The sequence below is a fragment of the Dromiciops gliroides genome, chromosome 2, assembly GCF_019393635.1.
Source record: "Dromiciops gliroides isolate mDroGli1 chromosome 2, mDroGli1.pri, whole genome shotgun sequence".
NCBI classification, from domain to species: Eukaryota; Metazoa; Chordata; class Mammalia; order Microbiotheria; family Microbiotheriidae; genus Dromiciops; species Dromiciops gliroides.
Window position 1 is genome coordinate 351,272,097 of NC_057862.1, and position 269,624 is coordinate 351,541,720.

Sequence of the window (269,624 nt, forward strand, 5' to 3'; positions counted from 1 at the left end):
GCTTTATCCACTGCGCCACCTAGCTGCCCCCATCACTTCTTTATCTAAAAGTGGATAGCATTTTTTTTTTAATCATGGGTCCTTTGGAATTGTCTCAGATCAATGTCTTGGTCAGAATAGCCGAGTCTTTTACAACAATCATCCTTACAATATTGCTGTCACTGTGTACAATGTTCTTCTGGTTGTGCTTACTTCATTTTGTATAAAATCATGTAAATCTTTTCAGGTTGTTCTGATAGCATACTGCTCATTATTTTTTTTGGGGGGGGGAGCAGGGCAATGAGGTTTAAGTGACATACCCAGGGTCACACAGTTAGTAAGTATAAAGTGCTTGAGGTCAAATTTGAACTCACTACACCACCTAGCTGCCCCACTGTTCATAATTTCTTAAAGCACAATTGTATTCCATCATAATCATATACCACAACTTGCTAAGCCATTCCCCGATTGATGGGCAACCCTTCAATGTCCAATTCTTTGCCACCACAAAAAGAGCTGGTATAAATATTTTTGTACATATAAGCCCTTTTCAATTTTTTTTTATCTCCTTTAGATACAGACCTAGTAATGGTATTGCTGGGGTCAAAGGGTAGACATAGTTTTCTAGCCATTTGGGCACGGTTCCCAATTGCTCTTCAGAATAGTTATATCAGTTTGCAACTCCACCAACAGTGCATTAGTGTACCAATTTTCTGAAATCCCCTCCAAAATTTGTCATTTTCATTTTCTGTCACAATAGATAATCTGATTCCCTGTCTCTCTTGGGTTTGCTTTTCCTGAAGAATTTTGGTCTATGGGATCCTACCTATCCTTTGTCTGAACCTTATGAAATATACTTTCCCAGATCATATCCAGTCTTCTTGTCATACAAATAAGATGATATCCACTCATCTGCAAGAGTTCCTCAATTCTACTTTGGCAACCAATTTCTCCTTGGTGGAATAGCAGTTCCTCTAATTAGTTCCTCCTCCACCTTTTGAATAATCACTAAGGCAAATCAGAAAACTATTAGCTATTACCTGCTTCATTACTGTATCATGTCTCCATGACATATCTGTGATTTGTTCCCCAACTTCTTAACTGTGTCTTTTCTGTCCATTTGGTGTGTAATATGATCATTAGATTGCTTCTGTTTCTGCATCTACTGATTTTTGCCCAGATGCTCTCCATGCCCATCTCCTTCCCTATATTCCCTATACATATATAAAATTCCTGGATTTTATCACATGAATGTGTCTTCTTAAATATGTTTTGGGATTTGGGGAAATAGTTAAAACTGTCCAGATATTCAGTTCCATAAATATTGCTACTCTCTCCCATCTCATTTTACTTACAAATAAAGCATAATCTTTCAGAACCATTTTTCCACTTCTAGATCCCATCCTACCAAATCTCAATGATACCCATCAGATCAAATTTGCCTTTCTGTGTCCTTGTGTTCACCTTGCCACTGGGTATATAGGAAATATATCACCTCTTCATTAGGAGCTGGGCAGCATCATTCATCATGGTCTCCTAGAATCATGATAATTGATCACCATATTTGACTTTCAAAATTGTTTGTTTTTTCAGTATTGGTGCAATAGTGTAAATTGTTCCCCCATGCAGAGTTGAGAGGGATTCCTTCAGTCTTTCTACTTTATTTTCTGAGAGATCTGTCTGTACGTGGCCACAGCAGAAAGATAAATGTCGTTCATTCTACATGGCACTTACAAAATTTACCTTGCTCTTCATGCTTTTTAGATATCAGATTCACAGTCCCTTATTCTAGCTAGCAGAGTAGCTCTTGTGCCCAAATCTTCACAAGAGTTCTGAGGTTCCCAGAAGGTTCCCCTTAGTGTAGGATGCATATTCTATATTTTATTTTTTAAGGCCATTTCTAGCTCCAACATTCTACATTTTCTATTCTAAGGTTCCTTCCAGCTGTGACATTATATAACTTGATGATGAGGGCAATAATTAAATGGGTTTTAAATAAGAACTGATTTAATATTTTGAATTAGAAAAGGAAGTACTATGAGTTGTCATGCCAAAGACCAATTGCAGGGCTAAACCTTTATTTTTAAAAAATCATTTTATAAACAATAGCTGTCTGGCACCAAATGGGAGTCTTTGCCAACTCTGCCTCTCTTAGGAATTCTTTTTATGACTTCATACTATTACATTGTCAAAAGATCTCAATTCTTATGGGTGTGACTTACTTAGCAAGTTAACACTTGATGTTATTTCTATAAAGTGCTCCCTCCAAGGAGCAAGATCAAGCAGGAGTAAGAAATGATAGCGTGGGAACATTTTGGTTCCTTGAATTTAGTCACCTGGATTGTTCTATCTCTGCTTTGACTGCACAATGCTGAAGTAACCATTTGGAAATGGGGAAGTTTCAGCAAGCTGAAGATTTGCTCTATTTTTCACCAGATTCAGCTCAATGTAGCAAACATTTATGGAACATCTGTAATGTGTGGTATAAACTGTACCAAACATAGGGAATACAGAGCTAGGAAGAAATCCAGTCCCTGGCCTAACGGGCCAAATAGATTCATAGATTAAGAGCTGGAAGGGACTTTGAAGGTCATCAAATCCCACCTCCTCATTTTAGAGATGAGGAAACTGAGGCCCAGAGGTGATGAATGACTTGTCAGGGTCACACAGCTATTGTGTTCTAGTCAGGATTCAAATTCAGGTCTCTCTGAGTTCAAATACAGTGTTTTAATCATTATGCCACTTATCAGTCTATTGGGAAAGGGATGAGTTAAGTACAAGAATAACTTTAATAGAAGTTATGATGTGAGTGTGGGAAGTTTACTTGATTATTATATTGAATAGTTATTTGTATATGTGTTATTGTTTTTCTTTATTTTTTGTTGAGGCGATAGGGGTTAAGTGACTTACCCAGGGTCACACAGATAGTAAGTATCTTAGACCACATTTGAACTCAGATCCTTTTGATTCTAAAGCTGGTGCTTTATCCATTGTACAACCTGGCTGCGAATGAGGGCAAAGGCTGTATATATCCTTCTGCCAAATTGTGAGCTCTATGAAGGGAAGGTTTGTGCCTGTGTGTGTATGTCTAGCAGTTAATGAGCTCTGCTTCAGTCTACTAAAGTGTGAGCTCTTTGACAGCAGAGACCTTGTACCTCCCCTTATTAGACAGTGACTCCATTAGGATAAGAACTGCATCTTATCTAACCTTGTACCCCCCTCACTCCAACAATTATCAAAAGTACTTCTCAGATGCCAGTGCTTAATCTATATTTGCTGAGTTAAAGAGGAGAAGACTGAAGAGGACATGACAGTTGCCTTCAAACATCTGAAGAGCTTTCATGGGTTAGGCTTTTGCTGCTGCTCCAGAGTGCAGATTCTGCAGCAATGGGAGTAGAGGGATTGGAAACTGCAGAGAGATACTTCACTTCTCTCTGCTTCAGCTGCCTCATCTATAAAATGAAGGGGTTGGTACAATGGTCTGTAATATCCTTTCAAGTTCTAAATCTATGTCTATATCTTCTTTTTCCCCTTTGTTTTGTTTTGTTTTGTTTTTTATTTTGTGGGGGAATGGGGGTTAAGTGACTTGCCCAGGGTCACACAGCTAGTAAGTGTCAAGTGTCTGAGACTGGATTTGAACTCAGGTCCTCCTGAATCCAGGGCCAGTGCTTTATCCACTGCACCACCTAACTGCCTCCCAAAATCATTTATTTATTTATTTAGCAGGGCAGTGAGGGTTAAGTGACTTGCCTAGGGTCACATAGCTAGTAACTGTTAAATATCTGAGGTCGGATTTGAACTCAGGTACTCCTGAATCTAGGGCTGGTGCTCTATCCACTGCTCCACCTAGCTGCCCCTATGTCTATATCTTCTTGACAGTTTCAGTTAAACAAAAAGAAAACATTCCTAAAAACTAGGGCAGTTCAACAATGAGGACCGGCTACCTTGTGAGATGGAGAGTTGTTTGTCATTGAAGATACTTGAGCCTAAGTTTTATTATCACCCATCAAGGATGCTCTAGAGAAGATTTCTGTCTGCAAATCAAATTGCACCAGAGGATGACTCTTTTATTTTTATTTTATTTTATTTTATTTTTTTGGTTGGGCAATGAGGGTTAAGTGACTTGCCCAAGGTCACACAGCTAGTAAGTGTCAAGTGTCTGAAGCTGGATTTGAACTCAGGTACTCCTGAGTCCAGGGCCAGTGCTCTATCCACTGCGCCACCTAGCTGCCCCTAGAGGATGACTCTTGAGGCACCGAGGTGGGACAATAGATAGAGTGCTGGGCTTGGAGTCAGGGAGACCTGAGTTCAAATTTGGCTTCAGATACTTAGTAGGTGTGTGGTGACCCTGGGAAAGTCACTTAAGCCTGTTTGCCTCAGTTTCCTCCTGTGTAAAATGAGCTGGAGGAGGAAATGACAAACCACTCTAGTATCTTTGCCAAGAAAACCCCAAATGGGGTCATGATGACTGAAAAATGACTGAAAACATGACTCTTAAGTCCCTCCTAACTCTGAGCTTCTAGGATTCTCCTTCAACAAACTAGACACTTTGTCAATGTTTTCAGAATTAATGATTGATTGTTAAATTCCAGTCACATGTAGGCTTCTCTTTAGACTTTTGCTTCTAAGGAAATTTTCTTTTCAAAAGTCTATTGTAAAAAAAAAAGTCTATTGTACTTGTGAGTTATATAAGTGTATCTTGATAATAAAGCAAGATTGCTTGGTTTCATTAAAGATAGCTTATTCCAGAAACTAATTTGGAACCATGACCAAAGAATTACTAAACTGTGACCCTTTGACCCAGAGATATTACTACTAGGACAATACACCAAAGAGATTTTTTTTTAAAAAAAAAGAGGAAAAGGTTCTACATGTGCAAAGAAATGTTTCTGGCAGCTCTTTTTATGGTGGAAAAGAACTGGGAACAAAAGGGTACTTATCAATTGAGGAATAACTGAACAAATTATTATGTATGAATGTAATGGTACACTCCTGTAAAAAATGATGAAAGATATGGTTCCAGAGAATCCTGGGATGACATAAAAACTGATGCAGAGTATATTGAGCAGCACCAGGAGAACAATTTACACTTTAACATTGACATCATAAAAATGAATAATTTTGAAAGACTTAAGAACTCTGATCAATACACAGGTTAACCATGATTCTGGAAAATAGCTGATGAAGAATTCACTCCTCTCCAATCAGAGAAGTTATGTGCTACATGTGTAGAATGATGTACACAATTTTGGACAGAATTTATATGGGAATTGATTTTGTTTGAATACATATCTTTGTTGCAAAGTTCTGATTTTCTTTTCTTTTTTCATTCCAATGAGGTTTGGGGATGTAGGAGAGGAAAAAAAATTCTTGAAATTGACAAAAAGTGTTTTAAAAAGAAATGTAACAAAAAGGATAGGTTGGTTTTATGTTGTCTTGATCTGAATAGTCTAAACTTTATTCTTTTCAAACTGGCATAGAAAATTCAAGTGTTGTCTGTAGTAGTTGTCATTTTTCAGAGAATATATATATATATGTATATATATATATTTTTTTTCCTTGCAAAGAGTTTCTTTTTGGGAGAATGGCTTACATTCAAACCAATGCCATGTGTGGTGTAATAGAGAAAACCCCAGCTTTGGAGTCAGAAAACCAGAATTCAACTCCTAATTCTGCTACTGTGTGAATTTGGGCTAGTCTTTTTATTTCAGGACTTCAGTTTCCCCTTCTGTGAAATGATTAAAAGGATTCTTGCAGTTTTTCCACATAGGGTTGCTGAGGGAAACAAATGAGATGACAGTGTGTGTAAAATGCAATACAATGGGGCAGCTAGGTGGTGCAGTGGATAGAGTACCAGCCCTGGAGTCAGGAGGACCTGAGTTCAAATCCAGCCTCAGACACTTAACACTTACTAGCTGTGTGACCCTGGGCAAGTCACTTAACCCCAATTGCCTCACTAAAAAACAAAACAAAACAAAAAATGCAATACAATGACCTTTGTGGAATTATGCTTCTATTATCTCCCCCACATCCATTAGTACAGCTGGGCATATAGTATGCACTATCCTCATTGATTGATGGCTGAGTGAGTATAAACCAGCTCACTTAACCCACTACATATGGTTGGCCCAAGACTGCATGCCATCTACTCATGCCATCTTGCCACCTTCCTGCCATGCTCCCATAGCTCCCCTCCATCATCATTCTTCCATACTGCCCTTTTATCTCTTATTTTAGGAACAATAATTTTTTTTCAGGGCAATGAGGGTTAAGTGACTTGCTCAGGGTCACACAGCTAGTACGTGTCAAGTGTCTGAGGCCAGATTTGAACTCAGGTCCTCCTGAATCCAGGGCTGGTGCTTTATCCACCATACCACCTAGTTGCCCCACTAGGAACAATTATTAAATTAATAGTGCCATTGTTTGGGAGAGGAGGATTGAGCCAATTGACTGTTCTGTGGCTTTACTCGCCATCCCTATGAGTTCCCAAGCAGCAACCCCCTTACCTAGCCACCATTCCCCTATGTGTTTTGTCTTCCTCTTAAGCAAAAGTTATTGAGGGCAGGGACAGTCTTTCTTTTTGTATTTGTATCTTCAGTGGTGCCTGGAACTTGGTCAGTCCATAATGAATATTCATTCATTCATTCATTCATTCATTCATTCATTCATTCATTCATTCATTCATTCATTCATTCATTCAATTTACAGCCTTACATGTATCTTCATCATTGGTAGGGAGAGTTTGAGGAAGGTAAGGGTCGTTGGTGAGAGATAGGAAGCTGGATCTGGTCTTTGCTAAGAAGCCAGAGGGGTGAGATAACAACTTTCTTAGAATTCTAAAGGCCTGGGTATAAGGGATTCATAGGATCACAAATCCAGATCTGGAAGGATCCTTAGAAATCACCTAGTCTAAACCCTTAATTTTGCAACTAAGGAAACTGAGGCCCAGAGACATTAAATGACTTGCTCATGATTGTACAAGTATTAAATGTCAGAGGCATGATTTGAAGCTTCCTGACTCCAAGGCTGGAACTCTAACCATTTCACCGCGATTCCCTAGGCCAACACACCTTCTGACTACCTTCTGCTGTCAGAACAAATTTATCATAGATGATTATGATTCATTGAAAAGTTCCCTTCTAGGTGAGTTTAAGTTGTGAAGTGTGAATAACAGGTTAATTGTGCCCATCTCTGAATAGTGATTGCATTTCCTGAGCAGCTTTCCATCCACTCATTAAAGCTGTATTTCTTCCCCACTCCTTCCCCAATATCCTTCTCTATCATGATGTGGAGGTGATTCTGGGTAGGGAACAGTCTCCAACAGCTCTTACCAAGCTAAAAAGGCATCCATGGAACTAGCCTGGCAAGAGAAGAAAGGTTCAGCACTAAAAAGTTGAATTCTTTTGGCCACAATGAACCATAAAATTGGGGGAGGTGTTATGATCTAAACCCATAACACCTAGATCAGGGGACCTTAACCTTTTGTCACAGAAGTCTTTGACAGTCAGATAAAATCTAGAAAGGGCCTAAATTAAAATGCATAAAATTACAAAAGAAACCAATAATATCAAAATATAATTATCAAAATAAGAAAATAAAAACAAATTCCATTGACCCTGCCAGGTTAAGAACCCTTGACTTAGTTGGTCCTCAGTCCAGGACTTCCTTTTTTTTTTCCTTTGGTGAGTTGATGACAAGGCAGCAGAAAAGAAGATGGAGGGTGATGAGAATAATACAGCTCTTGTATTGCATAAAGAAAGTAATTCAACTATTGTTACTCTTAATATTCCATTATTGTTCAACAAAGCTGAGAGACATCTGAGAAATTGGATATCTATTCAAATAATTGGAGGGAGATCTCCACTGTACTGTGTAAACCTTTTAGGAGATTTTCTGGAAAGTCAGGGACTGCAGATGTGGAGGATGTCTGATGTGGAATGTTGGGTATTCTGTTAGACATAGTCACCATGTCGGTTAGTTTTCCTCTTCTGTGTGATTTTTCTCTTTCTTGTCAATCTTTGTTATAAAGATGGCTTGCTAGGGAGTAGTAGGGAAGGGGTATAACTGGAAATGAATGTGATATAAAATTAGAAAGTGCCATATAAATGTATATGTGTGTTTGTACCATGCACACATACACACAAGTACACAACAATGCACATGTATGTTTATGTATGTAAATGTATGGGGAAGAAGTGCACAGAGCAAAAGGGTTGGGAAGTTTGCTCTCTCTTTCAACGCTGACATTCTATTTTATATGTTCTAAAAGCTTTTCCAGCTCTAAAATTCTGTGTTCTGAGAGTCCCTCCCAGTTGTGCTGCTCTCTATGTGTGTCTGAGTCACTGCTATGGAGAGACTCAGGGGGTAGGTAGCCTCAGGGCTCCATGTGCATAGAACAAACATAGATGCTAGTTCTTTGCAGCACCGCCGTTGGGGTTTATTGACATGTGGCGGTGTTTTCTTTACCTGCCAGATTTTTTACATTTCCCAGAAATACCATTGGCTTTGAGCTCAGAGAATTTTTAAATCAATTGGCTGTTTGCTTTCAAATGTGTTTTCAAACACCCGGGGAAGCAGCATGAAACTTTGCATAAAAGCCTTCTCTGCTGGAGTCTGGGTGTGCCCATCGACCTGACTTGGCTCACAGACAACTGAAACGGAGCCCATAGGGACAAGATGTTCCCAAGTTGGGGAGGAACATCTCTGTGGTACGGTGGAATGAGCCTCGGATTTGGAGTCAAGAGGACCTGGATTTGAAGAACAACTCTGATACCTAACTACGTGATCTTGGGAGTTACTTACCCTGCAGAAATTGAACGAGATCTTCTCTCAAGTCTTTCTCAGTTGTATATCTTATCGTTTTACCAACTCTCCCCTAACTCAGTGGTCTATAAAGTGGGGGACTCCAGCTTCCTGGGAGGCTCTTCCGTGACCCCTGACATGGGCTTGTTTCTAACATATCCATACCACCCACTTCCCTGATTGTCCCCCAACTCTCCGCACTCATGCCTTCTTGTAGCTGTACAAGATCCCAATTTGTCCCTTTTTGCCCCAGCATGATACCCTTTTACCCTTAGCATGGTTATAACCTAACCTCCTGCAGTAACCCATATCTGAAACTGTGTAGGTAACAGTGGGGAAATTTCTCCTCCCTCAGTGTACCTACACCTCGATACCCATATAACCTCATAGTTGCACCTGGAGCCCTTTGGATGCCTGTGCATCATTTGGATAGCTCTGTACTCCAGGACAGTTGTTGGTATATAAGTAACTCCCATCCCTTCTTGTTTTTAGTGGGACAGAATGAGTTTCAAAGGATGAGTAGGCACGGGATGAATTACAATCTGCACTGTACATCGCATTACATTCTTTCCAGCACCCTTTCCCCTTCCCTACATTTTCTTCCCCATTACCACTGAGGGCATCACAATCCTTCCAGTTAACAAGGTTCTCAACCCTTGTGTCATCCTGGACTCTTCCCTCTCCATCACCCCATATATCCAGTCACCAAATTTTGTTGTTTTTACCATTCCAATATCTCGTGTCCATCATCTTATTTCCATTCCCATGGCCATGACCTTAGATCAGGTTCTTTTCATCTTTCCCTTGGACTATTAGAGTAGTTGGTCTCCCTGCCTCGAGTTTCTTCCTATGCTAATATGGCCTCCACACAACTGCCAATGTGATTGGCTATGGCACTTCTCAACTTTGAAATCTATAATTCCTCCCAATTATTGCTAGGATCAGATATTTCCTCTGGATCTTATTGTTTCTAAAATTCCCTTTTGTGTCAGTTTTATAATGCATATAATATTAGTATAAGAGTATATATACACATATATATATATATATATGCATCTACATATGTGTGTGAGTGCATACTTGAGGAGGAAATTACAAACCACTCCAAGCATCTTTGCCAAGAAAACACCATGGACAATATAGTCCACAAGGTCATGAAGAATTGGGCATGACTAGACAACTCAACAACAACAACAACAAAACAACAACAATAATTAATATGAATGTGTGTGCATATCAGTTAGATGGTGCAGTGGATAGAGTGCTGACCCTGGAACAGGAGGACCTGAGTTCAAATTTGGCCTTAGACATTTACTAGCCATGTGACCCTGGACAAGTCACTTTACCTTGTTTGCCTCAGTTCCTCATCTGTAAAATGAGTTGGAGAAAAAAAATGCAAACCACTCCAGTATCTTTGCCAAGAAAATCCCAAATAGGGTCATGGAATGACTCGGCAAGAACAACATACATATATACATATGTACATACATAGACACATGTATATATACATATATACATGTGTCTCTATATATGTACGTATACAGTGCAGTCAGGGGTGCATAACTCTAATTGTTATAGAATTTAAAAGAGTTTAAAAAAAATACTTTCCTCACAAGAGCCCTTACAATGCAGGGGGATTACTTATTCAATGCTTCAAGGATATTCAATGCTTTCATGTCTCCCTATAACTCCTAGGATAAAATATACATTTTAAAACTCAGTATTATCTGCTTCTAGTTTACCATTTCAAGATAATCACACATTTATCCACCCCTCATGCACACAGTACTTAAGTCCAAATGCCCTAATTCAGAGGTTCTTAAATTGGGGTCTAAGAAATTAAAAAATACAAATTTTGATAGCTGTATTCCAATAATAAGCATTTCATTCATTATTCATTCATTCATTCATTCATTCATTCATTCATTCATTCATTCATTGGCATTATTCTAAGAAGGGAGCTATAGCATCAGCATCCTGTCAAAAGGCTCCAGGGCACACACAACAAGATTAAGAATCTCTGCCCTGTTGAATGATCCTCTTACATATATTCTGGAAAACCCATCACCCTGGTGATGATCCTTTTTGCCTTCAGTCCTTGAATGGTGGGCACAATCTGTCTCTGGGTCCCTACATGAAAGGTAATATCCTCTCTTTGCAGTATTGCAAAGGATATTTTTATACTTCCTCCCACCCAAGGGTCTTGGGAGGAAATGCTCTGGTTTAGAGAAACAAGAATCAGAGTTCAATACTTCTTACCAGAACTTGCACCTCACCTGCTTGGCATTCTGGAACCCATGGTTACATCCACACTCCAATGAGGTACTTACCAGAGGAGGTTATTTGGTGGATGAGTGAAAGAATTATTATTCTCATTTTGCAGATAAGGAGTCTGAAGTTCACAAGTAAGAAGTGATTTCTCTAAGGGTGCCATCAAGAAGCTGCATTGAACCCAAGTTTAAGATCAACATGGCATATTGGGAAGAATGAAAAGTTTGGAGTTCAAACTCTAGTTTTGCTACTTGTTAGTTGTGTGACCTTGATCAAGTAATTTCCTTAATCTAGATTTCAGTTTCTCATAGGTGAAATGAGGGGGTTGCTCTAGATGATCTTTAAAGGGAATGGACTTAAGTGCCTAGGACATACCAAGAGCCTTACAAAAATGATCTAATTTAATCCTTATAATGACACTTTGAAGTAGATTCTGTTATTTCCGTTTTATAGATGAGGAAACTGAGACACATAGGGGTTAAGTGACTTGCCAAGGGTCACATAGGTAGTAACAGTCTGAGGCCAGATTTATACTCAGCTCTTCCTATTCCCAATTCTAGCACTTTATCCACTGTATCACCAACGTGTCATCTTTGTTAAAGTCCCTTCTAATTCTAGATCCTAGGAAACCCTGTTCTATCTCTTGAGAGCTGGTTAGCTCCCAAACCTACATGCCTTCATACCCTCATTGGTAATGGTCAGAAATTCTTCACATCTTGAAATCTTGCTATCCTTTAAAACCCAATTCAAGTACCGCCTCTTCTCGGAAGCCTTCCTTGATGTTTCCCGTTGGTAACAATTTCTTCCTGAGACCTCTAATAATACTCTGGATCTTGAATGCATTAACTATATAATCTTGTTATTTGCTTATGTATGTTATAGTTTTCTGTGTTTGTCATAAGCCCTTACTAGACTTTAGGCTCCTTAAGAGCAGGAATTGTGTCTCTTCTTTTTTTTTTTTTTTTTTTAGTGAGGCAATTGGGGTTAAGTGACTTGCCCAGGGTCACACAGCTAGGAAGTGTTAAGTGTCTGATCCCGGATTTGAACTCAGGTCCTCCTGAATCCAGGGCCAGTGCTCTATCTACTGTGCCACCTAGCTGCCCAATTGTGTCTCTTCTTAACTCTGTATCTGCCCCAGAGCTGAGCAGGAGGGTCTGTCCATAGAAGGATTTTAAAGTTAATTGATAATAGATAACCTATATCACATTGCTTACTGTCTTAGGGAGTGGTGAAGTGAGGGAGGGAGGAAAGAAGGGAGGGAGGGAAAAAATTTGGAACTAATTTTTTTTTTGCAGGGCAATGAGGGTTAAGCGACTTGCCCAGGGTCACACAGTTAGTAAGTCTCAAGTGAGACCGGATTTGAACTCAGGTCCTTCTGAATCCAGGGACAGTGGTTTATCCACTGTGCCACCTAGCTGCCTCCTGGAATTCAAAATTTTAAATGAATGCTAAAATTTGTCTCTACATGTAATTGGAAAAAATACTATTAAACAATTTAAAATTGGTAATTAATGAGTGAATAAATGAAGGAATGAATGCACAAATGAGGATCCCTTGCGGCCTGAACATTGTGAAATTAAACCATTGCCATTCCTTTAGTTTATATAGGATTCTCTCTCTCTCTCTCTCTCTCTCTCTCTCTCTCTCTCTCTCTCTCTCTCACACACACACACACACACACACATAATTTTTTTTTTTTTTAGTGAGGCAATTGGGGTTAAGTGACTTGCCCAAGGTCACACAGCTAGTAAGTGTTAAGTGTCTGAGGCTGGATTTGAACTCAGGTACTCCTGACTCCAGGGCCAGTGCTCTATCCACTGAGCTACCTAGCCACCCCCACACACATTTAATTCCCTCTTAAAAAAAAAAAAAAGAGAAAAGAGAGAGAAGCAGCTTGGTATGGTCCAAATAATATTGGATTGGCAGGCAGGAAATCTAGGTTCAAATCCCGGTTAACCCCTCTGACATGTTGTGTATGAGAGACTTTATTTAACACTTGCTGAATTTAATTGATAAGATGAGATAATGATGTTGCAAGTCATGTGGAATCCACAGTTTCTTAACCTACCAGTGTATCCACATTCTCACATACTATGAGTAAAAGACAACAGTTGTTGATTTGTATCTTTGAAGGAATTCCATACCAAATTCTCTATAATGATGAAATCACAGGTCTGGGAAAAAAAAAAGATAATGAAAGGAAAAGCAATTTGTAGAGGACTATGGAAATGGGAGTTCTATTATTGTTGCTATTACTACTGCCACTGGTAATGGTGATATACAATTGTGACCCAAAATGCAGTGGATGATGGTGCAGATGGAGGGGCTATTGGACAAGTCCAGCATAAAGGTAATAATGGAAAGAGATGATTTAAGATGATAGATCTTTCACTTTCTTTATACTTTCCCAGCATCAAAGATCTATCCACTGGTTGATAGAAAGGGCAGATGAAAGGCCAGAGTTTCTCCTCTCATCACCTAAGAGATCACCACTGGGGCCATTAGCAAAGGAAGGACAGGGATTATGAAGAGCACTCAGAATTGGAATCAGAAGACTCAGCTTCAAACTATGGACCTACCATTTACTATATATGTGACCTTGGGTAAATCACTTCCCATTTCTGGGGAAATTGGTGTGGGGTTGGACAACATTGATGTCAGAGGTTCCTTTCAACTCTAAATCCCAAAATTTTTATCTTCAAGTGCTGTCTAAGCATTATTCCCTTCAACAATTCTAATAAATAGACTTCTAGCATCTCCTGGAAGACCTCTAATGAGAGATGACTCAGTCCATTGAAAATTCTTTCTCATACTGAGCCCAAATCTGACTCATAGCAGTTGTTCTCCCCTCAAATCCCTCTTCCCCCAAGTTGCTCCTAGTTCTACCTTCTGGGACCAAGAAGAGTATTCTAAGTCTAATCCTTCTTCCTCTTCCTCCTGACAGCCCCTCAGGGGCTTCAAGATGGCTGTTGTGTCCTCCCTAAGTCTTCTTCAAACCAAAGAGCGCCAGTTCCTTTAAATGATCCTCCAATGGCATGGTTTTCAGTTCTTTCCCCAACCTGGATTCCTTCCTCTGGTTTTGTTCCAGGTTGAAAATGGACTTCCTAAAATGTGGTGTCCACAACTGGACACAGTCCTTTGGATGGGGCGCTAACTTGTTCAGAGACCAACAGGGCAACCTCCACCCTTGTTCTGATAAGTATATATTTATTAATGAACCCTAAATGCAGAAATATTTAGTTTTGGGGACTACCACGTCATGCCGTTGATCAACCGAGTTTACAAGTCAATAACGCCCTTCCCTCCCTTCTTTTTTCCCCCCATGCACCAACTGGAAATCTCTGTTCACTGAATGTTGAATTTTTCTAATCAAACATTAAATAAGGCTAAGTGATATATTCTGGCCACCAGAGGGCGATGGGGTGCTGAATAGCTGTCTCAATAAACTGTTCCTCCTTCCTCTCCCCCTTCCACCCCCATTCCCCAAACTGGCTCACTTACTGTGATACCCAGGGGAACTCTAAACAAATCAGTCACAGAATGTCGGAGCTAGAAGGGACCTTAGGGATGGAGTCCAGCACTTCCATTTTACAGATGAAGACGCCCCAAGTTACACGTTTCTTGGCTATTCCAAACAAAGATAATGTGGTAAATAACAGTGTACTTCTTATAAAGAGCACTGAACTGAGTTGAAAGAAATGGATTTTGTCTTGGCTTTGCTACTGTTTAATCATGTGAGCTCACACAAGCCATATTTGCCCTCTCTGAGCCTCAGTTTCCTCATAAGCTAAATGGGGAAAAGAATCCCTTCCCTGTCTCTCTCTCATGGGCCTAATATGGTAAAAGTGCTTTGTAAAATGTCAAGTGTTATAGAAATGCGACCTATTATTACTAGCTCCTAGTATTTATAACAAATTCCTCTTTTTCAGTGTTCTCAGAGTGACCTAGTAGGTGTGTCAAATGAGGATGATATCATGGCAAAAGGACTGGGTTGGGAGGCAGCATATTTGAGTAAGAATCTTCTCTGCCACTGATTCACTATATCATCTTTCAATATCTGGGTTTCAGTCTCTTTATCTGTAAGATAATTATATAATCTCTCAGGTGTTGCTATGTTTTGTGGCCTCTAAGGTGCATTCTAGCTGATTCTTACATTCTGTTTTATTTTCTAAAGTCTCCACTAGCTATAAAGTTCTATGAAATAGATTCATAGCTAACATTTACATAGCACTTTTAAGATTTGTGAAGTGCTTTGCATATGTTATCTCAGTTGATCTTCACAATAAACCTACATGGTAAGTGTTATTATTATATTTCCATTTTACAGAAGAGAAAACTGAGAATAAGAGATGTAACATAATTTGCCCAGGGTCACACAGCTGGTAAGTATTAGAGGCTGAATTCAAACTCAGGTCCTCCTGTCTCCATGCAGCATCCAGTGATCTATCTACCATCGCACCTAGATGATAACTAGATGCTATGGTACATAGTCCCTTCTTATAAATTCAAAAGATTCTTCTCATAGATGTTGCCCTACCTCAGTCCCAATATTCAAAGCTTCATCAGGCTATATAGAAAGATCTATGTCCCCAAGTCATACAAAAGGGGAACATGATTTATGATGATTCTTCCTTAGAGGCAGCTAAGTGATGAAGTAGATAGAGCCCTGGCTCTGGATTTAAGAAAACTTGAATTCAAATCCAGCCTATGTCATTTATTAGATGTGTGACTTTGACCAAATTACTGAACCTCTATCTCTCTCAGTTTCTTCAAGTATAAAATGGGGATAATAGTAACCCCTACCTTCCAGGGTAGTCATCAGGATAAACTGAGATATTTGTAAGGCACTTAGCATAGTGCCTGGCACATAGTAGGTGCTTAATGAGTGCTTATTTTCTTCCTTCCTGACATGTTTTGTCCAGTGTGAATTTTTGCAAATCATGTTATGTATTAATTCCATATGGGAAATGACTTATTTAAAGGAACCATGTGCTGAATGTGAATTCTTTCGCAGTGTGGCTATATCTCCTTTTCTTCTATCCTTTTAAAAGTTTCTGTTTTCAAAATAGTCATTTGCCCTAAACTGGGGTGGGGGGAGGGAATGGAGGGTCACCCCTGCAATTACACCCTGTTTCATAGGAATGCTGGAAAAACCAAATATTCCCATTGCATCCCTTTTGTTAGAGCAGTATGGTGGCTGTAAGGGAGGGAAATGGGTATATAGAGTAAGAAAGGCAGAGAGAGAGTGAGAGAGAGAGAGAGAGAGAGAGAGAGAGAGAGAGAGAGAGAGAGAGAGAGAGAGAGAGAAAGGAAAAGAGAAAAAATAGAGAAAAGTAGGCAGATAGAGAAAGAAAAAAGAAGAAGAAAAGAAAGTGGGGAGAGAGAACAAAAAAGAAGAGGGAGTAAGAGGAGAAAGAGAGTACAGAAAGAATTGAAGAAAAGAGGGAAGAAAAAAGAAAGAAGAGGGAAAATGAAGGAGGGCAGAACAAAGATGATATGGAAAGGAGAGAAGGGAAGGAAGAAAGAAAAAGGAGTAGTAAAAAGAGAAAGAAAGAGAAAAAGAGAAAAAAAGCAGGCGGGGAGGGGTGGGTGTTGTGGAGAGGACAAGAGAAAGAACCATGACCGAGAATCAAATGTCAAAGTACAAAGTTAAACTGTTTCAATGTTTCTTCCATTTATGTTAAAATGATTATTTTTTTCAAACTTGACAACACAGCCCATCTGGGTCCTGCTGTCCCCTGAGTCCCATTATGAGGCCAGTTCAAGCTGACTCCCATGAACTTGTTAATAATAAAGAAAGAAAATCCCTGGAGTGTCGAGGCGTCATGTCCCTGTCCTCGGGTTAGGTGGGCCAGGGAAGCCCACACTAGCCCTCTTCTCCTTCCTAGAGACCTTGGTGTTTGGAGATCTCTGGCTGCAGCAGCTTGCAGTTTCCTGGTTCACCCTCATCTCCTGGCTCTTGACCGGCATCTTCCTTCCAGATTATCTCCTTCCATGGCTCACTGCTCCTTTGCCTTCAGATCCTGAGCTTCTCCGTCATCTTTCCAGTAGCAGAAAGGAAGTCACTGCAGGCACGTACCTGGAGGCAGGCAGCACCACGAGGTAGCAGTCCCCAGGGTCAACGCTTGCCCTCCCAGGAAAACAGGAGAAAATACAGCTCATTCAGCTTTCAACTGTCCCAGGATGGTCTGGGCTCTCTGGGGAAGATAGAAAGAGACAATGAGATTTCAGAGAGCACCAGGCTTATGAATTTGAATGGCAAAAAATAAACCTTTATTTCAATATAATTTGTTTCTTATGTAATCCTATAATATTTTATTTTAATGCATCTTAAAATGTTATTCTGAGAAGGGGCCCAGACGTTTCATCAGACCAAAGGGATCCGTGACACCCAAAAATGGTTAAGAACCCCTAAGAGATCTACAATTGTAGATATTAATGTTGAAAGAGACCTTAGGGACCAACCCCACGAGGAACCTGATGTCATGAGAGAGGAAGGGACTTAATGTGGTACAGTGGCAGGAATGTTGGATTTTTGAATCAGGAAACCTGGACCTTTCACTCCGTCCTTTCTATGTTTCTCTCCTCTCTCCTGAACTCTTACCCTTTCCCTTTATTCTTTTCCCTGTCTCTCTATCCCTTTTTTCCTATCTTCCTCTCCCCTTCTTCTCTTCCTGTCTTTTCTTTATATCTCTTCTATTTTTGTCTTGTTTCTCTATCTGTTTTCCTTCCTCTGTTCTTCTCCCTGTCTGTCTTTGTCACTCTGCCTCTCTATTCCCTTCTCCCTCTCTTCTCCCTCCATCTGTTTATCTGTCTGCCTTTTCTTTCTTCTCTCTCTCCATTCTCTTTTTTGCTCTCTCCCCCCGACTCCCTCTTTTTCTCTCTGTCTCTGTCTCTCCATGTCCTTCATTTTAAAATGAAGACAAAGGTAAAATGGGACAGCTATCACTTTTCACATTTTTAAAATGAGGAGGTTCTTTTCCAGCTATGACATTATATGAAAAAGGGATCGCTATATTAGCAAAGGCCACAAAGTCAAGAGACGGGACTGAAACACGAGTCTAGGCCTCATAATTCCTAGCCTAGGGATTCTCAGGCAGACCACATCTGGTGGAGCAAATTTAATTAGTGCAGGCACAGAAAGAAGAGACGTCTTATATCCAAGCTTCCAACTGGGGGTGTGGGAGGGAACAACAAAACTTTAACTTGACTCTTCAGTGCATTTGAGCAGTTGTCTTATTTTCATCTACCTTCGATTTCAGGCATTATTTTCCTCAATCATTTCACCATTTATTAATACTTCAAAACTTTGATGTAGAGCCTCCCAACACACACACACACACAATTGTAGAACACAACACTACCCTTGTCTGTGGCCAAAAGAATTCATCCCCTAGTTTTAACCCTTTCTACTTTCTTTTATATGTTACCTTCACCTCTCAGAATGTAAACCCCTTGAGGGCAGGAGCAGTCTTTTTTTTTTTTTTCTTGCTTGCATTTATATTCCCAACATTTAGCACAGTGCCTGGCACATAGTAAGTGCTTAATAAATGACATAAATGAATGAATGAATATGTCATGAGATTCTGCACATGTAATTAAGCTGGTTCTTAGATGATAGCATCTGCCACTGGGTCTGCACTTGAAGGCTTTCTAGCTGGGTAAGACCTAGAGTTCTTGTGTTCCCCTAGAAGAATCTCTAAGAATTTAAAGTCAACATTACAGAATTAAAAAAAAAAGAAATTGAAAAGGGCCTTAGAAATCACCAAATCCAGACCCCTTTATTTTACAAATGAGGAATCTGAAGTCCAGAGAGGTTTGCTATTTGCTCAAGGTTACCCAAGTGTCAGAGCCAGGATTCAAACCCAGGACTTATGACTCCAAACTTTCATTGATATGCTCTTCAGATACCTCAAAAATCTAGCCCTATCTTCACTACACTGTTTTGCTTGCAAGCCATGATATAGGATTAGGGTACAACTATGGAAGGAATTCTTCATTTATAAAACAAAATCCACTTATAGAACCTTAGGACTAGAAGGAAGGAATTTCAGTGATTCCTGTTTTTCTGAGCTGGAGGATTGATCATGCTATGTATTTCCTCATCCCTGAGGTGTTGGCCAATCCAATTCTCAGGTAAAAGGCCTTCATTTAAAAATAGTGTGTTAAAGGTTTCCTTTTGTAATATTCCCTGTCACACAGGGAAAAACAAGAAACTGGGATTTAAATATCAGAAGATGTAGACCTTCATTCCTGCTTTGAAGCTTCCTACTTGTGTGACCTTAGGCAAATCCCTTAACCTCTCTGGGCCTTAGTTCCTCATCTGTAAAATAATGGAGTCAGACTAACTGATCTCTAAGGTTCCCTCTAGCTCTAAATTCTGTGATGTCATAAATGCTAACAAGTATGAACAAATAAATAAATGAAACTAAATATCATAAATCTTTACTTATTTTCTTTTCCTTGAAGCACAATAAGGGTTAAGTGACTTGCCCAGGGTCACACAGCTAGTGTCAAGTGTCTGAGGCTTGATTTGAACTCAGGTCCTCCTGAATCCAGGGCTGGTACTTTATTCACTCACTGCACCACCTACCTGACCCCTAATCTCGACTTATTTTCTTTTTTTTTCTTTAGCAACAAACATTTTATTTTCCATTTACATGTAAGGGTAGTTTTCAACATTCATTTTCATAAGATTTAGAATTCCAAATTTTTCTCCCTCCCTCCCTCCCTTTCCTCCCCCCTCCACAAGATCGCAATCAGGTTATATATGTACAATCCACAAGTGTTCTTTTTATCAGTTCTTTCTATAGGGCTGCATAGTAAGCTTCCTCATTAGTTCCTTGGGATTGTCTTGGATCATTGCACTGCTGAAAGTAGTTAAGGCATTCACAATTGCTCATTGAACAATACTGCTGTCACTATGCACAATGTTCTCTCAGCTCTGCTCACTTCACTATACATCGATGTTCACTAGTCTTTCCAGGTTTTTCGGGGATCATCCTGTTTGTCATTTCCTGTAGCACAAGACCATTCCACTACAATCATATAACACAGCTTTTTCCATCATTCTTCAATTGATGGACATTACCTTGATTCTCAATTCTTAGCCTCCACCAAGAGTTGCTATGAATATTTTTGTACAATTTTTCCCCCTTTTCTCTTTTTCATGATTACTATTGTTAACTGTTTCCCTTCCACCCTATTCCCTTCCCCATGATATTTATTCTATTATCCATCTTCTTTCATCCTATCACTCTTCAAAAGGGATTTGCTTCTGTCTGTCCCCTCCTCCACTCTGCCCTTCCTTCTTTTGCCCCTCTCTCTTTATCCCCTTCCCCTCCTATTTTCCTGAAGGGTTAGAGAGATTACTCCACCCAATTGAGTGTGTACATTATTCCCTCCTTGAGCCAATTCTAATGAGACTGAGGTCTTTAAGCCAATTTTGATGAGTGTTAGGCTCATTTACTGCCCAGATTAAATAGATAACTCCTCCCAGTTGGGTGTGTCTGTTAGTCCCTCCTTTTCTGATGAGTGTAAAATTCATTTACTGCCCTGCTCCTACCCCATCTCTTCCCCCTCCTCCAGTGAATTCCCTTCACCCCTCAATTTAACCCTAAAAATGTTATCATCTAGCTAAGTGACACAGTGGACAAATCATCACCCCTGGACCTAGGGGGATCCCAGCCAAAACCCAGCCTCAGACACAAGACAGTCGCCCTCTGTATGACCCCAGGTATGTCCCCCAGCTCCAATTTTTTTTTATTGTTCTCTAGGGTCTTGTATTTGAAAGTCAAATTTGCCATTCAGTTCAGGTCTTTTCATCACAAATATCTGAAAGTCTTCTTTTTCATTAAAGTCCCATTTTTTCTGCTGAAAGTTAATGCTGAGTTTTGCTGGGTAGGTGATTGTTGGTTGTAATCCCATTTCCTTTGCCCTTTGGAATATCATATTCTATGCCCTCCAGTCCTTTAATGTAGAAACTGCTAGATCTTGTGCTATCCTGACTGGGGCTCCACAGTACTTGAATTCTTTCTTTTTGGCAGCTTGCAATATTTTCTCCTTGGCTATAATATTCCTAGGAGTTTTCTTTTTGGGATCTCTTTCTGGAGGTGATTGGTGGATTCTTTCAATTTCTATTTTAGCTTCTTCTTCTAGAATTTCAGGGCAATTTTCCCTGAGAATATCTTGGAAGATGGTGTCTAAGATCTTTCCTTGATCGTGGTTTTCAGGTAGACCAATAATTTTCAAATTCTCTCTCCTGGACCTATTTTCCAGGTCAGCAGTTTTTCCCAGAAGATATCTCACATTGCCTTCTATTTTTTTATTCATTTGGATTTGCTTTATTGTGTCTTGGTTTCTCATAAAGTCACTGGCTTTCATTTGTTTAATCCTAATTCTTAGGCAATTATTTTCATCAGAGAGCTTTTGTACCTCCTTTTCCATTTGACTTTTCAAGCTGTTGACTTTTTTCTCATGTCTTTCCTGCATCACCCTCATTTCTCTTTCCATTTTTTCCTCTACCTCTCTAACTTTATCTTCAAAGTCCTTTTTGAGCACCTCTATGCCCTGAGACCAATTCATATTTTTCTTGGAAGCTTTAGATATAGGGGCCCTGATGTTGACATCTTCCTCTGAGGGTGCCCCTTGGTCTTCCTTGTTACTGAAGAAACTTTCTATGGTCCTAACCTTTCTCTGTCGGCTCATCTTGCCTTTCTTTTACTAGACTTTTAGCTCCTTAAAGTGGGGCACTGTTTCCAGGCTGCAGTAACCCAAGCTTAAGAAGTCCCAGGTGGTATGATTTAAGGAGAATCAGGTTCTTCCCTTGCCCGGCCTGTTTCCTGGTCCTAGATGACCCCAGACCAACTTGCTAATCAACCAGTTTTGTGTGTTGTGGTTGTTAGCTCTGATGAGCCTGTGCCCCTCCCCCACCTGGGCCTCTGCTACTTGAGCCTACCTCTTGGTTCTCAGCAGGGGTGTAAAATCCAAGTTCTGCCTTAGCAGCACCATCATAGACCCCTGTAGTCTCTCCCCTGCCCAGGACTCAGCCCACTCACCAGACTGTGAGCTTAGTTCCAGATGACACTGGTGCTTCAGCTGATTCAGAGGCTCTGGGGGTCTCCTCTGGTGAGGACTTCCTGAGATCGGATCTGTGTCAGGGTGACTGTGGGGTTGGGCCCAACTCCTGTATTAGCATATCATCTCCCTCCTTCTGACCTTCCAAGCCGTTCTTGGTTAGAAGATGATTTCAGCACACTCTTCTGTGAGTTTTGCTGCTCCGGGCATTTTCCTATGGCGTTATTTGTATGTTTTTTGGAGTGATCGTGTCATGAGTTCGGGAGCTCACTGCCTTTCCTCTGCCATCTTGGCTCTGCCCCAGAAGTCTATCTTTACTTATTTTCAATGAGATATTACCACTATGTGATCTTTCAGTTCTCTGGTCACAGGGCCATGGGTGAAATCTCAGTGAAGACCAGAGGGTATGATCAAATACCAGGATGGAAAGAGTTTGTTTGGAAATGGACTCCAAAACCTCTGGGCTCTGAACCAAGCTCTTTTCTTAACAGAGCACATGATCATTGAAAAATCACTTGCACTAGGTTATATGTGCCCTTCTTAGGGCCATGGGCTATGCCTGCTAGAATCACGAAGTTAGGCCTGAAGGGCCTTTTGAGATAATCTAATTCAGCTCCTTCATCTAGCTCCATTATATATATGAGGGAATTGAAGCATATTGGGGAGAACTGACTAGTGAAGATCAAGGAGTAAATTAATGGCACATGTAAAGTCCTGGGTTTGGAGTAAGAGGGTCATGGTTAAATCTAATTCATGGACAAGCCACTTTATCTGCTGGGGGCCTCTGATTTCTCATCCATTAAATGAAAATATTGGATTGAATAAGTTCCCTTCGTTCTCTGACACTGTATATTTTGAAGACCTTTTCATTGCTACAATTCAATGCTCTTAGGTTCTTCTGAATTCTAACATTCTATATTCTAATGTCCTTTTTAACTTGAACATTTTTATGTCCCTTTCAGCTCTAACATTCTATATTTTAATATCCCTTTCACCCTAATACTCAATGCCCTAAAACACCTCAAGGCTCTGATATCCTATGTTCCAAAGTCTCTTCCAGCTAGTAACATTCTATCTTCTATTGCATATGGTGTAAGATTTTTAAAATTGATTTTTCTTAACTTCCATCCTTTCTTCCTTTGTTTGTTTGCTTGTTCTTTATTATAATTAATTATTTTTTGTTATAAGACATGGCCCTCTGGGAAGGGGGAAAATCTAGGTGATATAAAAAAAAAGATATCAGTAAGCATCTTTTAAAAATATTTAATTCTAAGGTCCCTCCCATTTCAAATATTCTATAATTTTATGATACTATTCATCATAACATCTTGAAGTTTGCCACATAAGTCTGAGAATAGAGAGAGGTAGAAGGTAAGGGAAAGGTTTGTAGGCTCTCACCAAATCAATGTCAACTGAGAGATTTCTCCCCAAAACTCAGGACTTCTTCCTCAACCAAGTTTCTTCCCTTTGCCTAGTTTTCCTATGGAAGAGGGAGCATAGATCTGCTTAGAGCTGTGTTCTATCCCCTTCCATACGCAGGGACATTCTGCTTAACTCTCCCTGTCTCCCTTCACAAACACTCCCAAGTGATCTCTAAGTTACTGTGAAATGAAAAGTGTTTCCCCAGCTTCAGCTCACCCTGACAGGCCAAACTGGTTGTCTATGCTGAGCCCCTGGCCTACCCCCACTATGTCTACTGGAAAATATGATCCCAGAGGCAACCTTCTTGATCTGAGAGGCTTGTATGTTTTGGCTATGCTGTATTGCAAGAAGCCTTGGAGTTGGGCCAGAATGTGAAACAGCTGCAAAGCACAAGGAGACAGCAGGACATGCCTTCCTCTCTCTCTCTCTCTCTCTCTCTCTCTCTCTCCACCCTTGGCCTTTTTTCTGCTTATCATATTTGTCATATTAGATCAATGGATTCAAAGTCCAGTCAACTCTGCAGTGACCAAAGGCCTTAGAGTCAAACAACTCTACAGCTACTGTTTGCTAATAATCATATTAACAGTGATAATAAGAAATGTTCTGTGTTGTGCATAGAAGACAGAACTAGGACCAATGGAAGGAAGTTACAAGGAGGCAGAGTTTGGCTCCATATAAGGGAAAACCTCCAAACAGAACTGTTCCCAAGTAGAATGGAGAAAATGCAAGAACAGAATCATAGGATATTAGGATGAAAAAGGACCTCAGAATTCTTCTACCACAATTTCTTCATTTTACAGAATAGGAAACTGAGGCCAAGAGAAGAAAAATGACTTGGCCAAGTTTACACATCTAGGAATTAGAATCATTCTTCCAGGTCCCAAGGGAGAGAGCTGAAAGCAACAGATAAAAGTTTGCAGAGATTTTGAGTCAGTATAAGGGAAAGCTTCCTAAAGATCAGACCAAACCAAAAGTGAAATGGTATGCTACAGGAGGCTGTGAATGTCTTCAATTGGAGGCTGGCTGACCACTTGTCAGGAATGCTGTGAAGGAGATTTCTGTTCAGGTTGAACTAGGTGCATTCTGAAGTCCCTTCCAGATCTGAGGTTCCAGATTTCTATGAATTCGATGCTGTGAGTATTTCATTGGTTGTGGGTATTTCCTCCATTGAGTAGATCAGGGCCCCTCCACATCTCAGTAGGTGAGGAGGACCATACATAACCGTAGAGTTGGAAGAGACCTTGGAATCTACCTGGTCCAATCCAGTTGAGTGATGTGTCCGTGGTGACAAAGGCACTAAGTTAGGATAGTGAAATTCAAACCTAGGTCCTCAGACTCCAGAGCCAGAGTTCCTTCAATTGTATCACACTGTTCTTAATAAGTTGCCAAGAACGTTCTTGCCTGGTGGCCAAACCCCAGGTAATAAGCTTCTCTGCTACCCATTGTATACTTGAAGATTGCCAGCTTGGTAAGAGAATGTCCTACCGAGCTTGACTTCTCTTGGGTAAGCCTTTGAGAGCTTAGAGAATTTCCATGCCAAGAAGAAGCCTTAGAGGGGCAAAGCGGTAGAATAATAATGACTCTTATTTCCATAAAACATGATAGGTTACAAGTTTTTTCTTTTCAGAGCAGTCCTAAATAGTGCAAGGATTATTGCCTCCATTTTGCATAGGAGGAAAATGATGGCCAAAGAAGGGAAATGACTTGCCTAGGGTCATACAGTTAATATATGCCAGAGCCAGGAGTCCATCCTAGGCTAAATCAAGGGATCTTTCCACTATGGCATTTTGCCTTGCTTAAATCCTGTTTCTGACACTCCCTAGGTAATTGAGTAAGCCTTTCAACCTCCCTGGGCCCCAGCTTTCCCTTCTGTAGAATAGGTGGGTAGGACAAGATGGCTTTCCAGATCCTTTCCAGCAGGGGCAGCTAGGTGGCACAGTGGATAAAGTACCGGCCCTGGATTCAGGAAGACCTGAGTTCAAATGTGAACTCAGACACTTGACACTTACTAGCTGTGTGACCCTGTGCAAGTCATTTAACCCTCATTGCCCCACAAAAAACAAACAAACTGCCAAAAAAACAGATCTCTTCCAGCTTTAGATTTAGGATTACCTGATCCTTGGTCAGAGAGGTGTCTGACTTTCTGGAAGACAAAAAAAGAAGTGAACTTGTCTCAATTGGAAAGAATCTAGTGAATTCTGCTTGCCCGATCTAAACTTTGTTCATTTTTGTAATCAGGGAGCAGATAACTTAGTGGAAAGAGTCTTGGACTCTCAGACAGAAGACCTGAATTCAAATTCCCCTGGAACCACCCTCTGTAACTTTGGAAAACGTGTTCAGTATCTATGAGACTCAATTTCCTCATCTGTCAAATGTGGATAAAATCCTTGCTTTACCTCCCTAGTGGGACTGTTGTGAGAAAATTGCTTTGTACCTTGTAAATCCCTTTAGAAATGTGAATGATTGTTATTCCTCTCAGGGGGAAATTGTGAAGAATAAATGAGATAATGATATAAAGCAATTTGTGGCCAGAAAACACTATATAAACAGGAGCTATTATTATCCTGAGGTTTGTTTCCCCGCCTATAGGAAAATAGGCAGCTAGGCAGCTAGGTGATAGAGTGCTGGGCTGGGAGTTAAGAACTGAGTTCAGATCCAGGTTCTGACACTTTCTAGCTATAGCCTTTGTTTTCTCATCTGTAAAATGGGGATAATAATAGGACCTACCCCTCCCCCCTGCAAGGATAAAAAGTGATAGTACTTTGCAAATCTTAAAGAGTTGCATACTTCTTGTTATTGTTATAGGAAACTGTCCCTGAAAGATACTCATCTACTTTATTCAAACTTCCCAAGCAAGAGATGCTATAGGCTTCTGGATAATGTGCCCAAACATCCTGCAGTCACCTCTGTCAAAAAGTCTCCTTCCTTCTGAACCAAAAGGACTCGTGCTGCCATCCCAGGAGGTTCTCTCTCTCTTGTGCAAACAAACATTTGTGGTTCACCACCACCACCACCAGCACCCCACCCCAGATGCTCTCCCATCAAGAGGGTTGACATGGCTACTAAACTACTCTTCTCAGCCTTAGTGGAAAGAACACTGGACCTGAAGACAGAAGACTAGGGGGCAGCTAGGTCACCACGGCTAAGTAATTTCCTTTTTTCGAAAGCCTCGTTTCCTCATCTGAGTAACGAAAATAGTGATATTTTTATTACCTGCCCTACCTCACAAGGCTGGTGTGAGAAAGATAAGATAATGGATTTAGAGGTGGAAAGGACTATGAAGATATCTATCTAAAGATGCAAAAAAAAAAAAATTTAAGAGATTAGCCCTGGGGTATATAACTAGTAAGTATCAAAGGCAGGATTTGAACTTTGTCCTTTCTGGCTCCAAGTTTAGCACTCTGTCTGGGAAAAGATTTTGTAAACATCAAAGGACTATAGATGTATGAAATATCATCATCACCATGACTAATACTATTATTACGATTATCATTATTATTAGGTATATGTTTTCATGTTAACAACAAGAAGTCAACAAACATTTATTAAGTGCCTACTATATTCCAGGCATTGTGCTAAGTTCTGCAGATACAAAGAAAAACCAAAGACAGTCCCTGATCACAAGAAGCTCACAAACTAATGGGGAGAAAACATATAAACAACTTACAAATAAGCTATACAAATAAACTATATGCAAGCTAAATTGGAGATAACCAATAGAGAGAAAGGATTAACATTAAGGGGTCTTGGGAAAGGCTTCTTGCAGAAGGGGGGATTCTGCTGGGACTTGAAGGAAATTAGGGAAGCCAGGAGGTAGACATGAGGAGGAAGAGAATTCCAGGAATGAGAGGCAGTCAGTGAAAATGCCTGGGGTCAGGAAATGGACCATCCTGTGTGTGAGGGACGTGTTATACTGGACTGCAGAGTACATGCAGGGGAGTGAGGTGTAAGACTGGAAAGGTGGGAAGCGGCCAAGTTATAAAGAGCTTTAAAAGCCATACAGAGGATTTCATCTGTGTCTAGAACTCCTAATAGTGTTTCTTGTTCAATGTTGAGCAGAATATGCTCTGAAACTTAGAATATCAGAGAGTTGACTGGGCATAATCAGTGGTTCAGTGATCTGTTCAGGATGACAGGGCTAGCACAAGTCAGAGTCAGGACTTGAACCCAGGCCTTGCCGGTTCCAAAGCCAGCTCTACTCTCCATCCCACCTCCATGCCTCTCAAATTGCAAAGATGCAAAATGTTATAACATGGAATGCAAAATGTTAGAAGTAAAATGTACTGCAGCACTTAGAATATAGAACACTCACATAGGAGGGTACCACACAACACAGAGCAGGGATAGAAGGGGCCCTGGAAATCACCTAAGTTTAACAATGTCGTTTTAAAGATTGGGAGCCCAAGGTCTCAGAGAGGTTATGTGATTTTTCCAAGGTCACACAGCAAATAATTAGCAGAAATGGGATTAGAACCCAGTTTTCCTAACTTCCCAAAGAGAGTTCATTATGCTCTAATCTCACCTATGTCAATTTAATAGAAATGCATGGGGATATTTTGTTTGTTTGTTTGTTTGTTTTGTGTGTGTGTGTGTGTGTGTGTGTGGTTTAATCTGTGCAAACTGAGTTGCTCCTAACAAGAAAACTTATGCAACAAGACACATTTTTTTAATTTAATGAAAAGAAGACGCTAGAATCAGATAAAGATCATATGATCATATTTCCCCTTCAACAATGGTGATGAATGAACATTTTTAGAAATGATGGTGATAGCTAGAAAAATTGCCTTCGTTTCAAAGAGAACCAAGAATAGCATGTTTGGGAATCTTGAGGGTAAATCCACTCTGCACCATTTCTTCTGGTTCTCTTCACCTAAAATTCTTTCCTCCCATATTGAATGGTTGTCAGAGGAAAGAAGGATTAGGTTTCTTCTGCTTGGTCCCTGAGGGTAGAACTAGGAGCAATAAAATATCTGGGGAGCATATAGGGAGTAGTGATCAGGGAGAGGACTTACTGATAGGCAAAGTTTGGCTTAATATAAGGAAGGGCCAATCAATGGAATGGACAGATAGTGAGGCTCCTGCCACTGAGAGTACTTGTAAAGAGGCTGCAAGACCATTTGACAGAGAAAGCATGTACAGGTCCTTCACAACGTTAATAGTTGGTCTAGATGGGGTTCCTTGAAACTCTAAAATTATCTGGTTTCCCTTGTCTACTCTTTGAGACCCAGAACAAATTTAACCACCTTCTCAGACCACAATTTCCCCTTTTCGCTCATCTATAGTCTTTATTGTCTGTACCCTTAATTGAGTGCTTAGGAAATACTTTCTTGTCCCGTTGGTTAATTTTTTTTACATGCAAACATCTTATACCGAGGCACAGAGGCTAGAGAGCCAGTGCTGGGTTCATTAAGATATGGTTTTTTACACACACTCATTGTGTGACCCAGAGAACTTAACATGTCAGCCCCCACCCCCAACAACTCTAAGACTTTATATATGAATTTCTGATCTGTATTGGGGTGGAGGGAAGCTCCATATGATGAATCTCCTCTCTCAATGAAATCACATGTATAGAGCATAGAAACACACATAACCTCACTAAAAGACACTGACTACATCTAAAAACCATGATTTTTAGATTAAACAACATTTTGTGGAGCAGTGCAGTATAACGAAAATGGTAGCGGGCTTGCAGTTACAATACAATACAATCTAACTTCTGATTTACTAGCTGTGTAAGCTTGAAGCAAGTTGCTTTACCCCAATAAGCCTCAGTTTTCTCATCTGTAAAATGGCAATAATATTTGCATTACCTACTTTGCAAAGTAATTGCAGGGAAGGCACTTTGTAACCTTTAAGCCACTATAGAAATTTGAGCTACTACTGGTATTAGTGCCACAGGAATGAGGTTAAAATGTTATGTATAGTCAATTGCCAAATGATGTCATAGAAGCATTTTGCAATATTATGGTGAGGTTTGGTTATAATTCAATAATGATGTTATTGTAACATGTTCCTGGTTTGGGCAGCCTCATGCTGAAAAAACCTCTACTTCTCACCGTTAAAAGAAGAATTTCAATTAAAAATGTCTGCTGGCTGGACAATCGACTGAAGGAAAGATTCCGTGTGAATTAGTGCTTTGTGACTGATAGATAGAAAAGTGTAAACCTTAATTTGTTAATTCATTTTTATTATTCCTGTTACCATTTCCAACTCTAATATCATTCAGTGTCCTACTATTTTATGCTCCGTTTCCTTCTAATTGAGGTAATTTATGCTCTATGTTCTAGCCCCTCAAGTCTACAGAGGCAGAAAGTGACTTCCCTAGAGAAGGGGACTTTCCCAGGGACTTACGTACGAGGAGTTAATGGCAGAGCTAAGATTAGAATGCAAGTCTTCTGACTCCCAGTTTAGGATTCATACAGGCTATGCCTCCAAAAAAAACCCACTTTGGCCTCCCTTGCTAGAATGAGTGGCCCCCAAAGAGGCATCTTGGACTCAGTTTAGTTTGATAGCGGGTACCTGGCATAATGCAGGGCACACAGGGGCACTCAGTAAGTGCTATATGGCAAGAACCCATAAAGGCTGGCAGTGTCTTACTCAGTGTTCCTGGTCACACCTCCCCTTTGCATTCAAATATTCTCCGGGGGACAAAAGCCAGGAAACAGTAAGGGAAGTTGCCAATAGATTTTACAGAGACATGCCCAAAGCTGGCAGAGTGTGCTGTCGACACGATTAGCTCCCAATGAGGACAGAAGGCTGAGAGGGTGGAGAAGGGGATGGGAGGGTCTCAGTGCCTCCTTCCTTACAACCAACCACACTGTTTATTGGGCTCTTCTCTGCCTCAGCCTGTCTGCTCCCTTCTGGCCAATCCACAGGTTAAAGACAGATGCAGCAGCTCTACAATTTAATAAGGATAATGACAGACATTTATTATCACAATGTATTTTACAATGCACAAACCATTTGATTCCCAAAACAGGCCTTACAAGGAGACAAGACAAGGCAGGGCTGTTTCTTCCCATTTCACAGAAACAGAGACATAGGAAATGTGAGATCAAACATGTCTTAAAGACCTTTCCAGTTCTGGATGACAACAATAACAGCTAGCAACAACAATAGCTAACAATAACAATAATAGCTAACATTCACATAATGCCTCCTTTGTGCCGGGCACTGTGTTGAGACCTTTATAAAATATCATCTCCTTTGATTTTTACAACAACCCAGGGAGCTAGGTGCCTTTATTAACAGAGGTTAAGTGACTTGCCTAAGGTCATATGGATACTATGTGTCTCAGCTGGGATTTGAACTCAGGTCTTCTTGCCTCTGGGTTTAGTGGCACATCATATGTTTTGAGGTCCCTTCTAGCTCTCATACTTAACCTCTATGTTCTAAGTGTAGTGGTCTTCCTCTGATGCCTCACTGTGGCATGGAGGTGAGTCTGGTTTGTCCAAGGCTTTGCTGTCAGAGAGAAAGCTGTGGTAGTTGCCATTTGCTAAAAGACTTTAGAAGGGATTTGTAACAGTCTGTGAATCTGGCAACTAAGGATCAGCCAAGCTGAATCCAAGGTGGGGCATCACCCGAAGATTGGCCACTGGGTGATAAGATCATTAGGCCACAGAAACTCATGAAGACTAGCCATCTTCTCCTGTGAATATTTTTACTACACTAATAAATATAGATCCTAAAAGTGTTGCAGTAGGTGATTTCAACTTAAAATGGAAAGACATGGTGTAATGGGAGAAAAAATTGGAGTGAAAAGATCAGTGTCACTTTCGGCAGGTCCGTTAATTTCTTTGGACTTCAATTTTTCTCTTCTAGCCAATTCCCAGACTAGAAGGAAATATAGGCAAGGCTGTGCAGTGAAAAGAAGACTGGACTGAGAGGCAGGAGAAAGCTGCATGGAAATCTCGCCTTCAACACTTAGGAGCTGTGTGACCCCAGCAAATCATCTAATCTTTCTGAGTTTCTGTTAGCTCATCTGAGAGGAAGGCTCAAAGGAAAAACAACGTGTGGAAAGGGTTTTACTACATTATACAAATGCCAGTTTTTACCGTGATTATTTGGAAAACAAGGGGATTTGACCAGATAATCTTTAAGGTCTCTTCCAAGCTCTGAATCCTATAATCTTGTGGCCCAATAAATTCCTTTCTAGTTCTGGCTTTCTGTGTCCCATGTTAGAAGATTATGTTGAGGGCAGCAAAATCCAATTTACTAATAGGTGTTGATGATTTATGAGCTTGGGGGTCATAGGGTCATAGACTGAGAGCTAAGAGAGCTGGAAGGGATATTAGAGCCTAATTCCCTCATTTTACAGATGAGGAAACAAGCCCATGGAGATTAAATGACTGGTTCAGGGTCATGCAGCTAGTAAGTATTTGAGTCAGGATTTGAACTCAGGTCTTTCTGACCCTAAGCCAAAATTATACAAATCAATCAATACAAATACAAAGAATATAGAGCCTAGCTTTGGCCAACCAGAGAGTCTTCCTGAGAGCATCTAGTTTGTATATTTCTTTCTTTCTCTCTTTCTTTCTTTCTTTCTTTCTTTCTTTCTTTCTTTCTTTCTTTCTTTCTTTCTTTCTTTCTTTCTTTTTTTGCGGGGCAATGAGGGTTAGGTGACTTGCCCAGGGTCACACAGCCAGTAAGTGACAAGTGTCTGAGGCCAGATTTGAACTAAGGTCCTCCTGAATCCAAGGTCAGTGCTTTATTCACTGCACCACCTAGCTGCCCTAGTTTGTATACTTCTACCCAGATATCCATTTCTCACTTTTTAGTGGTCCAGAGTCACTGAATCTTAGAATCTCAGATTGGAAAGAATCTCGGGAGCAGCTAGTCCATGATTTACCTAAAGAGGAGCCCAAACAGCTCTTTGTCTGATCCGTACTTGAATACCTCCAGGGGCAAGGGGTTCATTCATTCATGACATAGGCAATGCTGTCACCAGGCTGCTCTGATATTCGGAAGTTCTTCCATTCATTAAGCCAGAAGTTAATTCCCTCTACTTTGCCTCTATTGTTCTTTGTTCTGTCCTCTGAGGTGTCATGGGGGGAAATGGAATCTTTCTTCTTCTTAGTAGATCTTCATACACTTGAAGAAAGTGCTCAATCCTACTGCTAACCTGGGCTTCTCTTCTCCACTTCCTTTACCTTTGCTTTCAAATGGAGTTAATCTGGATGCCTAGATCAATGGATTTCTTATGATTACCAGTGATAAAATTATAGAAGATATGGGACAGATAACAGATAATAAAGTGTCATTGGCCAGTGAAGGATCAGCCACTTGGGAAGTATTCAGAAAGGCAATCATTCCTCACCTCTTTTTTGTGTGGGGTGGTTGTTTTCTATAGTTTTTTTTTTATGTTTTTTTTTTTTTTTTTGCAATGTAACTACTTGTCCTAGTAGGAAGCACTGGACCCAACAAGGGACAAATTGTGAGTCAAAGCAGGAGATAACTTTGAGGAGTTGGGAAGAGAGCCAGTACTGGCAGTTGAGAGTTGAGTTATGGAGAATAGGCCCAAGTGCCCAAGCTGAGCAACCTGTCCAACATAGATGCTACACCCAGAAAAAGAAACAGAAAGACACCATGAGAAAGGAAAGGACATCAGGGCTTGCAGTGAGTTTCCTTGGCTACATATTGGTTGTGTGTGCCCTGTCTACTAGTGTACTTTAGAGCATCCCACTCTTCCCACCCATGCTGTGTACAGCTACAGAAGAGTGCATGCCAACTTTATGAGGAGAAAGTTTTTGTAGCTACGATTTTTATGATGCCATCTAGATAAATGACTTTGTTTTGAGATACATCTATTGGCTGACTATTCTTTTACATGTGCAATTATGCAAAACTATCATATTAGTCATTTTCTAAAAGAAGACTTGTATAAAAGAAAAAATGAAAGAATGAAAATGAAAAATAGCATGCTTCAGTCTGTGTTCAATCAATATCAGTTCTTTCTCTGGAGGTGGATAGTATGCTTCATCATTAGACCTCTGGGATTTTCTTCAATCATTGTATTGCTGAGAGTACTTAAGTCATTCACAGTCTTCCTCAAACAATATCGCTGTCACTGTGCACAATGTTCTCCTATTTCTGCTCACTTCACTGTACATCAGTTCATAGAAGTATTTCCAGGCATTTCTGAAGTCATCCAGCTTTTCATTTCTTATAGTGCAATAATATTCCATTACAATTATATACCACAGCTTGTTTAGCCATTCCTTAATTGATGGGCATTCCTTTGATTTCCAATTCTTAGCCACCACAAAAAGAGTTGCTATAAATATTTTTGTACAAATAGCTATTTTTCCCTTTCAGGGGATGTCTTTGAGATATAAACCTGGCAGTGGTATTGCTAGATCAAAGAGTATGCACGGTTTTATAGCCCTTTAGGTATAGTTCGAAATTGCTTTCCAGAATGGCTGGGTCAATTCCCAACTCTACCAACTGTGGATTAGCGTCCCCATTTTCCCACATCCCCTCCAAAATCCAACATTTTCATTTTTGTTATATTAGTCACTGATAGGTGTGAAGTGGTACCTCAGAGTTGTTTTAATTTGCATTTCTCTGATCAATAGTGACTTAGAGAATTTTTTCATATGACTATAGATAGCAGCTTTGATTTCTTTGTCTGAAAACTGCCTGTTCATATCTTTTGACCATTTATCAATTGGGGAATCACTTGTATTTTTATATATTTGACTCAGTCCTCTATATATTTGAGAAATGAGGCCTTTATCAGAGATATTTGTTGCAAAAATTCTTTCCCACTTTTCTTTTTTCCTTATAATTTTGGTTGCATTGGTTTTGTTTGTGCAAAAGCTTTTAAATTTTATACCAAAATTATCTATTTTACATTTGGCTAACTATTTTTTTTTTAGTGAGGCACTTGGGGTTAAGTGACTTGCCCACGGTCACACAGCTAGTAAGTGTTAAGTGTCTGAGGCCGGATTTGAACTCAGGTACTCCTGAATCCAGGGCCAGTGCTCTATCCGCTGCACCACCTAGCTGCCCCATTTGGCTAACTATTAAAGGTAAGTATATCACTGGGGGCTCATTACTTGTAGTTTTAGGAGTGTGGACAAATAAATTACCTTGATTTTGAAGGTAGTCACCCCCTAAAACTGAACCTATGAGTTTGGTTTGGGGAGGCTTCTGCAGGGGGTAATACACTAAGACATTTTACCTTCTCTCTCTAACTGGTCCCTATATTTTATCAAAGTTCCTCATGTGCTCTTCTGATTTGTTGCTAACTTCAAATCCATTGGTATCTCCTAAAGAAGCCAAAGAGGCATCTCTTATCACCAACAACAAATCACCATAAATATTTACCACACCTCTAAAAGATGTCGGAATTTTATGACCCCAAAGATATATGTTCCTCCCAATGCAACTCTCCTGACAAAATACTTTCTGATGTGGAACCTCTTGGTAATACCAGCTGAGTATTTCTTCCCCAGATTTATTTTCCGAAGATTTCTGAGTACAGATCAACCTCTAGGAGATTAATTCTTGTAGAGCTGGAAAAAAACCAACACAACAAACTTAGAAATTCTCTAGTCTGACCCTTCCATTTTACAGAAGTGAAATGACTTGTCCAAGGTCACAGGGATAGTTAAATTACAAAGTTCAGAATTTAAGTCCATTTCTTTTAACTCCAAATCCAGGGCTGACTATCCCTGAAGTGTTCACTAGCAAATCATCTTTTGGATTGCCACCGGAATTCTCTATGAAACATACTGTCTTATTTCCACAATCCTGGGCCATCTTACCACTTTTTGATACAACTGAAATACCGGTAACCAGATTCAATTCAATTCAATAGACAGTTACTAAATGCCTATTTTGTGCCAGGCACTGTGCTAAGTGCTTTGTTATAGCCTTGGATCAGACTAGTGTCCCTAGTAAGGACAGCTGCTGGATCATCAAAAGACTTCTTAAGACTCAACACCCCACCAGCTCTGTTGGGAATGTTTTTGCTAACCAGTTTTTTTCTGGGTATCTGACTAACAACAACAACAGTAATATTATGTGGCTCATATTTGTATAGTACATTATGGTTTGCAAAGCACTTTCCATTGATTGTCTCATTCCATCCTTACAAAAAGCCTGTAGGATAATTACTGCATCTATTATTATGCCTATTTTGCAGATGAGTAAATAGGTCCAAAGAAGTTAAGTAACTGGCCAAGAATACACAGCTGGTAAGTGGACAAGTCAGGATTCAATACCACATTCTTTATTCAAAATCCATTATTCTTTCCATTCCATCACAGAAGACTAGCCTACTAGGGTGGCAAACAGAGGCCCATTTGGGTAACCATAGACTGCACAGCTTCCCCTTCAAAATCTCAGCAATAAATATCAGAATTATTTTTAACTCTTTCCTCCTATCCCTCCCTCACCTTCCCAATCCAATCAGTTGCCAATCTTGTGACTGTATTGTAGCTCTATTTCTCACAACTACTCCTTCATATCTGCTTTGACTAATACCATAGTAGTTCATCTTGCTGGGATTATTTAATTATTATTAATCATAATAATAGTTTTTATAGTTTACTACTTTAAAGTTTGAAAATATACATATATTTATATATGTGTGTTATCTAGCTTTTATAGTATACTGTTTTAAGATTTGGGGGTGGCAGGGCAATGAGGGTTAAGTGACTTGCCCAGGGTCACACAGCTAGTTAAGTGTCAAGTGTCTGAGGCTGGACTTGAACTCAGGTCCTCCTGAATCCAAGGCCAGTGTTTTATCCACTGTGCCATCTAGCTTCCCTACTGTTTTAAGATTTTTAAATTTTTATATACATATGTGAGTGTGATCTAATTTGATCCTTACAACCACCCTGTGAGGTAGGTTATAATCCTCATTTTACAAATAAGGAAACTAAAGCTGTGAGAGTTTAAATGACTTGCTTGGAGTCATACAGATAGTAAGTGTCTGAGGCTAGATTTGAACTCAGGTGCTTCTGACTCCCAAGTCTAGTGCTCTTGCCCACAAAATGCCGTAATTAATTAAGTAGACACTTACTAAATGGTAGTTAACTGACTGGTTGACTACTTTAAAAACCTCCTAACATCTCTCTGCTCCCAGGCTCTATCCTCCCCAGTCTAGCCTTCACAGAGCTGCCAAAATAAACTTCCTAATGAACAGGTCTGACCATGTTGTTCTCCTGCTACAAAGTTTGCAAGTGGCTTCCTTTTGCCTTTAGGATAAGAAACAACCAAAAAAATTGTTAACCAGGTGGTTAAGCTCTTCCACAATCTGGCTTTAAATTCCCTTTCTAGTCTTCTTTTGCCCTTCTTCTCTTCATACCTATTTAGTCTCATACACACACACACACACACACACACACACACACACAGCTCCTTACTGTCCCTGTTTCTTGTTATTTTCTGCCTGTATGTAGCTGTCTCTATGTTTAATTTAGGCACCACTTCATGAAGCCTTCTTTGATCTCCCTATCTCCAGTTGAAAGTGATATCCTCACATTTTCCTAGAATATTTCATTTAGATCTCTCCCTTACCTCCATCATATTCCACTTTATATCATACAGTCAATCCTCAACTTTCATGGGAGGAACATTCATAGAAAATGGTGCCAAAGTCACAAAACATAATGTTGATGTGTTGAACCTATTGAAAATTGGAGGTTAGGTTCCCAAGACCACCCAAAACTGTCATCTTTTGCTAAAGACTGCTGAAGATACACTTTTCTGCATACAATTCTCTATAACAAAACATTACTTCTGATAATATCCACTTTTCCTAACACAGTAACCATGGAATAAGCCATAAAATGCAGTAAACAACATAAAATTGGTAACACGAGAAACATTTTTTCTTGATAGTAATTCCCTAGAATTCTATGACCCTTTGTGTTAACATCTCAATTAAAAAACAACAGTGATTTCAGAAAAATTCACTTTTTATAACACATGGAACTTACAATGCCATAAATATTGTACAGCAAGTGAAATTCTTAAAGTTAAAATACTTTTTAACTTGAATCCTACCTTCCATGGTACATGTTCACTACATAGTAAGCAAGGAAAACATTCAACAAATGTATGGGGAGCTCCTTACTCAACAGTGATAGGGAGAACAATACTCATGAAGTGCCTAACAGGATACCAGCTACCCCACAAACTTGTGCACATCCTGGCCCTCATTTGTGCTCTGATGCATGCAGAGAATGTGGTTGCTAACAGGAAAGAGAAAATAATGTTACTAATAAAACCACACCAATACTTGAAGTTGCCAAAGTTAAACATGCAAATGCTGAGGTCTGTCTTTACTTATTTCTAGGCATGATGTATCCCTTCTCCCAATTTATTTATTTATTTATTTATTTTATTTTTTGGTGAGGCAATTGGGGTTAAGTGACTTGCCCAGGGCCACACAGCTAGTAAGTGTTAAGTGTCTGAGGCCGAATTTGAACTCGGGTACTCCTGAATCCAGGGCTGGTGCTTATCCACTGCGCCATCTAGCTGCCCCATCTCCCAATTTATTATTATTTTTTTTCTTTTGGGCAATGAGAGTTAAGTGACTTGCCCAGGGTCACACAGCTAGTAAGTGTCAAGTGTCTGAGGCCAGATTCGAACTCAGTTCCTCCTGAATCCAGGGCCAGTGCCTTATCCACTGCACCACCTAGCTGTCCCTCTCCCAATTTATTATTGTAAGACCTCCATAGACTGTAGCCCTATGTACTTAGCTTATACATGTATTGTTATAGCCTTATATATGCCATTTTCCACTTTTGAATCCACCATATGAAGTACAGGGCCTTGTTTAGAGTATCATAACATTTAGAAGTGGAAGGGGTCTTAGGTATCATCTAATCCAGGGCTTCTTAAACTTTTTCCACTTGAGACCCCTTTTTGCTTGGGAAAGTTTTACATAACCCCAGGTATATAGGTATATAAAATAGGTATACACAACCTTTTACTGTTGCCTAATTTTTCACAACCCCCACATTCAGTTATGCAACTCTTTATGGGGTCACGACCCACCATTTAAGAAGCTTCAATCTAATCCATAAATTGGAACAGTTAGGTGAGATGCAGTGGATAGAGTGCCAGCCGTGAAGTCAGGAAGACCCAGGTTCAAATTCAGCCTCAGATACTTATTAGCTATATGACCCTGGGCAAGTCAATTAACCCTGATTGCCCCAGTTTCTTCATCTGTAAAATGAGCTGGAAAAGGAAATACAAACCACTCCAGCATCTTTGCCAATAACTGAAGAAAAAAAACAGAACAAAAACAATCCATTGACTGTGTTTCAAATATGGGGGAGCTGGGGACCAGCAAGCTTACTTACCTTGTCTAACTTTGCACAGTTAATATATAGCTGAGCTTAGGATTCATACTCAGGTCTACTGAAACCAGACACCATGTTATTTAACCCTTTGGTTTCTAGCTTAATTTGAATTGGGTTGAATTGATCTGGCTGGGACCCTAGGGAGGAAGAATCTAAACTAATTCCTACCTTAAGTAATCCCTTCCCCCAAACCAGGGATAATTGGATTCATTCTCAAGTTGAGCATGTGATATAAGGTTACTTACTCCCTCTGAATTAATTGCACTTTGGAATATTCTAATCATTAGAATATTTTTCCTTATGCCCAAGAAGTCTAAACTTTTTTTCCCCATAACGAGCCTTGAAATACGTGAAGACAGCTATCATATCCCCACCAACTCTTCTCTTCTCCAGCCTAAACATCTCCATTTCCTTGATGTAATCCTCTAGCTCCTCTCCACATCCTTCTGGTTTTCCTCCATGGTCTTGTTACTTAAAATCTCTCCATGTAACCAGCAAGTTCTAAGAGAGGCAGCAAAGTGAACTGGCAAAAGGCTGGATTTGGTATCAGAAGGTCTAGGGATAAGTCCAGATACTACCACTTAAGGGTTATGTGAACCATATGTGAACCAAGACAAATCAGTTTCCCTCTCTGAACCTCAATTTTCTTCTCTGTAAAATTTGGAGACTGGACTAGAGAATCTTGTAAGAGTCTTTCCAGTTCTGGAAACCTTTTTATAGGCATCCTTCCTATAGAGTTAAGCCTGTAGCTTCCCTTTTCTAGGCCCCAAATACATAACATCAGGCCCCCAGCCTGCTTGGCAGCCCATCTCTTGGCCAAGGCTTGTTGGGGAATAGCCCTGGGGAGAGTCAATAGGCTATTCAGCAGCTTTGGAAGCTCTCACCAAGATGTCTATAGGAAGTTGGCTTGGGGACTGGCCTCTCTCCAATGCCTCTTGACAATCTCCCCTGCATGGGAGGGTGGATCCCTTGGGCAGATCCAAGTCCTTCCATAGCTGCCTGCCTGGCATTAGACAGGCAGGGTGATGTTATTTGTTTTTCTGTAGCTCACAGAGAACCCAATGAAGGCATCTAATTGGGAGTCTGAAATTGCCAAGCTCCCATTCCCCTTTCAAAAAAAGGAAAAAACCCAAACAACAACAAAAACTTCCTCTTTTTCTCTTCTAGTTATAATTATACAGGTTCCCACTTTTGTAGCACTTTGAGAATCACAGACCTCTTTCTTCACAATAGCATAGTGAGGTAGGGATTCATTGCAAGGAGTATGAGCCCCATTTTACAAACAAGGACTTAGAACTAGAAGACAGAAGTGGAGAGTCAAATTGGTGAGTGAAAAGACTATGGAATTTCAAAGTCACAAATCTGGCTCTTGCCATTTATAATCAGGGTGACTTTGGGCCACTCACCTCCTTTTCCTAGGCATGGGGCCTGGTCTGTAAAATGAAGCATTTAAACTAGACACCTCTAAGCCCCTGACAGGTTCTAGCATTCTGAAATTCAATGAAATGGAAGTTCAGACAAATAGAATAACTTGTATGGACATTTCTTTAAAATTTTATATTTATAAAACACTTTCTGAAACCATCCTATTTGATTCTCAAAATAACCTTGTGAGGGAGACAAGGCAAGTATTATTGCTATATTCTTGTTTCCTGATGATAAAACTGAGGTGAATAAAGAGAAAGTGATTTTCATTAGAATGGGAGCACTGTTTAGTGGTAATTGATATACTAGGTTGAATTTCACCTCCATACTCACTAGCCATGTGAATAAAGAGAAGCCTCTCTGAACCTCAGTTTCCTTATCTGTCTGTAACCTGTGGCTCAAATTCCAATTGCATTAGACTTTCCTTATTGGTGGAGATTGATGTGACTCAATGTTTCACCCTGGGTGAGAGTTTGGGAGAAGAAGGATCCTGGTCTTCTGGCTTCCAGCTTTAAGAAAGAAATCAAGAGATTCCAGGTTCCCTTCAGGGAGAGGTCCTGGCCTATTTGTACAAAAATATTTCTAGCAGCTCTTTTTGTGGTGGCTAAGAATTGGAAATCAAAAGGAATGCCCATCAATTATGGAATGACTAAACATGATTGTAATGGAATGTTATTGTACTATAAGAAATGACAAGCAGGATGATTTCAGAAAGGCCTGAAAGACTTGTATGAACTGATGTATAGTGAAGTGAGCAGAACCAGTGCACAGTGACAGCAATATTGTTTGATGAAGGATTATGTTTTTGTTTTGGTTTTTTGGTTTTTTTGTGGGGCAATGGGGGTTAAGTGACTTGCCCAGGGTCACACAGCTAGCAAGTGTCAAATTTCTGAGGCCGGATTTGAACTCAGGTACTCCTGAATCCAGGGCTGGTGCTTTTTCCACTGTGCCACCTAGCCGCCCCCTGATGAAGGATTATGAATGACAACTATTCTCAGCAATACAATGATCAAAGACAATCCCAAAGGTCTAATGATGAAGCATACTATCCACCTCCAAAGAAAGAATTGATACTGATTGAACACAGACTAAAGCATGCTATTTTTCACTTCCTTTAATTTTTTTCTTTTGAGTTTTCTTATACAAAAGAACTAATAGAGTAATGTTTTACATAATTGCACATGTATAACCTCTATCCAATTGCTTACTGCCTCAGGGAGGGGGGGAGGAAGTGAAGGAGGGGTAGAATTTGGAACTCAAAACTTTAATTAAAAATGTTTATTATTTAAAAAAAGGAGAAGTCCTGGAAGGAGAGGATGATCCTGTGAAGAAGGTGGCTAGTAGAAACACTGGCACCTTGATCATGTCCTTGTTCTCAGAACGTTTCCTCATATATAAAATGGGGATGGCAATAAAAGCATCTACCTCCCAGGGGTATTGTGAAGATAAGTGAGATAGAACTGTAAAGTATTTAGTACCTGTACCTAACACACAGTAAGTACTATATCAACATTCTCATTTTCATAGGATGGTAGACCTGGGAGAGATATTAAAGACAATCCAGTCCAACGCCCTCCTTTTACAAATGAGGGATTTAAAGTTGAGAAAGGGTAAGGAGTTGGTCATATAGTGGGTGAGTCAGTAACAGACCCAGGACCTGAGCCCAAGTGTCTTTACAGATGAGTGAACTGAAGCTCAGAGGAGAAGTGACCTCTACAAGGTCATAGGATGAATAGTCAGGGATTGTTATTGTAGTCATTTGTCTGGGGAGAGTGAGGGTTATAATCAGAGAGGTAGTCCCTAGTATCCACATCATCATATATCTTTGGTTGAAATTATGTTAGCACAGACACACTTGCACACAGCTGGACTTGAGGACCTGACCTGTCCCTAACAACCCCGATCTGGTGGCAGGTCATGAAGCTTAGCACTTGTCAATAAGGCCCCAAGCAAATGTCCCTCTTCCAGCTCCTTTTTTAATGCACGTTGTTTAGCAAACTCACTCTGAGGCACAGAAATCTGAGAACGTTACCTTCTCTCCCTGAATTCTGATAGAAGTTGAATGAGGGGACTGGCTTACCACACATGGATGGGCATTTGTGAGCTCATGTTTCTAAAGGTATTTCTGATTACCTAGCATCCTTTGTCTCAAGTGATGATCACAACTGCCCTGTGCCACGGGATATGTAAGAATTAGCTCCTGTGAATAAATTGGGGATCAGAAAGCTTCAATGACTTGCCAATAGACATATAACTAGTAAGTGGCTGAGCCAAGCCTATTGACTCTTAACTCAGTGTAGTCTTGCACTTTGTATTTCCATTTTTACCTTTAATGTTTTAGCCCCAAGACCTCTAATTCCAAGTTTCTTAACCTAGGGTCTGTAAACTTGTTTTAGATAGATAGATAGATAGACTGATGGATAGATGGATGGATGGATGGATGGATGGATGGATGGATGGATGGATGGACGGATGGACAAGTAGATAGATAGATAGATGGATAGAGTGATGGATGGATGGACAGATGGATAGACAACTAGATAGATAGATAGATAGATAGATAGATAGATAGATAGATAGATAGATAGATAGATAGATAGATAGATAGATTTCAATGTTATTTGTTTTCTGCATAATCCTAAGTATTTTATTTTATGCATATAAAAATGTTATTCTGAGAAGGGGCCTATAGGTTTCACCTGATTGCCAAAGTAGTCTATGACACAGAAATGGTTAGGAACCTCTTCTAATCACTATACTATGAGAGAACTAGTAGATAGAGAGCTGGCCTTGGAGCCATGAAGACCTGAATTCAAATCCTGCCTCTGACACATATTGGCTCTGAGACTTTGGGCACTCTGTAGGTAACTCTCTAAGCCTCTAAATTGCAGAAGGGCTAGGCTACTTTGGGATGGGGAGTCTCCTCATTTGGGACTTCCCTCTATCAGTGAAATTCATAGGTCCTTGATATGTCCATCCTTCTTATCTAAAATAGGCCACCCATGTTCTACCCCTTGTTCCAATTCAATCTGTTGAAGTCTCTCTTTTCTTTTAAAGCCCCACTTACTTGCAACCTTCTCCTCATAGCCTCCTAGCTGAAAGGGCTCTCTCTGTGCTCATGTTTCTCATAATATCTGTGCTTACCAGATTCCACAATTGGTCTCCTAGAATTGGGACCAGAAGTCCATCCTGCACTCACTGACAAATTCACCTTCACATAAGACCATTCTGTGTGAATCGAAAGGTACCTTACAGGGCATCAATGACCACCATCCATGCCCATGTTCTACACAACACACCTTATGGGCACCATGACATGGTGAAAAAGAGGCCAGATTTGGAGTTGAAGAGTTTAACTCTCAGCTTTGGTTTGAATCCTCTTTCCCACTTGCTCCCTGTATGACCCTAGGAAAATCACTCAACCTCTCTGAGCCTGTATTTCCTCCTGTGTAAAGTAAGAGGTTGGACTATATAGCATCTACTTTCCCTTCCAGTTCTAAATCTATGATTCTGGGATTGTATGTGGTCATACAGACACCACTTGAAAATATTCATTGACAAGGAACTTACCACTCCCTGAGGAAGTGTATTCGACTTTGGAATAGTTCTCATGGCTAGAGAGTTTTCCCAAACATCAAGCCAAGATCTGCCTCTCTCAAACTTCTCCCTCTTGCTCTTAGTTCTTACTTCTGAGGTCAAGCAGAACAAATTTAATCCTTATGCCCCATGATAACCCTTATAATGCTTTAAGTCATCAATTATGGTTCTCACTAAACTTATTTTCTTTAGGCTAAACAAGTCAAATGGAATAATATTTGTAAAGTGTTTAGCATGGTGCCTGGCATAAAGTAGGTGTTTAATAAATGTTTATTGAATTCAATGGTAGGTGCTTGATGACTGCTTCTTCCACTCCATTCCAAACATCCTATATTTTTTCAACAGATATTCACATGACATAATGTTAAGCCCCCTCAATATACTGGTTGCCCTCCTCTGGACTCATTCATTAATGTCCTTCCTAAAATGTGGCACTTAGAACTGTATTCAGTACCTCAGATGTAATCTGAGCAGAGCAAGCATCAGCAATGCAATCATTTCCCCCAAAATGGATATTATATTTTTGGTTAACACATCCCAGTATTGATTCACATTGAGCTTATAGTCTAGTCTACTAAGATCCCTATATATTTTTCACATATTCTGTTGTCTCAAGATACTTCCCCTATACTGTACCCATGGAGATATATTTTAACCTTTGTGAGGCTTTACATTGCAATGAGGGTTAAGTGACTTGTCCAGGGTCACAGAGCTAGTAAGTGTCAAGCATCTGAAGCTAGATTTGAACTCAGGTCCTCCTGAATCAGGGCAGGTGCTTTGCTTTATCTATTGTGCCACCTAACTGCCGCCCCCTCCCCATTTAAATTTTAATCTGTGTGATTCAGCCCATCTTATTGTTCTATCTGGGGTAATCAGGAGATGCAGTGGATTAGAGTGCCAGGCCTGGAGTCTGGAAGACTTCCTGAGTTCAAATATAGTCTAATATACTTATTAGATGTGTGACCCGGACAAATCACTTAACTCTGTTTGCCTCAGTTTCCTCATCTATAAAAAGAGCCAGAGAAGGAAATGACAAATCACTTAAACATCTTTGCCAAGCAAACCCCAAATGGAGGCAACATGAGTCAGACATGACTGAAAACCACTGAACAACAACTACTCTATCAAAGTCTTTTTGATCCTGACTCTGTCACCCATTGTGTTGGCTATGTTAATATCATTTACCATTTTTACAAGCATGCTATTTTTGTTTTCAAATCATTGATTAAAATATTACCCAATAGCATTTAGTTGAGAATAGATGCCTGAGGAACTCTCCTAGAAACCTCCCTCAAAGCTAATCAGTCTTACTCTTTGGGGACAACTGATCATCCAGTCATGACTTGTTTTCAGGAATATCAGAATTTAAGTCCCACCCCAGCCACTTACTAGCTGTATGACCTTGGGCAAGTCATTTAACCTGTCTCAGCCTCAGTTTCCCCCTTCTGTAAATGAGCATAATAATAGTACAACTCCATAGGGATTCACAGAATTTTTTAAGGATCAAATAACTGTCTATCTTTCCATCTATCTATCTATCTATCTATCTATCTATCTATCTATCTATCTATCATCTATCTATATATCTATATCTATCTAAACACACACTCAGGGGTCTGGCACAATCACAAGACACATCTGATGGAATCTTCTCTCACAGAAGGGGTAGGGAACCTGTTTCTGGTAGACATGATGATATAGAAGAACCTGGAAAAGATGCTGGATTATGTGTGGACATTCTGTGACTGATTCTGGTTGTCTAGCCATGTAGTGATTAGGAAGGTCTTGGATTAGCTCTAGAGCTGTTTACAAAGGATCATTAATCAGAGACACTACCATTTTCTCTTCAGCCTCCCCCTGGAGGTTTAACTCTCACTGATGCCATTTGGTGAGAGACAATACTATAAGGGGAAATGATCTGAGCTTTCTCCCCTCTGAGGCAGCTAGGTGGCACAGTGGATAAAGTACTGACTCTGGAGTCAGGAGGACCTGAATTCAAATCTCACATCAGACATTTAGTAGCTGTGTGACCCTGGGCAAGTCACTTTTTTTTGATGAGGCAATTGGGGTTAAGTGACTTGCCCAGGGTCACACAGCTAGTAAGTGTCAAGTGTCTGAGGCTGGATTTGAACTCAGGTCCTCCTGAATCCAGGGCCAGTGCTCTATCCACTGCGCCACCTAGCTGCCCCTCCTGGGCAAGTCACTTAACCCCAACTGTCTTAAATATCTGGGGCCATCTTCAGTTATCTTGATGTATATCTTGTCACTGGACCCAGATGGCTCTGGAGGAGAGAGTGAGGCTGATGCCTTTGCACAGCCCTTCCTCACTTAAATCCAATTCAGTGCAAGTCATGGCATCATCCCAATGTCATGGTCCTCTAAAGGAACGAAGGACCACCACCAACAATTTTTTTACTTCTGTTCTAGGCGATATCCCTAATCTGAAGGTTTCTACTTTGTGAATTTTGAGAGGTCAGGGGAGTGAGTCTCCATGAATTTAGACATGAGAGTCCATGCAGAGACTTTCAGCCAGATCAGCATTGATGCACTAAGGAGCAAGGAGTGACCTTCAAGAATCTGTTCAGCAATAACCAAAACACTCATCTAGGAGCATGCTGCATTTAAATGTGAACTTGGTGGGACAGATGTTTTGCAGACATTGTGCTAAGAGTAAACCCACTTTCCTGGGAGACTGAGGTGGGTTAGGGGACAGTGTGAGCCAGGATTCTTGGTGTTAAAGTCTATACTTTTGTTCTAGCTATTATCTTTGAAGGAAATGTACCTTTCTAAAAACTAATTGTTGTCAAGTGGTTAAGTGGAATCGGGGTGCCGCTCATTGACATCTAACATTGGAAGGAACACAAATGGCAGGGAACAATACTGATGTCAGTGGAGACAAGGTACCCCCCAAACCCTTGGTGATACCCCAGGTACTCTAACGAACAGCTGCACCCTGAATGGCTTGGGGACAAATGGGCCATAGCATACTTATTACATATACAAAGCACACTGAAAACCTTAAAATGCTATATAAATGTTAGTAACATTAACAACTACTACTACCACCACCACCACCACCACTACCAGCCACCATCTTACCATCTTGCAACCAAAAGAAGATTTGTGAAGTATTATTGTCAAGATTATTCAGACAGGGGGCAGCTAGGTGGCACAGTGGATAGAGCACCAGCCCTGGAGTCAGGAGGAACTGAGTTCAAATCTGGCCTCAGACACTTAACACTTACTAGCTGTGTGACCCTGGGCAAGTCACTTAACCCCAAATGCCTCACCAAAAAAAAAAAAAAAAAGATTATTCAGACAGATTACAAATTGAAAAAAAGATATATCCATGGCTAATAAGATAGGTGAGCAAGGAACTCCCTGTATAACATTTGTCAAATTTCCTGGTAGTCTGCATCTGTAAAATTCCCCAACATTCTAAATGTCAACCAATGCTAAGCTATGAGAAACTCTGCCCCATGGCCTAAGGTCCCTGATAGCCCTGACATTTTATGCTATACAATCTCTTCCATCTCTAACACTATCTGCCCTGTGTTTTATAATTCTTTCTAATGCTGATATTCTGTTCTAGGGTTGAATCCAGCTCTAAATTTCTTTTTTTTTTAATAGAATTTTATTTTCCAAAATATATGTAAAAACAAATTTTAACATCAATTTTTAAAAAAAAATTGTTCCAACTTCTCTTCCACCTCCATTCCCACCCCCCACCCACTAGAACTCAAGCATTTCAAAATAAGTTATACATGAGTAGTCATGGAAAACATTCCCACATTAGCTAGGTTGTGAGAGAAAACAGTCAAAAAACTCCCAAAACTTGAGACTGAGGAATTGTCAAAGAGAAAAAAAATTTTTTTTTAAAATGTGTTTCCAGGGGCAGCTAGGTGGTGCAGTGGACAGAGCAACGGTCCTGGAACCAGGAGCACCTGAGCCCAAATCCAGCCCCAGACACCCAACACCCACCAGCCGCATGACCCCGGGCAAGCCACCCAACCCCAATTGCCTCACCAAAAAAGAAAAAAAAAGAAAAGAAAAAAAATGTGTTTCCATCTATTTTCAGATACTATCACTTCTTTCTCTATAGATGGGTTGCCATTTTCATAAGTCCTTCAGGGTTATATTGGACCATTCCAGCTCTAAATTTCAACAAAAATGGAAACTAGTCCTGACAGTTTCCAAGGGAAACAGGTGACCCACTTGCAAAGGGCTAGAAGAACCATGATTTGGAATCTAGGGGTGGGGCAGCTGGAACACCCACATAATAAACACGATTTGGGTAGTGGAGCCTGTTTCTCCAAGTTTTGGCCCAAGGCTCTGATTGCAGCAAGTTGTCCCTTTGGCTTTCTGGCAAAAACATTTCAGAACCCACTTCTCAGAACCAATCATACACTGACAGGTCCACCCCCTTCCTGTATTGGTGAGGGGCACAGTTCAGCTTAAACAAGTCCTCATAAGATTTTCAAGAGGGAACATTTTGGGGAACACCTACCCTTGCTGAGTTATTTTCGTTCTGAATAGTGACTACTCAGAGGATCCAAAGACACCTTGATCTGACAAAGTGAAAACCAGGACTATAAAGCCAGAAAATCCAATCAGGTATCACAGACTTACAGCATTTCAGAAGTGAAAGTGACCTCACAGAAGACACATTTGGTCTAACCCTTAACTCTAAACAGTTCTTGACAAGTGGCCACCAAGGAGGGGGAGCCATTTACTTCCCAACATAGGCTGTTCCATTTTAGGATAGCTCTAATTTCCCTAACATCAAGGCAAAAGCCCCTTCTCTGCAATTTTTGCCCATTGCACAAACAGTAGTGAATGTGTAACCCTTCTTCCTCAAGCCAGCCCTTCCACTGTTTCTTTTCTTAAGGCTAAACATACCTCACTCCTTCAATTGTTCCTCATATGTCATGGTTTCAAGTCTTAGAGGTGTTTAGACTTGTGTAGGTAGATATAGAATCACAGAATATCAGATTGGGATGCCAGGAGATCTTGTTTTAAGGAACATATAATAACAGCCAGCATTTATAGAGCACTTTGTAAGGTTTGAAAAGCACTTCATAAACATGATCTCATTTATCCTTAAAACAACCCTGGGAGGTAGGTGCTATTTTTATCCTTATTCACCAGCAAGGAAACTGAGGCTAAGTGACTTGCCCCGGGTCACATGGCTAACAAGTATCTGAGGCAGAATTTGAAGTCAAGTCTTTATGACTCCAAGGCCAGCACTCTAACCTAGCTGACTCTTCAATATCTATGGTAATCTCTACAATATCCCTAAGTGCTCATTTAGCCTTCATTTGAAGACTTACATTGAGGGGGAAGTCACAAAGCAACCCATTCCACTTTGGTATAACTCTGTGTACCAGTCATTTTGGGGTCTGAGCAGGCAGGCAGCTGTGATAGATAGCATTGACCTGGGAGTCAGGAGACACAAAGCTGAGGCTCTGAGGCAGAGGGGTAACAAAGGATCTGGGAAGGTTTCACTGAGGAGCAAGCATCTGGGCTGTGCTTCTCTGGCTTCATGGATGAGTAGGATTTTGACTGGCAGAAAAGCAGAAGTGGGATTGGGGAGAAGGGCATCCTAGGTGCAATGGCACAGGGGAAGATACTAGAGGGGTGATGAATTTGAGGAAAAGAGAGAGAATGGTCCAATTTACCTGGAATATAGCATGTGTGAAGGGAAGTTGCATGAGATAAGGCATGGTGGTGCCAGATCATGGAGAGTTTGAATGCCCAGCTCTGGATTGGAGACTTTATCCAGGAAGCAAAATCAAACCACGGAGAGGCTTTGGGTCAGCTCCATGCTCTAGGTAGCCCAGGCATGATTAATTGGAGGAAGAGTGACTGGAGGCAAGGAGACCTATTAGGAGAGCCAGAGGACAGAAGGGGTGAAGGCTGGGCTGGTTGCTGTGAGATCAGAAAAGTGATGAAGGCTGTGAGCTATACTGCAGATGCACAGGTACAGGGTTTAGCAACTGATTGGCTCTGGAGGATGAAAAAGGAGTCCAAGATGACTCTGAGGTATTGAGATCAGTGGTGGCACTGACTGAAATCAAGTTAGGAAATAGTTAAAGTTAGAATTGGGGAAGTTATGAAGAGTTAGGCAAAATCACTTCCTCCCTCTGGGTCTGGTTTCCTTCCCAGTTAAATAATGGAATCATACAAGAGGATATATGAGAGGGTGTAAAAGCTGTCTGAGATTATGGGTTCTAGGTCTTCATTACCAGTGACCTTCCGTATTCCTCATCCCTTGAAGCTCTGATATTAGCAGTGATGGTATATTTTTGTATAGATATCCACAGAGATTGTGTATCTCTGTATATATATATATATATACACACACATACATACACATATATACATATATATAAACATATACATGTATGTGTATATACATGCATGTATGTGCATGTAGATATAAATATACAAAGACACAATAAGTATATGCATGTGTATATACATATACTGACATCTATATGTCTGTCTGTCTGACTGTCTATACAATAGAGTTCTGGATTTGGTATTAGGTTGAGTCAAAAATTCCATGTTAGATATGTAATAGCTATGTGACTCTGGTCAGGTCACTCAACTTCTTGAAGCTTCAGTTTCTTCATCTGTAAAATGTGGATGATAATAGCAATTGTCTCATAGGATTATTTTGAGGATCCAATGCAGGAAAGTGCCCTGCAACCTCAAACTGCTACATCAATGTGATTATGATGGTGATGACAACAATGCTGAGTATCCTTGGTTTAGAGAGACAGGGGAATGCATTTTAGAAATATTTTCTCTTCCAGTGGTCAAAACATTTAAAATATTTCCCAAGAGCTTTATTGCTTAAATCAATAGACAGGAATTTACTACCTACTAAGAATGTGTGTTAAGAGCTGTGGATACAAAGAGAGGCAAAAATCGGTCTCTGCCCTCAAGGAGCTCACAGTCTCATGGGAGACACAACACACAAACAGCTCTGTACAGACAAGCTATATGCAGGGTAACCTGGAGATGCTTCACAGAGGAAGGCACTAGCATTAAGGAGGATCAGGAAAGGCTTCCTGTAGAAGGTAGGATTCCAGCTGGTGAGCCTAAGGTATCAGAAAATTGACCAACAATAATCCTAACAGCTCATGGTTTGCTAGCTCTTTATGGAAACAGACCACTTTATAGTCATTGCTTCATTTGCTCCTCACAACAACTGGAGGAGGGGTGTTGTAAGCCTGGCTCCTATTACTCTGGCACTTAGAAGTTTACAAAGTGCTTTCCTGCAAGTTGCTAAAGCAAGTATTCTTATCCCTGCTTAACTGATGGGAAAACATGTGGAGAGGGCAAATAATTTGCATAGAGTTATAGAGATCCGAAGTGTCATTGCAGAGACTCAAACCCAAATCTCTTGGCTCCAGTCCCAGTGTTCTTTCCACGCACGGCTCCATCCTGTTCAGCCCTTGATGGCCTCTGAGATCTCTTCCAAATGATATTCTGTGATCCCAACAATGCTGACTAAATGAGGCCTCAGTGTACTCAGAGTAACCAAACATAGATATGATGTTTGGCTCCAGTGCTTGGCAACAGGGCACTCACTTCACCCACTCCAGGGAGCTGGGGTGAAGAGTTGAATCATATCTCTCTTCCCAGATGCCCAGTTCTGTCACAGGATCGTGGATGTCAGGATTTATAGCTGGAAGGAACATTATAGACACCATTTAGTTCTACCCTTTATGGGATAGAGACAGAAACTGAGGTTCAGAGAAGGAAGAGATTTATCCAAAATCATACTTGGTGGCACAGTATGGACTAGGACCAAACCTTCCGACTCCTAAATCCAAGGCTTCTACATCTCCTTGTTGCCTTGCATAATAACCTACCTATGAAGATAAAGGGAGCTCAGAGACAGGGGGATGGACTAGATGGCAAGAAGATAGACTCAATGTTTTTGTGACTCAGTGAATTTCCAACATAAGGAAAACTCTCTGCCTTCCAAGAACCTGAAGCAAATGATCTAATTATATATTTATATAATATTTTTTCCATATTTAAGCTCTGTGATTATCATTAAACAGCATGAGGTTGAATCATTCTATTTAATCCCCAGCCAGCCACACCTGCCTGATTCATTGTGAGAGGCCACATTCCTCTATCTGGGGCATCACACTGGCTCCAGTTGTGATATGTTATGATATCATAATTTCTGGAATGTGGCATTCCTGAACAGATTCAGGCATGAGGAGCAGAAAGAAGAGAAAACAGAAAATTTGGTTGCAAATAGAGGCCCACAGATGAAAGAGAGGTAAGAAGTATAATAGCCATTTGACGTAATCATGTTTCCGAAAGTTGGAAGAGGTATAGAAGCTGTGACTTCTATCATGATGGGAAATCAGCAGTCTTGGGGACTGGTCCTAAGCATAGAACAGTTAAGAGATAGGGAGGAATGTACCAATGGATACCTACCTGTTTTTCTTTTTGAATCTTGCTTTTGGGCACCACTAAAAAAATATAATAATCTCTAAATCAGACTTTCTCTCTGTCTCTGTTTTTCCATCTCTCTGTCTCTGTCTGTCTCTTTCTCTCTCTGTGTGTGTGTGTGTGTGTGTGTGTGTGTGTGTGTGTGTTATTGAGATGAGAGGAAATGTTTGCTAATCTTGTTCCCTTAACCAAGGATCCAGGAAGTCTGGTGCCTCATACCACAAATTCAAAACCATGAGAAGAATCAATCAACAATCAAGGAACGTTTATCGAGTCCCTTCTGTGCTATTCTGTACAGCATTGGAAAACCTGTTTTCACATCCTGACTCTTTCACTAACTCTCCATGTGAACTCTGGGAAGTCACTTCCTGTATAAGAGAATGTCCTGATAAGAAACTCAGTTTCCTCCTCAGTAACACAGGGAGAATGCTTGCTTTCACTCCTTGCCTCACAAGAGTGCTGTCAACATCAGAGAAGGCAAGGAACAAAAATCATCCTTTAACCACAAAAGCTATTATTAGGCAGCAGGGTGGTCAGTGGATAGAACACTGGGCCTGGAGTCAGGAAGAACTCATTTTGGCTGTATGACCCTGGGCAAGTCATTAACCCTCTTTGCCTCAGTTTCCTTATCATTAAAATGAGTGAGAAGTAAATGGAAAACTAATCCAGTAACTTTGCCAAGAAAAGTCATGAAGCCAAAGTCATGAAGAGTCAGACATGACTAAAATGACTGAACAACAAAAATATTATTATCACCTTATTTTGCTTAATTTTCTTTTCTTTCTTTCTTTATTTCTTTTTCTTTCGTTCTTTCATTCTTTCGTTCTTTCTTTCTTTCTTTCTTTCTTTCTTTCTTTCTTTTTTTTTTGGTGAGGCAATTGGGGTTAAGTGACTTGCCCAGGGTCACACAGCTATTAAGTGTTGTGTCTGAGGCTGGATTTGAACTCAGGTCCTCCTGAATTCCAGGGCCAGTGCTCTTAATTTTCTTTTTATGGAAAAGTTCTATAGCAGTTGGATGGAAGAAGGTGTTATTTGTTAGGAAGTGATTGAAGATGCCAAAATCAAATCTATCAATAAAGGGAAATTTAAAAAACCACATAAATGTGTACTTTAGTATTGGTTCCTACTCCTCAAAGAACCAAGTCAAATCAACAAACATTCATTTATTCCAGATGACATGCAAACTTCCACAGAGGTCACAGGGCTGGCCTTGCTTATGAGTTTTAGGTGTGTGCATTTGGGTGAGTTGCCGATTAAACATGGGGACAATTCTGATCAATAGTCCTGGAAATTCTCAGCAAGGCTGTTCAAATCTTTGTGGGGATTACAGTAAAAACAAAACAAAAAGAAAAAAAACAACACTTAATCAAGTATCATAGCAAATGAAATGACAAGATCCCCTTCTGCTTCCCCTCCCCCCTGCTCAGCAATGCATTGATTGAGTACACCATCCCCCAGGTTAAAACACCACCACTGGGAATGACATACACTCAAAGACCATCCGTGACCAGGGAATGAAGAACACACACACACACACACACACACACACACACACACACACACACACACACACACACACACAGAGAACACCTGGCACCCCATCTGGCCCAAATGTGGCCGACACAACAGGTGATTACATTTTGATGAGACAGCAGATTTTGGCCACAAAGCAGAAGAGTGTCTAGGTCAAGGCCATAGCAATAAATCTATAGCACTAGGGAATGGGACTTCTGAAAAGTGATTTTCTGAACAGTGAGCCCTCTATCTAGATATAATCTTAATCATAGAATGTCTGAGCTAGAAAGAACATTATAACATGAAACAGTAGCACTTATGCTGTTGGTGCTGGAAAAGATCGTAGGGATCATTCCCCAAACCATTCTCCCCATTTACAGATGAGGCCAAGAGAGTTTATATGACTTGCCAAAGGTAATATATAGAGACAGTGATGGGGCTGCTACTTGGTCTTTTGACTCACAGGTCCCACCGTTTCTACAGTTATTTTTCCCACTAGAAATATCTAACAGTAAGTGCTGGTAAAAGGATGGATGGAGACAAAAATTAATAATTGGAGTAACTATCTCAGGAGGATCAATTGAGATAACTATATATAGTACTTTGCAAACTAAGCCAGCTAACAGAATTCGTGTCCATTTTTTGTTAATAGAGAAGGAGAATGGGGCAGCTAGGTAGTGCAGTGGATAGAGCACCGGCCCTGGAATCAGGAGGGCCTGAGTTCAAATCTGACCTCAGACATTTAAAAATTACTAACTGTGTGACCCTAGGCAAGTCACTTAACCCCAACTGCCTCGCCAAAAAATTAAAAAAAAAATAGAGAAGGAGAAAAGAGTGGAGGAAGAAGGGAGAGGAAAGAGAACTTGAAGGCTTCATGAGCACAAATAACCAAGGGTGGTGGGACAGGATGGTTCCAGCCTTTAGCAATGAAAGGGAAAAATCAAGTCAATGAATGCCTGTCAGAGAGGGGCAACTGGAGGGGGCAGGGAAGGGGCTAAAGAGAAACTTTGCCTGTTTTACAACTGAGCCTTCCATGGGCAGCTCACTTCAGTGTCCATGCACACACCCATTCTGACCCTATTGAGTAATTATTGCATAAATGTAGCTCAAAGAAACTTGCTGGGCTTAGCTATGCACCAGATATACCTGAGGGATGTTCCCTGACCCCTACAATACAGAACTTGTCTTAGCCACCACCCTACTATGTGGCTCTGGGAAAGCCACTTCTCCTTTGGGCTTCATGGAATCTAAGAATACCAGAGATGGAAGAGGCCTCAGAGGTCATCCGGTCCCACTGTATTTGAGCAAGAAGCCCTGACAAACATCCATTGGAAGATGTTCTAATGACAAAGATCTTAAGCCCCCCCCCCCATTTAAGGGGGTTGCCCACTGATCTCTAAGGCACAATCTCTCAGGCTGACTACTCTAAGGTGCCTGCCAACTGCCCTCTTGTACTCAGGTAGATGCTATTGCAGGGTTCCAGAATAAGGATTCAGCTGCTGGGAGGAGGAGAGTGAAGACGAATTGGACAAATCCTCAAGTGAGGGAAACGGATCTTGAAGCCTCCATGATGCTCTGTTTTAAGGAATTCCATTTCCAAACAGTGACACAGCCTCCAAATAGTCCCTCCCCTTCTACCCAAACATCACTAATTAGGGCAGGGGAAGAAAATTTAGAGAGGAAGGGAAAAATAAAAAAGGGGAACTGAAGGCATAGGCCCAATTTCTCTGCCCACAGAAAGGACACTCTGGCAGGGCTTGGTAAAGACTCAGCCTGACAGAGACCGTCTTTGTCTTCCTCAGCACAGGGGATAGAGGAGAGGAAGAGAGTTTCCAGAAAGCCCCAGGATGTTAGCCTGGGAAGGAAGCTCAACAGAATGGAATCCAGGCAAGTTCATGGGGCAAGGCTCAGAATGAGAGACTCAGAACTGGGAGATCCTTCACAGTTCAGTTGTCTCAAACCCTACCTGTCCTCCAGGGCCTCCATCTATAGCATCTCCAACAAGTGATTCAGACTGCCTATTACCTGGAGTCCAGTGACAGAGTTCACACTTTCTCCTCATTAGACAGATGATTCCACTGGAGGACAGCTTTTTTGGCAGGGAATTACTAGAATCCTATCGTTTCAGAGTTTAAAGGGACCTCAGATGTCCCTAGCCCAACGCTGAGCAGGACCACCTTCTATGACATCCTTATCAAGTGGTCATTTGGTTTCCAGTCAAACACCTCCAGTAAGTAGATGAGTTCCCACTCATTGCCCTGTGAGGCAGCCCATTGCATTTTGGGACTGTGATAATTGTCTTTTGCTCATTCACTGTTCATTCCTGGTCACCCTTCTTTGAACTTCCTACAGTTGGTCAATCCCCTTGGCACAGCACACCAGACATGGTCTGAACAAAGGGACATCAGGAGGATGACCTCCTTCATGAGGGGCACGGTACTTCTCCCGATGTACCCTAAGATACCATTAGTTTTGGGGACTGCTGTGTCACAGTACTGACTGCTATTAAGCTCCTAATTCATGAAGAGACTCCATTTCCACGGACGGTCACTTTCACATGAAATGTTGTCTAGTGATGCCTTACATGGACCTGAAATCTGCCCCACTTTTCCCTCTTCGTGCTAGAAGAAGCATTGACTCTGGTGTCAGAATTCTGGCTCAGTTAAAATTCTGCCCCACATGCAAGGTAATTACAGTCGGGTATGTCACTTAATGTCCCTGGGCCTCAGTTTATTGTAAAAAACCAAGGTTGGACTGGATAGCCTCTTGGGTATCTCTTAGATTTACAGCAATGATTCCTCATCCTCCTGCGGGCCTGAGTTTTCCTCCCTGGAGCTAAGAAGCCTGGGGTCTCCTTGACTTTTTCTACCCCAGCCCACTGGCTCCCTTAAGTTGGAAAGATGGCAGGGAGATAAGCCTGAACATCTGTTATGGTGACAAAAACAGATCCTTCCAAGGGCAAACCAAAGGATCATTAGCTGGCAGCCTGGAAAGCCAGGCTCTCCTCCCTGATGGGGGCCTGAGGATGGGGGTGGCACATGAACTGCAGTATTATTTATCTATGACTGGCCTCTGGGCAGGAATCCCTGAGGCCTTCCCCTAAACCTCATTTCATACCAGCTCTTTGTGGATAAACTCTCTGCTTTGCATTTTCTCAGAAAAAGTTCCTGTGAATTAGACAGCCTTGCAGTGTTATTCTGACAGCGGACTCCCAAAGAAATGCTCGCCAAAAGCATTTGCTTCTGTCTCAGCTGCCAACACAGGCGCCTGCTCCTCTGGGGGCTTAGCTTGCCTTTAGGAAAGCATATGATCTTAGAGTCCCCTGACACAGAACCATGGATCATCGGGATCGGAAGGTTTGCTGTAGATCACAGAATGTCAGAAGTTGGGGGAAGAGGAAAGATCATGAACACAGAACATTGAATGTCCAAACCAGAAGGAATTTAGAACATAGAACACTGAACACTCTATGAGGTTTTCCATTACTCTACCACCTTGCTCCCCACTCCTGGTGGTCCTCTAGTTTCCACATTCCCTAAGGCAAACCAGTGACTAATGAAATACACTACTGAAGTCCTCGCCACTCTCTTCCCCCTTTCCTCCTCTTTTGTCTTTTCTTCTTCCCCCTACAGATCAGTGCTCTCCCCTACAGTCCAGTCCTCTTCTCTCCTCCTCTCTCCTTCCACTTCTCCACCTCTCCACCTCTCCACCCATGTACAATGACAGTCTTGCTCAGCCTGTGGGGAGTACAGAGCCTGTTCTGGAAGGGAAGACTGGGAAAGCAGGCAGCCTGGCAAGTTAAAACAGCTGGCAGCAACTCTGGTTGGAGGTAGGGGGTGAGGGGAAGAGGACTCTTGGCAGTGCCCTAATGACATGTGTAGGCTATTCAGAGAGGTTTCTACCCCCCTGAGAGGAAGCCAAGGAGGCAGCTGGTTCATCATTTTCTATAGGGGTCTTCTCAGAACCTGTAAAAAGGATTGCCTTGGGAATTATAAGTGGCCAACAACAGGATCTTCATGAATCCCAAAGCAAAACCAAAGCAAACCACACATAGGGCCTTCGGTTTGAATGGAAACTTCTGTTTTTGTCCTTTCTTTGTATCCCTAGTGGGTGACACATAGTAGGTGCTTAATAAATGCATGCTGACTGACTCTGTCCTGAAAATTCCCACAGACTAGGACAGTTATATATCACAGCCTCTGAAACTTAATCCAATTCCTAAACACATACACTACAGGCTTATCTCCTTTCTCCTATCATTCACCGTAGTCAGACATCTGCCATACTCTCTGGTGAGAGACTGACTGGATGGGCCTTTAAAACATAAAAAATACTGTCAAACATCAGGGTTGGGACACTAAGCACCATAGCTGGAAGGGACCCTAGAACGAAAAATGCCACAGCTGAGAAGAACCTCCAAACATCAAATGTTGTACTGGGAGGAACCTTAGAACAAAGAAAATCACAGCTAGATGAGACCTTAGAACACAGAATGTTGGGCTGGAAGTACCTTCGGACATAGCATGGCAGAGTTGGGAGTGGCCTTAAAAAGCAGAATATTAGAAGTGAGTGGTGTTGGAAGTATGAAAGTCTGGGAATCAAAAAGACACAGATCATCTACTCTAATTCTTACCAGGGCCATGAATCCCTCCACAATCCTCTCTCCTTTACTGTCCCCTTCTATCCTCTCCTCTCTTTTCCTTTCATCTGTCTTCCTCCCACTCAGTCTTTGACAAGTGGTCACTTAGCCTCTGCTTAAGCAGCGCCAATGATGGGGAACAGGCTTCATGGAGGGGCAGCTCTGAGCTAAACTCTATCTCCCAACTAAGTTCAATACATTGCTTCTAATTCTTCCCTGTGGGACCCAGCAGAACAAGTCTCTCCTCCCTATGACAGCCTTTCAAATATTTGAAGACAGAGATCCCATTCCCTTTCAGGCTTTTTCTTCATCCTAAATGCCTCCAATTCCTTCCATTGATTCCCTTGCAGCGTGCCTTCCATCTCCCTCCCCATTCTGTTCACATTCCTCTGGATTGATTTCTGCCGGCCAGTCTTCTTCCTAAAATGTGACATCCAGAACAATATGGATGTTCTCCTCAAAGCTCAACTCTGGGCACTTAAGACCCTTCACAGTCTGGCTCCTTTCCAGACTCATTTCACTGGACATCCTTTCAGCTCTAAATCCGATGATCCAATAATCCCTCATGTACTCTACATTTGAGCCAAACAGAACCACTCCTGTTCTTGTCCCCTTCTCCATGCCTTTGCTCACCCCATTTCCCATGCTTAGAACGGACTCTTCTGCTCTAAATCTCCACCTGTTGGAGCTTTTCCTGTCCTTAAAGACCCTGTTCAGTTGTTACTTCCTCTATGAAAGATGAGAAACTGTCTGGAATGGACCCTAGAACACAGACTCTTAGCTCTGGAAGGGATCTTAGAAGGAAGAATATTAAAAAAAATGAAAGGACCTTGCCACTTAAGCTATTTGTTCCCCCAGGCCCGCCCTGGTGAAAGTGACCTCTCCTTTGTAAAATTTCTCATAGCACTTTCACTGGAATCTTCTTCCTCCCCTGACCCAAGGTCCTTGAGAACAGGGTTTGAGTCATAGTGATCTTTTTACATCTTTCTCCACCTCCCCTTAGTTTAACCTACCACAGGATCTTACACCCAGCGGGCATTATATTGAATTGAACTGAGTTCTTTTCATGATGGATGCATTCCTGAAAGATAACTATAAATGTAATTTTTGAAAACCAAATACTACTCTAAATTTATAGAACATACTTAAATAATCCTATAGCGATTGATGTTATAAAGAAAGAGTTCTGGGCTTGGAGTTGGAGTGAATTCCTGTGTGCCCTTTGATGAGCCACTTAAGGTATAGGAGCCTCAGTTTCCTCTTATGTAAAATGGACATAATAATCCCTGTCATGCCTTCTTCACAGAGCACTTGAAAGGATCAACTAGGATAATGTTTATGAAATACTTTATAACCATAAAGCACCAAAGAAGTGTTAGGTATTAATATAATTTGATAATTACCAACATTAGAATAATTCTTTATTATCCCTGAACATATTTTTCTTGTTTGCAAATTCTATCCCTTTGATAACTCAAATGATGTGAAACAGGCTGCAGCTCCTCCATCTCTTCATGGACGTTGCTCTTTTGTTTTTGTTTTTGTTTTGTTTTTGTTTTTGCAGGGCAATGAGGGTTAAGTGACATGCTCAGGGTCACACAGCTAGTGTCAAGTGTCTGAGGCCAGATTTGAACTCAGGTCCTCCTGAATCCAAGGCCAGTGCTTTATCCACTGCTCCACCTAGCTGCCCCCAATATTGCTCTTTACTGTAGAAAACATATTGGAGTCAGGAAGGCCTGAGTTTAAATCCTACCTCAGACACCTTACCTTCTGGTAAAGAGAATCTCCACACTCCACCAGGCTGGCTATCAGATGACAAATTGACCTTGAGTTTGCCATTTTTCCCAAATGCTAGGACCTGACAGAGCTTATGTGTTCCATTTTATGACAAGGCACTTGAATCAGAGGATCTTAATACTGAGTTTCCTTAAAGGGAGTTTTATAGCCTGTTCCCAATCTTTGCAGCATGGAGTTTGGTTCGCCCTGCCATCTCTTCAGGGATTCTGGGAATTTCACTGCCCTATCTCTGCTATCTATAGATGTCAACTGAAGATGCCTTCTCTTCACCAAAGTGGTAGGAAGTTAAAGAAGAGGCCAGATCATGGAATAATAATAATGGCTGACATTTACCGTGTTTTAAGGTTTATGAAGTGCTTTGAATACAGCATCTCATTTGGTACTCACAAACTACAACATATCTATCATCTCCACTTTACAAGCAGCTACGTGTTAGAGTGGAGAGAATGCTAGGCTTGGATGAGGTGAAGAGGAAATAGACCAGAATTGGAGGAACTACCTAGGGGGCTTTAGAGACAAGAAGAGATAGGGCCTGAATTAGAGGGTTTGCAGTGGGAGTAGAAAGGAGGGATGAGACATGGAAGATACTTCTGAGGTGAATATGACAGTAGCTGACATCTAACTGGATGTGGGAACTGAAGGAGACAGAAGGGTCAAAGATGACCTCACAGTTAAAAGGCTGAGTGCCTGGGGGTTGGGGAGTTTGGTTCTATGAACAGAGATAGAGCATTTTAAAAACCAAAAATGAAAGTCCATAGGCTTTGCACACATTATTAGCTTCTCCTGTGGCTGCAGTAGCTAAATAAAGAGAAGTGAGGACAAAGAAAGAAAACAAGTATTTATTAAGCAGCTACTATAACCAAACACTTTACATATTTCTCATTTGGTCCTCACAATAGCCCTGGAAGGTATTTTTATTACTATTATTATTAACTATTATTCCTGTTTGACAGTTTAAGAAACTGAGGCAAAGGATAAGTGGCTTGTCCAGAGTCACAGAGCTTTTAAGTATCTGAGGTCAGATGTGAATTCACTCAATTCTTCCTAATTCCAAGCCCAGCTTTCTCTCTTTCCACTGTACCACTTAGCTGCCTCTCAATCAGCTAGGAGCAGTTTCAGTAAAGGAGACAGTTTACCAATTCTGTTTTAGACATGTTAAGTTTGTGGGGCTGTTGGGATCCATTTTAAGCAGGCAGATGGAAATAAAGGGCTGGAATTCAGTGGCTAGATGTGTAGATATAGGAATCATCTGCAGAGAGGTGATATCCAAAGCCTTCCTAAGAAAGAAGCCATGGAATGAGGGAAAAAAAAGGATTAAGTGTGGATCTGTAAGGAATACCTGAATTTAAGAGGTAGTAGAAGGAACCAAAGAAGGGGATAGAGAAAAATTCAGAGAAGTAGAAAAGAAGCCAGGAGAAGACCTCCTAAAATGGGATTCTTTTTTTTTTCTTTTTGAAATTTAAATAAAGACTCGATTCTCTCTCCCTTCCAGCCCTCCCCCACTCCCCTTAACAGGCCCTGTGATTTCACTGGAATGGGGAGCTCCTAGTAGGGAATGCCTTTTAACAATGATGATGAGCCCCTGATCTGAAACTTAGAGTCTCAGAGAGTTGCCTTGGGGCACGGAAGAGAGGAAAAACTTGCCAGGGTCATTTAGCCAGTCAGTGTGTCAGAATCAAGACTTTAACTCTGACACAGAGGGGAGCTCTCTATCTACTAGGCCACAGGTGGCCTCAGAAATTAATTATCTTCTCCATCTGCCTGCAAATTCACCTCTCGATAGTTCATTCTTGAGGATCCTGCTTGGACAGGAAAGAGAGGAGGAGACAGGGAGAACCAAAGTGACCAGGTCCCCTCCCAGGGCATGACCATTTTCAGCTTTCTATAAACACTGCCCAGGATTTACAACCCACTCAGAGCCAGTGGGATTTATAGGATCACAGAATTTCGGCGTTAGAAGGAACCCCAGAGATTCATACACCTGATTTTATAGAGGAAGAAAATAAAGGTTAATGGAAGTGATTTGCCCAAAGATACACCACCAGTGATTTTTAGTAGAGTGAGTAATATGATTGAAGTGGCACCTTAGCAAGATTACTGGGGCAACAAACACCATGAAGATGAATTGGAGAAGGGACAGGCTGGGGACAGGGAGACCGGTGACGAATCTTTTGATAAGGAACTGCAGTGGGGAGGAACTCTTTTTAGGGGCAAATGGTCTGAAATTATAGAAAGATCAGAGTTTTAGTACCAGTTTTGGCACTCTCATTCAGTCCAACTCAATAAATATTTATGGAGAACCTGCTTTTGTGCCAGGCCCTGGGCTGGACACCAGGGAGACAACACTGAAATCTGACTCCCTCCTCTAAAAGAACAAATATTCTAATAGGGATAATTGGACATGAACACAAATATTTTTGATGTGCGTTAGAATGAGAAAAAAAATGCAAAGCATGTATAGAACACAGATATTGGAATCAGGAAGGCCTGAGTTTAAATCCTACCTCAGACACTATCTGGGTGTCTGAGGGCAAGTCACAACCCCTGTCAGTCTCAGTCCTCTTCTATAAATTTATTGTTCAGTCGTTTCAGTTGTGACTGGCTCTTGTTTTCTTGGCAAAGATACTAGTGGTTTGCTATTTCCCTCTCCAGCTTATTTTACAGGTGAGGAAACTGTGGCAAAGAGGGCTAAGTGACTTGCCTAGACTCACATAGCTAGTAAGTGTCTAAGGCTAGATTTGAACTCAGAAAGATGAGTCTTCCAAACTCCAGACCCAGTGCTCTATCCACTAATCTACCTAGCTGCCCTCATCCTTAAGAGGAGGATAATAATAGAACTTTCTGTTTACTGTTGTTGTGAGGAACCAATGAAGTAAAATATACTTGCAAATTTTAACTATGTATATGCTATTATTATTATTATTATTATTCATGAAAGGTTAGAATCAGATTGTAGAGGGCCTTGAATGCTCAGATTAGGATTTTCTTCTTAGAGAGGCAGTATGGTATCATGGGAAGAGCCCTAGCTCTCTCATCAGACAACCTGGTCTCAAATCTGTCCTCTACTGCATACCACCTATGTGACCTTGGGCAAGTCTCTGGATCTTAGTTCTTCGCCTGTATAATAACGAGGTTGAACAAGATAACATATGAGACCCCTTCTATGAAATAATAAAGAATTTAGGGTCAGAAGAGCTAGTTTTGAATGGTCACTTTGCTACTTAATACTTGTTTGAGCTTGGGCCAGTTCCTACCCTTTGCTGGCCTCAGTTTCCTTATTTAGAAAATGAGGTCTTGGACTACATTAACTCTTGGTTCCATTACAGCTCTAAATTCTATCAACCCCAAGAGAACACGAGATCCTTGAGGGGGTGAGCTATTTATTTTTGTTCTTTGGATCCCTCGCATCTAGGACTGTGCCTTGGTACACAGCAGGCACTAAATAAATGTTTGTTGGTTGATTGATCCTAATTCAGAAGACAATAAAGAGCCAATGATTTTTTTTCCCCCATGAAGGGGAGTGAGTAATGTGATTGAAGTAGTACCTTAGTAAGACAACGGGTACAACAACCCCAGTTGGACTGCAGAAAAAACAGGCTGGGGACAGGGAGAGCAATTAGGAATCCTTTGAAATATAACTGGGAGGAGGAAATTTTTAGGGGAAAATCTTCTGAAATCATAGACAGAAAGCAATAAGCAGGAGACCAGAGTTTTTAGTTCCAGCTCTGACACTAATTATGTGACCTTATGTAAGGCACCTTCCTTCTACACCTGATTTTCCCCATCTATAAAATGAGAGGGCCAGAGGAGATTAATCCATAAGGTCCCTTCCAGCTCTAAGAGTTATGTCCTAAGGCCCTTCCTAAGGCTTAATGTGCAATGACCTAAGAGGTCTTTTAGTGCCGACATTTTCTGTTCTAACCCATCCCTACTAATTCTAGCTCCTTCCCTTTAAGGACCCTTCACCTTGGGCTCTGTCCATGGACACTCAGAGTGTGGGATGGGGACCTCTGAGGCTCCCAGAAGCAGGATGGTTTCCCGGGCATGTGACCTAGTTCCCTGGCCTGCCTCTCCTAATGGTCCAGAAATAGACACCAACTTTATGGCTTTGCAAGGACTCTGTGACACCACTAGCTGAGATGAGGTCTTCAGTAATGGGAAGGGACAGAAAAAGAACAATCTGGTCTCCTAGGCAAAAATGTAAGCTTCTCTAGCATGCTTTGTATCCCCCAGAGCAACAACAGTCCTAGGCTTGGCACATCATGGGTGTTCCACATGAATTCAAACACTGAGTCAGAGAAGAACTTTGGGCCTGGATTCAAATCTGTACTCTGTTACTGATAGCCTGTATATGGGATCTTGGGCCAGTCACTTCTCTCTGGGCCTCTGATTTCTTCATCTGGAGAATGTGGTGGGGAAACACACCTTTCTTAAAGAATCTCTGATCTCTAGAGAAGGCCACACACTGGCCCCTATTCTGAATCCTTTTGTCCTTGTTGCTGTTCAGTTATTTCAGTCAGGTCCAACTCTTCATGACCCCATTTGGGGTTTTAATGGCAAAGATACTGGAGTGGTTTGCCATTTCCTTCTCCAGTTCATTTTTTTTTTTTTTGTGGGGCAATGGGGATTAAGTGACTCGCCCAGGGTCACACAGCTAGTAAGTGTCAAGTGTCTGAGGCCGGATTTGAACTCAGGTACTCCTGAATCCAGGGCCGGTGCTTTATCCACTGTACCACCTAGCCACCCCTCTCCAGCTCATTTTACAGAAGAGGAAACTGAGGCAAGGAGGGTTAAATGACTTGTCCAGGGTGACATAGCTAGTCCAGAATTGAACTCATGAAGATGAGCCTCACTAATTTCAAGCCCAGCGCTTCCTCTCCTGTGCCATCCAGCACTGCCATGAAATGGCTAAGTGATTCTAAACCTTCCTCATAGAGTCAGAAATCATGGGCTCATTTGATGATAGATTTAGAAGTGGAAGGAACTTCAGAAATCTTCTACTGCACTGGTTGCAGAAGAAGGCCCTGGAGCCTAAGGTTGGGTAAGTGATTTGCCCGAAGTCATACAGGAAAGAAGTGGCAGATTCATGACTTGAACTAGGGTCCTCTGACTCCCAAAACAGCATACTTTTCGACGTACCCCACTTTTCACTTTTTACAAGGTAGGGAAACTGAGGCCCAGCGAGAGGAATGTGATGAATCCAAGGCCTCCCCACCAGTCAGTGGCATAGCTGGGATTCAGACTTAGGCCTTTTGGCTCTCATTCTCTTCCCCCTGAATTTCAAAGCATTGCCTGAGCTCTTTCCAACCTTCCCTTCCCCCGACTTCCATATCCCCCAACTCCCACTTTTCCCTTGTCTCTCCCCATTCTACCACCTCTCCTTTACTGTCCTCTGAGAGAAACTCTCCAAACCCTTTATCCAATGCCCCTGGGCCCCAACCCCCACGACTTCCCCCTTTCCCTCCAGTCACTTTCCAGTCTGACGGGCTCCCTCCTTGGGTTTTGTCAAACCGCTCTTAAAACTCCACCTCCCCCATAAACACAGTGATTTCCCCTTTAGTCCACCCTGTGTAAATACAAGAGGCCCATGACTCATTATTCCCTCTCCACCAGGGCTATGTACTTACCCCATTGTTGTTAAATAACAGTGGATATATTAAGTTTCTATGGGGTGCTGCTATAACGACATAAATAACAACCCTCCCCCCATTTCTGTAGTGCAAAGTGCTTTCTTCACAAGAAACTTGTGAGATTGATAATACAAACAAACATAATTATCCCCATTTCACAGCTGAGGAAACTGAGGTTAAAGGAATCGAAGTGATTTGCTCAGGATCCCAGAGATCCTGGACCTAGGGACTCAAACCTAGTTTCTCTGACTACAAACCTGATATTTTCCCCACTACATTGCATAGTTTCCTCCTATTCCTCTCTACCTTTTTTTGGTTTTGTTTTGTGGGGCAATGGTGGTTAAATGACTTGCCCAGGGTCACACAGCTAATAAGTGTCAAGTGTCTGAGGCCGGATTTGAACTCAGGTCCTCCTGAATCCAGAACTGGTACTTTATCCACTGTGCCACCTAGCAGCCCCCAAATTTATTTTTTTTCTTTTTTGTGGGGCAATGAAGGTTAAGTGACTTGCCCAGGGTCACACAGCTAGTAAGTGTCAAGTATCTGAGTTAGATTTGAACTCAGGTCCTCTTGAATCCAGGGCCGGTGCTTTATCCACTGTGCCACCTAGCTGGCCCCCCTCCCTTACTTTTTTTTTTAATCAAGTATTTATTAAGCACCAGGCACTGAGCTATGTTATCTCATCCTCACAAAAACCCCTCGAGAGTAAGTGCTACTGTTATCGTTGCCATTTTACAGATAAGGAAACTGAGGCAGACAGAGAAGGAGTTATTTGTCCAGAGATCACAGAGCTGGGAAGCATCTGAGATGAGATTTGACCTCTGGCCTTCCTGACTCCAAGGGCTTAGATTTAAGTCGTGTTTCACTGAACTGTTAACAAAAACCATCAGGAGATTGAAGACCTCACAGGACGAGGAGAGTCAAGCTGGAGTTTACGACCAGCAGGTCCCTTCCCCCTCTGTCACCCTGCTGAATACACAGCCTTCTGGATCAGGAGAAGGATGGTAAAAGCAAAGAGCTTTGAATACAAGCCACCAACTGTCACATCTTGCCTATCTCTCATGACCAAGATAGAGATAAAGAGAAAACAGATCATAAATGGATTTGTGAGGCTGTTCTCTCCACACGGCCTCTAGATGCGATAATGTGCCCTTCCTGCTCAAGCAATACTTAGAATTTTTCTTAAATTAAACAAGCGACTGAAGACCTTCTTCATCAGCTCCCTTTGACTGATAGCCAGCTACCACGAGTTCAAGGTTAACCTCAAACCCAAAGAACTGCTAGTCCGCCTCTTTTTATTAATTGATATAGACATGTATAAAGTAGCATATCGGATTCACTTATATAATCAGTGACTTAAAATGTCAAAGCCGGAAGGAGCCTTAAAACATAGACTATCAGAGCTGAAAGGGACCAAGAACATAAAACACTGAAGGCCAGACCAGAAAAGAGCCCTTGTAACATAAAATGTTAGACCTGGAAGGTACTCTGGAACAGAGGACCAAAGAAGGCTAGAATGGAGTCAGTGGATCAATCAATAAACATTTATTAAGTGCCTACTATGTGCCAGGCACTGTCCTAAGCACTGACAGAATTGAGGACTTAGAACTTGGACTGTTGGGACTGATGTGACTTTGGAATACATTATATGTGTAGCCAATAACTAAAGTCCTATCTTAGATAAGGAAAGTGAGGCTCCTAGAGGGAAGTGGCTTACCCAAGGTCACCCCTCAGGTTAAAGACAGAACCCAAACTTGAACCTAGGTCTCCTGGCTCCAAATTCAGTGTTCCTTCCCTCACACTGTGCCGACTCCCTGGGTTTGTTTGGCTTCTTGGTTGTTTTATTTTTCATGACTAGGCATGAGGAGGAAGGAGAAGTTGAAATGGGAATTGAACTGGTTGGAAGAAGAAAAAATGAAGACTTTCTGAGGTTACCAGAATGTTTCCATTTTAGAAAAGCCTTGGCAAAAAAATAGAACAAATTGGTCCCAGTTCCCCTTAGCAGATGGCTGAGGAGGAGACAATGACACTCCCCCAGCCAAGAGCCGCAGGCCACTTGGCATCACCTACTTCAATATGTTCTTTGAAAGTCTATACAAGCAGAGGCCAGAAAACGGGCCTATGTAGAAGTTCCCAAAGGTGGGGGCTGCCTGGATTTGGAGCACCAGCCTGGAGATCAAAGACATAGGTTCAAATCTCACCTCTCCGACATGTGAGCTTTGTGAGAAAGGACAAGTCACTAAAATCTCTCTGGGCCTCAGCTTCTTTATCCATAAAACAGGAATAATAATAGTTACATTATTTATCTCTGGGTTGTTACAAGGATCAAATAAAATAATATATGTTAAGCATTGTCCAATCCTAAAAACATTTTAGAAGTAGAATCAATCACCGTTATTAATGATAACTTCAATAACAATAAAGACTTGCTTTGGGTAGCAGGTTTTAAAAACTGGAAAGAAAACTAGCAATGAATAGCTAATAATTAGTTGTGATTGATCAGAACCTTAGATTTAGAGTTAGAGGATCTTGTTTCCAATCCCAGGTCTTCTAATAACTGCCTGTGTGATGTAAGGCAAATTACTTCCCTTCTCTAAGACTCAGTTTCTTCTATCTATTTTGTAAAATTAAAGGTTTAATCTCATCAGTCTGAAAAAGAGTAAGGGTCATTTATAAAATGGATACAATAAGTCTCTTTCATCCCCTCCCTCATTCCTTTATCCCTTATAACTTTACCAGAATGTAAGAGCTGGATGGTACAATGGATAGAGTACTGGGGTTGGAATCCAGTCTAAAGTACTTACTAAGAGTGTGACCCTGGACAAGTCACTCAACTCTGCCTCAGTTTATTCATCTGAAAAATGAGTTGGAGAAGGAAACTGGCAAACCACTCCAGTATCTTTGTCAAGAAAACCCCCAATGGGATTATGAAGAACATTATGAAGAACATGACATGACTGAGATAACTAAACAACAACAAAGCTAGAAGGGATGTTAGAGTCCTTTAGAAAATAAGATATTAGTGTTGCAAGGGACATTAGCTGTCATCTCATCCATTCCCTTCATTTTGTAGTTGGGGAAACTGAAGCTCAAATAGTCTGTGGGATCTGACTTGAGTCACATAGCTAGTCAGTGGCAGAGCTAAGGTTCAAATCCATTTCAAGGCTCTTTTTACTGTACTACATGTCTCTTTAAAGGTGAAGGAAAAAAAACCCCAAATCCTAAAATGAACCTATTAACTTTTTCGTTCAATTAGTTTTTATGTTTTAAACAATTTTTTACCTGTAAAAACAATTTTTTAACATTTGTGGGGTTTTTAAAATAATTTTTGAGTTCCAAATTCCCTACCTCCCCTCCTCCATGATTGCGAAGGGAAGCACTTTGATATAGATTGTACATGTGCAGTCATGCAAAATACATTTCCATATTAGCCATGCTGCAAAAGAAAACACAGATCAAAAAAAGAAAAGAAAAAGAAAGTTTAGAAAGTATGGTTTGATCTCGATTGAATCATCTGTTCTTTCTCTGGAGGTGGATAGCATTTTTCATCGTAAGTCCTTTGGAATTGTCTTATATCATTTTATTGCTGAAATAGCTAAGTCATTCACAATTGATCATTGTATAATATTGCTAGTACTATGTACAATGATCTCCTGGCTCTGCTCACTTCATTTTGTGGTAGTTCATATAAGTCTTCCCAGGTTTTTCTGAAAGCATGGTACTTATCATTTCTTACAACAATAGTATTCCATTACATTCATATACCAAAACTTGTTCAGCTACTCCTCAGTTGATGGGCATCCCTTCAATTTCCATTTCTTTGCTACCACAAAAAGACCTGCTATGAATATTTTTGTACATATAGGATCTTTTTCTTTTCTTTGATCTCTTTAGAATACAGACCTAGTAGTGGCATTGCTGAGTTAAAGGGTATACACAGTTTTATAGCCCTTAAGGCACAGTTTCAAATTGCTCTCCAAAATGGTTGGATCAGTTCACAACTCTATCAAGACTGCATCATTGTACCAATTTTTCCATATCCCCTCCAACATTTGTCATTTTTTCTGTCATATTAGCCAATCTGACAGGTGTGAGGTGGTACCTCAGAGTTGTTTTAATTTGCATTTCTCTAATCAGTAGAGCATGTTTCATATGATTATAGATAGCTCTGATTTCTTCTTCTGAAAACTACCTATTCATATCCTTTGACTATGTATCAATTGGGGAATGACATATCCTTATAAATCAAACTAATTTTTCTGTATATTCATTCAGCTAGTTCTTATACTCTCTTGGAGTACAAGTGAGAAACAAGAAAACCCTAGAATGATGCAGTCTTTGTTGCCACGGGGATCCATTGCTCTATATAAAATTACATGCTGGATTTAATTTTTTTAAATCCCTCAAGTAAAAACCCTTGCATTTCTTTTTTTAAATTTAATTTTATTTTTCCTTGTATATTTTATGACACTTGCCCAGCCCCTTTTCCATTCACACAGGTTCTTCATGATGTTCATATGTTTTCTCATGCACTAGATATAGTTGGCAATATGCTTCAAGTTCTTGTGCCCACAATGTTTGGCTCAACCTGAAATTGTGATTCTTCTGAGACCATGATACTCTATGATTCTGAGTCACATGGCATCCCCAGAATTCTAGCATTTAAAAAGATGAGTTTTGACCACAGGGAATAGCTTGGGTCATCTGAAAGCACTGAACAATCTTCCAATTGTAAGCGAGACAGATCTTCTACTCAATTTCTGGTCCCACCTCACTGTTTATCTGTATAATCCAAGATTGATGTACTATCTATCTCAATAGAATACCATATTGGTCTGAAAACAGGTCATTCACAAATAGAGGTCATTCTCCTAAAATAAGAGCTCTTTGAAAGAAATATAATTTGCATAGATGCATGTTTTATATATATATATATATATATGCATACATATGTATGTTATATGTTGTAAAGTAACACATTGTAAAAATGCACTCAGATTTTATATAAACTAAATACCAAGGAAAAGGTGTGCCCTATTTTCAGACCAACTAATTAGGTCTGTGTGTGAGCACTTCTGATAGGTCAACCTCAGATCATTTCAGTTTCCCTAGCCTTCCTGCCATCTCAGCTAGTCATTTTCCTGCATGATTACATGCACTTTTGAGCTTCAGCCCCCACCCCTCCCAGAGACTGGTTCTGACTCTACTGACGCCCATCTTCCCTGCCAGTATTCTGAAAGCATGCATACTTTTTTTTTTCAAAGAACAGGTTTCTGCTTTTAATTAAAACAGGGGATGGGGTAGTAGCAGGCACTCTGTTTACAGGAAAGATTATTCTTGCCTTTTGAAGATCATTCCCTCAAGTTAGATTCTTTTCCTCTGACTTTTGAGCAATTTCCCAAGAGCTTCCTGGCCAAAGTCTGCTTTTCATCCTCATCAATCTTAAAGGAGAAATGGCGCTGTCAAAGCAAGGGGGATATTAGTGCCAGATAAGGCTCATTTGGCCAGCAAGGATTGGACAAGTTTGGAAGGTAGGAGGGTCCTTGCACAAATTATCATTTTCTTTGCTGTTGCTATTATTCTGCAGACTTCCAGAGCATCTGTTCTAGTGGCAAAGAGATTGCTGGGTGAATCCACCTGTCCTTGTGTTCCCCCTTCTCATGCTCTATGGGCTTAATCATAGGATCTATAGTTGAACGTCGATCAGAAAGCATTTATTAAGCACCTACTATGTGTCAGGCACTGTGCAAGGAACTGTGGATCCAAAAGTGCTAACTGTCCTTAAGGAACTTATATCTTACTAGGGAGGATGTATAACACCTATCAGGGAATGGAGATGAGGGAAGGAAGTTTTGGTTTAGGCAGTCACTGGACTTGTGAATGGAACCCTTCAACAGAATACTGAAGTATCCTTTTCAAGAGCAATGTTAATATTGAATTGATTATTATGTGCAGAGTAAATAGTGAAAGGCAGTGGAAAGGATGTTATACATGAAGTGGCAGGAGAGAGCAAAATGCCTACCCTTGGTAAGCTCTGGTGTACTGGGGGATAGTTGGATGGAATACAGCATTGTTTGGGAATCTGGGATCTGCTAGAAATAGAAGGCTGATGTGAAAATGGCCTCACTCACCTTCCAATCTAGGCAGCTCCACTTGGGGTCAAGTCCCAAAGCCAAGTGTAGTAATTCCTGCCAAGTAGTGGGGTGGGGGGTGGGGGTGGGAATGGGACAACAACTTGGAAGAACCACAGAGGTTGTCTAGTTCACATACTTCATTTTCTAGGTGAAGAAACTGAGGCCCACAGAGGAGACCTCATCTACCCAAGTCATATGAATAGAGAAAAGAAGGGAACAAGCAGTTATTAAGTCACTACTATGTGCCAGGTACTAGGCTAAGCACTTTACAAATATCTTGTTTGATCCTTACAACAACCAGGGGAAACAGGTGCTATTATTATCCTCCTTGTGCAGTAGGGGAAATGGAGGCAGACAGTGGTAAAATGACTTATCCAGAGCTGGTAGGTGCCTGAGACTGGATTTAAATTCAGGTCTTCTTGACTCCAGGTCCAACAGTCTATCCACTATGCCACCCAGCTGTCTAGCAGAGATAACACTCAAACCCAGGTTGCCTGACTCCAAATTAAATTTTCTTTCCATAATACCATACTGCTTCCTGGCCAAAAACCCTGGTCTAGACTTAGTAACCTTAATTCCTGCAGGATCTTATGATTTAGTGCTCAACAGAAGCTTAGAGATTTATTTCACAGATGAGAATAATGAGAGCCAGAGAGGGAAAGAAACTTGTCCAAGATCTGTTTATTTGTTGTAACCCCTAGTGAAATGTAAACTTCTTGAGGGCAGGCACTATTTTATTTTATTTTTCATCTATGTATATGTGTAATACCAGTACTTCGTTAGTGTTAAGCACTTGAAAAAACTGCTTCCTAAATTATTTACTTTATTTAATTATTAAAGTAGCAGAAGCAGGATTCAATCTTTAGCTCTTGGATGTCAAATCAGTTGTTTTTTTCTACTCTAGGACTATCCCCAAGCATGTTGCTCTCACTCTATGCCAAGCACTACGTTAACTGCTGAAGATACAAAGACACAACAGAGATAGTCCCTGCTATTTAGGAACCTACAGTCTATTGAGTGATTCATTTCCCTTTTCTTTTCTTTTCTTTTCTTTTCTTTTCTTTTCTTTTCTTTTCTTTCTCTTCTCTTCTTCCTTCCTTCCTTCCTTCCTTCCTTCCTTCCTTCCTTCCTTCCTTCCTTCCTTCCTTCCTTCCTTCCTTCCTTCCTTCCTTCCTTCCTTCCTTCCTTCCTTCCTTCCTTCCTTCCTTTTTTGGTTTGTTTCTTTCCCCATTACTCTTCAAATTTTGACTCTCAGAGTTATGAGTGAAGATCCTGGCTAGTGCGTGTGTGTGTGTGTGTGTGTGTGTGTGTGTGTGTGTGTGTGTGTGTGTGTGTGTGAATCCCAGATATCTCACCCACCTCTCCCCCAGTCCTCTGTAGTAGTGAGACCTGGGTAGGATAGTGACTGATAGGCCTAGAGTTCATCTTGTATGCCTCCAATAGCAAAATTGGCTTAGGAAGGTATCTGCAATGAACACTGATGTATTCAAAAGTAGCTTCTCTTCAAAAGCAGCCAAGTGAGACCTTTCAAAGTAATCACTTGAAAAAATGGCCAGGGATCTGCCAAGTACTTTAGAATTTGAGGGTGGAGAGGGAGTACTATAAAAAGCACAAATAACAAAGTTATGATTGGGGTCCCAAAAGATTCAGACAGGCTAGAATGATGGGTCAGATTAAACAAGATGAGATTTAATAGGAATATATGCAGTCTTCTACTTGTTCAATTAATGTTTTTGAACCCAAGTACAGGATAGGCAAGATATGTCTTGTGTAATTCTTGGGAAAAGAACTGGGATGCTACTCTCTATATCTAGAGAACCAATTTGGTACAGCAGAAAGAAGACTGGATTTGAGGTGAGAAGACCTAGGTCTGAGCCCTTGATCAACTCCTACCTAACTGAGTAATCTCGGCCAAATCTTCCTTTACCACTTTGAGCCTTAGCTTCTTCCTTTATAGAATGAGAACCTTCAACTGGATGATCTCCATGCTCTCTCTCATTACAAAGCCTATAACCCAGGCTAGGAAAGAAGCCAGTAGGGCCTCTAGTCTGACCCCTTTCCAATGCAGGAATTTTCAGTATGGATTCACAGACAACTTTATAAAGGGTAAGGTGACTCTTATCTAAGTTTCCTTCCTCTTCTGTACTTCGAGATAGATGTGTATTCCCCTCTACATTCCTCCAGATATGTGATACCAGGGATGATCCTAGGAACTGTGTGGTAATTACACAGAGCTTAGGGTTTAGAGATGAAAGAAGTGACTTGGAATCCTGACACTTGCTCCCTGTGTGACCTTGGAAGCAAAATACTCCACCTCCCTTGACTTCAGCTTCTTCATCTTTAAAATGAAGGGGATTTGGTGAGAGGGCCTCTGGAGTTTCTTCTAGCTCTACAACCATGATCCTATCATTTTATTTAATATCTGGGTGGTCTTGACCAAGTCACTTTCCTTCTTCAGTTTGCAGCTCTTTAAAATGAAGTAATGATTTCTATTCTGATTCCTTCCCCCTCGTAAAGCAATGGTAACAATCAAAAGAGAATGGATGAGAAAGAACTTGGTGATCATAAGGGGCTATATAATGGTAGCTATTTTAATTATTATTATGTGTCCTGTAACTATTTCTTTTCTTCTCTAGAGTAAATATACTTCATTTAAAGGACATTAACTTGTTGAGGATAGGATCTGTATCATTTTTGTTTCGTATACTCAGCATAGTGTATGAATTTCTAATAAACATTCATTTTATTGGTGTCCAGTCATCTTCTTGTCCTAGTTTCCCTTCTCTGGACATGCTCTAATTTGTCAATGTTCTTCATAAAATATGACACCTGGAATTGACCATAAAACTCTAGATGTGGTTGGATAAGGACAGAGGACAGCAGAGCTGCGGCTTTCCTTAATTATAATAATAGTTTGCATTTATTATTAGCACGCTACATACTTGATCTCATATGCTTGGGACACTATGATTCTATTCTTTTAATTCAACTTGAGATCACATCTACTTTTTTGGCTGCTGGATCACATTCTTGACATACTTGAATTGGAGTCTACTAAGGCCTCCTAGTCTTTTTCACACAAACTACATCAGCTTTGTTTAATTTATCCTGTACTTGGACTCAGAAACATTAGCTGAACAAGTGGAAGACTTTAAATTTCTTTCTATTAAATCTCACCTTATTTAATTGAGCCCATCATTCTAGTCCAGATCTTTTGGGACCCCAATCACAACTGTGTTATTTATGCTATCTGTATGTTGTTGTTTTGCTGGGTAATGAAGGTTATGTGACTTGCCCAAGGTCACACTGCTAGAATGAGTCAAGTGTCTGAGGTCGGATTTGAACTTTGGTCCTCCTGAATCCAGGGCTGGTGCTTTATCCACTGTGCCACCTAGCTGCCCTCTATACATTGTTGTGTGATAGAAATAAGTATATGGAGTCTCATTATACTTACAAAATCTTTGGAATCTATAACAAAGAGATGGGTCAGTGAACAAGTATAAACTACTGGGGAAAAGATAACATGTTTTCTATAAGATAAAATAATTACTAAATTATCTTAGAATTTCTGGCAGAACGAATATGCGGAGGAGCGGGCGGTAAATGGGAAATGATTAATATAATTTAGCTAAACTTTCCAAAAAGTCTTTAACAAGACTCCTCACTACAGGTAATTAACAAAAAAATGAGTCACCAAAGGGAGTGAGGCCAGTATTTTTGTCATGGATGGGGAAGTGACTTAAAAACAGCAGACAAAGGGTAGAGATAAACAGTTAGCTCTCTGATAAAAAGAAGCATAAACATCAAGGTTCTCCAGGGAGCAGGGCTAGGACTAGGCTGATTTCAAATCTTGAGAAAAGCTCTCCAGGAGAGAGAGAGACCACAGACTTTAGCTTTGTCAAGGATGCTAAATTCTTCAGGGCAATAAAAGAGCAATAAAAGGATCACCCACCAGCTCCTTCCTGCTTCCATGACTACCGCCCAAGTCTCTGGTCTTACTCCTTCCAATCTCCTCCCTGTACCATGTCCAAGTCCTTTTCTAAAGCAACGTTCAGGTTAGAGCATCCTCCTGCAGCATTGTGGCATCATGGAAAAGGCCATCAGATCCTTGGGAAAGTATCTTTCCAACCCTAAATACTTAAGGCCCATGCTCCAATGCCTAGGACCTCACAGAGTAGTTTGGTCCTTTCTAATGTACTTATGATTTATCAGTTATCTACTATATGACTCACTGCCCTACAAAACTACAAGTCCCATGAGGACAAGCATTATTTTTTTGTATTTCTTTTGTATTTTTTTTGTAGGGCAATGAGGGTTAAGTGACTTACCCAGGGTCAAGTGTCTGAGGCCAGATTTGAACTCATATCCTCCTAAATTCAGGGCCAGTGCTTTATCCACTTCACCACTTAGCTGCCCTTCAAGCATTATTTTTTCATCTAAATTTTGTATTTTTGCCAGCCGCGGTATGCAGTACCATGTGCTTAGCAGGCATTAAATAAATATTTGTTGAATGAATGAGTGCATGTCTATTGAGAAGCAAGGGGCATGGTGGAAAGAATATTGTTTTTAGACTCAGAGATCTGGCTTTCAGTCTTCAGGGTTGCTACTTACTACTTATGTGGCTTCTGAATGAAGGAAAAAACATTTATTGACAACTCAGAGTGTGCCATGCACTGTGTATGCTCTGGGGTTCTTGAAAAGGGAATACAGTCCATGGCTTCAAGAAACTTACTCTCTAATGTGGGGGTATGGGGGGAGGAGAGAGGACAACACAGGTAGAGGAGTGGTGACTAGGGAGGAGTATTTTGTTTTGGAAAATTATAAGGGTGGTGAGTAGAACCATAAGGAGTAGACTAATATAGCTTTTTTCCTGGAATAGTGACAGAGTTCATTTGATTGTGTTTCACAAATGGAAGAGGGGGGAAGGGGATGAAAGGTACAAGAGCAACAGCAAGGCAGCTGTGAAGAAGATGGCCTGAGAGTGAAGTGATGCATGACTCCAATGGGGCTTAGAAGTAAGAACAACCAAGAGAACAATCAATCAGGACAATGGGGCCCCAGAGGCAAGTTGTTTAACCTTTCTGGCCTTAATTTTCTCCTCTGTGAAGTGAGGGGGTTGAATTAAATGATTTCCAGTGTCTCTTCAAGTCTAAATCCTATAATTTATGAATAAAGTTCCAATTCCTTAGCTTGGCATTCAAGGCTTTCCACAACAAGGAAAACTAATCCCATACTACTTCCTTTCTTGTGTTCTGTACTCCACCAAAATTGAGAGATGGCCATTACTAGTGTATTTCCTGAACTTTCCCACCAAGGTGTCCTTGTATGTCTGGAAGTTTTCTTACACACACTTTTCCCTCATCTACTGAAATCCCATGGATCCTTAAAGGCCCAATTAAAATACCACCTCTTGGTAAAGGAAACTTTCCCTGATCTAAATAATACATATTAACTACTTTTCCCTCCTCAAATTTCACATAGCATTTTCTTCAACCTGTTTTGTATGTGTTGAAAAACCAGCAAGATTCTGTGTTGGCCAATATATAATGCAAAAGTCTGGAAATGTTTTACTAATTAGACTGTATAATACAGGACATTCTGCTGGCTTGTGTTAGCTCTCTTTTTAGATGGGATGGCTCCTAGCCTTGCCTTTGCAGTAAAAGAACACAAATATTTCCTTATAAAGGAGAGACGTTCTAGCACTGCACCTCAACATATGATAGCAGTGAGATGCAGATGTTCCCAAAGAGCTGGAGCCCAGCAGTGGAGACATCTAGCAGAGAGGACTTGACAGAAGCCAGAAATGTGACATTCAGAAGAGTGGGGAGTTGATTCCCAACTAAGAAGAGGAAAGAAAAGTATTATATCATTAAAGGACATCAGCAGCTCAAAAGCATTAGAAGAGTGAATTGCCCTGGTCATTTGTGCCCCTTATGTGTGTCTGGCTTCCATTGTGTTCTGCAACATGACAAATGCAGAAATATGTTAAATGTGATTGTACATAAATAACCTATATCAGATTGCTTTCTGTCTTGGGGAGGGGGGAGGGAAGGGAGGGAGGGAGAAAAATTTGGAACAAAAAATCTTATGAAAACAAATGTTGAAAATTATCTTCACATGTAACTGGAAAATAATAAAATACTTTTATGATAAAAAGGGGGGGAAAGGGGGAAAAAAGATAAATGTGTGTGACTGTATTCTGGCCATACAGTTTCCTGACCTGTTTTGACCATGTTAGTTCCTGACCTATGTACTCTGGCCAGATAAGTTTCTAGAGTGTGCTCCTCACAAATATTTCCTGGGAAGGAGGGATTTTTTGTTTGTTTGTTTGTTTTGTTTCTGTCATTTTATTTGCCAGACTATTTGATTAAATGTCTTTTGTTTTGAACTAACTTGTCTTCTGGCTGGCTGGTAAATGTAACCAAATCTGTGGGGACCTGTGAACTATGATGTTGAGTGGGTTGTTGTTTGTCCTTCGTTCTCCAAGAGAATCATGGCATTGGGGTAATGTCATGACTTGCAGTGAGTTGGATTTAAGTAAGGGAGGGCTATGCAAGGTCACCAACCTCGCTCCCTCCTCCAGAGCCATCTGGGTAAAGTGGCAAGATATATATGCAATTGGGGTTAAGTGACTTGCTCAGGGTGACACAACTAGCAAGTGTCTGAGGCGAGATTTGAACTCAGGTCCTCTTGACTCCAGGGTCAGTGCTCTATCCATTTCGCCACCTAGCTGCCCCTGTTGAATGGGTGATCTTGAACCAATGCCCTTGTACATGACAGGGTACCCCAAATATTACATATGTATCATGTATTATTTTATATCATCATTACTTTTGCATGAATAATATCCCCTTTCTCTGCTGGAAGTTTATGGATGCCATGGTGTATACTGGAGCAACTAACCGATGCAGTGTATAGAGAGTTGGGCCTAGAGTCAGGAAGATCTGAATTAAAATCTGGTCTCACACACTTAGTAGCTGTGTCACCCTGTGCAAGTCATTTTTCCCCGTTTGCTTCAGTTTCTTCATCTGTCAAATGGGGATAATAATAGCAACTACTTTGCAGAGTTGTTGTGAGGATCAAATAAAATAATAATTGTAAAGCACAGTGCCTGGCACATAGTAAGAGCTATATAAATATTAGCTATTATAATTAGTGGGAAGGGAACTGGACTTGAATTCAGATAAGAGAATAAGTCTTGGCTTCGCTATTTACTAGCTCTGTGACCTTGGCAAAGTAACTGCACCTAATAGAGATAAACATATTTTCCCATTGTACTTCACAGGGTGGTGCTGCTTCTGTTATTGGTATGAGGGGCCAGGAAATGTGTCCTAGGCAAGTTTATATCTCCCCCAGCATTGAACATAGGGCTCTTTACACTCTGGGTATTTAACATAAGTTGGATTGTATAAAAGTGATGATTTGTGGTTGAGGGATTTCCAATAGTTGATGATAAGGTTGAAAAAATCAGTGTAAATGCATTTAGGGGAAAGTAATGTCCAGGCTCTTTACCATAAGCCAGCCAATATTCTCTGTAAGGCGTGCCAACTCAGGGTGCTGCAGCAATAATAACTGTTCAGAGAGTGCTTTAAGGTTTACAACACACTTAGCCAAAGAGAAAAAAAAAACATTCTGGGGGCCTTTAGATTGTGAGCTCCTCGGGGGCAGGGACTGTCTTTTGCCTCTATTTGCATTCCCAGTGTGTAGCATATAGCAGGTACTTAACAAATGCTAGTTGACTGACTGTCTCATGGCCAAAGAGAGACACTTCTCTCCTCCTAGTTTCCCTAGGGAATTCAGAGTCTCTGTTAGCTTTAAGTCTCTCTGTTTCTAACCTTTCACTAATGCTCTTGTCTAGGAATTCATCATGGAATGGTGACCCTAGGGTCTCAAAAACTGAGCAGAGGGGCAGCTAGATGGCGCAGTGGATAGAGCACCGGCCCTGGATTCAGGAGTACCTGAGTTCAAATCCGGCCTCAGACACTTAACACTTACTAGCTGTGTGACCCTGGGCAAGTCACTTAACCCCAATTGCCCCGCAAAAAAAAAAAAAAAAAAAAAAAAAACTGAGCAGAGAGAAAGAATAAAGTTTAACAGCTTGGATCAAGAGGAAAAGTCTTTGACTGTGGGCCTGGGGACAGACTGTGTGTGTCTATCATTCAAAGACCAGATAGTTAAGCAGGAAGAAGCTCTGTCATCAGTGGAACCCCAACCAGGAATTTAAATTTTGTTGTTGCTCAGCTATAGTAACTCATGAAGTCTGTCTGGGCTAAGATCAGCATCAATCAATCAACCAACCAATCAATAAGCATTTATTAAGTGGTAGCTATGTGCCAAGTCTTCAGCTCACAAAGACAAAAAGGACAGTGGAGAAAGCGCCCACACCAATGAACTCATGGACCCCTGAAGAACAGACATGGGACTTTTGCCACCATCTCCCCAGAAAACTGGGGATCTTCCAGAGAAGGAAAGAGAAAGGACCAAAAAGATGAGTCTGCTTCACACTTAAAAGATTAAGTCCATAGTACAATGAGATCATAGAATTATAGAATGTCAGAGGTAGAAGGGAGCTCAAAGGGCATTTAGCCCAATCTATACCTGACCATGAATTCCTTCAACAATGTCACCAACAAGCAGTTATCCAGCCTCTATCTGAATAGCTCCAGGATGGGAAAGTCATCTCTTCCAGAGGCAGGTCATTCCATTTTGGATTGCTCTAATTAATAGGAAATGTGTCTTTATATGGACACTAAACTTAGGTTCTACAGAACTTCCATCCATTTCCCTTAGTTCTGCCTTGTGGGGCCAAGAAGAACAAGTCTTATCTGCATAATTGACCTTCGGATCCTTGAAGACAACTATTATGTTCCTCCTGAGTCGTTCATCCGGCACAGTCTTGAGAGCCTTCACCAACTTTATCACCCTTTTCTGGATGCTTTCCAGCTTAATAGTGTTGATCTGAAAATGTGGCACCCAGAACTGAATGAAATAGTCCAGGTGTAATATGACCAAGGTAAACAACAATGAGATAGTCACCTCCCTCATTCTTGATGCCATGATTCTATTAACATGGTCTATAAAATTACAAGGGGCATAAAAAGAGTAAACTTGGCTTTGTTCATCAAATTCCAGACACCAGAAGAAGGGACTTTACTGGAAGCTTGAAAGAGATGGTGTTGGGGGAAAATGAAAGGAAGTCTTACTGAAGTTATGGAATATGTTGCTCCCATAAAGTGGGTCAAAGAGGGGAGAGGTTTTAAAAGAGTTTAAATAAACCTGGGAATGGCATTTCTGAAGACATTACTCATCAGCTCAAAAAAAATCTTCCATCGCTCCCCATTACCCAAATGATAAAATCCAAACTCCTGATGATGGAATTTAAGGCCCTGTACAATTAGGCTGTTTCCCACCATTTCATACCACTGCCCTTCCCATATTTGACAGTCTTGCCAAACAAGACGACTAGCAGTCCTCTGAATTTCTCTCCTCTGTTCCTAAACTGATACCATATATTTGCTCACACAGTGTCTTCTGCCTGGAATGTCTTTTTCTTCCCCTTAAAACCTCCACTTATTAAAATTTTACCCATGCTTAAAACCTAGATTAAATGTCTCCCCTCTCCGTGAAGCATCCCCTAATTAACACCTTTCCACATATCTAGAACTTTTCTCTCTTTTTTCAGATCTCACAACACTTTATACCTCTCTTTTTGGAAAGAGCACTGGATTTAACTTGAGGAGTTGTTTAATCATTTTTCAATCATTGTGACCCCATTTAGGATTTTCTTGGCAAAGATACTAGAGTGGTTCACCATTTCCTTCTCCAGTTCATTTTACAGATGAAGAAACTGAGGCAAACAGGGTTAAGTGACTTGCACAGAGTTACATAACTAGTAAGTGTCTGAGGCCAGATTTGAACTCAAAAAGATGTCTTCCTGACTCCACTGGGCCGTCTATAGAAGATAAAATTCCAGCTCTGGTACCTACTGTGTGAAGACAGATAACTTACTCTACCTTTCTGAGTCCCTATTTTCTTATCTGTGAAATGGAGATAATAATACCTCCCAGGGAAGGTATGAGGAAAGAGATTTGGAACCCTTGAAGCAGTAAAGGAACGGGAATTGTCATTATCAATTTGTATCATAGTAATTTGTTAGCCAAGCTTCAGCTACCCAATGAGATTGTAAACTCCCTTAGAGTAAGATACAAAACTAGTTCTCAAATCTTGTAGCTTCCACCTTTTACAATATGGGTCTCCTTCTCTTCAGCCCCATAGATGCCAGCATAGTTCAGACCCTTATTATTTCTCACCTGAATTATTGCAACAGCTTTTTAATTGGTCTCCCAGCCCCATGTCTCTCCTGTCTCTCCACATTACAATCCATCCTCCACTTAGCTGCCAAAGTGACTCCTTTCTTTCTTTCTTTCTTTCTTTCTTTCTTTCTTTCTTTCTTTCTTTCTTTCTTTCTTTCTTTCTTTCTTTCTTTCTTTCTTTCTTTCTTCCTTCCTTCCTTCCTTCCTTCCTTCCTTCCTTCCTTCCTTCCCTCCTTTCTTTCTTTTTTGCAGGGCAATGAGGGTTAGGTGACTTGCTTAGGGTCACACAGCTAGTAAGTGTCAAGTGTCTGAGCTTGGATTTGAACTCAGGTCCTCCTGAATCCAGGGCTGGTGCTTTATCCACTGTGCCACCTAGCTGCCTCTACCAAAGTGATCTTACTAACTTCTGGGTCTAATTATGTCATTCCCCTTTTCAGCAAACTCTAGTGGCTCTTTAATGCCCACTAATCAAGTTTAAAATTGTCCCTTTGGCATATATAAAGAAAGCTCTTCAAAACTCATTCCCTTCCTCTTTCACAATTTTTTTTATACTTGACTCCTCTCTATCTGCTTTATGGTCCAATTACAATCACCTATCTGCTATTTCTCACAATGTTATACCTCTGTGTATTTATGCTAGCTATTTCCCATGTCTAGAATTCTCTGCCCCCTCCCTTCTGCCTTTTTATTTCCATGACTTCCTTAAAATTCAGTTCAATTCCCTAGTCTCTCCCCTCTCCCCAGCTACTTGTGCCTTCCCCTCTCAGATTACCATCCATCTAGTCTGTATTTATCTTGTATCTACCTAGTTATTCACATGTTATTTTCCTACTTGAATTCCTACTTGAATTGAGCAGAGAATGTTTTTGCATTTTTTTCTGTATCCCCAGGGCTGGTACAAAGTAAGTTCTAAACAAATGTTTATTGACTGACTGACTTTGTTATCTCCCCCAGCACTGTTCACAGTGAGTCTTCAAGAATTCTTCAAGGTTGTAGAAAAGTCCCTAGTTTGGTGTCCTTCTGCATCTTCCTACCTAAGGCAGTCCCAGAATCATTCCCGTGGCCACGTGCAGGGCTTAGCTGAATCTGCAGGTCATACCAAAGACTTCTATAAACATCTGCAGGAATCATGTGCTGTGCTGGAGTGCTGACAAGGCATTATCTACTGCAAAGTAAGCAGTTTCTTGATATTTGAGTCATTCTCATTAAACCTCTCCTGGTGGCATCTGCTGACAGTCTACAAGGTGAAGGCTTCCTGCGTTGAGTCGCACTGCCATCAAACGCTTTAAACCTACCTCCTAAACTTGTAATATGGCTCTTTAAACCCTACTTCCTAGATGTGTAATGTGACAATTCAGATTGTACTCTCCAGAATCACACACAACTTCCTTATTATATAATAAGAAGATTATCACTCTCCTTTTCTTGTTTTACAGAATCACAGGACTCAGGGACAGAAGGGCCCTCATGGGCCTACTAGTTCAACCCATATCTGAACAAGGGGTCATCCCTGAGAAATGGTCGTCCAATCTCCACTTGAGGAACTGTAAGGAAGAAGAACATGCTTCCTCTTGAGGTCAGCTGTCCAACTTTGGTGCACAATTAATAGTTAAGAAGAATTTCTTCCCCATTAAGCTTCAATAAACTTTTCTATTCCTTCTACCCATTCCTTTAACCCTTTGGGGCCAAGAAGAATTCCATTCCAGTCCATTTCATTCCACAAACAAATGTGCTTTAGATATGAAGCCAAAAATGAAAAATAATCCCTGTTCTCAAGGAGCTGAGTCAATGGTGGGGTAAGAAGGGGAGATGACGTGTACACACATGAGTAAATACAAAGTGCACACAAATGACATGCAAATTAATTTGGGGAAAGCACTAATAATTTGGAGGATTAGGAAAGGCCTCACATAGGTGACAGCACAAATCAAGACTTGAATGAAGCTTTGGATTCCAAGAGACAAAGTTGAACAAAGAGCATTCCAGGCCTAGGGTACAAAATGTCTCCTAAGAGAAGTAACAAGGAGGCCAACTTGGCTACAACACGGAGTGTGTGAGGGGCAGCAACAGGAAATAGTATGAAATAGTCTGAAAATCTGGGTAGGAGCCATGTTGTGAAGGTTTCCAGTGCCAAAGAGAGGAGTTTGTATTTTATCCTAGAGGGACTAGCGAGTCTTTGGAGCCTCCTTAATTAGGGAGGGTTATGGAGAAGTCTAATCCCTCTCAAACAAGACAGCTATTCAAATACTCAGATGCTGTGCTGCATCTGACCTCAAGAGAAGTAGCATGCTCTCACAAAGTGAGTGCTGCGCTGAGGATTCCAATATCTGGATTCAACTCACAGCCCTGATGTTTGTAGCTGTTTGACCCTGGGTCTATGACTCTCAGTTTTCTTATCCATGGGAAGGGCATCATAAGACCTGTCTTGGCTACTTCACAACCTTGTGGAGAAGGAGGTCCTTCATCAACCTTCAAGTGGGAGTGAAAATTTAAGTTACTATTCCTGACAGTTCTCTCCATCCTTGGGATTTTGGTTGTCCTCTTACCTCTCTGGCTTCTCTGTTTTGCTTTTTCCCTTCTCTCTGCTTTTAGGATAGGGAGAGGGGCTAGACCTGTGATTTTATTGGTTTCAGAAACTCACAGGTGAGGGACTCTCTTTACTAATGTAGTTGGGCATATTCTCTGCCTCTTAGAATTTTAGAGAGCTGCCTAGAACACTGGGAGCTTAATAGCTAATAGCTACCATTTATATAGAACTTACTACGTGTCAGGCACTATGCACAGGTTACAATTTTTAATTCATTTGGTGCTCACAACAAGCCTGGGAGGAGTGTGCTATTATTACCCCCATTTTACAGTACGAGAAACTGAGTCAAATAGTGGTTAAGAGACTTGCCCAGGGTCACAGGGTTGGTACAGATCAGTAGCAAGATCTGAATACAAGTCTTCCTGGCTTCAAGGTCAACTCTTTATCCATGATTCCACAATTACTCCCATCTTTTAACTATGGAAATTCCCCTGGCTCCTTCCTGTTTTCTGTCAGCATTCTTCCACTGAAAAAAATGGATCCCATCTCATGACTTCAGCTACTCCTCTTAATAACAAAAATAATGAAGCACCAGTCCTGGATTCAGGAGGACCTGAATTCAAATCCAGGCTCAGACACTTGACATTTACTAGTTGTGTGACCCTGGGCAAGTCACTTAACCCTCATTGCCCTATCACCGCCACTCCCCCCCAAATAACAACAATAATGATGATAGCTAGCATTTTATAGCACTTTAAAGTCTGTGAAGAACTTTACAAATATCATCTCATTTGAGCATCACAACAACCCAGGTAGGTAGATGCTATTATTATCCCCATTTTATAGATTGGTAAATTGAAGGCAAAAGGTGTACAGTGACTTGCTCAAGATTACATAGCTAGTAAGTATCTCAGGTTATATCTGGATTCAGGTCTTCCCAACTCCAGATCCAGCAGTCCATCTGCTCTATCCCTTAGCTTTATGTAATTCTCAATATCTCTCTTCAGCCTTCACTGCTTACTGAAGTCCCAGCATCTGTATACTTGGTCATCCCAAGTGGGGCTATTGCTTTCCTTATATCTCCAGTGCCTGGCACATACTAATTGCTTAATATATGTTTGCTTGCTGTTTGACCAATGGATCCCATCAACACCTCAAACTGACCATTTTTTCAGGTAATGGTTCAAGCATGAGCTGGATAACCACCTAACAGAAATATCTTGGAGGAGGGTCATGTGTCCAGCAAGGGCCTTTCTGGTTAAGAGATTTTGTATCTGCAACTATATCCTCAAACTGAAGCCAAGTGCAATAGAATGGGCCTAGAACGGGCCTCGGTATCAGAGGAGCTGGGTCAAATCCTTGCTTTGCTTTGCCTCAGCTGTGTGACCGTGGGGCCCAATAGCTCAATATCTGGGGAACTCAGTTTCCTCATCTGTAAAATAAGGAAGAGTTTGAATTAACTAGAGGACATCAGGAGGGGCCTATTCCCTCTTCCAACCAATCTATGACTGTAGATTCTCTAGTCACTGCTCCTGGCAAATCAGATTCCCCTACCCTCTGAGGCAGAAGAATCTAGAATCCCAGAAGAACAGAATTGAAAAGAACCTTCTAGGATTGTGCCTTCAGGGCTGAGAATCAGTTTTTTAAACTGTAAAACAGCAATAATGATTCCTGCTTCTCCAACCTGGGGAAGCCTTTGGCAAGATCAGATGACAGAATGGTCTCATGGGGTGAATGCAAAGAATTGGGTTCTCACTACTTCTCTGCCATTGACCCTGCATAGCTTCAGGTGAGTCATGTTGAGATTTTGAAGGTCCCATCTAACTCTATATAAGTGAACAAAATCTAAAATTTCCTCTCTGGGCCACAGTCTCCTCAAAGGGGGTTAGACGCTCTCATCTCTACAGTCTCTTCCTGCTCCAAAAATTCTTTGAGTGCACATAATAACAAAAGCACCCCACATTTCTAGAACAATTTATGACTACAAAGTACTTTCTTCCCAACATTCTTGTGAAATAGGAAAAGGATGTTTATACCCATTTTTACAGCAGGGAAAACTAAGGCTCAGAGAAGTCAGGGGCAGAGTCAAGACCCAAATTCAGGGGTCAAAGATCAACACTGTAAACATATAAAGGTAAAATAATAGAATTTCAAATTAAAGGACCTGGATTTAAATGCTGGCTCTTTTACTTAATAGCTTCATGATGATGATGATTGAATTGTTCCTTTTTCTGGGCATTAATAGGAAGGCTGGATTAGATGATCCCTGAGGTCCTTATAATTGTGTGATTCAGTGACTCTACATTCCTGTCAAACTTGCAGAGCTAGGCCTTGACCACCACTTTGGAGCAGAAAAGTCAAGGAAGACTCATACATAGTCAAACGACAGGTTTTTTTTTTTTTTTGGGGGGGGGAGGAATGAGGGTTAAGTGACTTGCCCAGGGTCACACAGCTAGTAAGTGTCAAGTGTCTGAGGCTTGAACTCAGTGTCTTGAACTCAGGTCCTCCTGAATCCAGGGCCAGTGTTTTATCCACTGTGTCACCTAGCTGCCCCGCAAATGACAGCTTTAACTAGTGATTAGGGAATGAGAAGGTTCCTATCAGGACATTGCTAAAGTAGACTTCTTTCTTTCCTCCTACCTCTTCCCCATCATTTCCCATTGCCCCTGGTGCACACTGTGACATTTCCCATTCAACAACCACAGGGCCTAGAAGGTTCGGTTTAACCAGAAGAGTCCTGTGTGGACTTTGGAGAAGTCTCAACCCTTGGTTAGCAGTAGCAGCCCTCCCACACCCAGTGTGTCAGGTTATTCAGGGCCTGCACCCCCCCACCCACCCCGCCCCGCAACCTGTACTTCCCAGAATTGGGTATAGAATCCTAGAATAACAGAATTGAAAGGAATGTTCTAACAATGAACACATAACATCAGAACTGGAGAGGGCCAGGGGACTGGGGAGCTGGGAGGCATCTTAGAACATAGATCATAGAACACAGAATGTTAAAGATGGAAGGAAACTTAAACCAGGGGCTCTTAACCTTTTTTTTTTCTTTTTCTTTTTGTGTCACGGACCCCTTTGACAGTTTGGAGAAATCCATGCATCCCTTCTCAGAATAATGTTGTTTCATAAAGAACAAAATAAAATTCATGGGATTATGAGTAAACCAGACGATACTAAAATATAGTGATCAAATATGTAGGCAAACAAATTCACTGATCCCAAGTTAAGAACCCCTGATTTTGACTGTAGAATGTCAGAGCTGGGAAAGGCCTTAGACTCACAGACTCTTAATCTGAGGAGTCCCCAGGGGCCATCTTGTGCAACCCTTATCTGAATGAGAATCCTCTATGGGACATTCCTCAAATGGGCATCATCTAAATTTTGCTTAAAGACCCAAAGAATGCACTGGAGCAAGTAGCAACAGGCTCAGGAGAATTGATTATTAAATTGTCATTGTGAGCATTTATATCTTAGAAATCACAAATACTACAGTTCAGGGCTTGATTTATTATTTTGTTTATTGTCTAGACTTAAGAAAGTGAAAGAAAAAATGTTTAATGCAGATGAAATGATTAAACTTAAAAGTATGTTTCCCATGCATCATTTTTTTTTAAAGTGAGGCAATTGGGGTTAAGTGACTTGCCCAGGGTCACACAGCTAGTAAGTGTTAAGTGTCTGAGGCTGGACTTGAACTCAGGTACTCCTGACTCCAGGGCTGGTGCTCTATCCACTGCGCCACCTAGCTGCCCCATTTTTTTTTTTTTTTGAGAGTTGACTGTTAAACATTTACTAGCACAACCCTGCCAGGAACCCACTATCTTCCCAGGCAGTTTATTCTACTTTTAAGTAGCATTACTCAGGGATTTTTCTTTACCTCAAATCTCAATTTGCCTCTTTGAAAATTCCACTCATTGCTCACAATTCTCCCCTTAGAGGCGAATCAGAGCAAAATGTAATCCCATCCCCTGATAGTTCATCAAATATTTGAAGAGAGCTAAAAGGTCTCTATGATAATACGTCAGTCAGTCAGTCAGTCAGTCAACAAGTGTTTATTAAGTGCTTACTGATGTCCCAGGTACTGTGCTAAGCACCCCAAAGTCTTCTTTCTGCACTCTACCTATACCCAATTCTTTCAAGTAATCTTCATATGAGATTAATTTGACGTCGACCCTGGTTGTTTTCTTTCTTTACTAAGCTTCAATTTATTAACCTCTTTCCTAAAATATGATTCCTAGAACCAGTTAGAATACTGAAAATGTGGTCTGAGAAGGTCATACATAATGCAATGTGACTACCACCTCCTTTGAGCACTTTGCAAACATTACGACATATAATACAAGCTATCCATTCAGATTAATATTGCTGCCACATCACAATGCTGACTCCTAGTGAGCTTGGGCTCCACTAAATTCCCAGGATCTTTTTCAGGCAAAATGTTGACTAGTCATGTCTTCCCTAAATTTTACTTGTAAAGTTGATTTCTCAAACAGAACATAGAATGAGAGAACTAGAAGGGCTCTTAGAACACAGAACACACAATATCAGAGTGAGAAAGGGCCTCTTTAACCTCTAGTATCTCATCTCCAGCTTCCTATTGGAAATTTCAAAATGAATGTTCTATAGTCATCTTAAACTCAATATGTCAAAATTGAACCCATTATCTTTACCTTCAATCTTTCTCTTCTTCCTTATTATTGTCAAAGGCAATGCCATTCTCCTAGTCACCCCGACTTGCAGCCTTGGTCGTCTTGTCACCCCATATATCCAATCTGTTGCCAAGTTTTGTCGATTTCCCCTCTACAGATATCTTTCATAATGCCACCTTTTCTCTTCTGATACTGCAACTTCCCTGGAGCTTCATCAGCTCACACCTGATTTTGCATGTTTGATATTTCCATAGCCTTTGGTTAGTTGGTTTCCATGCCTCAAGTCCTCCCACTCCAGGAAATTTTCCAGTAACCTGTCAAATTGATCTTTCTAAAATAAAGGTTCTACCATGTCACCACCCCCCACCCCATTCAGTAAACTCCAGTGGCTTCCTAGTACCGCCAAAATCAAACATAAAATCCTCTTTTGGGCGTTCAAAGCCCTTCAAAACTCTTTCCTATCTTTCCACTCTTCTTCATGTAATTCACTTCCATTAATTTGTGGTCCAGTGATCTTGGCCTCTTTGCTGTTCTTCACAAAAGACACTCCATGTCCAAACTCTGGAGATCTTTATCCCCCATGCTTGGAATTCCCCCCCTCATCACCTCTACCTCCTGGCTTCCTTGGCTTTCTTCAGGTCCCAGCTGAAATCCACCTTCTATAAAGAAGACTCTCCAAATCCCTCTTAATATTAGCATTTTCCCTCTGGTGATTAACTCAAATTTATCCTATATATATCTTGTTTGCACATAATTTTTATTCCTGGATCTCCTTGAGGGCAGGGACTGTCTTTTGCCTTTTTGTATCTCTGGCAGAGTGTACATAGTAGGCTCTTAGCACTTAGCACAGTGCACATAATAGGCTTTTTTTGGGGGGGGCAGGGCAATGAAGGTTAAGTGACTTGCCCAGGATCACACAGCTAGTAAGTGTCAAGTGTCAGAGGTCGGATTTGAACTCAGGTCCTCCTGAATCCAGGGTAGGTGCTTTATCCACTGCACCATATAACTGCCCCACATAATAGGTTCTTAATAAAAGCTTGCTAACTGAAGGATTTAAAGATCATTTAATCTAATTCTGAAACAGGCCAGGAAACAGGGAGTGATTTTACCAAGATTGTATAATAAGTCACTGGTGGACCGGTGCCTGAACCCAAGCCCTTTGACTTCTAAACCAGTGCACTTTGCCCCACCTCATACTTCCTCTATCCCATGAAGGTGCTTGTGGTGGCCATACTTCAGACAGAGCAAGGAATGTGGTATCTTTCTCAGCATAGCGCAGTAGAGTAGAAGGACTCTCTGAGGCTGGAAATAACTCCAGAAAAGCAAACAGAGAATACAAAAATGTCCTCTTGCCTGTTCTTCTTCCCTTCTCCCCTACCCAAGCACACATACTTTATTGCTAACTGTATCTGCTGGTAAAAGTGGTTTGACGGCTTTGGGAAGATGTCCTTCTTTTCAGGGACAACTGCACGTGTGCCCCTTATTGGCCTTGCTTTGTGGTCTCCCCATCAGGCAAACCCTTTTGGTTGACTCAGCTGGTCCTTCAGAGTCATCCGGGGCTCCTGTCCCAGCCCCACTCTGGTCTGCCCTCTTCAGAGCTGGCATCCTTCTTCTCTCTGTCCTGTCCCCCAGGTCTCCTGGACCCGACTTGCTGATGGTTTAGCTGTGATGTGCATGAATCTGTTGCCATTAAAGGTAACACAGAGACATTTTAACACACACACAGCCTTTAGGTGCCACTCTTAACCCCCATATCCCTCGGGATCAATGGCACATTCACAAAGCTGAAGAGTTCTCTGGTCACAGAAGGTCAGAGCTAAGAGGGACTTCAGAGCAAAGCACAGAAAATGCCAGGGCTGGGAGAGAACTTCGAAAATAGGACCCAGAATGTATAACATAGAACAAAGCCTGGTGAGGCAGAAAGACAGTTTACAGACGGTGTTGTCATGCTCTTATTTTTCAAAGGAGGAAACTGAGGTTCATGAAATGACTTGCCTGTGGTTACATAGTGAGTTCCTGAGGCCTGTCTTTCCTCTCATTAGGGGGTGGAGGCTTCTCCTCCCAGAATCTTCATTAAAGAGGAAGCCCAGCTCAGTCATCTCTTCCTTTCCCACCCTGTTGCACAGACTTCTCCATTATGTCCCAGTCTCAATGTCCTCTTCCCCTTTTTTACTTTTCTGTTTCCTTTCCTATGACTGTCTTTGTATACTGACTATAAGCTCCTTAAGGGGAGGAACTAACTTTTGACTTTCTTTGTAGCCCTAGAGTTTAGCACAGACCCTGACATATAATAGGCACTTAATGATGTTTATTGACTGGCTAACTGGCTGACACATTATTATATTGGGGTTTGGCGAATGCCTAGATTGCCTGAGGCAGTATCATCCGTGGAGAAGACACTGGAGCCACACTTCTGGGATACTGAAGGACTAAAGCACATTGCATGTACATTCTTCATTAGCCTACCACAGAGTTAGGAGTGGCCTTTTCCGTTTGCTGTGTTGCTGGAAAGATCAGCATCTTTAAGATGATCTAATTCAGCATTTTTTCTGAATTTCTGTTTACTCATACCATAAAGTAATGGGGAAGGGCCTGAGGACCATCTCTCTTTCACTTTAGGTTATGTGGTCCCAAGAAATAGGCCTGGGCTTTTGACCTTTTCCTTTGTTCTTTTCCACTCTAGGTGTAAAGAGTAGAATCCCTGACCCAGGCGCATGAGCCATAAGAGATCTGGGAGACCAGAAATCCCAGGCAGGTATAGTGTAGGCCTTCTAGCAACATCTTGAGGTGCAATGGTTTAGGGATGCTAGCCCAGCCAGGCTTTGAACTTGAATGTGATAAGACTAACGCTATGTAAAGACTGAGCTAAATTGTGAAATTAATCCTTCCCCTTTCCCTAGAGAAAAGGTAGTGTGGGGGAGGGGAGGAAAGGGGCAGGGAGTGGCTGAGTGTCTAGGTGAATATTTCTAACTCTGAGATGTTGGAGAAAAATGTTATGTTTGGGGGGCAGCTAGGTGGCGCAGTGGATAAAGCACCGGCCCTGGATTCAGGAGGACCTGAGTTCAAATCCGGCCTCAGACACTTGACACTTATTAGCTGTGTGACCCTGGGCAAGTCACTTAACCCTCATTGTCCTGCAAAAAAAAATGTTATGTTTCTGCTTGCTATATATTTGAAGTTAATATTCCTTTGTATAAGCTAATCCAACATTAACTAGTTAATAAAACTGGAGTGCTGGTCACTGGGTCTCTAAAAAGTGAACATGATTGGTGGAGTTTTACACTAATAGCAAGGAAGAGAATCTTTCTAACCACCTCAGTGTAGATATCACATCCCAGACATCTCAACATGTAAAACAGTTATACTTGAACTTCACTCTTGAAGGTCCTTTCCATCACCAACATTCTATGATCCTAAGAGAGGTTACTGTCAAAGGCAATAGATTCCTGGGTATTCTAGGATAGATCTACTGGGAAGTTTGGGGCATGGGATAGGGTAGAGGCAGGATTGATGAGTCATGCAGGTAACCTATGGACTATTTGGATACTCTTGTGAAGGAAGTGCCTCGATTTGTGATGACAACCTTATTGAGAATCTTCTCTTTCTTAGCATGTTTTCTTTCGGAAAATACCTATGATTTCTGGAGTTTTCTGCTGCCTTCTGATTATTAGCTGTGTGACAACCTCTTTGCCTCAGTTTCCTCGACATTAAAATGGGGATCAATAATAGCACCTTGCAGGTTTGTTGTGAGTATTAAATAAGATACTATTTGTAAAGTGCTTAGCATAATGCCTTGTACAGGTACCATGGTACCAGGCCCTCAATAAATTCTTATTCCCTTTCCATTCCCTTCCTTCCTTCTAGGCTAATTTTCCTCAGTTAAAGTCACCTATTTATTTTTTTTAGATCCCTAAAAACAACTCATTGTAGTGAAAACAGAATTGGCCTTGGGGCAAGAAGCCTTGCTTTACTATTAACTTTTGTGACCTTGCCAAAAATTCCTTTCTCTAAAATTATAGATTTAGAGTTGGAAGGGACCTTGGAAGCCATAAAGTTCAATTCCCTCATTTAACCCCACCTGGGACCAGGCACATGGTTGAATTACTTGCTCATAATGACACAGCTACTAAATGTCTAAGGCTGGATTCAAACTCAGATCTTTCTTGAATCCAAGTCCAATATTTTCTCCACTGTTCCACTTCTCTAGAGAACTTAATATTCCCATTTGTAAAATGAGGAGGTAACACTAACTCATGCTTAAGGTTCTCCAAGCTTTTACATTTTATGTTCTGAGTTCTAAGCTCTACGGCCTTTTACAACTCTCGAATTCAATGCTCCAAGTTCTAACATATTATGTTCTAAGGACCTTTCTCATTGCAACATTCTATAACTTCCCAAGCTAGTGAATTAATATTCACATAGAACTGTTGCTATCTCTTTGACCTTACAATGTGAAAGCAGCAACAAAGGAAAATGAATGAGGAAATTCTGCATCAAAACAGTGTACAAATAAGCCAGGAAGCTAGTGCACAAATAAGGGAAAAACTGAAAAGGGAGAGAAAAGATACTCTTTCCTCACCAACCCCCCCCTCCTCCCCCCACCCAACTCAGGAATTCTAACTAGAGTTTGAAAAAATAAATTCCTTCCAATTAACTGTATGCTTACTGTAAAAAGATCTGTTCCATTGTACAAGATGCTGTATGTACTAGTTGCCACACCAAAAAGCCGATGTGTCCCAAGTGTTTGAAGATGGGGGAGGAAAGAGTGGAGGTAGGGGAGAAGGGCGATTGGAAGAAGTGAGGGGGGAGAGAAGAGCAGGTTCTATATCACGGAGCATTAAAAGAGAACATTGAACATCAGAGCAGCTTGGAATGATTAGCTTAAGACTACAACAAAGCTTATTATAGCTGAAAGAGACCTTAGAAGAGAGAGACAAGTTTAGGCTTGATCAAAACAAACACTTGAAGCTGTCCCAAAGCAGGATGGGCTATCTGGTAGGCTCTCTCTCATTAGAAGGCTTCAAACAAATACTGGATCAACCACTTCTTGGTTTGATGTAAAGGGGATTTTTTTTTTCAAGTGAAGCTGAGACCAGATAAATATTGATGTCCCTTCCCACTGTGAAAGTCCATGATTCTGTGAATGTCACAATCAGGAGAGACAGAAGATGGAATGAAGAAGTGCAGATGGACCTCTCTGAGCTTCATTTGGAAATAGAGCCAATGGCCTTGGTTGTTAAATGATAAACACAGTCACAAAAGCCCATCTGGCCCCAAGTTCAGAAAGTATTGCATGCTTAGAGGCGCTAACATGAAGGCAGGTTTGTTGTCTGGAGCCCTGGGGAACCCAGAGGAAAAGCTTGGGAGGACATGTGGGAAATGGAACAGGCCAAAAGAAATGAAAAACTAATTAACTGGTAATAAGGGGAAAGGATGCAGAGGCATAATCCTGAGCATAAATATTTCCTCTTTCACACACATGCACGCACACACGCACGCATGCACACATATACCACATATATATCTCACATATAGAGGAACAAGATGGCTTGGTGGGAAGAACCTACAATCCAGGAAACTTCAGTCACTGTCCCAGATCAGATGTTAATTCACTGTGCAACTTTAGACAAGTCACTTCCCTTCCCTAGCTTTCAGTTTACCCCTGTGTGAAATGAGGAGTCTTCTAGCTTTGACAACCTATGATTCTATGGCCTCTTTTTTTTTTAAATGCTGGATTTTTTTTAAACAGGGCAATGAGGGGTAAGTGACTTGCCCAGGGTCACACAGCTAGTGTCAAGTGTCTGAGGCCAGATTTGAACTCAGGTACTCCTGAATCCAAGGACAGTACTTTATCCACTGAGCCACCTAGCTGCCCCGGCCTTTTTAAAAAAATACTTGTAAAATAGCTTGTAGGAGAGCAGAGGAGGACTTTGGCAAATAATTGATGCCTTATTCTTTTGCTTCCCAACTGGAACCCTTTTTAAAATTTCATGTTCTCTTTCCCCCACATTGACCTGGCCCTAGAACTGTTTCCAGCTTATAACAGTTTGCTGGAAAAGCCACTGGGATGGAAATCTTAGAATCAGAGAAGGAAAGGTCCTGAGAGGTCATCTAGTTAAACCCCCTCATTTCACAAAAGGAAAACTATGGCCTAAAAAGGGGAAATGGCTTGTCTATGGTCACCCAGACTGTATCCAACCAATTCAAGTGCTAAAGCTTTCTGCCCAGGCAATGTTGGAACTTGGTGAATTAGGAAGTCATTTGTTACCTCTGAGACTTCGTATCTGGGATGATGACTGCCCTTCATCCTACCTTTTAGGGATATTGTGGGCATAATAGCACCACTTCCATTTCCATAGAAATCTGAGGTTTACAAAACACTTTCATCATAATATCCCATTTTATAGAAGGGAAATAGACTTATAGAAAGAAAGTGACTTATTCAAATTCATACAAATAGCAATTATCAGAGGGCTTGAGCTCAGATCTTCTGATTCAAAATTTATTCTTTTAACCCAATATCACAGTGTCTGAATTGATCACTGTGATTATGTAAGGGGATTACAGGCTTAGAAATCATGGGAGGGGGATCTTTAATAGTGAAGCTCTTGTTATCTGGAAGCTCTTGGTGGGTTGGTACCAACTTGGTGCACCCACTAGAGGCAGCCTTCATCAGGTATTAAGGCCATACTTTCTACTGGAATTCCTAGGAAACCTTCCCTTTTAGCTAACTGTCGAGATTCCTGTGGGTATCAGTGAAACATGCCCTATACTCAGAGTCAGGAGACCTTGGATTCAAATCAAGAGTCACCCTGGGCAATAGCAATAATCATACTACTTTTCTCTAAAAGAACCAGATATCAAACTATGTTATAAAGAAATAATTATCAAAACTACTTGATACTATTTGATTGGTAGAACAGATTACACAGAATATGGAACATGGAATACAGAAGTAAATAATTGTTCTATGAACCCAAAGACCACAACTACCACACTAATCAACAAAAACTTCTGAGAAAACTGGAAAGCAGAGAGACCGAAATTAAGTATAACGCAACATATTATATCATATATGAAGAAAAGCTTATTCCAAGGAAGGAAGGAACAAAGAAACAAAGGAAAGAGGAAGGGAGGGATAGAGAGGAAAGGAAGGAAGGACACAAAAGAGAAAGAAAGAAAACCAAAGATGAAGAGGACAATTTGAGGGGTATATAGAATTTTAAAGATTTTGCACAAAGCCAGTGCAGTTAAAATTTGAAAGGAAACACTTAATTGGGGGAAAGCTTTACAGTAAATTTTTCTGATAAAGGTCTCATAACCTAGATATAAGAAACTGGATCAAATTTATAAGAACAAGAGCCATTCGTAAGTAGATGAATAATGAAAGAATTTGAACAGTATTCAAAGGAAGAAATCCGTGTGATAAGCAACCCTACATAAAACCCCATTTCCAACATGAGTAATTAAAGAAATATAAACAAAAGTAATTCTGAGGTTCTACCTCATACCCATCAGATTTGCAATAGTGATAAAAATGAAAAATGACAATTGTTAAAGAGGTTGCAGAAAATAAGCATACTAATACGTTGTTAGTGGACCTTTGAATTTGTCCAAGCTTTATGGAGAGCAAGTTTGTTACTATACTACACTCTCCCCTCCCCAAACCATGAAACTGTACATGTCTTTTGAACTATCAATACCACTGTCAGGCCTATAATCCCAAAGAAAGAAAAAAAAAGGAAAAAGATTTCCACATCTAAGAATATTTATAGTAGGCTTTCTTTTTCCTTCCTTCCTTCCTTCCTTCCTTCCTTCCTTCCTTCCTTCCTTCCTTCCTTCCTTCCTTCCTTCCTTCCTTCCTTCCTTCCTTCCTTCCTTCCTTCCTTCCTTCCTTCCTTCCTTCTTTCTTCCTTCCTTTCTTTCTTTCTTTCTTTCTTCCTTTCTTTCTTTCTTTCTTTCTTCCTTTCTTTCTTTCTTTCTTTCTTTCTTTCTTTCTTTCTTTCTTTCTTTCTTTCTTTCTTTCTTTCTTTCTTTCTTTCTTTCTTTCTTTCTTTCTTTCTTTCTTTCTTTCTTTCTTTCTTTCTTTCTTCCTGGTAGTAGCAAAGGTCTGGAAGCTAAGGGGACGCCTATCAATTGGGAAGTAATCTGAATTATATTCAAATTTTGGTATATGGATGTAATAGAATATTACAATGTCATTAAGAAATGATGGCAGGGATAGTTTCAAAGAAAGCTGACAAGACCTGAATGAACTGATGCACAGAGCAGTGAGCTGGAACAGGAAGAAAATGTATATATTAGTAACATTTTAAAGAAAACTTTGAAAGATTTAAGAGCTCTGATTAACACAATGGCTAGACAATTCTGGAGGACTGGTGATAAAGCATGCTACCTTCCTCTTGAAAAAGAAGTGATGGACTCAAATTGCAGGGGAAGACAAACATTTTCAGATACATCCAACATAGGAACTTGTTTTGTTTGATGATGCATATGTTACAAGTACTTTGTTTTTCTTTTCCAACAAGAGTGATGGTAACAGTTGGGGGAATAGGTAGAGGAGGAGGAGGAGGAGGAGGAAGAAGAAGAAAAGGAGGCACAGGAAGAGGAGGGAAAAAAAGAAAATCATTGAGGCATCTTGTGAAAATATGCAGAGACGTAAAGGGAGGACATAAAGAAACAGACAAGCCAGACAGATTTGAAAGCTATAGTCTTAAGTTATTATATATTTGAAAAATGCAAGCTGTACATGATAGAGATATGCAGTTTCATGCACAATTCTCTTTTTCTATTCTATTATTTATATGGAAATGCCCATTTTATCTGGTGTTTCTTAAGTTCCGAATAAAAATACATTTTAAAAATTACCAGTTTGCATTTTATAGCACTCTGAAGTTTACAAAGCTCTTTAATTACAAAAAATGTTGTGAGACAGGAAGTGCATGTATTATCACCCTCATATTGCTGGTGTTAGACCTGAAAGGAATTTTAGGATATAGAATGCCTCAGCTGGAAGGCGACAGAACATAGAGTGTTAGTACTAGTGTCTGAGCTAGAAGAGATTTTAAAACATACATATGCACATCAGAGAGGTAGAGAAATTTGCCCAAGGTCATTCCTTATTAGTGTTTCCTTATTAGTGTTAAGACAAATCAAATATTTGTGAGGAGGCTTTTCCTTGGAAGGAAAAGCACCTTAGTCCCCTCTGGCTCAGTTTGCCTCAGTGTGCTGGGGAAAACCCTTACTCTGATCCACCCCATCTCCTCTCTCCCTCCTGCTACCCACCCTCATGCTCTATTTTAGAACCCAGCTTATTTTCAGAGCAGGGATTGAGTTACTGACTGTAGCCAGCAACCCTTTGCACAGCCACCACCACCACTACCACCACCACCACCACCCTCAGTCCGCTGTTTTCCTGTATGTTTGGGCTACAGGGGGTAGGTGTCCAGCCACCATGTGTCCTTCCTTCCTCCTCATTTTTCTCTTCTGTTTCCATCCCCAGAAATTTGCAAACCCTATTCCTTGTCCCTTCTAGCCACCCCACTGTTTTCTGGCCCCACGCCCACAAACCAGAGACAGGGTCTCAGGATGTCTTTAACCCTGATTTCCTTTGTATTTTTTTTCCTGTTTAGGAAGCCAAGGTCTCCTTAGTCCCAGTTTGTAACTCTAATCCTCCCCTGCCAACCCCCATCCCAATATACACGCACAGAGCCCTAACCTGCTCCCAGACCTGGCTGCTACCCAGTCCCATCCAAAGGAAACAGCAGTGTTTGGCAATATGTAATGGAAAGAGCTCTGTTCTGAAAGACATCCCTTCCAGTCCCTCACTGTGTGATCTTGAGGGAGGTTCTTCCTCTCTTCGGGCCTCAATTTTCCCATTTGCAAAATGAGGATTTTGGCTTAGATAATTTCTGAGTTCCCTTCTGGATCTGACAGTCTATATTCTGTTTTAAGGTCCCTTCTACCTCTGACAATTTATGTTCCTAAATCCCTTCCTATCCAATCCAATGCAATCCAGTATATGGGAGGCACAGTGCAAAGTGATGGGGATTCAAAGTAAAAAGGAAAACAAAGTCCCTGCCCTCAAGGAGTTTGCATTCTACTGGGAGGAAACTACACATACACATATATGCACCTATGGATAATTTAAGAAGAGGAAGAACATCTAGGAGGATCAGGAAAGATTTCCATTTGGAGAGGGCACAGGACTAAGCCTCTGAAGGAAGCTAGGGAATCTTAAAAGGGGAGGGGAGAGGAGGAGAGGGGAGGGGAGGGGAGGATGCCTTCTCAACATGGGCCACATGCACAGAGTTGGAATGTGGAGTTCAGGGAACCCTAGTAGGTCAGTTTATATCCATTTAGGGCAATAATGTACAATAAACTTGAAAAGTAAACTGGAACAGGGGAATGACATGGCCAGACGTGTTTTAAGGAGATTATTTTGGCAGCTGGGCAGACAATGGGCTGGAGAGAAAAGAGAGTCTAAGCTGGAAATCTAATTAGGAGGTTGTTATAATAGTCTCAGCAACAGTGATGAAGGTCTGTACTACATGAGTGAAGAGAAGGGGGTGGATGTTAGACTTTTTTGTTTGTTTTTTGGTGAGGCAATTGGCATTAAGTGACTTGCTCAGGGTCACACAGCTAGTAAGTGTCAAGTGTCTGAGGCCGGATTTGAACTCAGGTCCTCCTGAATCCAGGGCTGGTGCTTTATCCACTGCACCACCTAGCTGCCCCCTGCATGTTAGACTTTTAGAGTTAAAAGGGATGAATCTTGGTAACCAGTTGGATTTGGTGCAGGGTGAAGGAGAAGGAAGAGTCAAGAATACTGAACATTGAATGAAATGTTAAAATAATGTTGAAGAAGTTGCCAACAGAATAATTGTGGTCGTCTCAACAGAAATAGGAAAGCTGGGAGAATGGTTTGGTTTAAGGGAGAAATTCTGTTTATTTAACATATTGATTGAATTTGAGACAACTATGGTATAGCTAGTTGCAGATGGCCAACAGATAGTCAATGATGCATAATTGGAGCTTATGTGAGAACCCCAGGTGGATATGTAGATCCGGGAGTCACCTGTTGAGCCCTAGGGAACAGATGTACCACCAAGAGAGGAAGTATCTATGTCACACATTTTAAGGTCCCTTCTACTTCTGACATTCTGTGCTTCCTTTAAATTCTGACATACTATAAAATCTGTCCTATAATAGAGAGGGGAAGAGGGAAGAGAGGGCAGAATAGAAAAAGCTCTGATCAGAGGATAGAAAATTAATGAAAATAACAAAAGAAGGCTAACCTCAGGAAAGTTCTAAACATATCTTATCTATAGACTTCCCATAGTTAATGAATTTGTGAAAATCATACAAAAGTTGGGCCACAATTCATATCCACACTATCTACCAAGAAGGGATTTTCTAAGCAAATTAATAATTAAGATTTGGGGGGCAGGGGAGGTTTCAAATTCTTCTTGAATGCTCTCATAAGGACTCACGATTATTTTATATTATAATTACAAAAATATTCCTATCTATTACCTGTGTGATCTTGGATAAATCACTTAACCTCTCTGAGACTCAGGTTTTGTTTTGTTTTTTAAGCTATGAAATGAGGACATTGGATTAGATGATCTTTAAAGTGGATTATAGTTCTGAATCTGTGAGCCTATAAAATTAAGTTAGTAGACCCGCTAAAAGTTAATAGCATTAATTCTAGTCTCACTTTGTTCAGTTTTGGATAAATCACTCCCCTAATACTAACCAAAGCTTCATCCTCTGTAAAATGAAGGGTTGGATAAGGTGCTCTCTTGGACCCCCTTTCAGCTCTGAGAATGATGTACTCCCCTCTAATCTCATATGTTCTGAGGCCACTTCATTCCCAGTATTCTATATCCCATGTTGCAAAGTCCCTTTGCCCTCTGAGATTCCGTGTTCTGTCTTCTCAGGTACTCTTTACAGTGCAAACATTCTTCATTCTACTTTCTGAAGTCACTTCTAATAATGACATTCCATTGGTCTAATGACCCTTTGAGCTTTAACATTCTGTGTCCTATTTCTAAGTTCCCTTTAAGTATTAGTATTCTACATTCTAACATTCCAAAATTTAATTGAATTTTCCTATTCATTAAAGCAAGCACATGGAACAAATTTTTTTAGAGCAACATGTTTTGTGATCCATATTTGTTACAGTATCTATTTGTATCTAAAACTCCTTTTCTTTAAAAATATTCTATATTTTATTTGGGGGATTTTATTTTTGGTTTTGTTTCATTTTTTTACTGTTATTTTGAAACTGTTGGACCTTGCAGTCTAACCCCCTTGTTTTATGGAGGAAGAAACTGAGTACTGCTGAGAGAATAAACTTTGCTTAAGCTTGCACAGCTAGCTAAAGGTAGAGATCAAACTAGAACCAAGGTTTCCTTTCTCCCAGCATCATTCATATTTTCTTCCCAATTATTTCGAATTACTGAGATTTTTCAGTTCAGTGCTCAGTTGCTAATGGCAACTGTCTCCCTTATTTTACTTACAAGAACACTGTATCTCACAATCACCCTATATTTTTCCTCAGGCAGAGTGGGAAAGGCAGCACCTGAACCAATCACTGCAAACCACTTGGCTGACAGTGCTGGAGAGAATAAGGGTGTTATATATTTTCAACAACTACAATTTCAACAAAAGTCCATTCAGCACCTACTAAGTACAGGTCCTATACTGGGTAATAGGACTTGGGGCGGGGAGGGGAGTGTTTGGGATATGAAGACTAAGCAAAACATCAACCATACCCTCAGAAACCTTCTAGTATATTATGGGAATAAAACTCAAATATAAATAATTATCATATACAATAATACATACTAAGGGCAGTAGAGATGTGCCAAAGTACTTTGTGAGGTCAAAGGAAGAAGTATCTTTTAAATGAGAAGTAGAAGTAGGGAGTTAAGGAAAGCTTCATGGAGTAAATTACATATACATATATATACTTATACACACATACATGCATGCATGCATGCAAATATATATACATACATATATATATGTATATATATATATATATATATATTTGCACTAGGCCTCAAAGGATGTATACAAAATTCACTGGGCAGAGGTTGATGTAATGGTACATGCCTGTAGGGAGGCTACTAGAGAGGAGTAGACTGCCACTAGAGATGATGAGGCTGTTAAATTCCTTGAGCTCCTGAGTTCTAGGCTGAAGTAGGCTAAACGCCTACACTTAGTCCAACTTGGTGGTCCCAGAGGCACCAGGCTGCCTTAAGGAGGCATAAACTGAGTAGATCAAAATTTTCAAGCTAATCAGTGATGGGATGAAGTCCATGAACGGCATGGGTGAGAGAGGGAGATGTACAGTGAAAAAATCTAAATGCCAGCAGGGGAAAGGGGAGAAGGATGGAGAACACTTGGGTGAGAATCAATAGAAGGAGAAAGAGAAGAGATATTTGAATCAGGTCATACCACAGATCATTTTAATAGAAAGAAGAAAGAGATGAAGAATTTGGGAATGAATCACAAGCTTAGAACAGAGGCATACTTGAAATAGTGATGGGGATGTTAATTATTTAGGTATCTGCTAGAGTTCTCTGCCCCAACTTGGGCAGCTGATGATATCTCAGTCTTCCTTCAGGATAGTTTTGTCCTATAAAAACTTGAGGGACCAGAGAGGAAGAACCTCTCTAGTTGAGATCTGATTCAAACCAAAAAGGAAAAACTGGCTATCAAGATGGAAATGATTAAAGACTTGGAGGGAAATAAATACTCCTCTGTGTGTGTGTGTGTGTGTGTGTGTGTGTGTGTATGAGAGCAAGAATGAGATTAAAAAGGAGAGGGGAAGGAAGAATCTGGCAGGTACCCCCAATTCAGGAACAGCAGATTGTAAAGAGTTCTATAGGGATAGTCAGCCCCAGACATATGAGTATCTAAAGAATGAAACTGAAGATACAGAGAGAAATGAATATAGTAAGAAAAGGGGGCAGGGGAAGCAGTGTAAAGATACTCATGTGAACTCATAGGGATCTGGACCCTCTTATCGCTTTTTACTATTTTGCTTGGAGATCTCATCAGCTTCCAAGATTTCAATTACCATCTCTATACAGATGATTCTCAAAACTATATATCCAGGCCCAATCTCTCTCTTGAGCTACCATCATGCATCACCAACTGTCTTTTGGAGATATCAAATTAGATATCTTATAGGCATCTCAAATTCAAACAGACCAAAACAAAACTCGTTATCCTTTTCCCTCCATACCCTTCCCTCTTCAGAATTTCTCTTATATGCCATAGGCAACACCATCTTCCCAGACACCTAGGTTTGTGATTTTAGTGTCTTAGGGGCATTCAAGTGGCAGAATGGATGGATCAGTGGGCCTAGAGTCAGGAAGCCCTGAATTCAAATCCCAACTCAAATACTTCCTAACTGTGTGACCCTGGTCAAGTTTCTTCAACTCTTAAATGGGGATAACTAGAGCACCTATTTTCCAGGGTTGTTGTGAGGATCAAATGAGATATTTATAAAGCATCTATCATTGTGCCTGATGCATAGTAGGCACTACATAAAAGCCAATTTTCTTCCTTCTTCAACTCCTTACTCTTTTTCACCCCACATCCAATCTGTAGCCAAATCTTGTCATTTCTATTTTCACAACATCTTTCCTATATGTTCCCCTCTCTTTGCTTATACAACCATAACCCTAGTTCAGGCCCTCATCACATTTCTTCATTATTGCTTTCTTACTGGTATCCCTGACTCAAGCCTCTTCCTACTCTAAATCATCCTCAGATGCCAAAATGATTTTTCTAAATCAAAAGTCTGGGAGGCAAAATGGCAGAGTAAAGCCAGGGATTTGCCTGAGCTCTCCCAAATTCCTTTCCAAATAACATGAAAATAATGCCTCAAAACAAATTCTGGAGCAGCAGAGCCAACAAAAGGATGGAGTGAAACAATTTTCTAGCCCAAGACAACTTAGAAGGTTGGCAAGAAAGGTCTATGTCGCTTGGGAGAGAGTGGAGTGCAGTCCAACAGAACAGACTCTGCCCTGGCAAGCCAGGCCTTGGGGATGACTGAATTGGTGGCAACAGCTTCCGGAGCTCTCACTCACAGACAGTAAGGGGTTAGGACATCTGGTCAGAAGGAGATTACACAGAACCCTTTTCTTATACTGGGAGCAATACTCTGTTGCATTGCTCATATGCAGTTCTGGGCCATGGTCCCCAGAGGAAGAGGAGCATTAGCAGAAGCAGGGACCCTGGTCACAGTTCCAGGGTAGAAAAGAAGACTTCTAGTCACTGACAGACAAGAACACAGGCTAGAAGAGCAGTGACCACATATCTCCTTAGATCATACCACCTTTGAAAAAATGAAAACTTACAGACTCCTAGAACTGGCTCAGAAAATAGCAGCAAGAAAAACTTGAAGCTTGGGACAGTGTCCCCTTGACCCTAGGAGCACAGACAAACTTGAATACAAAGTTAAAATTCAAGAAATGGCTGATAAATGAGCAAACAATAAAAAAGAATGTCACCAGAGAAAGTTACTATGGTAACAGTGAAGATCAAAACACAACCTCAGAAGAAAAGAAATCAAAGCACCTACATGCAAAGTCTCAAAATGATGTGAATTGGTCCCAGGCCTTGGAAGAGCTCAAAAAAGATTTAAAAAATCCAATAAGAGAGGAAAAGAAAAAATTAGGGGAGAGGAATGAGAGCAATGCAAGAAAATCGTGAAAAAAGACTCAACAGTTTAGTGAAGGAGGCAAAAAAAAATACCAAAGAAAGTAATCTTTTAAAAAATAATAGGCCGGGGGCAGCTAGGTGGCGCAGTGGATAGAGCACCAGCCCTGGAGTCAGGAGTACCTGAGTTCAAATCTGGCCTCAGACACTTAACACTTACTAGCTGTGTGACCCTGGGCAAGTCACTCAACCCAACTGCCTCACTAAAAAAAAAAAAAAAAAAAAAAAAAAAAATTATAGGCCAAATAGTAAAAAGAGACACACAAATCCACTGAAGAGAACTCTTTAAAAAGTAGAATTGGCCAAAGGCAAAAGGAGGTAAAAAAAGCTAACTGAAGAAAATAATTCCTTAAAAATTAGAATTGGGGGAGGGGGCAGCTAGGTGGCGCAGTGGATAGAGCACTGGCCCTGGAGTCAGGAGTACCTGGGTTCAAATCCAGCCTTAGACACTTAACACTTACTAGCTGTGTGACCCTGGGCAAGTCACTTAACCCCAATTGCCTCACTAAAAAAAAAATAAGCAAGGGGAAGCTAATGATTCTATAAAACATGAAGAAATAACAAAACAAAATCGAAAGAAGAAAAAATAGAAAAAATATAAAGTATCTTACTGGAAAAACAACTGACCTGGAAAAGAGATCCATGAGAAATAATTTAAGAATTACTAGATAACATGAAAACCATAAAAAAAAAGAGCCTAGACTTCATATTTCAAAAAAATTACTGAGCAAGAATGCCCTTATATCCCAGAGGACAAAAGAGAAATTGAAAGAATTCACCAATCACCTCCTGAAAGAGATCACAAAATGAAAACTCCCAGGAATATTACAGCCAAATTCCAAAGCTTCCAGGTCAAGGAGAAAATACTGCAAGCAACTAGAAAGAAACAATTCAAACATCATAGAGTCATAGTCAGGATTACACAGAATTTAGCAGCTTCTACAATAAAAGATCAGAGGGCTTGAAATATGATATTCTTGAGGACAAAGAAGCTAGGATTACAACTAAGTATCACCTCCCAACAGAAATAAGTATAATTCTTCAGGGTAGAAAATAGACATTTAATGAAATTGAGGACTTTCAAGCATTCCTGATGAAAACAGAGATGAATAGAAAATTTGTTTCAAGAGAGGCATAAAAAGGTAAACAGGGGAATGAAATAATAAAGAATTCAATAAGGTTAAATTGTTCACATTCTTACATGGGAACATGATACTTATACTTCCTAAGAACTTTATCATTATTAGGGAAAATATAAGTAGTGTATATAGACAGAGTGCATAAGTGTGAGTTAAATGTAATGAGATGATATCTCCAAAGATAAAGTAGAGAGTGAGAAAAAGGGATACACTGGAGGAAGAGGGAAGAGAGAGATAGAATGGAATAACTTATCTCACATAAAAGAGGCATGCAAGAGCTTTTGCAGTAGAGAGAGAAATGGGGATGAGATGGAGGGCAACACTTGAATCTTATTCTTGTCAGAATTGGCTCAAAGAGGGAATAGCATACACACTCAGTTGGGTATAGAAATCTATCTTACCCTACATGAAGTAGGAGGGGAGGGGCATGAGAGAAGGAAGGGGTTGATGGAAGGGAGGGTGGATTGAGGGAGGTGGTATTCAGAAGCAAAACACTTTTGAGGAGGAACAGGGTGAAAGGAGAGAGAGAAAAAAAGATAAGTGGGGAGGAGGAAAGCAGAATAGAGGGAAATACACAGTTAGGAATTATAACTGTGAATGTAAACGGGATGAACTCATCCATAAAATGGTAGCATATATAGTGGATTAAAACCCAGAATTCTACAATATGTTTTTTTTTTTACAAGAAACACACATGAAGCAGACACAGAAAGAGAAAAAAAAAAGAAGTTAGAGCAGAATCTATTATGCTTCAGTTAAAGTAAAAGAAGTAGGGGTAGACACCATGATCTCAGACAAAACAATAGCAAAAATAGATCTAATTTAAAAAGATAAGCAGGGAAACTAATTTTTGCTAAAAGATACCATAGACAATGAAATACTATTAATACTCAACATAAACAAATGATATAGCATTGGATGCATCCTGTGCATCCAATTTCTTAAAGGAAAAGTTAAATGAGTTACAGGAAGAAATAGACATTAAAATTATACTAGTGAGGGCAGCTAGGTGGCACAGTGGATAAAGCACCAGCCCTGGATTCAGGAGGACCTGAGTTCAAATCCAGCCTCATACACTTGACACTTACTAGATGTGTGACCCCGGGCATGTTACTTAACCCTCATTGCCCCACAAAAAAACAAAACAAACAAAAAACTATACTAGTGGGAGACACAAATTTTCCCTCTCAAAATTAGATATATCTAACCAAAGAATAAACAAGAAAAAAGTTAAGGAGATGAATAGATTTTTTTAAAGTTAGATATGATGGACATCTGAAGAAACTTAATGGGAATAAAAAGGAATATAACTTTTTCTCAGTGGTATGTGGCAACTACACAAAAATTGACCATGTATTAGGGCATAAAAATCTCACAACGAAATGCAGAGAAGTTGCATGCATCCTTTTCCCAATAATAATGCAATAAAATTATATTCAATAAAGTACCATTGAAACACAGATTAAAAATAAATTAAAATAAAATGATATAATATGAAAGAATGAGTGGGCCAAAGAACAAATCATAGAAATAATCAATAATTTAATTAAAGAGAATGACAATAACGAGACAATATACTAGTACTTAGAGGAAATTTTCTCTCTCTCAGTGCTTACATCAGTAAAATAGAGAAAGAGCAGATCAATGAATTGAGGATGTAACTGAAAAAAAACTCGATAAAGAACAAATTAAAAATCCCCAAGTAAACACCAAATTTGAAATTTTAAAAATCAAAGGAGAGGGGGCAGCTAGGTGGCACAGTGGATAAAGCACCTGCCTTGGATTCAGGAGTTCCTGAGTTCAAATCCGGCCTCAGACACTTGACACTTACTAGCTGTATGACCCTGGGCAAGTCACTTAACCCCCATTGCCCCGCAAAAAAAAAAAATCAAAGGATAGATTAATAAAATTGAAGGTAAGAAAACCATTAAAGTAATAAACAAAACTAGGAGATGGTTTTATGAAAAATAAAAAATAAAATAGATAAACCATTGGTTAATTTGATTTTAAAAAGAAAGAAGAATGCCAAATTACTAATATCACAAATGAAAAAGGTGAATTCAACACCAATGAAGATAATATTAAAGAAATTATTAGAACTTATTTTGCCCAATTAAATGCTAATAATTCTAATGACCTAAGCAAAATGGATGAGTATTTACAAAATTATAAATTGCCCAGATTAACAGAACAGGAATTAATGCACTCTTGGTGGAGTTGTGAACTGATCCAACCATTCTGGAAAGCAATTTGGAATTATATCCAAAAGCCTATAAAACTTTGCATACACTTTGACCAAGAAATATCGCTGTGAAGTCTGTTTCCCAAAGAGATTTTTTAAAAGAATATTTTAGCAGCTCTTTCTGTGGTAGAAAAGAAATTGAAGGGATGCCCATCAATTAGGGAATAGCTGACCAAGCTGTAGTACATTATTGTGAAGGAATACTATTGTATTATAAGAAATGACAAGCAGGATGCTCTCAGAAAAACCTGAGAAAGCTTCTATGAACTGATTCAAAGTGAAGTGAGCAGAACCAAGAGAACATTGTACACAGTAACAGCAAGATTGTATGACAGTCAACTGTGAATAACAGCTATTTTAAGCAATACAATGATCTAAGACAATTCCAAAGGACTTATGATTTTTAAAAATTGCTATACACCTCCAGAGAAAGAACTAATGGTGTCTGAGTGCAGATCAAAACATAATTTAAAAAATTTTTCTTTATGTTTCTTGTGAGGTTTTTGGGCCTATGTTCTTTCACAATATGACAAATGTGAAGATATTTCTGGCATGATTACACATATATAACCTATATCAAATTACTTGGTTTTGAGGGAGAAGAGAAGGAAGAGAAGGAGAGAATATGGAAATAAAATTTTTTAAATATTAAAAATTCTTACGTATTATTTTTCCAATGATTTGAGACTCTTTCCTGCCTAGTTATGCTCCTGTGAGAAAGACAATGTCATATGGGAAGACGTACTGGGCCCTCCCCAACCAAGGCTAATATAGCACCCTCATCCCCATCCTTTGCCTCTTTGCATTTCTTCTGTCGCTCTTTTAAATAAAGAAAATTGTAGATGATTATGACTTCATGAGTTTTGAAAAGGAAAAAGAATGATTCACTCTGGGAACAAAGCTCATCCTGAGATTTCCTGGAAGCAAGACAATGAGGAGTCCCAAGCAACCTGCCTGGCCTCGTCCAACAGTAGCACCTGCCACATTTGGAATTGAACTTGGTAAGGTAAATGCTATGCACAAACAACTTTGAGTCTACACTCCCCAAAGACTAAACTGGTAAAGGAGAGAGTAAACTCCCAACTTTTGCAGGGTTGGAGGAAAGATAGAAAATATATGCACCTCTGACTTTGTCAAATCTTTGAAGTAAATATCCCTTTGTAAAAACTTTTTTTTTTTTAAGTATTGGTCTTACCTTGTCAACCTCCTGCTTGATGAACTCTGGTGGCTGCCTGTGACCTCCAGGATCACATACAAACTCTTCTGTTAGGCGTTTAAAGCTCTTCATACTCTGGCTCCCTCCATGTACTCTGAAGTTCCAGCCATACTAGCCTACTTGAAATTCCTTTAATATGATCATCCATCCCCTAATTCCATACTTTTGCACTTGCTGGCTTCTATGCTGGAAATATTTTGGCCCCTCACCTCCACCTCCTGGCTTCTTTCAAGACTTGAGTCAAGTCTTACCCCTTCTATAAGAAGTCTTTCCCAGTCCCTCCAGCTGCAAATGCCTTCCCAATTCAGATGACCTTCCACCTACTCTGTATACATCTCCTCTACCTAGTTATTTAAATATTGGCTCCTCCACCAGAAGTACACTCCTTGAGGGCAGCAACTGTTTTTGTCTCTTTTGTTGTCCTGGCACTTACCACAGGACTTGATACATACTTGATACATTTATTGATACTCAATAAATGCTATTTGTTGACTGAGCAACTTACATTAAAAAAAAAAAGATACAGAAGATTGAAGAGAGGACAGGTATGGAAAGTAAACTCAAAAGCATGACACCCTCTGGTAAGAAAGCATAAAGAGAAATAAAGTTCTGAATAGCATGAGACTACTGAGGATAACTAGAAATGAGTCATTATGTGTGATACAGCAGTGGAAAAAGCCAATTAAATCTTAGGGGGCATGAAGAGAACCACAGTGGGGGAATATAAAAAATACACAGCAGAGAATAAAAGAAAATTTGGAAGGAAGCATATAAATCAGAGTAGCTTTGAAAATGATGCTTAAATAAATACCTTAAAAAAAAGGCATGTAGTACTTACGTGGTTTTTCCAAAAAAAGTAAATGGTGAAATGTAAATTCATGGTTTTATAGTGAATCCTCTTTTTATGTTCAGCTGTGTACATGGAAATGTTCTTTTTTTGTCTTTATGTATTTAAATTAAAAATGAATAAAAATAAGGACTTGTTAAAATAATGCTAAAAAAAGATTGCTATAAACAATAAAATAAGTAATAAAGATCCCCAAATAAACAAAAGCTACTTCTTTAGTTCCAGTTTAAACTCAACACTCTCAAATATACAAATAAAGACTGCACAAAAAATAAACTTCACAAACTAATAACAACAAAAAGGAGAACCACAGTGTCCAAGCCTAGAGAGGTGATGATCTTGCTGTCCTCTGTCCTGGTTAGATCACAACTGAAGTTCTGCATTCAATTTGGGAGCTGCATTTCAGGAAGACCACTGATACACAGAAGAACATTCACAGGGCATTCAGGATGGAGAAAGAGCTTGAAAGTATGCTAGAGGAGAATTAGTAGATGAAGGAAATGTAGGTGTTTGACCTGGACAAGAAGAGGTTCGGGAAGATTTGATAACTTTTTTTCCAAGCATTTGCAGGGTTGCCGCATGGGAGAGTGTTAAGGCTTGTGCTTTGGAGGTCAGACATCAGGCAAGATTAGTGGAAGTTTAAAAGAACCAAATGTAGGGTCAACATAAAGGAGGAACATCCCGACAAATAAAAGAGACTTCCTGGGGAAGGAGTGGGCTTCTCTTCTTCAATGTCTTCCAGCAAAGTCTAGATAGCCACTTTTTGTAGAGGGGATTCTTAGGTACTACTTATGGCATCTCTGAGGATGTGTGAGAAGCTAATTTCATGCCCAGATTTATGCATAAGAAATATGAGTCTGTATCTTTATATACAATTAGAAAAAATAAAATGCTATTAAGGAAAAAAAAAGAAATATGTTTGACAGCATATCAAGGGTAGTTTGGAGTGTAAAAAGAGTGGAACTGAGATCTGCTAGAAAGCTAATATAATTATTACACTAGGATGGTAAATGGAAGTCCAGTAGTATTAGTCCAGTAGGTAAGCAAATGAAGGAAAAAAGTGCTAGTGACAGTGGGAATAGAGAAAGAGGGAACAAAAATCAAGAGATGTTGAAGAGGGAGAATTGACATAACTTGATAAACAATTGTATATGAGCGATGAAAGAAAGAGAAGAGTCCAAAGATGACCCCAATGTTTTGAACATTTAACACTCATATCTCACAAACCAATTTGAGCTGGCTCCAGCACAATTGCCTTTAACCAATGATGTACAGGCACAATTATGGAGAGGTCTACAGAGTTAACTGAACAATCACAGATTGCTAAGTGGGAAGGACTGAATCATAAACTGAAGAGCAGACTGAATTGGTCCCAGATTAAGGAACAGAATAGGATAACCAATCACAGACCACAAACCAGACTAGGCTGGCCAATTATGGACTGATCATATTGTTCTGATCGCCTTTAATCCATCTAATCACTGGTCTTCTGCCAACAGGTCACTGGTCCCAAAAAAATTTCACCATCTCTTCATTAGTTGAATCATCCTGATCTCAGGGTAGCTTAGCAAGGAATATAGAATAACAGTATTCTGATTGACTGAATGTTCTGATCATTGAATTTTATTGAATTGTAAAAGTAGTGGGCAGCTAGTTGGTGCAGTGGATAGAGTGCCAGACCTGGAGTCAGGAAAACTCATCCTCCTGAGTTCAGATCACACCTTAGACCCTAGCTGTGTGACTCTGGGCAAGCCACCTAATCCTGTCTGCCTCAGTTTCCTCATTTGTAAAATGAGCTGGAAAAGAAAATGGCAAGCCACTTTAGTATCTTTGCCAAGAAAATGCCAAATGGATTCATGAAGAGTCAGACATAACTGAAAAATTACATGACTCAACAATAACAACAACAACAAACAACAACAACGATGATGATGACAAAAGTAGTTCCCGATTAAGTCACTGCATGCAACAGATAGGCTTGCTTCTACAGTTCTCACACTCTTGGCATAGCTGTAATAGTTGATCACTCAATTAGGTATTTTTAGAAATGCAGGCCTTTCCAACCACAGCCCTTCAATCTAATAACCAGATTTTCAACTGTGTCAACATACTTTGAGAGAACCTGAGAGAAGAGGGGTGCAAAATTAAAGTCTGCACTTCTACCTGAGGGGAAAAAACCTTTCATGCCAAACTGCTGACAGAAATTAATAATAATAATAGCTAACAATTATATAATACTTTAAGCTTCACAAAGCACTTCAGCTATATTATCTCATTTAATCTGCACAACAACCCTGTGAGGTAGATGCTATTATTATCTCCTTTTTAAAGATGAGAAAACTAGAGGTTGGAGAAGTTAAGTGTCTTGTCCAGGGTCCAGCAATCCTATCCAGTAGGCCACACTGCCTCTATTTAAAAAAAATGTTCAGTAGAAACCAAATAGAAAATTTGAAAGATTTAGAATTATAAAATTGTAGGATCATAAGTACAATAGATACAGAGCTGGGAGTGACCTTAGAAGACATCTAACACAACTTGTTTCTTTTTGTAGATGAGGCAAATGAGGAGCTAAATAGTTAAAATATCTATTTAAGGCCACACAAGTAATTAATGCCAAAGTCAGAATAAAAACCTGGGTTCTCTGATTGTAAATCTAGCATTCTTTCTAAGGATATAAAACATGGGATGTCAGAATTGAGAGGGACTTTAGAATATAGAATGTATATGTTGAAAAGAATATCAGGGAGAAAAAAAGCTAATCAAAATCGCTCATTTTCTAGATGGAAAAACAATCTCAAAGTAAAGTGACTTGACCAAGATGACACACGACTAGTACTAAGTCCCTTAGACACTTTTTCAGCTACATGTAACTTAGTAATCTGTTCCCCTTTTTTTCTAAGGAAGGAGGGGTCTCTGACATAGTCTCATGGCCCAGCTGCATTTCTGATTGCTTGAAAAGATGTAATAGGGTTGGTCCAAGAGAAACTTCTCTAAGCTGTTACTCTATTTCACAATTTTGTCAATGATTAGGATAGGAAGGCATAGATTGCATCCTTGTCATATTTTCAAGTGAAACGAAGCTGGGAAGAGTATTTGACATATTGAATGATAGACTTGGGATCCAAAAATACCTCAACAGACTAGAACAGTAGGCCAAATATAGTAGGAAGAAATTTTAAAGAATCTATGTAAAATCCTACATGCAGTTCCCCCCCCCCCAAAAAAAATCTATTTCAAACATACAACAGAATCAAGGAAAAGATAGACAAAAGTGTGTGCACAAAAGACCCGGGGGGTCATAGTGGACTAAAAGCACAATATAAATTAGCAAAGAAATGTGGCCGTCAAAATAAAAACTAAGGCAATCATAGGCTTCATTAATATAAGCATGATGCCCAGAATAAAAAAGATTATAATCCCATTGTCTTATGGCTTGATTAAACCATTTAATACTGGGGCATTTTAGGGGAGACAGTCTTATCTAAAAGAAGGTAATCAGGATGTGGAGAGGTTTGAAGATATTTCCATATGAAAATTACTTGACCCAGCTGGGGATGTTAAGCCTGGAGAAAAAGGGCCAAGGGAAGTTTGCAGTGATTAACTACCTTCAAATTCTTTAGGGTCCATTGTGGAAGGAGAAGATTAGACAGAATTAGGTGCAAGTGGGTCTAGGTTTCAAGAAGGCATTTTTTCCTTAATGTAAGGAAGAATTTCTAATCAGAGCTGTCCAACGATGGAATAAGTTGCCTCAGGAAGTCTTTACTGAAGGTCTTAAAAGAGGCTAGATCACCTGTAGGGTCCACTATAGAAGGGATTTTTGTATCATGAAGGAAGCTGGATGAGATGACTTCCGTTCCAACTCAGTGTTCCAGTCATTCTCATTGGGACACTACTGGGAGACAGCATAGCATGGTGAAAAGCATCCCAGCTCTGGAGTTACAGAATCACAGAATTTTAATTTGAAAGGACCTCAGGAGCCATCTAGTCCAATGCTGACATGAAAGGAATTCCCAAATATACCTCACAAGGGGATGGCTCCCCATCCCCTTCTTGAAGACCTCCAGTGATGGGATGGCAAAGCTACTATCTCTCAAGGCAACATATTTCACTTCTGAACAGTTCTAATTATTGGGATTCTTTCCTCTGATATCCATTCTAAAAAAGACCCTTTGCAACTTGCATCCATTGCTCCTGGGTCTACCTTTTGTGATTAAAAGAACAAGTTTAATCTCTTCTCCCTATGACAGTCCCTCAAGACAACTATCAACTCCTCCCTAATTCTTCTCTTCTCTGGGATAAACATGCCCAGTTCCTTCATCTCATCCTCATGTGCCATGGACTCAAGGCCCTCCATCACCCTGGCTGCTCTACACCAAACACTCTTTAGCTTATCAATGTCCTTCTCAAATTGTGGCTCCCAGAATGAAACTGATAACCCAGATGAGGTGTGAGTACAATGGTACTGTTATTTCTTTGCTCCTAGAAGCTATACTTTGCTGATTCAGCACAAAATCACACCCACTCACTTAGCTGTTCCATCACACTGTTGACACAAATTGAGTTTGTAGCCCGCTAAAGTTTCAGATCTTTTCCTAACAACTGTTGTCCAACCAGGTCTCCCCCATTTTGTACTTCTGAAATTGATTCCTTGTATCCAGGTATAAGTATGGGCAGCTAGGTGGCACAGTGGATAGAGTATGTGACCTGAAGTCAGGAAGACTCATCTTAAGTTCAAATTGGTCTTAGACCCTTACTAGCTATGTGACCCTGAGCAAGTCACTTAACTCTGTTTGTCTCAATTCCTTATCTGCAAAATGAGCTGGAAAACGAAAAGGCAAACCACTCCAGTATCTTTGCCAAGAAAAAACTCAACTGGGGTCACAAAGAGTCAGACACAACTGAAACTACCAAGCAACAACAACAACAAATGCCAAGTATAAGACTACATTTATCCCTACTGAATATCATCTTATTAGATTTGGCCCAGTGCTCAAGCCTGTCAAGCTCCTTTTAGATCTGGACTCTATCATTTAATGTGTTAGCTATCCCTCCCAGCTTTGTGTCATCAAAAAATTTGAGATACATACTATATCTGTCTTTATTCAAGTCAATAATGAAAATGTTAAACAGCAGCACCAGGCCAAACAGAGATCCCTGGACATTGAACCATTAAGAATTATTCTTCAAGTCTGGCTATCCAAACAATTCTATGTCCATCTCCTTTCGTTATCATTTACTCCACATCTCTCTATATTGTCCATAAGAAAGAGATGAGATATTTTATCCATAGCTTTGCTGAAATATAAGTAAACAATATACCTTTTCTACTAGTTTAGTAATCCTGTCCAAAAAGGAGAACATGAGGTTAGTTTGGCACGACCTGTTCTTGAAGAAGCCAAGCTGGTTCTTTGTAATCATCACTTCACTTTTTAGATGTCTTCCAATCATTTTTTTTTTTTTGGTGAGGCAACTGGGGTTAAGTGACTTGCTCAGGGTCACACAGTTAGTAAGTGTCAAGTGTCTGAGGTCAGATTTGAACTCAGGTCTTCCTGAATCCAAGGCCAGTGCTCTATTCACTGTGCCACCTAGCTGCCCCTCCTCCAATCATTTTTAATGATCCATTTTGGATTTTTCTGGGCATCAAGGAAGATCTTTGACCTTTAGCTTAAAGATTTTGTTCTCTTCCCTTAAAAAAAAAATAGGATAACATTTGTCCTTTTCCGAACTTATGGCACATCTCTCATTTTCCACAATCTTTCAAATATGCTACCCAGCAATCACATCTGCCAGTTCTTTTGGGACCAAAGGACAAAATTCATCAGGGATGACAGGTAACTAATTAATCTAGAGTCATCCTGGGTCTTTCTTACTCTCTTCATCATTACTTATCTTGGGTATCAAATCCCTCTTAGCCATTTTTGCTCTGTGATTTCTAATGAAAGGCCATTCTCCCAGTAGAGAAAACCAAAAAAGAACCCAACCAACTTTTCATTCTCTCCATTGTTAGTCAGTCATTATTCCATCCACTATAGGAAAAGCTGATCCTTTTTATTTAATCCTGCTTTTTTCCAACATGGTTAAGTTTTGTTGTTGCTATTGTGTCGTCCTCAGCTTCCTTTGCCAGCCTCAGTTCATTTGGAGCTTCAGCTCTCTTTCAACTAGTTTTATAGGTCCATGCCTCTTAGATTTATCCTCTATTCCCTGGTCTTGCTTCCATCTTCTGTGAATTTCTTTTTAAATTCTAAGTTGGTTGGTGAGTTTCCTGTACGTCCATATCTGTCTCTTCAGAGAAGTCCTATGCCCCCACATTTTTTTTGCAGGGCAATGAGGGTTAAGTGACTTGCCCAGGGTCACACAGCTAGCAAGTGTCAAATGTCTGAGGCCGGATTTGAACTCAGGTCCTCCTGAATCCAAGGCAGGTGCTTTATCCACTGTGCCACCTAGCTGCCCCCACTTCTTTTTGAAATTGTTTTTCTTTGTGTCTTCAAAATTTTATTCTTGAGCATTTCTAATACTTTCTGGGCTAACTATTTTTATAGTATTTTAGCTCATGGGACCCAACATATCTTTTCTCTGAACCCTCTGAAATCTGCTTTCCCCAAATATAGAATACATATAAATTTGTATCCATATTTCCTCTCCTTAATCACAAATTATAGATGAAAATGCTAAGCTCCCCACCAGGGTTCCCACAATTTCTACCCCAACAACCAATTTCTCCCTCTTAGGGAAAATAAGGTTTCTTCCTCCATCTCTTGAAGGATAAATTATCATAAAGGCAAGTCAGAACAATATTAACTGATCTGCTTTTGACAGAAGAGAGATATAGCAAGTGGGCCAGTGTGGCTAGATTTTAGAGCACATGGAAGGTAGTAAAGTTTAAGAATATTGGAAATGGAAAGAAATTTAGATACCAAAAGACTTTCTATTTGTTCCTGGAGGTAGTGAGAAGTCAACAGAGTTTATTGCATAGGGGAAGGGTCGGGGTAGGGGAAGCAACATGATCAGACCTACGCTTTAGGGAAATCCCTTTGCCAACTGTGTGGAGAATGATTGGAGAGGGAAGAGATGAGGCAGGAAGACCAATTAAAAGGTTATTAAAAATTCAGGCAAGACATGATGAAAAGGGGAGGAAAGATATAAGATGGTAGCCATCAGGAAAGGTAGAATCAAGTGAAGCTTTAAAAAAAAAATATGGAAGGGGTCACTTGGCCTCCTTGGACTTTTGTTATCTATAAACTAATGTGCAGTGGGATAATAAATGGCATTTCTAGTTCTCAACCTATGAGCCTATGATTTTTACCGCAGTTGTTGAAATGGAAAAATGGATTTGAGGTTCTAATGCCATCAGAAAGTGAAGGTGTGAATGGAACTGTTATCAGCCTCGATAAGAATGAGGCATAAATCTGTCATAACCTATATGTAAAATAGTTTAAAATGGTTATAGGAACATATTGTCTCCAATACTGTATAATTAGTGTTATATTATTTTTTCATGTTATTTTTGTCAGTAAAGGGTGTGATGGAAGAAGGGGGAGTGGAGGAGAGAGAAGGAAGCACAATGAGGCATGACACCAAAAGATATTAGAGGATCAAATGGGCACAATCAGGATGTGGGACCATTTAGAAAAATGGGAATGAACACAGGAGCACAGGAATCTATCTGGAGGAATAAAAACAATCTAATACATACAACTGCCAAGAAGTCAAGTGACATTGGGTATTTTCTCCAGTGTCTATGGCAAACAGTCTGTCTGGGGGAGACAGAATCAGAGGATGCTGTTGCTGTGTTTCCCTGGAGGTTAGCCATATTATTCTGTCAGTTGCAAAGGGTTGTGTTAGAGAAAAAAGGGAGGGAAAAATCTTGTTGGAACAAAAAAAACCAGAACACTAAGAGTGGGAAGGGACTTCAGAATAAAGAACATGGAAGGTCATACCGGGAATTCTCTGAAGAACACAGAACATAGAATGTTGGAGCTGGAATAGTGGAGGTTCAGGTGCCCAGCTGTGACTTTAGAAGAGTTATTGGGGGCAGCTAGGTGGCACAGTGGATAAAGCACCAGCCCTGGATTCAGGAGGACCTGAGTTCAAATCCGGCCTCAGACACTTGTCACTTACTAGCTGTGTGACCCTGGGCAAGTCACTTAAACCTCATTGCCCCGACCCCCCAAAAAAAAGAGTTATGGGGAAGCATGCCTCCTCTGGCAATTACACCATGATCCCTTTCTTTGTAAAAAGGCTTGGGCAAATGAATACACAGCTCCTGAGATATGACATAAGCCTGATGGGGGAGGGGAGGGGTTGAGAGTAGAATGTGAAAACCCAACCTCTGGATATATCAATGTGAGTGTACCTGATGGTATAAAAGCCTGGGGGAGGGGCAGCTAGGTGGCACAGTGGATAGAGCACCGGCCCTGGAGTCAGGAGGACCTGAGTTCAAATCCAGCCTCAGACACTTAACACTTACTAGCTGTGTGACCTTAGGAAAGTCACTTAACCCCAATTGCCTCACTAAAAAAAAAAGCCTGGGGGTGCTCTATCTGTGTGTGTGTGTGTGTGTGTGTGTTTGTAAGGGAGAGTAGGTGAATGTTAGCAAAGCTGCCTCTACAGGAATGCATGTTACATTTTGTCCATATACAAACATTCTCAGTGCTTCTTAAATTGAACTGTAGGGGGCTGTCTTCAGTCCTGCTTTCCTTTCCAGACTTTAATCATTTTTATGGGCAGGTGTTCCTGCCTAGGGAGATGACTAAGTTCTATTATTTCCTGTTTCTTTGTTTCTGAGACAACTTTCTATTTGCCAGGTAGGCATCTCCTTTGCTTCGGTGGCGATACAGTGTTTCCTTGTGTTTCTCTGAGTGGATAGAGCACCGGCCCTGGAGTCAGGAGGACCTGAGTTCAAATCCAGCCTCAGACACTTAACACTTACTAGCTGTGTGACCTTAGGAAAGTCACTTAACCCCAATTGCCTCACTAAAAAAAAAAAAAAGCCTGGGGGTGCTCTATCTGTGTGTGTGTGTGTGTGTGTGTGTGTGTGTGTGTGTGTGTGTGTGTGTGTGTGTTTGTAAGGGAGAGTAGGTGAATGTTAGCAAAGCTGCCTCTACAGGAATGCATGTTACCTATAGGAAATGTCTTTACACAGACTAACAGATTTGTTCCTCATATGAGCTCAGTGAAAAGGGACTTCAAAAGGCAAATAAATCAAGGTTTCTTATTAAATCACTTGCTTTGAAGTTAGAGGACCAGAATTTCAATCCTAGCTCGGCCATTTAACTATTTTTTTTTTGGTGGGGCAGTGAGGGTTAAGTGACTTGCCCAGGGTCACACAGCTAGAAAATGTCTGAGCTCAGATTTGAACTCAGGTCCTTCTGAATCCAGGGCTGGTGCTTTATCCACTGCACCACCTACCTGCCCCTCAGCCATTTAACTATTAACTAAGTTACATCCCCTTCTTCTCTAGGCTTCAGCTTCATCCTCAGTAAACTGTAGGGTAACAGTGGTGGAGAATATATAATTTCTAAGTTTCTTCCATGCTCTTGACACTATAGTTTCTATTTAACAGATGAGGAAACTGAGTCTTTGTGAGATGAAGTGATCTGGCCACAGTCACATAGCTAGCAAGTGCTTGAATCAGGCCTTGGACTTGTCTGGGGATGTTCCCACCACACAGTGAAAGCCTCAGGCTGAACAACCCTTCACCTGGGCAAAATGACTCTTGTGAAAGGGCCTCCAAACATTTGGGAAATGAACAAGCCCAAGATTCCTATTTATAGATGGGGGAAATGAGGCACGAGGAGATGACGTGACTAGTGCCAAGGATTTCAGACTCCAGGCCATTACTCCACACTAATGTGAAAACCAGACTCAACTCAAGAGTGTTGCTGAGGGAGGGGGAGGGCTGAGAGGACCAAAGTCTCTAGTGTATGCCAAAGGGAAGGGGGGGGGGGAGGAGCTGAGGCAAAAACTGTGACAAATGCTGCCATGCCTCATCTCTGACACTCCCATAATCCAGAGAGATCTCAAACTGGCTTGAGAGCTGCTGTTACCAAATGGGAATAGATCAAACAAAAGAAATAAGCAAAATGTGAGTCACCCAAACAATGCCACTGTCATCCATGTGGAAAACATGCAAAACCACGTGAAAAAAAAGGGCCCCTTTTGCTAAAAAGTACAGGCGCTTAGTGGTTAGAACATGAATTATTAAAGCTAGAAGAAACCTTAGAAGAGAGAGTATTTGAGATGGAAGGCACCCTGAACACAGAGAATATCATCAGAGTTTGAAGGGACCTTAGAACATAGGATATTAAAGCTGAAAAGAACCTTAGAATAATAGCTAACATTATGTAGCACTTTTATAATTTTTCTCTCATTCGATCTTCAAAACAACCCTGGGAGATAGCTGCTGTTACTATCCTCATTTAACAGGTGAGGAAACTGAGGCAAATAGGTTAAGTGACTTGCCCAGCATTCCACAGCTAGCAAGTATCTAAGGCCAAATTTAAACTCAGAACTTCCTCACTCCAGGCCCAACACTCTATCTACTATGCCACCTAGCTGACCCTTAGAACAAAGCTAGAAAGGATCTTGGAATATTGAATGTTAAAGTTAAGAGAGGCTTTAGAGCATAAAATGTCAGAATATGGACTCATAGATCCAAAAGGGATCTTAGAACATAGAGAACATGAGAAAAGGAAAGGGCCTCAGAATACTGTCAGAGCTTCAAGGGGCCTTAGAGAGGTTATATATTCCAAATGCTTTGTTTTACAGATGGAAAACCCGAGGTGTTCCAACAGGGAAAACCATACCTGTGATCAGGTATAAGATTATACTACCACACTTAGGAAATGGACTACAGATCCCTTTTATTCAAACTTAATCATTCAATATTTGGCTTTATTCAACACTTATTGTTGACCATTCATTCATTTAACTGACATTTATTAAAGTTTGCTAACCATGCAAAGCTCCCTGTTTGGCACTGTGTAGAAGACTAAGATAAATAAGAAATAGATCTTGTCCTTCAGTAGTGCTCGGCCTAGTATGGCAGGTGTGATATGAACATACTCAGTTATTATACAAAATAACAAATTTTAAGCACACAAGAGAGGTATCAGTGGTGCTTCATTAAGAGGAGAGATACTGCTAGGTGGGAAGAGCAGGAAAAACTTCTTGGAAGAGATAACATTTAAACTGATCCTTGTGGGGTAGCTAGGGAGCCCAGTGGATAAAGCACCGGCCCTGGATTCAGGAAGATCTGAGTTCAAATCTGGCCTCAGACACTTGACACTTACTAGCTGTGTGACCCTGTGCAAGTCACTTAATCTTCACTGCCCTGGCAAAACAAAACAAAACAAAAACAATAAACTTATCCTTGAGGGACTGGTGGGATTTTGATGGGCAGAGTCAGGGAGAGCGCATCTAATATGTAAGGGAATGCATGAGCAAGGGCATTGAGGCAAAGAAACTTGGGCTGTGTCCAGAGAATTATAACTAGTCTACTCTATTTTGAATGCAGAGTATGTGAGAGAAAATAGGGAAAGATAAAGCTATAGTTTAAAAATGTGTTGGAACCAGAGTAGTGACCAGGACTAGGAGAAGGTATTAAACACTAGGAGAAAGTCTTCAACTCTACTTTAACCTCTAAGTAATGAGGAGCCCTGGAAGGTGATCTGTAGAATGGAGGAGTTGGACAAGATGCTATCAGAGTCCCCTTCTAGCTCTGACAGTCTATGTTCTGTATGCTAAAGTATCACAGAATCTGGGTTGAAAGGGACCTCAGAGGCCATTCAGGCCCACCTGTGTCTGAAGAAGAATCCACTCTATAACATAGCTGACAAGGGGTCATCCAGCTATTTCTTGAAGATCTCCAGTGACTCTCGAGACAACCCATTCTACTATTGAATAGGCTCTCACACCTCACTCTGCATGGTCTAGCTGTTTCTCCTGGTTCAGCCCTTTGGGATGGGCACAGCAAAGGTAAGCTGTTGTTAAGGCTAAAATTCTAGCTAAACTGTCTAAAATATCTAATGAGTGGTCGCCAATAAATTATAAGCTTTAGCAAGAGTTAGACTTTTAAGCATTTATTAAGGAGAATAAGAATTTGGTAAAGAGAGAGAAAAAGGCCTAGATTCCTATCTATTAAAGTGAGAGCACATTTCTAGCTCCCTTCTCCGCCAGAGTCCAGAGGAAAGAGAGTGAGACCGAGCGCCCGTCTCTTCCTTCCTCCTCCCACTAGTCCGCGTCACTTCCTGACTCCTGGTCTTGCCCTCAAAGACCTTCCCTTCATGGGCAGAACTCTTCTACAGTAAGTATCCAGCAGGTGGCGTCATTCCAATCATTACACTGTCATCTAGGTGACAGCCCTTGACATATTGGAAGACTTCTATGATGCCTTCCTAGCTCCACCACAAGTCTTCTCTTTTATAGGCTAAGCATCCCTGGTTCCTTCAACTAATGCAAATAGGACATAAATTCTTAGGTTCTTTCATTTTTAACCAGAAGGGCAATAATAATGCTTAATGCTAGAGAATTCTAGATTGTGAGTTTTCCAAGGGGCTGCCTTCCAGCAATCCAGAACCAATTCTGACAATCGATGTTCTAAGGTCCCTTACATCTCTGATATAATATAGTCAATCTTCTCTGGTCTCTTCTAGCTTTGACATTCAGAAAGGCCTATGACTCAACGATTTTGAATGCAAGGAAGGGATATGATCAGTGCTGTGCTTTGGAAGATTAATTAAGAAGACACATTGTTGAATGACTACATGAATGAATGAGTAAAGGGATGAATATGTTTATGAGGCATGTGAATATAAGGAATGTCTACTTATATCCATTCCACACTTTCCTACTCTGCTTATTCAAAGCTGCATTGTATTTCCATCATCACCACTTACATGGGTTCATTGGATACTTTCCCCTGATGTCCAAATAGCTGGAGGCACCAGTACATTCACTGTCTGTTTTTGCTCTAAAGCAATCCATTTCTAAGGACTCTGGATCAGGGCATCTTGTCTATGGTTACAAGAGCAGCAGAGCCCCACATTGTGTGTGTGTGTGTGTGTGTGTGTGTGTGTGGTTGTCCCATTAAGGACTGTGGCTCTGAATGAGGTTGTGAAACAGGTGTAATCTATTAAGGGCACTCAGAACAGGTAGAAATGTAGGATGAGATCACAAGGGATTATAGGATTTAGAAACCAAATAGTCATTCCCTCCCCCCAATTTTACAGATAAGGGCTAGTGATTTGCCCAGAGTCATATAGGTTCTAGAAGAGACAAGATCGGAGCCCAATTTTTCTTCTATAAATATACTTTAAAGGATCTATGGATGCTTTTCCCATTATTCTATATTTCCAGAGAGGTGTCTGAGATAAAGCTAAATTAAAATCCCAAATTTCAGAAATGTGGAAGGGGAAGAAATTATTGGGAATGGAGGAAAAGGATAAGCTTTGCAATCAGAATAGACAGATATAGTCACACCTTTCCAGGACCTTAAAGGACCCTTGACCCTTGACCCTTCATTCTCTTCTGTTTTTCCCTATGATCTGGCTTCTCTTGTTCCTCATCCTTTAGACCTGGGATTCTTAACCTTTTTACCCATGGACTCCTTTGGGAGTCTGGTGAAGTTTATGGAACCTTTCTCAGAATAATCTTTCTAAATGCATAAAATAAAACAGGATTACAAAGAAAATCAATTGTGTTGAAATAAAGATAAAATTTCCCCCCCATCCAAAGTCATGGGCCCTCTGAAATTTATCCCTTGCTCCAGAATTCCCACTTAAGACATTTTTGTCTCTGGGTGACTTTCTCATACAGAACATGAATGGCAACAATTTAAACATGCATTTAAGCATATAAGGGGAGAAGCAGGGAAAAAAATCCAGTGAGAGGAAAATGGAAGAATGATTATTATCTTCTATAAAACCCTACTTCTACAATCTTTCCCTCTCAGATTGCTCCTTCCTCTCTACTTTCAATAATAGGATAAATAATGTCACAGTTGGAAGTATCTTTGAAAATAGACAAGGGAATATTAGAACTGGAATGAAATTCAGAATATGGAACATTGAATTTTATATAATTTTTTTTTTGGTGAGGCAATTGGGGTTAAGTGACTTGCCCAGGGTCACACAACTAGTAAGTGTTAAGTGTCTGAGACCACCTGACTCCAGGGCTGGTGCTCTATTCACTGTGCTACCTAGCTGCCCTGGAACATTGAATTTCAGAACTGGAAGAGACTTTAAAATATAGAACATAGAATGTTATAATTGAGAGAAACAATAGAATCTCAATGCTAAAAAGGGATTTAAAATTATAAAAGACAGAAGGTTATTTCCCAAAGTACCTTTGCTCCTAGCACATAGAATATTTGAGCTGAAGGGAACAGTAGAACATAGATTATAGACTGTCAGAGAAAGCCATTAAAGCATAGACTATGGGACTGGAAATATTAGAGGTTATCTAGTGTAAATCTCTTATTTTAAAGAGGGCTAGGGGCCAGACAAGGGAAGTAACTTCACTAAGGTCACACAGTTAGTATAGTCCACTATGAAGGCCAATTTCTAACCTGCATTTCTAATCACATTTTTAAGGTCTTAGAATTAAAGAATACCGCCACTTTGCCCATGGTAATCTAGAAAAATGTGGTACCAGGAAATGTCTTCTTCGGGAAATGGTTTCGGAAGTCAAATTCCTCTTACCCTAAGAGACTGGTTTCATGTAGTGTGGTGGAGTGGAAAAAAACTTTGAATTTGGAGTCAAAGGGATTGTTTTGAACACCACTTGCTATCTACCATCTTGGGGAAAGTCACTTGTCTGGGACACAGTTTCCTCCTCTGCAAAATGAAGAGGTTAGTCCAGATTTCCAAGGTCCTTTCCAGCTTTAAATCTAGTGATTAAATTCAAAATAGCAAATCAGAGGTGGAAGGTGGTGACTCACAGCAGGAAGGAGAGTGATGTTAAGCTACTAAGCAACCCCTTGAAGTCAACTCTAAAGCATCTAAGACCAGGGAGACCAAAGCTATTGTACACACGCAAAGGTTAGTAATGGCTCATTGATTTCAGCTGAGTCAGTCACCACTTTGAAGTCAGGAAGCTTTTGAAAACCGGAAACTAAGTGGTGACACCGTTAGATTGTTCTTCTGTCCAAGTTCTCGTTCACTTGAGCTGAAGGGAAACCATGGAACATTGGAGCTGAAAGGAACCTTAGAACATGGAAACATAGATGAAAGATGTAGAAAGGACATTAGAACATACATAGAAAATTAGAGGTAGGTGAAACCTTAAAACTGCTCTAGTCCAACCCCTCATTTTATAGATAGGGAAGACAAATTCCAAAGAGGGGAAGTGATTTCCCCAGGTCGCACAGCAAGTCAATGGCAGAGCTATGACTAGAGCTCTTGTGCGTGTGCGTGCGTGCGTGCGTGCGTGCATGTGTGTGTATGTGTGTGTGTGTGTGTGTGTGTGTGTGTGGTTGGGTGGCTGGGTGGGGCATGAAGGATGTGGTAGAAACATCATTTCTGGGTTTTTGTATTCTTGCCAAGCTTAAATTTAAAAAATTTAAAGAACCACATTTTTAAGATATATCAAATAAAGAAAATTGCTTTAAAATGACAGATTCCCACCCAACTGACCCTTCTCCACTTTCCATTTATTCTCTTTTTTAGAATTTACTTGACTTTCAGAAGTCAGATTCTTTTTACTGTAAGAGATGCAGTATGGTAAAGTGGAAAAAACAACAAAAATGAAACAAAAACAAAATTATTGAATTTGGAATCAAAAGGTTTGTGTTTGAACACCACTTGTTAGTTACCATCTTGGGGAAAGTCACTTGTCTGGGACATATTTTATTCCTCTGCAAAATGAAGATGTTAGTTAGTCTAGATCTCCAGGTTCCTTTCCAGCTTTAAATCTAATGACTAAGTTCAAGAGATCTAATCAGAGGTGGAAAGTGGTGACACAGTAGGAAAGAGAGTGATGTTCAACTACTAAGCAACTCCTAGAAGTAAATTCCCAATGTATCTAGGAACATCTTCTAAATAAAAGAAAAGAATTAAAACTTTATGGCCTCAAGCAGGGACCATCCTTCCAGAGTTCACTCTTCTGAGAGAGTTTGCCATAGCTCTCATATGCTCATCCTAGTTTCAGAATCACTAAACCACAGACTCTCAGAGATAAAAGAGACCTCAGAAGGTATATCCTCCAACTTGTGTATGAATAGAAATCCCTTCTTTAATACCCCCAAAGAGTGGTTATCCAGCCTCTACTTTAAAGATATGCAGGTGTGGGAAGCTCAATATTTCTCAAGACATTTCATTCTACTTTGGGTCAAAAGTGTCTTGTTGTTGGGGGCAGCTAGGTGGCGCAGTGGATAAAGAACCAGCCCTGGATTCAGGAGGACCTGAGTTCAAATCTGACCTCAGACACTTGACACTTACTAGATGTGTGACCCTGGGCAAGTCACTTAACCCTCATTGCTCCACAAAAAAACTAAAAAATAAAAAAAAGTGTCTTGTTGTAAATGTAGTCATGCACTTCCCCTCTCCTCCATGAAGACTTCTCTTTTCTAGCCCTCATTCCTTCCATTTATCCTCATATAGTTTTCTTTCTTTCTCTGGGACAATATAACATCTAGTGAAAAGAGCATTGGGTCTGGAGTTAGAGGAACTGTGTTCAAATCCTAGTTCTGCTCTTGAGAAAAATCACAAATCTATGAAACTTTCAATGGTTCCTGATTAATTTTCTCTTTAAGGATCCATGACATAGATACTGGCAAGTATAACATTCACAGTCCTACAGTTCCCTTATACATCCCAGAATGTCTAATTATAGGAGAAATCATTGGTTCCTCAAACTATATTTTAATAAAAATGACGATGCCTGAGTCTGCTCTGATATTAGAACATGTTACATGGATCCTATATCTGACGATTGGTCTCCTACAGAGACCTAGGTCCCAATTATCTGTCCTGGATACTTAAGATTTAGAATTGCACTTGCCCATTGTTAATGATGACATATCCCCATGCACACAGCCTACCACTTCAGACAGGAACTAACCACATATTTATATGTATACCCATAAAAAATAACAGAACTGCAGATCAGAGATGGAAAGGACTTGAAAACATAGGATGCAGGCAGCACATGCATCCTACACATTTCAGTAGGATTGCCCCCACTACAAAAAAAAATTTCTGTGTCACAGGTGCCCACTTAGGGAGCAGCTGCCAGTTCCACCCTCCCCCACTTTGTTTTCAATGCCTTCCACATGTAGCCTCAGGCTGATTTTGCATGGCCTAACAGGGCTGCAAGAGAGGAAGACAGAGACTAGGAAGACAAACAGGGAGGGGGGAAGAGATCCTCAGAATCCCCAGAACTCAGTGTTGAGTGGGCTAAATGTACCTACCCTGACCTTGCCCCTTGACAGGACTTCATTCAGCATATTACTGTCAATTATGTGAACAAACAATTTCAGAGCTCAAAAGAACCTTGGTGATCATTCAGTCCAATAACATTTCATGGATGGGAATACTGAGGGTCACAGAAAGGAAATCACAGAGTCATAGACCTTTGAGGCTAGAAGAGACTTTAAGTTTAGCCCTGTCATTTAATAGATGGGGAAATTAAGGCCTAGAAGGGGAAATCATACACTAAACTCTATAGCTAGAAGAGATCTTAGAGATTACCTTATCTAAGTGCTTTAGCCAAGGTCACACAAGGAGTCAGTGACAGAGCCAGGACTGCCCCATGTTCCATACGCCCATCTGTTTATATATACACCCTCCCTGAGCAGATGGGCACACACCCAGAGTGGGGGTTGGTCAAAGCAAAAACCCACTCTCTAGATGCCACAATTTCATCAGAGCTTAGCTTTGGGACCTTCTTGTTGCAGAATGACGAATGTATAATGGGCCCAGCCCCTCCCCAAACCAAATTTGCTTTGGGTCAGGAATAAATGGTATCCCCAGTGTTCCAGAGGAAGTGCTCCCCTCTTCTCTCAGTCCCCAGCCTCCAGTGACAAGGCGGAGTTGCTTCCAGACCATGATCATTGGCTGTTTCCAGGCTGGGCAACAGGAGGAAGGTCAGGTCGGATTGCATAAAGATTGCCTTGTATGTGTTCAGCTCCTGGTGTTGCAGTCCTAAGTGGAGCCTGCGTACAGTTCCAATCTGGGATTAATCCTTTAATAGAGTCAGTCATCCAGATAAGTAAACACAAGCCAAGATGGTAAACGAGGGGAAGTGTGTATGTCCTGATGGGGAATGCATCTGCAATTATATCAGTACAGCTCATAAAACAGGCAGCACACGAAGTCCAGCACAGGCTGGAGAAGAATAGCAGGGCTAAATACTGCCAGGGAATCACTGGGAGTCAGGAGACCTGACTCTGCCAATGACTCCCTATGTGACTTTGGGCAAGTCCCGATTCCATTTTGGTTCTCAGCTTCCTCTTCTTTAAAATAAAGTTCACGTTACACTAAGTTGGGCTAGAATATCTCCAACATTCATCCATTCTTTAGACACAGCTAGGTGGCATAGTGACTAGAGCTTTGGACCTGGAGTCAGAAGGGTCTGAATTCAAATCCAACCTTAGATACTATTGTTACCCTGGGCAAGTCATTTAACCTTCTTTTCTTCATCTATAAAATGATGATAATAGTAGTGGCTATTTCCTAGGATGGGTGGGAGGATAAAATGATATAATTTTTGTAAAGTGCTTTGCAAATGTTAAAATGTTATATATAGAGGGGAACTTTGTACACAGTAACAGCTACATTGTACAATGATGAAATGTGAATGACAGCTATTCTCAGCAATATGATGATCTGGGACAAACCTGAAGGACTCATAATAAAAAATGCTATCCACCTCCAGAGAAAGAAGCGGTGGAGTCTCAATGCATATTGAAGCAGACTTTTAAAACTTTCTTCATTATCCTTGGTTTTTTGGTCAGCATTTTCTTTTGCAACATGGCTAATGGGGAAATGTTTTACATGACTACACATGTATAATCTATATCAAATTGTTTCCCTTCTCAAGGAGAAGAAAGGAGGGAGAGAGGAAGGAGGGAGGGAGGGAGAGAAGAAGGGAGAGAGAGAATTTGAAACTGAAAATGAAAAAAGAAGAGATGTTAAAATTTTTGTTTAAATATAATTGAGAAATAAAACAAAATGAAAAACATATTGATTAACAAGTGTTATATAAATGCCAGCTCTTATGATAACGATGATTATTATGATGCTACATTTTTTTGGACTTGAAGATCCCAAACATTCCCTGTTCTTAAGTCCCTTCCAGCTCTAATGTTCTGTGTTCTTTATCTTCAGATCTCTCCCAGGGCTGATATTATGATTCTCTAATGATTTGTGTTCAGCCCCCAGCTTAAGTAGAAAAGTCGTTTGAGCATAACTACCATTCCACCCATCAGAAGGAGGACTTCATTTCATTTAATTTAGTAAATACAGAACAAGCAGCCAGGGAGCAATTAGGGGAAACACATTAGGGCTAAGAAAACTCATTGGTTAGAGTAACTCTAATGCCTGGATTTTCAAATGTATTTACAGAGTATCATTGCTCAGGGAGAGATCTTTGACAATTTAACAGCATGAAAGCTGATTGCAGGCTACTTTCTGGAGAGTCCCTTACAAAAGCCTAAGACAGCCCTGAAAGGGCAAACCACAAGCATGACATACCAGAGGAAGCACGGCACGCCTGACATCTACTGTGTGTCCTGACACAAATTCTTTTCCTTTTCTGAGCCATAGTTTCCACACTTGCAAAATGGGGATAAAAACAATAGCTGACATTGCCATATGTGTATGTGTGTATGTATGTATATGCATGGATGGGTATGTTGGTATACATATATGTGTGTTTATATACATACATGCATGTATATAGAGATACATATAGGTACGTGTGTATATGCATGTGTGGATATATGTGTACATATATACATGTAAACACACACACACACACACACACACATATATATATATATAGACACACATTTGAGCTTCACAAGAACCTGTGAAGTTTGGTAACCATTTACATAGCACTTCAAGATTTGTAGAACATTTAACACATATTTGATCTCATTTGATCCTCGCAACAATAGCAATAGCTAACATTTTATAGAACTTTAAAGTTGGTAGCGTGTTTTACATGTGTTATCTCAATTGATCCTTACAACTCAGGCAGATGCTATTATATACCTTTTTTACAGGTGGGGAAACTGAGGTGAGAAAGATAAAATGATTTGCCCAGGGTTACATAGCTAGTAAGTGTCTGAGTTTCAACTCAGATATTCCTGACTCCAAGACTAGCACTCTATCCACTAATAATGGTGAACATTTATATAGCACTTTAAGGCTTGCAAAGCACCTTACATGTTATTTCATTTGGTATCCACAACAACCCTGTAAGGTAAATGCTTTTATAATTCCCACTTTGCAAGTGAGAAAACTGAGGATGAGAGAGGTTAAAACAACGGGCTAATAAGTGTCTGAGTCAGGATTTGAACCAAGTCTTCCTGACTCTAAGTCCAGTGTTCTATACCTTATGACAAGCTGCCCCTTCAATGTTACCAGTATTATTAACTTGGGCAGTGTAAGTGGCCTACTCATAATCCCATAAAGAGTGTGAGTTAGAGGGTCAGTCAGTCAGTCAATATGCATTTATTAAGTACCTACTATGCATAAGGTAGGCACTGTGCTAAGTGCTAGGGATACAAAAAGAGCAAACAGTCCTTGCCATCAAGAAGCTTACAATCAAAAGGGGGCGGAGGGGGCAGCTAAGTGTTGCAGTGGATAGAGCACTGGCCTTGGATTCAGGAGGACCTGAGTTCAAATCCAGCCTCAGACACTTGACACTTACTAGCTGTGTGCCCTGGGCAAGTCACTTAACCCTCATTGCCCTGAAAAAAAAAAGGGGTGGTGGTGGAAGTGGTGCAACAAGCAAATAAATGTGTGCAAACAAGCCACATATGGGACAAATAGTAATAGTTAAGGGAGGGAAGGTATAGAATTAAAAGGGGTTGGGAAAGACTTCCTTAGAAGATGGGATTTTAGTTGAGACTTGAAGGAAGCCAAGGATGCCAGGAGACAGATGAAGAAGGGAAAGAGAATTCTAAACATGAGGAACAGCCAGAGAAAATTTCCAGACCCAGGAGATGGCGTGTCTTGCTTAAGGAACAGCCAGGAGACCAGAATTACTGAACTGATAAGTACTGGTGGGGGAATAAGGTATAAATTAGGTGTAAGAAGCCTGAAGGGGGATGGGAGGTGGTGCTAGGTTACATAAGACTTTGAACACTAAACCCAGGATTTAGTATTTGATTCTGGAGGTGATAGGGAGCCATTGAAGGTTTTTCTAGTATAAGACGGAAGACATGGTGAGACCTGTGCTTTAGGAAAATCACTTTGAAGGCTAAATGGAAGATGGATTAGAATGGAAAGAAACTTAAGGCAGGCCCACCCACCGGTAGGCTATTGCAACAGTTCAACTATAAATTGAGGAGGCACTGTACTAGTATGAAAGGAGACAAAGGAACATATTCCAGAGATGTTGCAAAGGTGAAATTGACAGGCCTTGGCAAGAGACTGAAATGGGGGGTGGGAAGCAGGAAGGATGAGAGAGAGACAGGAGTTATGGATGCCACATAGGTTGTGAACCTGGGAGACTGAGAGAATAGTGGTGCCTTTGCAACAATAGAGAAAGTTGGGATGGGGAGGGGGGAAACTTTAGGGGGAACTTTAATGAGTCTAGTTTTGGACATATTGAGTTTAGGATGTCTACTGGATGTCCAATTTGAGATATCAGAAAGGTGGTTGTAAATGGAAGATTAGAGGTCAACAGGGAGATTAAGGCTGGATTACTAGATTTGATAATCATCAGCACAGAGATGACAATTAAACTGAAAGCTGATGAGATCATCAAGTGAAGTAATATAAAGGGAGAAGAGGGAACAGGCTAGAACTCTGTGGGTATGACCTGGGTGAGGATCCAGCAAAGGAGATGGAGAAGTAGTCAGATAGGAGGAGAACCAGAGGAGAGTGGTGTACCAAAAACCTAAGAAAAGAGAACATCAAGAAGAGGTTGGTTATAGGGGAGGGGGGAAGGAGGGGAGGGAGGGAGAAAAATCTGAAATTGTAAAGCTTGTATAAACAAAAGTTGAGAACTATCTTTACATGTAACAGAAAAAATAAAATACCTTATATGTAAAAAAAAAATAACAACTGAAAAACAAAACAAAAAAACCCCACCATAAACAAACAAACAAAAAAACCCATCAGTTCCAAGGGAGTTATGGATGATAGAATAACAGATAACTAGTTCTGTCTGGATTTTTATTCCATGTTGGAAGTTAAAAGAAACCTATTTGGGGCTAAATTAAGTTGTACCTCAAAGTAAAACATACGTGAGATAAGTTCAAAAATTTTTGTCTTCAATTTCATTTCATTTCATAATCTTAAGAAGAAATGCAACTTTTGTTATTTCTTGGCACAGAAAATGAAGAATAAATGATTGATAAAAGAAATAAATGATAAAAGAAAAAAAAAAGAAGAGGTTGGTTAACAGTGCCAGGGACCACAGAGAAGCAGAGGATAGTGAGGATTTCACGAAAGCCAATGGATTTGGCAATTAAGAGATCATTAAAAGTAGTTTCAGAGGAATGATGAGATCGGAAGCTGGATTTTAAGGAGAAGAGAGTGAGAGGAGAGAAAGTGGGGCCACCTATTGTAGAGAGGCTTCTGAAGGAATTTAGTCATAAAAGGCAGAAGAGATATGGGGGATACTTATTAGATGCAGAAGGATCAAGTGAGGGCTTTTTGAAGATGGGGGTGACATGGACATGCTTATAGGCAGTAGAGAAGGAGCCAGTAGACAGAAAGAAATTGAAGGTAAGTGAGAGAGTGGGGATGACAGAGGAGGCAATCTGTTGAAGATGGGATGGAATTAGATCACTTGAATAGGGGAGAAGGGTGAGCCTTGGTAAAGAGTAAGGCAATTTCATCATGTCAGACAGGAGTGAAGGAAGAGATGATGGCAGAAGACATCTGAGTGATAAGACAGGGAAGAAGGGGGAAGAGGCACCTCATATTAAAAGACTTTTAGTATTTTCTGTAAATTATGAGGCAAAGTTTTTAGCTGAGGGAGTTAGGGACGTTAGTCATGGGAGGTTTGAGGAAGGATGAAAAGAGATCACAGAAAATCCAGCTAGAGGTAGCTTTATCCACTATAGTCAATCTTTCTAGCAACACTTGAACTGCTACCCCTCTTAGGATGTTTGGGAGGAAAGTGTTTTATAGACTTTAAAGTACTATAGAAATGGAAATTGTTATTATTACTGAATAGAGTGACGGAAACAAGATCACAGGAAATGCAATGATTGGGGGGCAGAATAAAGTCTTAATAGTCTTTGCAGAGAAGACTCATTATTTTCTCTTTGGGAGGTCATAAGTCACTTGGAAAAGGCATGGGAAGGACAGCTGATGAACAGGACCAATAGTTTGGAAAACTGTTTAACCTTTTTGCTCTATTTCTGGGTTTCTATCTCTCCCCTACCCTACAGTCCAGAGCTGTTAAGAGACTGATTTCCTGGGTAGTTCCCCAGTTGGGAATACAGTGAAAAGCCTTCAATACAGATCACTGGGGGGAAGGCTAGTGTGAATTGTAGAAAAGTCTGACTTCAAGAATAACTTTTTTAAAAAAAGAAATACAATTTTATTTTCGTGTACTTTCAAGGACACAGTGTCACTAAATCTCAGAATTGGAATGGACCTTAGAGGTCATTTCTTAAAACCTCTCACCCCATTCGGGAATCTCTTCTTTAACATCCCTGACAGAATTAGCTTCTTCTTGAATACCTCCAAGGATAACATTTCACTACTTCCCAAAGTAGTCTGTTCCATAGATTCACAGATTCAACAGGACTCATGAAATCTCAGAGTTAGAAGGACAAAGAATGTCTAATCTAGTCTAGAACTGAACTGGTATCCCACCTGACATCCCCAACAAGTGACCTTCTAGGCTCCACTTAAAGGCCTCCAGTCTTGGAGAGTTCACTACCCGACAAGGTAGCACTTCTCTGGAAGTTTTTATGCCAAAATCTGCTCCATGACACCATTTATCCATTGGTCCTAGTTTTACCCTTTGGGACCAAGCAGAACTGAGTCCAATCCCTTTACCACGTGAGAGTCTTTCAAATACTCGAAGACAAAAAATCATGTCCCCAGAGTTTTCTTTCTTTATGACTAAACATCCCCTTGTAATTTTTTTTTTTTTTTGCGCAGCAATGGGGGTTAAGTGACTTGCCCAGGGTCACACAGCTAATACGTATCAAGTGTCTGAGGTCAGATTTGAACTCAGGTACTTTTGAATTCAGGGCCAGTGCTTTATCCACTGCACCACCTAGCCGCCCCCCCCCTTGTAATCTTCATGTGGTATGGTCCAGTCCCTTAACCATACTGATCATCTTCCTCTGGTTATGCTCAAGCTTGTCCAAGTTACTCCTAAAATGTGGAACCAAAAACTCAATAGAATCCTCTAGATATGGTTTAGGCAGGGTAAAGGACAATTAAATGACGGCCTCCCTCATCTAGACACTAATTCCTATTAATACGATTTAAATGAAGTTAGGGTTGTGTTTGTTTTTTGCTACCATGTGAATTTAGAGGGAATTGCTTCACTGGGGTTGTTTTCCACACCAATGAAATCACAGGTCTAGGCCCCATCTCTATATTTATCCATGGGAACCTTCAGGCCACTACAATTTGTGATCTAAGCAATGTGCTCTATCCCTGTACTTGTGCAGTTTTTGCACCCAGGTGAAGGTGTGTTACATTTATCCCTGGTAAATGTCATCACAGGGCAGTTAGGGGGCACAGTGGATAGAGTGCCAGGCCTAGAATCAGGAAGACTCATCTTCCTGCTTTCAAATCTGGCCTCAGACACATACTAGCTCTGTGTAAACTTGGAAAAGTCACTTAAACCTGTTTGCCTCAGTTTCCTCCTTTGTAAAATGAGCTGGAGAAGGAAATGGCAAATCACTCCAATATCTCTGCCAAGAAAACCCCAAATGGGGTCACAAAGTGTCAGGCATTACTGAAAACTGACTGAACAAATGTCATCTCATTAGATGTGGGTAATTAATAATATAACGAGATTTTAAAAATCTGTTTTCTCAACTCTGTTACTGAATGAATGATTGACTGATTACTCCACTAACTCACAGAATATCAGTTTTGGAAGGAACCTAAAGATCATTCAGGAAAGTCTCTTCATTTTACAAAGTAGTATCCTGATGCCCAGAGAGGGAAATGAAGGGACCTCAATGCAGGCCTTCTGACTCCTGACAAATATTTTCTCCAGCACACCAGCCAGGCCACCTCTTCTTTTTTTTTAGTGAGGCAATTGGGGTCAAGTGACTTGCCCAGGGTCACACAGCTAGTAAGTGTTAAGTGTCTGAGGCCGGATTTGAACTCAGGTACTCCTGACTCCAGGGCCGGTGCTCTATCCACTGCGCCACCTAGCTGCCCCTAGGCCACCTCTTCTTTTTTTTTGTTGTTTTTTTGCAGGGCAATGGGGGTTAAGTGACTTGCTCAGGGTCACACAGCTAGTAAGTGTCAAGTGTCTGAGGCCAGATTTGAACCCAGGTACTCCTGAATCCAAGGCCAGTGCTTTATCCACTGCGCCACCTAGCTGCCCCTTAGGCCACCTCTTCTTAATCATACATTGGCATTTTAAAAGTTCTTGAATGTGCTTGAGAAGTTTGTTCTTGTAAGTATTTTAAATATTCCCCATGCAATCTTATTTGTACTCTCTCTGAAGAAAGTATTGTTGAGAATAGCCCCTATGCAAACTCACACAGGAGGATTGGCACTTGGTAAATATTGGTTGGATTTATGAATAAAAGTAGAGTACTCTAAAATGAACACTGGGTGTAAGATCAGAGGTCCTGGGTTAGAGTCCATGCTCAACAACTCAGAACCAGTCTACACAGGCTGGCAAGTCACTTTAATTCTCTAGGCCCCTGGCTCCTCCTACTCTGTGAACTGAGGGGGTGGGAGGTGCATAGATAATTTCAAAGGTCCCTTCCGGCTCTAACATTTTGTATCCATGAAGAGAAAGCCTGAGTTTCTTCATTTGTCAAATGGCGTTAATTATACCAGTGTTCCCTAGCTTACACGGCTACTATGAAGATTAAATAAAGTAATGGAGAAGAAAAAAAATAGTTGCTTGGCTATTACTATTATTATTGCCTGAATGACTTTCCCCCATTATATCAAACCTTCCCTGCTGCCAGAAAATCAGTTCTATTATAGTAATAAAGTGAGCAAAACACTTAAACTCCTTCACAAGCCAGCTGTGGCCTGCCGGGTTTCTAACAAGTTCCAGGCCTCAGGACAACTCCAGCTACAGATTTGCCTTGCAATCAGGCCACCACGGGCACCATCCCAAACTCACCAAGAACCAGTTTGCCTGGGTGCAATCTGGGCAGTGCCAAATATGTTGCTGCAGTTTTATCCAGCCATGCTCAGTTTTGAAAGTTTCACATCCTCTTTTCACTCTGACCCAACCCTCAAATTGAAACCCAGAGCCAAAACAAGGGCCCAGAGAAAGGGGCCAGGCATTCTGATGAGCAGCTTGCTGTTCTGTTATAACCAGTAACCTCTGATAACACAGTAATAAGAGAAGCAAGCCTTTTGTCATTGGCTGAGACCACAGTTCCTTCTCCCCAGTTTGAAATCAAATGGGACTTGAGTTCTGCACATACACCTGGAATCTAGCCTCAACTCCCAGGCTGGAAGAAAATAGTACTACTCAGAAATTTAGAACAGAAAGGGGTCTTACACTATAGAAGGTTAGAACACAGAACTTAAAAGATCAGAGCTGGAAGGCCCCTTAGACCATAAGAATGTTAGACTGTATGATGTACAGAGCAGGAAGTGACTTTGGAATGTGGGATGTTGGACCAGCCACAGGTCTTAGAGATCATGTTAAGTCCAACAGCTTCATTCTACAAAGAATAAAAATTAGGCTGAGAAAAGAAAAATTACAATCAGTCACAGTCAGGGGCAGAGCTGGGACTAGAATCTGGGCCTCTGGACGCTCATATCCAAAGCTTTTCCCACTATACCTGACAGACAGTCACTGTCTTTTATTGTCATTGTGTGGGCTTGTGTTTGTTTTCCTGAGTAGATTATAAACTCCTTGAGGGAGTGACCAAGTGTTCCATTTTCCTTCTATCTCCACAGTACTTAAGTTTATCACAGTCAAATACTGAATTTCTACTTGGTCTGACTCCTTCTGCGGGCTCCAGCAGAGCCTGCTCCTCATCCGGGCATTCTATAGCCTGTTTCCCTCCCATCCTCCCTTTCCTTGGATTCCTTCCCTCAGTAACCGTCCCCTCCCTCCACCCCCACAAGACACACCTGTCAGCTGGCATCTCAATATTAGTTTCTCATTTGACAGTTCCTGGGCCCTTCTAGCCTAGGCAAAGGAAGTTTTGTTCTGGTGAATATACCACAAATGTTATGTAACTCCTTGACAACAAACAAATATGCATGACAGAGGGACCCAAATAGAATCATTTAAAAAAAAAATCAGATCTGCCACTGTTCATTTCTAAAGAAAATGGTGTTTGAAGTCAGAGGACAAGAGTAGCCGGCTGTTCCTACCTGTGTGACCTTGGATAAGTTGGGCCTCAGATCCTCATCTGTCAAAGGGTTTGGAGGAAGTAAGGATCACATTAAATGGCTTCTGAGGTCCCTTTTCACTCTACATTTTCATATCCTAGGAAAGGCAGTTACTGGTTAAGGTCCCAGAGGCTGAAAAAGTTTCATATAGTTACATTAATTCCAAAACATGAACGACCACACTGAGATGTATGTGGAATTAGGTCATAAGTGTGCCGAATTAGGAAATCTTCAAGCATCCTAAATGGAGAAAATATCCTAGTAGATGTTTCCTGAGTGAAAGAAATCATTCTAGAGAGTTCAGATCCAATCTCCTGCTTGCTAGCTGTGTGACCTCAGGGAAAACATTTCATTTCTCCAGGCCTTGGTATCCTATTTTGTGAATTATGAGCATATTAGGCTACATTAACTGCCCTCCCCCATCTATGAACTCCAATTGTTCATTATTACCTTTGGAGTCCAATCTAAACTCCTCAGTTTGGTGTTTAAAACCCTTCACAGCCTGCCTCCAATCTATTTTCCCTTCCCATGATGCATTACTCCCTTTCACATCCCCTAGGGTCCAGTCAAACTGGTCTTGCTGTTTCTCATACACAATACTCCACCTCCCACCTCTGTGCTTTTGTATTCCCCATGCCTGGAATGCACTATGTCCTCACCTCTGCCTCTTAGAATCCCTAGTGCCCTTCAGTTCAAGTGCCAACTTCTATGTGAGGCCTTTCCTGATCCACCCCCCACACCCCAGCTGGTAGTGCCTTCTGTTGTATATCTGTATACAAAAGCATGTACATATATATGTGTGTATGTGCGAGTATCTATCTATATATATATCACAAACATGAGCATATAGATGCATGTATATACATAGACATGCAATTTGGTTGCATAGGGTCATAAAATAGTATATATGTATCTACATGCATACATATATATGTATATTAAAATGTATTTATATGTATATAGATCTCCCCTAACACCATGTAAACTCCTTGGGGGCAAGGGTCATCCCCCTACCAGTACCCAGCATAACAGCTGGAATGTGGTAGGGCTTAATAAATGATCTCTAAGGTCCCTCACTACTCTAAATTCTGTGATTCTAGACACTCTTTTATGTCCCTACCAGATCTAAAATTCTTTAATTCTCTGTTAGGAGGCTAGGGGGAGCTAGGGAAGTTATGAAGGGCCTTTTACAAAGGGGAAAGGCCATGAGGGGGACAAATAAAAAAAGATAACAGATAGCAAAGTGCTAACATATAAAAGTGCTGTACCAGAAGGCCGACAGTATCCCGCACGGACTATTATTACACAATGTACTAAAAACATGAAGCCATCCAACATTTGACTGAGATCACAATGCACACGCCCAACCCCCATCACCCTGGTAACCAGCAGGAAACACAGTAAGCCCCATGTGGTGTCAGGGAACAAATACAATCCTGAAAGTCAGAAGACTTGGGTTCTAGTCTTGGTCCTGCCACTCATTAGCTCTGTGCCCTTTGGATCATAGGCTTAGAGCTGGAAGGAAGATTGTTTCAATTGTGGCAGACTCTTCATGACCCCATTTGGGGTTTTCTTGGCAAAGATAATGGAGTGGTTTGCCATTTCCTTCTACAGCTCATCTCACAGATGAGGAAACTGAAGCAAATAGGGTTAAGTGACTTGTCCAGGGTCACACAGCTATTAAGTGTCTGAGGTCAGATTTGAATTTAGCACGATGAGTCTTCCTGACTCTCTAAGGTGATCAAATGACAGAGGCAGGATGGAGCAAGTCATCTGCCTTCTCTGGGCCTCAGCCACATCATCTGTAAAATAAGGGTGTAGACTGGCCCTGGATTCAGGAGTGCCTGAGTTCAAATCCAGCCTCAGACACTTGACACTTACTAGCTGTGTGACCCTGGGCAAGTCACTTAACCCCCATTGCCCCGCAAAAAAAAAAATTAAAATTAAAATAAATAAAAAAATAAGGGTGTAGAGCTAATGTCCCTTCTATCTTTCTATTGTGTTCTGAAGTCTTTTCCAATTCTAGCACTCTGTTATTCTCTATTCAAAAGTTGTTCCTCATTCTGATATCTTAGGCTATAAATTCTGTTCTAGCCCCCCCCCCCAAGATACACACACACACACACACACACACACAAGTATTCTTACAGTACTATATGATGGTATGAATGTGACTGGGTTTTCAAAGGCAGAACACAGATTCTAACAATCTTATCAAGTTAGAACAACTGAATGTGATAGGCTTTGTCCCTCTCTTCTGAGGACTAGTCTGGCTAAATGCAAGGAGGCACAAGATCAGGTGATGACATTTTTTGGCCATAGCAACTCATGAAAGCCAACTCCAAGAGCACAGTAGATTTGCAATCTGCCTGGATGAAAAGTACCCATGCCCCCTGAATTGAACACATTTTATGTGCAATGGCCTCCTTCCAAAATCTTATGTTCTAAGGTCCTTTTGCAGTTCTAATATTTCAGTGCTCCGTGTTTTACGGTCCCTTCCAGCTCTGATCTTGTGTTCTAACATTCTGCGATCCCATTGGTAAGGTTAAGGCGTGGGAGAGCTGTGCTGACAGATGGGGAGAAGAGAACCACTGTTTGGAAGCCGGAAGCAGCTATTCAGCTAAGGAATGAATTAAAGATTACTGAACTCTGCTCAGACTAAGCCCTCTCCAGTCATAGGGGAGAAGCCAAGCTAGCGCCCAGATACCTGATGTAAAAATAGAAAAAAGATGGAGAGGAGAGGGGGTAAAAGAATGTGTTTACTTTTCTGATTGTCACATAAGTGGCTTTTAAGGGCATTAAAGTCATTCCATAAAACAGTAGTGACAGTTCACCAACCCTCTCACCACTCATAATAAACCTGTCTGAACCAGTGCCATCCTTTGCAGCTCCGGTGACACCTGGGTGCCTTCTATTGTAGCAGCACCGAAATGAGGATGGGGCAATGGATAAAGCACCTGAGGTGGGGGGATTCAGGGAAGATCACCAGACTTGGATTCTGGTGTTGCCTCTGACCTCAGGGGCATGGATTTTTTTTTTCGTTTTGTTTTGTTGTGTTGTGCTTTCTTTGTTTGCTTTTTTTGGTATCCTCTGCACTTAGGACAGTGGCTAACACGTTGCAAGTGTTTAACAAATGCTTGTTGACTGACTGCATGATATTTGGGCAAGCCACGTTCCTTCTCTGGGCATCAGATTCCCTATCAGTAAGAAAATACAAATTCAAGTCCTAATTCTGCTTGCTACTTACTACCAGTGTGACCTTGAGCAGCAAGATGCTGGGGACTCTAGATTCCAAAAACTTGGGTTTAAATCCCATTCAGGTCTACCACTTTGCTTACTGTGTGACCCTGGACAGGTCACAACCTCTCTGAGTCTTGGTAAATTCATCTGTAAAATGAGAAGGCTGGACCAGGTCCCTTCCTGCTTTAAATTCTATGACCCTATGCGACCTTAAAAAAATTCTATGATCTCTGATCACTCGAGTCAGGTCCAGCCCTAAGCTTCAAATCTCTAATGCTGAAGTAGGGTTAGAAGGGAATTTCGAGATCATCTAAATAAAGCTTGTCCTCATCCCCTCCCCTTTCGCTACTCTTCCCTCTTTTCCCCAAGGAAACCAAAGAAGAGATTTAGTGATTTGGAACCTGCTTCAAGTGACAAAATCAGATAGTTGAGGAGTAGGTGAAGGGGAGGTGAATCTAATTCCAGTTGAACTCATTCTGCTCACCTGGCCAACCAACTAACTCCTGGTCTTTTGCATTCTGGTGGGAATGAGAAAGACTGTCATGGGCGGGGGCAATATTTTCATAACAAGCAGCTGAATACTCCTTCTTTCCTAACCATTCAGTCTTGGTAGGTTCTGATTCCCAAGGAAAGGCAGAGTGAAGATAAAAATTTGGGAGGCTGCCACACACAGCAGGCAGGGAGAAGGCTGTCCATCACCTCACATCCATGAGTCAGTCTTTCTGATGTAAACAGCACACAGTAAATCTAACAGGAGACAGTTTGTGGTGCAGCAGGAAAAGGGCTGCATTTAGAGTACTGAGCGTTCAGTCTGATTCTCAGCTCCAAGGCTTTACTATCTGTGAGACCCTTGAAGAAGTTACTTTCCCTCTCTGGGCCTCAGTTTTTCATTAGCCAAATGGTGATTTGCTGCCATCCACATGAAAACACGGTAGGGGATCAGGTGAGGTAACATGTCTCTAAAGAGTGCTGTATTTTCAAAGCGCTGTGTAAATGGGAGCTATAAGTTTATTTATTATTGAATTGACCTGATTTTTTTTTTACTTGATTATAGTCTACTAAATCTAGAGCTGTAAGGGACATCAGAAACCAGCAAGTCCATCCTCTTCTTTTTACAGATGGGGAAACAGAGTTCTAAGGTGGTTAAGTGACTTCACTAAGATCTGGTGGGTAATAAGTGTCGGTGGGCACTTGAACTCAGCTGAACTTTTCCTCCCTCTTTTCATTATACCACCATCTTCCCATGAATAATTTTGGAATAAATAATTAATGGGAAATTGACAATTTCCCATTAATAATAAACAATAATTTTATTATTTAAAAATTATTAAATATATTTACACATCAATAATACATAAATAGGTATGCCAATGAACAACATACTTAATAAGAAGAGAAGAGCTATGGAAATCAGAGGTGCATGATTTAGGGTGGAAGGATTACTTGAGATGTATTTATTTTAACACTCAATGACAACAGACTTAAGCTATGTGTAAATGTAACCCCAAGAAGTGTAGTGTGAGAAAAGGGAGACTAGAGCTAGAGCAGAAGCCCTGGGTTCAAGTTCCCATGGACACTTTGTAGCTGTATGACCATAGGTAAATCCCTTACTTAACCTCCTGAGCCTTGAGTTTCTCACAATACAAGAGAGATGGTATTTCCCCTGCATACCTCACAAGGCTGTGGGGAATAGCACTAGGTAAAACTGGCAAACACCACAGAAATATGAGGGCTTACTATTACTATTAATTTACTATTAAGTCACTGAACAGCTGTTACAAACAGTTACCTGTGGTTTCCAACAAGAATGTTCCGCTGGGGGTTTTGGACAAACAGGTGCAATGATGTCACAGCAAAACAATTTATTTACTGTAAACTTTAGACTTTGCTCATTCAACAGCAGAAGCTGCCCCCTCTGTGTCCCTGCCTCCAACAGCCCATGTGAGCAAATAAGAGGAGGAGACGAATCCACATTGACAGCCAGGTCCAGCTGGAGCATCCAAGAGGCCCAGGGGGAAGGCCTGCTCCTCCAGATAGAAGTCCCAAGTAGAAGTATGCTAACCCTAATACTTGACAAATGAGGTAGATCTATGAAAAAAACCATCCAAACCAGAACCAGGTCCTCAAGGCCTGAGACCCTTGAAGTAGAATATACACTTCCAAACTCCATTCTGGGCAGAACCCAACTGTTACAGAAATGAGGAATCCCTAGAACCAGTGGGTAAGTTGTTTTGTTTCCTGATAACTTAAAATCAATAAATAGTCTGACTGTCCTCCCTCCTGCCCATCTCTCCACAGGCTGACTAGACATTTCTAGCTCATGAGTTAAAGAGTAGGCTTAGTGTTTGGGGGTTTGCCATGGGTTGTTGTTGTTGGGGGATTTTTTGTGGTGGTTGTTCTTTTAAAAATTGTTTTTTTATTCTTTTTCCCAACCTTGCTTGATTTGCTGAGGGTTTTTACCAACCAGAGGGACAGTCACAAGGGGGTATCATCCAGAGTCTGATCCTGGCCCTCTAAGTCGGCGCTAGCATTAGGCACAGTACCTGCACAGTTCAAAAAGCCCTCAGTGCCTGGGAGGTCTTCGTACAGCAGCTCGATGTCCTTCTCCTGCTCAGTGGGATAGCTCCCATGCTCCCCATTGTGCTCACTCCTCCCATTGCTGTTGCTGGAATAGCCATTGCCATAGAGCTTCAGGGCTGACCTCCTGAAACAAAGGAGTTCCTGAAAGGCATACCTGAAGTCTGGGCTCCGGCAGTAGATCAGCGGGTTGAAGGCTGAGTTGGCATAGCCTACCCAGTTCAGGAAAATGTACACATATTTGGGGACAATGTTGTCCTGTATCACGTGGACGATGTTAACAATGAAAAAAGGCAGCCAACAGAGAGTAAAGGTCCCCATGATGATACCCAAGGTCTTAAGAGCTTTATGCTCCTTCAAACAGAACTTGGAAGACCTTCGGTGACTTGTCCTTCCATTCTGCTCCATCTGGCTGCTGTTCTGAACGTGAAAGCGGCCCTCAGATTTATCTATCTTCTGAAGTTGCTTCTTGGCCACCTGAAAGACCCGGGAGTACACAAACACCATGATCACCAGAGGCACGTAGAAGGACACGATAGAGGAAGCAATGGCATAAGCCTGGTTAGTGAAGAAGTCACAGCAGGTCTCCTTCTCATAACACAAAAGAGCTTCCTTGTGGCTAGCACGATACCAGTGCATCTGAATGGGCAGGAAGGAGGTGAGGGCCGATACCACCCAGACCACTAGGATGACCACTCTGGCCTTGCCCTTGGTGAGCAGGCTCTGGTACCGAAACGGGGCTGTGATGGCGAAGTAGCGGTCCACAGCAATAACACAGAGGGTCTCGATGCTGGCTGTGACACACAGAACATCAATGGAGGTCCAGAACTCACACCAAAAGTTCCCAAAGGTCCACATGTCCATGAGGATATGACTGGCACCAAAGGGTACCACAGCCAGTCCCATAACCAGGTCAGCACAAGCCAGTGATGTGATGAAGTAGTTAGTGACAGTCTGCAAACGCTGGAACCTGGCGATAGCTGTGATAACCAGCACATTGCCAAAGACAGTGGCCAGGACTATGGTAGACATGACAATGCCCAAGCCCACCATCCAGGCTTCACCCCTCTGAGTGGAGTTGCTTAGAATGTTGTGGCTCAAGTTGGCCGACATGGCCCCCCGAGCTGTCCCCTCCGGGGGGCGGGGCCGTCCCTGGAGGTCCACAAGCCTTGACTGAGGGTGCCCCGCTGCCAATCTCTTTTTGGCAGGGGCTCAGCTCCCGGAGAGTCCCAAGCAGCTGCTGGCCCTACACAGGCCCGTCATTCAGCCTCCGTAAGGTGCACAGGGCTGCCAGCAACCGAGGGAAGGAGGAAAGCAGGGCGCGCCCTGGTCTCAGCTCAGGAACAGAGAACAGCGAACAGCGGCAGCTACTCCAAGCGAGTGAGAGATCAGACAGCAAGTGCTGGGAGCCCGCTATGTGCCCCGGACTTCAGAACTTCGGTTGTCCCCCGTCCCGCCTCCATCCGATGACGTTAGGTTACTTTTAGCCAATGGTGTGAGGGAGACCCCGCCCCGCCCCCCCCTTCTGCTGTTGGGAGCCCCGGCCCGCCCCCGGAGCCGCACCTTATTCTGGGCGCGCAGAATCTGGAAGCTCTGGGCGCTGGGGTTCGCGGGAGCCCCAGGGGGTGTAGCTCTGCCTGTCCTGGCACTGCAGACTGGCTATCCCCCTGGGAGTCAGCAGAACCCAGGAGAGACGCACACGCGCTGAGACATAGGAGACACGGAGAGACGGTCACATATAGAGGCACAGGCGCACATCGACACAAGCATACTGAAAGACATTAGTGCACACCGACACAGACATCCAGAGAGAGACCAACAGAGACATGGGTACACGGGCACACACGAAGACACAAGAACAACGAGTAACCCTAATTATGTAACCCTAATACCTAGATACACAGTCACAGACACACAGACACATGTGTACGAGAACAAAGAGAGTTGTAAACATTGGGACATGGGCACAGTTGCACATAAACAGAGACAAACAGGCTGCGAGTGACCCACACACAGACACAGAAACAAACATACTCACACAAAGGCACACGCACACTTCTTTTGGATTAAAGGAAAGACTGAGGACTGACAAGGTAATCAGTCAGTAGATCAACAAACATTTATTAAGCACTGTGCTAGGTGATGAGGATACAAAGAAAGACAAAAGCAATCCCTGCCCTCAAGGAGGTCACATTCTATTCAGGGCAACAATAAACAAGATACATACAAGGTAGATGAAAGGTAGGTAGTTTCAAAAGAGACTGGGAAAGGCTTCTGGAAGAAGGTGGGCGTTTTAGTGGTGTTCATTCTAATCTCCAAATCCATTGGTTGGGCATTTAATGTTGCTTTTCTATTTTCATCCTTAGGGTCACACTTTTAGAGCTGGAAGAGACCACAGAGGTCACACCTAGATCTTCCTTTCATTTTACAGATGAAGAATCCAAGACCCATTATGAAGAAGAGTCTCATTACAAAGCCTCAGGCAGTAAAAAACAGACAATCTGAACCCACAGCCTCATTCCAAATCGAAGGTTCTCTCCATTACACCCTACTGAATCCCATAGAGTTGGGTTTATTTTCTTTTTCTTTTAGTGCTTGGTGGGGAGAGGAGGGTTGAAGGTGGGACAGGGGGCCCACCCAGGGAAGCATCTTGTTTATTTTTAACACAAAGGAGATAGTTTTTCTAGCCCATCTTCATTTTCAAGTGAGAATACTTCAGGTATCAAGGTTAAGTATCAGATTTATTGGGCTCTCACACCATGATTTCCACACACACTTGTATAAGTATGATAGTCTATTAAGCACATCTGCACATAGTCACATGGAACAAATGCCAAAGCTTACAGAGATCAGAGTGCCCATCTGCATTTGTAGAGAGAATTCCCCCCTCTAGGAGTTCCCTATTTCAATGAAATCACAAGATCACAGGATCACAACTTCAGTGCTAGAAGGAATCTTAAAGTTTATCTATGAAGTTCAGCCCCCCTCACTCTACAGATGTGGAATTGAGAGCCAGAAAAGCTAAGGCACTTGCCTAAAGTTACACAGGTAGTAAATAGCAGAGACAGGATTTGAAAAGAATAAAGGTACTCAGTAACAATAGCTGGTGTCTAGTGCTTTACAAATTACCTCACAACCACTGTCTAATCCTCATAACAATCCTATAAGGTAAGTATTATCCTCTCCTCCCTTCCATCTTTCTTCTAAATGGGGAAATTTAGGCTGAGAAAAGTTAAGTGATTTGCCTGAAATCACAAAACAAGTTATTAGCAGTCAGGATTTGAACTCAGGTCTCCTGAGTTCAGATCCGGGGCTCTTTCCACTATCTAACATTGGTAGCTATGTAACAAAAGTTTTCACTTATACTATACGAATCACCTTGTATCCATTATCTTCTTTGATCCGTACAGCACAGGAATGACATTAGAAGCTGCAGTTAAAATAACCCTGAGAGCAAGGGAATGCAAGTGTTATGACCATTTTTCCAGATGAGGAAATCGGAAACAAGCAGAAAGAAGGTCTGGACAACATTTAAAGCTATAGTACACCTAGAACTTAAATTCATGCCTCCCAACACAGAGTCTGGCCTCACACACAACCCTGCCTTTCTCTGATTGGTGTGTGTAACATGAAGTTCCTTGCAGAGTCACAGTAGATACTTTCCAAAGACTTTGAGGGTTATTAGAGTCAAAGCAGTGTAGCAGATAGAGATTTTACCTAGAAAGACCAGGGTTCAAGTCCTGCCACTGATATGCATTGGTTGTATGACCCTGGGCAAGTCATTTAACGTCTTAGTGTTCTATGCAACTAAGACTAGAAATCACTAACAGGGTGCCCACCTGCATTTGCAGAGGAAATCTCATTTGAGTGCTCTCTATGCCAATGAAATCGCAGGTCTAATGCCTATCTTTTTTTTTTTTCCTGTTGATCTTATTATCTAGCTGAAATTCATGTGTATTGAAACAAACTTACTTAGGGTATTTAGCAAAATCCATTTAGTAGATTATCCATGAGGGTGTTTTATCTACTGCAAATTGATTAGCCCGCCTTCACCAATACACACTACTGTTCACATGAATATTCTACAGCCAGCACCTAATCTAAATCCTTTATTTGACAAGTGAGGAAACTGAGACACAGAGTCTAAATGGCCTATCCAAGATTACATGGGTAGAAGTAAGTAGCAGAGCTGAAATTCAAACCCAGGTCATCTGACTACAAATCCAGGGCCCTTTCCACTGTACCACACTGCCTCCCAGAGGGAGGGGAGGAGAAGAGAAGGAAGGCAGAATTGTAAGTAAATCAGAGGCTTAGAGCAGGAAGGGATCTTAAAGGTCTTCTCCAACCCCCTCATTTTACAGATGAGGAAACTGAGACCTAAAGAGTTTAAGTGATTTGTCCAAGTTTGCGTAGGTAAGTCCCCCAGCTGCTAGTTCCCTCCTTCTATTCAATGTGTGTGTGTGTGTGTGTGTGTGTGTGTGTGTGTGTGTGTGTGTGTGTGTGTATAGATGCAGATATCTATAGGTGTGTAGGAGGTTATCTCCACCTTTAGATTGTATACTCCTTGAAGACTGGGGCCCTGGTAGTTAGCACAGCCTTGGAGTTAATAAGCCTTAAATAAATGCTATTTGAGTACATGCCAAAGTCAGAATTTGAACTCATGGCCCATGACTCCAAATTTGGAAGTCTATCCACTGGACCACACTGCAGTCTGTCTTGTAGAAGCAAAGTTGAGAAACACAAGGCTGTTGGCAAACAGCAATGTCTGTTTGCACAGTTGTTATAAATCAAGAAATTGTATGAATCAATGCAATCGCTAGTGGAGAACTTAGTGTGTGTACACATTGTAGTTCAAAGAAGACTGGACATATAGTCCTTAATATTATTATGACCCAGAAGACCTGGGTTTGAGGCTTAAACTTGGCTACCTTCTGGCCCTATGATCTTGAACAAGTCACTTCTACTCTCCGGGACTCAGTTTCCTCATCTGTAAAATGAGGGAAATGTACTTGATTGTACTAAGGGCTCTTCTAGCTCAAAATCCCACGATATATAAAATTTGGCCAAGTTTGCACAATATGTATACCACATTCCCATGTTACCACATTGAGCTGTAACATGGTAGATTTGGAGAATTAATAATGCTTGTCTTGCAACACCATTTCTTTAAAAAAAAAAAAAGTTAAGTTTCTCATTGGGCTTACTCCAGGAGCTAACTAATAAGACTTGCTAACTCCATCTTTGCAAATCCAACCAGGTGTTCAGAAAATCTAATCAAAAGAGCTTTAAAATAAAAAGAATGAGGGAGGGAAACAACTGCTTATGTAGACAGAGGCAACTAAGTGGCACAGTAGTTAGAGGCCTAGAATAAGAAAGACCTGAGTTCGAATCCAGCCTCAGATTTAGTTGTGTGACCCTCAGCAAGTACGTTAACCTCTGCCTGACTTGGTTGTCTCATCTGTAAAATAGGGATAATAACAGTACCTACCACCTAGGGTTGTTGTGAGGATCAAATGAGATAATATTTGCAAACCTTAAAAAGTTATATAAATGCTATTATTTTTTATTATCCTATTCCCTTAAATTAAATACTATAGAGAGTAGTCACAAAGAAGAAAGAAGAGTAGAAGCTGAGGTACCCAGAAATTCAGGATATACAGGAAAAGATTCAGCAATAAAGCCCATGGCTTCAAATGTCTGGACACAAATGCCTTAATTTGAAGTAATAAACAAGAAAAACCACAGGTCCTAATGCAATAGGGTAAAATAGACATCAGAGACATGACTGTGCCTTGGCTGAAATCCCTGATTGGACTATGGTTCTGGATGGATATACCTTATTTGAAAAGAATAAAGTAGCTAAAGTGAGTGGTAAAGAGGAGAGGGAAATGTTGGGAAGAGTAGAAATGTACATGAAGAAAGTATAATTATGTGAGGCAATGCAGGAACCAGTGGGGAAAACATGGTGGAGTATATCTGGGTAAAAGTCAATAAGGTACGGAATGCTCAAGTTCAGGATAGGTTGGCAAAGGAAGCTAAGGATAACAAAAAAGGTTGTAGTTGATATTACTTTTAGCTATAATAGGATAAAATGGAGGATGGAGTAAGTGATAGGACACTTCATTTCTTGTGCTTGGGACAGTGATAGCTGAGAAATGAGAGAAGGAACAACCACTTGATTCTGTTTTTGTTTCTTTGCAAAGAAGAATGACCTTTACATTTGAAATAACATGGCCGGGGGGGGGGGGGAACTCCAAAGGACTAATTCAGGGAACTAATACTCAAGTAAAGGAAAGTGATAATAAGAAAGTACCTGGCTGCCTTTGATGAATGCAAGTCATCTTGCCCAGAAGAACTGCATTCTAAGGTACTGAAATAATTGGCAGATGGGATTGCTAAGCCACTGCTGATTATATCTGAGAAACCATGAAAAAAATATGAGAAATACAAATGATCCAATTTTCAAAAAGGTTGGAAAAGAAAAGAATAGAGTCTGCAAACTATAGGCCAGTGAACTTGACTGATTCCTGGGAGAATACTAGAGCAGATCATTAAGAATATGATTGGTGGATATCTAGAAAGGAAAGGGGTGATTACAAAGAGCAGAATGGCATCATCAAGAACAGATCATGTCATATTAGATGGTCAGTCAGTCAACAAGCATTTTATTAAGCACTTACTTTATGGCAAGCACCTTGCTACTCACTGAGGATAAAAAAGGCAAAAGCAGGGGCAGCTAGGTGGTGCAGTGGATAGAGCACTGACCCTGCATTCAGGAGAACCTGAGTTCAAATCCAGACTCAAACACTTGACACTAGCTGTGTGACCCTGGACAAGTCACTTAACCCTCATTGCCCTGCCCACCCCCCCAAAAAAAGGCAAAAGCTGTCTCTGTTCTCAAGGAGGTCACATTCTAATGAAGGCAGCAATGTGCAAACGACTATGTGTGAACAAGATATATACAGGGAGGGGAAAGGTAATCCTAGACAGGGACTGGGAAAGACTTCTAGCACAAGGTGGGGTCATAGGACTTGACAGATGTCTTCAAATATTTGAAGGGCTGACATATGGGGAAAGGATTAGACTTGATCTGTTTGACCTCCCAGGGCAGAACTAGGACTCACAGGTGGAAGTTCCAAAGAGATCAATTTAAGTTTGATGTCAAGGGAGGAAAAGAACCTGCTAACAGTCCAAATATGTAATCTGCTACTTTGAAAGGTGATGGCTTCCCCTCCCTTGGAAGTCTTCAAGCAAAGATTGGACAAGAATTTTTCAAGTGTGTTATAGTGGGGATTCATTTCATGTTCGATTTGGGCTACAGTAACTGCTAAGGTTCGTTCCAACTCTGAAATTCTGTGATTCTCTTCTTGGTTAATTCATGCTGAACATCCCGCCACATAATCATTTAGCTCTCCTGCTCAGAAATGAGCTTCCTCATTACAAATATGATAAAGTCCAACCTTCTCAACCTAATATTCAAGGACTTTTACAAAATGACCTCAGCCTACCTTTCCATAATTTATCTCCCATGAATCCCACTCACATACTGGCTCCAGATAAACTGATCTATTCCCCTTTCTCAAATAGTCACACATTTTCCCATCTCTATGCTTTTATTCAGGGTAGCCAGGTGGTACAGTAGATAGAATAGAGTGCTGGGCTTGGAATCAGGAACACTCATCTTCAAGGGTTTCAAATCTTGTCTCACACACTTACTAGCTGTATGACCCTGGGCACATCACTTAATCCTTTACTCATATCATTCTCTCTATCAGGAATACATGTGACACCACCTAAGCCTCTACTTATTGACATCTCCTGAATCTTCTCAGACCCAGCTCAGGCGCCATCTCTAGGAAGGTTTCCTTGATATTACCAATAGAAAAAATAATGTCTACCCATATGACCTCATGGTGTTTCATTATAGTGATCTCTATGAATATTCTGTCTCATCCTTGAAGATAGAAATTATATCCAGTGGAAAAAGCATTGCCTCTGGATTCCTGGGTTCAAATTCTGCCTCTGACACGGATCACCTGTTTGATCTTAGGCAAGTCATCTAATGTCCCTGGGCCTCAGTTCCCTCAACTGTAAAATGTTGTACTTAGACAAGTTAGCTTCTGAGGGCCTTCCAAACTCTGCATCTATGATTTCTATGTCTCTCATAAGGGAGCACGGGACCTAGGAGGAAGAGCTGGAAAGAAGCTTAGAAATTCTCTAGAATAACCTCTTTTTACATACTTTGAATTTGTGTGTGTGTGTGTGTGTGTGTGTGTGTACACGTATATTGTTTCCCCAATGGGATCTAAGTTTCTTAAGGGCTAGGACTATTCATTTTTGTCTTTATATCCCAACCTTAATTCATAGTTTTTGGCACCTAGTAACCCATTTAACAAATTCTTATCGGTTGATTAATTACAAAAGAGACTACTGAGGCTCATAGAGGGGATGTGATTTGTCCAAAGTTATACAAGTAGTTAGTAGCAAAGTCAGGATTGGAACTCAGATCTTTCCACTTCAAATCTAGTATTGTTTCCACTGTGTTATATTCTCTCATTTAGTAGGAGATTAATAAATGTTTGTCCAACGAATGAATGAATGAATAAACAAGTACATTGTTTAACTTGTGGAAAAACAACTTCCTTCCTGTCTTTGAAGATCTATAATAAATAGGCCCATTGTTTAACCTCCACACTGAAGAAAACCAATTTTAAGAGAACCTTTTAAGCTAAAAATAAATTCGCTAGGCAGAATGCACGCAACTTGCTTAAGACATTGAACATTAAGATTAAACATTTGAGGAATCATAATAGGAGCATTAACTTCAGAAAAAAAATGGCTCAACTGAGAATTATTTATGGCTCTCGTCTGACTGCTGGCTTTGCCAAATAGACATACTCTCACTAGGCCTACGGGAAAATCTCATTGGCCTCTACTGTTTGTTATGTTCCATTCTCTTAATAGTCACAGATATTTAGAGAAAGAAAGGTCCTTAATCAACCTACAAATAGTTATTAAGGCCTACTCTGATGATACCGAGGCAAAAACAAAAGAGACTCTGCCCTCAAAAGGCTTATATTTCATCAGAGGAGTAAACACGTACACAAAGAAGTATAAACAAAGCATAGGAAGAAAAATATGTGAGAAATGTGAGAGGGCAGGGCTCTAACAACTGCCAGGTGAGGGGGAAGGACCTCATGAAGAAAGTGGTATTTGGACTGAGATACAAGGCAAACTGGTGATAAGATACTGTCTTACAACAGAAGGCTACAGGGCCAGTACTGGAAGGCATCTCTAATACAAGGTTTTAAAGTAAAATAACATATAGAACCCTTCCTCATTCTAAATCATTATTAACTGTGCCAATAACCCCTATGTAAAATTTTCCTTTCTAATAACATCTAAAAGGTTTGTATTTTCAATTCCTGGTAAAATGATTGGATAGAGGGAATTACTCTGTCAGGCTTTAAAGAAGACAGAATTGTACTGAGGATTATAGGACCAATGGGCTTGCTTTGTTCACCAATGAAACATTGCAGGCTGAATCATCAAACAACACTAGGTGTAAAATCCCCTAGGAGACCAAAGGACGCTTCACAGCAACCAGGATGGCTTTTGGAGAAGTAGCTTAAACCCACTGGATTTAATTTCCTGCTTGGATCTGGGATTTTATGAGGAGGATGCTAATAAGTTCCCCACACTTGAAGAAGACTGAATGAGAGGAAATGAACTAAACTGGAAGCAGGAGAGATTGGGCTGGCCAGAAGGAGGACCTTCTTAACTGTGAAAGGATGGTACCATCCAGTGTGGGGCCACTAAGGATGGTCACTGCCTCTTCTTTGCTTAAGGGAGTGAGTAGTATGCTGAGAAAGAGACATTTTGAACCATAGAATGTTGAGATAGAAGAGACTTCAGAGAACATTTAGCCCAAATCCCTCATTCCCCAAATAAGAAAACTGAGCCACAGGGTGGTTAAGTGATTTGCCCAAGGTGATATTAATAGCTCACACATCAGTAGCTCTTTGCAATTACTTTAAATTCATAAGCTCATTTGTATCTTCCTAACAATCTCATGAGGGAGGAGGTATTGTTGGCTCCTTTTTACGGAGGAGCAAACTGAGGGTCAGAGAGGTAAACTGATTTACACCCAGTGACAATGCTAGGAAGTGGCCAAGCCAGGACTCAAAGCCAGGGTCATTTACTTTAAGCATAGTAACCTTTCCACTACCCCAAACAAAGGGAGGAGGAGGGGGTGCGGTCAATGCAAAGATGATATCACCATTCATTCATTCAAAATTATTGAGCAATTGCTCTAAGCAGATCACTAAGCTAGGCATAGTGGGGTAATGAATGCAGGTATACTTAGTCCTCAGTTCCTGAGCTGGAAGTGTTATCATCTAGTTTATAGGCATAGTTCAAACTTTAAAAGACCCCTCATTTTGTGGGTGTAAGCACTCCTTCTACCAGCCTCCCCTCTCCTTTCATACTCTTTTCTTCCCTTAATTAAATTTTAGTCTTTTTAAAATTATCAACCATATATTTATCTTTTTTTATTTCTTCCTCCATGGGAAAAAGAAAAAAGAAAACTAACACTCCCATAACAAATAACTGTAATCAAGCAAAACAAATTCTCATATTGGCTATGCCCCAAAATATGCATTTCATTCTGCACCTCTCTGTCAGGAAATGCAGAATTCTTAATCAACCACCCTCTGTAATCATGGTCAATCCTTGGACTTATCAGAGTTCCCAAGTCTTCCAAAATTGTTCATTTTCATATTTTTTAAAGAATTCATTCATTCATTCATTTGTTTGTTTATTTTTTCATAATATTGATATTATTATATGAATTCTTCTACTGGCTCTGTTCATTTTACTCTGCATTAGTCTTCACAGCTTTCTTTAAAACATTCTCTTTCACCATTTCTGACAGGAAAATAGTATTCCATTCATTCTCATGCCATAATTTACTCAGTCATTTCTCAATTGATAGGCACCTCCTTAGTTTCCAGTTTTTTGCTATCATAAAAAAGTGCTATTTAGCATTAGTTCCCGTTAAATTGCAATGGCCGAAGAAACACCAGAAAACCTTACCCTATTGGTGAACCCTCTCATGATAATTATTTCTGCACTTAGCCATCTGCTTCTCAGATAACAGATATGCTGTCCACCACCAGGTTTATCTTCAAAGCTTTTTTCCCCCCTGCCATATGACTTATTAGGGAGATGTCAGAAGATAACAGTGGTAGAGAAGTTATCATCAGAATGATATTATAACGTAGAAGAATTGGGAGACATATGAAAAGTTAAATTACAAATACAAGGCAATTTACAAGTAAGTTCTAAAGTTAGAAGTGCTGAGTATCAGAGGAGTCAAGAAAATAAAGAGATGTTTTTGGAGTAATCAGGGAGGACCCACCAGAGGAGGTGAGGATTGAGTTCAAATAGCATCTAGATAGGATGAAAGAGGGCAGCTAGGTGGCGCAGCGGATAGAGCACTGGCCCTGGAGTCAGGAGTACCTGAGTTCAAATCCGGCCTCAGACACTTAACACTTACTAGCTGTGTGACCCTGGGCAAGTCACTTAACCCCAATTGCCTCACTAAAAAAAAAAAAAAGATAGGATGAAAGAGAGGTCAGAACATTCTAGGCAGAGTGGGCAAAGGTTCAGAGGTAAGAATGAGCAGGGCATGTTTGGGAAGGAGGGTTTAAACTGACCTGGCTGTGAATTTATTAGAGAAGTAGGAGATAAAAGCTGCTGCCCAGGTATAGGAGGCTTTGAATGGCAAAGCATCTTTAGAGTTTGGATTTTTATGCTGTAGGTAATGGAAGGTTTTTTTTGGGGGGGTGGGGTTTGGCCCGGCGACTGGGGTTAAGTGACTTGCCCAGGGTCACATAGCTAGTTAATGGAAGGTTTTTAACTGGGAGACTGAGGTAGCCAGTAAAATACATTAGAAAGGATTTGGGTATATGTGCAAGATAAGAAGTCTAGTCTGAGGGAAATATGATGAATCAAAGGGTCTAAGAGTCAGGGAAACTCTAAGGAAGGGATCTGAGGACATCTAATCTAACCTGTAGTTGAGCAGAAATCCCATCAATAATATCCTTGACAAGTGGTCATTCAGGCTATTTCAAAGCCTCCTCAGATAGGGAATTCACTGCCTGCTGAAATATCCTGTTCCATTATTGGACAGAACTGGTTAGAAAGTTCTTCCTTATATGTATTGAGCCCCATACACTCTTTCTGTTACTACCACCCACTGGTCCTAGTTCTTCCTTCTGGGGCCAAGTAGGCCAAATGCACTTCCTTGAGAAGGTGGTGCTGGAACAAAAGAGACAGGATTAGCCTCTCACAGAGCAATAGCTCTGTCTAGGCTATTCAAAGGAAGGAGAACATCAAGTAAAATTAGAGGAGAGTCCTCTAGTCCAGCCAAGAAGTGATGAGGGCTAGAATTAGGTCAGGAGCTCAGGTCTCAGTAAAGGACATACCTCTGAGTAGGGGGAATACTATAGGACCCAAGACAAATAAGATTGGCATAACGGAAGAAAACTTCACTGAGAGGCAGGAGATCTGTGTTCCAGTCTCAGCTCTGCTGCTGACTCATTCTGTCTCCTTGGCCAAGTCAGTAGGAAAAAAATCAGTAGTTAAAAACATGGGCTACCTCCAGGATGTCAAGGATTGTTTTGAGGCTCACATGGATTCATGTAGGTAAAGGGCTCTATGCATGTGAAGTGTGGTTTATAACTACAGAAGTAAAAGTGGAGGGTGAACTTCAGAAAAGAGAATCTGAAAAGGGCCTAGGAAATGAAAAAGAAAGTGATCAGGGGGAAAAGATTTGGAAGCTGTTATTAAAGAACAGACAAGCTCACTAAGCAATTTCTAGGGCCTCTGTGTCTGTTCATCCATTGTTTGGTGGTAGAATCCAACAAGGTATGTCCTTGTTCTGAGGCAGACTTCTGATAAAGCTCGCAACAGGGCTAGAAATACATCCTAGTACCCTGATCATTGGAGCTTGAAGGGACGTGGCAGGCCTATATGGTCCAATGCCCTCATTTTATAAACATTTTGAGATTCCTGATAGCTTTGTTGTTCTTGGTTCTCAATGTCATTTTATTTTCTGTGAATAGAGACCCAGGTCCTAGTACAATGCCTGGCACATAGAAGATATTTAGAAATGCTGATTGATTAAAAAATTCTATGTTCTAAGTTTCCTTCCAAGTGTGAAATTTTCTATGTTATATGGCTTAAGGCCCTTCTAGTTCTGTGATTCTTACTATTGTTGTTCAGTTATGACAGACTCTTCCAGATCTCATGGACCCAACTGTCCATGGGGTTTTCTTGACAAGGATGCTGGAGTGGCCTGCCATTTCCTTCTCCAGTGGATTAAGGCAAACAGGCATGTCCTTGTTCTGAGGCTGTCTGATAAAGCTCGAAACAGGTTGTGACCAGGGTCACACAGCTAGTAAGCATCTGAGGCTGAATTTGAACTCAAGTCTTCTTGACTCCAGATCAAGTGCTCTAACCCACTGAGCCATCTAGCTGCCTCTGTGATTCTTAGATACTACACTATGAGTACAAATAGCAATCTTTTACTGTTCTGGCCAGAAACTCTGAGGGTCTTTCCTTCCCAGACTGATTCCTTTGTGATGGTAAATTGGGCCATCTTTTGTCTCAATTCTAACCTAGGCCTTAGTCATTGAATGGGCAAGACCTCAGACAAACTGAGACCTGAGAAAGGCCTTAATTTTAAAAGGCCAGACTCACTGCATCCTGGGACATCTCCAGTTGTCTTAACTCTTGTCTTGCCAATGGACTCCAACGACTCTGGAGGAGCGAGTGAAGCTGATAACTTCGCATAGCTTTGTCTCACATAAATCCAATTCACTCACATGTTAAGACATCACCTTTGTGATGTCTGTCATTGGTCCTCTTTAAGAACGAAGGACTAACATACTAGAATCGAACATTTTATGTTTTTTGACCCCTTTCAGTTATCAAATTCTACATATTCTCTCTCTCTCTCTCTCTCTCTCTCTCTCTCTCTCCCTCCCCTCCCCATCCCTTCCTCCCTCCCTCTTATTAGAAACATAGCAAACAACGTGAATAAGTGTTGTACAGCTTAAGTGTTTGCAGCAACTCAAATAATCCAGGCAGGCAGCAGAGTATGGCTGAAGGCTTCTTTATTTCATCTTCATTAAGATGGGTATTCTTCTGAATGTACCAGAGAGTGCAACAAAGTGATGTCCAGAACAGCTATTTATACCTACCAAGGGCTCCCTCCCAACCAATCACATTACAGTACCTACTATTGTAACGATTGGAATAACGCCACCTGCTGGATACTTACTGTAGAAGAGTTCTGCCCATGAAGCGAAGGTCTTTGAGGGCAAGACCAGGAGTCTTTTCTGTGAACAGAGAGGCATACCTGGTGGTAGAATTTCCGGGGAAGAAATGGCTTACCTTCCGGAGACACCCAGATGCCATTGATCTGTTTCGCCTTAAATTTCTTTTTCCACTTTTCTACTTCAGAATCGTCATAGGTTAGGTTGGAAGGAATATCCTCAGAAGGTGAAAGGTTAAATACATGTTCAGGAGCTTCTAATGCAGCAAGCTTGGCTGCAGAATCGGCTCGTGCATTTCCCTTTGAAACAGGATCACTATTCCCTGTGTGGGCAGGGCAATGTACAACGGCTAGGGAAGAAGGCAGTTTTAGGGCATCTAAGAGGTCCTTGATAAGGTCCCCATTGGCAATAGCCTTGCCCGAGGATGTTAGAAAGCCTCGTTGACGCCAAATCATACCAATAAAGTGGCATATGCCAAAGCCATATTTCGAGTCAGTAAAAATGGTGGCACCCTTATCTTTAGCTATATTACAGGCCTGTGTAAGAGCCACAAGTTCAGCAGCCTGTGCACTAAAATGGGAAGGCAGAGAAGCTGCCCAGAGGGTGTCATAATCAGAAACTACAGCAGCTCCAGTAAAACGGGTTCCCTCTCTCATAAATGAGGAACCATCTGTATAGAGGACAAGATCAGGATTTTCTAAAGGTGTATCAAAAAGATCATCACGGGGTTTTTCAGCCATATCAACTAAAGAAGCACAGTCATGCAACGGTTCCCCCGAGAATGGTAAGTTAGGGAGTAGTGTTGCTGGATTAAGAACTGTGCAGCGTTTTAAAGTGATATTCTCATTACCTAACAGGGTTATTTCATACTTAGCCAGCCTTTGATCTGAAAAGGCTTGTGTCCTGTGACGTAGTAAGAGAGCCTCCACTTCGTGAGGGCATTGCACAGTTAGAGGGTTACCTAGGACCAAATCAGAGGCTTTTTCTACCAAAAGCGCTGTGGCCGCCACTGCTCTAAGGCAAGGTGGCGCTCCAGCCGCTACAGGGTCCAGCTGAATTGAATAGTAGGCTATAGGACGTTGGTTAGGCCCCAGTGACTGAGTCAGGACTCCAGAAGCCACCCCCCTTTGTTCATGCACAAAGAGAGTGAAAGGCTTACTATAATCTGGCAGTCCTAGGGCAGGTGCTGATAACAAGGCCCGTTTTAATTCTTTTATGGCTGAGAGATGCTGGGGATCCAACTGTAAACTGTCTGGAACAGAACTTTTTGTAAGAGCTATGAGGGGTTTAGTAATTTCACCAAAAGAGGGTATCCATTGTCTACAGTACCCAGCTGCTCCCAGAATGGCTCTCAACTGCCTCTTAGTAGTGGGGGCAGAGAGTTGTTGAATGGCCTGGACTCTCTTAGAAGAGACAGAGCGAGTTCCAGCAGCCAAAATAAATCCTAAATATTCTACCTGGGGCAAACACCATTGTACCTTTGTCTTGGAAACCTTGTGTCCTCTCTTGTGCAGCTCCAGCAGTAAGTGACGGCTATCTTCCTGACAAATTTCAGCATTAGGAGAGGCCAAAAGTAAGTCATCAACATATTGTACTAGTATGGAGCCCTTAAAGGTAATAGAGGCCAGATCCTGCTGTAAAATTTGGGAAAATAATGTGGGACTGTCTACAAATCCCTGTGGGAGTCTAGTCCAGGTCCACTGTCTATTTTTCCAGGTAAAAGCAAATAAATATTGGAAGTCCTCATGTACTGGTATGGAGAAAAAGGCAGAGCAAAGGTCTACCACTGTGAAACATGTAGATTCATAGGGAATTGAGGAAATTATCATAGCCGGATTTGCGACTATAGAATGTCTAGGAATAACATAATTATTAATCGCTCTAAGATCTTGCACAAAGCGATAAACAGGTTTACCATCTGGCCCAGGCTTGGGTTTTTTAACTGGCAAAATGGGAGTATTGCATGGAGAGTGATGACATGGAATAATAATACCCTGGCTTTTCAAAGCCTCAATTATAGGGGTGATCCCTTCTATTGCTTCCCTAGACAATGGATACTGTGGAATGGAGGGGGGTGGTCCCCCCTTAACTTTAAAGGTAACAGGCATGGCAGACTTAAGGAGCCCCACCTCATTAGGGGATGAGGCCCATAAAGACTCAGGAATGTCAGAGGGGATTTTGGATACCTCCCCTGCTGTTCCTTGAGCTTCTGTAAGTAAAATTGGTAATAAATGAACAGTATCCTCTGGCAATTGTAAGGAGACAGCCCCATCTGGAGCACAAGATATGGTTGCTCTAAGCTTGCAAAGGAGATCACGACCTAATAAATTTACAGGGGCATCAGGCATGAGTAAAAATGAATGTTCCACTGTTAAGGGCCCCATAGATACCATGCGAGGATTCAATTTTGCCACTCTCTGGCTCTTTCCTGAGACTCCCACTACATTCAAAAATCCTACAGGTCTACACCCAGCATCTGGTTTGCTTACTAATACTGATTTAGAGGCTCCTGTGTCTAGCAGACAATCATAATAAGTCTCCCCCACTTTTAAGGTGACATGTGGTTCATTACTCTGGGGAGGTGAATGGACTGGCACAAGTGCATTCAAAAAATCTGGATCTGGGAATATATGGCTTTCATTATCTATGTTCCATTCCTCCCCAAGACACCATCATTCCTGTGTCCTCTTCTGAGGGGGGTCTTGGTTACCATTATTCTGGTACTGCCTTTCTGTATTCCTCCAAAAAGATCTATTTCTATTTTGATTTCGCCTGTAATTAGAATTAGAATTTCTTCTCCAAGTCCTACATTCTCTCAATTCATGCCCCTCCTTACGACAGTAACAACACACCTTAGTGTCCTTGTTCCGGTGTCCACATGGCTGACTAGGAATCGCTGGTGCCAGAATGCTCTGTTTAGGGTGATCTGGATCTTCCTCACGTGAGTCAAAGACATAATTTGCAAGTTCCTTAATTCTATCTACTGAGAGATTTCTCCAGTCTGGACATTGTTTCAGAAAGTATCTGCGTATTTCTGGCAGTGAATTATAAACAAATGTGTTGAGAATGATACAGGAATCTCTTAAATCTACTGGATCCAATCTGGTGTACTGTCTAGCGGCCTCACAAAGTCTATCATAAAATCTGTTTGGTCTTTCATTAGCCTCCTGAGGTAGGCTTAAAAATTTCTGCCAGTTTTCCGGTTTTCTAGAGCAAGATTCCATTCCCTTCAGAAGTGTTTCTCTAGCATCTTTTAATCTTTGGAAATCCCTATCATCATTATAATTCCACTCTGGATCCTTTAGAGGCCATTCCACATCGGCCTTACCTTTCGCAACAAGGGCATTTCCTGCTGAGATAATATCTGTAATCTCAGTTGGGGACAGTAAAGTTTCCAAAAGGCAAGTAACATCAGCCCAACTGGGTTGATATGCATTAAATATAGTCCTTAACTGTGAAATTACAGTGTTTGGATTTTTCTCAAAACTAGGGATGATTGATTTCCATGCGCTCAAGTCACTTGGTCTAAAGGGGCTATATTTTCTGACTTGAATTGGCACTCCCTTCTTACTATGTTCTATAGCTTCCTGCAGAGGGAGTAGTTTCTGCTGATCTGATTCTGAACTTGGATCATCTCTAGTAGAAACAGCCATTTTGAGGTCTCTCTCCATATGTGAGAGTTTCCCCCACATCATAACAATGATAATAACAAAAACAATGATAATAACAAAAACAAAAAAAAAAGAGGGGAACATTTGTAAAAGTTTTCTATTTTCAAAAAAAAAAAAGTTCTTTGAGATTCTGTTGTGCTTTAACTTATATTTAAATATGTTCAGATTTTTCACAAAAGTAATTGTATACTAAGTAAAAAAGGGTATTATTTGAAATTGTTGCATAATTATATATTGTGTTCTGAGTCAAGATGTATTCACATTTTTTGCAATCATTTATTATCCTCAATTTTTAAATCCATATGAGACTTGGATTATGGGAACTTATCATTTAAGACACTAATTACCTTTATTCTGAGTTATCAGATGCCAGTTGGCCAAGGTGCCATCCAATCACAAGAGGAATACATGCAAGAGCAGACACTGAACTGTCACATGAGGGGAGACATGCATGAAGTCAAGGTATGGCCGAGGGAACGGCTTTTGACAAATGTTGAGGTTGGATTCTCTTGGTTTAATATTTTATTTTATTTTTCCCCACAATATTGTACAGATGGCTGGAAGTATTCATCCCACCCATCTCACTTCTACACCTGGCTTCCATGCTCCCTCCTATATGCCTGATGCCATGGACATCTCAGTCCCATGCATCTGATTAAGTCTGACTCAGTTTCTTCCAATATGTTCGGTGGCATGGACATATATTCCATCCACCTATTTTAAGCCTGGCATACTGTATGGGCAGTACATATTGCTCAAGTGTGGGAATGCTCATATCCCATCATTTCTCTGTTCTTTTATGGTAACCCCCATAATTATCTCAGGTGTCATGATAAATACAGTGTTGAATTTGGCCTTGACACCTGTTACCAATTATATTAGATTTTTAATTTCTCATAATGGCATGAGGATAATTAGGCAGATGATGCAAAAAGTGATGAAACAAAGATAAAAATTATTTTTAAAAATTAATATCGCAGCAATTGTCTTCTCAAATACCCTCCATAAGGGGGGACTATAGTAATATTATAATTTTAAAGAATGTTTCAATTTTTGTTTTATTATATGTTTCATGTGTAACAACTAAGATTCTGTATTCCCTTAGACATGTTTTTGAGAACTTTCATTGTTTGATTTGATTATTGACAAAGCTATTTTAAAGTTGTGTTAAGCTCAATTTTGTAGGAAGTTTTCCTGGCTGATTACCAGCATCCACACATCAACCCCTGAAAAGACTTCCATTCCACGACTACACCTAGAGGACATCTGAGAAAAGACTTTCAGAGACTTTAAATGAACAGTTTTGATTTGTTGTTTTTGTTGTGTTTTTTTTCTCTTTCTGTTATAATATACACCATCTGTAACATGTATTCTCTGCAGAGGCCCTCCCTTTGCAAGACCAATGTCAAAGCGTCGGTTCATGAGGACAAAAAAAAAAAAATCACCCCTCTGGACAAAACTTTCCTCTCTTCCTTTTCTATATTGTTGTTCACATATTATTAGTTAGCAATAGTTATTATATTCTTTTTACTGTTCCGTCAAGGAAACATTTTCTTGAGGAACAACAGGGGGGACTGTAACGATTGGAATAACGCCACCTGCTGGATACTTACTGTAGAAGAGTTCTGCCCATGAAGCGAAGGTCTTTGAGGGCAAGACCAGGAGTCTTTTCTTTGGCGGGGAGGAAGTGACGCAGACTAGTGGGAGGAGGAAGGAAGAGACTGGCGCTGAGTCTCGGGCTCTTTCCTTTGGACTCTGGTGGAGAGCGGAGCTAGAAATGTGCTCTCCCTTTAATAGCTAGGAATTTAGGCCTTTTTCTCTCTCTTTACCAAATTCTTATTCTCCTTAATAAATGCTTAAAAGTCTAACTCTTGCTAAAGTTTATAATTTATTGGCGACCACTCATTAGATATTTTAGACAGTTTAGCTAGAATTTTAGCCCTTAACACTATCCCCTATTTACAGATAGAATAACAATAACAACCAATCAGACTATACCAAGTGGAACAATCACAGTGCTCTAATAAAGACCAGTCAGGTTGTACCAATTGACCAATCAGATTGTATGAAATACTTATACCAGGTCTTAACCTATTCTGGGCAAGGATATCTACTCCTTCTTACAACAATGCTGTGTTAACATACATAATTTCTCAAGAAACGAAACTTAAGTCAGGGTTTGAACTCCAGAGTCATGTGGGGATCATCTGGGGCATCTCAAGGTGAGCTCCCAGCTTAGCTTGGTTCCCATAAAGCACAGGCCCTGTTTCAAGCCCTGCTCAGGCTCAAGTCCGAGGGGTCCTGGCTTCTTGGGGCTTTGTATGCTGGGCAGCTCCCCACCAGGAAGTCCAAGCAACAAGGTCTCAGCGTTTAAAACTAAGCCTACTCTCTGTCCCCAGGACTCTGAGAAAAGTCCAGATATGGTCTTCTTTCTCTCTCTGTCTCTCTCTCTCTTTACTCACACACACACACACACACACACACACACACACACACACACACACACACACACACACACACACACACGCTTCTATTTTGACTAAGGACCTTCCCAGCTCCCAAATTCTATGTTCTTTATTCTAAATTCTCTATTCCCATTTGAAAACTCTGCAATTCTATGAAACTAATAAAAGTGGAGAACTGAAAAATGGGGACTTTAAAAACACATATTAAAAAAACCCCGTATTTGAAAAGTTCAGTAAGGAGAAATAAGACCTGCTGAAAATTGGGCTAAAGGGAAGAAATGCAGAAGCATCTGATCTCAGAGTGAGCCAGCCAAAAAGAATTTTGGAGTCAATTCGCAAAGGACATGGGGAGGAAAGGACTTTTTGGCTAAGGCCAACTGGAGCACTTTGCAGAGGCTTCTTTTGAGGAAATAGACAAGACTGGGGGTTCATGATCTAGAAGATTGGACAACTGCGCTCATAATGCTAAATTAGACCAAAAATTCAGTAAATAAATAGACATAAGGAGTAGAGTGGTAAGGATGAGACCAGTGAGAAATGAGAGGCAAATGTGAGGTAGTCAGATGGTGCAGTGGTTAGAACACAGAAAGACTTGAGTTCAAATTCACTTTAGACACTTACTATGTGACCCTGGGCAAATCACTTAAGCTCTCTGGATCTGTTTGCTCATTTGTAAAGTGGGATAATATTAGCACCTACCTCTCAAGATTGTGGTGAATGTAAAATGAGATAATAGTTATAAGGGGCTTTTTAAACCTTAAAGCTTTATATAAATACTAGCTATTATGAAAAAAGGAAAAAACACACAAACCACAAAATAAGTATATTTGTATTGGTTAAGAAAACTGTGTTGGAATTTTGTGTTTGTGGGAAAGTTTTTTCCTGGGGAAAATCTTGTAAATATGGAGAATACTATATGAAAATATTTTAAATAATAATGATAATATATCCGAGGAAACTCCATTCCTGGAGCTCTTCATGAAAATAATAAATGTCAGTACTAACATGTTACTTCTCCTTTATGGTCCTCAGTTTCCTCTTCTGTAAAATGTGGTTGGACTAAGTGACCTCAAAGTCTAGTTCTGATAGTCCATGTTTTTTTAAGGTCCCTTCCAGCTCTGATATTCTATGTTATAAGTTCCCTTCTAGCTCTACCATTGTCTGTCTAAGGTACCTGCCAAACATGACATTCTGTGATTCTGTACAATAGAGACTGGAACCCCAGGTGTGGCCTCCCTGAGCCAGGGGAAACGAATGTCATACTCACTAGACACACCCTTTCCTGGATCCTGATGCATCCTTTTGTAATTTCTGCATGACTCTCAGCTGCCAAAAGTCTGTTTCCATTTCCCTCCCACTCTTTATCTTCCTCATAGAGTAAAAGAGACAGATGTAGCAGCAGGAGGGCAGTGAGGAGACCCCAAATTATCAGGAAGATTAACAGTGAGGTGCAGGTCTCTCCAAAACCCAGCATATTTTACGAACATCATAGCGAGAACCCTGGGGCCAATGGGTTGGTCTCCACTTCAAAATGAACCATCTGTGAGGAGTCATCCTCTACTAAGGGCAGCTTGCCATGGTTACCAAGGCCCGCTGAAGATTAGTGGAATTAGACTCCCCTCCCCCTCTTTTTTTCTTCCAAATATGAGGTGGGGCTACTGTGGGATTAACTCCCAAGAATGATTCATTGAGCGAAACATGTTCTTATATGTCCCAGATAATCCTAAAGTTTAGAGACACAGTAGAATCAGTTTTGTACTTCATATGACTTGTGTTCACCTCAAAACATCAGGCAGGCTTAATTGTTTGTTACTATTAGTTTTTAAAAGGAGGAGAGACAAAGCAAGGCATTGTGCTGGAAAGATCCCTGGACTTGGAATTAGGAGCCTTGAGCTTCTGTCCCGGAGAAGAATGTGTACAAGTGACAACTTATATGACCTTAGGACAGTTACTTTGCTTCTCTGAGTCTTTGTTCCCTCCCATGAAACAGGAGAATAACTCCTATCCTCATTCCCTACAGGGCTGTTTAGCGAGTACCACGTGGGATAACAGAAATGAAGCATCTTATAAGGGAACAGTGCTGCATGGTTGTCAACCGTTGGTAAGAGACATGGATGACTGAAGCTGGATTTCCTGACCAGTTGCGGTGGTTGTTAGGGTGTTCACAGGAAAGTTAAATGTGCTCATACCAGAGACCTGAGAGGAAGGCCTTTTTGGGAAGATTCAGAAAACCCAGATTCTGTGACTCAGTTTCTTTTGTCCCTGAGGGTATTTTTGGAAGAACCAGAAGCAAATGAAAAGGATTTTTCTTTGGAATCACCACCACATAGAACATCAGAGTAGGAAAGATCCTTAGAACACATAGTATGTCAGCTTTTAAAAGGACCTTAAAAGATAGGACATAGAATATCAGACATAGAAGGAATACGGCATCTGCCCTGAAGGGTAATTCTAAATATCAGAAGGTATCATCTTTCCCACACAAAAACCCCACCCCTCTTCCAAACTTCCCTATTTCTCTCAAGGGTATCACAATCCTTCCAGGAACTCAGATTCATATCCTTGACGCTACCCTCAACTCCTAATTCTCCCTTATTTCACATCCAATCAATTGCTGAGTCATCTCGATTCTACCTCAAGACTTTTCACACTCAGACAGCCCTTATGCTAGTTCTAGGCCTTGACACCTCTTACCTAGATTATTCTAATAGCATACTAATTGCTAGTCCTGCCTTAAGGATCTCCTCTCTCCCATCCATCCTCCAAATGGTTGACACAGTGATTTTCCTAAAGCACACTTTGCACAATTACCACCAGTGTCTATGAATTCTTATAGTAAGTACTACCTTCTCTGGTTTTCATCTGAAGTCCCTTACAACTTGACTCCAGCGACCCTTTCTAGCCTCATTATACACTACTCTCATTCATTCATTGTATAATCCAGCAAAACTGGACTTCTTGTTGTTTCTTCTTTTTGTTTGTTTTTTTGTTTTGTTTTTTTGTAGGGCAATGGGGGTTAAGTGACTTGCCCAGGGTCACACAGCTAGTAAGTGTCAAGTGTCTGAGGCCAGATTTGAACTCAGGTACTCTTGAATCCAGGGCCGGTGCTTTATCTACTATGCCACCTAGCTGCCCCCTCTTGTTGTTTCTTAAAAACAATACTCCATCTCCTACCTATGAGACTGCACAGGCTGTCTTTCATGCCTGGAATGCACACTCTCTTTACTTTCTCCTCTTAGGATCTGTATATGAGCCATTTTTTTTGATCTTCTACCATGTTAGTTGTTGTTGTTGTTCAGTTGTTTAGTTGTGTGCAACTGTTCGTGACCCCATGGACTATAGCATACCAATATTGGCCACGGGATTTTCTTGGCAAAGAAACTAGAGTGGTTTGTCACTTCCTTCTCCAGTAGATTGAGGCAAACAGAGGTTAAGTGACTTGTCCACAGTCACATAGCTAGTAAGTATCTGAGGCTGGATTTGAACTCAGTCTTCTTGACTCTAGGTCTGGTGCTATTCACTAAGCCACCTAGATGCCTCTTCACTGTTAGTACATCCCCTCAAAAATTATCTTGTATTGAATAATAATAATAATAATAATAAGCAGCATTTATATAGCACTCATTGTGTGCCACACATTGTGCTAAGTACTTTACAAATATTATCTCATTTGATCTTCATAACAACCCTAGGATATAGATGCTATCATTATCCCCATATTAAAATTGAGGAAACTGAAGAAACAGAGGTTAAGTGACTTGCTCAAGGTCACACAGCTATTAAGTGTCTGAATCCAGATTTGGATTTATGTCTTCCTGACTCCATAACCAACATTATTTCACTGCCTAACTGAAGGGATTTATAATGTACATTGTCATAAATATATTTATAGACACATAGGTTCATAAACTTAGAGGCAGAATGGACCTTAAAAAGTCCCTAGGCCAACCCCTTTATTTTACAAATGAGCAAATTAAGGCTCAGAGAGGTTATCTGGATCATCTATGGTTACAAAGTGTCAAAGGCAGGATTTGAACCAAAGACTTCTGGCTCCGAATCCAGATCCCTTTCCACTGGCCCTCTCTTCCTATAGATTATAAGCTCCTTGAGAGCAGGGACTGTTTTGTGTGTTTTTTTTTCATATCCTTAACACTAGGAGCTTAGAAAATGCTTAATTGAATGATACCCCATTCTTAAAAGAGAGATACAATTCTTTTATAACCATCCATCCTATAAAACAGAATATGAGAAAGGCCTGTGAGAGAGGAAGGAAGAAAGGGATCTAGGTAATCAGAGGAGGGCGAGATCTCTTCTAGCTGCGCTGATCAGGGGAAACTTCATGGAGAAGCTGGAACTTGTGCTGAGCCTTGAAAGAAAGTAGAGATGGGGAAAGGAAAGAGACAATATTGTTGCAGAATGAAAGGGATTAAGGAGTCCAGTTTGACTGGAGTTCTGGATAAATGAGTATTGATTGACAAAGCCAGCAAGTTAGGACAGAACCCTAGGTGCCAGTCAGTACCTTTGGTCCAGGGCCTGTGCCTCATTTAGCTGACCTCTGCCCCTATACCTCAACCCCGCTTTTACTGCCTTCCCAAATTACCCCTTAACATTTTTTTTACTGGTATCTATATTTCCTTATCTATGTCTATGTCTATATCATCTATACCTATACCTATATTATCTATATCTGTATCTGTATCTATATTTATATCTACATATTGTTTCTCCCAATAAACTCCCAGTAAACTCCTTAAATACAGTAACTGTTGGCAAATTGGTTACTCTGTCTTTGTATCCTCATTGCCTACCATATGGCCTGGTATATAATAGAGACTTAAAAAATGTTTATTGTTGTTTTTGTTCAGTAGTTTTTCAGTTGTGTCCAACTCTCCATAACCTCATTTGGGATTTTCTTGGAAGAGATACTGGAGTGATATGCCATTTCTTCTCCAGCTCATTTTACAGATAAGGAAATTGAGGCAAACAGGGTTATGTGACTTGCTCAGGGTCGCACAGTTAGTAAGTGTCTGAGGCCAGATTTGGACTCAGGAAAAGGAGCCTTCTGACTTCAGGCCAGGGACTCTATCCACTGTACCACCCAGCTGCTCTAAATGCTTATTACTTGATAACATAGAAGGAAACTGAGGCTGAGAGGTCAAATGATTTAGTGGAGAAAAGCAAGCTGTATTCAGGTCAATAGCATACATTCAATGATCTGATATTCATCATAACCCTGGGAGGGATCTTCATTTTACAGAGAAAAAACCCCAAAATGCAAAGGATCATGGAGCTAGAACAAGAAGGGACCTCAGAGGCTGTCTGGTCAAGCTTATTTATTAGTTGAGAAACTGAATATCAGACAGGAAAAGTTCCTTTCCGACAGTCACAGAGGTAGTAGACATTAGCGGTGGGATTTGAACCTAGCTCCTCTGATCCCACAACTAGTATTTTTTCCATTGTTCCACACTGCCAGGCAGTCCCACACCATCAGATGAGAAAGTTTAGGAGCCAGTTTCTTGAAAAAGCCATTTTAGGAAGCATATATCTGTGCAGAGAAAGAAGAATGGAATGGAGAAATTCCATTTGAGTCAAGAATGATATTTATAAATAAGCTACAATGTTCTGATTATTTGCCAGTGTGAAGCATCTAAATAAATCACAAATAGTGGTTATTTTCCCCTCCCTGGTATTATTATAGCTACAATGTTGTCTGTCATCTTCAGACCTGAAATGCCAACGTGTTGACATTAAAAAAAAGACACCACAAATTCTAAAATCCACACCCTCTTCTTTGGAAAATGACTACCCCATGTTTACATAGAAATCCAGTGTCAGAAGTAAGTCTGATACCAAAGTCAGCTGACTCTCGGGCCAGGTTTCTTTTCAGTGCCCAGCATTAAATACCTTAATGAATGTCAAACAAATCAACCGACTTTCAAAAGCAAACAAGTGAGATCAAATTACCATATGAGGTTGTTTCATAATTCAACAACAGTTCGATATGGCCTGTTGGACACCCAACTTGATTTCCTTGTAAATGTGGTTTCTTTATAATTAGTGTCTGGCTAGTGACACCCATTTTTAGTTCCTGATTTTGGGTTTTCTTGTTTTGACTCTGAGGAAAAGACCACAGAAGGTCAGAGCTGGAGGAGCCTTAGAAGATAAAACTTAGACCCTGTCCTCCTAGAACATACATTCTAACAGGGGAGATAATATCTACACAAACATGTCGGGTACAAGGAAACACTAAGGGTCATAATTCACATTTCTATAGAATTCAAAGGTTTGTAAAGTACTTTCCTTATAAAAATCTAATTGAGGGGGGCAGCTAGGTGGCACAGTGGATAAAGCCCTGGATTCAGGAGGACCTGAGTTCAAATCCGGCCTCAGACACTTGACACTTACTAGCTGTGTGACCCTGGGCAAGTCACTTAACCCACATTGCCCCACAAAAAACCCCCAAAAACGAAAATCTAATTGAGGTGGGTAGGACAAGCAGTATTCTCTCCATTTCACAGATTGCAAAAGAAAAGCTCAGAGATTGTTGTTGTTCATCCTTTGTTTTCTAAGAGGAGCAATGACATCAGGAGGACAATATCTTGACTTGCAAGTGAATTGGATTTAAGTGAGGCTGAGCTGTGCAAAGTCATCAGCCTCACTCTCTCCTCCAGAGTCATCAGCACAAGCTCAGAGATGAATGGCCAGTTAGATGACAGTACAAGTGCTTCCTAACCTTTTTTGTGTCATAGATCCCTTTGGCAGTCTGATGAATTCTAGTACTACTGTGATTTGTCAGCTATATTCATAAGAAGGAAATGCTACATTTCACTTACAAATCAGTGAAAACAAAGATACATTGGTGGGAGATGGGGAAGGGGGGGGGGCGAAGAGAGTTATCATTGAAGTTCATGGACTTCCTGAAATCTCTCCATGGTTTACAGACCTAAGGTTGAGAGCACTCTGAGAAGAAGGCAGGAACCAGAATTTAGACCTAGATCTCCTCTCAAGTTCAGCTCTCTTCATGGCATACCATACTGCCTCTATGGGAGTGTGGGTGGTTGAATGCACATGCTCACACCTCCTTATGTTTTTGAGTCTGCTTTGGCAGAGCTGAGTTTGGGGAGGAGAGTTAATAATGACTTTGGTCTAAATACAGGACAAGATGATAGAGGCCATCAATTTTCCCAGTCCAGCTGATTCCCTATGACCTTGAGCAGCTCAGGTGATTTACTTGGACAACAGAAGTTAGAAAGTGGAAGGGGAAGAAAAAACAGGATCTCTTCAGGATAGAGCTACAGGTCCAGGAGCTCCCAGCTCCTAGATTTGCAACCCTTCCTGGAGGGTTAGAAGCAAGATCTTAGGTATCTCTTTGTCCCCCAGGGCAGGCTTTAGTGGAGGGACCTACAGAGTCAGAAATGGTTGTTTTTGTTTTTGTTTTTTCAGGGCAATAGGGGTTAAGTGACTTGTCTAGGGTCACACAGCTAGTAAGTGTCTGAGACTGGGTTTGAACTCAGGTCCTCCTGAATCCAAGTCTGTGCCACCTAGCTGCCCCAAATTGACTCTTTTTTTTTTTAACGGGGCAATGGGGTTAAGTGACTTGCCCAGGGTCACACAGCTAGTAAGTGCTAAGTGTCTGAGGCCGGATTTGAGCTCAGGAACTCCTGAATCCAGGGCCACTGCTTTATCCACTGCACCACCTAGCCGCCCTAGAAATGGTTGTTGACAGAATGAATTTGGTCAGTAGAAAAGGAAAGAGACAGAATCACCAATGTTAGAGCTGAAAGAACCCTTAAGAAATCATCTGACCTGACATCTTCTCTGCCCCTCCATTTTCCCTGGTACTAGATCACCTGTTCATTGCTAAAGTCCCCACTATACTAGAATGGGTGGTTTTGACTTCATCCATTACCAAGGAGAGATTGAGCCTGGAGGGGATGACTACACGGGTCCCTTCCAGCTCTGATGTTCTCTGCTCAGTTCTCTCTTATCTATCCATTTGCTTATCTGTAAAATAAGGATAATGATGCTTGTGCTACCTACTTCACAGGGTTGTTATGAGAAAGACATAAAGTGGTTTGACCATGATATTCTCTGTTATTAATATGATTATTACTGGCATAATAATAAGAAAATAATAACCAATGGATAGTTTAGTCCGCTAGCATCTAAACAGTATTGAGAGATCTAGAGGGAGGCCCTCAGGATGTTGGGTGGACCTTCAGCCTAGGATTTATTGGAGGATGTGTACCAGAGTCACGTTGGATGAGTGGATAGGGATAAATTGTGATCTATAGATTTGGAGGCAGCATTCACATAGTTAAGGTCATAGGATCATCTAGGTAGTGAAGTGTTCTTATCCACTTGAAGTTCTTTCAGCCCACAAGTTCTATATTCCAACATTCTCTCAATTTATCAATCAATGAGCATTTATTGAGGGCCTACTATGTAGGCACTAAGGATGCAAACACAAAAATGGAATAAGTAATCAGATATAGGTTATACATGTGCAAGCATGTAAAACACTTCCACATTATTATTTTGTACAAGAAGACTTGAATAAAAGGAAAAAAGAAAGTGAAAAAATAGCATGCTTGAATCTGTTTTTGGATAATATCAGTTCTTTCTCTGGAGAGTGTGCTTCATCATTATTCCTTTGGGATTGTCTTGAATCATTGTAATGCTGAGAACAGTTAAGTCATTTACAATTCTTCATTGTACAATATGGCTGTTACTGTATACAACATTCTCCTGTTTCTGATCAGTTCATGTAAGTCTTTCAAAATTTTTCTAAAGTCATCCTGCTTGTCATTTCTTATAGCACAATAATATTCCATCAAAATCATATACCACAGCTTGTTTAGCCATTTCCCAATTGATAAGCATTTCTTCAATTTCCAATTCTTAGACAATACAAAATGAACTGCTGGAAATATTTTTGTACAAATAGGTTCTTTTCCTTTTTTATGTCTGGGAAATAGACCTAGTAGGAGTTGGTATCACTGGATCAAAGGTTATGCAGTTTTATAGCCCTTTGGGCATAGTTCCAAATTGCTCTCCAGAATGGTTGGATCTGTTCATAACTTCATCAGCAGTGCACCCCAGTTTTCCCACATCCCCTCCAATATTTATCATTTTCCTTTTTTGTCATATTAGTCAATCTAATAAGAGTTGTTTTCATTTGCATTTGTCTAATCTATAGTGATTTAGAGCAATTTTTTCAGATGACCGTAGATAGCTTCGATTTCTTTGTCTGCAAACTGCCTGTTCACATCCTTTGAAAAGGCTTTGATTTTCTAAGGTTCCTCCCAGACCTAATGTTTTGTGTTCTATATTTTATGATTTTCAGTTCTTCATTCAAATTGTATTCTGTAACCAATGGGGGTGCTGGTAAATGTTTGACAACCAGCTCTCAGAAATGAGAGGAGAAGTGTTTTGTACAGACTTTTAGGCTTAACCTGAATTATTAACCCTATCACTTTCTTAACTGTAGGCAATCAACAGAATAATAAAGCAAGTCCTGATTTCTACTGTTTGCTGATTGTTCAGATGTAAATCAGCTCACACTGATAATTTAACCATCAACTTGAGAAACAATATGAGCTGGCTCCAGCATCTCTCTACCTATAACTGTAGGTATCCCGCAAGGCTCTGTCCTGGGCTCCCATTTCTTTATCTATAGTCTCTTATTTGATGACCTCATCAGTTCCAAGGAGTTTAATCATCTCTATTTAGATTATTCCCAGACAAATATACATAGTCTTTCTCCTAAGCTGTTGTCCCACATGAATAACTGCCTTTTGGACATTTTCAACTATGTGAACTTCTGGCATCACAAATTCCACATATCCAAGCAGATCTCATTATCTTTCCTGTCAACCCCACTCCTTTTCAGAACTTTTCTATTTTCTGAGAGCACCAATCAAACTTCTAGTCACTCAGGTTCACAACCTCAGAGTCATCCTCAGCTCCTGACCCGACCTCACCCCATGTATCTAATCACCTGCCACATCTCATCATTTCTATCTATACAACATCCCACACATCAGTACCTTTCTATCTACTCAGACAGGCACCTCCTCAATTCAGGCCTTTATCACCTTTTACCTCAATGATTGGGTAGCTAAGTGGCTAGAATATCTGTCCTGGAGTCAGGAAAACTCATCCTGAATTTAAATTTGGTCTCAGACACTTACTAGCTATGTGACCCTGGGTAGGTCACTTAATCCTGTTTACCTCAGTTTCTTTTTTGGTAAAATGAGCTGGAGAAGGAAATGACAAACCACTCCATTATCTTTGTCAAGAAAACCCCAAATGGCATTACAAAGAGTCAGACACAAATGAAAAACGACTGAACAACAACCACCTCAATGGTCTTCCTGACTTAAGTCTCTCTCTACTCCATCGATACTTACAGCTACCAAAGTTATTTTCCTAGAGTGAAGATCCAGCCATGTCAGACCTCTACTCAAATAAACTGCCACGCCTCTATATTACCTCTAGGATACAACACAAACTACTCAATCTGTTATTTTAAACTCTTCAAAACCTGGATGCATCTTACCGTAATTCTGACCTCATTGCCTATGATTCTCCCACACCAAGGCTAGAGTTCAGTGAAATAGGCCTCTTTGCTGTTCCTTGCACATAAGACTGCTTTTCCTGACTCCCTGCTTATTCACTGGCTGTCACCATGTCTGGGATGTCCTGCTCCCCTCCCTCCTTCCCTCTTTCTGCCTCCAGGAATCTCTGATTCCCTTTCATACTTATCTCAAGTACCACTTTCTGCAAGAGAGCTTTTCTAATCCCCTCAGCTTCTAATGTCTTCCCTGCGGAAGTTATCATCTACCTGTTGTGTGTCTTCTGAGAGAGAGGAACTAGAGAAGTGATATAATGAGTATAACAAGCACACATATCAGGAAACTTCCTTTACCAATGTGGATCAGCACCTTATTAGCATTTTTTTGGCAGGGCAATAAGGATTAAGTGACTTGCCCAGGGTCACACAGCTAGTAAGTGTCAAGTGTCCGAGGCTGGATTTGAACTCAGGTCCTCCTGAATCCAAGGCCAGTTCTTTATCCACTGAGCCACCTAGCTGCCTGTATTAGCAATTTATAATCGCAGAGAAATATCTGGAGCATGGAGAGGTTATCACCCAGCCAGGATGCGTCAGAGTCAGGAAATAAATCCAGAGCTTACTATTCCCAAGGCTCTTTCTTCACTATGCAATGCTGCCTTGGCATATGCCAATCAATGTGCATGTTGTCTCCCCCATTAGAATGTAAGGTTCTTGTGAGGAGGGACTGTTTCTTTTCTGTGTTTGCATCCCTAGAGCCTAGCACAGAGTGTGGTACTCGCTAGACATCTGCTAAGTGCTTAGGATTAATTGATTCTCTGAATATTCTAAGGTCTCTTTCACATCTGATACTCTACAATACATTTCCTCCAGTTTCTGACATTCTGGCTTTGTTTTGTTTTTATTTTATTTAAAGTTCCCTTCCAACTCTAATATGTTTTCTGAGATAACCCTGGTTTCATTGAGGTAATTGCTATAGATTCCTGAGAGGCAGAATCCTAAAGATGTGTAAAGACCTCATCCCAGCCCTGGCCCAATCACAAAATGTGACATTTCCCGTCTCCTGTCTCCAGGCTCCACAGTTGTTTACACATTCCAGAGAAGACAGAGGAAGGAAATGAACATGGTTCCTAGGCCAGGGTTCCCTTCCTGCTCAAACTGGTTCCAGGGAGCGCCACCAGCCCCAAGGCTCTGACACTGACCCTTCAGGGATGCAGGGAGAAGGGAGGGCAGCGAGGGATGAGGGAGGGGAAGTGGGGGAAGCTTCCAGCTGCGGAAAGGCTTTGAATGGATTCTGCTTGATTCATTTAAGTGAAAGCTGGGGCTTCCTCATGCATTCCTAGAGTGTTCCCTGTGCCTCCCTGGTGGCTTTGATCTGCTCTATCTAGGTGCTCAGGGAATGTACTAGCATCTGTGTCCATGTGCTGTTGGTGCAGAGGAAGATGACTTACTGTGCATCATTGAGGTTGGCATAGGGACCCAGAGCATGGCTCCCCCTCACAGGGAATTTGCCTTACAAGTGCCTACCCCTGACAGCCTTGACAGTCTGCCATGTGTACAACATATGGGTCTAGTATTTCTGCACTGACCTGTTCACATCCCTACTCTGATCAAAACCCTTCAGTGGGGGCAGTTAGGTGGTGCAGTGGATAGAGCACCCGCCCTGGATTCAGGAAGACCTGAGTTCAAATCTGGCCTCAGACATTTAACACTTACTAGCTGTGTGACCCTGGACAAGTCACTTAACCCCAATTGCCTCACTAAAAAAACCAAACCAAAACAAACAAACAAAAAAAACCCTTCAGTGGCACTCAAAGTTCTGCTTCTCGAAAATTTCCCCCAAATAAAGTTCTGTTTCTCGGCCTCACATCAGGTCCCTCCATAACATGAAGCTAACCTGACTTTCTAGCATTGTATCTCTCTGCTACAGCCAAAGCAGACTACTCTCTGGTAGCCTCCCCCTCCCCACACTCTCTTGTCTCCTTTCTTTTTCAATGTTCTTAGATGAACTACCCCCCCCAACACACACACACACACACACACACACACACACACATACACATACCATACACAGACATCAATGAAAACATCATTAATTCAGATTATACCCATTCAGTGTAAGTAATTGGACTAGATTTTTAGAGCTGGGAAAGACCTTAGAGAAAAGGGTTTTTTCTCATTTATTCTTTCCTTCAATTAATGTTAATTAACACTTTATGACAATAGCTGGGGGAGGAATAGGGAGGGAGGGAGGGAGGGAGGGAGAGAGAGAGAGAGAGAGAGAGAGAGAGAGAGAGAGAGAGAGAAGCAAAATAGTCCCTTAACTCAAGAGCTCACTGTATAGCCAAGGAGATTAGATGTACAAGAAAACTCTAATATGGTAATGAATAGTGGAAAGACCATTGGATTTGAAGTCAAGAGACCTGAGTTAAAGTCACTTCACCGACACAAACAAGTCACTTCACCTCTGAGTCTCAGGGTCCTCTCTAACATGTGGACAATACAATTTGTACCACCTCTATCAAAGGGTGTAAACCTTTAAGGATCATAGAACTGTGAATATAAGACAAAATGTGAGGTATAAATAAGATGTGAAAAATGCTAGGGGTATAAGGAAGGAAAGATCATTTGTGAATGGAGAGTGGAAGAAGATGAAGGGGTAAAGAAAGGCTTTCCAGAAAAGTTGGTAATAGCCAGCTTTACCTTGAAATCTGGACATGATTTCAACAGGGAAAGATGAAGGTGAGGTATATACTGTGGAGATGGGGAAAAGTGTGAGCAAAGACAGGGAAGCATGGTTTGGTCACTAGTACAATTTGGCTGGAGTAGAGTATAAAATAAGATGAAAAAGGGAGTCAGGTGCCAGATTAGGAAATGACCCAAATGCCAATCTGGGGTGTTTGGGCTTTATTTGCTTACCAATAGGGAGCTACTAAAAAAAATAGAGTAGGTGAGTGACATGCTTAGATCTATCCATTAAGATTAGTCTGGCAGGAAATAATTTGCCATTGCATATCTACAAGGAAAGTAATGAAGCATTAGAGCAATATTTATTTGGGAGAAACTTTTGAAGTGTTCTTTAGAAGGCTATTTTCAAGCTTGCAAAGAGCAACATTTACATATAGATATAATATGCAAATGAAAAATACTTTTAAAAATCTACAAATATTCATTCCTATAAGTCCTTTGATGAGAAGATCTGGGTTAGTTAGATGATACAGTGGAAAGAGTACTGGCCCTGGAGTAAGAAGAACTTGAGTTCAAATCTGGCCTCATATACTTACTGGCTGTGTGACCCTGGGCAAGTCCAATTGCTGCTAGAAGAAGAAGAAGAAGAAGAAGAAGAAGAAGAAGAAGAAGAAGAAGAAGAAGAAGAAGAAGAAGAAGAAGAAGAAGAAGAAGAAGAAGAAGAAGAAGAAGAAGAAGAAGAAGAAGAAGAAGAAGAAGAAGAAGAAGGAGAAGAAGAAGGAGAAGAAGAAGAAGAAGGAGAAGAAGAAGGAGGAGGAGGAGGAGGAGGAGGAGGAGGAGGAGGAGGAGGAGGAGGAGGAGAAACTGCTTACCACTTTCTTAAAAAGAATAGAATCTGGGGGCAGCTAGGTGGTGCAGTGGATAAAGCACCAGCCCTGGAGTCAGGAGGACCTGAGTTCAAATCCAGCCTCAGATGTTTGACACTTACTAGCTTTGTGACCCTGGGCAAGTCACTTAACCCTCATTGCCCGGCAAAAAAAAGAAAGAAAGAATAGAATCTTAGAATATGAACTATGTGAGGTGGTGGGGCCCTAGGAACATAGAATGTTAGGGTTGCAAAAAAAAATTCAGGGCATAAAATGTTAGAGCAAAAAGTACTTCAAAGATCACCCAACTCCTTCACTGACTAGAGGCAGAGACTGAATCCCAGAGAACATGTGACTTGTCAGTATTATTCACGTAGTAAGTGGCAGAGTCATGCTCTTTCTGCCACACCAATGTTGCCTCGCTATCAGGTAGTAGCCACACTTGACCAGACTTCAAGACAGTTTCAGATTCAAGGAAATAATAGTATATTTTGAATGTGGTACTTCAAAGTCATCTCCTATGTCAGCACACATGCCCTGATTATTATCTTGAAAAACGATATCTAAGAAAAATTTTTTGAAAAGAAAAATGATATCTGAAAAGAGGCACTACCCATATGGGTTTAAGGATATGGATGGAAAGTGATGGGGAAGGAAGAAGTTTCTGTCTGAGCTTATAGGAAATGTTGCTTATAGAATGAGATTTGGAAGGGGCCTTAAAGAGTGGCTAATCCAGTCCCTTCATTTTTCAAATTAAGAAACTGGTACCAAAAAGAGGGAAGTGACTTGCTGCCCAGGGTTACACAACTAGAAATAGCAGAGCCAGGTTTCGGATTCAGGTCCTCTGCCTCCAAACTCCTTGATTTCCCAACTACACCCAGGCTACTGCTGGGGACACTCCCCACCTCCACCCCAATAGCCCTGGCAAGGTGGCTTCTGATGGCCCAGATTAAGCAACAAACCAAGGTCCTTGGGGAAACACAACAACAATAATGACAACAAAACCCCAAAGGTTCATATTTAGCTGTGTTTTTTTTTTTTAAATACAAAAAAAAAGACATTTCCAAACAGTAGGGATTTTTTGGAACAGTGTCGAGAGGATATCCAGAGCTTCAGAACTGAAATGAGTCCTGTGTGCCTCCCTTCCTTGTGGTGTCAACACAACCTTGGACTCAGTTGGACACTTCCTGGTTTCCTCCGAAGCTGAATTCTCATAGGATCTAAAAGGGGTCATGGGACAGCAACGATTATTGTTTTCAACAGGCACATAGCTGAATGAAACCCACAGGAACCTACCGAGGCCCTTGGGAGCTTATTATGAAATGGCTGCTGAAGGCTTGTGCTGGAGGAGGCAGGACCTATTATCTTGATAAACACATCTCATTGTAGTTTCAGCAAAAGAGGGTTTCAGAACTCATGGATGAAAAAGGATCTATCATAGGAGGTCAAAGTTGGCAAGACCCCTTAGAACAGAGAATGTCAGAAATGAAAAGACCCTTAGAATGTTAGGATCAGAGATCTAGGGCTGAAGAGAACCTCTGAGGATATATCTTGGAACATGAACTGCAAGGGTGGAAAGAGACTTCAGACTATAGGACCTAAAATGCTGGAGTTGGCAGGGAGGTTAGAACTGTAGATTGTCAGAGCAGGAAGAGATCACAGAGGGCATCTAGTACAACTTCCTCATTCAAGTGAAGAAAAAGTTGATGCCCAGAGAAAGGGGGTTGCCAAAAGTCACAAAAAAAGTTGGTATCAGATTAGAGAGGAACACAATCTTCTCAAGCTTGCCTCCCCTCCCATCTCTTCTCCTCCCCTCCCACTTCTCCTGTTCTCTCCTCCTTTCTCTCCCCTCTCCTCCCCTCTTGTCTTTTCCTTTTTCCTTGCTTCTCTCTTCTTCTCTCCTCCCTCTGTTCTCCTCCAGGTTAAACATCCCCATTTCCTCAATTAATCCCAGTGGCCAGACTTACTCCATATGGTGCATTCATGTTCCACCAGAAAGCCTTTCCCAGTCAGACCAGTCCCCAAACTCTTCTTCCTCTGAGCTTTTGTGGTACCTAATGTCTGTACAGTTCATTGGATATTACAATCCATCTGGCTTCATGACCCTATTCTCTTGTGACCTTATGCCATTCTTTAAATGTGTTATTGTCATTTACCTTTTCATATATTTGCATTTGTCTCCCTAGTCCAAGTCTGAGCTCCCCAGTCTCACTTTCCTTTTTAGCCCCAGGCTTGAGTACAGGAAATGGCCTAGAGTAGGTGCTCTGCATAATTCAATTTAGTTATGAAAATATTACTTGTATTTTATGGCTTTTTCCATGCAATGGCTATTCCCCTCACCTTCAGCCTCCTGTCTTTGTACCTCTGCCTCTCTGTCCCTTTCCTCACCCCACTTAGGGCCCCTAACCTGAATCTTGAAAGGAGATAAGAAAATCCTAAAATCTGAAAATAAGGATTCTGAAAGGCAAGAGATAAGAAGCAAGTGCATTCCAGGCTTGGAAAAAAGCTTGTGCAAATATACAGGGGTGGGAAAGAGAATGTGGAGTTCAAGTAACCACCAAGAGCCCAGTTTTGTTGGAACAAAGAGTTCATGCAGGGAAGTAATATAAAGTGAGACTGGAGAGGTAGGTAGGAGCTAGAGTCTGGAAATCCTTGAGCACTAGGCTGAAGAGTGTATTTATTTTTTTCTTTAGAGGCAATAGGGAGTCACTAAAGGATTTTGAACAGGGGAGTGACAGTACTCAGATATGTGCCTTAGGAAGATTATACTGGCAGCTGTGTGGAGGATGAATCAGATTTGGGGAGAATTTATAAATTGAGGATTTAACTACAAAGTTATGACAGTAATCCAGAGGAGAGATGATGAGGAACTGAACAAAGGTATTCAGAAGTAGAAGGAGACTTGCTAGTACTTGGCAACTAATTGGATTTGGGGGATGAGGGAAAGAGTCAAGGATGATTATAAGTTTACAAACTTGAGTAATAGAGTAATATGCTAGTGACATCAATAGAAATAGGGAAGTTTTGAGAAGGTGTGGGTTTGATGGAGTCAAAATGATGAATTCCCTTTTTTTTTTTTTTGGCGGGGCAATGGGGGTTAAGTGACTTGCCCAGGGTCACACAGCTAGTAAGTGTCAAGTGTCTGAGGCCAGATTTGAACTCAGGTACTCCTGAATCCAGGGCCGGTGCTTTATCCACTGTGCCACCTAGCTGCCCAATTCCCTTTTAGACATGCTGAGTTTGAGGAGCTAGCAAGACAGGTGGAGATGTCCAGCAGGCAGTTAATGATGGAGAGATGGGAATGTGGGGGATAGAGTAGGACTAGACATACACATTTGGGAGCAATCCACCTTGAAGTGATCAGGTCCAATGGGACCTGATGAGACCACAAAAAGAGAAAGTGTAGACTGAGAAAAGGAGAAGGCCAAGGACAAATGCTTGGAGGGAACTCACACTTAGGAGGCAGGAACTGTGTGATAATCTGTCAAAAAAGACCAAGTGGTGATACAGAAAGATAAAGAACCAGGAGAGAGCAGCATTGTGGAAGCCATGGCAGAAGGTTGTATCCATGAGTGGTCAGTGGTGCTGAAAGCTGCAGAGCTCAAGCAGCATGGGTCTTGAGAAAAAGTAATCAGATTTAAGAATTAAGAGATCATGGGGGCAGAACCAAGATGGTAGAGGAAAGGCACTGACTTGCCTGAACTCTCCCCAAGAACCCTCCAAATACCTTCAAATAACGCCATAAGACAATTCCAACTGATGACAACTTAGAAAGTCGGCAGGAAAGGTCTGCTGTAATGGGGTGAGAGTGGAGCTCAGTCCCTCGAATGCCACACCAGTGAAGACCCAACCTCACCCAGCAAACCAGGCCTCTTGAGTCTTTGAATCAGTGGCAGCAGGAACTGTTTCTGGAATTCAGCCCACACATGGTAAGGGGTTGATCAGTTGGCCAGAAGGAAATTATAGGAGTCTCTTTGCCAGCATTGGGACAGGTCTCTGTTGTTTTGGCCATACTTGGATCCAGGTCACAGTCTTGGGTGGTAGTCCCTGGTCGGGGAGGAGCACAAACATATGAGCTTGCAGTCACAGTGGAACAGGACTGTTTGTAGCTCCAGAGCAGAAAAGCAGGCCTCTGGCTGCTTGCAGACTGGAACACAGGAGAGTAGTAAACGCATGTCTTCTTAAATCCTAACAACTTGGAAGAACTAAGGACTTACAAATTCCTAGAAGTATCTCATAGAACAGCTGTACAAACTCCTTGAAGCTTGGGACACCCTGGAAGCAGTGTTCCACTTTAACAAAGAGTTAAAAGTCAAGAAATAGGCTGGGAAAATGAGCAAACAGAAAAAATGCTGTCCCTAGAAAGTTTCTATAGTGACAAGGAAGATCAAAATACACCCTCAGAAGAAGATAACAAAGTCAAATCTCCTACACCCAAAGCTTCTGAGAAAAATATGAATTTGTCTCAGGTCATAGAAGGGCTCAAAAAGGACTTTGTAAATAAAGTAAGAGAGGTAGAGGAAAAAATGTAAAGAGAAATGAGAATGATGCAAGAAAATAATTTTTAAAAGTCAACAGTTTGGTAAAGGAGACGCAAAAAATACTGAAGAATATAACGCCTTAAAAAACAGATTGTTTAAAATGGTAAAAAGAGGTACAAAAAGCCAATGAGGAAAAGAATACCTTGAAAAGTCAAACTGGCCAAATGGAAAAGGAGGTACAAAAGCTCTCTGAAAAAAATAACTCCTTAAAAAAATAAGATTGAACAAATAGAAGCTAATGACTTTATGAGAAATTAAGACACAATAAAGCAAAACCAAAAGAATGAAAAAAAATTGAAGGGAATGTGAAATATCTCCTTGGAAAAAGAACTGACTTGGAAAACAGATAGAGGAGAGATAATTTGAAAATTATTGAACTACCCAAAGCCATGATCAAAAAAAGAGCCTAGACATCATCTTCCAAGAAATTGTCAAGGAAAATTACCCTGATATTATAGAACCAGAAGGTAAAATACAAATTGAAAGAATCCACTGATCACCTCCTAAAAGAGATCCTAAAATGAAAACTCCCAGGAATATTATAGCCAAATTCCAGAGTTCCCAGGTCGAGGAGAAAATATTGCAAGTAGCCAGAAAGAAACAATAAAAGTATTGTGGAGCCACACAGTCAGGATAACACAAGATCTAGCAGCCTCCACTTTAAAGAATCTTAGGGCTTGGAACTGGGCAAAGGAACTGGGATTACAGCCAAGAATCACCTACCCAGCAAAACTGATTATAATCCTTCAGGGTAAAAAATGGGAATTCAATGAAAGAGAGGACTTTCAGGCATTCTTGATGAAAAGACCTGAGCTGAATAGAAAATTTGACTTTCAAATACAAGACCCTAGAGAAGCCTAAAAAGGTAAACAGAAAAAAATAAATTATAAAGGTTATTAAAGGGTTAAACTGTTTACATTCCTACATGGGAAGATGATACTTATAACTCATAATAACTTTCTCATTATTAGGGCAGCTAGATGGAGTATAATTGGACAGAGGGCACAGGTGTGGGTTGAATATGAAGGGATGATATCTTAAAAAAATTAAATTAAGGGGTAAGAGGAATGTATTGGGAGAAAGGAAAAGGGAGAGGTGGAATGGGATAAGGTATCTCACATAAAAGAAACAAGAAACAGCTTATACAGTGGACGGGAAGATGGGAGAGGTGTTGGGGAGTGAGTGAATATTACTCTCATCAGAACTGGCTCAATGAGGGAATAACATATATACTCAATTGGCCATAGTAATGTATCTTAACCAGCAGGAAAGTAGGAGGGGAAGGGGATTAAGGGGGAGGCCAGTTGGTGATTGAAGGAAGGGCAGATTGGGGAGGGGCAGTCAGAAGCAAAACACTTTTGAGGAGGGACAGGGTGAAAGAAGATAGAAAATAGAGTAAATGTCATGGGGAAGGAATGAGATGGAGAGAAATACAGTTAGCAATAGTAAATGTGAAAAAATTTGAAGCAAGTTTGTCTGACAGGCCTCATTTCTCAAACATAGAGAACTGAGTGAAATTTGTTAAAATAAGAGCCATTCCCCAATTGATAGATGATCAAAAGATATGAAGTTTTCAGATGAAATAATTCAATCTATATGGCTATAGGCATATGAAAAAATGCTCTAACTCACTATTGATTGGAGAGATGCAGGTCAAAACAATTCTGGGGTACTATCTCATACCTATTGGATTAGGTAACAGGACAGCAGAGGATAATGAAAAATGTACAGGATATGGGGAAATGAGACATTAATACTCTCTTGGTGAAATTGTAAACTGATTCAACCATTCTGTAGAACAATTTGGAACTATGGCCAAAGGGCTATAAAACCATGTATGCTCTTTGACTTCTAGGTTGGTATCCAAAAATAAATTTTTAAAAAGTTAAATTTGAAATTGAGGAGATGCCTATCAATTGGAAAATGGCTAAACAAATTGTGGGATGAGATTATGGTGGAGCACTATTGTGCTATAAGAAATGATGAGCAGGATGCTATCAGAAAAACTTGGAAAGACTTACCATGAGCTGATGCAAAGTGAAATGTACTGTATACAAAGTAACAGCAATATTGTAAGATGATCGGCTGTGAATGACAGCTGTTTCCAACAATACAATGATCCAAGACAACTCTGAAGGACTTATGAAAAATGCAATCCATTTCCAGAGAAAGACCTGATGGTATCTGAAAACAGATTAAAGCATACTTTTTAATTTCCTCTTTCTTAAGGTTTCTTTGGTCTGTTTTCTTTCACAACCTGAATAATGTGGAAATGTTTTGCATGACCACACATGTATAAATTATATTGAATTGCTTGCATTCTTAAGGGGGGAGAGGAAGAGAATATCAACATAAAAATTGTTTTTATATGTAATTTAGGAAAAGAAAATTCTAAATAAAAATAAATCATACATTTAAAAAAAGGAATTAAGATCACTGGAATCATTTAACCCTGATTGTCTCCAAAACAACAACAACAACAAACTGAGGCAGATAGGTGGCACAGTAGGTAGAACAGTGGTCCTAGAGTCAGGAAGATCTGTCTTAAGATAGCACCTCAGACACTTACTGGCTGTGTGATCCTGAGAAAGTCACTTAACTGAGAGAGAGAGAGGGAAAGAGAGAGAGAGAGAGAGAGAGAGAGAGAGAGAGAGAGAGAGAGAGAGAGAGAGAGAGAGAGAGAGAGAGAGAGAGAGAGAGAGAGAGATCTGGCTTCTGACAGTAGCTCTGGGACCCTGGGCTTCAGAGACCTCATTGATAAAATGAAGATAATAATACCTATAGTAGAAGGCATTATATAGTATATCTTACAAAGATGTTGTAAGATTTGAGATTTTAAAATTATAAATGTTTTGTAAACCTTTAAGGGCTATATAAATGCTGACTATCATTGGATAGAGCAGTTTCAGCATGGGGAATGGAAGTCATAATGAAGGAACTCAGACGGCAATAGAATAACAATAAGGGTGGAAGGGATGCCAGGAATTCTGATAGGAAATAACTAAGGAGAGATTTAGGAGAATGATGTCAGTCTGAAAGGAAGTCTAGAGGGATGTGATTTTTGGCTCTGCCATTAGAGATGTTAATTAATGTTTTTAATTAGTGAATTGGATGAAGCCAGATACATTCAGTCCCTTCCAGCCAGAAAAATGCTATGATTCTAGAATTAGAAAAGACAAGCATATGTGTTTAAGTGGCCTTTGCAAGTTCCTATGCTTGCTCTCTGGGCTTCAGATTGCTCATCTTTAAAATAAGAGAGTTGAACTAATTGTTAGAGACTATTATATTTGTCTCTAAATCTCTGAAAGGCTACAAAGGGGAAGAGGGATTAGCTGTGTTCTCTTTTGCCCTTGCTGTCAGAACTTGTAGCAAGGGGCAAGGGTGGCAGAGGGAGTTTCTGGGAGGCAGATTTTGCCTCATCGTAAAGAGAACCTTTATCACATATATCTAGAGATGAATTGGGCTGCTATGAGGCGGCAAATTTCCTGCCATTGTAACTTTTAAAGAAGAAACTATATGTTAAGCAGCATCTCTTTCATGGATTTTTTCAAAGGGATTTTGGAATTTTATGGGAGGTTAGACTAGAAGACTTCTAAGGCTCCACCCAGCTCTGACAACCTGTGTTGTATGCTGGCTGAGTCATATTTCAGGGAATTCTGGATTTTTACCTCTTGGAATTGGGACATAAATAAGGTAGCATTTTTGGTGGTGAAACCTTTGTCCTGAAGAAACCCTGAGAATTGTTCTTGAGTCTCTGGCTGAGTAAATAAATAGGAACTATGACCTTAGAGCATTTTGAAGAGCCCCAGGAATGAGGGGTATGCTTTCTAACCCACAAACTGACAAGTCAGGGTCCCTGGGGTTGGGGGAAGGGCAAAAGTGAAGGGAAAACAAGGTCTAAAGGCGAAAAGGAGACTGGAGCAGTTGACCCTATGAGAGTGTTTTGAATTTTGTTTTTAAATAGGGAAATGGGCAATTACTAGAAAGTTGAGGTGGGGGTAGGACAGTTAGGTGGCACAGTGATTAGAGTGCTGGGCGTGAGGTCAAGAAGACCAATCTTCATGAGTTCAAATTCAGATTCTAACTAGCTGTGTGATCCGGGGCAAGTCACTTAACCCTGTTTGTCTCAGTTTCCTTTTCTGGGGAAAGAAATGGCAAACCACTCTAGTATCTTTGCCAAGAAAACTCCAGATGAAGTCACAAAGAGTCAGAAATGACTGAAATGACTCAACAACAACAAAAGTATGTGAGTGAAATGATCAGTGGAGGAAAGATAGAGAGAAATCACAGAATCTCAGCATTAAGAACTGGGAGGGATCTTAGTCCTGGAGTTGAGAATTGTTGTTTGTCCTTCATTCTCAAAGAGGATCATGACACCAGGGTAATGTAATGGCTTTCAGTGAATTGTATTTATTTTTTATTTTTGTGTGGGGGGGCAATGAAGGTTAAGTAACTTGCCCAGGGTCACACAGCTAGTAAGTGTCAAGTGTCTGAGGCCAGATTTGAACTCAGGTCCTCCTGAATTCAGGGCCAATACTTTATCCACTGCACCAGCTAGCTGCCCAGTGAATTGGATTTAAGTGAGGGAGGACTATGCAAAGTCACCAGCCTCACTCTCTCTTTCAGAGCCAACTAAACCCAATGGCAAGATATATACCGGGATGACTGGAGATGGCTCCAGATGTTTTTAAGGCAATTGGTGTTAAGTGACTTGTCCAGGGTCACACAGCTAATAAGTGTCTGGGGTGAGATTTGAACTCAGGTCCTCTTGACTCCAGGGCCACTGCTCTATCCATTGTACCATCTAGCTGCCCCAGAGTTGGGGAGTAGAGTGTAGGAGAGGGTAATGACTTGAACAAAGCCACATAAGGTAAAAGTAACAGAGTCAGGATTCATACCAGGTCTGGATATGATAGTCCTGTTGTCTTCTGCCTTGATTCAACTACATTTGGAAAATGGTGTATAGTTGTAGGTACCTCATTTGAAGAGGGACTCTAATGATTTGGAGAGCATCCAAATGAGGGTAAATAAGATTTTGAGAAAAATCAAAATGAAGTTATAGAAGGGCTAACTGTACAAAACTTAGGGTGAACATGAAAGCCTTCTCTGAGCATTTGAAGTTATTTAGAAGAAACAAGAAATAAGAAGCTGGAAGCCTGGCTGCTGAAATCCAGGCAGATCACTTTTCCCCTCTGAGTTTCAGCAACTTCATCTACAAAAATGGCGCTACCTCTTGCACAGCATAGTTCTGAAAATAAAGCAAAGTATGACACAAGACCCTGTAGACCTTAAAGCACTAAAGAAAGAAGAGCTCACCACCTCCTATCTTTATAACCCCTCTGGAGTCAGCTTCACCTTTTATTTTTATTTTCATTCATTCATTCACTCACTCACTCACTCATTCATCTGTTTATCTATCTATCTATTTTGTGGGGCAATGAGGGTTAAGTGACTTACCCAGGGTCACACAGATAGTAAGTGCCAAGGATCTAAGGCCAGATTTGAACTTAGGTCTTCCTGAATCCAGGGCTGGTGCTTTATTCAATATGCCACCTAGCTGCCCCCAGCTTCATCTTTTATAAAATGGGAACACTACTACTTGTACTATTTACATCACAGGATTGTGTTACAGAAAAGTCAGCTAATAGTGTAACTATTATAAGTATTCTTGATGGGGCATATATATATATATATATATCCATCCTCATGGAGTGAGGAGGGGAGGGAGGGAAGGAGAAGTAGAATTTGGGACTCAAAACTTTAAATAAAAATGTTTATTACTTTTTAAAGCCCTAAAAAAATAAAATGCCCATATCCTTTGTGATGAAATAATGGGAGTTAGCAGATACTCAAAGATCCACCTGGAGATTAATCTAAACTGATTGAATCAAGTGAGAGTGATTGACTGCTGATGAGCCTACTTCAAAGTTAACTAGATTGTAATCACACCTGGCTAGCCCTTAATGGATTTGGAGGATGCCAACCAATCACCTTGAAGCAGTGTGTAAGGACCACCTCTGTTCCAGATCTATAAAAAGCTTCCACAAACAGCATGCTAGTGAGTTCCTGATTAAAGCAGGCTCATGGAGGAGGACTTCAGGAAGAACCCAACCAGGCTGGAACTCTAGGCTAGGTAGGACTTCTTTTTCTTAACTCCTTGTGAATACCTCTATGCTTTAATAAATATTTAATGCCTAAAGACTGGTGCTGAAGCTTCTGATTTAAGGCGACCACAATTTAGATTTTAAACATCACACCTTTAACCCAGAGACTCAGCTTCTGGGCATATACTCCCAAAGAGATCATTGACAAAAATATTTATGTGCACCAAAATATTCACAGGAGCACTTCTGTAGCAACAAAGAACTGGTGTGTGTGTGTGTGGGGGGGGGGGGGGTGATACCCATTAATTAGAGGGAATAGCTAAGCAAATTGCGGCACGGGAATGTAATAGGATATTACTCTATTGTAAGAAAAAGATTAATAAAGAAAAGCATTGGAATGACTTACATGAACTGATGCAGAGTGATGTTAACAGAGACAGAAAGCAATATTAATAATGATTATATCAATGTAAATGGAAAGAACAACCACAAAATAAGAGAAAATAGATGTTGTAAAATTATAAGGAACAAGTTCAGTCTCAAAGAAGATCTAAAAGATATACCTTCCTCCCACTCCTTCATGGGGCAGGGGCAGGAGGGGCATCCATTGGTGTGTAACATTGTATATATGTAATACACACACATATCTGTATTTGTATATGTACATATATACATATATATGTAAAGAGAGATTGTTTTGCTGAATTTTTATTCTTCCTCTTTTATCTAAAAATCTTTGTTATAAGACATGGCTCTCTGGGAAAGAGATAGGGAAGGAGAGAAATAAAGAAGAAAATCTAGCAACATTAAAAATATGTATGAATTTGAAATGTACTTAAAATGAGAAAAGAAAAGGATGCTATCCCAGGATTCCAGGGACAGGCCAGAATTATTCTAGGTCAGCAGCATAAAAATTTAACTAAAGAGCTAAAGATTTCCTTCCCTATCTGGTAGTATAGTTGATTTTGAAATGTATATGAATTAAACCCTAGTTTTCCTTTTGATCAGAGCAGTTTGCAGTAGAGCTTGTCCCGGTAGATTGATGTTTAGGCAGATCCATAGGAGGTATGGAGGTTGGAGGCCGAAGTCAGGGAGGGGGGGATGTGGATGGTAAATTCTTAGCTCAGAAAATTTGCTGAGGCAGCAATAATCAAAAGACAGCAATGCTGCCCACTTGCTGTGTGGCTTTGATGTGAAAAGTGAGCCAGAGATCTTGTGAGACTTGTCTAATCTAATATATACTCTCAAAAATCCTCCTCATGGAAATATGGGTTATTAAGTTAGATGAAGGTAGCAGGGGAAGGCAGTGTGCTGAAATGGATAGAGTACTCAGAATCGAAGTCAGAAAGACCTGGATTCAAACTCTCTCTCGAATCCTCGCTACCAATGTGAACAAAAGCAAGTCATTCCATCTTCCCAAGTCTTGGTTTTCTATAAAAAGAGGGAGATGGACTATATCAGAGGTGTTAAACTCATGGCCCAGTGCCACAAAATTCCTCAGCATGGCCCAATCAGATTAAAATGGAAATGGAAAATATTTAACAAAAAAATTAAAATACAATAGAACATAGATAATGTTAATATGTGGTTGTCTAAGTCAATATATGGCCCACAGGGATCCTTATGTATGGTTTTAGTGGCCTCTGTCTCTGAGTCTGACACTACTGGAGTAGATGACCTCTAAGATCTGTTCCAGCTCTGACTCTATAATCCTCTGGGTCAGAAGAAAGAAGACTGCATAGGGAAATCACAAGAACTGTGTCCTCCTGGCTCTGCCACTAATCTATGATGATAGATTTTGAACTTAAAGGGACCTTAGAGAACATTTATAAAAATGTGCTTTCCCCAGCAGGAAGGTGGCACAGTAGATGACGCACCGGCCCTGGATTCAGGAAGACTTGAGTTCAAATCTGGCCTTACACACTTGACACTTACTAGCTGTGTGACCTTGGGCAAATCACTTAATCCTCATTGCCCCACAAAAAAGTGCTTCCTTCTTCATTTTATAGAAGAGGAAATTAAAGGGCATAAGGGCATGCAGCTAGTAAGTAGAAGAGTCAGGGTTCAAAGTCAGGTCCCCAGTCTCCAAAGCCAGTGCTCTTTCCACCGTCCCACATCATCCTCTTTGTCAAAGGACTTTGAACAAGTCTTTTCCCTTCTTCTTGCCTTAGTTTTGCCATCCTTTAAATGGGCATAATAATACTTATGGGTCTATGTCCTCTGTCAATTTCATAAGACCAATTTAGCTATGGTACTCCATAAACTACATGATAGGTTATAAAGGTAAGAATACATGATCCCTTCAGGAAAGTACTCCTTCCACATCTCCTCATGGTGAGAAGACTGACACAGATTTCTTGATAGCTATGTCAATGAAATTCTAGTTCTGGCATGTTCCTATAAAGGAGGGAAGGCTTCAGGTTCACACCCAGTGATGGAGTCATTTCCACTACATCATTGTGCCTCCCTGAGTAGGGATAAACTCTGTAACAGAAGGATGCCAGTTGATGAGTTGGGTGGGATCACAGCCAATCATGAGACCCCATAAGGCATGAAGGAATTACGAGTTGTATAAATGAAATTTGTCCATAGAATAATAAAATCTTGAATCTTTTGTAGTATCATATGAAAGCTATTGGAAATAATAAAGTGCTACAATCTATGGATTTTATCATTATGACTTATTAAAATTTAATAAATTCAAGAGATTTTTTTGTGATGAACTCTCACTGGGTGAACACCAATATGTGTATGAGGCAAAAGAAGAAACTGTTTTCCAAAGGCAAATATGATGGATTCCACAAACAACAGATTAGCCTATTTGGTGTTAATTCCCAACCAAATCATTTTAGTAAACATAACTTGTGATCACTTAGAAAAGAAAATGGTGATCACTGAGAGGCAGTATGTGTTCAGTAGGTACAAGTCATACCAGACTAACCTTATTGTATTTAAATGTTACTAGAGTAGAAGATGAGGAAAATGCTCTAGACATAGGATAACTGATGCTAAGAAAAGGCCTCTTGAAAGATGTGAAACTTGTGGTGCACCTTGAAGCTCAGGAGACAGATGTAAATCCGGAGTGCATTCTAGGCATGGAGGATAATTTGTGCAGATTTATGGAGGTGGGAGATGGAATATCACATGTAGGAAAAAGCATGAAGGTCACTTCGGCTGGAACAGAGAGTGTGTAAGGGACAATAACATTTGATTAGTCTGGAAAAGTAGATTGGAACTCGAACCGACATTTAGATGTCAAGTTGAAAAGTTTGCACTTTATCATATAAACCAGAATAAATTGGCTAAAGGCAATTGGGAGTCACTGGAGCTTCTCAAGCAGTAGAGTGACATGATCAGATCTATGATTTGTGAATATTAATTTTGCATACTTTCTTTGTGTGGAGTATTAATTAGGAAGGGAAGAAACTAGAAGCAGGGAAGAAAATGAGGAGACTATTGCAATAATCCAGGTGACAGGAACATGCCAGAACTAGAATTTCATTGCCATAGCTATCAAGAAAGCCTCTACTATGGTAATAACCATGTGAGAAAGGTACAGATTCAAGAAATGTTATAGAAGTAGCATCAATAGTTCTTGGCAACTGATTGGAGGTGAGACTTGTGGATAATGCCAAGGTTGTGAACCCAGGCAAATGGAAAGACAGTTGTGCCCTCAAAAATATGAAGGAGGGAAGGTTTGAGAGAAAAGTAATGAGTTCTGTTTTGGACATATTGAATTCAAAATGTTCATGGGACATCCGGATAAGAATGTCAAATAGCTAGCTCATGATAGAGGATTGGAGCTCTGGAGGGGGAATAGAGCTAAATTTTAACTCTGGGAGTCAATGCTTAGAAATGACAGCCGAACCCCATCAAAGTTGATAAGCTCACTAAGAGAAAGAGTATTGAGAGAGAAGAAAAAGATGACAAAGTCTCAAGGAACACCTACATGTAAAGGAATAGGACATGAATGATAATACAACAAAGGAGATTGAGAAAGAATGGCCAGACTGGAAGGAAGGAAGAGAACCAGGAGAGAGCTAGGTCACAAAAGCCTAGTGAAGAGTGAATATCCTGGAGAAGAAAGTGCCAAATTCTGCAGAGAAATCAAGAAAATGAGAAATGAGCAAAGGCCACCAGATGTGAAAATTAAGGAATCATCAATAAGCTTGGAGAAAGCAGGTTCATCTGACTGATGCAATCAAAAGCTGGATTGTAAAGGGATAAGAAAGAAGTATGTGAAATGAGAGCATGTGGAGGCAATGAATGCAGACAACTTTTTTTCCCCTATAAATTCAGCCAGGAAAGGGAGGAGAGAGACAGGATGATAGTTTGAAGGTAAGGTAGGGTCAAATGAAGGTTGAAAGACTGAGTGCAAAGAGTAAGCTGGCCACCTCCTGACAAAGTGATAATGAATGGACTCAGTCTGCAGATTGAAACATATATTTTTAGGCATGGCTAATGCAGGAATTTTTTTTTTTTGCTTGACTATGCATATCTTTACAAGGGTTTTGTTTTTCAGCATTTGAAGGTAAGTGGAAGGGAAAATAAATTTCTGTTCATTGAAAAGAGTAAAAGTTAATTAAGAAAATGTTTAGAGTCAGTGGGTTAGTCAACAAATATTTATTAAGCATTTATGTACCAAGTGCTGTGCATATAAATATGAAAAATAAAGCTACTCCTTGTTCACAAGGAGCTTATAATCTAATGGGAAATGAGAACATACAACAAAAAAGAAGCTGAAAAGGTATTTGATGTGGGGTCATAGTGAAAAAGTGAAAGAAGTCCCAGAGGAGTGCAGCCCGGTGAGAAATGAGGAGTCATCTGAGCTGAGTTCCCTCCTTAAATGAACATTTTAGAGTTCATAGTCCACCCTCCAAACAGAGGGACAGAGGGTAGTAATGAGGTGGATACCAAGAAATCTCAGAACAGTGTAGCCAGGTAAGAAATGAGGAAGAGATGGAAGAGAAATGAGGCAGGGAGACAAATTATGGGCTATTTTAATAATCCTGGCAAGGCATGGTGAGGTCTAAACTAAGGTTGTGGCTAGATGAGTGAAAAGGAGACATATGAAGGTAGAAATGAAACTTTTTGGCAACAGATTGGATAAGATGGGAGTGAAGAGTAAAAGGTAACATTGAAGTCGCAAGCTTGAGTGACTGGATGGTGGTATCCTTGTCACTAATTAGAAAGTTGGGAAGAGGGAAAGGTTTGAGAAGAAAAGTGAGTTTTCTTTGGCATATGTTGAGTTTGGGATGCCCATAGGATTTCATAGGTTGCTATGTCCAAAAAGCAGTTGGTGATGAGGGACTAGAGTTTGAGAGAAATGAGGGCTGGGTATATATTAAACCCGAGGAAAATGATGAGATCACCAAGTGAGATAATAGAGAGTGGATCAGTGGATCAATCTTAACCTGGGGGAGAGTTCTGGAATATGCTAGGGCTCTGTCTTTGGCCCGATGCTGTTCAGTATATTTTAAAAATTAGTTACTCACAAGAAGATATAAATGGCACATTCATCAAGATGAATACAGTCAGAACTCAGAAAAGACATTGACAAATTAGAATAATATGTCCAATCTAACAAAATGAAATTCAAGAAAAACAAACTAACCTGTGAGTCTATTGATGGAGGGATTACCTTCTTTCAGTGTAGACTGTCCCCTTCTCTGCAACTTGTTTTAGAGTATTGCCTTAGAGCAGGGCTTCTTAAACATTTTCCACTCTCAACACCTTTTTGCCCCCCAAATTTTATACAACCTCAGGTATATGGATATATAAAATAGGTATATAAAATAAATAAAACATGCCAAATTTTTCACAACCTCCACATTCATTACATGACCCTATATGGAGTCAAGACCCACAGTTTAAGAAGTTTTCCTTAAAGCACTGAGAAAGTAAGTGATTTACCCAGGTTCACACAGTCAGTCAGTATTAGAGGCAGAATTTAAGCCAAGGTGACCCTAGTTCCAAGGCCAACTTTCTATCCATAACAAGATGGCTGCCCCTCATAAATTTGATTTTTAATAGGTATAAACCTAAAGTCCCATATTTGGGTTAAAAAAATCAACTGGACTTTTTAGGAAGAAGTAGCTAGAAAGCAGATCGTGAGACAAAAATACTGCAGGTCTTAGACTGCAAGTTCAATATGAGTCAACAGGATGAAGTGGCAACCCCAAAAGCTAGTGTTGTCTTAGGCTGCACTTCTGCAAGTCCAGGCATGTTAGGAAGGGCACTGATAAACTGGAAGGGTCCAAAGATGGGGGAAGAAGATGTTGAGGGAATTGCAATATTGGACCTTCTGAGATTAAGTAGAAAGAACTAGATATATTTATCCTGGAGAAGAGATGACAGAATGGAGAAATGGCATTCCTAAGTGCCAGTGGCTCCGTGGTTGTAGTAGGTAGAAGTTCAGGCAGTAGACCACCTGGGAATTGAGAGAAGGGAAAGCAGAAAGACTATCAAGTGCCAAGACTTCAGATGAATATTTGTTTATTCTATTGCTCAGCTTTCAGTGGCTCCAACTGGGCTTCGAAGCTTATTTCTCACTATGTATGTTCCCTAGGGTGGGGTGGCATGAAAGGTCACATCCTTGTTCTTGAGGTTCTCCCTGGGCCATGACCTTTCCAAAAATCTGGGAAGACTATGAACGTACAAGGAAAACAGAGCAAGGACAAAAAGGCGGGGGAGTGGGGTGGTAGAGGGAGGACTGTAAACTAAAGAAAATACCAGACCAAGTAGTAGAAATAATAATTCACATTTCTGTGGCACTGTAAGTACTTTAACTTACTGTAGTCTCATAAAAGTCCTAGGTAATAGGTAATACAATAATTAGCACCCCCATTTTGTAGATGGAGAAACTGAGGCTTTAAGAACTGAACTGATTTGCCTAATATCACATAGAGAGCTACCAGAACTCATGTCGAGGTATATAGTCCTGAAGTTTTCCCCTCTCTATAAAATGAAGAGAACAGACAACATGGATGATTTGTAAGACCCTTCCCTTTATAGTTTGATAATCTCTGTTCTAAAGATTTCTTGAATGTCTATTCTATGTTCTACCTTCTAACATCCTTACCATTTTTGGTGTTCTTTATGCTCAAAGGCCATTCAAGCTTTAATATTTTATGTTCTCAGGCCTCTTCTAGTCCCAGCATCCTGTTTTCTAAGATCCCTTATAGCACTAATATTTTTGTTTTTCTATAGGATTACAAGTACAATGATCTTTCATGATCTTTCTTTCTTTTCTTTTCTTTCTTTCTTTTTTTTTTTTGCGGGGCAATGAGGGTTAAATGACTTGCCCAGGGTCACACGGCTAGTAAGTGTCAGGTGTCTGAGGCCGGATTTGGACTCGGGTCCTCCTGAACCCAGGGTTGGTGCTCTATCCACCTAGCTGCCCTTTCATGATCTTTCATTGATCTTTTCAGAGGCTAAGCTAAAGAAGTTGATTTCCTTTCCTTCAGGCTAAAGCATCTCTGATCTTGATTTGACTATTTCTTCTAACATTGGAGATCACAAGCATCCATGTAGGGATGTGCTGGTAAAAACAACTGACTCTTCAGGAAAAAAAAAGTAAGCATAATACACTTTTTTTGGAGGGGGTTAGGCAATTGGGGTTAAATGACTTGCCCAGGGTCATAGAGCCAGGCAGTATCAAGTATCTGAGGCTGGGTTTGAACTCAGGTCCTCCTGTCTCCAAAGCCAGTACTGTACCACCTAGCTGCCCCCACAATACATTTTTAAGATTAATCTGAATTATTAACATTTTCCCTCACTTTCTTTCTTTTCTTTTCTTTTCTTTTTTTTTTTTTAGTGAGGCAATTGGGGTTAAGTGACTTGCCCAAGGTCACATAGCTAGTAAGTGTTAAGTGTCTGAGGCCGGATTTGAACTCAGGTACTCCTGATTCCAGGGCCAGTGCTCTATCCACTGTGCCACCTAGCTGCCCCCTTCCCTCACTTTCTTAAGTCTAGAATGCCAACAAAACAATAAGTCAAGCCTTCATTTGTAGCATTTGCCAGTTTCTGAGGTGTAAATGCTCACACTGAAAATTTAATAATTAGCCCTCTGGAGCTGGCTCAAGCAGGCCCCAGCTCTCCCACATCTATGCCTCCTCATCCTGTGTAATGCTATAGTTTTGTCATATTTGGTCCTTTCAATGTGTAGGGGTCCCTCCTTGTGTTCCCTATACCTTGTGATACCAGTGGAACACATAACCTGTCAGTTATCCCTAAATCTTGTCATGTAACCAGTCCATCTTCTTTTTTGATCACATATTTCTTTGATAACATCCCTTACTCAGATTCCCTTAAATGACTTGTCATTTGTAATGTACTGAAGCCTGATCACAGGTACCCACCATGCATTTCTCCATTGTCTTCTGGGGAATCTCTACCTCCACTTCTTTGGAGAGCCCGGCATTCCATGATTTGCAACTACAAAAGATCATCAGAAGAATATGTAGTTAAAAAGAAAAGACAGGGTTGAACTCGAGGGAGAATGCAAGGTCAGAATTTCTTTTAAGAGTTTCACAAACTGCAAAGATTTTTTTTTCTCAAACACTTTTTTCCCACTCTCATGGAAGTCAGTATTACTAGTACAACTCCCCAGATTTTCCAGAAACCCTAGTTTCTATTTCAAGCCTCATAAAAAAAAATGTCACCTTAAAGGAAGAAATAGTCTACCGCTCTTCAGGGACCTACCCCCTTACTAAGAGGAGTGAGCCTAGTCAAATGCTTGGGGAAATCGGAGATTTAGAGCAGGAAGAAATATTCAAGATCAGATTAGAACCCTGCCCCCTCATTCTACAGATGAAGAAACTGAGGCCAAGATATGTGAAGTCACTTGCCCAAGGTTGTGCAGTTTGTAAGTAACAGGGCCTGGATTTCAAGCCCTGTTCTGTGGGCCAAATCCAGTATGCTTTGCAATATACCACACTTCCTGTCACAGCAACTTTAATCACTTTCTAAGAAAAAAGACTTCTCCATCGCCGGGGATTTCTCTGCAGAATGTCTGTGGAGATTTAGGCACAAGAGGGCAGTGGTTTAGTGCAGAGACAGCTCACATTCTAGGGGCTGCTCTGGCACAAACTTACAGTATAAACTAGGATGAGTTGCTTTCTGTCTCTGGGCCTCAGTTTCCTTATCTGTTAAGTGAGCTACTGGACTAGCTACTCCCTGAAGTCAGAGTAGGAAAGGCCTTTAGAGTATAAATGAGATCATGTCATGTTAGGGCCAGCAGAGTCAAGACTCCAATCCAAGTCTGCAGACCTCAGTTTCTTCTTCTGTAAAATGAGAGGGTTGGACTAGATCAGGGCCACTTAATCTTTGACAGTCTGGTGAAGCCTATGAAACCATTCTCAGAAGCAGTCTTTTAAAAAAATAATTGAGGGGCAGCTAGGTGTCATAGTGGATAGAGCACCAACCCAAGAGTCAGGAGGACTTGAGTTCAAATCTGGCCTCAGACACTTGACACTTAATAACTGTGTGACCCTGGGCAAGTTACTTAACCCCAATTGCCTCACCAAAAAAAAATTAATAATAATTGAAGGAAATGCTAATTTTCTTAGAGGCTAGGTGTGCTGGTGTACATCTGTATTCCCAGCTCTTAGGGGAGGGGAAAGCTGTTGAATCTCTTGAGCTCTGGGGTTCTGAGCTGCACTAGGGGGTCCCAGAGGCCCCCTACTCGAGGGCCTAACTCCGGAGCCTTGCCTGATCTCTTAAGGCCAGCCCAGTAAAGTTGTATTTGGACCTCTGAATAGAGACAACAGAAATTAAAACCACACCCATCTGAAAACATTTCTCCTAAGAGGGTCTGTCCTCTGGACTCTGACCTCAGCAGGCAATGCTCATTTTAATATGGACCACCCTTAAGTTCAGTAAACCAATAGATTTGAGTGATGCTATCCAATTAGCTTTGAGCAGTGTGTAAGGGCCGCCTCTCCTCCAGACCACAGGGAGCTTAGGCTCTCTTGGCTGGGATGCTGGAGGAGGCATCCGTGACCCTCTCGCTCTCTCTCTCTTTATCCTGAGCAAGGTAGGGCTTCTGAACTTTCAGAGCCATGTGCTCTCTCTTTACTAACATTTAATATGCTTTAATAAATGCTTAATGCCAAAGATTGGTGCTATAGCCTCTAATTTATAAGTAGCAATATATTAGAAACCCCAGCTAAGTTACCTAAAACCTGGAACAGAGATAGACACCCCCATATAATTTCAAACGACACAAGGGCTAAAGCTGATTGGGTGCCCACACTGAGTCCGACACTAATAGGATGAGGCATGAGGAGCAGACCAGCAGGCTATCTGTTGTTGTTCAGTTGTTTCAGTCGTGTCTGACTGATTAAGGGATTTCTTGGCAGAGATATTGGAGTGTTTTGCATTTCCTTCCCCAGCTCATTTTACAGATGAGGAAACTGAGGCAAACAGGGTTAAGTGACTTACCCAGGATCACACTGCTATGGAGTGTCTGAGGCCAGATTTGAACTCAGGAAGATGTCTTCCTAACTCCAGGTTCAGCACTCTATCTACTAACACTACCTAGCTGTCCTAAGGCTGACTAGTGAGGGGCAAACTGGTCCAGATTGGAAATGGAGCAGATCAAAGCTTTGGTGCTAATTGGCAGTGGGATGGTCTCATGAGGGACCACTGTACTTTCAGCCTGGGCAAGATAGGAAGACCCAGGCTCAAAAAGAAAAAAAAATCACTTAGAGGTTAATCAAAATAAAGATGTATTTTTCCCGTCCAAGTTCATGGGCCCCCTGAAATCTATGCTCTGCTCCTTGGGGACCCATGCACTCCAAGTTAGAACCCCTGGACTAGATGATCTCTGAAGCTTCTTCCAGCTAAGGACACACAGAATGTCAGACCCAGAAGGGACCTTAGAACATGAAAAACAGAATGCCAGAGCTGGGATGGCCCTAGAGAGCATCTTCCAACCTTTTCACTTTACAGAGGAACAAATTAGAATGAAGTCATTTTCAAGTACTGAGAATAGAGCTTCATGATCCTGGAGTCGCCTTAGCTATGTTGAGACTACTTACCAGGGTTACTGTGAACAGCCCGTTCATTGGCATAAGGAGTGGAGCAAGGGTTATTTACAACCCTTCTGAGCTCACGAAATTTCTCCAGGATCCTCTCTGACTCCTGGAGAAGCCTTGGCTCTGAGGGAAGGCTTTTCACCCCGTTATTCTCTACCACTCCCACTTTGGCCAATGAGTGACACAGCCACCCCAGTGGCCCTTTTGACCTCAAATATCCCTGACACTTATTAGTTAAAAGACTAAAGTCATGACCCTCTGGATCTCACTTCCCTGTTCTTATAAAAGGAGGGAGTTGGCCTAGAGCAGATGATATCTAAGGTTCCCATCAGGTCTCTGATATTTTGTGGTCTGGTTTCCCTTTTGGTTGTAACCTTCTAGGTTCTAAGGTCCCAGTTATGCATGTTGTGAGCTGTACTGATCTATTGCCATTGCCTTATGGATCCCACTTGCCAGCCCGAGCTCCACCTCACAGACACGGCAGTTTTCAAAATCAGTCATAGATGCAGAGCTAAAAGGAGACTTAGAGCTCATAGAGCCAAATCCTCCTATTTTACAGAGGAGGAAACTGAGGTCCAGACAGGTTATGTGGCTTGTCTTGTTGTCTGAAACAGGACTTTAACACAGAACTTCCTGACTTCAAGACTGCAGTTCTTCCTATTACACCACATTGCCTCTAAGATAAGTAAACTGGGGCCCAGAAAGGTCACTTGATGTTTCTGAGGTCACATATCTTCTTTGTGATAGAATCAGAGCTGGAGTCCAGGTCTTCAAACACTCACAGGAAGTTTTGGAATAAACACTGTGGGAAACACACAAAGGACAATACTAGACATGAGGAGCAGAGGACCTCATATTATGACCAGCTGAGCCCAGATCTGTGACTTTTTTTTTTTTTTTTGCACGGGGCAATGAGGGTTAAGTGACTTGCCCAGGATCACACAGCTAGTAAGTGTCAAGTGTCTGAGACCAGATTTGAACTCAGGTATTCCTGATTCCAGGGCTGGTGCTTTATCCACTATGCCACCTAGCTGCCCCCCAGATCTGTGACTTTTGTGAAATACTCCTATTGAGGGGAAGAGAGAAAACAGAAACACTAATATACTTTTGTTGGAGCTGTGAAACAGCCCACCCATTCTGGAAAGGAATTTGGAATTATGCCCCTAAAGCTCTTAAACTGTGCCTACCCTTTGACCCAGAAATATTGCTACTAGGGTTATACCCCAAAGAAATCAAAAGAAAAGGAGAAGGACTCATACATATAAAATTATTTATGACAACTCTTTCTGTGGTGGCAAAGAATTGGGAATTGAGGGGACTAGGGAATGGATGACCAAATTATGGCACAAGAATAGGATGGGCTACTATTGTGCTACAAGAAATGATGAAGGGGATGGCTTCAGAAAAACCTAGAAAGTCCTGTATGAACAAAGTGAGTAGAACCAGAACAATCTACACAATAACAGAAATGGTATAAAGATAATCAACTGTGAAAGACCTAACAAGTCTAATCAAGACAATGACCAACCACACTTCCAAAGGACTCATGATGAAACATGGTTGATGTCTGCCCTTCATTCCCAAAAAAAGACCCTAACATCAGGGAGGTGATGTCATGACTTTCAGTGCATTGGATTTGAGGCAGGGCTTTTCAGAGTTACCAGTCTCACTCTCTCCTTCAGAGCTATCTGGGTCCAGTGGCAAGATATACACCAGGAGGGGGCAGCTAGGTGGCACAGTGGATAAAGCACCAGCCCTGGATTCAGGAGGGCCTGAGTTCAAATTCAGCCTCAGACGCTTGACACTTACTAGCTGTGTGACCCTGGGCAAGTCATTTAACCCTCATTGCCCTGCAAAAGAAAGAAAGAATGGAAGGAAGGAAGGAAGGAAGGGAGAGAGAAAGGGAGAGAGAAAAAAACATATACATCAGGAGATGGTCCCTAATGTTTGATGCAATCAGGGTTAAGTGACTCACTTAGGGTCACAGACTAGTAAGTACCCAGTGTCTGAGGCCAGGTTTGAACTAATATCCTCCTAACTCCAGGGCCAATGATCTATCCACTATGCTACCTAACTGCCCTATGAAACATGTTAACCACTCTCTGATAGAGAATTAATGGAGTACAAATTGAAACATATTTTTCCTCTCTTTTTTTTCTTGCTTTTCTTTTTAACATGGCTGATGCAGAAATTTTTTTTGCATGACTAAATTTTTTTTAAAGGAATTATATTTTTCTAGATAAGCAGAAATTACTTTTGGGTGTGGAATATCATCTACACTGTCAAAAATGGTAGTTGTATTCGTTGGCTTTACTTAAGTGTTTTTGTTGTTACATGGAAGGGTTCAATGGAGGTAGGTTTTAGGGAGAAATTCTTGCAATATAAAAGCAAAAGGCAACAATAAAGCTTTCTTTTTATTAATGAGAAAAAAAAAAGAAGTGCTACCAGCTGTGGAACAGGAGCAGATAAAGGTCCCTGATCTGTCTGAAGGTTCATTGTGGTAAAGTAACCAAGAAGACTGCATACTGGACTTCCAAACACCCATCTATAGAATCCCTTTTCCAGGCCTCAGTTTCCTTTTCTGTAAAATAATATCTGCCCTACCTCATCTGTATTATTATTATAAGGGAAATATAAAATTGTTTAGAACCACAAAGTTCAGTATAGAAGGGATTCAGCAAAATTCATTAAGCCCAGGAAGACTGGTTCTGTCACTAACTATGTCACTTCCCCTTTGGGGACTTCAGTTTCCCCATCTGTAAAATTACAGAGATTAGACTGGATGACTTATAAAATACCTTCCAGCTTGAAGATCCTATTAATTTTTTGCTATTATTGTCATTGAAAATGATGATCCCAGAAAGTTGATTTAGGCGTCCTTGGCCACCAGAGGGCATATAGGTTGCACACCGGGAGGGCTGTCTCCTGGCTCATTTCTTTTCTTCTTTTTCTTTCCCCACTAAACTTCAAATTCATTATTTATTTATTTAGAACATTCTTTTCCAATTTTGAGTTCCAAATTCTCTCCCCACTCCCAATTCCTCTACCACCCACTGAGAAAGCAAGCAATATAATATCAGTTATACATGTGAAATCATGGAGGGCATTTCCATATTAGCCATATTTCCAAAAAAGAAAAGCAAGAAATATAAAGAGAAGAAACTATGCTTCAATTTGTACTTAGAGTTCTTCAGTTTTCTCTGGAAGTGGGTAGCATTTTTTTTTCATAACAAGTCCTTTGGAGTTGTTTTAGATCATTGTATTGATCAGAACAGTCCTGGCTCATTTCTGAAGATGATTTCTGTTAATGTCTTTTTTTTCCTCTCCTTTCCTCTCCTTTCCTCTCCTTTCCTCTCTTCTCCTCTCTTCTCCTCTCTTCTCCTCTCCTTCCCTTGTCTCTTCTCTCCTCTTCTCTCCCCCCTTGTCTCTTCTCTCCTCTTCTCCCCTCATCTCCCCTCTCCTCCCCTCATCTTCCCTCTCCTCTTCTTCTCTCATCTCCTTTTCCTTTCTCTTTCCCTCCTTTCCCTTTTCTTACTTTCTCTTCTTTAAACTTTTAAACTAACGAAATTATAACAATGTTTTGTTGAGTCATGTTTGCAAAGACACTAAAATGGATTACCCTAGGGAAGGTGATTCAGAGACAGCATGTCATAGTGACAGACATGCCAGTTTTTGAGTCAGGAGAACCCACCATTTCCAGTTAACTTGATGTTGCACCCTGGGCTTTTCCCTTCCTTTTTCTGGGCTTCATTTTCTTTCTCTCTCAAATTAGAGGACTGAAATAGAAAGCCTCTGAGGTCCCTTCTAGGTTTGTCTTTCTTTGACCCTATAACCTATATGATTCCTGCCATCATGGAAATAGTAAAAAAAACAAAAAAAACCCTTAAATTTGGCCTGAGAGACTCAAACCTTTCTTCTCTGGGACTGTTTCCTTCTCTGTAAAATATCTACATTTCCTCAATCATACGATGTTGAAGAGATTGGGTTATATAGCTGAAGAAATCAAAATTTGGAGTTTTAGCTCTTGCATAATTTACTGAATGTATGACAATGGATAAGTAACTTAAATGAAGCCACAGTTCCTCATCTGTAAAATGGAAATTATATTTAAGCTACCTGTCTTCCAAATTGTTGTAAAGAAGGATCTTTGTGAACCTTCAAGTGCTATAGAAAGGGAATCTATTCTAAGTTACAGTTTATTCTTTTTCTGTGAAAGTTCTTTTTATTGCCCAGTTACTTTGACACTTTTTAGTGCAAAAATATCTTAATACAATACAATAACATATCTCCCCAAAGCAAAACAGATTATTCCCCAATAATAACTCAAATTTGTATAACATTTATGTTTCTAAAGAAATTTTCTCACACACACACAAAGAAATCCTGAGAGATAGGTAGCACAGGTATTATTACATTACATTTTACAGATGAGATAAATGGAGTTCTGAGAAGTTACCTGACTCATTATGGTCTTACAAGCAGCAGATAGCCTATATGGATTTTGAACTTATGTCTCTTTATGCCTAAACTACTATGTTCTTTAAAGCCAGTCGTAGTTTATTCTCTCTCTCTCTCTTTTTTTTTTGGTGAGGCAATTGGGGGTTAAGTGACTTGCCTAGGGTCACACAGCTAGTAATTGTTAAGTGTCTGAGTTTGGATTTGAACTCAAATCCTCCTGACTCCAGGGCCAGTGCTCTATCCGCTGTGCCACCTAGCTGCCCCCCCATAGTTTATTCTTTTTTTTTTTTTTTAATTTTTTTTTTTGTGGGGCAATGAGGGTTAAGTGACTTGCCCAAGGTCACACAGCTAGTAAGTGTCAAGTGTCTGAGACTGGATTTGAACTCAGGTCCTCCTGAATCCAAGGCCAGTGCTTTATCCACTGCGCCACCTAGCTGCCCCCCCCCATAGTTTATTCTTAACACAAGTCTCTTCTGGGTTCCATCTCTCCTCAGCTGGCCCTGGTGTATCTTAGCTCGGGTCAGTTAGGTAGACCTATCTACCACTTGTACTACCAATAAATAAGGTCTACTATGGGCAAGATCTTCTTACTTTGCCTTGTACAGTAGTTAGTTAGCCCTGTCCTCTAATCCCCCACTAATTCTTCCCTTTGCACACAATTAGTTATAAAAGTAAGGGATTAATAAGTTAGAAAAAGAATCTTTGCTATAGCTATCTTTCTCCCTGGGCCTGAAGATGTTGCCTTCAGCAGCAATAACATCTGGGATGATGGTGGACTGTGAACTCTCCTCCCAAAGAAGTGAAATATGGAAGTGGTTTTGACTGGTTGAAAAGTCTCCCTTGAATATAAAGTCAGCTCTCATGCTGGCATTCTGTAGTTCCCAGAAGTTATTTGATTGTTCTTGTCAGGACTGTTGTTGGAAGATTTGGACCAATTGACCTCTGAGGCCCCCTTTAATTAGAAAATCTGTAATTATGAGTCTATGATCTTAAGTTTCTATTACTCAAAAAGCCAGGGTTTCCATAATTCTATGGTTCTGCGATCCTATGATTCTATCACAGTATGATTCTGCAGTTTTATGTGCTTCTGATTCCAAGTTCCTACAGCGAGTTGCTCTTGGGCCCTTGAAATGTATCTCAGAATGTTAGAAAATCAAGAGTGCCACAGCTGGAAGGAACCTTAGAGAACAGCTAGTCCCATCTCTTCTTTTTATACTTAGGGGAAGTGGAGAGAGCAGAAGTGACTGACCCAAGGTTACACAGTGCATTCGTGGCAGACTCGGGGCTAGAACTCAGGCCTTCTGACTCATGGCCTGCTCTTATGTTCTTTGATACTCTTGGCTTCAGCCCAGGACTCTGTTATTTCAGACTAAATCTCACTCAACACAGTGTAGATTCAAACTGAGCAGATCAAAGTGAACCCTAGTGGGAATAGGATGGGCCAGCATAAGATAGCTTCGAAGCAGAGGGGCTACTTCCCCATCTGTCCCACCTACCCTGACACACATTTCCTCCTGAAAAAAAATGGAAATTCACCTCCTGGTGTAAACAACCACAGACTCCCTGATCTTTCACCTTCAGTAGGGTCACATTGCCAACCATTACCGATAGTGATGGTGTCCGTTTTTGTGGGTGTCGGTTGCCAAGGCCCACCTACCTCTCTAACAAAGAGAAGGTATCTCCTCCCAAAGGAAATGTGTTTCCAGTGAACAAGGAAAACAAATACAGGAAAAGAACCCAATGAACAGTAGAGAGCATTCATTCATTTACTGGAGGAATCAATGGTTAGTAACATTAATTGAGCACTGCATATTGCTTTCAGAAACAACAGTTTTGAGTAATATGAACTTACAGGATTTAGCACGAGTCCAGCTTCCTCATTTTATATAGGAGAAACTGAGGCACAAAGAAGTGAAGCCAAGTGCCCACAGTCCCACAGTTAGTAAGTGTCAGAAGCAGCATTTGAAATGAGGGCTTCTGGATCTTTATCCAGTACCCTTTCCATGACCTTGCAGGCTATCCCCATTCAGGCCAAGTGGCAAAAGCAGCAAGCCAAACTCATGATAGTCTAAGTTCTCCAGGGCTTGCTTTTTGTGTTTCATATATGCACACAAATACATGTGTTGTATCATATGTGCACATGTCTCCATGGATGTTTGTGTGTATGTATTGTAATGATTGGAATGAAGCCATCTACTGGAGACTTACTATAGGAAACCTCCACCATGAGTAGAATGCCTCAGAGGGCAAGGCCACGTGGCTTTTCCTTGGCGTCAGGAAGTAATGTTTGCTCATGGGTACTGTCCGTCAAGGCTACCAGCCAATCTACTTGAGGAGCCTCCCATTTTCTGGGAGGGGACAGGAAGGAGGGCCTGCGTGGAGAGGTCTTTTTTTTTTTTTTTTTGGTTCCTGACTTTATGGTGGTGGTGGTGGCGGCGGCGGTGGCAGCAGAGGAAGTCACAGGAAAATTGAGGAAAGTTAGGATTACCATGCTGTTGGAATTCTGTTCTCAATCTTTCTCTTTCTACCTTTCAATAAACCCTTATAAGCCTAAACTCGTTTTTATCAGTGATTTTAGTCAGTTTCCCCCAAAACTGGGGGAACAGATTAGAACCCACATTTAGAATCTTAAATTACACAGTATGTGTGCCAGTGATCCTGCATTCATGGACCATAGGTATGTATATCTATTAGCCGCTAAGTGGCTCAGCGGATAGAGACAAAGGACCTGAGTTTGAATCTTGAATCAAACACTTACTAAACACACCTATCTGTGTGGCCCTAGGCAAGTCATTTAACTTTTATCTTTAGTTTTTTCATCTGTAAAATGGGAATCATAATTATAGCTACTTCACAGTGTTGTTGTAAGAATCAAATGAGATAAAATGCAAAGTGCTTTACAAATCTAAATTCTCTACATCAGTGTTATTATCCCGATATCAAAGCCTGCATGTGCATATGTTGCCTGTGTTATAGTTCACATATATGTTTGCCTCTGCATGTGTTTATGGTACAGTCCATAAATACATGTGTGGGTCTATGTGTGGTTCATGGGATATAGGTCATGGTCAAGTTATCGCATGCCTATGTATGATAGACATGTACCCATGTACTTGAAAACAATTATCATGCTTCTTTGAAAAACTCCTTACAAGACTCATATTGGTTTGATCAGCCACAGCCAGACACACTGTACATTGACCCTGGCATCATGATGTCATTTTGGTTCTTTTACAGCATGAAGGACAAACAACAACAGTGCTGTGCTGGACCCAGCTCAAACCAGTTCACAAGAGCCAATTATTAAATACTCAGTGTGAGCATTTACAGAATCAGCAAAACCTACACATCAGGGCTTGATGGATTATTTTCTTAATTGCCTAGACTTAAGAAAGTGAAGGAGAAAATGTCAATAATGCAGATTAAAACTAAAAAGCGGATCAGATATATATACATATATATATACATATATATATTCTCAGTGTTGAAGTATGTATATCTATGCCTACATATGCTTGTTACAGCTATATGTATGTGTTTGCATGTGTCTATGTTACAGGAAGACAATGCATGTATTATTCTGTATGTGTTTACATTAATATGCATATCAATGTATGTCTGAGTATTCTGTCATGATGATTTATATGAACTATATACTTATGTGTGTATATACACATGTGTATGAATAATATATTATATATATGTTAAAGTCTATATTTTCATGCGTATATGCCTAGAGTTTAGTCCATGTGCACACATATGTGTACTTATCCATGTGGGAAGTATGTGGGCTTACATTATCATCTCTATGCAGAAAATGGGCCACTTTGCAAATAGGACTGGTTACCATCAATGGATCAACAGAACCAGTCAAAAACAGTGAAGCCTATGGCCATTTAAACCCTTGGAGGTTTTTTGTCTCTGATTTCATATTAAGAGAGAAAGGCAATGTGGTGTAGTGGATAATGAACTGGTTTCAGAGTCAGGAAGACCTGGGTTCAAGTCCTGTTTCAGACACTAGGACTCAGGATAATCCTGTAATGTCTCCTTCTACCATCACCACCACCCACCTACCCACAATGCTCTAAGACTATAAATTGCAGCGAAGGTATTGATCTTTCTTTGCAGATGAAACATTTTCACTGGGAATTCTCTAGACCCACAAAAATACATTTCTGTTCAATAGTAAATAATAAAATAAAATTAAAATAGGCACAAACTACCGGCTAAGAATAAGTTTGATTCTATTTTATTAGTGGAAATGAGACAGGAAGCCAGAGAAGAGGGGCTCAAGTCCCAGCTCAACTATGAACTACCAGTGATTATAGGCAAGTAAGTCACTTAACCTTTCTGGACCCTAGTTTCCTCCCGGGTAAAATGAGGGGGTTGTAATAAATGATCTCAAAGATCTCTTCTCTCTCTAAGTCCTTTGATCTTTTCTCATGATTCAAACCAATGGCTCAGAGTAGGGTCTCTCTTGAGGACTTGCTAATAGATTCCTCATTAATTTATTCATTAACTCATTAATTTGTTCTTAAGATTACAGAATCTCAGAGTAGCAATAGAGAGTAACAAGCCCTCCCTTCAGAGGAATTACCACTTCATCATCCCAAAGAAGCAGTCATCCAAACTCCACTTGAAATCTTTAAGTGGCAGGATACTCACTCCCCTTCAAGGGAGCACATTCTGCTTTGAGCTATAATTGTTAGGAAATTTCCTTTATATCAAGCCTAAATTTACTTCTTTGTAAATTCCTTCCATTGCTCCTAGTGCTGACCTCTGGGATCAAGCAGAAGAAGCTTAATCTTCCTTCCACATAATATCCCTTCAAATATTTGAAAACAGCTATCCTTTCTCCATTAAAATTTCTCTTTTCCAAGATAAACATTCTCAAATGATTTTTTCCATAGAGAATGGTCTCCAGTCCTCTCACCATCTTGATTAACCTCTTCTGGGCACATTCTAGTGTGTCCCTAAAATGTGGTATTTAGGACTGAAGAAAAAAAACTATAGACTGACCAAAACAGTACAGTGGGACTATGGGCACTTCCCTCCTCATTTTGGACACTTCCACTTCCTCCTCATTTTGGACACTTCCACTTCCTCCTCATTTTGGACACTTCCTAGATTAAAAAGTATTTGATGACAATGACGATGATGGCCATGGTGATGATGGTTTTTGCCACCATGTCATGTTTCAAAAGGTCTAGTCTTATCATCACACCCAAGTCCAGTAAATATCATCTCTGACAGCTCCTTCCTCCATGAGAAGGATTCAAGATTGGTCTCAAAAATTGTCTTATAAAATAGATAAAAGAAAAATAATTGATCCTGATTGAGACTTTTTCTATAGATGTTTAACCCCATAAAGGATTTGTCTCAAGGAAGTCAAAAAAGCACAGAAATGAGATGAATTGTTCAACACTTGGTTGCTTTACTAAGTGGAAAAGCAGAACAGACAAGAGTAATAGCAATTTAATCTTACTTATAAAATATTATGGAGAAGAGATTTCTGATCAAGATGGTCACAGGGACAAGAGGCAGACTGCCCAGCTCCGATATACCCACTCCAGTGAAACCCTGAAATTCATAGCAGACCACATAATGATCAAGAAGTCCAAAGAAAAATTACTTATTGGAAGTGACTTCTTCTGCCTCAGGTCTGGAAAAAAAAGTCAGCCAAAAACTCCAGACAGTAAGAAAGAAGGTTTCTCTAGTGGAGTCATTCTGAGGTAGCAAGAGTGGAAGACTCTCTTGAGAAAGGTCCGGAGTGTTCATAAAGTACCAGGGTGGCAACTTTGGAAGCCTGGGGTGAGGGGTGGGGTGAGAGGAAGTGCAGTGAAGCAATGGGAGACAGTAACCCACCTACCGATGTGTTGGTGCCACTAGAGTTGTATCAAAGAGCTCAGTCCAGGACAGTCCAGGTGGGAGTGGGTGCAGAAGGGAGGGGTGAGGAAAGGAAGAGAGGAGGACTTGAGATGACTAAGATGTCCTGAGATGCCAGAGCTAGTCCTAACAGTAGTGATGACCACCAAAAAAGAGGACCATTGTAACCTTTTAGAGATACATAAAAAGATGATGGAAAGAAGCACAGAAAGGCAGGATGGTTTTGAAAGTATCTTAAAGAATTTATTATATGCTTTGGGGGGGTGGGGCAATGAGGGTTAAGTGACTTGCCCAGGGTCACACAGCCAGTAATTGTCAAGTGTCTGAGCCTGGATTTGAATTCAGGTCCTCCTGAATCCAGGGCCGGTGCTTTATCCACTGTGCCACCTAGCTGCCCCCTATTATATGCTTTTTTTAAAAGAAGTGTTATGAAATGGGGATTCATGATTTCATACAGGAATCCTCATTTTCTGTTTGGCTTTACATATGAAAATACTCTTTTTTGTTGTTTAAGTTGAGAATATTTTAAAAAAACCAATTTTTTACGGAGGAGGATGGTGAAAGATTATGAGCAATATTGCCTCACACAACAGTAAATCGTACGGAAGGGAAAATAAGTCAGCTGAAAACTTGGCATGAGACCTATATTATCTCAAGAGTATTTATAAATTAAATTGGAAGGAAGGAAACAAAAAAACCCCAAAGTTTGCCAGCATTTCAATAGTGATCTATTCTCATAATCACTGAGAGTCAAAATACCATATTTGGACTAACACATCTTAGTACTCAATATGCTAACATTTAAAAAGATGAAGTCAGGAAGAATATTCAGAATAGATCATACATACACAGAAGAAACCTATGTTGGAGGGGATGAAATTTTGAAACCTTGTTGTTGTTGTTGTTGTTGTTGTTGTTGTTGTTGTTGTTGTTGTTGAGCTGCTTCAGTCATTCCTGACTCTTTGTGACCCTATTTGGAATTTTCTTGGCAAAGATACTGGAGCTGTTTCAGCCATTTCCTTCTCCAGCTCATTTTACATATGAGGATACTGAGGCAAATGGTTTAAATGATTTTCCCACGGTCACATAGCTAGTAAGTATCTGAGGCCAGATTTGAACTCAGGGAGAGGAGTCTTCCTGACTCCAGGCCTTGTGTTCTATCCCCTTCACCACCTAGCTCATGAAGTGATCAATAGTCAGATTATCTCAAAGAGTTGTGATATATCAAGTGACTGGGGGAAAAATCAGGATGGTATTTTTAAAGGCAGTTTAAAAGACATTTGTAACTACTTACTTTTTTCCTCTTTTCTGTAAAATCTTCATTCAAATATTATACACATGTATCAAGGATAGATTTTACAAAAATATGGGAAAGGAACAAGCAGGCTTTCAAACATGATTTTCTCTAATGGTTTACATCACTATAGTCTTACAACTGACTGAAAATTGCCAAGCATACAAGATTCCACTGTTTTTATTATTAGCTTATTTTTTTAAAGCATTTGATTCAATCATACAAAATATATTCTTAACAGCTTTCCTCCAACGTAGTTTCTGCCATGTATATGTGAAGATTATACAAGATTCTCTGATAGATGCAATTATAAAGATTAATTTTCCCCCCAGTAATCCTCTGATTACAATACTAAGCTAGACATAGAAGAAGGAGATGCACGCTCCCTATAAATGTCTGTCAGTGACATTGAGGACATATTGCAAAAGTCCAAAGGAATTAGGGATTTTCCGCAGATGATGAGGTCCTCTGGATGTTTCTATATGGAGATAATATTGACTGCATCAAGCCTCTGGAATCTGAATCACATCTTCCATGAGATCCCAAAATTACACACACACACACACACACACACACACACACACACACTAAGTCTGGCAATCTACCCAGGAAAACCAAAATGGATAAAGAAATCTTACAGTTTAGATTATGACATGCAGTTTGGATGGCCAACCCATTGAGTTGATACATTAATACAGATATGTTGGACAAACACAGCATATAGACAATGATGGATGACTAGATTTGATTAAGAGGAAAAGGCATGAGAAACTTTGGAATGTTTTCAATAGTTTTACACTGCTCCCTGTCATAGAAGACTATTTCTGTTTGTTTTTGTAGGTTATCAGGGTTAAGTGACTTGCCCAGGGCCATGTGGCCAATAAGTGTCTGAGGCTGGATTTGAACTCAGGTCCTCCTGACTTCAGGGCTGATGTTCACTGTACCACTTAGCTGCCCCGGAAGACTATTATTAAAAAAATATTCTGAGGATCTTTATCCTAACTCCAAGATAGAATTGCTATCTTCAAGTATTTGAAAGACTGTCATAGGAAAAAGCTTCAAGAGCTTAAAAATGCTCTCTTAGGATCCCCTAAGAGATCTTGACGTTTCTTTCTCTAATGCTATTGGCTCAGAAGTCAATCAGTGAAATCTCCTTCATGATTATCAGTTGAGGATCAAGTACTCAGCTAGCCTTAAGTAGCTTTAGTATTGACTAAGATGGTACAGTAAGAATAGTTGGTACAAAACATCTCCCCCCAAATCTGTGACACATTCTCCCACACATACCTATAGAGTCCAGGGGAAAGTGGGCTCAAGCTAGAGAGCACATGTGACCAAAGGGTAATTTATAGCTCATGGATATGGGGAGCCTTTTTTTCTCATTCATGGGGCTCAACAGCCAAGGCTTTTCCTCTCTCTGCTGCCCAACATGATTCCTCCTCAGGGGTATACTAGAAAGCTATGATTGCTCCAACCTCTTGAATGACTCTGGTTCTCTGACTTGATAATTTATAGAAAACCCCTAAAGCATGGCAAAGCTTCCTTGGCCTATCCAAACATGATCTTTGTGCAAAAAGACTTTTCATACTAAGTCTAAAGTATATGATTGATTTCAGCTAAGTGGCAGAGTAGACCTGAATTCAAATCCTCAGACACTTAATAGTTGTGTGATCCTAGGTAAGTCACTTAACTCTGTTTACCTCAGTTCATCATCTGTAAAATGAGCTAGAGAAGGAAATGGCAGAGCACTCCAGTATCTTTACCAAGAAAACCTCAAATGGGGTCATGAAGAGTTGGAGATGCCTAAAAAAACAATCGAACAACAGCAAAATGATGACAGAAGAGGCAGCTAGGTGGTTCATTAGATAGAGCACTGGCCTCGGATTCAGGAAGACCTGAGTTCAAATCTGACCTCAGATACTTACTAGCTGTATGACCCTGGGCAAGTCACTTGACCTCTGCCTTAACCTACTGGAGAAGGAAATGGAAAACCACTCCAGTATCTTTTCCAAGGAAAGCCCAGTATGTGATCCTGAAGAGTCAGACACAACTGAAAAACTGAACAACAAATGACCACACAAAGAGTGCTCCAAATCACTAATGATAAGAGAAATGCAAATCAAAACAACCCTGAAGACTCACCTTATACTTTGCAAATTGTTAAAGATGACAAAAGTGGCAATAATCAATGGTGGAGGGGTTATAAATTAATTGTGCATTAATGCACTAATGCATTGTTGGTGGTGCTGTGAATCAGTATAATAATTTCAGAAAACAATTCAGAAGTATATAAATGAAATGAATAAAAAGTCTATAAACTTTGACCTAGAAATTGTGTTGCTGGGCATATACCCTAAGGAGGCCACTGATAAGAGGAAAGTCTCCCTAAACACTGAAATATTTATAGCAGCATTTTTTATAATAGCAAACAATTGGAAACAAATTAGATGACCATTGATTGGGAAATGGTTAAACAAATTGTGGTTCACTACATGAATATAATGGAATATGTTATGCTGCAAGAAATGATGACAGTGATGAATACAGGGAATCATGGAAAGATCTGTATGAATTGATACAAAATGAAGTAAGCAGGGCCAAGAAAACAATATATACAAGTACTACATTGATGTAAATGGAAAGAAATGCAAACATATACATACATACATACATACATTGAAAGTTAATGGGAGAAAGAAGAGATCATAAGAGGTGTAAAAGGTACAGAGGTCCATATGTATTGCATATTGCACATATTTTTAGACTTTTTCAATGTACTGATGTGTTTTGCTGGGTTTTCCCCTCTTTTCTTTTTCTTTTAAAAAATACAAGGTTGGGGCGGCAAGGTGGCACAGTGGATAATGCACCTGCCCTGGATTCAGGAGTACCTGAGTTCAAATCCGGCCTCAGACACTTGACACTTACTAGCTGTGTGACCCTGGGCAAGTCACTTAACCCCCATTGCCCCGCCAAAAAAAACCCCCAAACAAACAAATAAAAAATACAAGGTGTAGGGGCAGCTAGGTGGTGCAGAGGATAAAGCGTCGGCTCTGGATTCAGGAGGACTTGAGTTCATATACAGCCTCAGACACTTGACACTTACTAGCAGTGTGACCCTGGGAAAGTCACTTAACCTCTTTTGTCCCACCAAAAAAAAAATACGAGGTGTTTTATGGAATGGTTCTTTGTAATAGGGAGGGGGAAACTGGGAAGCTACAGTGATTTAAAAAACCTAAAAGACATGAATAAAAGCTTATTTTTAAAACCCTATGACTTGTGCATGGAAAATGGTATAAAAGAGACAATCCAAGAAATGTGATGACAAAAGGACATCATGTAGCAAGATGGAAAGAAAAGAGATGGACAGCTTAAGTGCTTTACCAGAGGTAACCTCGAGTTCTCAAAGGCTCTACCAACACAGCACAAATGAGGCATTGAGGAAAGAAGATTTAGTGGGGATAGAATTGCTATCTTCAAGTATCTGAAGGGCTGTCATAGGAAAAAGCATCAAGAGCTTAAAAATTCTCTCCTCAATCCCAGAAGGGAAAACTAGGAGCAATTCGTGATTTGGAGTGAATAAGAGAAATCAGTGTATGAGAATCCCAGACCCTCAGAATGTGTCTAGTGCCTGTCTACAAATTTCTTGATAGTGGTTATCTAGTATCCACTTGAAGACATCTTATAACCGGGATCTCACTATCTCCTATGACAGCTCTGATCATTAGAAAGCTTGTCCTTATCCTGAACTTAATTACATCTTCCTACACCTTACACATATTGTTCCTAGTTACTCTTGAAGTCGAACAAATCTACTTTCTTCCCCATGATAGCTCTTCAAATGCTTGAAGACACTCTTCTATCCTCCTTGTTTACTCTTCTCTCCAATTCTTTTAGTTTGTACATTATAACTTGTTTTTTAGGCCTTCTCTCTGTGATGCTATGAGATTAGATGAACCCAAATGCCAAGCCATGCCTTGTAATAAGGAGATGGAGGCTGTGGCTAAAGTAAAAGAACATTAAAAGTGAACAGTTGAGTAAGGTAAGGTACATTGGGGTCCAGATCCTGTTAGTTCATCAACATGAATGTTGAAGTTGTCAAAGACTGCATCAGGGGTGTCAAGAGGTGAAATGATTGAGTAACTTGGTAATGAGTTCTCATGGTCAGTATACAATAGCAGCAAGGAATAGCACAGAGTGGTAGAGAATATGACATGGGTGTTAAATCATACAAAACAGATGGAACAGATGGTCAGTGGTTCTCACATAGCACAAAGGAACTAGGTATGCTTCAGGGGGTTTCTTACTTATCTAGCTCATTGTCCCTACCAAAATAATCCATGAATTTCACTATCTGACACAACCTAATGTGTTGTCATCAACGGCCTTTGCAAGCATATAGTTCACAAAGCTTGAAGAATGAAAAGGTTTATTTATGGGCCAATCACTAAATCAAGGCTCATGCCAAGAGTTCACAGAAAGCAATACCTACCTATAAGCAGTCCTTTCTTGTAGACCTGTAGAGTTTTGTTATTTATAGTCATTCCTGGATAAGGTTTCCAATCAGGTGTTGCCTTTAGTTGATCCCTCCATAATGGTCTCCTGTTGAGGCCTTCTGTGGTTCCAGCAGACAGCTCTTCATAAATGCTAGGTTCCCTTCATGGCTCCTGTATTTCCTTCACAAAGTTTCTCTGCCTGGCATTTTCTAGCAGATGATGCCAGGCATCCTTTACTTTTTTCCAATTTACAATTTTTTTCTCTCCATCCTACCTTGAAACAAACAAAAAGAAAAAATGACCCTTTTAAAAAAACAAATATGCATAGTTAAGTAGAAATTAATTCCTCTGTTGGCCATGTCCAAAAATATACGTTTCATTCTACTTCCTGAGTCCATCACTTCTCTGTTAGAAGGTAGGTGACACGCTTTATCATTGGTACTCTCTAATCTTGTTTGATCATTGTATTGATCAGAGTTTTAAAATCTTTTCAAAGTTGTTTGTCTTTATAATGTTACTCTTATCATAGAAATTGTTCTGGCTTTCCTCACTTCACTCTGTACCAGTTCATAGAGGAAAAGAAGGTAGGAAGGAAGGAAAGAAGAGAGAGAGGGAGGGGGGAGGGAGAGAGGGAGGGAAATAAGCATTTATTAAGTGTATGGCATTGTAATATTTACAAATATTATTTCATTTGGCCCTTACAGCAATTTTGGGAGGTGGGTGCTATTATTATTCCAATTTTACGGTTGAGCAAGATATATTGAGATCAAGTGATTTGCTCAGACTAGTAAGTATCCAAGGTATAATTTGAACTGAGGGCTTCCTAACCCCTAGGCCAATAGCTCTCTCCTCTAAGCCATCTAACTTCCCAGATTTCTCTGAAAACTTTTCCTTTCATCATTGTAAAGCACAACTGTAACCACTACATTCATACTGTAACAATCTTTTCTGACCCTCTCAGATGTCAACCCCACCATTGCTCCTGCAGGTCTCCACAGCTCCCAGCAGGTGGCACACATGCCCCTTCTGCAGCTTTCAGCTAGGCTAGCCAGGGTCCAATAGTGAAAATCTTCATGAGAAGTCTTCCCCCAGAGTCTGGGGATGAGGAGTGAGGAGTGAGGAGCAGCTACAGTGGGAATATTTCAGAACACCCTTGTCTAACTGCAGACCCCTGGCCTCCTTGCCTCCAGCACATGCAACACCAAAGAAGGGACCCTGATCTGAGTTTCTCCCCTGTCCTCCCTCCCTCATGGTTGGTCCCAATGATCAGGAACTCAGCTCTCCTCTTGTCTTTTTTCGGCCTCTTAAGATCATGAAGGAAGTGCTTTGTAAAGTGCTAGGTAAATGCGGTTTATTAATTATGTGGGGAGAGAACTTGGAGTTTAGAGCTCTGGTCTTGGAGTCAGGAAAACCTGGGTTCAAATCCTATCTCACTCATCCTGGGCAGATTGTTTAACCTCTTTGTGCCTCAGCTTCCTCATTTGCAAAATGATGGGTTGGGTTTAATGGCCCCTGGGTTTCTTCTAACTCTAAATCTATGATCTTATGCAAGTAAATTCCTTCAAAAGAATATAAACTCCTTGAGGGCAGGAATGGTTTCCTTTGTTTTTTCCTTTGAATCCCTAGAGCCCAGCACAGTGCAAGGTGCACAGTACTTGATCATAGCTCATGCTCCATGATCATGCTAAAGCACTGGACTTGGAGTCAAAAACAGCTGGATGACAATTCTGCCTCCAATGCTTATTAGCTATTTGATCCCAAGTAAGTCACAACCTGTCTTAAGTGTTTTCTCATCTGTAAAATGGGGCTATTAACACCTCTAGCGGGGGCGGCTAGGTGGCACAGTGGATAAAGCACAGGCCCAGGAATCAGGAGGGCCTGAGTTCAAATCCAGCCTCAGACACTTGACACTTACTAGCTGTGTGACCCTGGGCAAGTCACTTAACCCTCATTGCCCTGCAAAAAAAAAAAAATTAAAAATTTATAATAGGAATTTGGGGGGTGTTTTGTGAAAGCTGCAGACAACCCTCTAAGACCAGCAGACAATATAGATCCTATGACCAAATACTTAATCTAAATTTTACAATAAGGTACTGTAAACACCCCATAAAAGAAAAAGAAAAAAAATCAGACTTTTTCTCTGGTATGAAAGGAGGGCCAAAAAATTTTACACAGATTTTCCAGATCACTGGTGTACTGTGCCCCCAACCCCCACAATGTGGAATGGACAACTGTACATGTTGTCATCATTCTTCTCTTTTATATTTAATATGGTTTAGCTAAAAATGGTCCAAGATCAACCTTCCATTCCATGGGTGCTCTTTTCTGGCTCATGTTTTGCAGATTCTTATCCAAGCTTTTTGTAACTGGAGAAAAGTGTTAGAATGTCTGCTCATCTTCTGTAGGCTTGCTGAAAGCATCTTTGGGTCAACTCCCATAGCTGATAGGAGACTGGGGATGATATACTCTTCATTCTAATTCTATATGGCTTTTATTTCTTCTTTTAGTTCTCTATATTTTGAGTTTTTCACTCCACTAGTTTGGAGGTTATGAGTACTGAATAATGTAACATATACTAAAAATAATCTTTTTTGAGTTTTTGAGGGCTAAGTATGGGTACCCATCTCCAATATCAAGTTTGGTCAAGGTGAATTTCGGTCTGATGTCCTGTCCTCCCCCTGGTACCTGGGAAGTGTAATTCCCACATGCCTCAGCACTTCCCAGGAGTTTGGAGGTTTGGCATACCTCCTGGTTTCCTTCTTTCATCTATTCCATTTCAGTTGTCCTTTTAGTTAGTACCCACATATCCCAGTGGACATGTTTATTCTGATTACTTGAGCTTGCTTCCTATGACATTCCCCACTAAATAGTGGATCTTGGAGCTGTGGTCTGGAAGTGTTCTAGAGAAAGAGTTAGCCTCTCTGTCTTCCTTTCTCCTAGAGCTAGTGGAAGTAGGTATGGTCATCTTAATTGCAAATTGAATATGTCAACCATTTGGCTAGAATGGTGATAGAACAAGAAACTAGGTAAAACATAATTGGTGCATTCATATATCCCACAAACATTTATAGAATCTATGCTTTTATGCTATGTACAGAACACTAGGTTAGGCATTGGGGAAGATAGTTTACATAAGATCCTGTCACTGCTCTTGTATGTCTTTGAATCTAAGACAAAAATAAGTTATGAAGATGACTATAATACATGACATTACATGGCAAATTTATCAGAAAGTTACAAAACCAAGTATTATTTATGTTGTTAAATGGAAAATGAATTAGAAAGGTACAAAGCAGGCAGCTAGGTGACACAGTAGATAAGGCACCAGCCCTGGATTCAGGAGGACCTGAGTTCAAATCCAGTCTCGAACACTTGACAATTACTAGCTGTGTGACCCTGGGCAAGTCACTTAACCCTCATTGCCCTGCAAAAAACAAATAAACAAACAAGAAAGGTTCAAAGCAAAGGATTATCTGTTGTTCCAAGAAGGAAGGTCATTACTGACCAGGGAGATCAGAGAGATCCAGGCAAGCTTCCTGGAGGAGGTGGCTTTTGATCTGAACTTTAAAAACCAGGTAGGAATTTCATAGACAAAAAGGAAAGGGGAACACATTCCAAACACGGAGAGCAGTGCAAGCAGAAGTCAGGGAATAGACCAATGAGGCAGGTATTTAAGGGATGTGTAAAGATGAATGAAGATTGAATTATTACGTGCGAGGGTTCTTTTGCTTGTTACATGGGATGGGGCTGCAAGGGAGGGCTGGAGTTGAACTGGATGACTTCCAAGGTCTCTTGCAGCTGGGAAGACTCTGAGTGAGCCTAGATCTACATGGGCAAGAATCACCAGAGCCAAGGTCATGGCCTTCTGCAGCTACTCGTTCTCAAAATATAAACTCTGAGAGAGCTAATGGAACAGAGTCCTCACTGCCTCTTGGCTTCTTGGTTCAACACTTACCCCTTGGCTGCCCCTTGCGTGGCTTTTAATGACAGCCAGAGCAAGTCTTTGGGGGAATAACGCCAAGTCTCTCTATTACTGAGCTGATGCGAACTTCCCTTTATATTCTTTGTCTTTCTTGGCTTCTAAATGTGGGCCTTGCTCCTCAAAGGCAGTATAGTGCATACTGGGGAAAAACCAGAACTGGGTTCTTCTCCCCACTCTGACCTAAATTATAACCCTTAAATACTCAGGCCTTCAGTTTTTTCATCTCTAAAATGGGCTCATAGAATTAGAGACTTAGAAATAGAATCATTATCTTTCCCCTACTTACCTGACAAGGTTTATTGTTAGGAAAAACGCTGTGAACTATAAAGTTCTATAGAAATGGAAACTATAACTATTACTATTCTTCTCAAGAGGTGTCAGTCATTGGATATTTCAGGTCTGGGGTGCCCCCTGGAGGCAGATAGCCAGAGCTCCTGTCTGCACTTCAGCCCCGCTGTTCCACCCAGGGCTGGCCAATGACTGTCATCTGATTGGGTGACCACAGGGTCCTGTTATCTGATTTCCCTTCCGAGTTTGCAATCTCCATCAATAATTTAATTGATTACTTTTCACTTAATTTATTCTTTACCTTTCCTCCCTGTTTCCATCCATGGCTCCTCTATCTTCTAAGTCCCTCAACCTCAAAACCCAAGAGTCATCTTTGACTCACAGATAGCCCTTGTCCCCCACTCTACTCAGCTCCTAAGTCTAGCTGATTCTGGATCTCCTTGACACACTTTCTCTCCTCTTTGACATTTATATAATCATAGGATCGTAGATCTTGAGCTAGAAGGAACCTCAAAGGACATCTAATCCAACTCCATCATTTTGCAGATGAAAAAATCTTAGGCACAGTCAGGTCAAATGGTTTGCAAAGGGATGGAGATAGAAGAATGAAGAGTATTTGGGGGGAACAGATAGAATCCTGAGAGTAGAGGATGTGGAGAGGGGAAATAATTAATAGGGCTAGAAAGGTAGGAAGGCTACTATACTATAGAGAGCCTTCAATGTCAGACCCTTCAAATTTTATTCAATGGGCAGTAGGGAGTCATTGAGGACTTTTGAGCTGAGTAGTGACATGGCAGTTTTATTTCATACTGTGACTTTCCATGTAATCGATATCCCGGTCAAACTGGGCTAACTCCCATATCCTAGATGCTTCCCATAGTCTCCTGCCTTTTTACTAATGATCATACAATGATGAGGTCAGAGTCCAAAGCAATGGTAAACTGAACAGATCATGGGATCTGAAGCTGGAAGAGAGTTCGGAAACAATCTAGTCTAACCCCTTAAATTTACAGAGAAGGAAACCAAGGTTCAGAAAGGCAAATGCCCTATGGAACAATAGAAAGAGCACTAGGTTTGGAAGCAGAGGACCTGGGCTTTATTCCTGGCTCTGTCACTTATGGACTGTATGCTTCAGGGCAGGGCAGTTCCACTTTCTATGCCCAAGTTTACTCCCCTGCAAAATGAGGGAATTGAAAGAAATGGAGGCTGCTTTGGGTCCCAAGTCTATGATTCTCTGATCTCTGAGGTTATTTCCAACCCTGGAAGTCATTGAGGACATGATGACACTCCATCAGTATTTGGCAAGCAAGCCAGGGTTGAAGGTTTGCTTCAACTAGCACAGAAAACATGTCGCAGAAGCTTTTTCACATCAAGGCATTGTGCAGGAGCCTGCTCTGCAGAATTGGTCCAAGCACTGATTCTGACAAATGCTGGGGATGATGAATGCTAAAACAGAGGGGGGAGGAAACCTAGTAATTTCCTCTTAAGTGAGAGGAATTTGACACTTAGTATAGGAATGTGCTTTTTAACTTTAAGAGAAGATGGCTTTCCTGCTGAGCCTGTTCTAGTATCTTTTGTATATTTCTGATTTCCTTATTGGAGAAACCAATTGCTTTTAGTTCTCCAGGGCCTTGACCTATTTCCTCCCTGTGATAGTTCTGTGTGATGCCCCAAACATTTCAACAAGGGTGAAGATAGAAAGATGGAAAGGTGGAGAGAGAGAGAAAAGAGAAGAGAGAGAAGAGAGGAGAGAGAAGAAGGAAAGTGGAGAGGAGAGAGAGGGAGAGAGAAGAAGAAAGGAAAGAAGAGAGGGGGAGAAAGAGAAAGAAAGAGAGAAGAAAGTAGAGATAAGAGAGAAAAGAAGAGATGTGAGAAGAGAGAAAGGAAGGGGGAGAGGGGAGGAGGGGGAGAGTTGAGAAGAGAGAACTGACTTTGAAGTCAGGTAGGGCTAGGTTCATTAAACCTCTCTATATCCCCCCCAGTAACTCTCTAAGATTCCACTGGACTGATCACCACTGATATAGAAAATTTCTGCATTGGGAATACCAGTAAAATACCAATGAAACCATAGGTTCAACCCAAAGAAAAATGGGGCATCACAGGAAAAGGACTTGCTTCAGAGGCAAGACACCAGAGTTCTGAGTCCTCATTGTGCTACCTCTGTGCTGAGTGACTCGAGCATGTTGCAGGGTTTCAGTTTCTTTATCTGTGAGATGAACTTGAACCAGATGATCTCCAAGGGCTCTTCTAGCAGTAACATTCTATGATTCTAATAGAACCGTGTGGAAATCGTACACTTGGAGTTCTGGGTTTGTGAATAGGAAAACCTCAGCTCCAATACTGCCTCAGACACTAGTCATCTGACCCTGGCTGTGTCACTTAGCCTTGGTTCCTTATTTATAAATGAGGGGACTGGGCTGGATGGTCCCTGAGGGTCCTTCTAATTCTGTGATCCTATAAACAAGAAAAATTAATTATCATTAATCATTGGCCTATAATAGAATTACAGAATCTCAGATTACTGCAGCTGGATGGAACCCTAAATGACATTGAACCTAGTCTGCATCTGTGCCTGCCTCTATAACACTCTTTACAAGTAGTCATCCAGCCTCAGATTGAAAATCTCCAGTGATGGGGAACTCACTACCTCCCAAGTCAGCCCATTCCACTTTGGAAGCTCTAATCAATAAGTTCTTCCTTAGGACCAGAGGATCTACAACTGAGAGATCAACGTATCTAGTCCTACCCCTTTATTTTACAGATGAGAAAATTGAGGCTTAAAAAGGTTCAAAGATTTGTCCAAGGTCACATAGTTAATAAGTATCAGAGCAAGGATTTGAACTCAAATGTTTGTCTCTGAATCTAGTGCTCTTCTTACCTTACCACAGAGCTAAAATCTCTATCTCCACCCCTTCTTCCCATTACTCCTGCCTCTGTCCTCTGAGTCAAAGGAGAAGTATATAATACTAATAATATTTATAGAGTGATTTCAGGTTTTGAAAGCACTCTTCCTATCATAGCCTTGTGTGGCATGTAGTGAAAATATTAATACTTTAAAATTATTATTTCTTAAAACATTTTGCAACCGAGGAAGCTGAGGTCCTAAGAGTTTAATAACCTCATAACTTTTTTTTTTTTTTGCGGGGCAGTGGGGGTTAAGTGACTTGCCCAGGGTCACACAGCTAGTATGTGTCAAGTGTCTGAGGCCGGATTTGAACTCAGGAACTCCTGAATCCAGGGCCAGTGCTTTATCCACTGTGCCACCTAGCTGCCCCAACCTCATAACTTTTTCTTTTCTTTTCTTTTCTTTTTTTTTTTAGTGAGGCAATTGGGGTTAAGTGACTTGCCCAGAGTCACACAGCTAGTAAGTGTTAAGTGTCTGAGGCCAGACCTGAACTCAGGTACTCCTGACTCCAGGGCCGGTGCTCTATCCACTGCGCCACCTAGCTGCCCCCAACCTCATAACTTTTAAGCCTGTTTTCAGCCCTCATCCTTCTTGACTTCTCAACCAGTTTTTGACACTGTCAGCCACTCCTTCCTGGACACTCTTTCTTCCCTTGGTTTCCTTGACAGAACCCTCTTGGTCATCCTCCTAGGTACTTGACTGCTCCTCCTGAGTATCTTCTGCTGAGTCAACCTCTCCTCACACCCTCTAAATATAGGCATTGCCCTAGGCTCTGTCCTGAGTCCTCTAGTCTTCTCTCTCCATGTGCTACCTTCTTTGTGATCTCATTCCTGGTGATCTCATCTGCTCCCATGGGTTTAATTATCTTCTCTATGAAGACCATGCTTATGTCTAAGTTTCCAGTCTTAATCACATCTCTGAATCCGAGCACCTTATTATCAATTGCCGGCTTGATATCTCTACCTGGAAGTTCCATTGGCATTTCAAACCTGGCATGTCCAAAACAGAAGTCATTTTATACACACACACACACACACACACACACACACACACATATATACATATATATACATATATATGTGTGTGTGCATATGTATATATGTATGTATGTATACATACACACACACACATATATATATATATACATGTATACATATATATTATATTTTAAAATCATTCTTCCAGGAAATATGCCACCATCTTTTCAGTCACCCAGAGTCAAAACCTTAGAATCATCCATAACTCTTTCCTCTCCCTTATTCCCATATTTAATCAGTTGCTAAGTCTTATCAACTCTGTCTCCAGAGCAAGTCTCTCAAATTCACCCCATTCCCTCTATGCATTCTTCCTTCGCCCTAATTCAGGTCCTCTTCCCATCTCTCCTGTATTATTAGGATAACCACTTAAGTAAACTCCTTGCGACCAGTTTCTTTCCCTTTTCCAATCCATCTTCTGCAAAGCTGCCAAACTGATGTTCCTAAAATATAGATCTGAGCTGGATGTGGTGGCCCATTTCTATAATTCTTGCTACTGGCAGAGGCTGAGGCTGGCGAATCCCTTGAGTTCAGTAGTTCTGAGCTGAAATAGAGCTAAAGCCAAAAGAGTGTCTATTCTAATTAATTCCTGCACCGATGTGGTGAGCCCCTGGGAGCAGGAGGCCAACAAGCTACCTGACAAGGGAAAAATTAGCCCTGGTCATTAACAGAATAGGTCAAAGATTCTGTGCAGATGAGCAGTAAGATCCAGCCCCTAAGTAGGCACTGCATTTTCAGTTTGAGGTGGATAAGGAGACAGGGTAGCTAGGTAGCTAGGGTGTTCTGGAGTCAGGAGGACATGAATTCAGATCTGGTCTCAGATACTTACCAGCTGTGTGACCCTGGGCAAATCACTTAACCCTGTTTTCCTCAGTTTCCTCATCTGTAAAATGAGCAGGAGAAGGAATTTGCAAACTACTCCACTGTCTTTGCCAAGACAACCCCAAATGGGGTCACAAAGAGCCAGACAGGACTGAAAATGACTAAACAAGAAACAGATAAGGAGATCCAGTCTCAAAACAACAACACAGATCCGGCAATGTCATCACTTAGTAAACAACTTTTAAGAAGTCCCTATTACCCCGGGATAAGATATAAATTCCTCAGTCTTGTATTTAAAACACTCTACCACCTGACCTCCATTTATTTTTTCCATCTCATTTCTATATTACTCCTCTTCAGGCCCTGTCTGCTCAAACTGGCCAGTTAATCCTGCCTCAAAGACTGTCTCCATGCCTTTCTTTGCACAAGTAGTTTCAGAGATCTGGAGTGAACTCTCTTTGTGAGTGAGTCTCTTTATTTCCTTCAAAGCACAACTGAGCTGCCATTGCCTACCCAAAGTCTCTCCTTATCTCCCTACCTTCACCTTCATGCAATTACTTCATATTTATTAAGTCTTTTCTTCTCTAAGGTAACATCCCCAATTCTTTCAACTGATATTTCTATGGCATCATCTCCAGTCAGCTCATCATCCTGGCTGGACAGAGTCCAGTTTACCCAAGTTGTCCCTGAAATATGTCACCCACAAATGAAAGCAATCCTGTGACAGGACAAAGGGCAGTGGGACTCTCACTGGGCATCCTCAAGCTCTATGGCATCTTCAGTAACTTCCTGTTTATTTGGATTCTGTCCATGCTACAGTTACTTCTCCTTGCCCTCTATGCCCTGACCTGATAGTTACCCTCCAGGTCTTCTTAGCTGCCTCAGGAGGGGGGCTTAGTTAATTAATATGTGTAAGATATTTTCAGGTCTTGAGAGGATTAAGGATAATTAAGAGAATCAAGCCAAAGGAGAGCCTGTTGATCTCCTTTCCTGCTGTCCAGTTAAATTGGCCCTGAGGCAGATTAAACTCAACTGGATATCTCTTCATAATTTATAGGATTGAGAGTTGGAAGGGACCTTAGAACATGGAACATGGAATATCAGAACTAGAAGAAGCCTTAGAGAGTAGAACATTGAATGTCAGACCTGGAATGGGCCTTAGAACACACAAGGTCTGAAGTGGAATAGACTGTAGAAATCATCTAGTTCAGGGGATTTTAATCTGAAGTCCATGAATTTGTTTGTGTATGGGGGGGGGGCAATGAGGGTTAAGTGACTTGCCCAGGGTCACACAGCTAGTAATTGTCAAGTGTCTGAGGCTGCATGAATTTGTTTTTTAAGAAATATGTCTATAACTATAATTTTGATATCATTGGCTCCCTTCATAATCCTATGTATTTTTTTTTTTGCAGGGCAATGAGGGTTAAGCGACTTGCCCAAGGTCACACAGCTAGTAATTGTCAAGTGTCTGAGGCCAGATTTGAACTCAGGTCCTCCTGAATCCAAGGCCAGTGCTTTATCCACTTTGACACCTAGCTGCCCCCCAATCCTATGTATTTTTAAACATTATTCTGAGCAGTCTATAGGCTTCACCAGACTGCCAAAAGAGTTTATGGGCAAAAAGGGTTAAGAAACCCTAAGTAAGTACAACTTTCTCTTTTACAGATGAGGAAACTGAGGCTCAGTGAGATAAAAGAACTTGTCCAAGATTAAACAGTAAATCACAGCAGCAGACCCAGGATTCCAATCTGTGACCTCTAAATTAAAAAGTTTAGGACACCGCCATGTTGTTAGCACATTAATGCTTGTGTCAGTATTGACTAGAAGCCTTCCTTCTCTTCTACCCACAGGTAGTATTTAGTAGGGTGAGGATTTGAACCCTAATGTAGTATTAATTTCACTTTCCAGAAGCCATATTAAGGAGCATCCCAGGATTTACATAAAAAATTCCAAGGCTATTGTTTCTGCCCAATTGATTCTCCTTCCAGACCACTTTCATTAATGATGAATAATTAATGTGCAACATCGTTACAGAGAAGACGGTTTTTTCCCTTCTTAAAACACTGTCCTGTCCAGAATCTCCAGGTGACTAGTGGGAACATAGAACTCTACAAGTAACTTGTCCCTATAATGCTTTATAGCTTGCAAAGCATTTTTCCTTACAACTATTCTGGGAAGTAAAAAGGGCAAATACTATCCTCATTTTATAGATGAAGAAAACTGAAGCTCATGAAAGTGGGAGAACTTGGCCATAATCACAGAGATAGTGTCAAAATTTACAGTCTCTGAGTCTGGTCTATTGGTCATTTCACTGCCTTGCTAGTGTACTCAAGCTTTTGCTTCCATTCTGATTGTGTATTCATCCTTGACCTATGTGTCTGATTTATTAACTTGAATTTATCTGTATATGAAATATATAAGGTGTATGGGGTGTTCAAAGAGGACTAGCACCACTGACTTGCTCAGACCTTTTCAGAGCTGCTCATCCACTTCTGGTGTCCATCTTTCACCCAGGTCTCATCTGTGGCTCCAAGAAGCTATGGCACACACAGGGCTACACTCCAGTAAAACCTGCTTGACAGACAGGCTAAACCAGGATAACTGACAAGCCTTAAACCCATTGGTGAATTAGGGGGGTATCTGCCCTAAGCATGTGCACCTACTAATCTCAAATATATATCTCCATCTCTGAACTCCCTCCAGAGATCTAGGCCCATTTTTCCAACTGTGTTTAGGGTATCTACATTCCTTGCAGACTCTAAATCTATATTATGTTCTCTTCCTGACCACCCCTATGCTTAGCAGGTGCCATCTAGAGCTCATTGTCTTTCTCTCTAAATCTGTTATGTGCATACGCAGAGATATGTGTATGTGTATGTACAGATGTTTATATATGTATGTATACATAAATACATACATACATACATACACACACTAGATAGGGGGAATTCACTTGGTGGAAATTCTCTTTTCCAATGAGGATCAGAAAATCCTCCTTTTAATTGGAAAACTACCTGGGGGCACTTAGAGAGGGTCAGTGATTTGTCTATGATCACACAGTCAGGGGCAGGGATTGAACCCAGGTCTTCCTACTCTAAGTCCAGTCCACTATCACTTATGCTGTACTGTCTCTCATTATGCATAGGACAGGAAGATCACAATTTATAGGGACCTCATTTTCCTCTCTCATAAGGGAGTTAGACTGGGTGGCCTAAGAGAGATCCCTTTTAGTTTTTGACCCTGTGATCCTTCCCCTCTGTCAGTCCCTCTCTGTTTCTGTCCAGCTACACATGTACTCACACACACACAAACACACACACACACTCACGCGCACACTCTCTCACTGCAAACACACATACTCTTACATACACTCACACACATGCTCTCAAATACACTCTAGCACATGCACCCACACAGAGATACTCAAATACAGATAGACATGTATATATACTCACACACATGTTCTGGCATACACACTCATCCACAACTCTCAAACACACACATACATTCTCACATGCACACATACTCACACAGTCTCTCTCTCTCTCTCTCTCACACACACACACAGTTCTGACCTCTCTTCTGATTTACCAGATTCACATCCCTGCCTCCCTTTAGAGCAATCTGTACATGAATATCCCATTAATATCTCAAACTCACGTGCCAGTCTTTTTTGTTTTTTTCTTAAACCTGCTCTTCTTTCTGACTCTCCTCTTCTCCTCTTTCTGTGACACCACAGATCCTCTCATGTTTGAAACCTTGGGTTTAACTTTGAATTCTCCCTCTCACCTCTAATAATTGATCTGTTACCTAGTGCTTTATTATCTTTCTTTTTCTTTTTCCTTTTTTTTTGTGGGGCAATGAGGGTTAAGTGACTTGCCCAGGGTGACACAGCTAGTAAGTGTCAAGTGTCTGAGGCTGGACTTGAACTCAGGTCTTCCTGACTATGACCCAAAGAAAGAAATGTTTAATTGTAAATAAAATCTTCTTTTAAAAGTGTTGTTCCTTAGTAAGTGGCTCCAGACAATATTCGTAAAGCCATCTGGAAGGAGGAGGATATAAGACACTCTTATAACCACCCCCACAAGCCCTGTTTACAAATTGCCTTTGTAAAGGAGGTTTATGTATCACTGGCTTTTGTGCAACATCACCCAGTGAATGTGTAAGAAAAAGCAAGAGCACCACCCTCTAAGTATCATCACTTCAGTTCATGAGCAGATCACAGAAACCCAGAGCTGGAAAGGCCTCAGAACCCGGTCTAATCCCTTCCTGAGCAGTAATCTCCTAAAATAATAATGATGATAATATTAATAATAACAGTTGGTCCTTCAGCATCTTCTTGAAAACCTATGACGATACAGGAGTTAGAGAACCTAGGTTGAAAGCCCTGCTCTGCTACTTATGAAGTATGTGACCTTGGGCAAATCTTGTCCTATCCCTCATCTAATAAAATGAGAGGACTAGATTAGCCAAACTCTAAGGCCCTTTTCATCTCTAAATCTATGATTCCCAAGGTAGTCCATTCCAATTAGGGACAGTTTTCATTGACTGAATTCTCCCCCCTTATTTTGAGCTGAAATTTGCCTCTCTACAACGTGCACTCATTGCTTCTAGTTTTACTTTCTGAAGCCAAGCAGGGCAAGTATAATCTCACTTCCCCATAACTGTCCTTTTAGATACTTTGAAGACTAATCACATCCCACTGTGCCTTCTCTTGTCTGGGCAACATCCCCAGTTTCTAGTACAGTTTCTAGTACACCTAAAGACCTCATGGCAATGAGGTCTGTTTCCAAACACCCAGAAAACTATGGGAAATCACAGAATCTAGAGTTTAAAGATAATTTAGAGATCATTGAATTTAATCCCCTCATTTTATAGAAAAGGGAACTGAGACCCAGAAAAGTTAAGTGACTTGAGCTGGGTCACTCAGTTAATAGGTGGCAGAACAATTATTTCAAAGAAGTTCTACGACTCCATATCCATGTTCTTCCCATCAGTCCAGACTTCCCATTTTCAGATAAAGAAACTGAAGCACAGAGAGATTAAGAACATTGAATAAGGTCATACAATTTACAATAAGCAAAAGACCTAGGAATCTTTGGACTCTAAATTCAATGATATTTCTGCTGTACAACAAATGTGTACCCCTTGCTACTTAATTGCATGACATCTTATAGTGCAATCACCCTATTCATGAATAAGATGAGTTCCCATAATCACCTTCTATCACAGATAGGAATTGTTGATCCTTTGGTCGAGAAGAAGACTATGACATCTAGAAGGGAATGTCATGACTTACAAATGAACTGGATTTAAGAGAGGCAGAGTTTTGCCTATAGAGGTATGTCAAGGGAAAAGACTCCCTTCTCTTGGTGTACTTTAGTTAGCCATTCTCCCTCTCTCCTTCTTTGACCTCAAAGGCCACTCCCATTTCACCTGGCCTAGTGACAAGGCAAGGACACAGACCACAAATGGAATCCAGGAGAAGTCATAAAGCCCTGAACACCACTGCCACTCACCCTGTGCTAAGGAAACAAGGTCCTTAGGACAGTGGTCTTAGAGAAGACTTTGTCCCCAAGTGATCAGTTAATGGAGGGATTTCCATACGCATGGCCTTGTTATCAAATCTCAGAATCCTAGAGCTAGAAGGGTCCTGTCTATAATCTTGTCGATACTGGAATAGGAATCCCTTTCTGGGAGAGCTAGTAGAAAATGGAAATCTAGTTTCTACTTCATAACTTCCAGAGAGTCTTTGAATTTTTTCTATCTTTTTTTTCTTTTGGAGGGGCAATGAGGGTTAAGTGACTTGCCCAGGGTCATACAGCTAGTAACTGTCAAGTGTCTGAGGCTGGATTTGAACTCAGGTACTCCTGAATCCAAGGCCAGTGTTTTATCCACTGCACCACCTAGCTGACCCGAGTTTTCTCTCTTATTGAACTGAAATCTCTCTCTCTTTTTTCTGGGGTCAAGCAGAACAAGGCTAATTCTCCTCCCATGTGGTAGCCCTTCATATACATAGCCAGTTGTCATATCCCACCCAAGATTTCCTTCTATTCTCCAGGAAATCATTCCTGATTCTTTCAGTTGTTCCTCACATGTATACCCAGGATCCTGCTCATACCCTCTGATCACATCCCATTTTGTCAATGATTTTGCTAAAATGTCCCACTCAGAAGTGAACATGATCTTCCAGGTTTGGTATGACCAGAGTAGAGTACAATAGGACTACCATTTAGCACATTTTCTCTCTCTCTCTCCCTCTCTCTCTCCCTCTCTCTCTCTCTCTCTCTCTCTCTCTCACACACACACACACACACACACACACACACACACACACATACACACACACACACAATTGGTGGCTTGTCCAGGGTCACACAGAGCTAGTAAGTGTCTGAAGCCGGACTTGAACTCCTGACTCCAGTGCTAGTGCCCTATCCATTGTACCACCTACCTGCCCTGTGCCTTTCTCTTAATGAGGCTGAAGACAGGATTAGCTTTTTTGGATATTATATCACACTTCTGACATATTATGCTTGTTATTAATCAGTAGCTTCAGTCATGTTTGACTCTTTGTGAGTCCATTTGGGTATCAGATGAGGAAACTGAGGCAAAAAGGGTTAAATGATTTCTTCAGAGTCATATAGCTAGTAAGTGTCTGAGACCATAATTGAACTTATGAAGAAGAGTCTTCTTGACTCTAGACCTAGTATACTATCCCCCTGTACCACCTAACTGCCCAGACATTACATTTACTTTTTTTTAAAGACAAGATAAAAGAATCATAGATTTTGATATGGAAGGGGTCTTGGAGGTCATCTAATTAAAACCCCTAATTCTACAAATGAGGAAACTGAGATGCATAGAGATGAAGTGACTTGCCGATGGTTAAACTGTGACAAAATCAGAATAATTTTTTTCAATTTAAAATAGATATTAATAATACCTTTGTTTTTATATCACCTACATTCTCCCCTGTATTTCTTCTCCTGTTCCTTCACATTGAGCCACTGCTTACAACAAAGATGTTTTTTTTTAATATTTAGCAAAAAAAATTAACACATGGAAAAAGTCTGATGTTATAGAATGTCCTACACATATGGACCTTCACCTCTACAAGGAAGGAGTAGACTGTGTCTTCTCCTATGTCTTCCTTGGGGCCAAGCTTAGTCATCATAAATTGCTCATATTGAAACTTGGTGGGTCTTGTGTGGGCTGATGATGAGTGAGATGAGCAGAACCAGAAGAACATGGTACACAGTATCATCAACATTGAGTGTTGATTTACTGTGATGGACTATATTCTTCTCACCAATGCAATGGTACAGAAGAGTTCCAGGGAACTCATGATAGAAGAGGATCTCCAAATCCAGGAAAAAAAAAAAGAACTGTGTAGTAGATGCTGAATGAACCATACTATTTCTTTTGTTTTTGGTGCTGATGTTTTTCTATTTTGAGGTTTTTTGTCATTGCTCTGATTGTTCTCTTATAACATGACTAATGCAGAAATATGTTTAATGTTATTATATATATATATATATATATATATATATATATATATATATATATATATATATATATATATATATATATAAAACCTATATCAGATTACCTGCTATGGGGGGGGAGGGGAGGGAGAAAAATCTGAAATTGGAAAGCTTGTATAAGCAAAAGTTGAGAACTATCTTTACATGTAACGGGAAAAAAATAAAATACTTTATTAATTAAAAACAAAAAACAAAAAAAATTCCTCATATTGTTTACATATTTTCCAGTTGTTTTTCTTTCCATTTGCATTGTTGTAGTCATTGTGGGTGTTCTTCTGGTCCTGCTCACTTCACTTTTCATCAGTTCATATAAACAACTCAACAACAACTATTTGCATAATTCCAAATTGCTTTACAAAATGATCGAACTGATTTACAGCTCTACCAACAATGCATTAGTGTATTTACATTTCCACAACTTCTCCAACACTGATTATTCCCATCTTTTGCCATCTTTGCCAATTTGATGGGTATGAGGCAAAACTTCAGGGTGGTTTTGACATGCATTTTTCTTATTGTTTGTATTTTGGAAAATTCTTTCATGTAGTTGTTAATTATTTGCATTTCTCCTCAGGTCTATTTACTCATATCCTTTGACCATAAATTTCTGGAGAATACAAATCCAGGATTCTAACTCAGGTCATCTGGCCTCAAATCCAGCATACTACTCAGTATACGTGTTGCATCCCACAGTAGAATATAAAGTTTCTAAGCTTAGGAAATATTTTGTTTTTATAATTCTAGCATCTATTAAAGTATCTTACAAACATTAGAAGTTTAGGAATGTTTGAATTGAATTGAATATAATCTGCAAGTTTGACAGTCATCTGTCCCATCACCTGAATGATTGATAATAATATTAAACAAAACAGAGCCAAAGACACATTCCTGACACTCTCCTCTAAAGACCCCTTTCCAAGTTGACATTGATCATTAATAAATATTCTTTGGATATGTTTATTGTCCCCTTCTTCTAGATTATAAACACTTCAAGGGGAAGAATCTTGCCTCATTCATTTTTGTGTCTCCCAGAGAGCTAAGAAAGAGGCTATATATGTGGCATTCACTCAATAAATATCTACTGAGTGAATGAGGGAAGTGTGGGCCTCCAGACTATAAGATTTAGAATTAGAAGGGACCTTAGACATCATGGACTCACACTGATCTAAAATCTAGGAAGGACATCAAAGGTCATCTAGTCCAAACCTTTCAGTTTTACAGGTGAAGAAATTGATGCTTAGGGAGATTAGGTGATGTGCCAGTGATCTGTAGGAGAAGGGGGTTTGAATTCAGGTCTTTCGATTGAAGAGCTAGTGGACTTTATGCTGTATCATGCTACTACTCATCTGGTCCCACTCAGTGTATAGAGGAGGCAACATAGGAGAAATGGGTTCTTTAAGTTCACCCAAAGGAATTGACAATAAAGTCAAGAATAGAACCCAGGTCTCCCAGTTCTCATAGTAGGGCATTTTCTATTCTGCATTTCTCTCCTCTTAACACTTGTTTGACTTTTGCTTTCTACTCTCCACTTCATCCTAAAAAACATTAAGGGCTCTTGCCATTGATCATGGACAAATACATAAGGTATTATGATGATTTCAAAGAAAGCTCTTCAGATAACAAAGAAATATCTTTTTATGGATTTCTCCATTTATTTTCCTACTTGAGACAGAGGGCAGCAGATGCAACCTGACTGTTTTCAGCTGTGACATTCATTGACTTTGTAAAATGATATTTTTAGTGTATTCATTTCTCCTCTAATTGCTATGGCATTTATTTCCGTTCCCATGGGAACCTGGAGAGGGACTTCCCTTCCCTCTTCTTGGGGATCAGCACATGAAAATGGGGAACAAGGCAGTCTGTAGCCATGCATTGAGAATTCTCTTTCAGATTCTGTTTCTATTTGCTAGAGCCAGCAGAATCACAGGATATTACAGCTAGAAAGGACTGTAGACAAAAGGATCATAGATTTTAAAGTTGGAAAGGACTTTGGGGATCAGAACATAGGAAATCCAAGCTGGGAGCAGCCTTCAAACATAAAATGTTAGAACATAGAACATAGAATGTCAGAGCTGAAAGGGGCCTCGGGACATAGAATATTGGAACAAAAAAAAAACCAACTCACAGAATGTCAGAACTGGAGAGAAACCATAGGACACAGAATGTTACAGTCAGCAGGGGTCTTGGAAAACAGAACATGGGATGTCAGAACTTGAAGAGACCCTAGGACATAGAATCCAAATCCAAATTCTAGTGCAGCCAGGAAAAGACCCATGAGAATTATGGGGAGAGAAAATGAATAGAAGGTAACAACAAAGGAGCAAAATTGGGGCATTACAAAGTCTAACAGGGTAATTTTCTGGGATTTAGTTTGTTCAACTTGAAAGAAGGAACATGGATACAATGTGCCAAGTATTATTCAGTATACTAGACTGAGATAAAGGCTAGCCGATAATGTACTTAGGTGGATTCAGAATGGGTAGAATAACTGGATGCAAAGAATAATCAACAATAGGTTAGCATCAGTGTCAAGAGGACCACCAGAATCTGCCCTGGGCTGTGTGCTGTTTAATGTTTTCATCAATTATGCTGACAAAAGGCATTGGTGGCATACTTGATAAATTTGAGTATAACACAAAGCTGAAAGGGATAGTTAACATTTTAGATGTCAGAATCTAAAAAAGAAAAAGAAAAAAATCCCAACAGGCTAGCATATTGACTTGTCTGCTACTCCCCAGAAACCACTTCATTCTAGATCATTCCAGCCTTGTAATTCACATCTTGGAAGTAGCCCCCACCCTTAGTCCTTACCTCTGATTGGATAGATCATCTCAGAACCTCCTTTTAAAGAGGGTGCCAGCCTGTCTCCATTTCTCAGCAGGCTACACTCCAGATTTCTCCACCGTATCCCCACAACTGGGGTACCTTCATCCTCTCCACTGTACCTCCCTCTCCTTGTTCCCTTTCCCTCCTTTAGATTCCTTTTATCTATGTCCTCTCCCATTAGAATGTAAGCTCCTTGAGGGTAGGGACTGTCTTTTTCCTTTTCTCTGTGTTCTCAGAGCTTAATACTGTGCCTGGTACATAGTATTTGTTTAATAAATGTTTGTTGACTTGTTCATATTGGGCTGAATGTCATAGTGAAAAATGTGTAACGATTGGAATAATGCCACCTGCTGGATACTTACTGTAGAAGAGTTCTGCCCATGAAGGGAAGGTCTTTGAGGGCAAGACCAGGAGTCTTTTCTTCAGGAGTCAGGAAGTGACGCGAACTAGTGGGAGGAGGAAGGAAGAGACTGGCGCTCAGTCTCGTCTCTTTCCTCTGGACTCTGGCGGAGAAGGGAGCTAGAAATGTGCTCTCCCTTTAATAGATAGGAATCTAGGCCTTTTTCTCTCTCTTTACCAAATTCTTATTCTCCTTAATAAATGCTTAAAAGTCTAACTCTTGCTAAAGCTTATAATTTATTGGCGACCACTCATTAGATATTTTAGACAGTTTAGCTAGAATTTTAACCCTTAACAGATGGCTGACCACGAAGAGGAAAGCTAAACCTCAGTCTTCTGATCTGCTGGTTGGGTAAGAAATTTCCCCTCCCTCTCCCTTTAACTGCTAAGTACTGGCGCACTGGCTGTGTTTTCCTTTAAATTTTTTCGAATGGACCTTTTAAACTCCCTAATTACCCAATTTTTGATTTTAGTCTGTTTAACCAGACAAATGGGAGATAAGATCATGTTAATGCTTTGTTTTTGTGGATTTTCTATTTTTCTTTTTATTTTTGTTAAAAGAGCCAGCAACTTACTCACACAAGGAAATATCTCTCCCTCTCCCAACCATGCTTTTTCAGAGAAACCTGAAGAGATTCCTGCAGCTTTTCCCAGTTCTAACACTAATTGTTGCTCTAATTTTGCATGCCTGGAGGCAATGACCCACCCTCTAGAAGCTTTTAATCCCCTAGCACCTGGAGGCAAAGTGGGGGAAGAGGAATCCAGGCCTGAGTTCAAAATCAAGTCTGATTCAAATTTCGCTGGTCCCTCCCCTCCTCTCCAGACCCCACCCTCTACTCCTCCCATGGCCAAGCCCATTGCTTCCCCGGCCTGGGAAGTCCAAAGATCTAATGCGCATGCTCAACTTTCTCTAACTACATTTGCCCCTTCAGGCTCAACCCTTCCCCAGCCTGGCTGTGCTTCTGAAACAACCTTAGAAAACCCTTTAAATTCCAGATATGCTCGTTTTGTTCTTAATTTTGCTAACCTGCTTTTGTCTTTAATTAGTAATCTTATAAAGCATTTGTATGGTGAAAAGGCTGACAGACAATATAGAGGGGTTAAAGAAGAAAAACTTAAGCCGAATAAGAATGACAATCATCAACATAGTTCAAGACTCCGATTCTTTTGCCATGGAAGGGTATATATTTTACAGAAATGTAGAAGTAAGCAGCAAGGTATTGATATGAGTATTGGGGATTTTAGATATTGGAATCAAGAGTGTTCTGAATTCACTCAGATTATTAATGTCAGTTCAGAGGTTACATAGGATTTCTATGCTATTACATATACATTTTGAAATTAATGGTATGGGTTTATTTTCATAGAGATTTTCATGCTTTTGAGATTGTGTCATACTTAGTTTTTAAAACAAGGAGAATATTTGTAAAAGCTTTTTATAGTCATGTGATCAAGTTTATATTTTATAATACTCTTATTAATATTAAATTCATGCTCATTTAGATTTCCTTAGTTTGAATTTCACTGTTTTTTTATTGTTCCATGTGTATTTTCTTCTATTCATTTATCTAATTAAAAAAAAAATTGAGAGATGGTTTTGATTTCATAATACAATGTTAATTCTAGGAGTATTGTGCTCCCATATTCTGAGGAGTTTGTTTTTGTTATTTTTTCTCAACTGATTATTTGATCAAACTCTTTAAAGCATTTCCCTGGCAAATTGGTTGCCATGGCAAGTGTAAATTGATTCTAGAAGTATTATTTTTGATAAGCATATTCCAAAAAAAAAAAAGAGGGGAACATTTGTAAAAGTTTTCTTTTTTCAAAAAAAAAGTTTTCTTTGAGATTCTGTTGTGCTTTAACTTGTATTTAAGTATGTTCTGATTTTTCACAAAAGTAATTGTATACTAAGTAAAAAAAAAGGGGTATTATTTGAAATTGTTGCATAATTATATATTGTGTTCTGAGTCAAGATGTATTCACATTTTTTGCAATCATTTATTATCCTCAATTTTTAAATCCATATGAGACTTGGATTATGGGAACTTATCATTTAAGACATTAATTGCCTTTATTCTGAGTTATCAGATGCCAGTTGGCCAAGATGCCATCCAATCACAAGAGGAATACATGCAAGAGCAGACACTGAACTGTCACATGAGGGGAGACATGCATGAAGTCAAGGTATGGCTGAGGGAACGGCTTTTGACAAATGTTGAGGTTGGATTCTCTTGGTTTAATATTTTATTCTCTTTTTCCCCACAATATTGTACAGATGGCTGGAAGTATTCATCCCACCCATCTCACTTCTACACCTGGCTTCTATGCTCCCTCCTATATGCCTGATGCCATGGACATCTCAATCCCATGCATCTGATTAAGTCTGACTCAGTTTCTTCCAATATGTTCGGTGGCATGGACATATATTCCATCCACCTATTTTAAGCCTGGCATACTGTATGGGCAGTACATATTGCTCAAGTGTGGGAATGCTCATATCCCATCATTTCTCTGTTCTTTTATGGTAACCCCCATAATTATCTCAGGTGTCATGATAAATACAGTGTTGAATTTGGCCTTGACACCTGTTACCAATTATATTAGATTTTTAAATTTCTCATAATGGCATGAGGATAATTAGGCAGATGATGCAAAAAGTGATGAAACAAAGATAAAAAATTATTTTTAATAATTAATATCGCAGCAATTGTCTTCTCAATTACCCTCCATAAGGGGGGGACTATAGTAATATTATAATTTTAAAGAATGGTTCAATTTTTGTTTTATTATATGTTTCATGTGTAACAACTAAGATTCTGAATTCCCTTAGACATGTTTTTGAGAACTTTCATTGTTTGATTTGATTATTGACAAAGCTATTTTAAAGTTCTGTTAAGCTCAATTTTGTAGGAAATTTTCCTGGCTGATTACCAGCATCCACACATCAACCCCTGAAAAGACTTCCATTCCACGACTACACCTAGAGGACATCTGAGAAAAGACTTTCAGAGACTTTAAATGAACAGTTTTGATTTGTTCTTTTTGTTGGTTTTTTTTCTCTTTCTGTTATAATATGCACCATCTGTAACATGTATTCTCTGCAGAGGCCCTCCCTTTGCAAGACTAATGTCAAAGCGTCGGTTCATGAGGACAAAAAAAATCGCCCCTCTGGACAAAACTTTCCTCTCTTCCTTTTCTATATTGTTGTTCACATATTATTAGTTAGCAATAGTTATTATATTCTTTTTACTGTTCCGTCAAGGAAACATTTTGTTTCTTGAGGAACAACAGGGGGGACTGTAACGATTGGAATAATGCCACCTGCTGGATACTTACTGTAGAAGAGTTCTGCCCATGAAGGGAAGGTCTTTGAGGGCAAGACCAGGAGTCTTTTCTTCAGGAGTCAGGAAGTGACGCGAACTAGTGGGAGGAGGAAGGAAGAGACTGGCGCTCAGTCTCGTCTCTTTCCTCTGGACTCTGGCGGAGAAGGGAGCTAGAAATGTGCTCTCCCTTTAATAGATAGGAATCTAGGCCTTTTTCTCTCTCTTTACCAAATTCTTATTCTCCTTAATAAATGCTTAAAAGTCTAACTCTTGCTAAAGCTTATAATTTATTGGCGACCACTCATTAGATATTTTAGACAGTTTAGCTAGAATTTTAACCCTTAACAAATGTAAAGTCTCACATAGATCCAAAAAAATCAACTTCCTAAGTTTAAGATCAAGAAGGCATGATTAGATGGAAGTTCACCTGCAAAAGATCTGGGGAGGGTTAGCAGACTTTGAGCTCCATAGCCATTCATTTAACAAGTATTTTTAGAGTACTTACTATGTGTCAGGAACTGAAGAGGAAAAAAAGAGACAAAAATGAAACAGTCCCTACCTTCAAGGACTGGGAGCCACTGAATCTCAGTGTTGAATGGGACTTCGAAGGTCATGTGGTCCAAACCTAATCTTAACAAGAATCTTCACTACAAATACCCAACAAGTCTTTACCAACCTTTCCTTGAAGACCTACAGTAAGAGAGGGCCCCACTATCTCCAGAGGCTGCCCATTCGATTTTAGATAACTAGAATTCCTAGGGGACTTTTTCCTTAAGTCAAATCTGGTTTTGTCTAATGCGATCTTAGCTACATTAACATACTTAACTTCTAAGAACTAGGAATATGAGACAAAGTACAGACCTGACCATGTCACCCCCAACTCAATATACTCCAGTAACTCCCTATTAACTTCAGGATCAAATATAAAGTCCTCTGTTTGGCATTTAAAGACCTTCACAACCAGATCCCTTCCTACTTTTCCAGTCTTCTTACACATTACTCTTCTCCATGCACCTCAAGATTCAGTTACATAGGCCTCCTCACATGTGACATTCCCTCTCCTGACTGTTCCTCATGTCTGGAACATTCTCCCCCATTACCTCTAACTCTTGAATTCCCTAGCTTCCTTCAAGACTTGAAAAAGAATTGGAAATTAAGGGGATGTCAGTTGATTGGGGAATGGCTGAACAAGTTGTGGTATATGAATGTAATGGAATACTATTGTGCTATAAGAAATGATAAGCAGGAAGATTTCAGAAAAAACCTGGAAAGATTTATATGAACTGATGCTGCATGAAGTGAGTGGAAGCAAAACATTGGACACAGTAACAGCAACATTATGTGATGATCAACTGTGATAGATTTAGCTCTTCTCAGAAATACAACGATCTAAGATAATGCCAAAAGACTCATGATGGAAAATGCCCTCCACATCCACAGAAAGAACTATGGAGTCTGAATGTAGATTGAAGGATACTATTTCACTTTTCTTGCTTTTTGTGTGTTTGTTTCTTCTTTCTTATATTTTTCCCTTTTGTTCTCATTCTTCTTTCACAACATGACTAAGGTGGAAATATGTTTAACATGATTGTACTGTATGACATATATCAGATTGTTTGCTGTCTTGGGGAGGGGCAGGTAAGAGGGAGAGAAAAAAATTCAGAACTCTCACTCTAACAAAAATGAATGTTGAAAGTTATCTTTACATGTAATTGGAAAAAATAAAATACTTTTAAGAAAAAGAAAGGACTATTGGTGGGTTTTTTTAATATGCACTTAGTGCATTGCCTGGCACGTAGTAAATAATTAATAAATGCTTATTGAATGACTGACTTGGGTTTGTCCTAATCAGATCATACCTGAATATTATATTCAGTTTGGGGTGTCATATTTTAAGAAAGATATTGGCAACCTGAAGAGTATATCATATGACAATAGATCTGAAGCTTCAAGGAACTTGAGAAGCCATCTAGCCCAAATCCCTCTTTTTCCAGAGAAGGGAGCTGAGGCCAAGGGAGTTTCAGTGACTTACCCAAGGCTATATAAGTAGCAAGTCTCAGAGTCAGTATCTGAATCCAGGTCATCAGAGATGGTGATAGCAGAGTACATGGAGTTTATAATTCTGTGTGTTTGCCAATTTGCCGAAGTTCCATCTGCATTGATCTATGGAGAAGACATCAATTCACATATGGATTGATGGGAACCCTTTACCTTTTCTGACCATCTTAACCATGACAGGATGAAAAGAGTGGCACTGCCAGCATCTCTAAGAGACATGAAACTACTACCCTTCTTTCTGAACTGAAAGTAGAGAAACTAGCTTTCAGACCTAGAGTGCAGAAGGCTCAGAACAATAGAGCCTTCAAGGGAATGTTTATAGTTTCCAAGTCATACTCACTATCCCAGGAGGGACACTTCAAGGAAGTTAATGAGCTCAAAGTGTGATTTGACAGGGTTTCATAAGATCATAGAATCACAAATCTTGAAGAGGGAGGGACCTCATCTTGTTCAATTACCTCATTTTACACATGAATTGACTGAGAATGAGGGAGGTTAAGAGAATTTTCTAAGAGGCACTAAGTATTAGAAGCAGAACAGAATATGGAATAACTGGTTTAAAACTGGAAAAGTACCACAAGGCTGTATGTTGACACCTTATTTATTTAACTTATATGCAAAGTACATCATGCAAAGTGTCAGGCTGGATAAATCAAAAGCTGAAATTAAGGTTGAGGAGAGAAATATCAACAATCTCAGATACATAGACAATATGACTTTGAAGGCAGAAAGTGAAGAGGAATTAAGAACCCTCTTGATGAGGGTGAAAGAGGAGGGTGGAAAAGCTTGCTTGAAGCTTGACATAAAAAAGCCACTAAGATCTTGGCAACTGGTTTTATCATTTCCTGGCAAATAGAGGGAGAAGAAATGGAAGCGGTGTCAGGTTTTATATTCTTGGGCTCAAAGATCACTGCAGACAGAGACTGCAGCCATGAAATTAAAAGACGCTTACTCTTTGAAAGGAAAGCTATGGCAAATCTGGACAGCATACCAAAAAGCAGAGACATCATTTTGCCAACAAAAAGTCCATATAATCAAAGCGATGGTTTTTCCTGTGGTAATGTGTGGCTGTGAGCATGGGACTATAGGGAAAGCTGAGTGCCACAGAATTGATGCCTTTGAATTGTGGTACTGAAGAAGACTTTAAAAATAATAATAAACATTTTTATTTAAAGTTTTGAGTTGCAAATTCTATCCCTCCCTCCCCTTCCCCTTCCCCAAGACAGTAAGCAAAATATGGGTTATACATGTGCATGTAAAACATTACCATATTAGCAATTTTGTATAAGAAAACTTGAATAAAAGAAAGTGAAAAATAGCATGCTTCAATCTGTTGTTCAGTCATTATCAGTTCTTTCTTTGGAGGTAGATAGTATACTTCATCATTAGTCCTTTGGGATTGTCTTGGATCACTGTATTGCTGAGAATAGTTAAGTCATTCACAGTTCTTCATCAAACAATATTGCTGTCACTGTGCACATCTTTCTCTTGCTTCTGCTCACTTCACTATACATCAGTTCATACAAATCTTTCCAGGCCTTTCTGAAATCATCCTGTTTGTCATTTCTTATAATACAATCTTATATCACAGCTTGTTTAGCCATTCCCCATTTGATGGATATTCCTTTGATTTCCAGTTCTTAGCCACCACAAAAAGAACTGCTATAAATATTTTTGTACAAACAGGTCTTTTTTCTCCTTTTTGGGATGTCTTTGGAATATAAGCCTAGCAGTGTGAAGAAGACTTTTAAGAGTGCTTAGGATAGGGGGCAGCTACGTGGCGCAGTGGATAAAGCACTGGCCCTGGATTCAGGAGGACCTGAGTTCAAATCTACCCTCACACACTTGACACTTACTAGCTGTGTGACCCTGGGCAAGTCACTTAACCCTCATTGCCTTGCAAAAAACAAATAAATAAACACAAAAACAAAAAGAAGAGAGTTTAAAAAAAAAAAAAAAGAGTGCTTAGGATAGGAACGAAATCAAAATAGTTAACACAAAGAAATTAATACTCACCAGAAGGCAAACTACAGAAACTAAAGTTTAAGTGCTGTGGCCACATAATGAGAAGATGGGACTCACTAGAAAAGACCCTAATGGTGGGAAAATTTGAAGACCAAAGGAAAAGGGGACAGCAAAGGATGAGATGAATAGATGGTGTTATGGAAACAACAAACATAAACCTGGAGAGACTCTGAGAGATAGTAGAGTAGAGAAGGGTCTGGTGTGCTATAGGCCATGGGATCATGAGGAATTGGACACAACTGAACAACAACAACAAATCAGGGGCAGAATTAGAACTCAGCTCCTCTGACTCCAGAATCATATTGTTACAAATATACCAATGGATTTAATAAGAAATCACATAGTACATATATAACCTATATCAGATTGCTTTCTGTCTTAGGGAGTGGGGAGAGAATGGAGGAAGGGAGAAAAATTTGGAACCAAAAATCTTATGAAAACAAATGTTGAAAACTATCTTTACATGTAATTGGAAAATAATAAAATACTTTTCTGATGTAAAAAAATAATAAATAACATAACTATAGGACTTTAAGGTTTACAAAGAGCTTCCCCCACAACTTTGTGAGGTAGGTGGTAACAAGGAATATTAGCCCATTTTCTTTTTTTTTTATTTATTTTTTATTTTTTTATGAGATATTTTATTTTTTCCATTACATGTAAAGATAGTTCTCAACTTTTGTTTATACATGCTTTACAATTTCAGATTTTTCTCCCTCCCTCCCCTCCCTCCCCCCCTCCCCTAGACAGCAGGTAATCTGATATATAATCTGATATATCTCTATAATATACATATAGATATATATATACACACACATATATATACACATAATAACATTAATCCTATTTCTGCATTAATCCTGTTACAAGAGAAAGAATCAGAGCAGTGATGCAAAACCTCAAAAGAGAAAAAAAAAACAACAGCACCCAAAACAAAAGAAATAATATGGTTCAATCAGCATCTATACTCCACAGTTCTTTCTTTCTTTTTTTTTTCTTGGATTTGGAGATCCTCTTCTATCATGAGTTCCCTGGAACTCTTCTGTACCATTGCATTGGTGAGAAGAATATAGTCCATCACAGTAGGTCAACACTCAATGTTGATGATACTGTGTACAATGTTCTTCTGGTTCTGCTCATCTCACTCATCATCAGTTCATGTAAGACCCTCCAGGTTTCTCTGAACTCTTCCTGCTCATCATTTCTTACAGCACAATAGTATTCCATTGTATTCATATACCACAACTTGTCCAGCCATTCCCCAATTGATGGGCACCCCCTCAACTTCCAATTCCTTGCTACCACGTAAAGAGCAGCTATAAATATTTTTGTACATGTGGGTCCCTTTCCCCCTTCCATGATTTCTTTGGGCAAAAGACCTAAAAGTGGGATTGCTGGGTCAAAGAGTATGCACAGCTTTATCGCCCTTTGGGCATAATTCCAAATATATTAGCCCATTTTCAAAGAAGAAAATCGAGGTTTAGGAAATTTAAACAGCATACACAGTGATACCTTGTGACAGAGCTATGACTTGAAGCCAGGTGCCCTAACGGCAAGTTCTTCATTGTCTCTACCCCACTAGCTCCCACTGCTTTCAGGGTGTCAGCTGAAACTCCTCCAACCCCCACAACTAACCTGGGTGGGCTCACAGACCTCATACTCAAACCAACACCATTTTGCTCCTACTTCTTGAAGTTTCTGGTATGTCAGAAATATTTGAATTGATCTCTTGACCCCTGAAAGTGATTCAGCCTGAACTCTCTAGGTTAATGTCAAGTACAACAATGGCCACACCACCAGATCTATAGTCCTCTCTATACTTAATTTAATTCAACAAATATTTATTATGTACCTAATAATTTCAAGTCCCTGTCCTCCAGGACTTTACAACCTAATAGGAGCTGGGTGAGGAAAAGACAAGGATACAAGTAATTATGAGATGCGAGAGGAAAATAAAGATGAGAAATTAGAGGAAAAAGAGATCAGTTTTCCCAGGGAGTAGGGAGAGGTATGAAGAGGGAGAGGGAAAGGGAAAGCTTCATGGAGAAAGCTGAAAAGTTGGGCCTTGAAAGACAGGAGGAAATCCAAAGGTAATCAGGGAAGAAAAATCCATTTCAGGCAAAGGGTCAATAGTGAAAAATGCACAACTTTGTTAACACAAGTTATTATGATTAACAGAATGGTTCTTGATGCCTCAGGGAGTGGTCAGGGGAGAGGAAGGAAGGGAGGATAAAAATTGAAGCCCAAAACTATAAATAAAAATGTTTATTACATTAAAAAAGATTAGGAGAATGGGCAAATGCAGAATGGGAACACTGAGTAAATAATTGTAAGCTAGGTGGGAATATATAGTATGTGGAGGGGTGGCATATGAAATGAGCTTGCCAAGGTAGGTTGGAACCAGACTATGGACAGCCTCAAAAAACAGTTAATACTTTCATAAAAACACATAGTCTCAGAATTGGAAATTATCTTGTCCAACCTGTATCTAAACAAGTACTCAAGAACATAATGGAAAGTTGTTTAACCTCTGCTTAAAGACCTCTGGTGTTAGGGGGCTCATTCCCTCCTGTGCCAGTCCATCCCACTTTGGGATCACTCTAGTGCTTAGGATGTTTTTCATAACATAGAGTCAAAATCTGCCTCTGCTACTTCTAGTCACTTCTTCTCTTTTGGGATCTCATTGCTTTTTGGTAGACAATACTGAACCAGTGGGTGAGGGGTTTTGAATCAGAAAAGGATGTGGTCAGGGCATTGCATTAGGAAGATGAGTTGGGCATCAGGTGCAGGATGAAGTGGAGCAGAAGAGATTGGAGGTAGGAAGACAAGTTAGGAGGGATTAGAATAGTCTAGGTGAGAAGAGATGAGGATCCAAATTGGAGGGGGGGGGGTTGCAGCGGAAGATAAAAGAGGGGGTCTGGATTCAAGAAATATTATTCAAGACCAGTTGAATTTCACTTACCCTTCCTGCTCATAAGAGAATTCATCTACTCCTATGGCTACAAATATTGCCTTAAAGCTGATGATCACCACCTTACCCCATCAGGAAGCAATAGAAAATAAGCTCCTTGAGGGGAGTGATAGCTTTCTTTTTGTCTTCATCCTCTCCCTAAACCTGCAATATCTAGTCACATATTAATGTATAGGTAGCCCAGACCCTGGCTTTCTGCCTGTCACAGAGTAGACTGTAAATAAATGCTTATTGATTTACCAATTAAGTGATGATGTCCCCTTCTTCTGGAATCCAATAGCACTTTTTTTGTACCTCTCTTAAGGCTCCAATTATAGCCTACCTTACATCACATGTTTGTGGATGTGTCTTATCACCTGTGCAAAAGTTCATTGAGACCAGGCTTTCTCAGAGTCCAGTACTGGACCTTGCCTAGAGCAGGGACTTAAAAATATTTATTGAATGAATGAAGTTATAAAGAAGGCATGATGCTGGAGCCACAAATACATTTTAAGGGGCAGGAATGGAACTAGTCAGGAGGAAGACAAGGGCTGCCTTTGGGGATTAGCTCCTGTGCTTGATCAGATTAATTTTTGTGGCAAATCCAAAGCACTTCGTTGCCCCTAAAAGCATTCCAATAATAAGAGAACCAAATGACTTCTTGATGGGGCCCTGGGAGCACAGAATCCCCTTAGTAAATTGAATTGGCAATTACTAGGGATTTCTAGTCATAAATTATATTGAGGCTTCTGACAGAGACCCTATGTCTGGTGAACAGGAAATCTTGGTTGAAAAATAAACAAGCTTTTCAGCACTAGTTAACTCAAGATGAGCTGAGAGCAACACCCAGCACAGAACACACCCAACAGCCACATGCCCAGCAGAGATTAAACACTATATGGAACCAAGCCCAGCAGGAACATTGAGATGACATCACCAGAAGACATAGGCAGTCTGCAGCCCTGTAACATCAAAGGCATACTGACCCATTGTCAAATGTACCAGTTGTCCCTCTACATGTGTCTCTGAACATGCATCTTCCCTATGTGTGTGCCCCGCCATGCTCATTCTCCTGTCCACTCTTGCCACTGATGGTGCGTGCATTTCTGATATAGTTGGCCAGAGGTTTGTTAAAGAAATGTTTCATTTCTACTTTTCTTATTCTGCCATTTTACTAAATGTTTCTGCTTTTAATTAAATGAATTCTCTGGCCCACATACACGCTTTGTTTCTGAGCAGATGCAGATATCTAGATGCCAATATCTAGCCATTGGATATCTTGAACCTAGGAAAGGCTTATCTGGTGCATAAATATAAGATCTAAAAGATCTGTCCAGGTGCCATAAATGAATTAATGAAAGAAAGCAAGAATCTGTATCTCTGATCATCCTCCTGAGCTTACAGGATCTCCCACTACTAGCTCAAAGTCACCATAGCTATAATTAAGCTCATTGTTTTCCCTCCAAACTCTCTCCCCTAATGACTTAGGGTCATGGAATCATAGAATTCACAGCTAGAAGGAACTAGAATAATAAAATTCACAGCTAAAAGGGACCTTTAAAGACATGTAGTCCAAACCCTTTATTATACAGATAGTTATGGGGTCTGCCCAAAGTCAAATGATTTACAAAGCAGTTTCTATTTGTAATCTCACTTGATCTTCACAATGAACTTAAGAGTTAGACACTACAGGTATTATTATCTCCAACTGATAGATGAAGAAATGGAGTCTCTTAGAGGTTGTGACTTGCCCATGGTCACACAAGCAATGTGTCCTAGAAGTGTGATTCAACCCCAGATATTCTCATTCTGAATTTTTCACACTTTCCACAACACCACATTGCCCATTTTTCTCTTCTTTTTTCTTTCACCTTCTGTCTCCTCTTCCTTAATGTTTCCTCCCACCTCTTTTCCTTTTATTCTCTCCTCTGTCTCACTTCTCTCCTTATCATTATTCTCTGTTCCTCTGGTGTCCCTCCTTTCTAACCTTTTATATTGGCTGATCTGAAATTTGATTGCCTTGAGCCACACTGATGTCACATCAGTTATTCAGTAATATAAAAATTTTTTTAAATCGTCCAGCCTGAATTATCCAATTTGATCCCAAAACATAGTTTCCACCAGTTTATTGTAAATAACTCTGCTTAATAATTATTTTTAGGTCCATACAATTTCTTCCATCAATGGGGAACAAGCTGTCAGATAAAATGTATCAGAAATATTTGGAATAAAATGTATTTTAAGTTAAATTTAAAAAAAAACCTGACACTTATAAAATCACACAATTCTTCCATCCCTGCTATCATCCTGTATTTCCTGCCCTTTGTAGACAAACTCCTTGAAAATACCATCTACAATAAGTGACTCCACTCTATTTCCTATCACTCCCTTCTTAACCCCTTACAGTCTGGCTTCTGACCCTATCATTCCACCAAAACCACTCTCTGAAGTCACTAATGATCTCTTACTTGTCTTTTCTCAATCCTCATTCTCCTTGACCTCTCTGCAACACTGTTGATCACTCTCTCCTCCATGATACTCTCTTCTCTAGGTTTTGCAGGACATCACTCTCTCCTAGTTATCATCTGACCACTCCTCAGTCTCTGTTGCTGGATCTTCTTCCAGATCATGCCCTCTAATCAGTTATTCCTAAAGGTTCTATCCTGGGCCCTTTTCTCTTCTCCCTCTATACTACTGATCTCATCAGCTCCCATAGATTTAATTACCACCTCTATTCTAATGATTCTCAAATCTACCTGTCCTACCCCAAACTCTCTTCTGACCTTCAATCTTGCATCTCCAACTATCTTTTACATACTTCAAACTGGATGTCCAGTTGACATCTTAAACACACCATGTCTACAACAGAACTCATTATCTTTTCCTCTGCCTCCCTCCTCATAGCCACCATATACACACATACCTCCCTTATTACTATAGAGGGCAACACCATCTTCCCAGTCCTTCAGGCTTGCAACCTGGAAGTTATCCTGGCTTCCTCCCTATCATTCATCCCCAATACACAATCTGTTACCAATTCCTATAGATTTTACCTTTGAAGTATCTTTCCAATATGCCCCCTTCTCTCCTCTAATACTTTCTCCACTCTTCATCAGCTCACACCTGGATGATTGTGACAGCTTGCTGATGATCTGCCCGTCTCGTCTCTCCCTTCTCCAATACATCCTCCATTCAGACACCAAAGTGATTTTCCTAAAATGAAGGTTTGATTATACCACACACACACACACACACACACACACACACACACACACACACATGCACACATACACGTGTGCCTGCACAAATAAACTCCAGTGGCTCCCTACTGCCTCAAGAATCAAATACAAAATCTATTGTTTGGCATTCAAAGCTCTCAATAACCCAGCTCCCTCCTACATTTCCAGTCTTCTTACACCTTAGTTCTCACCAGATGCTCTTCAATCCAGGGCCTCCTGGCAGTTCCATGAACAAGACACTCCATTTCTCATCTTCTGGGCATTTTCTCTGGCTGTTCCCCATGCCTGGAATGTTATCTCTCCTCAGTTCAGCCTAATGACTTCTCTGGTTTCCATTAAATTCCAACTAAAATATCATCTTTTACTGGAAGCCTTCCCCAACTTTTCTTAATTCTCATGCCTTCCCTCTGTTAACTATTTCCTATTTATCCTATATATAGTTCACTTTATATATATTTGCTTTCATGTTATCTCCCCCATTAGATTGTAAGTTCCTTGAGGGCAGAAACTGTCTTTCCTTTTTTTGTTTCACTAGCACTTAGCACAGTGCCTGGTACATTGTAGATAATAAATGTTTGTGCATTTACAATCCAAATAATGCTCCACATTCTTAATTTTATTTAATATTCACAATAGCCCTAGAGAAAAAGCAGATCACATAACATTATCCTCAATTGATGGTTGAGAAGCCCTAGGCTCAAAGATACAAAGACCTACAGGCAGAAAGCAGAACCAGGACTTGGCATCAGGTATTCTGACTACAAATTCAGGACCCTTCCCTTTATAGGATGCTACCTCCCATTCTCAGGCAGCTAGGTGGCACAGTGGATAAAATGTTGAGCCTGGAATCAAGAAGACCTAAGTTCAAATCTGGCGTCAGACACTTACTAGCTGTGTGACACTGGGCAAATCACCTAACCCTGTTTGCCTCAGTTTCCTCATCTGTAAAATGAGCTGGAGAAGGAAATGGCAATCCACTCCAGTATCTTTGCCAAGAAAACCCAAAATGGGGTCACAGAGAGTCAGACATGACTGAAACTACTCAACAATAACCTCCCATTTTATCAACTATCAGTCATATCATGACACTCTTTTCCTGACATCTGCCCTGTGTAAAATTGGAATGTGATGTTGACTAGGGTAACTTTTTTTCAGCATATACCATCTCATGCTCTTATCTGAAGAATCATAGAATATTAGAGACCTGTAATGGACTCACGCAGTTGAGAAACTGAAATACAGAGGTTATAACTTGCCCAAGGTCACATAGATAGCTAAATGGATAAAAGATAGGCAGACAGATGCACAGATATTAGAGGTACATATAAAGACAGATAGATAGATGAAAAGACAGATGGATAGACACACAGATAGAGAGCCAGATATAGATAGACAGACAAATAGCTCGCTAGATAGACAGTTGCACAGGTAGATGATATAGACATTTCTTTCAAAGAGAATTCATTTTGAGAATAAAGACTATATTAAGATCAATATAGTATTACTATATATGTGTGCATTTGTATGTATGTTTGTGTGTATTTTCCCCCTAGAATTGTGATTTCATTGATAAGGGAAGTTCTCTGTCAGGAAACTCTACCATTGTACCAAGGCAGGGCTTGAAACCAGGTCTCCTTGATTCTGAGATAGAATTTCTATCTACTATACTACATTGCTACTCCTACTTATGTTCAATAACAATAATTTGATGTAGTAACCCCCCAAAACTAACAAGATCTTATGTTGCATGAAAAGAGGGAATGATGTAATTATAAAATGAGTGAAGTAATAGACCTGCTGTCCTAAGTCTTGGTCAGATCACTTCTGGAGTACTCTGGTCAGAACCAGTCCTTTATTTTAAGGGCATTGACAGACTGATATACCTGGATGGTAGTTCCAGAGTCTACACAATGAGTACTGTCTTCACTTTCCTAACATTCATTCCTCACACTCCTACAATCTTCCCTATCACTCCTCAAGCTGCTCTCTTCCAGGTCATCAGTGACCTCCTAATTGCCAAATGTATGCCCTATATACAGGATCAAGAAACCTTGGTTTAAATTCCAATTCTAACATTACCTAATTCTGTGGCCATGGGCGAGTCACTTCTCTCTTCTGAGTTTCAAGTTCATCACATTTGAAATGGGAATAATAACAATTGTGAGAAAGCACAATTGGTTTTGTTTTGAAGCTTTGCAAAATTCTAAACACTCTAGAGCAGGGCTTCTTAAACTATCCACTCGTGCCCCCTTTTCACCCAAGAAATTTTGATGTGACCCCAGGTATAGAGGTATATAAAATAGGCATACATACATAACCTTTTACTGTTACCACATTTTTCATAACCCCCGCATTCAGTTACACAACCTCATAGGGGCTCACAACCACATAGTTTAAGAAGTCTTGCTCTAGAAGATGTTTCTCAGTAGTCATCTTTCCTGGCGTCTCTGTAGGGTTTGATACAATTAACTGCCCCCCTTTTCTTTTCTTTCACCTCCCCCCCTCCTCCCTCTTCAGAGTTTTTCCTCCCTCATTATCCTTGACATTGAACTATCTTGATTGTCCTCTGAAATTCTGATTTCACTTGTTATGGGTTACTCTATTAAAGCCAGTGTGGTGTAAAGAGCCAGAAGACCTAGGTTTCAATGCTTGTCCAGCCTCTTACTATAAGAATATGGTCAAACACTACTGGGTCAGTTATTTTCAAGGCCTAGCACAAAGCATGTTACATAGTAAGACTTTAATACATGTTTGTCCATTGATTGATTTTCCTCTCTTAGCCTTATAAGACCATGGGATCTGAGACCTAGAGTTGGAAAGGATCTTAGAGATCACCTAGTCCAACATCCTCATTTTATAGATGAGCAAAGAGATGTCTAGAAAGGTTAATTGATTTGTCCAAAGTCACACAGGTAGTAAGTTGCAGAATTGGAATTCGAACCCAAGTCCTTTGATTCCAATTCCAGCACACATATCATTACACCTGCCTCAGTTTCCCAACTGTAAAATGAGGGAATTGGATGAGGCAATCCCTAAAGTCCCTTCTCTCTCTCCATCTAAATAAGGGCATTTATCTAGGCTGTCTTCTGAACCTATTTTTTCTGCTTATATATTTACCAGTACTGCTCATTCAACACTTAAAGGTTTCAATAATTTTTTTTCTTTAAAAAATTCTATTGATATTTTGTCATCTGCATTTTCCAATGTAACCCTTACACACACACACACACACACACACACACACACACACACACACACACACCCTTCCCCGAGTTTCAAACATTTTAACAAAAAACAAAAAAGAGGAGAAAAATAAAATAGTTCAGCAAAAATAGCCAAAATATTAGAAATGTCACTTTAGGGGGCAGCTAGGTAATGCAGTTGGTAAAGCACCAGCTCTGGATTCAGGAGGACCTGAGTTCAAATCTGGCCTCAGACACTTGACACTTACTAGCTGTGTGACCATGGGCAAGTCATTTAACCCCCATTGCTCTGCCCCCACCCCCAAAAAATAAGGGGGGAAAAAGAAATGTCACTTTATTTGTAGTGTTCCACATCCACAGATTCCTACTTCTATAAAGAAGTCTGGGAGGTGACAGACCTTCTTATATCTCTTTTGGGGGGTGAACAAGGTCACAACATTAAAAGTTTGTTTATTTGTTTGGTGTTTTGATGTTGTTGTTCCTACTATTTACATTGATGTTGACATTGCACATGTTGTTCTCCTGCCTATGCTTACTTCACTTTGTATCAGTTCGTGTCCCTTTTTTTTCCCCATGTTTCTCTAGATCCATCACAGTCATCATTTCTTTTTTTTTTTTTTTTAGTGAGGCAATTGGGGTTAAGTGACTTGCCCAGGGTCACACAGCTAGTAAGTATTAAGTGTCTGAGGCCAGATTTGAACTCAGGTACTCCTGACTCCAGGGCCAGTGCTCTATCCACTGCGCCACCTACCTGCCCCACAGTCATCATTACTTATAGCACAGTCAAATATCCCACTGCATCAATGGACCACAACTTGCTTAGTCATTTTCCCAATTAGTGGGCACATACTTTTTTTTCTTCCTATTTTTTTTGCTACTGGAAGAAGTACTACCAGAAATATTTTGGTCTTTCTGGAGCCTTATTTTTATCTTTAACCACTATGGGGTGTACTCCTAGTAGTGGTATCTCTGGGCCAAAGGACAAAGACATTTTAGTCACTTTCTCAACATACTTCCAAATTGCTTTTAAGAATGCTTAGACTAATTCATAGCTCTAGCAATAGTGCTTTAATGTGTCTTTCCGCAAGCACTCCAGCATGGACTATTCCCTTCCTTTGGCATCTTTGCCAATTTGTTGGGTGCGATGTGATCAGACATTATTTCTACACAGGTCTACAATCTCCAAGTCTACATCTCCATTCTTATCCTTCCCCCTGAGGTGCAAACCCACATTTTGAACTGCCTATGAGAACTAGAGAGATGTAAAGTGACCTGTCCCAAATTATATGTTAGGTGGCAAGTACCTAAGCCTAGATTAAAACCCAGGCCTCTGACTTCCAAATCCTTTGCTGTTTGCACTGCATCACATGGCCCAGAGCAGCCTCAGGCAGAGACATCTGGGCCTCTCTACCTCATTGTCCCATCAGCACCCCAAACTCAACACACCCCAAACCAAATGCGTATAAATTTCCTTAAACCTATTCTTTCTAACCTCTCTGTGTCTGTTAATGGTCTCATTGCTCTCCCCCTCCCTGTGCGCAACATTTCAGTCATGTTTGACTCATTCCTCAAAGGAGGCCTGGACAGAGTGGGCAGATGTAGGTCTACATGGGACTGGCATCTGTGTACAATTGGATGTGCTCCAGTCATCACTGCCCAACCCACAACAATTGTCTTCATCTAATCCCAGAGGCAATGTAAGGGAAATGAGTTGCTCAGGACCATGGGGAATTGAGAGGGAGAACAAAGGAAGGATTTTGTACTTCCTCCATGTGCCTCATGGATGTAACAAAGAGAATTTGTGTTATTTGATTCTTCGATTAGGCACATAGGATGTTAGAGCCAGAAGAAATCCTGGTCTTCAGAATCCAGAATGACAGAGCTCCAAGGACCCTTTGGTAGAAACCATAGAATATCAGCTGGAAGGGACCTTAGAATATAGAGCACAGAATGTCAGAACTGGAAATGAAGAGAGATCCTTTTGTATTCTAGCCCAACTCTCTCATTTATGCTGCAAAGAAGAGGTGCTTTGTTGTTCAGTAGTTTTTCACTTGTGTATGACTCTTCGTGACCCCATTTGAGATTTTCTTGGTGAAGATAATGTGAGTGGTTTGCCATTTCCTTCTCCAGCTCATTGTATAGATGAGGAAATAGAGGCAAACAGGGTTAAGTGACTTGCCCAGGGTCACACAGCTATTAAGTGTCTGAGGCCAGATTTGAATTTCTGATGATGACTCTAGGCCTGGCGTTCTATCCATTGTGCCACCTAGCTGCTATCCATAATAGGTGTTTCTTATACCTTTATTGAAATGAATTGAAACAGCAGCCCAGTGAAGTCAAATAAATGGACTAAGGTCACATAGCATATCAGCAGTGGAAAGCAGAGGAAAAAGGCATTTGATAGATGAGGAAACACAAGGTCACTAAAGTAGTGAGTGGTAGATCTAGTTTCTGCCCTCCAGTCTTCTGATTTAACGAGATCCCAGGTCTCCCAACACTTGGCACTCTCCTCCCCTTTGTCCCTGATTTCAGGCCTTGTGCTCTTTCCCCCACACCAATCTGCCCTGTTCCTTCTCCCTTTGTTGTCCTGGACATTTTTATAGCCCAGACTTCTTCCTGGCAGGGGATCCAAGAGAGACCAGAGGCTGTAAAATTTATGGTTTATGGTGTTATTGTTACCTGGGAGTCCAGAAGATCACAGGGCCTACATTCCCACCTTGCTCTTCTCTACCTCTTCTTTTCCAGGAACATGGCTAGGATGAAGAGAAAGAAGCAGGATAAGCAGCTGCAGCTTCAAGCCTTATGTTCACAAGAGGCCACAGGGAGCAGGTGATGGGGCCGCCAGCAAGTAAGTTGTTTTTCCCATGAGATGAGCAACCATCCAGAGCAAAAACATAGTCAGTTCTGCCCTTTCTGGCCTAGGAATGCTCCCTACTTCACCTCCTCTCCTTCCCCTACCTTCTTCCCAGCATGCTACTGTGTTAGGGCTGGACCTCGGGACTTAGAGTTTCTTGGATCTTTCTGAGTTGGGAGGGACCTTAGAGCAGAAACAAATGTTAGAACTGGAAGAGTCCTCAGAGGTTATCTAGTCCAGAGGTATCAAACAGGACCATCAAGGCTATCAAGTAACTCCAAACCAGATGGAAATGTCATTGGGAAATATTTAACAAAAATGAACAAAAAAACAGTCAAACATAGATAATGTTAATATTTAGTTATCTAAGTCAATATGTGCTTACAGGGATAGTTATAATACAGTTATATTTAATGGCCCCATTTCTATTGGAGTTTGACCCTTATGAATTCTAGTCTAACTATTTCTTTTTTTTTAAGTGAAGAAATTGGGCTTAAGTGACTTGCCCAGGGTCACACAGCTAATAAGTGTTAAGTGTCTGAGGCCGGATTTGAACTCAGGTCCTCCTGACTTCAGGGCCAGTGCTCTATCCACTGTGCCACCTAGCTGCCCCTAACCATCTCTTTTTAATGAGGAACAACCTGACGTCCAGGGTGGAAGGAGCTTTTCCAAACTCACACAACTATTCAAGGACAAACATGAGACTTAAACTCAAGCCTCCTGATTCCTAGTCCAGGGTTCCATGACACCATCTTCCTCAGCCAACTTTGCCTTTGGTGCCTTTGGTTTCCATTTTTGAGTCCTGAATTTGCCTTCCTTTCCTTCTGTTCTGCAAATGCAATATCCAGTGACTTCCTACCCCTCTTCTCCTTCAAGCTCATTCTTTACTTACTTTAAAGGGAAAGGGAAGGACCCAAGCAGGGCTCCTTCCAGGGTGGGTGCATTTTAAGAGGACTAGAATCCTACCTCAGAATTAGAAGGGACAATCAGAAGTTCTTAGATATTTTCTCCTTCCCCCCTTCCTTTCTCGTTTGAGAAACTGGGTGTTTGACCTCCCAAGGCAGAGCTTCAGGCACGGCTGGTGATTGGTGGAAATCTGGGAGGGAAAAAAGAGCCTGGGAGAGGCTGGTGGTAACATCCTGAGAGAAGACTCCAAAGATACGCCTTCCTCTTGTTCAGAGGGAGATAGCACTGGAAAAGTGGAGAAGCCTGGAGTCTCATCACCCAGCCTAAGTAACTATGAAATGAGGAACTGCACAATGCTAGGGAAAGAGGAAGAAGCTTCCCCCACTTCCACCCACCAGAAAAGAGGCACAGTGGAAGAGGACAGGATTTGGTGTATTGAGGTTGCCTCTGCCCGGGGAGTCCTCCTGTTCAAGACTGTAAGTGATTTGGGGCGATTTGCGCTGAGGAATCTTTGGGGCGAAGCTTGTCTATTTATGGGTTTCTATTTTGTTTTCTTCCCTCTTTTAATAAATTTTTCCTCCTCCAATGAACCGTATGATTATGTGAGATGTGTGTGAGCCCATGTAAGATGTGCATATCCACTTGGGTTGCCTAAATGGAATTTGCAGACATCTGGATGGATAGTGCTAGATTCTGGCCTGCCCCTCTCCAGTGGGGGCTGCAATCACTCGTGGGGAGCTTGTCTCAGTGTGCTGACAGATAGCAGGTATATAAGCTTCCAGGTTTCTTTGGCAGTGAGAGGGGGAAGAAATTATGCCCTGGAATTAGTAAGGAAATACCCCAAGGTAGAACTAGACCCTCTGTGCCATGAGAGTCACTGACCGCAAGAGTTGTAGGAGCTCAGTATGCAGAATGCTAGGGCTGAAGGGATTTTTAAATATAGAAGGTCAGAGCTAGAAGAGATCTTTAAAGACACAATGTCTGAAGTAGGGGGTTTGTAGCAAGCATTTATCTATCCATCAAACTTTTATTACCAAAAATATTTACTTCTTTATTATTCTGAACTCACACACATGACAAAATGGGCATTTCCATATGCATAGTAGAACAGAAAAAGAGAATTGTATGTGAACCTGCAGATCTCGATGATAGCTTGGTGGTTTTGTTGTGTGTTTTGTTGTTTGGTTTGGTTTGGTTTTAGCTCTATAATAAGTTCCAAGCTCTCTGGCTTGTTGGTGCTTCTTTCTGGAAAGGTCCTTCTTCAAATCTACAGACTTAAAAGACTGGCATATACTGCTCCCATTTCTGGCTTCTTGTCCCTGCCCCTCAAATTTCCAAGAACACAATTGATGGCTTCAGAGCCTAGAGTGGTCCGAGGTAAAGAATGTAGATATTTTTTGTTTTTTGTTTTTTGCAGGGCAGTGAGGGTTAAGTGACTTGCCCAGGGTCACACAGCTAGTAAGTGTCAAGTGTCTGAGGCCGAATTTGAACTCAGGTCCTCCTGAATCCAGGGCCGGTGCTTTATCCACTGCACCACCTAGCTGCCCCAAGAATGTAGCTATTGTATCAGTCCATGGTATAATTAAGGTTGGGAAGCACTACATAATACTAATGAAAACTCACATTCACATAGTGCTTTCAAGTTTGCACAATGCTTTACATGCAGTATTTCATTCCATCCTCAAGAATCCTGTGATGTAGGAGATATCACCACCACCATCATCATCATTTTATACATGAGGAGACTGAGAAGTTACGTCACTTGTCCAGGTTCACACAGTTAATATCTGGCGAATGGGAGGATATACATTAGAACCCAGGTCTTCACTCCAAACCCAACTCTCTGTTCACTACAAGACAGTCTCTCCATGCATTAGCCTTAAATGCCAGATCAATCTCCATTTGTATTAAAAGCTCTGAGCCATTCATTAATTTATGCAAATCCCTTATGAATCTGTTGGGATTTACTTTGGCCTCTTCTATTTCTTTCTGATTCTCGATCAAAAGGAAAGGACATGGGAGGAGGGCTCATTACAGCGCTTGGTGATTTTGTGGGGAAGTCCATGTTCATCTGTATGCCAAGATCGGCTCTCCTAGATTTTAATCTTGCTCACTCTTTTTTGTTTGTTTGTTTGTTTGTTTTGCGGGGCAATGGGCGTTAAGTGACTTGCCCAGGGTCACACAGCTAGTAAGTGTCAAGTGTCTGAGGCCGGATTTGAGCTCAGGTCCTCCTAAATTCAGGGTCAGTGCTTTATCCACTGCACCACCTAGCTGCCCCTAGTCATTCTTGAGTTAACAGACAAACATCTCAGGTGCACTGGTGCCCCATGTATATTAAAAGAACCCCAGGGAAAGCCTTTAGCGGATTGAGCCTATTGTAGAAGAGGAAATAAAGTGTTGTAGATAGGGCTTCCAATCTGAATCAAAGGCCCCAGAGCCAAATGCAAGCTTTGTTGCTTTTTGCCTGTGTGATGATCTAGGCAGCTTACTTCCCCTCTCTATGCTATAGTTATTGTTGATTATTCATTTCAGTCATGTTCAACTGTCTGTGATCCCATTTGGGGTTTTCTTGGCAGAGATATTGGAGTGGTTTCCCATTTCCTTCTTCAGCTCATTTTACAGATACAGAAATTGAAGCAAGTTGGGATAAGTGACTTGCCCAGGGTCACCCAGCTAGTATCTGAGGGCAGATTTGAATTCAAGTCCTCCAGACTCCAGGGTGGGCACTCTATCCACTACATCACCTGGCTGCATTATGCCTTAGTTACCTCATCTGTAAAATAAAGGCATTGACTTAGATGATATTTAAGGACCCTTGCTGCTCTAGATTCTGGAATAGTAGAGTATTTGATAAAAGGATAATTTAAAAAAAAAACCATTTTGGGTAAAAGAGAGGCACAAGGAAGGAGTAGGACCAAGAAAGCATAGTTTGGTAGAAAATATACTAGATTTTGAGTTGGAAGACCTGGGTTCAAAATCTAGTGCTACCACTCACTCACTACCTGCGTGACTTCAGACAAGTCATTTCACCTCTCTATGCCTCAGTGTCATCTATAAAGTGAGGGGATCCAACTAGATGAGGTCTGAGGCCCCTTCTAGCACTAACAATTTATGAATCTATCACCTGGTTTTCATGGAGTGATAATATTTGAAGACAGAGAGAGGGCAAAACTATTCACAGGATAATCACTTTAGAACTGGAAAGAACTGCAAACGTTACCTACTCCTACCCTCTCAGTTTACAGATGATGAAAATGAAGTCCAGGGAGGTTCAGTGACTTGCCTAAAGTCACACAGCTAGTAAATATGAGAAACAGGATTTGAACCCAGGCCCTCTGACTCTAGCACCAGTACTCTTTCTATTGTACCCTTCTGCTTTTGCAGCTCTTCATATGTTTGTGTTTTCTCTTCCAAGGAGAATAACCTTTGGATGGGGAAGAATAAAATAAAAATGGCTAAAAGGGAGTTGAAGCCCAGGATAACTTAAAAGACAAAAAAAAAAAGAACACATTAGCCCATGATTGTAGATTGTAAGCTCCTTGAGGGCAGAGATTGTCTTTTGCCTCTTTTTGTCTCCTCTGTGCTTAGCACATTGCCTGGCACATAGCAGAAGCTTGATAAATGTTTATTCATCGAATGGTTGATGAATTCCAGTCACCAGGATCAGATGAACTGCATCTCAGGGCATTGAAAGAGCTGGCATTTATGACTATTGAGGAAGGTAATGATCTTTGAAAGATAGGAAGAAGAAAGGAGTAACAGCACCAGAGAAAGGCAAACAGCCCTATTTTTTTTTAATGAAACGAGAATGATTTCTGCAAACTATAGTCTGGTGAGTTTGACTATGATTCCTGGCAAAAGTCATCAAAGGGATGATAAGTGAACTTCTAGAAAAGGAAAGTGTTCACAAATAACCAGCATGATAACCAGAGTGGAAAATCATGGGAATGCAATATTTGGAGTTTACCTATATAAAAGCAAAGCATTTCATAAGTTCCCAATGTGGACAAGATGGTAAGCTGATCAAACAAAGGTGTCTGCCTAGCAGATTCCAACCAATAGTTATTAAGGAATGGTTCAGTGTTGATTTGAAATGAGGTAGATCTTTAACAAAATGCTTTAGAGATCTGTTCAGGGCCCTGTTTTGTTCAACACTTTTATCAATGACCTGGATAAAGGCATCGACGTTATGTATATCAGATTTGCAGATGACACTAAATTGGGAGGGGTAGCTCATTTTCTATTACAGAGTCAGAATATCAAAAGATCTTGACAGGTTTAAATGTTGGGTAGAATCTAAAGTCTTATTCTTGGGTTAAAAACATCAAGTTCACAAGCATGATGTGGGAGAGGTATGTCTTGACAAGAATTTTCTTGCAAAAATATTTAGGAGTTTTAATTAACCTCACACTCAGTTTTGCAATATGACTGCCCCAGAAGTGGATACTATCATCGGCAAAGTATTGATACTAAAAGGAGTGATGGTGGTAGGGTGTTCTGCCTTGGTCAAGCCACATTTGCAATGTATTCATTTCTGAATGTCACATTTAGGAAAGAAACTGGAAAGCCTTCAGAGAACAAACAGGATAATGAAAGGCTTTGATCACCCCACACAGATCAGCTGAAGAAAGTGGGGGTGGTTAGCTTGGAAAAGTGAAGAATCAAGGGCAACAGGATAGTTTTCTTCAGGTCTTTGAAGGACTGTCAGACTTCTTCTGCTGAGCCATTGAACACTGAACCAGGACCAACTGGTAGAAGTTGTGGAAGTAGACTTCCTCTTGGTGTAAGAAAAAACTTCCTGAAAAAAGAATCACAAAGTAAAGTGGGTAGTAATGGAAGTAATGGGTTTCCCATTTTTTAAGATAAAGGGATCATAGAGATCATAGATGTAGAGCTGGAAGGAAAATCAGAGATAATCAAGCCCATCTCCACCCCCAAATGAACTGGATTCAAGTCCTTATTCTGACATTATTTGGATGTTCTTAAGCAAGTCATTTTCCCTTTCTGAGCCTCAGTTTCCTCATCTGTAAAATAACCTGCATTCCCTATATCACAAGGGTGTTGTGAAGGGAGCACTTCATAAACCATAAAACATTATAGAAAAGTTAAGGAAGAAGAGGAAAGAAGAATGATAGGAGGTAAAGAAAAGAAGGAAGGAAGGAGGGAAGGAGGAAAGAAGGGAAGGAGGGAATGAAGGAAAAAGAAAGGAAAGAAGAAATAGGAGAGGGAAGAAAGAAAAGAGAGAAAGAGGAAAGAGGAGGGAGGCAGGGATGAAAGGAAAAAGGAAGGGAAGGAGGGACACAGGAAGGAATGGATAGAGGGAGAAAGGAAGGAAAGAAAGAAGGAATGAAGAAAGAGAAAAGGAGAGGGTGGAAAGAAAAGAGGGAAAGAGGAAGAAAGGAGGGAGGGAAGGATGAAGGAAGGAAAGAAAGAGGGGAGGGACAGAGGGAGGGACAAAGGAAGGAAGGGATGGAATGAGAAAGGAAGAAAGGAAAGAAGGAAGAGAGAGAGGAAGAAAGGAGGGAAAGAAAGAATATGCTTATTTTGTATATACATATATATACACATATATGCATACACATATATACATAACAGTCTCCCTCCAATAAAATATAATAGAATGTTCATTGTTTCATTCTTTGTATCTTAGTGACCAGCACAGTCTCTGGCACATGGTAAACACCTAAGAAATGCTTATTGATTGATTAGTTGATTGACAGAGTGTATGTGACCAAGTTTGGACCTCTATTTGACACTCCCTCTCACCGTCTGTCAAAAGACAAGGTTGGACATGGGGATCTCTGTGGTCCATCCTTGGAGGCAGCTAGATGGCACAGTGGCTAAAGCACCTACCCTGGATTCAGGAGGACCTGAGCTCAAATTTGATCTCAGACACTTGACACTAGCCGTGTGACCCTGAGCAAGTCACTTGACCCTCATTTCCCCGCAAAAATAAATAAACAAACAAACGAATGAATGAATAAATAAATAAATAAATAAAGTAATAAAGTAATGTCCATCCTCTGCCCTACGTTCTAGGAGTCTGTATCTGGATATTTTCTCCTTCCCTTGCAAATCAGATGGCTCTTCCCAAAGGTTGATCAGATCTGCCAATGACAGATGCTCTAGTAAACTCAATGTATTTTATTAATTTGTTAGATTTTCCAGAATAGTCTTATTCCACTAACTATGGATTAGTCTGAATGTTCCTTGAGGTCCCTTTCAGTTGAGAAATTCAAAGATTCAAACCAAGAACTCCTTGTAGATAAGCAAGCTTCACAATTATGTGAACATGTCTATCTCTGAGAGTTTTTTTTTCTTTTTTTTTTAAGCGAGGCAATTGGGGTTAAGTGACTTGCCCAAGGTCACATGGCTAGTAAGTGTCAAGTGTCTGAGGCCGGATTTGAACTCAGGTACTCCTGACTCCAGGGCTGGAGCTCTATCCACTGCACCACCTAGCTGCCCCTCTCCGAGAGTTTTTAAGCTCTGACTTTCCTTCAGGAAAAATTATTCAGAGTTTGGTTTCTTTGGTTTTTAAGTGACATTAAAATCTTGCTCTGTTTAAAATTTACCTTAGATTCATAGCCTTACAGGTGGAAGAGACAATCAAAATCTACCCCTGTCTCCATTTTATAGCTGAGGAAACAGAGACCCAGAGAGAGAATTGACTACCTGAGGTCCTATGGAGACTAAGAAGCAGAGCCAGGCCTCACAGCCAAACCTTGTGACTCCAGACACAATGCTCTTTCCATCACAGTACACTGCAGACCTTGTCTATTCCCTATCTGGAGGGTATACACTTTGAAACATGTGAATTCAGGAGAACTGTGAATTTTCTTTAGCAATTTGGATCCCAAAGTCAATTTCCATCCTCAGTATCTCCCTCTTATTCTGCCTCCTTCTGTCCTCTCTCACTCTCTTGCCTGCACTATCACACATGAACCATTTTAGAGCAAAGGCACCCCAAATTTAATGTGCTTAAGTAAAAATCTTGATGGCTTTCTGAGATAAAATGGCCTGGCCCCATAGTGGGCACTGCTAGTTTCCATTAGTTCATTTGGCAGTTTCCTATTAATTAGTAAAAATGTGATAGAAGACTTGGCTTAGTCAGCAAAGTGTCCTAGGCTATGTATAGGAAAGATCAAGACAACTGCCTAAATAGAATTATTACTCCATAGGATCTTAGAGCTAGAAGGAACCTTAGAACACTGAATATAGAATATGAAAACTGAATGAGATCTTAAACCATAGATTGTTAGAGCTAGAACAGACCACAGAAGTCATCTAGTCCAAATGACTCTTTATAGATAAGGCCTAGAGAAGAAGAGACTTATTCAGGGTCACCCAAGGAGCACTGATTTGGTTGGTTGGTTGGTTTGGTTTTCAGTGGGATGGCATGATGCCAGTTCATTTTTCAAGGGTTCCCCGGCATCAGCTGCAATCATTTCTGACCAAATTGTGGACAAGATCTTTTTGCTAGGGGGATATTAAGCATCCCATTGACGGAGACTGGAGAAAATGAGATGGATTTTCAAAAGAAGTACTCATAGGATCATAAGAATATTAAGGGTATTCTTGTCCAATCCCTATCCCCTGCCATTGACCAGTCTTCTCTGGAAGGCCTCTGCAAAGGGTGAGAGAGAACTGCTTCCCCAAAATTATCAAAGGAAAATAGGCATCAGTTTTCTGCTCTGTCCCACCATTATACCTTTCTTCCCCCACCATGGTTTCCGTAGGATTTAAAGCTGGGATAGATCTTAAAACTCATTTGATTAAACTCCTCATTCTACAAACAGGGAGGTTGCATAAGTAGAAAGTATCAGAGTCAGAATTTGAACTCTGGTCCACTGATGGGATCCAGTTTTCTTCCCATTGATCCACCCTACCTTGCAACCTCACACTTAGGTAGTAGGGACACCCATGATATTTCTAGTGATATCTCTAGTATTAGTATCTTCTCTGTTCAATCATAATCTTGATCCCCTGCCAAATAATAACAGCTAGCATTTACACAGGGCTTCAAGGTTTGCAAAGCACTTTACATGTGAGCTCATTGGATGCCCTCATCATTTTCCCCAGGAACTCAGTAGCTTCACATCACCAACACCCCTCTTCCCATCACATCCCACCTCAGTTCTGAATGGCTACAAAGATTTGATCATCCATGGAGATAACCCAGACCAGGGTGTCTGAGTGGGCCTCTACAGAAGCAACTCAGGTTTGAATTTTTTTCTGGATTCCTGATCCCCCCTCAAAGCTTAGAGAAAGGTTGAGCGGATCAATTAAATTATAAACATGTATTATATGGCTACTGGGCAAAACACTTTGCTGAGCTCTAGAGGAAATAGAAAATATCTTCCAATTCCTTATCTCTATGATTTTCACACCATATTTCAGAGATGCAAGATGATGGGGCGTGTTCCCAGGAGGACAGCATCTAAGATAAAGGGCCCAGTTGCATTTGTTATTAAGAATGATGGTATTTGTGGCAGTTAGGCGGTGCAGTGGATAAAGCACCAGCCCTGGATTCAGGAGGACCTGAGTTCAAATCTGGCCCCAGACACTTGACAGTTATTAGCTGTGTGACCCTGGGCAAGTCATTTAACCCTCATTGCCCTGCAAAATAAAAACAAACAAAAAACGAAAATGCTTTGGGGCAGCTAGGTGGTGCAGTGGATAGAGCACCAGCCCTGGAGTCAGGAAGACCTGAGTTCAAATCTGGCCTCAGACCCTTGACATGTACTAGCTGTGTGACCCTTGGCAGGTCACTTAACCCCAATTGCCTCACAAAAACAAACAAATAAAAGAATAATGGTATTTGGGGCAGCTAGGTGGTGCAGTGGATAGAGCACTAGTCCTGGATTCAGGAGGACCTGAGTTCAAATACAGTTTCAGACACTTGACACTTACTAGCTGTGTGACCCTGGGCAAGTCACTTAACCCCAATTGCCTCACCAACCAACCAACCAACCAACAAAAAAGAACAATGGTATTCACAATAGTTCCCATTTGCATAGTACTTTACAATGATTATCTCATTTGATCCTTATGAAGAAGGCAAAGCAGGGATTTATCCTTTCAAAGAATCTTAGAGTTCAAAGGGACTTCTGAGTCCAACCTACATCAGAACAGGCATACTCCCCTCAGTTTACTTGACAACTGATTATTCGAGGACTCAAAGTTCACCACTTCCTAAGATGTCCCACTGCACTCTGAAGGAGCCCTGTTAGACTTTTTCCCTTTAGTTGAGTTGAAATCTACCTCTCTGCAACTTCAACTCATTGCTCCTCATAGTATCATAAAAGCATAGGACCAAAGAGTTAAAAGTTCAAAGGGTCAGGGCAGCTAGGTGGCACAGTGGATAAAACACCGGCCCTGGATTCAGAAGGACCCGAGTTCAAATCCGGCCTCAGACACTTGACACTAGCTGTGTGACCCTGGGCAAGTCACTTAACCCTCATTGCCCTGCCCCCCCCCAAAAAAAGTTCAAAGGGTCCTTAAAAATAAGGAATGTGAGGCTGACAGTAGTTTGCCTCACATACAAACTGTGTGACTCTTGGCAAGTCACTTTCCCTCACTGGATCTTAGTTTTTCTCCTTGTAAACTAGGGGTGCAAATTCTCTTAACCTCTCTGGCACAGGCAAGGTTGTTGGGAGAAAAGAACTTTAAAAACAATGAAGTGCTGAATGGTCTTCACCTTCTGACATAAATGATGAACAACATATGCAAAATGAAACATTTTGGGGGTATGGCCAATGTGAGTACTTGTTTTGCTTGACTATGCATATTTGACCAAAGAGTTCTGTTTTTTTATCTCAAAAAGAAAATAAATGCTTAGTAGGTGAAAAAAACTAATTAAAAATCTACTAAGTGCTTATAGGATTATATGATGGCTTATCATTTAGTTCAGTGCCTGGCACATAGTAGGCATCTAATAAATATTTATTGAATTGAAAAATGCTAGAGAAATAGGAGCTATTGTTTATCTATAAATTGGAGCTAATAACACTTACATTGCTCGCCTCTCAGGGCCATTTTGAGGAAAGCAATTTTAAAAAATGATTATGTGCTTATAGAAATATAAGGTTGTTTATTACCCGGAGTGAGCTGGTACCAGGAGGAGGTGCAGGAGTCCCAGAGACATTCCATCTGGCTGGGCCAAGCCCATTCCATTTCTCTGGGTTCCTGGGCATCAACATCACAATGTGAAAATTCACTAGTTCCCATTTTGGCAGGAGTTTCCTAGGCAGATCTTTGCTTCTCTAAACTAGAAGAAATAAGAATAACATTTCCCTTTTCTATGGTTTTTAAAGTTTACAAAGTTTTCTCTGTCTTCACATGCCCTTTAATGAAGGTAGGTGGTTAAAACATCCATACCCTTTGGCCTAGAGGTCCCACACAAAGGTCAAAGACAGAAAGGAAGTTCCCATATAAACCCAAATATTTATAGCAGCAAATTTTATGGTAGCAAACTTATAGAAGGAAATCAGACATCCATTGTCCTAGTCCTAATTCAAATCCCAGACCTTGTACAATTTTGAGCAAAATCACAACCTCTCTTGGCCTCAGTTTCCTCAACTGTAAAATGTGGTATTTGAATTAGATGGCCTCTGATGTTCTTTCTAGCTCTAAATCCACAATTCTGTGACCCTATGGTTAGGAAAGAGTTAAAGCTGAACATTACAGAATATTAGTGACCCATCAGTAATATTGAATATGAAGAATTTAAAGAAGTGTGAGAATACTTACATGAACTGATACTATGTGAATTTTTTTTGGGGGGGGTGCAGGGTAATGACGGTTAAGTGACTTGCCCAGGGTCACATAGCTAGTAAGTGTTAAGTGTCTGAAGCTGCATTTGAACTCAGGTCCTCCTGAATCCAGGATCAGTGCTTTATCCACTGTGCCATCTAGCTGCCCCCAATGCCATGTGAATTTAATAGAATCAATAAAACATCACACATGACATACAAATGGGAAAGAATAAGAACAACAACAACAACAAAGAAAATTAATTCCGTGCAGTAGTAGCAAGCAGTTTTATAGTGTTTTAAGGTTTATAAAGCTCTTTACAGATATTATTTCATCTTTTTTTCTCAGAGCCCTGTGATGTTGGTGCTATTATTATCCCCATTTTACTGACTGAGTAAACTGAGGCTGAGAGAATTTAAATGACTTGCTCATAGTCATACAGCGAATAAGTGTATGAAGCAGTATTCAAACTCAGGTCTTCCTGGCTTTAAGTCCAAGTGTTCTGTGATTGCACAAAGCACCATCTATTTTGTCATAGAAGAGATGAGAAAATACAACTCCATCCTATCTTTGCAGAGGTGGGTAAGGTGGGTGAGACTATGAGTGTGGAATAATATATATTATGTCAAACTTGCTTGATATGTTGGTTAGTTTTGATGAACCAATTATTTTCCCTTTCTTTTTCATTTTTTGTTACAAGGACTGACTTGTTGGGTAGTGAAGGAGCGGGACATATTTAGGAAAGATCATATAAAAATGAAAGATAAATAAAATTAACAAAAAACAATGTAGATGATATCATTATTATTATTGTTGTTGTTGTTGTTTAAAAACCTGAGGGTCAGACCCGGGAAGGGATAAGCCCAAGGTCACCCAAAAAACAAGTAGCAGACTTGAACCCAGAAACAGGAATGATGATAATCAGAGGGAATGATAGGGGAAAGAAGCAGGAGAGAGATAAATTCAGTGGGCTCTGAAATGATAGCATTCATAATATTAAACTGTTCCTGTGACATCTCACTGTTCTTTTGGGCTGAGCCATTAAAGCCAGTTGCTACCTGTTATCTCTACCCTTTGAAATACTCATTAACTGTTCAGAAGTAACCATTATTCACAGCTCTTCAAACTGCTCTTATCAAACCTTCACCCAGGCACAGCAACCCCTGAATTAAGAGAATTATTTTTTTAGGTTGCATTGCTGTACCCAGAATAATGTCACGTCATAGAATCTCACACTCTCTGAGTTTGAAGGGACTTTAGAGATTATCTAGTCCAATTTCATTTTATAGAGGAGGAAGTGAGGTGCAGGAGAAGTGACTTGCTCAAGGTCACACAGCTATTTAGTGGAAGAATCAGGCCTAAAAGCACAAGATCTCAAAGAGAAGGGACCTTCAAGATTTAGTGCAATGCTTTCATTTTCAAAAAAACAAAAACAAAAATCCCCAAATTATTGTTCTAGCCAACCCCAGATCCAATTTTCCTGTCTCTTAATCCAGAACTCCCTCCACCATTAAGACAAAAACAAAACAAAAAACAAACACAAACTCTACGTCCTTGCTTCCTGGGATGCCCACTACAGAATTAGCCCACTCCCCAGATGGGAAGAAAGAAAGGAGAGAAGCCCATTACCTCCTAGTTCAAAACTTACTCGATTTAGAACAATCCATCCTGAAAACTTTATATATATATATGTGTGTGTGTATGTATGTATATATATGTGTGTGTATATATACACACACATACATATATGTATGTGTGTGTATGTGTATATGTATATACATATATATATAATTTTTTTTGCGTGGGAGGGAACAGAT

At 40.6% G+C, this 269,624-nt stretch overlaps 1 protein-coding gene across 2 annotated transcripts; it reads right to left on the bottom strand.

Annotated features, from left to right (window-relative positions):
* Positions 1-16,726: 16,726 nt before the first annotated feature.
* On the bottom strand, positions 16,727-145,660 carry ADRB2 (adrenoceptor beta 2). Of its 2 annotated transcripts, none has more exons than XR_006355073.1 (2): positions 143,487-145,660; positions 16,727-17,249 (listed from the first exon to the last, which is right to left on the bottom strand). XR_006355073.1 is itself a non-coding variant. In XM_043989839.1 (2 exons), the coding sequence occupies exons 1-2, from the start codon at positions 145,385-145,387 to the stop codon at positions 17,215-17,217; spliced, it is 1,182 nt and encodes a 393-aa protein (XP_043845774.1). In that variant the 5' UTR covers positions 145,388-145,660; the 3' UTR covers positions 16,727-17,214. The 2 variants fall into 2 exon arrangements, 1 of the variants encoding a protein (XP_043845774.1); XM_043989839.1 differs by having other exon boundaries at positions 144,241-145,660.
* Positions 145,661-269,624: the final 123,964 nt, after the last annotated feature.

Excerpts from the sequence above, each read along its gene's own strand:
- ADRB2 (XM_043989839.1), bottom strand. The coding sequence starts at position 145,387 with ATGTCGGCCAACTTGAGCCACAACATTCTAAGCAACTCCACTCAGAGG. Across the intron at positions 17,250-144,240 it reads GGGCTTTTTGAACTGTGCAG|AGAGCCCAGACCATCCTGGG; the intron begins GTACTGTGCCTA and ends TATCTTCCCCAG.